Source organism: Mobula hypostoma, chromosome 29 (assembly GCF_963921235.1).
Source record: "Mobula hypostoma chromosome 29, sMobHyp1.1, whole genome shotgun sequence".
In the NCBI taxonomy this organism is placed as follows: domain Eukaryota; kingdom Metazoa; phylum Chordata; class Chondrichthyes; order Myliobatiformes; family Myliobatidae; genus Mobula; species Mobula hypostoma.
Window position 1 is genome coordinate 20,841,640 of NC_086125.1, and position 243,424 is coordinate 21,085,063.

The following is a 243,424-nucleotide window of genomic DNA, read 5'->3' on the forward strand; positions in this document are numbered from 1 at the left end:
GGGCATGCAGGTACAGCAGGCGGTGAAAAAGGCGAACGGTATGCTGGCATTTATAGCGAGAGGATTCGAGTACAGGAGCAGGGAACTACTACTGCAGTTGTACAAGGCCTTGGTGAGACCACACCTGGAGTATTGTGTGCAGTTTTGGTCCCCTAATCTGAGGAAAGACATCTTTGCCATAGAGGGAGTACAAAGAAGGTTCACCAGATTGATTCCTGGGATGGCAGGTCTTTCATATGAAGAAAGACTGGATGAACTGGGCTTGTACTCGTTGGAATTTAGAAGATTGAGGGGGGATCTGATTGAAACGTATAAGATCCTAAAGGGATTGGACAGGCTAGATGCGGGAAGATTGTTCCCGATGTTGGGGAGGTCTAGAACGAGGGGTCACAGTTTGAGGATAGAGGGGAAGCCTTTTAGGACCGAGGTTAGGAAAAACTTCTTCACACAGAGAGTGGTGAATCTGTGGAATTCTCTGCCACAGCAAACTGTTGAGGCCAGTTCATTAGCTATGTTTAAAAGGAAGTTAGATATGGCCCTTGTGGCTACAGGGGTCAGGGGGTATGGAGGGAAGGCTGGGTTCTGAGTTGGATGATCAGCCATGATCATAATAAATGGCGGTGCAGGCTCGAAGGGCCGAATGGCCTACTCCTGCACCTATTTTCTATGTTTCTATGTTTCTATGTTTATCAGGTGCACTTGCTCGGTAATGCAAACATTTAATCAGCCTACCAGGTAGCAGCAAGTCGCTGCACAAAAGCATGCAGACACAGTCAAGAGATTCAGGTGTTATTCAGACCAAATATCAGAATGGGGAAGAAATGTGACCTAAGTGACCTTGACCATGGAATGATTGCTGGTGCCAGACGGGGTGGTTTGAGTATCTCAGAAAATGCCGATCTTCTGGGAGTTTCACGCACAGCAGTCTCTAGACTTTACAGAGAATGGTGCAAAGATGGTTCTGTGGGCTTGTTAATGAGAGAGGTCAGAGAGGGTGGTGACAGTAACTTAAATAACCATGTGTTACAACAGTGGTGTGCAGAAGAGCATCTCTGAACGCATGACATGTTGAACCTTGAAGATGATGGGCTACAGAACCAAAAAAAACCACACTGGGTTCCATTCCTGTACCTAATAAAGTGGCCACCGAGTGCATTATCACTAAAATTTGTTGTTTTACGGCTGTAGAGAGCAGTATTTTAAAAAAATACGGCTGGTTACAATAATAAATATAAACAATAAAGAATGCAAAAGGGACAAAGTTGTGAGGTGATGTTAGAGTAGTCGGTCAGACTTTTGTTCTGAGTAGGGGAGTCGAACAATGGAAGGCCTGGGTTCATGGTCAGAGAGGAAAGACAAAGGGGCAATTTTCCACACAGAATGTGCTGGTAGAGCATGGAGGGTATATGGATCAAGCCACTACAGGAGGTGGTAGAAGTGGGTCAATTACAATGTTCAAAAGACATTTGAACATAGACATGAATAGGGATGATTTAGCAGGATATGGACCAATCACATTCAAATGGGATTAATTTAACTTGAGAAAGCCAGGGAGATCACCCATCAATGATGTCATTTACAAATCTTAACAACAAATGCCAAAATTATTTAACATTCTGGATTCTGCTGATGGGCACTAAACCTACATTATAAGTGGTGAATATTATGGGTGATGGATTGTAATCTAGAAAACGGGCCACATCAAGATTTTCTATACCATGAGGCCCCATCATCTGCGCATATGCCAAGAAATGTGAGTTTGAAAAATGTGTCTCTATCGTCAATTTTTCTTTTCCAGGGTGAATTTTTGCTGATAGGATTGAGAGTGAACTTTTAGATAGTGGTTTGAAAGGGTGAATTTCCATTACTCAAAAGTCCATAATGCAGGGGTCCCCTGTGCTTGGATTTCTCGATTGCCATGTAGCTTTCAAGACCAAGTCTAACTCAACATTACGTGAGAAGGAGCAGCAAAGGCAGGAATGAGGTCAGGAGAATGAGTGGCATGCCCACTTCTAACTTATAATTTTCCTGGAAATACTGTCAATCGAAAAAAGCTTCTGTTTTCAGTTTTGAACAAAGAAAACTCACCACTTCTCAAGAGTTTCTCAGAGCAGAACAAGGCCAGCTAATTAGATGAGGAAACAAATTGTTCCCAGCAAGAACGGCCCCAGGTGGGTTCCGAAACTCAAGAGTACAAGGTTATAGTCAACAATATACAGTGATACATCCCCACCAGAGACCGTTTGTACTGGGAACCATTCCACAATGAAGTCTGCAGGAAAACAAACTGTGAAGATAACGCTGCCTTCCTTGGTAGGGAACAGACAAAATGTAACACACAGACTTTCTCGAGAAGAGGGAAAAAAGTGGGATTTCCCTCACAGTTTTCAGATCCGCTTCAGGATCCCCAAAGTTTCCAGCTGATAAAACTAAATTGTGTAGCTGTTGTGATTCAGGAAGTGCTACAGTGGCTTACACAGAAACACCACATGTTACAGAGCCGGCCACAGGGTTCAATTCCCACCACTGCCTGTAAGCAAGTACCTTCCTCCTGTGACCATGCGGGTTTCCTCCAGGCGTTCTGGTTTCCTCCCACATTCTACAGACATATGGCTCAGAAGGTCACTTGGACACGTGGGTTAATTGGGCTGGAACTATCTGTTACCGTGCTGCATCTCTAAGTAAAAAGAAAATAACACTGAATAAGGCATAAATATTGGCCAGGAGATTAGGAATAAACCCATTCCTTTTCTTGGAAACAGTATCATGTGTTCTTTGTTATTTCCATCTAAATAAGTAGATAGGCCTTCAGTTTAACCTCTCAAGGTTGCATCTTCAACCATACAGTATTTCCTCAGTATACAGTGACCTAGACATTCATGTTTGTTACCGGAATTGCATTTAAAGGAAGAAAGTTGCCTATCAGGAGTGAAGTGGAGGAAATGTGGCACTCACTACTGAATCTGTCAGTTGTGGACCTAGCTGGCCAGATGAAGGGTTATTGCCCACCCTAGCTTCTCCTGAAGAACACAGAAAGAGAACCCCGTGGATGTCCACAGCCACATGGAGGCCAAACCAGGAACAGACAGCAAGTTCCTTTTCTTCAAGGACATTGGTGAAGTACTTTCGATGGCCAGTTTATTAGGTACACGTGCTCGTTAATACAAATATCTGATCAGCCAATCATGTGGCAGCAACTCAACGCATAAAAGCACGTAGGCATGGTCAAGAGGTTCCGTCGTTGTTCAGAGTGAGAAAAAATTTGTGATTGAGGTGACTTTAACCATGGAATAGCTGTTGATGCCAGATGGGGTGGGTTGAGTAACTCAGAAACTCCTGATCTCCTGAGATGTTCGTGCACAACAGTCTCTAAGTTTACAGAGAATGCTGTGAACATCTCTGAATGCCCAGCACATCGAACCTTGAAGTGGACGGGCTACAGCAGCAGAAGACCACAAACATACGCTCAGTGGCCACTTTATTAGTTACAGGAGGCACATAATAAGGTGTCCACTGAGTCCACAAAGTTCAAAGTAAATTTATTATCAATATACATATATGTCATCATCTGCTAACCTGAGATTCATTTTCTTGTGGGCATCCAGAGAACAACATGCTACGACAGAATCAATGAAAAACTGCACACAAAGACTGGCAAACAACCAAAGTGCAAAAGAAGGCAAACTGCAAATACAAAAAACGAATAAAAATAAACAAACAAATAATCCCAAGGACATGAGTCGTACAGTCCTTGGGCCTGAGTCTATAGGTTGTGGAGTCAGTTCAGTGCTTTGGTGAGTGAAGTTATCCGCTCCAGTTCAGCAGCCTGGTGGTTGAAGGGTAACAGCCATTGCCGAACTTGGTGGTGTGGGACTCAAGGCTCCTGTGCCTCCTTCCCAACGGCAGCAGCGAGAAGAGAACATGGCACAAATACTGATATTAAAATCCCTCTGCTGTATTGGTGAGAATTAAATTCACAGCACTACCTGTGGTTTAGGCCCCTGACTGTGAGTCCAGTAACAACTATAAGGCACCACAGCGATTATGAGAACAGCAAAGATGCATTTGGGGCGAGGGGGTGATGGAGAAATGAATGAGAGAAAAGGGACTAATATCAGAATAGAACCGTGATAATTTGGCTTTAAACATGTGAGCCCTATGTACAACCTTGAACTCCAAAAGGCAGTGGCGAGCACAGTAAGAGGTTGAGTTAACTGACTTAAGAATTGAATCCCAAACCTCGTCGGACAGAGAAATATTTTAATCATGCTCCCAGGCAGTTCTAATCTTATCAAAGGGGTCACGTCTCAAGGTTGCTAACTTATCACGAATAGTAGATATTAGACTTATACCCAATGGGTTTATACAAAGAAACAAACCCACAACATTTTTTCCAGGCATCTCAAGAAAATTAGGTATTAAAGGGTTAATAAAATGTCTAATTTGAAGATATCTAAAGAAATGAGAATTAGGTAGGTTAAACTTTGCAGACAGTTGTTCAAAAGTTGCAAAACAATTGTCTATGAAAAGATCTTCAAAAGACCTGATGCCCTTTCTGTACCAATCATGAAATGTTAAGTCCTGCATAGAAGGTCGGGAAAGATGATTATGAAAGATAGGACTAGAGAGGGAGAAACCATAAAGACCATAATGTTTTCTGAACTGAGTCCATATTCTCAGAATATGTCTGATGAGAGGATTAACAATTAGTTTAGGCAAATGACAAGGAAGTGTGGAAATGGAGAAATCCATGTATTGGGCTTGTCCCAGCTTAGAGAAATTTTGGAGAGATGTCTTTTTAATTTCATCCCATATCCTTAATTGCCATTTAGAACCTAACCCATTCGTTGCTGTTTTTGGCATTTTGGGTGAAGTCGACACGTGTTTGAGTCCGACTAAATGGCGAACATTGTCTTTTGCCTCTCTTTTGGCTAGACGTTTAGTTCTTCTTAGGTGGAGAGATGCTGCCCCACCCACTCATGCTCAATGGCTTAGAGACATTATGTCCTGCTTAGACCTTGAAAAGATTCATTATTCACTTCTTAATTCGGACATAAAGTTCCATAAGGCGTGGGGATCTTTTCTTGATTATTTTCATAACTCCTCTTTAGATTAAAGGTTTATCTTCCTTTTTCTTTCAGTGACTTAGTCCCTTACATCCAGCTTTCTTTGCTGGTTAATTTTTATGGGTTTTTTTATGATGTGAAATATATTATAGTTTAGGTAGTAGGAAATACACTTTTTTATATTCACAGCTCTGTGGCAACAAAAGCTCTGATTAACACACAGCCAACCTACAAACAACAATGATGAGACAAAACTCCCTTTTCCTCCTTCCCACCCATTGATAGGCTGCCTCCATGCCTCAGACCTGCAGTCCTTGGCCCAGGCCCCGGACCCAGACTACTGACTAGGGGCTTCCCCAGACTTATCAGCCCAGGCTGCGACCTCTGGACTCACTGACATCTGGGTTTTGACCCCAAGATGTGTAAATCATAGGCTTCCAACCTCAGGACCTGCTGATTTAATATGGGCCTCCAATCCCAGGACTTTCCACAGAAGAGATTCTGCAGACACTAGAGCTCTGAGCAACACACACAAAATGCTGGAAGAACTCAGCAAGTCAGGCAGCATCTAAGGAGTGGAGAAAGTGATCAGTAACATTGAAAAGGCTGGATTATACAGCCAACTGTATTAAAAAATTCTTGCTAGCAACAAACCAGATAGGGGAAAAATAATCTTTTCAAGCCAATGTTTTTAATTATTTTACAGAGCATCAAATTAAAAATCAAAATCTTTAATACTGAAATGTTTACCCAAGGGATTTTCAATCCAGATATACAAAAGGTCACTAATGATTGGTTAGTGAGCTATTAAAAACTCCACACGATAAAATATAAAATATTAACGGTATTTTACTCAAGAAAAGTTTGTAAAGCTCTTACTCTGACTTCCCCCTTCCTTTCCAGTCCTGATGAAGGGTCTCACCCCGAAACGTTGGCTGTTTACTCGTTTCTATAGGTGCTGCCTGGCCAACTGAGTTTCTCCAGTATTTTGTGTGAAAGTTTGTAAATACCAGTTTTCTAAAGATGGCACTGGAGAAAGCTGCAAATTATCATAACAAATGCAGGACTCGTTGATCATTAATTCCTGGAAATCTCTTTTTCACAGTTTAACAGTTAACACAGATAGTGACCTCTAGATTTCCACAAATCAGCAACACTTCGCAACTCTCTGCAAAGATCAGGCCAATATTTTGAACTTTAAATCCACACGTACATTGTACCGCACACACAAAGAAAGTACCACTGACTTCACCCTGAGAAGGCAAGCATTCTGCTGGAAGAGAATATGTGGGAAGTGGCAGAACTCCATTTACTGTCTGTGACAAACAACACTGTTGGCGTTGCTTGTGATAGGAGAAAAATGACCGCCAGCACAAACGTCCCCATTCACAAAGACTTGGCAAACCACCACAAAAGTGTTTAAAAACTCATGCGGGCCACTTCAGGAAAGAGCTGCCAATGTCAATGCCATAGGAAGAAACTGTCCACCCCGATGGAAGAAATGGGGACCCAACCAATTTATGAAATAAATCATTTGTCACTACATCTACAAGGAGAGGTTCCTAGCTTTAACCTCCAAAGATGGTGGTCAACACTCAACAGAATCCACATAGGCCACAAATGAAGCAGCTGCCCGGAAGTTGCTCGCCAACTCAAAGTTCAGCTACATGTCCCTAAAGGATCCCATTAATCTGGCCCCCAAAACAGGAGTAGGAAGCACCTCACTTTCCGACTGAAGTAACCGTGGACTGAATTCCAAGACAATGTCTAGGGGAAAACAGGAAAGACCAACAACATTCCAATTGTCAAAAACTGCACCGGTATTTGTTTTATTGTTAATGAAATCCTGGCTGCAATACCCTCCCTTGAGCCGAAAGGCTCTTTGAATAGCCGTTGGGGACTAACTCCCTTACGTCAGTCCCACTAAGCCAAGAAATGGAGCGAATGAGGTGCGTCGCACAGCCACTGATGGGTTTATGCAACAAGTTCCCTGGCCTCGTTTCTAGTACTGTGGGAATTCAGATAAAGTGTCCTTACACTCAGAAACACAAGAGGTTCTGCAGATGCTGGAAATCCAGAGCAATGAAATGCTAGAGGAACTCAGCATCTATGGAGAGAAATAAAAAGTTGTTGTCCTGGCCCTTTTAGAATCTAGTAACCTTTGTGCTCTCTGCATTTGACTTTCCTGTACTCCACTCTCACTTTTCTCTTATAGAAGACAGAGTTTTTTTTTGCTTTGTTCTCTGCATTGCTTCCCTCTGTCTTTCAAGATGGCACATGGACAGCCATCCCTGTGTGTTGTTTGTTTGCCTTTGCTGTTTGATGCACGTTGGCTGCGTGTTGTACGGCTATACATGCGGGCTGGCCCCAGCACATCCTCAGATTGTGTTGATTGTTAACATATTTCTCTGTATGGTTTGATGTACATGTGATTACGATCGGTATCTTTTGCTAGCTCCCCTAGATTATCTACTCCCTGACTTGTGATAGAGCTGTGTTCACAGGTTTGGCTATGTGTTTGAAATCTAATTGCTGCCAGATGCACAATGCCAGAGCACAGGAAATTACCCAGAGATACATAATGAGGTCACTATGTTACTGCACCATACACCAAGCCAGAACACCACCCTAAATCTATCAGGGATAAATGTTAAAATGAACATTAACACTGGAGCTGGGGAGATTATGTCACCACACAATCTCTGGAACTATATTTTGCTTCCAACACTTTCCTACCCCCCACCCATACACAGACAGGCCACCAGGCACCATCTTAAAATACAGAGGGAGACAACGCAGAGGCCAAAGCAAAAGTTAGAAAACAGAAAAGTCAAAGCCGAGTACAGAAGTGTCAAATGTAAAATCGAAGAGTTCAACATGTTCTTACTACTGGCTGATGAGGATGAAGCCAGAGAACCATCAGCCGGTTTTCTTTAGGGGGAACGGAGGTGGAGAAGGTAAGTAACTTTAAATTCCTTGGTGTTAACAGATTGGATGATCTGTCTTGGGACCAGTAAGTGTCCTCACAAAGAAGGTACAACAGTACAACAGTTTCCATAGATTTTGAACGTCACCAAAATCTTTGAGAGACTTCTGTAGGCACAGGAAGAAGAGTATCCAAACTGTTTGCATCACAGCCTGGTATGGACACATCCAGCCCACGCTCTCCTCTCACTACTATCACTGGGAAGGAGGTTCAGAAGCCTTAGGTCCCACACCACCAGGTTCAAAAGCAGTCATTACCCTACAACCTTCAGGCTCCTGAACGAGCGTGGATAACTTCAATCACCACTACTTTGTATGGATTCCACAACAACACTCAGTTTCAAAGACTCTTTACAACCTAAGTTCTCCTTTTTTTTAAAATTATTTGCAGTTTGTCAGTCTTTGTCTGTTTATGTCTAATTTTTCTTCCACATTCTGTTGTATTTCTTTATTTTCCTGTAAATGCCAGCGAGAAAATGAATCTCCAAGGTAGTATATAACATGTACTGCATGTACTTTGATAATAAAAGTATTTATTTCAGTTATTACCAATAATAAGGATAAGTGGCTGGCATAACGCGTTACAGTGCCAGTGACCCAGGTTCAATTCCCGCCGCTTTCTGTAAGGAGTTTGCACGTTCTCCCTGTGGCCACGTGGGTTTCCTCCGGGTGCTCCAGTTTCCTCCCACATCTTAAGGATGTACAGGCTAGGGTTAGTAAGTTGTTGGCATGCTATGTTCATGGCGCATGCCGGGTGACACTTGCAGACTGTGTTGGTCGTTGACGCAAATGACGATTTTCAGTGCATGCTTCAATGTAAATGTGACATATAAAGCTAGTCTTTAACTCACTTTGAACTTGATTCACCCACAAGTTGTGAACATCACTGTGAACACCAGTATTTGTTGCCCGTTTCCAAATGGAGCAGCTAATGTAGTGGGACAACTAAAGTCAAAACCTGAAAACAGGGAATATTGGAAACTCTCAGCAGGCCAGGCTGTGTCTGTGGAAGGAGAAATAGGGTTAACTTTCGGCGTTCAGCCTGAAACATTAAAGTGACTTCTCTCCCCACAGATGATGAATGTTTTCAGCTATATTCTATTCTTAACACAGGAACCCATTCAGAATCAATCACATTATTATCACTTAAGGTTCCAGACTGATAAACTAAATGGAGTTTTACTGCCTATCCATCTGATAGTTTCCTGGTTTCCATTACTGATACCGGCACTTTCGTTCTCTATATTTATTTAATTGACTAAATTGAATTACCCAGCTGTTGTGGTGGGATTTGAACTCACTTCTGCAGGCAAAGTCCACAGTGCTAGATTAAGTACAAAACTATAGCTATTCTGTTTGTGTACGGCATAAAATGAAGTTGAGAGTGGGGGTTCAATCATGGCTGATTCATGGCAGATGGAGGATTGCACTCTAGGCATTAATTAATATTGCAGTTCTACAAAACTCATGGGATATTATGTTCAGATCTGTAGAAGCATTAGAAATGGTGCCGAGGAGATTTACCAGGATGCTGTCTGGACTAGAGAGCATGTCTTATAAGGAAAGTTTGAGCAAGCTGGGGCTTTTCTCTTTGGAGTTAAGAAGAATGAAAGGTGACTTGATAAAGTTGTATAAGATGTTAAGAGACTATATAGAGAGAGTGGACACCCAGAGACTTTTTCCCAGGGCAGAAATGATTATATGTAGGGGCAAGGTGTTTGGAGGTGATGTCGAAGGTACTCTTTTTTCACAAAGAGTGCTGGGTGTGTGGAACGTGCTGCCAGAATTGGAGGTAGTAGAGGCAAGTACATTAGGGGCATTTAAGACTCTTATAGACACATGGATGATGGAAAAATGGAGAGCTATGTGGGAGGGAAGGGTTAGGTTGATCTTAAGAGTAGATTAAAAGGTCAGCACAACATCTTGGACTGAAGGGACTGAATTGTGCCATACTGATCTATGTTCAAGCTCATTCTCCTGCCTTCTTCCCGTGATCTTTAATTCTTTAACCAATCAGAGTTAACATTTTTTAAATGGAGACTGATAGGTGATGACGACATTTGATTCTAGCACAGTGAAGGCTCAAGGAGCCAAATGGTTTTCCCCAGCATTCTCGAATTGATGAGATCACCATTTATTGCAGATCGTTGACCAAACCTTTTCACATTTCCCTAAAGTATCTCAAACCATCAGCTTCAGTGGTCATGGTTAAATACCAGCTGAAGCCACAGGATGACACACTGAGAATTCATCTGTGATATGTGAAACATTATAAAGTTCACTGGCCAAATGTTCAAAGAAAATGTACATTCTAACTTGGCATGCTGGGTGGTGAGCACTTAAAAAACAGTAACCTATCTCCATCCACATGGCAGTATAACCAGTGACTTTAATTGACGAAAATAGGTGTGGTGTGTCAATTGAAAGCAGCAGTCTTAAAGTACAAGTCACAATCTTAGTCAACAGGTCGACCACAGACCCAGTCTCAGTACAGATTGGCATTATGCATTCATTGCCTCAGCACTTCTTATGTTTTATCCCCTGCAATATGACGCTTGATCTTCAAAAAGCTTCTTGCCAAAATAGAAAAGCCAAGTCTCAAAGCCAAAACTCTCAAAGTTCAAAGAGAACGTACAAACTTCTTGCAGACAGCGACGGGAATGGAACCCGATCCTGAAGCTGGCGCTGTGAAGATGTACGCCATTGTGAGACGAAGGTTGCTTAGCCTCTCAGGGCTGCTTCATCGTTTAGTGATGCCGTGGGCAATCTCCCATCTCAGAACCACTTTTTTGTACTAATCCAATAACCTCTGCTTTTCAATCTCCCTCTCTGTTGTAAAGTCTTTTTCAAGACATGTCTCACTGACCAGTGATTTTAGATGCATATCTGATCCAGACCCCCATGGTTCATTGTGGCTTCTGCTCAATTTTCCTTTCACATTTGATATGCCACTCAGCTACAGGCAGAGGCTGGTCTCCGCTGTTTGTGCACGGCTTGTTCAGGCTCCCGTGCTGCAGCTGAACCTACGCCCACTGCCCCACAGCAGAGGCAAGGACACAAGGGATTCCCTTTAGAGCAGAGATGAGGAGGAGTTCCTTTCGCCAGGAGGTGGCGAAGCTGTGGAAGGCCAAGACATTGGGTACATTTAAAGCGGAGCTTGACAGGTTCTTGATGAATAAAGCTTGTCAGGGGTTACGGGGAGAAAACAGGAGAATGGGGTTGAGAGGAAAAATTACTCAGTCATGATGGAATGGTGGAGCAGGTTCGAAAGGTCGAATGGCCTAATTCTGCTCCTACATTTTATGGTCTAATACTTGCAACAATGATTAAATAGTTGAGGCATTCATGAACCAAATTCCCCATCGGTTTCCTAAATGCAGCACAAAGGGAAATGCTTATTTATAAACTGGGCCACTCTGCAGGTTGGCCACAGTCATCACATTAAAGCAGAAGGGGAGGACAGCAGTATGTTTAAAAGGTGTACCAGACTGATCATAGCCCAAGTTAAACATCTGAGAGTGTCCAGCACTGTCTGTAATTGTAATTTTTTTTTTAAATCAAGCTTAGCTCTATTTGTCGCACATACACCAAAACGTACAGTGAAATGTGTCATTTGCACCAATGGCCAACGCAGTCCGAATGTGTGTTTGGGGCAACCTGCTTCAGGCACCAACACAGCATGCCCAGAGCACACTGAACCTTACTAGTCTACAAGTCTCTGGTATGCAGGAAGAAACCCGAGCAGCCAAATAAAACCCACATGGTCACGGGGAGAACGTACGAAGTCCTTACAGACAGTGGCAGGATTCGAACCCTGATCACTGGCACTGTAAACCGTTATGCTAACCACTACACTACACTATCATGCCACCTACAGTAGTTAGCAAATCACAGCTGGAGGGAGGAGGTGAAAGAAGCAATTAATGTTTGGAATTTGTGCTTTGAATGTTCAAAGGTGGGCAAGCTGTGTAAAGGTTAGTAATTTGTGTAAGAATAGAAAGTGAATATTTTCCATACTACAGGCAAATACTGGACAAATGATCTCCCACTTCAGAAAACCTGGAGCGGACAGTTTCCAATATTCTGCCCTGCGGCTGCTTGAGGATCAGGGGCTCAGCTTTGGAGAACAACAGGTTCTGGATAATTACCACAGGAAGCCTGTGTGTACACAAACTGACATATTGTACATGGAGTCCTCAGTTGGAACAGTATTTTATTACAGGATTAGATTCGTGCAGGAAAACAACCAGGTTACTGTCCTATTGTAATGTGAAGCGCTTTATAGGTCTACAACATCATAAATGCTCCATTACCATATATTTTCTGCCATGGTTTAACAAATGGGCTACATTCTGGACAGCTTACCAAATACCACAGAAGAACTGCTCAAGTTAGGACCCCACAGGTTAGCATCAGGGCTCAAATATCCGCCCTCAGTTCACTTCTGACTTATAACAACTCATTGATTCGTTTCTTTTAATAATATACACTTAAAAGACCAATAATTGGCAAACATTCAATTTTAGTGAAGTCGCGCTATACAAACGCACAAACAGATATAACCATCCATGCCCCGCCACAAGTTTCCACAGGCAGCCCAGTGCTTACTCCTGCTTTCCCCCAAAAATCCACAGCCTAAGCTAGCTGCTAGTGTCGATCATCAGCCCCACCATCTAAGGCATCGTTGGACTGCGCGCTGAGCACTGCTCCTCATTTCTAAATCGTTTATGAACCTCTTCTTACCCTCACCCCCACCATCTATCAACCTAAATCGATGCTGGCCCCAATTCGCTCGGAGTGAGACACAGCCAATTCACTCCTGCAGACTCCGCTGCGTCCAGTTGCTTTTCAGAACGGCCAGCCCACTCCTCACGTGCATGACCATGCCGCCGCCGTAAAGGAATGCGATGATTTAGAGAGCCAGCTCGATGCTGCTGGAGTAATCTAATCTGGGCGCCTCAGCCGTCACACTCCAGGTCATGTTCTGAGTGGCTTTAACCCCATGCACAGGACTTGACGATTGTACATAAAAGAAATGACAGTCTATGTAAAATATCTATATAAAAGAATGGCCTCAGTGATTTGCAATTAAAAGTCAGGAGCTCATCCCTAAATACAATTATTACTACACAATATGTACATTAGAACTGGATTTACTGTACCAGAATGGACTGCAGAAGGCAACAGTCTTCCTAAAGTGAACTGAATGGTCAGAAATGCTCTCCTAATTATGTGCCGAAGATATTACAATGCAACTAAGTGACTCTTAGGTGTTTTTTTTTTCAATGTGAGGACCGGTGATGGTCAAGTAACCCTTGTCCCTCTCCCACTTTTCCAAGGAGCTGCCTGTCCCATTGAATGCTCCATCACAACACCCACAATGGTCCAAAGGTGGAAGTTGAGCCACCCTGAACCAGAGGGCAAGTCCCAAAGCCGCTGACACCAGCTGGCTCACATTCTGCTGAGGGAGATCTTCACATATGACGTGGGGACGTAGCCTTCCTCGCCGTTGTTCCGCCTGACCCGAGTCCATCCGTCCCCCTTGTCCTCCTCGATCAGGTGCAATACCTCTCCTTCTGCCATTGCAATGGTCCCTTCACTGTTACCTGCAAGGATCAAAACAGCTCTTTACTCATTATGTCCTTCAATACCAAGCTCAAGCAGGCACCGACCCAGGGATGGCACGCGCTAAAGTTCTGCTGGCACTTACGTGCAGTGTCACCTCTCCATTCTGTAAACCCTACCCGTAATAAAAACATACACAATCATTATCTTCGCAGTCACGAGGAAATCTGCAAATGCTGGAAATTCAAGCAACACACACAAAAAATGCTGGTGGAACGCAGCAGGCCAGGCAGCATCTCTAGGAAGAGGTACAGTCGACGTTTCCGGCCGGGACCCTTCGTCAGGACTAACTGAAAGAAGAGCTAGTAAGAGATTTCGGATCTCCTCCTCCTCCTTTCAAATTTCTTACTATCCCTTCTTTCAGTTAGTCCTGACGAAGGGTCCCGACCTGAAACGTTGACCGTACCTCTTCCTAGAGATGCTGCCTGGCCTGCTGCGTTCACCAGCATTTTTTGTATGTGTTACAAATGATTATCTTTACTGCCAAATGAAGCAGAAAAAGATAATTTACAACCCGAGAGTGAAGACAGCATCTCACACCAGCTTGGTGTCAGCTCGGCAGCTGCAAGAACCCATGACGTTGGATAACACATTTTGAAATCCTCGCGAACTTGGTGTACACATCAATATTTAGAGAGTAGAAACAGACTCACTGATGCGAATAGTGCTGTGTGCATAGCTCTCAACATAACCACATACAAACTGGACATAAAATATATCTGCCATTGCTAGTGCATTGTGTGTAAAGTGTGTTTATTTCCCTTTCCCTGACCTTTTCTAAATATGCACCAAAGCTGTTCACATTTTTTATGTTATATATGAGCTACAATAACAATACTATTTAGAAATGATGTTATTTTTTCAATTGTCTTTTAAAAAGATTAATATTAATCATTTTTGAGCAGGTTTTCTAAAATGCTTCATTTATTTCGATCTCGGTTAGCAATGGTAGAGCAATGAATACATGATTCATCCTTTTTCCTTAAAAAATGTCCATAACTATTGTTACTAATTCATTTATCACTAACAATATCTGCTCAATATCACTATGGCACATGAAGGAGTTTTTAGAAAGTTATCGCCAATTAGGGCACACGCACTCAAATAGGAGTGCCACCCCTGCACTAAACCTTTCTGCTCTGGAGCTCATAATTATTGAAGGCAAGTCCTTGATGGGCCTGTGGTCTGGGGGAGCCCAGCAGATGCCAAGAAGCTATTTCCATTGTTGGGAGAATGCAGAGAAAGGGGAGATATCGAGCCTTCCCCCATTTCAGAGGTACCCAAGTCCATTCAGCAGAGTCAAGTTTACTGTCACGTGCACAAACACAGTGACGCACGGATATAATGAAGACGCTTGCTCACAGCAGAATCAGAGTCAAACACAGTGAACACAGATTACGCGTGATGGTGACCAGAGAGACTGTGCAAAATCGAGACACTGAAGTGAAGTGAGGGCCCCGACCGTGGATGTTGCGTCCCAGCTGTAAGCCAGCACGCAAGCCAGCGCGGTCGATACCGAGAGCGAGCTGTTGCCCATGGAGCAGGCTCCCCCTCTACACACAACTGATGAATCCAAAGGAACAGCGGAGACTGATATATTTTGGCACCAGAGGCGTCACAGGAGTTGCCAGAGATTGTTCTCCAGAAGCCTTCCCCATAAGCAGGTATAGCCGCAAGGAGGCTTGAGAGAATTTCCCGTCTCCTTGATGAACTACCAACCAAAGCTGACAAGCCCCATCTGCCCGAAGCCACCAGTTTCCCCCATCCCCTTCTCCTATCATTAAAACCAGTTCTGCTGTGCTTAGTGGCTAAACCACACCGGAGGGCCAGGAGCTGGACTTGATTGTCAGTGGCTATTTAAGATGCTCACTATGGGAGCAAGACATTAGTGGTTGAAAAAAAAAGCATATCACAGGGTGTGCATGAGATGGGCTGTGATGTGGTGGGATTAGGGCTGTGCAGGTCGGTTCACGAACCTGGTGGCTGCAGGCAAGTAGCTGTGTCTGAACAGATTCCGGTTCAGATTTATTTACCACATGTGCATCGAACCACAGAGTGAAATGGGTCACTTGCGTTCACAGCCAACGCACCCAAGGGTGTGCTGGGGGGGACAGCCCGTGGGTGCCACCACACGTCTTGGCACCAACATGGCACGCCCACAACGTTTAGCAGAATAAATCTGGTCATGCAGGACCTCTGTATCATAGAAACATAGAAAATAGGTGCAGGAGTAGGCCATTCGGCCCTTCGAGCCTGCACCGCCATTTATTATGATCATGGCTGATCATCCAACTCAGAACCCAGCCTTCCCTCCATACCCCCTGACCCCTGTAGCCACAAGGGCCATATCTAACTTCCTTTTAAACATAGCCAATGAACTGGCCTCAACAGTTTGCTGTGGCAGAGAATTCCACAGATTCACCACTCTCTGTGTGAAGAAGTTTTTCCTAACCTCGGTCCTAAAAGGCTTCCCCTCTATCCTCAAACTGTGACCCCTCGTTCTAGACCTCCCCAACATCGGGAACAATCTTCCCGCATCTAGCCTGTCCAATCCCTTTAGGATCTTATACGTTTCAATCAGATCCCCCCTCAATCTTCTAAATTCCAATGAGTACAAGCCCAGTTCATCCAGTCTTTCTTCATATGAAAGACCTGCCATCCCAGGAATCAATCTGGTGAACCTTCTTTGTACTCCCTCTATGGCAAATATCGTCTGACTGACTGCAGGAGCGAGCAGAGGGTATGACCTGGACAGAAATCCTTGACAACAGATGCTGCCTTCTTGAGGCAGTCCCTCGTGGAGATGATCTCAACGGTGGGAGGGCTGTGCCAGTGAGGGGCCAGGCTGTATCCACTATTCAGTGCATTTCTGAGTGTTGGAAATGCCACACCCAGGCCATGACACAACCCACAAAGAATATCATTGACGGTGCACCCGCAGAAGTCCGTGAGAAAATCCGAAAGCAGAGGTGTTGCCTCACCTTCTTCATGACTGCACCTATGTACCATGCCCAGGGCAGGCCATTTGAGGTGTTAACGTCCAGGAATTGGAAGCTGCTGACTCTCTTACCGATGAGAATGAGCATGCACATTCCCGACTTCCCCCGTGTGAAGTCAATGGTCGGTTCCTTCGTACGGTTGTTACTGCAACACCACTCAACCAGATGTCCTGTACGACGTTCAGATTTAGATTCTGACTTACTTATCACATTTTATTTCAAGGAGCATAGGAGATTTGAGAGAGGTATACAAAATTATGAGGGACATAGATACAGTAAATGCAAGCAGGCTTTTTCCACTGAGGTTGGGTGAGACTAGACTAAAGGCGATGGGCTACGGGTCAAAGGTGAAATGCTTAAGGGGAACTACTTCTCTCAAAAGGCGCTGAGAGTTGGGAACAAGCTGACAATGGAAAAGGTAAACGTGGCTTCGATTGCAGCAGTTATAAGAAGTTTGGATAGGTGCGTGGATGGGAGGGCACGGAGGGCTATGGCCCAGGTGCGGGTCGATGGGACGAGGCAGAATAATAGTTCGGCACGGACTAGACGGGTGAAAGGCCTGTTTCTGTGTTGCAGTGCTCTATGCCTATGGCACATGCATCAAGATACAGTGAAATGTGTCATTTGCATTAGCAACCAAGGATGTGCTAGGGGCAGCCCTAACATGCCCACAACGTCCAGCAAAACAACACACAACGAAAGCTAAACAAGCACCTTCCCACCCGCTCACCCATCCACACAGGCCTCCAACTCCAGGACCGAACTAAGCCGGCACACACACAATGGCCACTTTATTAAGTACACCTACGTACCTTCTCATTAATGCAAATATTTAATCAGCCAATCACGTGGCAGCAACTCAATGTATAAAAGCATGCCGACATGGTCAAGAGGTTCAGTTGTTGTTCAGACCAACCGTCAGAATGGGGAAGAAATGTGATCTAAGCAACTTTAACCGTAGTTGGCGTCAGATGGGGCAGTTTGAGTATCTCCTGGGATTCTCATGCACTACAGTCTCCAGAGTTTACAGAGAATGGTGCAAGAAACAAAGAGAAAACATCCAGCAACCAGCAGTTCTGTGGGCAAAAATGCCTTGTAAATGAGAGAGGTCGGAAGAGAATGGCCAGATTGGCCAAAGCTGACAGGAAAGCATCAGTAACTCAAACAGCCATGCATTACAACTGCAGTGCGCAGAAAACAATTTCTGAATGCACAACAGCTCGAACCTGAAAGTGGCCAGTCTACAGCAGCAGAACCACACTGTGTTCCACTCCTCGACCTTATAAAATGGCCACTGAGCGTCCACTGCCCAGCTGTAATCACCCTCAGAGTGGGTGCGAATCGCCCTCCGAAACACCCTCAGTCCTTCAGCTCGCGCTGCACTACTGAATTGCAGGATTTAGATACAGTGGTGCTGTTGGCGAAATTGTGAATGGCACTGGAGCAGTGCTTAACCACACAGTCACAGGTATGAAGACAGCAGAGCAAGGGGCTCCATTCACAGCCCTGAGGTACACCAACCACAGGCTTCTGGTGAGGTCTGAGGCTTCAGAGTTTTGAGGGAATCGGAGGGTGGCTCACTGCTTGAGAAGCAGAGGAGACTGAGACTTCTGCAACATTTGAGGGGGACTTTGAGTCTCCGATGCATTGTCGGGTATGGAGCAAGAACTTTCTCCTCACTAACACACTCAAAACACCGGAGGAACTCAGCAGGTCAGGCAGCATCTAGGCAGGGAAAGTTTTCCAGCATCTGCAGTCCCTCTTTGTTCCTCTGAGTTTCCACCTCATCACTGCTGGTAATTGGGATTAATCTAGTAACTGCCTTCCGGTCGGTACCGACACGATGGGCTAAAAAGCTCATTTCTGCACCACAGGACTCTACAATCAAAGGCCAGTATTTCTGAGTTTTAGGGGTTATGCTCTTGATGAGGATGAAACTGAGAGACATGAGAGAACTGCAAATGCTGACAAATATTCTGTCCGTGGATGCTGCCCAACTGTTGAGTTCCTCCAGTGTTTTGTGTGTGTGTGCTGACAAGGAGAAAATGCTCCTCTTGGAGAGCTACAAATCTCTGGAATTCTCTAGTCAGTAAGCTGGGAAGCCAAAAGGCTGATGCAATCGAGATTCAAACAGACACTGGGAGAGGAGAACAGGATTGCAGGAACGGGCAGGAAGGAAAGTTGCAGCCATGAGTTTAATAAATGGAACAGCAGACTCTGAAGGCCGAACGGCCTATTCCTCTTCCTGTTTCTTGTTATGAATGAACAATAAACCCATGAACACTACCTCACTATTTTTGCTCTCTTTCTTTTGCACTACTTAGAAGATTTTTTAATATACAGTAGATTCTGGTTAATTGGGCCATCGCTTCCTTGGGACAACTCTTAATGGAAAAAAAACTAACCAAGAAAACAGCCGGGATTCCTTTTGTTTACTTGGGACAGTATGTCACTTAACTGGGGCAGGAGACTGTTGCCAAACAGTTTCTAACTAGCGTCAGGTGCCGTTAAAAACACAACACCGTGCTTAGAGAGAAGAAATTAAAAACTTGTGTGCGCTTGTATTCAAAAAGCAGCGATTTTTGTCACTGATAGTTGCCGAGAAATAAGTAGTGAGACAACTCAGAACTGTTTTGCTTACTGCAGTTTCAAGCATTCAGGCTTGGAGATGCCATGAATTGGCAGAGGGTAAAAATGAAACAATTTCTCCACTTCAACAAGTTAGAAATTACGAAGAATTTGAAGGTATTGACAATCACCTTGAACGTTACAATGAAAATGAAGGTTTGGAGGATTCAATTGTCAAGTAAATTGTACGAAGGTAGTCCACTATCTGCACTAGATGTCTGCGCTGCTTTTGTTCATTTACAGTCAATCAAAAGAAGACAGCAGCATACACTCGATGAATTTCTCTGTCAATTATTCAGAACTAATACCCAGTTTCATAGTACCGTTTTTAAAAACGCAAACACGAGGAAATCTGCAGATTCTGGAAATTCAAGCAACACACATCAAAGTTGCTGGTGAACGCAGCAGGCCAGGCAGCATCTCTAGGAAGAGGTACAGTCAACGTTTCGGGCCGAGACCCTTCGTCAGGACTAACTGAAACGTCGACTGTACCTCTTCCTAGAGATGCTGCCTGGCCTGCTGCGTTCACCAGCAACTTTGATGTGTGTTGCTTCATAGTACTGTAGTAGTATTGGTAGTATTCCAATTTTTTTTTCTGTATTTTATTTAAATACATAATTTGTTACTCAGTTAAATCGTAGTTTGTCTTTTTTATACCTTTTAACTATTTCCATGAAACTTTAGCTAATTGGGGCCTCTGCTTAATTGGGCCACAATGTACTGGCCCCGATGTGCTCCAATTACCGGAATCCACTGAACATCTTATACTATTGCAATTTCTAGGCCATTTTATGCATTGCACTGTACTGCTGCCATTAAACATCACCCTTCATGACCTATGTCAGTATAATAAATATGAATCTGATTATATTCTATTGCCTCTGAGTTCTGCTGTTATTGAACTTAAGTATCGATGCCAGTAACAAAATTACTGGACTGGGAAAATGGCCCAGGGAGAAGAGTTTTATTACCATGTCTGCAACAGGACGATTTGATTGAGTAAATTCCAAAGTCGGGGTGCAGACACAAGAGACAGCAGTGCTAAAATCTGGAGCAACAAACCATCTGCTGGAGGAACTCAGAGGGCCAAGTGGCATATGTGGAAGGAAGGGAATTGTTGATATTTCTGGCCAAAATCCTGCACCAGGACCTGGTGCCTATACACATCAGGATGTTGCATACACACACACATACACACACACACACACACATACACACACACACATACACATACACACACACACACACACACACACAAACAGGAATAGTAACAGTGATGCAATCACACGAGTTGAGTAACATCTCCTCCGAAGGGGTTGTTCACTGGGGTCCTCAGCTGGCTGTAGCGGCCACTTGGGGATCCAAATATTATTCCTTTGAGGGAGAATGCCTGTGCGCGTCTTTGTTTAAAGTGGGGAGGCTGATACACGGGGGGGGGGGGCCACCACCGCACTGCCCTTGACAGATCAGGGTCAGGATCGAGTGGCACGGAACGCAAGGCGACTGGGGACCTTGCACCGCCATTGTGACATGCCAACATCATCCGCCAGCTCCACCACTTTGTCTGGGACCCTGCCCCTTGACCTTACCGCCACGGGTGACCCCAGCAAGAGCTAAGCGGCGGATTGCTAAACCCCAGACGACACAGCGCTCGGGAAGTCAGGAACACAAGGTGATGATCCTTGGAGAAGGCCACGTGCACACACACACACTTAGACTCGTTTAATTAGGATGCAGAGTCGTTACTTTTCTAGTCGTTTTCTTGTAGCTTAACTTTCCTATGCTAGCTTGTTTTTTTTAAATAACCCCGTGATCAGCGTGCTGGGGCAAGGACTGGAGGTCTGGGGGAGGCCTGCCTGGGTGTGTGAGTGGATGGGAAAGGGGCTCGTTTTGCTGCTGCTGCTGTCCAGTATTCTGGTGTTGCTCTATGAAACATTGTGGGCACGCTGTGTTGGCAACGGAAGCACGGCGGCACTTCATCACGTCGTTGGTGTGCTGGTTGTTAACGTATTTCACTGTATGCTTCAATGTACTGTACATGTGATAAACAAATCAGAATCGGAATCACCTGTAATTGCTCAGTGGTTCCACATTCTCACAAGCTACCAGCAGAAGTGATGGATTTTAACAGTTACGAGAAATCTGGATAGGTACGTGGTTGGGAGGGCTATGGTCCAGTTGCAGGTTGATGGAACTAGCCAGATTAATAGTTTGAGACGAATCAGATGGGTAAAGGGCCTGTTTCTGTGCTGCGGTGTTCTCTGACTCCATAACTCTACATCTTCCAGTAATTATAGTACAGCTGTTCCTGTATTTCTCTGAAAGCCTCTCAGTTTTTCTGCAGCAGGTGTCATGCCACTTTAATCTGCCTATTTTCTAGATTAATTTTTATCACTGGAATTTTATCTCCAGTCTGAGTAAGAGACGGCCATGACTTATTTTTCTTTGTATAACCATATAACAATTACAGCACGGAAACAGGCCATCTCGGCCCTTCAAGTCCGTGCCGAACTCTTACTCTCACCTAGTCCCACCGACTTGCACTCAGCCCATAACCCTCCATTCCTTTCCTGTCCGTATAGCTGTCCAACTTAACTTTAAATGACAACATCCAACCTGCCTCAGCCACTTCTGCTGGAAGCTCGTTCCACACAGCTACCACTCTCTGAGTAAAGAAGTTCCCCCTCATGTTACCCCTAAACTTTTGTCCTCTAACTCTCAACTCATGTCCTCTTGTTTGAATCTTCCCCACTCTCAATGGAAAAAGCCTAACCACGTCAACTCTATCTATCCCCCTCATAATTTTAAACACCTCTATCAAGCCCTCCTCAACCTTCTACGTTCCAAAGAATAAAGACCTTTGTGCTTGTAACATTTAATAAAACGACCGTAGCCACCACGTTCTAAGCCTCATTCTTGACTTCCAAAGAACCTCGGATTAATATCACTGGATCTAACAGACACTAAAGCACACATGAACATATACACACCCGATCCCGCCAATTCTTACCGTCGAATGGATACAGGGCAGTCGAGCTTCCTATTGGATGAATGATGTCGTCCACTTCAAAATCATCGAATTCTGAGAGCGTCGGAGGCTGCGGCAGAGGCTCCTGCCCACTATCATCAGAGTAGGTTGTATCCGGACTGGTTTCAGGAGAGAAAGAAAATTAATTTATAGACATCTGATCTTTTGAAAGCAAGGCCCTTTCTTGGCTGACAGCTGTGAATCAGCAGGTGGCACACACACATCTATCAGAAGATTCATAGAGTCAGAGTTAGCTTCATTGAGTTACACAGGACAGAAACAAGCCCTTCCGCCTAAATTGTCGATGTCGACCGCAAGGCCAATATAGGGTAATCCCACTTGCCTGTGTCTGGCCCATATCCCTCTTAAACCCCTGCTATCCATGAATTTGTCTAAATGTCTCCCCTTCTGCCAATGACCTCAGTCACTGCACCGCAAACACTTCAAAATACTTTTTCTAATGCACAAAACATACCAGTATTTATGCTCACTTTATTCCATATCTGCACTTCTAACTTTAATTTTTTGATATAATTCTTTATTCTGTATTATTGTCGAACATCGTTTTTTTGTTGCATGCAGTGTCACACCACAGCAATTTCCTAGTGCAGTGGATTCGGTTAATTGGAACACATTGGAACCAGTACATCTTGGCCCAGTTAGCTAAAGTTTCATGGAAATAGTTAAAAAGGTATAAAAAAGATAAACTACTATTTAACTAAATAACAAATTATGTATTTAAATGAAATACAAAACAAATTAGAACACTACTAGAGTTCCTAGTGGTTTTTGATGGGAAAATTCATCCAGTGTACAGTACATACACCACTGTGTTCTTTTGATTGACTGTAAATGGACAAAATTAATGCAGCACCTAGTGCAGATAATGGGCTGCCTTCATACAATGTATTCAACAATTTTATCTGCCTAATCTTCATTTTCATTGTAACATTCAAGATGACTGTTGATACCTTCAAATTCTTCATAGTTGCTAATTTGTTGAAATAGTGAAATAGTTTCATTTTCACTCCCAGCCATTTCTGGCATCTCCAAACCTGAATGCTTGAAACTGTGGTAAGCAAAACACTTACTGCTTATTTCTCATTTTCTATCCGTGACAAAAAACACACGCAATGAACACAAATTTACAAACTGCTCACTCTAAGCACGGTGTGGCATCTTGCAAGCACAAGAGACTGACAGTCTCCTGTCCCCGTTAAGCTGCACAGTGCGCCAAATAAAAGAATGGAATTCCGGCCACTTTCTCGATTAGCTTTTGTTCTTTAAGAGTTGTCCCAAATAAGTGGCTGTCCCAATTAACCAATAGCCTAATTAACCGGAATCATCTGTACATGTGAATAAAATTGATCCTGATCCTGAATTGAACATTTTATTTACCCCTACCACTTCCTGTGGCAGCTCATTCCGTATACCCACCACCACGTTTGTGAAAGCCCTGCACCTCAAGGACCCCATACATTTTTCCCCTCCCACCCTAAATTTAGGTCCCCTAAGTCTAGACTCCATTAAAGGTGGGGAGTCAATCACTTTAGCTTTGCACCCCATGTTTCTGTAACCCTCTGTGAGGTAATCCCTCCAACGAAAACAGCGTCAGTCCACCCAATCTCTCCTTGTAAGTGACGACCACCAGTCCAAGCAGCAACCTTGTGAACCTTATCTGTACCCGCTTCAGCTGAATTAGATCCTTCCTATATCATACAAGTCTCTAAGCTAACATTGCTGTGGAGGTTAAGTTACTTCTTCCAGTGGAGTGATCTGTGGAACTCACTCACCTTTCCTTTTCGTGTGACCCATTGTTGTTCAAGGAGGGTGACCGGTCACAGTGGGGGATGTACTGTACACAGCTGTCACTTCTTGAAACCACCTTCCCTTCAGCATCTGTCAGCCACGACTTGGAACAAAACGAACAACTTGCTGTAAGTCAACATTCCTCCTCTGCTGGGGAATTCATTTCTCCATCTCTCTTTAACACTGTCCCTCCCTCGCTCCCTCCATTTTCCACATCCAAGGAAGGATAAAAGGTTTCAGGAGCTCAGCCAATACTGCACAGAGAAGCCTGTTGTGGACATGATTGCTTCATCAGTGACCAAGTGTTTTGAAAGGCTGGTAATAAAACATATCAGCTCCTGCCTCAGGACAATTTGGATCCACTCAAATTTGCCTACCAGAGCAACAGGTCCACAGCAGATGCATCTCACTGGCTCTTCACTCAACCCTGGAACATCTAGACAGATCTAAAGAGCATCCATACATCAGGATGCTCTTTATCGATTACAGCTCTGCATTTAACACCGCCGTTCCCTCAGAACTAATCAATAAGCTCCAAGACCTTGATCTCAATACTTCCTTGTGCAATTGGGGATCCGGGATTTTCTCACTGTAGATTCCAGTCAGTTCAGATTGGGAACATCTCCTCCATCAGCACAGGTGCACCACAGGGCTGTGTGCTTAGCCCCCTGCTCTACTCACTTCACACTTGTGACTGTGAGGCTTAGCACAGCTACAATACCATATTCAAGTCTGCTAATGACACCACTGTTGCGGGCAGAATCGAAGGTGGTGATGAATCAGCGTACAGGAGGGAGATTAAAAATCTGGCTGAGTGGTGTCATAACAACAGCCTCTCACTCAATGTCAGCAAGACCAAGAGGCTGATTGTGGACTTCAGGAGAGGGAAACCAGAGGTTCACGAGCCAGTACTCATGAGAGGATCAGAGGTGGAGAGGGTCAGCATCTTTAAATTCCTGGGTGTTACTGTTCCAGAGGACCTGTCCTGGACCCAGCACATAAGCACAATTTCAAACAAAGCACGGTGGCACCTCTACTTCCTTAGGGTCTGTGGAGATTCAGCATGACATCTAAAACTTGGACAAACTTCTACAGATGTGCAGTGGAGAGTGTACTGACTGACTGCATCAAGGCCTGGTACGGGAACACCAATACCTCTGAATAGAAACTCCGACAAAAGGTAGTGGATTCGGCCCAGTACATCGTGGGTAAAGCCTTCCCAACCAGTGAGCACATCTACATGAAACACTGTTGTAGGAAAGCAGCATCCATCATCAGAGATCCTCAGCACCCAAACCATGCTCTTTTCTTGCTGCTGCCGTCAGGTAGAAGGTACAAGAGCCCCAGGACTTGCACCACCAGGTTCATGAACAGGTACGATAAGGCTCTTGAACAAAGGGGTTAACTACATTCACTCTCCCATCCATTGAGATGTTCTCACAACCAATAATCTCACTTTAAGGACTCTTTATCTCATTATTTCATATTCTCGTTATTTATTGCTATTTATTTATATTTTCATTTGCACAGTTGTTTCTTCTGCACTCTAATTGATCTTTCATTGATCCTGTCGTAGTTATTACTCTGCAGATTTGCTGATTGTGCCCACAGGAAAACTAATTTCAGAGTTGTATATGGTGACATATATGTAGCTCGATAATAAAATTTACTTTGAACCTTGAAGACCAGGAATCCTTTAGTCACAAACATACAAAATGCTGGAGGAACTCAGCAGGTTAGCCAGTATCTTTGGAGAGGAATAAGCAGTCAACATCAGGCCTAGATCCTTTATCAGTACGAGAAAGGAAGGGGTGGGGAGGGGTACACAAGCCAGAATAAAAAGGTGGGGGCGAGGGGAAGGAGTACAGAGTTCAAAGCACAATTTATTATCAGAGTACATCCACGTCACACATACAACCCTGAGATTCTTTCCCTGCAGGCATTCTTAGGTAATCTACAGACTGTAACTATAATCAGGATCTGTAAACTGTAAACTTAAAAAAAAAGCTTTGACCAGCGGCCAATTCAGCATCGGAAGTTTGGACGGGTGGGGACTTCAATCAGGTCCACTGCCCGAGGAAAACAGGCAGCAGCGTGTCACGGCAGCGAGGAAGAGCTTTGACCAGCAACCCACCAGCATTTGGGATTGATTAATAACAGCAAATTATAGGAAGGCAGGGGCAAGTGCAGCAGCTGTCGTCTGAGGGGACATAGTCAGATTGGTGATTTTGAGGCTTTGGCTCTTCGAGGCTTCAACGAAGAGAGGCTTCTCTCAGAGAAAGCAGAAGGAGGAAAAGCTCAAGTTTTTATTTCTTCTCTTCTTTATATCTGCTCAGCTGGGACAGCAGAGATGCCAGGCACAACAGTGAAACGCTCCTCTTGTGAGATGTGGGAAGACAGGGAGACCGCCAGTGTCCCTGACGACTACAAATGCGAGAAGTACATCCAGCTGCAGCTTCTAACAGTCTGCGTTAAGGAGTTGGAGTTGGAACCGGACGAACTCCACATCATTTGCGAGGCTGGGGGGGGCCGATTAGATAGGACATATGGAGAGGTAGCTACACCCAAGGTCCAGGACCCAGGATGACAGACAGTCAGGCTAAGGAGCCAGTGCAGAGTACCCCGTCACCATCCCCCTCAACACTTTGGAAACTGTCGGGGGGGGGAGGAATGGGGGCAATGACCTAACAGAGGAAAGTCACAGTGGTCGGGTCTCTGTCTCTGAGACTCAGGAGGGAAGTGGGGGGGGAGAAGAGGTGCACTGTGGTGATAGGGGACTTGTTAGATAGGGGAACGGACAGGAGCTTCTGTGGGCGAGAATGAGATTCCCAGATAGTATGTTGCCTCCCAGCTGCCAGGGTTTTGGATATCTCAGATTGAGTCCTCAGCATTCTTAAGTGGGAGGGTGAAAAGCCAGAAGTCGTAGTCCATGTCAGTACCAATGACATGGGTAGGACGAGTGACAAGGTTCTGTACAGGGAGTTCAGGGAGTTAGGTGCTAAATTAAAGGACAGGACTTCCAGGGTTGTGATCTCAGGATTGCTACCTGTGGCACATGCTGGTGAGGCCACAATTAGGAAGATTACACAGTTAAATATTAGATTAGATTCAACATCATTGTCATTGTGCCGAGTACAGATACAAAGCCAATGAAATGCATTTAGCATCTGACCAGAAATGCAAAGAATAGTGTTATTTACAAAATAACTGCGAATAAAAAAGTGCTACAGCACACAAATATGAAGTACTGAGACAGTACAATATGGGTGCAATACTGCTCAGCGCTGTGATGTGAGGTTCAGCAGGGTCACAGCCTCAGGGAAGAAGCTCTTCGTGTGCCTGCTGGTGCGGGAGCGGAGGCTCCTGTAGCGTCTACCGGATGGGAGGAGAGTAAAAAGTCCATGGTTAGGGTGAGATGCATCCCTGATAATGCTTTTCGCCCTGCCCAGGCAGCGTTTTTGTGGCTAAGGAGTTGGTGTAAGAGGGAGGGCATAGGATTTTTGGAACATTGGGCTCATTTCCAGGGAAGGCCCTGAGCTCCTTATATTTCAACGCAAGAAGTATTGTAGGAAAGGCAGATAAGAAACACTGAAGATGAGGTAGCTGGTTTACAAACAGAGGCAATGTGCAGTGAGGAGAGGCTGTCCATAGGGCAAAATTGCAGTCAACAGGATGAGTTTCAATGTAATAGGTAGACAAGATCCAAAAGGGTGAAAACAGGACTGAAGGTATTATATGTGAATGTGCGCAGTACGCAAAGCAAGGTAGATGAGCTTGTAGCACAATTACAGATTGGCACGTATGACGTTGTAGGCATCACTGAATCATGGCTGAAAGATTATAGCTGGCAGCTTAATGTCTAAGGATACACATTGTATTAAAAGGACAGGCAGGAATGCAAGAGGGGGTGGTGTTGCTCTGTTGGTAAAAAAAATGAAATCAAAGCACTAGAAAGAGGTGACATAGGGTCAGAAGGTGTTAAATCATTGTGGATAGAGCTAAGAAACTGCAAGGGTAAAAAGACCCCGATGAGAGTCGTATACAGACCCCTAAACAGTAGTAAGGATGTGGCCTACAAATTACAATGGAAGATAGAAAACGCATGCCAAAAGGGCAATGTTACAATAGTCATGAGGGACTTCAATATGTAGGTAGATTAGGAAAATCAGGTTGGTGCTGGAAACCAGGAGGGGGAATATTTAGATTGCCTAGGAGATGGCTTTTAGAGCAGCTCCTGGTTGAGCCCACTAGAGGATGCTGTGCAATGAACCAAAATTGATTAGAGAGCTTAAGGTACAAGAACCCTTAGGGGAAAGTGATCGTAATTTAATCGAATTCACCCTGAAATTTGAGAAGCTAAATTTAGATGCATCAGTATTACAGTGGAGAAAAGGGTATTACAGAGGCATGAGAGAGGATTCGGCCAGAATTGATTGGAAAAGAACACTGGTAGGGATGACAGCAGAGCAGCAGTGTCTGGAACTGCTGAAAGCAATTCGGAAGGCGCAGGATATTATACATCCCAAAGAGGAAGAAGTATTCTAAGGGAAAGATGACACAACCGTGGCTAACAAGAGGAGTCGAAGCCAACATAAAAAACAAAGAGAAGGCATGTAAAAGAGCAAAAATTAGTGGGAAGTTAGAGGATTGGGAAGCTTTTCAAAACCCACAGAAGACAACTAAATAAGTCATAAAGAAGGTAAAGATGGAATATGAAAGTAAGCTAGTCAATAATATTTGAAAGGATACCAAAAGTTTCTTCAGATAAATAAAGTATAAAAGAGAGGCAAGAGTAGATATCAGACCACTAAAAAACTATGCTGGAAAGATAGTAATGGGGGACAAAGAAACAGTGGACGAATTGAATAAGGATTTTGCTTCAGTTTCACTGTGGAAGTCACTAGCAGAATGGTAAAAGTTCCAGGTGTCAGGGGACATGAAGTGTGTGAGGTTGCCATAACTAGAGAGAAGGTTCTTGGGAATCTAAAAGGTCTGAGGTCACCTGGGCCAGATGAAGTACACCCCAGAGTACTGAAAGAGGTGGCTGCAGAGATCATGGAGGTTAACCTATGAGGAGCGATTGAGTTGCCTGCGACTATACTCTCTGGAGTTCGGAAGAATGAGAGGGGATCTTATAGAAACATACAAAATTTTGAAAGGGATAGATAAGATAGAAGTAGGAAAGTTGTTTCCATTGGTAGGTGAGAATAGAACTAGGGGACATTGCCTCAAGATTCAGGGGAGAAGATTTAGGACAGAGATGAGGAGAAACTGTTTTTCTCAGAGAGTGGTGAATCTGTGGAATTCTCTACCCAGGGAAGCAGTTGAGCCTTCTTCACTAGATATATTTAAGAAACAGTTAGATAGGTTTTTACGTAGTAAGGGAATTAAGGGTTATGGGGAAAAGGCAGGTAGATGGAGCTGATCAGCCATGAGCTTATTGAATGTTGGACAGGCTCGATGGGCCAGATGGCCTACTCCTGCTCCTATTTCTTATGTTGTTATGTATTTGTCATGATCTTTCAAGAAACACTAGATTCTGGAATGGTTCCGGAAGACTGGCAAATTGCAAATGTCACTCCACTCTTCAAGGGAGAGAGGCAGAAGGAAGGAAACTACAAGCCAGTTAGTCTGACCTCAGTGGTTGGGAAGATGTTGGAGTCGATTATTAAGGATCAGATGAGGTCTCAGGGCACTTGGAGATACATGATAAAATAGGCCGTAGTCGGCATGGTTTCCTCAAGGGAAAATCTTGCCTGACAAATCTGTTGGAATATTTTGAGGAAATAACAAGCAGGATAGACAAAGCAGAATCCATTGATGGTGTGTACTTAGATTTTCAGAAGGCCTTTGACAAGATGCCACACATGAGGCTCTTTAACAAACTATGAGCCCATGATATTACAGGACAGATTCTTGTAGGGACAGGCAGTGGCTGATTGGCAGGAGCCAACGAATGGGAATAAAGGGACCCCTTTCTTGCTGCCAGTGACTAGTGGTGTTCCACAAGTGTCCGTGTTGGGACTGATTCTTTTTATGTTATATGTCAATGATTTGGATGACAGAATTGATGGCTTTGTTGCAAAGTTTGCAGACAATATGAAGATAGGTGAAGGGGCAGGTAGTTCTGAGGAAGAGGAGAGGCTACAGACAGACTTAGACAGATTAGATAAGGAAAACGGACAAATAGTTGGCAAATGGAATACAGTGTCGAGAAGTGAATGGTCATGCACTTTGGTAGAAGGACTGAAAGGGTTGACTATTTTCTAAATTGAGATCAAATACAAAAACCCGAGGTGCAAAAGGACAGGAGAATTCCCTGAAGGTTAATTTGCAGGTTGAGTCTGTGGTGAAGAAGGCAAATGCAATGTTAACATTCATATCAAGAGGACTAGAATATAAAAGCAAGGATATAATGTTGAACTTTGTAAAGCACTGTAGAGGCCTCACGTGGATTATCGTGAGCAAGTTTGGTCATCCCTATCTTAGAAAGGATGTGATAAAACAGGAGAGTGTTCAGAGGTTCACGAAAATGATTCAGGACTGAATGGCTTGTCATACGAACAGCATTGATGGCTCTGGGCCAGTATTCACTAGAATTCAGAAGAATGAGGGGTGACCTCATTGAAACCTATTGAATGATGAAAGGCCTTGTTAGAATGGATGTGGAGAGGATGTTTCCTACACTGGGTGAGTCTAAGAACAGAGGACACAGCTTCAGAATAGAGGGGCGTACTTTTAGAATGGAGATGAAGAGGAGTTTCTTTAGCCAAAGAGTGGTGAATCTGTGGAATTCATTGCCAGAGGCAGCTGTAGAGGCCAAGTCTTTATGTATGTTTAAGGCAGAGGTTGATAGATTCTTGATTGGTCAGGGCATGAAGGGATATGGGTAGAAGGAAGGAAATTGAGGCTGAGAGGAAAATAGGATCAGCCATATTGAAATGGTGGAGCAGACCCAATGGGCCAAATGGTCTAATTCTGTTTCTGTATTTATGGTCTTATTGTAAACTGTGAAAACAGTTCTATTTCCATCTTTAATATCTTTATATTTCCCTTTCTGGGTTCTTTTGAAGACCCTGACCAGGAGTTACACGCAGACTTTGGTTCTTTGCGGGAATGGGACCCACTCTCGGGGTTTCAGGACCAGACGTTGTTCGGCGTGCCAAGGGTTCGGCCTGGGAGTCCGGCTCGGATTTGGAAGCCTAACGTCTCGGGGTTCTGGAGTCGGACAGATCAAGGGTCGGTGCCACAGCAGGAGACTCGTGTGCCATCGGAGAGGCCGGAAAATCTTGCGCTGTGGGCTCGAAGGCCCGCGATCTTTGCGATCTTCAGGCACAGAGCTCACAAAAAGAGACGAAATGGACCTTTCAACACTGTAAACCAGCGGGCTGTTATGTCTGCTGCTCGCTGTGAAAATGGGGGACACCTCCCTCTCCTTTATAGGGAGAGAGAGAGCCTATGCCGGATGAAATGCAATAGCCTTTGGGGTAACTGCAAGTCTGTGTCTTTGCTATTGCCTGGCTTACACTTGTGCTCGGTAGCGGGTGTACTTTTTTTGCTGGGGGTGGGGGGAATCATTGCCTTGCTACTGCTTATGCGTGGGGGGGAGTGGGGGGGACTCTGGGGTTCTAACATTTAACTGTCATTCATTCCTTGGGGCACTTCTCCGTTTTCGTGGATGTTTGTGAAGAAAAAGCATTTCAGGATGTATATTGTATACATTTCTCTGACATAAAATTGGACCTTTGGACTTTTGAAATGCAGAAGTAAATAAACAGCAATAAATAATGAGCATAAGATAACAATATAACAGAGTCCTAAAATGAGTGTAGCTATCCCCTTTTGTTCAAGAGCCTGATGACTGAGGGGTAGTAACTGTTCTTGTACCTGTCCGTGCAAGTCCTAAGGCATTTCTGCCTTCTACCTGATGACAGCAGCGAAAAAAGAGCATGGCCTAGGTGGCGAAGATCTTTGATGATGGACGCTGCTTTTCTACGGCAGCGTTTCATGTAGATGTGCTCAATAGTTGGGAGGGTTTTACCTGTGATGTACTGGGCCAAATCCTCTTACCTTTTATAGGATTTTCTGCTCAAAGGCATTGGTGTTCCCATACCAGGCCATAATGCAGCCAGTCAGCACACTTTCCACCACACACCTATAGAAATTTGGCAAGGTTTTCACTGACATGCTTAACTTCCGCAGACTCTTGAGGAAGTAGAGGCACTGTTGTGCTTTCTTCACAATAATATTCATATGATGGGTCCAGGACAGGTCCTCTGAGATTGTGACACCCAGGAATTTAAAATTACTTACCCTCACCACCTGTGATTCTCCGATCATTACTGGCTCATGGACCTCTGGTTTCCCTCTCGCTAAGTCTACAATCAGTTCCTTGGTCTTATTGAGATCGAGTGAGAGGTTGTTGTTATTCCACCACTCAGCCAAGTTTTCAATCTCCCTCCTGTATACTGATTCATCGCCCCCTTTGATACAGCCCACAACAGTGGAGTCATCAGCAAACTTGTATATGGTGTTGGAGCTGTGCTTAGCCACACAGTCAGAGGTGTAAAGCGAGTAGAGCAGGGGGCTCAGTACACATCCCTGCAGTGCTCCTGTGCTGATAGAGACTGTGGAACTGTTTTTGCCAATCCAACCTGACGGGTCTACAAGTGAGGAAATCCAGGATCCAATTTCACAAGGGGGTAATTGAGACCCAGGTCTTGAAGTTTACTGATTAGTTTTGAGGGGATGATGGTGTTAAATGCCGAGCTGTAATTGATAAAGAGCATCCTGATACATGCATCCTTGCTGTCCAGGTGTTCCAGGATTGTGTGAAGAGCCAGTGAGATAGCATCTGCTGTAGACCTGATGCTTCTGTAGGCAAATTGGAGCGGGTCCAAGTCACCACTCAGACAGGAGCTGACATGCTTCAACACCGGCCTCTCAAAACACTTCATCACTGTGGATGTAAGCGCCACTGGGCGATTGTCATTTAGACAGGTTACCAAGCTCTTCTTGGGCACTGGTACGATTCAAGTCTCCTTGATGCAGGCGGGTACCACACTTTGCCAGAGCGAGAGGTTGAAGATATCTGTGACTACACCAGCCAGCTGGCTGGCACAGGTCTTCAGTACTCAACCAGGGTCTTATAGAGCTCCAACAGAACCTTGTGGCTCTTGAGTTCACATCCCTGGGATCTGGGATTTGCATTGTCTGTCCATATTAGTCCCGAAGGAGACGAGGCCATTAACAGTTCAACATTTAGGTCTACTAGGATAGGGCAGTCAGACAGATGATAGAAAAATGGAGAGAAGTGTTAGATTAATCTGAGAGTGGGTTGAAAGATTGACATAACATGGGAGGCCAAAGAGCTGACCATTACATTAGTCCAAACCCACTCTTTAAACTCCCCTCCTTCTCCATCCCACCTTCCCTGCCCCAGTCACCACTATAACTACCAGAGCCTGAGGTGGGTAGGCCCTCTTTCAGAAGAGACACAGGCCGATGTGAACGGCTCCACGGTTTAGTTCTAAAGGAGAGCATAAGAATTCTCCCAATATTTACCCCCTCCACAACATTACTAAACCGAATGAATTGACATTATCTCATTGCTCTTGCAGGGTTAAATTAGCTGTGCGTTCGAGCAACTGACTTCGGAAATGCTGCACTGGTGGAGAGTTTTCTGGGGTGCTCTGTGGTTTCACCCTACCTCATACTTCTGAAGTTCGTGATGCAGTCTGTCAATGTGCTGATTAGTTTCGACTATTCTGGGCTCGAGGCTGTTTGGATCTCCCATCTGTGGGTTCCGCTGATAAACATCTTTCATTTTATCTAGTGCTTCTCTGTAAGAATGAGAAAGGATGCAACATTAGATCACGGAGTCCACTTCAACACTGCGCCCCAGAGAATTGGCCCCGTTTGCGGTTCAGGCCAGTGGTTATCTGTAAATACGCACACCTTCACAACCCTGTTCGAGTAACGAACATCAGGCTGCCCAAATTCACACGGCAGAAGTCTCCGCCAAGCCTGACCCTGTCAGTCACACCCGCGAGGTCACCTGGAGAGGAAATCATGGGTGGGTTCATCCCCTTCATAAGAGTGGGCACTTGTGCCAACCCAGTTGTGAACATGATGTCAACCAATCCATCTGTACCTTTGAATAGAAAAGGTCTATGTGACTGTGAATCTAGTGTGAGGGAAGTATGGGGGGGTGTGAATGTCAGGTAGGTATTTTACACAGTGGTGGGTACATGGAATGCACTGCCAGGGGTGGAGGTAAAGGCAGGCAGATAAATTAGAGACTCTTAGGTAGGCACAAGGACAACAGAAAAAATGAACGCTATGTGGAGGGAACGGTTAGATTGATCTTAGAGCATGTATATCTAAGGAAGGATGGGCTGACATTAGAGAGGGCCTAGAGAAGGTTCACAAGAATGACACTGGAATGAAAGGGTTAATGTATGAGGAGCACTTGACGGGTCTCTACCTCTACTCGCTGGAGGTGAGAAGTATGAGGGGGGATCTCACTGAAACCTATCGAATATTGAAAGGCCTAGATAGAGTGGACATGGAGAAGATGTGTTCTACGGCAGGGGATTCTAGGATCAAAGGGCACAGCCTCAGAGTAGAAGGACAACCCTTTAGAAGAGAAATCTAAAGTAACATCTTCCATCAGAGGACGGTGAATCTGTGGAACTCATTATCAAAGACAGCTGTCGAGGCCAAGTCAATGGGTATGTTTAAAGCAGCGGTTACTAGGTTCTTGACTCGTAAGGGCGTCAAAGAAAATGGGGAGAAGGAGGGTTCAGGATGGTCAATAAATTAGCCATGATGCAATGGTGGAGCAGATTCAATGGGCTGAATGATCTAATTCTGCAACTATGTCTTATGAGCTATGGTCTTAAAAGGTAGGCTGAAAGGCCTGTACTGCTCTACGTTTCATTCCAGTAAGTTAGAAAGAGGAACTGTCTGCCTGTTCCTGTTCCAGACAGAATGGGACCGTGTGCCTGTTGCACAACAGTCTCTCTCTGTCTGCTGCTTTTCCAGAGAGGTAACAGTGATATAGGCGGGCCAGGGAAGGAGACAGTACATGCCAAAGAGGGGAGGAGCTGGCAGTCTGCCCAGCTGGCAGTCACCCAGCTATCAGCTATTGAAGACAGGAGGTACAAGGTGGGAAAGTAGCACTCAGGCCAATAATTCCTCGTAAGGTCTCTGCAAAAAGTAAGCTTTTAAATACTGAAAAAGAACACAAGTGACATTTAATCTTGCTGATACCAAAACTCCATTACTCGTCAGTTTGAGGTGTTTCGCAGCATTGAATTAACTACATGGAATGGCTGACAAGAGAAGAGACCAAATATTTCAGTGTTATGGTGCAGTTATGCTCCTATCAAAGGAAGCTAAATTAAAGCTTTAATGTGAATCACGATGAAGTTTTGAAATATCGACCGTTTATTCCTCTCCACAGATGCTGCCTGACCTGCTGAGTTCCTTCAACATTTTGTGCGTGTTACTCTGGATTTCCAGCACCTGCAGAATCTCATGTTCAAAGTAAAAGTCAGATCTGTTCCCCATTGAACTTTTTACCTCAAGTTGTGTGCGCGCGCGCACACACGCGCACACACACACACCAACTACTGTTTCGATTTAGCATTTACCCAGCAGCGTTAATAGAGTAAAAGCACTCCCATGGAATACTCAACAAAATCAAAAATTAACAAGTCAATATACGATTGTGCAAATAGGAGCAAGCTGGCCAATTTTCGTAAGTCAGGTTTCCTCTGGCCTGCAGCATCACCAATTTTGTGTCAGCTGAGTCCAGGAGATATTCCCTCAGAAAACACAAGAACACGCTGAACTCGGTAAAATTAAAGTTTGAAATGGAGAGTATAATCAGCATCACTGGATGCACATCAACAGACCAGAATAAACTCCTTACAGATAATACAGGGCTTGGCAATAATTGGTTTGCTTTTTGCGAGAGTGATTTCAATGTATACGAAATCACTCTCGCACCTGAGCATTCCTCTCTTTTATAAAAATCCCAAGCAAGGATAATAGGGCAAGCCAGCTGTTGACAGATATTCAACTGGAGTAACACCCAGCTCCCTGCCCAATCTGAACATCTAGAGGTCCCTCCTTAACCATCAATCTCAGAGGTTTAAGTGCTTATTTATAATAACTTCCAGTGTCACAATGACCTGGAGCAGAGAGAACAAGACCCCACACTTCGCTGTAAACTGGTGCCATCGAGGATTGTTTTCCTTGCCAAGTCAATGATTGAAGTTGCACACTGAAACCAATTGAATATTGAAAAGCCTGGATAGAGTGGACGTGGACAGCTTGTTTCCAATTGTGGGGAGTCTAGGACTAGAGAGCACAGTCTCAAGTTAGAACGTTCCTTTAGAACAGAGATGAGGAGGAATTTCTTCAGCCAGAGGGTGGGGAATCTGTGGAATTCACTGCCATAGACAGCTGTGGAGGCCAGGCCATTAGACATATTTGCAGTGGAGGCTGATAGGTTCCTGATTAGTAAGGGGAGAAGGCAGGAAAATGGGGTTGAAAGGGGTAATACATCAGCCATGATAAAATGGTAGCAAAGACTCAGTGGGCCAATTGGCAAATTCTGCTCCAGTATCTTATTGCTTCTCAGAAGTACTATCAAACAAATGAGTAATTCTTCCCTGCATGGAACTGAAGGCCTGGTTCAGTGGCGGATCTATGCTGACTTCAGTGGGAGAGGGAATTAAGCTGAAATATTAACTCTGTTTCTCTTTCCACAAACACTACCCGTTTCCATCATTTACTGGGATGGGATTGTATCACAGTGGCCAGCGATCCCAGTTCAATGCTGGCCACTGTCTCTGAGGAGTTTGTACTCTCTCCCCATGAGTGTGTGGCTTTCCCCTGGGTGCTCCAGTTTCCCTCCACATTCCAAAGACATAAGGCTTGTGGCTAGTGACTGTGGGCTACACGGTACTGGCAGCATGGTGACATTTGCAGGCTGCCCCAGCACACCCTTGAACTGTTTTGATCTTTGATGCAAACAATGTATTTCACCCTACGTTTTGATATTTAAACATACATGCGACAGATAAAGCTAATCTTTAATTTATTATTTGAGTCGTGAGAATTCCTATTAGTATGTCTTAGGAAAGTGATACATTTATTGTTACCTGACTGGTACCTTCCAGGTCAAGTAACACACTCTGGCCATCCATCCTGCAAGGGCGAGTCATGAAATTGAGAAAGTAAATCCAAAAAGAGATTTTGTAGATGCTGGAAATCCAGAGCAACACACACACAAAAAGCTGGTAGTTAATGCAGCATTTGTGGAGAGAAATAGTCAATATTTCAGGCTGAGACCCATCATCAAGACTAGTGACAATGCCCTGATGAAGAATCTTGGCCCGAAACGTTGACTGCTAATTCATTTCCTTAAATGCTACCTGACCCGCTGAGTTCCTCCAGCACTTCGCGTGTGTTACTGTCTGATCTCTGTGTGGGACAGAATATGCACATCACAACACACACTGATGGTTGAACGCGCTCCTCCTGATCCTCTCCTACTTCACGTCTATCACCTGATTACTGAACAGTGCAACTAAATAGGATTGCGGAAACCTTGAGGTGCACAAAGTAGGCGAATCTGGATCGGGGCAGAAAAAAAATGCTAGTGGAACTCACAAGGTTGAGCAGCATCTGTGGGGAGAAAGGGACTGTTAACATTTCGGGTTGGCCCTGATGCAGGCATCTTGACCTGCAACATCAGCAGTTCCTTTCCTCCCAGATGCTGCTTGACCGGCTGAGTTCCTTCAGCAGATTGTTTGTGGGTCCAGATTCCAGCAGCTGCACCCCCTCCGAATTTGGGTCAGAGCACGTCTATTTCTGAATTAGGTTCAGGTTCACCGAAGTTACCTCTGGTCGACTTGCTTCTGAAGCTCCTTGTTCAGGTCATCAATCTTCTGCTGAAGCTTTTTTCTGCGCTGCTCGGGCGGCAGGTGACTGAAGTCTTCAGACACTGCCAGCTGTGGGGAGTTAGAAGCCTGATCAGTGGCCGGCAAAACTGGGAAGAGGATCAAAGGTTTTGGCAGCAAAAGAACAATGGATCAAATGGATAACTGAACACTGAGCAAATGAGAGAGAAGGGTGGGGATGCAAAGAGTGCAGAGCGCAGGGTTATCCTCATTTAACAAGTGAACCTCTCCCACTCATTGACATGAGAAATACATGTGCAGCTACTTTCAACTTTAGACAGAAATAGATCATTTAACTCTGTGAGCCTCACTCTCCTGGGCAAGTGAAGTGACATGAATGCGTTTTTAAAATTTAAGTAAAGTGGTATTGTTTTACTTGATAAACTTTTTTTTCTAATGCTGTACTGATAAGATTTTCAAAATCACAATCCAATTTAGCAACATCACCGCCCCCCCCCCCACCACCCTCGGTCCTTATCTTGGAACCTTGGAGAATTCGGGAGGCTTCAATAAATTTTGCCTCCAAAGTTATTTGCTCTGTGGATGTTGAATCATACAGCTCCTGAGTTCACTTAAAAAAGTTACGATGTGCCTCATCTTTGTGCAATGCACAGGAACCGATAAACATCAGGAAAACCCAGCCAATAACCAAGCTTATCAAACTACATCCATCTTCACATTCTTATCAGTAGCATCTTTCGTTCCAGCCCTACACTGGAATTAACACAACAAAGCACAGCAAACAAAATTTAATTTAATTATGTTTTTATAGACAAAAATCTAATGTGTGTTTTCAGAAAATATGAGCCACCATTACCCATTAAAATATGAACATCACTCCCCCACTCTCTTGTCAGAAGACAAAAGAAATGTTTGTGGACTTCAGGAAGGTGCAGAACGACCACTCCCCATTGCACATCAACGGCTCTGCTATGGAGAGTGAACAGCAGAAAGTTCCTTGATGTGCACATAAAGGACAATCTAACCTGCTCCTCACTAGTCAATATGGAACAGCAGCGTCTACACTTTATGAGAAGTTTATAAGGCACCCCGCCCCCATTCTAACAACCTTCTACAGCAGCGTCATCGAAAGTATGCTGCCCGGCTACATCAAGTGTGATGCGGAAGTTGCAAGACATCAGGCCTCGTGACCCTGCAGAGGATTGTAAAAACCACCAAGAGGATCACCAGGGTTTCCCCCCATTTGTGACATTTATCAGGAGTGCTGTAGATGTAGGGCCCAAAGCATTGTTGAGGATCCCTACCATCCATCTCACAATCTCTTTGACCCAGCACCATCAGGAAGGAGGAACAGGAGCATCAGGACTAGGACTGCCAGACTGGGGAACAGCTTCTTCCCTCAGAGACTAACAAATACCGAGGTTTTGTCACCAGGACAATGACCTGTTCACCGTACTGTTTACCTGTGGTGCACACTAATTTTGCATTATATTTTATAAACTCATGGTAACATTTGTTTTATGTGCTGTGTGTGATGTGTTTTGTGGGTACACCATGGTCCGGGGGGAATGTTGTTTTGTCTGGTTGTATATACGTACACTCAGATGAAAATAAACTTGAAATTGACTGTCCAGCAACAGTACTTCATTAGGATTGCACTGACCTACTCCAATTGCAGGTCACCTCAGGGGAGGGGAAAGGGGTGAGAACATCCAGAGCAGAGACCACCACACCAAGTAGCCTCGATCTACAGTGAAGGACATGCCAAGCAAGCAACGATGATTGGGGATTCTAAGTTAGGGTTGCAGGTGGTTTATGTGCCGACACTAGTGACTGTATTGCCTTCCCCGGAATAGAGTTAAGAACAGAAGTGAGAGGCTGCAGAGGGAACACGAAGAGGCAGAGGTTATTTTCTACATTGGTGCCACAACATAGATGCAGAAAGGGATGAGGAGAGTTTAAGGGATTGAGAAAGATTAACAATCAAGACCGCATAGCACTTACCTTATCCATGCCAACCATAATGCCTACCTACGCTAATCCCACTTGCCTGAATCCCTCTATGTCTTTCCTATCCAGGAACCTGGCCAAATGCCCTTTAAACACCACTTCCATCACTTTCTCTGGTAGCTCCTTCCAGACAATCATCACTCTGTATGTGCAAGAACTTACCTCTCAGATCTCCTTCAGTCTTTTTTCCCTTAGAATCTTAAATCTGTGCCCTCTAATTTTAGACTCCCCTGCTTTGGGGAGAAAAGGTTCTAATAATCTATCCTATGTACCTCACAATTTAATAAAACTCACCCCTCAGCTTCCTGAGGCCACATTCTTCCTGTAGTGTAGCAAACAAAACCAGACAGAACACACTGTTCCCAATGGCTGCATCCACAGACATGCCAATCATTTGCCCATCCTCATTCTCTAAGGTCAAGTCACTTTTTTCACGTACTTCAGAAAACCCACCCACATTCACTTTACATTCCTTCCCTATCTAAACTTATTGCCCCAAGGTCATTTTTGTCAGTACTGGGAAAGTTAAAATCCCCTACGATTACAACCCTACCTTCCTGCATTCTACTATTGGGGAGGGGTCTATATGTAACCCCAAAGTGACTATCCCTCTATATCAGCAAACCCCTCTTTTATCCCCTCGTGTATAGATGGGGCCTCCGATGCATGGCGAGAATTAGGGATACACAGCGTTGGAGACTTATACATACAAGGGATTTTTGCATCAGTCCTGGACAATTTGGATTGCAAAAGAGTCATTCTTCCAGTTATCTCCAGCTAAGACACTATATAAGATCACATCTTTCTGGTTTTGAAATGGCAGAACCTGATAAATTAGATCATCATTTAAGATCATGTTTAGGGACAGAACACATCATCGCCTATCTGTATGATGCCATACAAAACAAGTGTCATACAACAATGGATAATACTAAAAAAGAGTGGGAAAAGCAGTTGGGTACAGAGATAGAGGACGTTATATGGAATGAGGCTTTGGAGTATGTTAACTCCTGTTCCATCAATGCCAGGCATTGTTTAATACAATTAAAAATCCTACATAGATTACATTACTCAAAAGTAAGGATTCATAAAATATTCCCAGAGGTGTCCCCAATGTGTGAGAAATGCAAGTTCTCAGAGGCAAATTTGTTACATAGTTATGCTTTATGTCCCAGGATACAAGAGTATTGATAGCAAATATTTGAGGTCCTATCAAAGGTACTAAAGCTTTAGATAATAGCAGACCCAATTTTAATAATTTTTGGAACTTCTGCGAGGACAAATAAATTCCAGGCTACCCAGCAACAACTCCTGACCTATGGCATGCTTAACAGAAAGAAACTCATACTGATGTTCTGGAAAAAGGAGGAAACTCCATCACTCACAGAGAATGGTTGGCTGCATTAATGGATACTCTGCATCTAGAGAGGATAAGATACGTTGTCAAGGACAGACTCAAGGAATTTGAAAAAACCTGGCAACCATTACTGTTGTATTTAGAAGAGACTGACAGCTGAAGTAAGTGTGGGGGGCGGTAGGACCTAACCAGCACATACAGGAGGGGCGAGGGGAGGGGAGGGTAGGGCTGGGAAGGGGAAAGGAGACCAGGTGGTAGGGCTTCCTTTGCTTTTTGCTTGTTTACTATACATACACGCATTTGACTTTCATTATGTTGTTGTAAGAAAGAAAAGAAAAAAGCAGCATTGTAATTTAGGACATTGTCGGTTGCAGTTAAGCTGATGTTGCTTCACAATAAAAACATTTGAAAACAAAACAAAGTGACCACCCCTCTCATATTCCTAATTCCACCTCTATAAGCTTCACTGGCCAATTGTCCCGGGATATCTTTGAGTACTGCTGTGATACTTTACCTGATCACTAGTGCAACACCCAGCTCCCATTCTGCAACCCCCTTGCTCATGCCTTAAACTGTTATAGTCTGGAAATTGAGATGTCTGTCCTGCCCTTCCCCCAACCACGATTCCGACTGCAGAAAGCCTATAACAGAGTGTTGATAGCATAGGTAAATACTGGCCTCCGAGCATGAGGGGAGGCCTGGGCTGTGGATGTCATTTATCACTCCTCCGTGTCACAGAAATAGGCCCTTTTAGCCATACATTGTCCACGCCTACCATGATACTTAACTGCTATGCAGACATCCCACCCTGCAAAAACACATTTCAGGGAGGTAGCACCATCAATTTGCCGGAGACTTCCGGGAGAGGTGGGATGTCTGCAATAGAGTAGCTCCTTAGCAGCTGGCCAGCTAGTTTAAATAACGTTAGCTACGCTAATGAACGAATGACACCTGTTAAACTCACCTCAACATGTCTTTTACAGTCTTAACCCACCATGGGCAATAGAAAAGTCACTGTTGCAAACAGTGCAGTGAGCAACACTGTCATTATTTTGACCCCTATTAGGCAGGGGTACACTTTAGTGTAGTCTGGGGTGACGTACATTTTATATTTTCTTTTTTTGGAACACTCTGCCACTCTGACTTTTTTTGGAACTCTCTCGCTCTCTATCACGCGCGCGAACTCTCTCTCGCTCATAGTCGCTCTCTCTCGCGCATGCTTTCTTGCTCTTATTCTCTCTCTCGTGGTCGCTCTCACTCGCGCTCACTCACTCGCTCTCTCTCTCTCTCTCTCTCGCGTTCTCTCACGCTCGCTCTGAAAAAAATCAATTTCTGGGACATTGTATATAATTTGCGGGCATCAGGGAGCCACTATTAATTCGTGGGAAACTCCCAGAACTTCCAGGAGAGGTGGGATGTCTGCTAATCCGACTTGCTTGCATCAGGCCTGAAACTTTCTATCTCTTTTGAGAGCTGGTATAGGAGGAAAAACTTTAAATTCCAATGCACACATCTGCCTACATGCCTGTTCTTTCATTTCCTGTTTACTACTGGGTGGCATATATGAACCCCAAAGTGACCACCCCTCTCTTATTCCTAGTTCTAACTGGCCTCACTGGCTAATCGGAATCACATTTACTATCACTGGCATATGCCATGAAACTTCTTGTTTTGTGGGAGTGGTACAGTGCAATACCTAATGAAAATATATAAATTACAAAAAGAAAGTGCAAAAAGAATGCAAAAAAATACTGAGGTAAAATTAAAAAGGAAAGAGAAGGTTTAAAAAAAGATGAAGAGGTCCTATAGTAGGGAATTCTAGGACCAGAGGGCACAACCTCAGAGTAGAAGGATGTCCCATTAGAACAGCGATGAGGAGGAATTTCTTTAACCAAAGGGTGGTGAATCTGTGGAATTTATTGCCACGGGCAGCTGTGGAGGCCAAGCAATTGGGTACATTTAAAGTGGAAGTTGATAAGTTCTTGATTAGTAAGGGTGTCAAAGGTTATGGAGAGAAGCAGGAGAATGGGGTTGAGAGGGATAATGAATCTGCCATGCTGGAATGGCGGAGCATATTTGACGAGGTGATTGGCATAATTCTGCTTCTATGTCTTACGGCAGGAAAGTGGCATCCATCACCAGGGACCTCCACCACAGAGGTCATGCTCTCTTCTCACTGCTGCCATCGAGGTGGGGGTACAGGAGCCTCAGGACCCACACCAGCAGGTTCAGGAACAGTTACTACCCCTCAACCATCAGGCTCTTGAGCCCAAGGGGACATCTTCACGCAACTTCACTCGCCCCAGCACAACCCATGGACTCACTTTCAGTGGCTCTTCATCACTTATTCTTGTTCGGTATTGTTTGTTTGTTTATTTATTTATTTATTGTTTGTTGTCTTTTGCACACTGGTTATCCGCCTTATCGCTGCCGTCTTTCATTAATTCTACTATGGTTACTGGATTTATTCAGTATGCCCACAAGAAAATCAATCTCAGGGTTGCATATGATGACATAAATATACTTTGATAATAAATTTACTTTGAACTTTGGTGTTATGGTCTTATATACAAGCAGACCAGAAGAAACGAATATTTTAGACAGGACCAGACTAAGAAAGGGTACAAGATAATCTAAGCTGCACTGTAAATCTGACATATATTAAACAAAGTGGGTGAATATTTATTGTGATCAATCACAATGTTGGAACCATGAATCCGGCTAAAGGAAACGGAATGGGTGAATGTTCATTATTCCAGCTTAAACGGTGTTCAGGAAAAACAGGGAAGGGGAGAGAGGGCAGGGAATGGCAGCACTGAGGAGGGAGGATGTCCTGAAGGAATCACGGATAGAACTGTTTGGAAACAATGGAGGTGGGACTCTCCTGCCGGCTGCCAACAGGCGAGGAAAACAGGCACCAACTTCAACAAGACAAACAGGCAGGTAGAATGGGCAGATGAAACTTAATGCTGACGAAAGTCACGTTTTACGTCTGCACAAAGAATGAGAAGAGGAAATATAATCTAGAGGCACAATTCTCAAAGGGACACGAGATCTGGGGATATATGGGGATAGCTCATTGAGAATAGTAGGTTGAGAAAGTAATTGAAGTATTTAGTATCCTCTGCTTTATAAACAGAGGTGAACTGTACTTAACTGTATTGTCACAAGTATATAGAAAAATCAAAATATGCAGTGAAACATACACAAAATGCTGGAAGAACTCAGGCACTATCAACTGAGAGGAATAAATAGTGAACTTTTCAGGCTGAAACCCTCCTTCAGGAGATACACAGTGAAATGGATTGTTTGTGTCAATGACCAACACAGACTGAGAATGTGCTGGGGGCAGCTGCATGTGTTGCCATGCCCACAACTTACTAACCTCAAGCCACAGATCCTTGGAACGTGGGAGGAAACCAGAGCACCCGGAGGAAACCCACATGGTCACAGGGAGAAAGCACAAACTCCTCACAGACCCAGCGGCAAGTACCGGACCCGGTCAATGGCACTGTAATAGTGTCACGCTAACCGCTGCGGTAATGTGCCACCCAATATGGCGGCCTGACACACAGTAGAGTATAATATCAAGGAGGGTCCACGGTAACATAGCAGTCAGTGCAATACTATTGCAGCTCGGGGCATCGGAGTTTGAAATTCAGCTCCGATATCCTCTGTAAGCAGGTTTGCAAGTTCCTTCATCTGTGTGTGTGGGTTTCCACTGGGTACTCCAGTTTACTCCCGCAGGTAAACGATGTATCAGTTGGTAGGTTAACTGGTCATTGTAAATTGTCCTGTGATTAGGCTGGGGTTAAATTTGTGGGTTATTGGGTGGTGCAGCTTATAGGGCTGGAAGGGCCAATTCTGCGTTGTATCTCTAAATAAAACTAGACAACGGGGTGACCCGTTGGGGCACCCTTTGAGAGAAGGGTAATGCAGTCTGATGTGACCAGAATGAACATTAAATTTCCCTGAATGCTACCGCTATCTCTTTGATTTGGAAATTAAAGAAGAAAAACTCGGCTTATTAAAGAAGTAAGACGCATAGCAAGACAAATATGTGATCAGAATGAACATTAAATATCCATGAAGTAAATTTGAAGAAATCAGGCTTGCTGGGTTGGGTCTGGAATTAAATGTCCAATGTAATGATGGATTTGGCCTTGAATAATCACAGAAGGATTCCATCGATTCCCAGTTGGAATGACTTCTTTGGCACCAAAGGATGTCATTTGGAAGAGGCAATTGTATTGTCTGATGTTCTTCCTGAATACGTTTGCAATAGGTTCATCATTGCTGTACAAATTGAGGAGATCGTTAGGTAGAGGCTGCAAATTCCCTATCCTGACCTTTCCCTTCATACAGCAGAAATGTGCGGTTTCTCCAGCGAATAGGAAAGCATGACAGTGAGGGCATACTCTGGTCATCGAACCAACATCAGCAGAAATGTGACCGCATGCGAGTTGTGCATTTTGCCTTGTTCTTTCTGCCGAGGTACTGTCGTCGAAAGCAGCCATTGTCGTCTTCAGCAACTCTCTCAATAATTACTCTCTGCAGCATATTCTCGAGTTGATCTTTCCGTTTCTCCTCTGTCTCTTCCTCTCTCCTCCTTCTCTGCCTGTTTTTGTCATTCTGGAGATGCGCAGCCCTTTCATCCTTCATCTCTTCTACCATTTGTTCTTTCTCTCTGATCCTGGAGTCGTGCGGCCCTGGCCTGATCGGATTCTTGTTCTCTCCTCCATCTGTGCCTATTGTTGTCATTTTGGAGACGTGCATGCCTGTCCTCCTCTGTCTTGTCTTCTCTCATCTTTTTTGTCCTGACTCTTTGATCCTGGAGTCGTGCAGCCCTGACCTCATTCGATTGTTGTTCTCTCCCTCTCCTTGCCGCTTCATGACGACATTTGGCGTCATGTCTTCACCATAATGTCCCACTTCTCTTTCCACGTGACATAATTAGGCTATCCATATATTTTTACCCTAATGCTTGGTAGAAGATAGGAAGCAGTAACACCAAAGCCTCTAAGCTGCTGAGGCTGACCGTGCGCATGCGTCGGGCAGTGGCGTCGCGGTCTCCATGGAAGGTGGAAGCGGCTCTGTGAGCATCGTGAGATGCTGCTGAGGCTGGCCGTGCACGTGCGTCAGGCAGTGGCGTCGCGGTCTCCATGGAAGGTGGAGCCCGCTCTGTGAGCATCGTGAGGCGTTGCTGAGGCTGGCCGTGCGCGTGCGTCGGGCTGTGGCGTCGTGGTCTCCATTGAAGGTGGAAGTGGCTCTGTGAGCATCGTGAGGCGTTGCTGAGGCTGGACGTGCGCGTGCATCGGGCTGTGGCGTCGTGGTCTCCATGGAAGGTGGAAGTGGCTCTGTGAGCATCGTGAGGCGTTGCTGAGGCTGGCCGTGCGCGTGCGTCGGGCTGTGGCGTCGCGGTCTCCATGGAAGGTGCAGCCCGCTCTGTGAGCATCGTGAGGCGTTGCTGAGGCTGGCCGTGCGCGTGCGTCGGGCTGTGGCGTCGTGGTCTCCATTGAAGGTGGAAGTGGCTCTGTGAGCATCGTGAGGCGTTGCTGAGGCTGGACGTGCGCGTGCATCGGGCTGTGGCGTCGTGGTCTCCATGGAAGGTGGAAGTGGCTCTGTGAGCATCGTGAGGCGTTGCTGAGGCTGGCCGTGCGCGTGCGTCGGGCTGTGGCGTCGCGGTCTCCATGGAAGGTGCAGCCCGCTCTGTGAGCATCGTGAGGCGTTGCTGAGGCTGGCCGTGCGCGTGCGTCGGGCTGTGGCGTCGTGGTCTCCATGGAAGGTGGAAGCCGCTCTGTGAGCATCGTGAGGCGTTGCTGAGGCTGGCCGTGCACGTGCGTCGGGCTGTGGCGTCGTGGTCTCCATGGAAGGTGGAAGTGGCTCTGTGAGCATCGTGAGGCGTTGCTGAGGCTGGACGTGCTCATGCCTTGGGCTGTGGCGTCCCGATTTCCATGATGGCCGATCGGGTCTCGGGGGAAAGGCAGCCTGTTGATTTTTGGCGAATGAGCAATTTTATACGCATATATAACCCAGAACTTTGCCAGCATTCTGTAAGTTAGCGCATTTTAATTCGATTTAGCCAAAAAAAAAGGTGCCGCTGTAATGCACGGTTTGCGCTAACTGGAGGTCACAAACAGACAAACAGAGCATGAGAGTTTTAGCAGTATATCGATAAACAAGTCTTAAAGGCTCTGGTTCATTTCTGGGCACCACTCTTTAGGACAAATATGGAGAATATGGAGAGGCTACAGAAAAGATTTTCCAAAATTGTTGCTGGGAGGAGGAGAGGACGGGTTCTAGATATATGGACACGTCAGAAACTGGATCAACACCCCCAAAATGCTGGAGGAACTCAGCATGTCACGCAGCATCTATAGAGGAAAAACACCTCTCCACGTTTCAGGCCCTTCAGAAGAGAAGGTCCTTCAGTGTGTCAGAAGCTGGGAATGTTCTCCGTGAAATAGAAGAGATCGTGAGGGCATTTGAAGTATCACGAATTTGCCTTTTCCTCAGGGGTGACACACTGAAACCCTGGTCTTTGATTTAGAGGCATGCACCCCCGTGCCGACAGGGTCCCGCGTACGTGGTCTAAGGCAGCACCAGAGACCCCTGTGGCCTCGAGTGCTATTCGCACATTCTCGCCATAACTGCGTGGGTTTCTTCTAGCTACTCCGGTCCCCCCTCACCCCTCAAAGACGTGCGGGTCCAATGAGCGTATTTGCCGCAGTAAGTTACCTCTAACGTGCAGGTAAGCGGCCGTGCGGGAGACTGATGAGAAGATGGGCAGGATTTAAAAGGCTAGTGCAAAGGGATGGGTGACGAGCAGCGCAGATGCAGTGCGCCAAAAGGCCAGCTTTTGCACAATGTCACTTTGCAATTCTAGTTAAAATCATGAAGGGCTAAAATGGCAAAAGAAACAGTGTTTCATTGACAGAAGGGGTTGTATATGTAAGTGACTGCAAAAGCAAAATGAGGAAATATCCTGAAACGCAATGAGTATCCAGCGTTTGAAATGACTGCTAGGGTAACAGTAGAGTCAAAGCCAAAGTAAATTCATTATCAAAGTACGTATACATTCAGTGGCCACGTCATTAGGTGCACCTGCTCATTAACGCAAATATCTAAATCAGCCAATCATGTGGCAGCAACTCACTGCATAAAAGCATGCGGACATGGTCAAGAGGTTCAGTTGTTGTTCAGACCAAACATCAGAATGGGGAAGAAATGTTGACCTAAGTGACTTAGACCGTGGAATGATCGTTGGAGCCAGACGAGGTGGTTTGAGTATCTCAGAAACTGCTGATCTCCTGGGATTTTCATGCACAGCAGTCTCTTGGGTTTACAGAGAATGGGGCTAGAAAACAAAAAAGCCTCCGGTGAGCGGCAGTTCTGTGGGTGACAACGCCTTGCGAATGAGAGAGGTCAGAGGAGAATGGCCAGATGGATTCAAGCTGGCAGGAAGGTGACAGCAACTCAAATAGCCACGCATTACAACAGTGGTGTGCAGAAGAGCATCTCTGAACGCACAATACACATTGAACCTTGAAGTGGATGGGCTACAGCAGCAGAACACCACGAACATACACTCAGTTACCACTTTATTCATACAGGAGGAGCCTAACAAAAAGGTCTCTGAGTGTATGTTACCATGTACTATCTTGAGGTTCATTTACTTGCAGGCAAGAAAGAAAATAAAGGAAATAAAAAATACAATAGAATTTATGAAAACTATACCGTTCAGATTAACAAACAACCAATGTGCAAAAGAAGAAAAATTGAGCAAATTTTAAAAAATTAATAAATAACAAAAAGATTATAAGTTGTAGAGTCCTTGAAAGTCAGTCTGTAGGTTGTGGAATCAGTTCAGAGTTGAGGCGAGTGAAGTTACCCACACCGTTTCAGGAGCCTGATGGTAGCAAGGTAGTAACTGTTCCTGAACTTAGTGCTGTGGGACACAAGGCTCCTGTGTCTCCTGCCCAATAGCATGGCCTGGATGCTGGAGGTCCTTGATGAGAGATGCTGCTGTCTTGTGGCAATGCTTCATGTAAATGCGCTGCATGGTGGGGAGACCTTTGCCTAAGGTGGTCTGGCCTGGTTCCACCACTTTTTCATCCCTGGGCATTAGTGTTTCCACACCAGGCCATAATGCAACTAGTCAGGATCCTCTCCTCTGTGCAAAGTATTGAAAGGAAAGGAAAGGATCTACAAAGAATTGGGAAGTTGGCAAGGGAAGTGGGAATAACTAGCTTGCTTTTACTATGAGCCAATACTGACTTGATTCCCCAAATAGCAGCATCTATGCCCCAACCATTCGATGATGTGACTCATTTGCCTGCTCAGGTGAAATTAGGGCTGGCCAGCGAGGTTCACACACTGCAATAAACCAATTAAAACATTAAACATTTTCCCTACATATTCCACCTGCCTCCTGCTTACCCCAGTGGGCACTTGCAGACTTTATCTGTCGTGATGCAGGGTATCGACCAGAACATGGATAATTCCTCCCACCCACCCCACCACACTTCCTACAGCAGCTTGCTTCTTGTTCCATTCTGCATCTGCACTCGCTGGTGTCTCCAAGTTTTATTTTAATGACAATTTCCTGAGCTGGTTTTCATCAGCTGAAGAATTACTTTTCCCTCACACCCACCAAACCCCTCTCACACCTTCCCTTCCCCAGCCCCTCCTCCCTCCCCCTAAATCAAGCCCTCTCACACCTCACCTATCCTCTCCCCAGAGCCTTCTCCCTCAGTCCTCCCCTATCCCTTCTTCTCACGCCCCTCCTAAGTCAAACCCTCTCACATCTCACCTCCCCCCATGCAAGCCTCACTTAAAACCAAACTCCTTTCTCACCTCCCCCTCACCGACCCTCCTCCCTCACACCTTCCCCGTCCCCTCCCTTCACCCAAACCCTCCTCCCTCAACACCTACCCTATCCCCTCCTCTCACTTCCCCTAAATCAAACTGCTCTCACACCTCACCCACCCATTCCACCCTCACCCTTCTTACACACCCTCCTCTCTCACCTATCCGCCTTCCACCTCCCCTACCCCTCTCCCGCGCTCCTCCCCTTCTCCCACCCCCAACACCTAACCTACCACCTCCCCTCATGGCTGGTCCACCTCCTCCCCCTCACAGTGACCCAGTCAGTCCGTGCGAGAGAGGAGGTAAAACGGCTTGTAGAATGGCACGAACACAATAACCTGTGTCTCAACATGGAGAAGATCAAAGTGATAATTGTGGGCTTTAGGAGGGTGTAGGCTGACCACTCCTCACTGCATATAAACAGCTCCCCTGTGGAGCGAGTTGGGAGCACCATATTTCTGGGAGTGCACATAATGGACGATCTGACCTGGTCCTTCAACACCACCTCTTTTGTCAAGAAAGCACAGCAGCGTCTCCGCTTCCTGACAAGCATGAGGCGAGGAAGGATCTTCCCCATCCCACCCCCCATTCTCACCAATTTTTACGGGAGCATCATCGAGCATCCCTACCAGCTGCATCATCATCATCTGGTATGGGATTTGCAAGACATCTGACCAAAAGTTTCTACAAAGTATTGCGAGGACTGCTGAGATCATTGAGTCTCTCTTCCACCCATCAGCGATACTTATCAGGAGGGCTGCATACACACTGTCAATTATCCCTTCCACCTGTCCAACAATCTCTTTGATCCCTACCATCAGGCAGGAGGTACCATAGCATTAGGACAAGTACTGCTAAAATGGGAAACAGCTTTTTCACCCAAGTCGTAAGACTACTGAACTCCTTGCTACTAGCAAGGTCTTATCACTCATAAAGCGCCAGTAGCATTATACTGTTTACTTTTTAAACTTGTGTTGTAAAGGCGCCTTATTAATCGTTAATTTACTAGTGGTAACATTACTTTATATGTAATGTGTATGAGTTATATGTATTCTGGTTGGCACGTGGACAAGTGGTTAAGGCGTTCATCTAGTGATCTGAAGGTCGCTAGTTCGAGCCTTGGCTGAGGCAGCGTGTTGTGTTCTTGAGCAAGGCACTTAACCACACATTGCTCTGCGACGACACCGGTGCCAAGCTGTATGGGTCCTAATGCCCCTCCCTTGGACAACATCGGTGTCGTGGAGAGGGGAGACTTGCAGCATGGGCAACTACCGGACTTCCATACAACCTTGCCCAGGCCTGCACCCTGGAAACCTTCCGGGGCACAAATCCATGGTCCCACGAGACTAACGGATGCCTATATATATATGTATTGTGTCATGCACCTTCTTCCGGAGGAACGTTATTTCGTTCGGTGCTACATATGTGTATAGTTGAATGAAAATGAACTTCAACTTGAGCTCCCCCTCACACCTCACCTACCTCCACCCCAATCACCCCTCATCTCACACTTCTCCACATTTTCCTACCTAGCTTTGAATCATCATTGTTGAGGACACAGGAGGTCCACAGTGCTCGGTACTTTCAGATTGAAGCCCGGGCCAGCCCTGCAGGGCCCCGGAACTACAGCAACAAGCCATTGTACTTTCCTTCCCAGCCTGGGTGTGTCGGGACGATGGGGACACATGAAAGAAGATCAAGATAAGAAACTAGAATAAAAGGGTCTGGAGAATATGCGTGTCTGTGTCTCTGGCACTGATGCAATGCCTACTTTCACAAACTCACAATCACACAAAAGGCCCTAGTTACCAGACAGAATAATGGATATCAGGTGGTTAAAGAAATGAAAGAGTGTTAAAAGCAAAACCTTTTTAAGACTTGTTTTTACTCTGGACACGCCTTGCTGGAAGCAGTACTCTCTGTGTCAATTACACTCCCTTTATGTGCACATGAACTGAGCTAGTAAGCGTGAGGTGTCATTGATTCCCAAAGTAACAGAAGCAAAGCTGATCTTACAGATAAGATCACGAGGGGCATAGATAGGGTGAATGTACTCATTTGTTTTTTTGCCCAGGGTTGAGGAATCAAGAACCAGAGAAGAGATTTAATAGGAATCTGAGAGACAAGCTTTTCCTCTCAGACCAGTCAGTATATGGAACGAGCGGCCAGATGAACTGACTGAGGAAGGTATACTAACGATATTTAAAAGATGCATGGGTAGGCAAATTTTAAGAAGGCTATAGCCCAAACACGGGCAAATGCGACTGGTTTAGACAGGAATCTTAGTCGACGCAGACCAGGGGGACTGAAGGGCTTGTTTCCATGCTGATGACTATGACTGTAAGAGGAGTATTGATAGAATTGATCTCACAGCTAGCTCAGACTGGATGGGCTGAACAGTGTCCTGTGTTGTAAGGGTGTGTGGTACCCAGAACAGGATACAACAACACAGCAGGGGCCTAATGATGTTTATAAAAGGTTTTACATGACTTCCTTGCTTTTATTTTGTTCAGAGTCTATTAACAAAGCCAAGGATATGGGAGTTCCAACCCCGAGCAGCTATTTGAAACTGCCACCTGTATTGTCAATTGCTTCTTCATAATACATCATCACTGCTAACTTGTTTTGCTGCATAGTTGCACAGAAGCGATATCTATTCTTTTTTTCTCTTGGATTTTACTCATGAACCCAGACGCATGACATCTGGCAGGAAACTGTGAATGCAATCAGAATAGCATGAAGCTCTTCCATGTGGTCCTAGTGCCTGCCAGATATCACAACACAATTCACTGAAATTAGAAACACATCAGTAGCTTTTTCCCCGTCCTCTACCCTCCAATACGCTGACCCAAAAAATCATGAAAATATCCGATAGTTACATAAATGGTCATATTTTACAGCACACTCCTAGACCATCTCCAAGCATGCATAGAATTCCAATGGACCAAATCACTTCCTATCAACTGATGTATGAAAATCCTTCCCGACCCAATCAAAACACATAAGAGGATATCCCAGGACATAGCTGGAATGGTTCTTTTACTTAAAAAAAATAATAATTGTGTAAACATACACAAGTTTCTTATATTTTCCTATGAGTTTGGAAGAGGCCATTTGGTCCATCATGGCTGTGCCAGCTTTCACTTCAAAAATTTCCCTCCTGCTCATTCTCTCTTGCAGAACTCCGTCATCTTTTGGGACATGCCTTCTCTTTACTACCATCAGGAAGGAGGTACAAGGAACCTAAAGACCCACATACAACATTTTAATAACAGTTTCTTCCCCTCTGCCATCAGATTTCAGAATGGCCCATTAACACTACCTCCCTATTCTGCTTTCAGGCTATTTTTTTTTTGTAACTTACAGCAATCTTTTGTGTCTTGTACTGCTTACACAAAACAACAAATTTCCCGACCTATGTCAGTGACAACAAACCTGATTCTGAACTCTATGCTCTCTTTCCTCACAGTTTCTCAGGCACTGTCAGTGCCGAGTGTTACTGAACAGTTCATAAGGAGTTGGATGAACTGAAAAGGGTTGGACATAGACAGATGGTTAATGCTGTTTGAAACACGTGCACTGGTCTGTTGGGATTGTGTATTATTCTGCCAAGGAAAGAAAACAAACATCGAAGTTTGTGGATGATCCTGAACTGATGTAATTGAAGAAAAAGGAAGATGTATGGCCAGATGGAGTAGATTTGATGGGACAAATGGCCTAATTCTGCTCCTATGTCTGGGAGATGAGGAGTAATGAGTACAGTCGTGAGAATGTGTGGAAACAGCAAAGAGCAGGATTGTGTAATGATGCTAGAATCCATGAGATTGAACTTCGTACTGAATAGGGCTTTCTGGTGCTCAGCCGTGTATGTATTCCAGCGTACTCTGCAGTTAAAACTGCTGGAGGAGGAATAATTGCATGCCAGTTTCCTGATTTTAATCTATCCACTGACAACTGACTGTGGTAAAGTTTAGCAAAAATATTGCTGGTAACACTCAGCAGGACGGGCGCCTCTCAGGAGAGGGAAACACGGTTTGGCGTCGACGACTTTCCATCAGCAAGCTGAAGCGCTCATTCTGTAACACAAGAGATTCTGCCGATGCCGGACGCCCAGAGTAACACAAAGAAAATGCTGCAGGACTTCAGCAGGTCAAGCAGCATTTCTGGAAAGGGACAGACGGTTGACGTTTCAGGCCACGACCCGTCGTCAGCACTGGAAAGGGGAGGGGGTGAAGAAGCCAGAATAAGAAGATGGGGGGGGGGAGGGGAAGAAAGGGATAAGGTAAGAAGCTGCAAGGTGAGAGTTAGAAAAGGTAAAGGGCTGAGGGAGAAGAAGAAATGTGATAGGAGAGGGCAGTGAGGTAGACTAGTTGGGGGCAGAGTGGATGAAATGGAGCGAGAGGTTGCAACAATTCAACAAGAGTTTACCTGCTTTTCGCATTGAAGGCTCAGTGCTGACTAATGAAATAGTCATATTGATTACATCTGAATAAGCTATTGTATCATTGTTAAAATCCCCAAACATACTAATCACCTGGGAGTCTGTACTACAGGAAACCATCTGCAACAGTGGAAGATCAAAATAACTCTAGACTACAGGTTAAGAATTGGGAGTTCATTTCTTCTACCATTTTCAAGAAATAATAGAAGTCCTTTTTCCAGTTATCCCTAGTTTAAAAGGTATACCATGCTCTTCTGGAAAATGCCCGCCCTGGGGTTGAAGGGCAATGTGTGGGAGGGAGGGAGGAACGAGGCTTGTTTTGCTGCTGTTTGCTGTATCCTCTGTTGTCCTGCCAAGCATTGTGGACGTGCTATGTTGGCACTGGACTGTGGAGACGTTTGTGGGGCTGCCTCCAGCACATGCTCAGGTTGTGTGGCTTGTTAACACAAACAAGGCATTTCACTAACACAAAAAAAAAATCTGCAGATGCTGGAAATCCAAAACAACACACACAAAATGTTGGAGGAACTCAGCAAGCCAGGCAGCGCCTATGGAGGAGAACAGCAGTCGACATTTCGGGCCGAGACCCTTGATCAGGGCTGGAAAGGGAGACGTCAGTGCAGGAAGGTGGGGAGGGGAGGAGAGGAAGAAGTAGAAGGTGGCAGGTGATAGATAAAACTGGGAGAAAGAGGCGGGGTGAAGGAAGGAGCTGGGAAGTTGATTTGTAAAAGAGATAAAGGGCAGGAGAAGGGGAAATCTGATAGGAGAGGACAGAAGACCATGGAAAAAAGAGAAGGGGGAGGACCACCAAAGGGAGGTGATGGGCAGGTAAGGAGATATGGTGAGAGAGGGAAATGGGAATGGGGAATGGCAAAGGAGAGGAGGGGGGCAATTCACTAAAGGCAATTCACTGTATGTTTTGATGTACATGATAAATAAATTAATCTTAAACTGAATCTGCCTTTCTAATTCCCTTCTTTAAAATTGCGTTCTGTCTTTAGCAGAAGTCAGGTAGCACTGCTGCCTCACAGTTCCAGCGACCTGTGTTCAATCTAACCACCCGTGCCATCTGTGTGTGCAGTTTTCCTGCTCTCCCTGTGAATTATGAGAGCTTTATCTGGATGTTCTTGTTTCTCCACACATCCTGATAGATTAACTGCCCTTAACTTGTGAGGCATTCATGGGAACGTGGAAGGAATAAAGTTGGATTTGTGCATGATAGTCGGTGCAAACACGGCAGGCTGAAGTTAGATGAGGCTATTCGGAGCACTCAGTCTGCTCCGCCATTCAATCATGGCTGTTCTTCGTTCTCCTGCCTTCGTCCCGTAACCTTTGAAGCTCCTACTAATCAAGAATCTATCAACCATATGAATGCCAAGTTATAAATGCCCATAAGTGAGGGTGGCATTTAGATGGTCCTGTCTCAGGAATTCCTTCCTGGCCTCAGGATGTCATATCTGAGGGAGTATCCTGTTGGCATCCTGCTGCAGATCACCCACAGTGAAGATCCAAGATCACGCTGCCAGATCTTTACAACCAATGTACTTACAAAGCAACAATACCCGACCAGGTATCCTAGCGTACTTTCTACTTGAAGGTATGATTACCTTGTACTCCCTTCTCATATTTTGTATTTTCCTACCATACAACAGGTGGGGCTATATGGCCAAGCAACTATATATGGATCTCTTGAGCAATCCAATCTCCAAAACTTACTTCTACATAACCCCTACCTATACCCTTTCAAGCTGGTAAAAGACCACATGATATAGGAGCAGAATCAGGCCATTCAGCCCATCAAGTCTGCTCTACCATTGAATAATGGCTGAGTTATTTTCCCTCTCAACACCATTCTCCTGCCTTATCCCTGTAACCTTTGACACCTTTATTATTCAAGAACCTCTCAGCCTCCACTTTAAATATACCCACTGGCTTGGCATCCACAGCCTTCTGTGGCAATGAATTCCGCAACAGATTGGGTGACATTACAGGACACCTTCACTTAGTTTGCAGGATAATCCACAGTTTCTAATTATCTACTGGTTAATTTTCCATTTTTCCCCCACCTTCATCTCTCTTTCTACCCAAGGCCCCTGATATTGTTCCAACCGAGATCACTGCAAGCTCGAGGTCAGTATATGACAGTGTAGGAGGTAGAACATCAGCCATGATCTAGAAAAATAGCAGCAAAGAGCCTCAAGGGGGCCAAATAGCCTACTTGCTTCCATCCCTCCTGTTCAAATAAGTCAGATTGCTACACATCCTGAGACCACGCCTGACCAGGTAGCAAGGATAAGCCAAAATTAGCCAAACATCAACAGCAGTCCATTCAGCATTAAAACTAAAGACAGCAAAATTAGGAGGGCAATTTTACTTCTGTATAAACTTTGTGCATCTTTTAATGACAAAAGCTGTGACGATGAACTTGATGTGTACTTACGGTGAAGAGGAAAATAACAGTAACTTGTAAGCAAACTCAAAGAAATTTCACTTGACCTGCTACGCTTGCATGCCATTCCTCGGCTCTACACCGAAATGATCGCAAATCAGCTGTAAGTAATACTGATTCAAGAGGTTTCTGTTCCCAGTATCCATTTTGCCGTGTTGTTTATGGTTTGGGTGGGATAGTTAGAACCAGACAAACCTCTCCTCAGTCTTTTCCTTCTCTATGAATATGAGAAGATTGTGATGCAATGTACCAGCAGCTATAATATACTTCATCAGGAGTTTGAGGAGATTTGGTAAGTCAAAGACTCCAGCAAATTTTTACAGATGTACTGTGGAGAGCATTCTAACTGGTTGCATCACTGTCTGGTATGCACAGAACTGGCAAGAGCTGTAGAGGGTTGTAAACTCAGCCGGCTCTATAACGGGTACTAAGCCTCCTCAGTGTTGAGGACATTTTCAATAGGCGATGCCTCAAAAAGGCAGCACCCATCATTAAGGACCCTCGCCACCCAGGATGAACTCTCTTCTTCATCAGAGAGGAGGTACAGGAGCCTGAAGACAAACAATCAACATTTTAGTAACAGCTTCTTCCCCTCTACCATCAGACTTCTGTACAATGAACCAACCCATGTACACTATCTCACTACTTTTGCTCCTTTTGCACTTAATTTAATTTCCATATATACTTTTTGTAATTTTTACACTATTTTTATGTATTGCACTGTCTTGCTGCAGCAAATTTTGCAACATATGCCAGTGATATGAAACATGACTGACTTTATTTTTTCGATTTCTTTAGCGGAATTCTGTTAATTACTGTGAAGGAAACCTGGATAGTGCCTGTTCAAAGCTCACCAATCTGTAGCACTTGGTATCATTGTGAGATCTGTCCCTGCAAAATACATGGAAAGAAGCCCAACTGCACTATAATCCAATTACCAAACCTCGGTTCCGAAACAATGACTCAGGGAGAAGAGATAACCAAAGTGGTCAGACTTTTAAAGGTGAAATAAATTGCTGCTGGGAAAGAAGGATTTCACAGCCCGCCAGAACGCAGGACAGCACAGTGACACCGTTACCAGAGCTGCTGTCTCACAGCTCCAGCAACCCAGGTTTAGTCTTGACCTCCGGAGCTGTCAGTGTGGAGTCTGCATGCTCTCCCTGTGACCCTGAGAGTTTCTTCCTGGTGCTCCAGCTCCTTGAAGCCATACGACAAGGAAACAGGTCCTGCTGACCACCAAACACCCATTAATCCTACAATTATCCTATCCTTAACTGCCTCAGATTCTACCACTCACAGGGATCAATTTACAGTGCGGAACTAACCTACATTTGCGGTCAAAAGAAGATTATAGTTGGGAACTTAATATTCAAGGATACAGATTGTATCAAACAGACAGGGAGGTAGGCAGAGGGGTTGGCATGACTCTGTTGGTAAAAAAATTACATTAAATCCTTAGAAAGAGATCATTGTGGGCAGCATCATTGTAGACCCATCACACCCTGGACATCACCTGTTCCAACTCTTTCCTTCTGGTAGGCGCTTTAGATCACTGTATGCCAGGACAAATAGGTACAAGAACAGTTTCTTTCCGTATGCCATCAGTTTTATGAACACTTGAATTTTAGTCTATTATAAACCAAGTCCACCTGTACATACACAGGCATACCTCATTGTATATATTTCACAATTATTTGCACTATTGTTTTGTTTGCTTGTTGATTCTGTACAGCGAGAGCTCAGGGAAACCGGCATCAAATTCCCTGTATGTGTCCACATACTTGGTGATAATAAAGGATTCTGATCTGATCTGATCTTCTGATTGTGGGCAGAGTTAAGAAACTACAGGGTAAAAAGACCCTGATAGGAGTTATATACAGGCCAGGATATGGGCTACAAATTACAACTGCAGATAGACAACACTTGTCAAAAGGGCAACGTTACAACAGTCATGGGGGATTTCAATATGCAGGTGGACTGGGAAAATCAGGTTGGTGCTAATTTTGGATCCCAAGGGAGAAAATTTGTAGAATGCCTACAGGTTGCTTTTCAGAGCAGCTTGTAGTTGAGTTGACTAGGGGTTCAGCTATTCCAGATTGAGTGCTGCATAATGAATCGGATTTGATTAGGGAGTGTAAGGTAAGGGAACCCCAACTAGACGGTGACCATAATATGATAGAATTCACCCTGCAATTTGAGAGGGAGAAGCCAAAGTCAAACTCATCAGTTTTACACTGCAGTTAAAGGAATAACAGAGACAAGAGAGAGGAGCTGGTCAAAGTGATTGGGAAGGGACACTAGCAGGGATGACGGCAGGCAACAATGGCTGGAGTTAATGGGACCAACCTTGAAGGCACAGGATAACTACATCCCAAAAAGATGTATTATAAAAGACAGGATGATGTAACTGTGGCTGACAAGGGAAGTCAAAGCTAACATAAAAACAAAAGAGAGGAGCAAAAATTAGTGGGAAGATAAAGGATTGGGAACATTTTAAGCACCAACGGAAGGCAACTAGAAAAGCAATAAAAAGTGAAAAGATAAAATATTAAGGTAAGCTAGTTGATAATATCAAAGAGGATGCCAAAAGTTTTTTTTTTCAGTTATATAAGGAGAAAAAGAAAAGCAAGAGTAGATATCAGACCATAGGAAAATGACACTGGAGAGGTAGTAATGAGGGACAAGAAATGGTGGATGAACTGAATAAGTATTTTGCAGTCTAACCTGTAGAAGACACTAGCAGTAAGCTGGGAGATTGAGTGTCGAGGAGAGAAGTGAATGCAGTTGCTATTATTAGGGAGAAGGTGCTTGGGAAACTGAACGGTCTAAAGTAGAAAAGTCACCCAGATCAGACGGACTACACCCCAGGGTTCTGAAAGAGGTGGCTGAAGAGACTGTGGAGAATTAGTAATGATCTTCCAAGAATCACTAGATTCCAGCATGGTTCCAGAGGACTGGAAAATTGCAAATATCAGTCCACTCTTCAAGAATGGAGGGAGGCAGAAGCAATGAAGTCAGCTTGACCTCAGTGGTTGGGAAGATGTTGAAGGCGATTTATAAGGACGAGGTTTTAGGGTGTTTGGAGGTACATGACAAAATAAGCCAAAGTCAGCATGGTGTCCTTAAGGGAAAACCTTGCCTGACAAATCTGTTGGAATTCTTTGCAGAATTAACAAGCAGGATAGACAAACGAGAATCAGCAGATGCTGTGTACTGGGATTTTCAGAAAGCCTTTGACTAGGTGCCACACATGAGGCTGTTTAGCTAGATAAGAGCCTATGGTATTACAGGAAAGACACTAGCATGGATAGAACATAGGCGGATTGGCAGGAAGCAAAGAGTGGGGAAAAAGGGAGATTTTCTTATTGGCTGCCAGTGACTAGTGGTGTTCCACAGGGGTCCACGTTGGGACTGACTCTCTTTACATTGTACATCAGTGACTTGGATGATGGAACTGATGTGTTTCTGGCCAAGCTTGCAGACAATACAAAGATAGGTGGAGGGGCAGGTAGTGGTGAGGAAACAGAGAAGCTGCAGAAGGACTTAGCCAGATCAGGAGAATGCATAAAGAAGTGGCAGTTGGAACACGGTGTTGGGAAGTGCATGGTTTTGCACTTTGGTAGAAGGAAGAAAAGTGTGGGCTATTTTCTGAACGGGGAGAAAAGACAAAACTCAGAGATGCAAAAAGATGCAAACGAGGTGCAGGACTCCCTAAAGGTTAACTTGCAGATTGAGTCGGCGGTGAAGAAAGCAAATGCAATGTTAGCATTCATTTTGCCAGGTCTAGAATATAAAAATAAGGATGTAACATTGAGACTTTATAAGGCACTGCTGAGGCCTCACTTGGGAGTACTGTGAGCAGATTTGGGCCCCTTATCCAAGAAAGGAAGGGGGTTCACAAGAGGGTTCACGAAAATGATTCCAGGAATGACAGGCTTATCATATGAGCAACGTTGGATGGCACTGGGCCTGTACTTGCTTGAATTTAGAAGAACTGAAACCTATTGAATGTCGAAAGGCCTAGGCAGAGTGAATGTGGAGAGGATGTTTCCTACAATGGGTGAGTCTAGGACCAGAAGGCACAGCCTCAGAATAGAGGGACATGCATTTAGAACAGAGATGAGGAAGAATTTCTTTCGCCAGAGGGTGGTGAATCTGTGGGGTTTGTTACCACAGGCAGTTGTGGAGGACTGAGTGTATTTAAGGCAGAGGTTGATAGATTCTTGATTAGTCAGGGAGTGAAAGGTTATGGGGAGAAGGCAGGAGAATGAGATTGAGAAGTAAAGTGGATCAGCCATGAATAAATGGCACAGCAGATTCAATGGTCTTATGATCTTACTGGCCCACACGCCTTTGGAATATGGGAGGAAATCAGAGTACTCGGGGGAAATCCAGGTGGTCACACACAGAACGTGCAAACTCCACAATGAAAGTTTCCGGGAAGTTTCGTCCCACATCTCAAAGACGTGCAAGTTGGTAAGTCATCCCTAGAGGTGGGCGGTAGAATCGGTTGAAGTGGAACGGGATGTTAGCGGAGATGTGGGAGGAATAAAGTAGGATTAGTGTAAGGGGTCAGCGTAGACTAGATGGGTTTGTGACCTGTACAACACTGACCTACACCTTAGCTAATGATACCCTAGTTAGCGGTCAGGCCTTACCTTGTTCTTCTTGCCGAATGGCCAGCGTTTGTTCTTGCTTTTGCCGATGGTCCTTTGGTCAACCTTTGACTCTGATTTAAGGGAACCAATGCTATTTTCTGAAGAAGTTCGATTGATCAGTTGGCTGTAGTCTTCAAACTCTAACTCCCCTGGCCTCTCAAATCCTGATTTGTAGGCCTCAATCAGAACACGAGAATCCTGAATCCAAGAGAAAAAAAAATCAGCAGATTTGCTTCTAGTTTACTCTGCTAATCATGTACACGTTGTAATCATTATAACTCAGTGGTTAATTAAGTGAGTCTGCACCCAGAAGCTAGGACTACCAACAACATAGCCCATCACAGCCCCTGGGGAATTTCAATTAATTAAAAAATAACCCCATCTGCAACAAAAATCTCATCTCAGTAATGGGGCATGACAGCAATAAATTATTACTATTTTTATTTGTGTTAGTGCCGGAATGTGCGGTGACGCTTACGAGCCACCCCAGCACCCCCTCAGGTGCGTTGGTTGTTAAAGCAAACAGCACATTCCACTGCATGTTTTGATGTACAGGTGATAAATAAATCTGAATCTTGAATTCTTCAGGTATTGCGGACTGCCCCAGCCTGGGCCATATGTAATTCATCGAGTGCCCTGTGCAATGAGCCTGGCCAGCTACTCAGTGCAGGGCCCAGTTATGGATGGACAACACATTTTGGTTTATGCCAGTGACAAGCTTGTCCTTGAACTGGAGGTCCATGAGCTAGTCCTCCTCAAGGGATCAGAGGTGGAGAGGGTGAGCACCTTTAAAGTACTCAGTGTTATCATTTCAGAGGATCTGTTCTGGATCCAGCAAGTGTAATTACAAAGAAAACATGGCAGCAACTCTATTTTCTTAAAAGCTTGCAACAATTCAACACGTCTTCTAAGATTCTGACACACTGATGCAGCGGAGAGTATATTGACTAGTGGCATCACGGCCTGGTATGGAAACAGCAATACCCTTGAACGGAAATGCTTACAAAAAGTAGTGGACACAGCCCAATCTACCATAGGTAAAGCCCTCCCCACCGCTGAGCACATGTCCAAGAGGCACTGTTACAGGAAAGCAGCATCCAGCGTCAGTGACCCCCACCATCTAAAACGTGCTCGCTTCTCGCTACTACCATCAGCAAGGAGGCACAGGAGCCTCAGGAGCCACACCAACAGATTCAGGAACAGTTACTACCCCTCAACCATGAGGCTCTTGAACCAGTGGGGACAATTTCACTCACTCCAACACTGAACTGTTCCTACAACCTATGGATTCACTTTAATGGACTCCTCATCTTGTGTTCTCAATATTTATCGCTTTGCTTTTTGTTTTTATTCTTTTTTGTATTTGCATAGTTGGTCATCTTTTGCACATTAGTTGTTTGCCCATCCTGTGTGTGGTTATTCATTGATTCTGTTCTGTTTCTCTGTATTTACTGACAATGCCCACAAGAAAACGAATCTCAGGGTGACATACGTGTACTTTGACAATAAATTTGCTTTGAACTTTGAAATACATCTAAAAAACTGAAAGGTTGTTGAGCAAGGACAGAATTGCCACAACCACTCTGGGATTGAATGCCTTGAAGAACACGAGATGGTGTACAGAGAGGAGGGAGAGGGGCTGGGAGAATGATTCAAGCACAATAACCTGAGTCTCAATGTGGACAAGACTAAAGAGATGATGGCGGACTTTGGCAAGGTGCAGGCTGGCCGCTCCTCACTGCACGTTAACAGCTCCTCCTTGGAGAGAGTTTGGAGCACCAAGCTTCTGGGTATGCACATAAATGCAAGGTCTCACCTGGTCCCACAACACCACCTCCTTAGTTAAGGAGGCACAACAGCATCTCCAGTTCCTGAGGAGATTGAGGCCAGCGAGGCTCCCCCTCCACCACCCTCATTCTAACCAATTTTTACAGCAGCAACACTGAGAGTGCCCTGACCAGGCGCATCACCACCTGGTACAGGAACCGCGAGACAAGCGACTGCAAGATAGTACAAAGGCTTGAGAGGGCTGCCGTGAGGACCACTGGGGTCTCTGTTCTACCCATCTGAGGTACTCATCAGCAGCGCTGAGTATGCAGGACCCCGAGCATCATCAGTGCTCCCTCCCATGCGTCCAACAATCTCTTTGACCCCCCTATCACCAGGAAGGAGGTGCTGTTGTATTAGGACCAGGACGGTTCGGATGAGAAGTAGCTTCTTCCCCCAGTCTGTGAGACTACTGAACTCCCTACAAGCACCCGGCTCTCACCACACAGGAAACAGCAGTAGAGTTATACAGTATACTCTTTAACTCATCACATAAATGCACCTTATTATCTGTTCATTTATTTATAGTAATATTACTTTCTGTGTTATGTGTGAATTACTGTGTTGTACACCCTGGCCTAAAGGAAAGTTGTTTTGTTTGGCAGCATACATATATATAGTTGGAATCACATTAAATTTGAACTCAAACAACATGGTAAAACTTCATTTCTTGCAGAATCGAGTGAAGCAGCCCTATTCTTGGAGCAACTGGGTAATACTGCACAGATTGTTGTTCAAAGACGGAAAAAGAGCTAATAATTCTAAAGTACTTCCAGAACTCTGAAATGGTCTGCAGGTAAGGATATATTTCTGGCATTCTTTCACACTGAAAGGATGAAGGAAACAGGAAGCAAACTGCACAGAATAAGGTCCTCCAGTGATGCAATTAAAAAAAACAGAAAAACTTTTGTTCGGTCTGCAATAGGGAGGATTACCCGTGCTAACCATTTTAATTCCATTCTGCTTTCCCATATCCATGACCTCCCGTTGGCCAGAAGGAACAACAGTCCACAATGAGTGGATTCGACAAATCAAGGACAGGGGAAGCAGACAAACCATTTGTCTTTGTTTCCTCCCCCACCCCACCCCTCCCCAATTTGTGGACTGATTTTTGCTCTGGGATAATCTAATCAGAGCAACTGAATGTGGACACAAAGAGCTTCAGATAACGACCTGCTAAACCTGATACTATTCTCAGATGAGTAGCTATTTATTATGTAAAATGCCAGACCTACCAAAGAAGCAATGTGCAATCTCACTAGACTCTGGGTCACCTCATTTAACTGGTTTGGAATAGCCAGAGTGTAAAGGTGCAAATACTCAAGGCTGGGGTGGGCAGAACTATGAAACCATGCTGGTTGTAGTCCAGGACAGTAACCAGTATGAAGGTGACCCAGCTGGGGCAGGTGACCTTGAGCCAATGGGATTGAGATCACCCAGTTCAACTGATGAGGAACACGAGAAGAGTCAGGAGCTCCAAACAAGTACGGGTGATAACCCTCCAGCGACGAGAGGCCAACCATCACGAATAAGGAGGACCCCACGGACACGTGGAGATCAGGACCACGAGGAACGCCTGGCCCGCGAAGACTCCTTTCCCAGGTAATAACTTTTCTCTTCATTGACTGTTCATGGAGGGGTAGGGACTGTAGTGGGCTGCCCACAGGTGGTTAGCTTGTGAAACTACGTGCTTTTTAGATGAGACAATAGAAGTTAATTACTGGTAAGTACGGATTCTCAGTGCCTCACTGATCATTATTACAAGGAGTCAGTTGTGTAACACTCAGCTACAGTCGTGAGGAGGCCACTCTCAGGTTGGAAGAGTAACACTCCGTATTCCATTTGGGTAGCCTCCAACCTGACGTTCCTCCAGCATTCCTTGCGTGTTACTCTGGACTGGCAGCATGCGCATCTCGTATTTGCAAGTAATTTGTTTCAATCATGTTGTCTAAATCTTTGACAGGATAATCCCAAACTCTTCAGAATGGATCTACAGGATCTTTTACGTTCAATATGGAGGGCAGACAGAGTTACCCTCAGCAACACACACAAAATGCTCGAGGAACTCAGCAGGTCAGACAGCATCTATGGAGGGTCAGTCAACGCTTTGGTCTGAAACCCTTCATCGGGACTGGAAGGGAAGGGGACAGAAGACAAATAAGGTTGCGGGGGGAGGGGAAGGAGTACAAGCTGGTACGTAAGAGGTGAAACCAGGTGAGATAGAAGATGGGTGATTGGGAAATGGGGGATGAAGTACGAAGCTGGGAAATGATAGGTGGAAGAGGTGGAAGGACTGAAGGAGGAATCTGATAGGAGAGGAGACAGGACCATGGAAGAAAGGAAAGGAATTGAGGGTACCAAAGGGAGGTGATAGTAGAAGATAAAAGTAGCAGTAAAATAGGAGACAGAATGGGGAATGGAAAAAGAGAAAAGGAGGAGTTGATGAAATTAATGTTCATGCCATCAGGTTGGAGTCTACCCAGATGGAATATGAGGTGCTGCTCCTCTAACCTGAGAGAGGCCATGGACCAACACTCAGTTATCAAGTACTGAATTGGTATTATCATCACCAGAGCTATTCTGGTTTCCAGTGCTGTCTGCGTGTGGGTTTACCCCTGGTTAAAATGGAAAGAGTGCAGAGAAAATTTACGAGGATGTTGCCAGGATGTGAAGGCCTGAGTAACAAGGAGAGATTAGGAAGGCCAGGACTTTATTCCTTGGAACGCAAGAGACTGAGGGGTGACCTCATAAACGTGTATGCAATCATGAGGGGCGTGGTTAGGCTGAATTACACATTCCCTCCAGGGTTAGAATAGGTTTCTATTAAATCTCTCCCCTCTCACCTTAAATCAAGAGAGATATAATCTTTCTTTAAGATGGGAAGAGAGAGGTTTAATAAGAACCTGAGAGGCAACATTTTCACCCAGAGGGTGTTCAGTAAATAGCATGAATACAGATAGGGAAGGCTTAGAGGGATATGGACCAAATGGGACTAGTTTAGATGAAAATCCTAGTTGGCATGGTCCTGGCAACATCCTTTTTAATTTTCTCTGTACTGTTTCCATTCTACTGAGCTGGAAATCTATATGAAAACTCCACAGCGGAAATCAGAGTTGCTCTGGTGATTATAATGACAATTCCAAAATCAATCCACGTAAGAAATACTTCCTAATTCTGAAGAGAATTGAGGATTATTCTGCCCATTTTCCAAACTGCATGTAAAAGATCCCATAGTTCTATTCTGAGGAGTTTGAGATTATCCTATCAAATAGTTGCTATTAAGACAACGTGACTGAAACATGTTATCTTTCACATTGCGTTACTTGAGGACCTAACTTTGAGCATCTTGGTCCCTGTGGGCTGAAGGAGTTGTTTCCCTGTTTGGCTCTATGGATCTCCGGTTGCCTTCCACATCAGAAAGACGTGCAGGCTGGGAGGTTAATTTGCTGCTGTAAATTACATCAAATAGGTAGGACAGTGGTAGAATCTGAGCGGGAAGATGATGGAAAGGTGGGAAGAATAAAGCTGGACTAGCATAAATGGGCGCAGAATCATTGGGGTGAACGGCCTGTTTGTCTGTGATCAAGGATCAACTTTTTCTTGCCAAATACACTTACATGTATTAGGAATTTGCCGTGGTGTGTTAGCATGACGTGCAACAAAGAACAACATTCAACAGTTACAAAGAATAAATAAATATATAAAAATAAGCGAGGTTAAAGTACGGATCCGGAATAAAATGTGCATAAATACATAAATACCAGCATGTACTTACAATGCAAAAGACATTACGAAGTGTTTTAAAGTGTGCACAGTGCAGTGACTGAGGTCATCGATAGAGAGGGGTGGGGCCCAACTAGAATGGTTAATCAGATTAGCTGCCTATGGGAAGAAACTTGTAAGATGGCACGAAGTTTTTGCTTTAATAGCCCCATAATACTTTCCAGAAGAGAGCTTATGAAAAAGGAACACACATAAAAGTTGCTGGTGAACGCAGCAGGCCAGGCAGCATCTCTAGGAAGAGGTACAGTTGATGTTTCGGGCCGAGACCCTTCGTCAGAAACGTTGACTGTACCTCTTCCTAGAGATGCTGCCTGGCCTGCTGCGTTCACCAGCAACTTTGACGTGTGTTGCTTGAAATTCCAGCACCTGCAGAGTTCCTCGTGTTTGCGTTATGGGAAAAGACATTTGCAGGGTGAGCAACGTGTGCAACAGTTAATGATCTTACGTACACCACTCTCATTCACGGACTCTGCAGCTTTCGTCATCTCGTCCAGACACTTCCCAATGATGGGCATGACCTTCCGCTCCGTGTCCGCAAACATCTTATACGCTTCGCAGAGTTTCCGTGTCCGCCGCTCATCCATGTCTTGCAGCTTCTGCAGAAACACCACCAGATGGATGGTTGGTCAAGAACAGGTACACCAGAAGATGCCCAGGCCTCATCGTACACAGAAAAGTTAGGCCCCTCAAGGACTCAAACTCAGAAAATAAGAATATAGATGCTTGGCATGATGGTCAACATTACATAAGCTTTCCAGGTTCCCTTAGGATTGAAAATCAATCTCTGTACAAGCTGCAAGTTGAACTGGCAGAGAATAATCACAAAGTATTGATTATAAGAGTTGGTAGATAGAACATAGATCATCACAGCACAGAATAGGCCCTTCAGCCCACAATGTTGTGCTGACCTTGAAACCTACTCTAAGATCAGTCTAATCTGCCCCTGCTACCTCCTACTATCTCTTCTTTCAGTTAGTCCTGACAAAGGATCTCGGCCCAAAACGTCGACTGTACCTCTTCCTAGAGATGCTGCCTGGTCTGCTGTGTTCACCAGCAACTTTTGGTGTGTCTTGCTCCTACAGAGCCCTCCATTTTTCTATCATCCACACGCCTATGTTTCTTATATATCCTTAATATATGTGTCTCTACCACCAAACTGGCTGGGTATTTCATGCACCCAACACTCTGTCTAAGAAACTTACCTCTGACATCCCCCTCTATACTTTGTCCCAATCACCTTAAAATTATGCCTCCTCATATTACCCATTTCCACCCTGAGAAAAAACCTCTGGCTATCCACACAATCTATGCCTCTCGCCTCTTTTACACCTCTATCAAATCACCTCCCATCTCGTTGTTGGTTAGGAAGACACCTGGTCTTTGTGACTTTTATAAATCACCTGAATGAGGAAGTGGAAGAGTGAATAAGGAATCAGAATTAGATTCAGTATCACTGGCACATGGCGTGAAATTTGTTGTTTTGTAGCAGCAGTACATTGCAATACATAATAATAAAAATCTATAAATTACAATTAAAAAATATACTTTAAAAATAAAATTAAGTGAGTCATGCAAAAAGAGGGCAAAAAAAAAAGAAAATAAAATTTAGAGAGGATGCAGAGGAGATTTACCAGGATGCTGCCTGGATTGGGGAGCATGTCTAATGAGGACAGGTTGACTGAGCGAGGGCTCTTCTCTTTGGAGTGAAGAGGATGAGAAGTAACTAAGATACAGGTGTACAAGATGATAAGAGGCATAGATTGAGTGGATAACCAGAAACCTTTTACAGGTTATAATTGTTAATACTGGGGGCATGATTTGAGGGTGATTGGAGGAATGTATGGGGGGTGTCCGAAGTAATTTTTACTTTTTTGGGGGTTCTTTACACAGAGTGATGGGTGTGTGGAATGCCCTGCCAGGGGTGATGATAGAGATAGATACATTAGGGACTTTAAAAAAACTCTTAGACACATGGATGATATAAAAATAACCATAACCATATAACAATTACAGCATGGAAACAGGCCATCTCGGTCCTTCTAGTCTGTGCTGAACTCTTACTCTCACCTAGTCCCACCGACCTGCACTCAGCCCATAACCCTCCATTCCTTTCCTGGCCATATAGCTGTCCAATTTAACCTTAAATGACAACATCAAACCTGCCTCAACCACTTCTGATGGAGGGCTATGTAGGAGGGAGGGGTTAGATTGATTTTAGGGTAGGCTGGAAGGGCATCTACTGTGCTGTAATGTAGCCTAGAGAAGCTGCAGAAAAGAAACACGAGGATGCTATTGAATTGGAGGACTTGATCTGTCAGGAGAGTCTGGATGGGCACAGATAGGGTAGATAGCTAGAGACTGTTTCCCATGGTAGGCATGTCGAAAGTTAGAGGGTGTAGGCTTAAGGTGAGAGGGAAGAGGTTTAAGGAAGTGGGGGGGGGGTGTCTGAGGAGTACATTTTTTTTTACACAAAGAGTAGCTGGTACTTGGAATGAGCTGCCAGATGATATGAAGGAGATGGCAAGAACAGTAACAACATTTAAAAGGCATTTGGACAGGTACTTGAATGAACGGGGCATAGAGGGATATGGAATTAAAGCAGGCAAGTCAGATTAGCATAGATAGGCACGGCCACAAGCTTTCTTCACTCCCTTACTTGTCCACAAGACCCTCAAGTTTTGCCTCAGCTCTGTTTACTGAATGCTTTGCAGACCAATCCGATCTGAATTCTCAGCTGGAAACCAATTTTGCAGATTTCACAACAGACCAGGAAGATCTAACATAGGATTTAATGCATTCACTTCCCTATCTGGTCTACTTACAAATCCAGTGAATCCAGGATCACCATCCACTGCATTGTAACCTAGCACCCAACCACACTTCAAATACCAAAACCTACATTCCAAACATATCTCGTTCAAGTGTCCTTCCCTTACTAACGTCAATCTGACAGTTACCCATTGCTCAGTTTGCCCACCCCCCAACACCCAAAACTCGAATTTGTCAAACTTACATTGAAAACATTGGGCATTTCCACGAAGTAAAACTGGTTTTGGTCCTTGTTGTATTTCTGCAGCTGAGCAGCATACTCGTTTTTGCTCTCTTCTGCCATGTGGTTCCGCAGGTTCGCTTGCTGTTTTGCCTGAAGAGAGACCAAGGGACATTGTTTGTGCTTTGGTGATGAGGGAACCCCATTCCATCATTCTGTCAGAATTCCAGGTACCTCTTGCTACGTATGCACAGAGTACAGCGGCAGGATTAAACGCTATTGTTAGTCATGGTACCTGCTGGGCATCTTGCAGTGTGGGAGCTACAAGCTGGGCTACGAAACCTGCGCACTTGAAAGCCCATACGAAAAGAGAGAGCGCTCCACGCATAGGACGCCCAATCGATTCACCACGCAATCAATCACGTGCGCCCTTGCCACATTCTTGCAACTGATTAGATAACATTTCATCTCTCTTCACTGCTAAAGTTACAACCAACAACTTTCAGACTCGTAATTAAAGAGGCAGTACTGCTTCCTGTGGGTATCTAGTTGGCTACATGGTTTGTACTATTTTAGCCTATTACATGCCCTAGTGTGGCATTTCCAAGAGTTGATTACATTAGATTAGATTATGAGGACACGCAGACCTCTTTTATTATCATTTAGTAATGCATGCATTAAGAAATGATACAATATTCCTCCAGGTGTGATATCACAAAACACAGGACAGACCAAGACTGAAAAACTGACAAAAAACAGATAATTATAACATATAGTTACAACAGTGCAACAATACCATAACTTGATGAAGAACAGGCCATGGGCAAGGTAAAAAAAAAAGTTCAAAGTCTCTCGAAAGTCCCACATCTCACGCAGATGGGAGAAGGAAGAAAACTCTCCCTGCCACAGTCCGAAAACTTCGAGCCTCCGACCAGCCCTCCGACACCAAGCACCATCTCTGCCGAGCGCTTCGACCCCAGCCCCGGCCGCCAGCAGCAGGCAAAGCCGAGGATTTTGGGGCTTTCCCTCCGGAGATTCTCGATCGCACAGTTGATATGTGTAATGTTATAGGACAGGATGAAAATTGACTTGGTTCTTTTGACAGAGAGGGGCAGGAAGTTAAGTTAACGGGGGTGGGGGGGGTGGCACAGTGGTATAATGGTTAGTGTGTCAGCTGCAAGGTCAGGGACAGTCTGTACACGTCCTCCCTGTGACCGTGTAGGTTTCCTCCAGGTGCTCTGGTTTCCACCCACATTCCGAAGGCGTACGTGTTGTGGGCATGCTCTGTTAGCACCGGAAGCATCCTGACACATGCAGGCTGCCCCAAGCACATCCCCAACACAAGTGACACATTTCGCTGTATGTGAAATGTGACAAAATAGAGCTAACCCTTAGAAAGCTATTCTGAAACGATTAAAGAGGAGCTGATAAAAATCTCGGTAGTAATTGGGCCTGGATCTTGCCAGATGAAAGGACAGAGGAGACAAAAACATTCATCTCATTTAGAGCCATCTGCGCCGACAATGGTATTGGTTTATTATCGTCACAGGTACCGAAATAGAGTGAAAAGCTTATCTTACATAGTGTTCATACAGATAAAACCATAACACTACGTATTGACAACGACAGAGAAAGTGCAGTGCCGGTAAACAAAAATGAACAAGTTCATAATGAGTAGAGTGTGAGGTTAACTATTTAGGGAGCTACTTAGAATCAGAATCAGTTTTATTCTCACTGGACATCACTCTTGATTTTTTTTTTGTTTTGTGGAAGCAATACAGTGCAGGCACAACACATAAGTTACAATAAAATTAAAAAAAAGTCTTATGACAGTGGGATAGAAGCAGTCCTTCAGCCTGGTGGCATGTCCTTTCAGGTTGCTTGTACCTTCTGCACAATGGGAAGGGGGAGAAGAGGGAATATCTTGCTGGGGTCTTTGACTATGTTTGCTGCCTTACCAAGTCAGTGAGAAGTACAGTCAGAGTCCATAGTGGGGAGGCTGGTTCCGTCATTCATTGAGCTCTGTCAATATGAGTCATTGACAAAAATTGGGAAGAGTCAACACGGACATGCCAAATTTCTTTGGCATATCAGAGAGGAGATTTGGAAGTGGTACAGCTTTCAGCTCTGCCACCCAGCTGCCATGCTGTCTGTGAGGACACCCCAGAGTCAAGGTCATTGTGAATTGCCCCTAGTGTGTAGGTGACTGGTGGAATTGATAAGAATGAAGAGCAAATAATAAACTGAGATTAGTGTATGAACCGTGTTGGATCGATTACCAGCACGCGGCAAGAGTGCATTTGGCCGACTGATTGGACGCAGGGCTCTCCTTTTTGCACGGGCTTTTGGGTGTGCACGTTCTCATTTCGGTGGGCTTGGTCCGTCACTCCCAAATGTAACTTGTCCAGTGTGTACCGTGTCTAGCACGACTCAGTAAAAATATGTAAACCCTCCTGCTCCATTATCATTCTTGCCCTGCGCATGCGTAGCGGTATAAAGGGAGGATTGACGATTGTACAGAAGGGCCCATTTCAGTAAAACCCACAGGGGGAGAGATCACGAACAGTGAGAGTAACGTAAAGGGCTTTAGCATCCATCAGTCAGCCTGAAGCAACCTAATGGCTCACTCTGATTGGATTTAGCTTCTTCTTTACCTTTTCCACGTCAGCTTTAGTTGTGTTGATGTCATTGTCGACCTTCTCTGCATTCTGCTGTGCCTTCTCTGCCTCCTTGCAATCTCGCTCAAACCTCCTCTTGGCCTGTGGGGGAAAAAACAGAACATCAGACCACAGTTTACAATGACCTCTTTGAACAGCTCGGCTTTGCTAAACACAGAGCCAAGCAAGTTGTGCTTCGAGCTGACCACACGTCCTCTGCCTCCAATGGAACTGACACTACTTCAGCTCATTCCAGTCTTCACCCAGAAGAGCCGTGAGGATGGAGAGAGAGTGCACAGCACCCAATGCCAGGGCAGTAGCTCAGCCACTGGCTCTGACCAGACCCAATTCTAACCCTGAGCACCATCTGTGTGGAGTTTCCACGCTCTCCCTCTGACTATGTGGGTTTACTCCGGGTACTCTGGAATTTAGAAGGCTGAGAGGGGATCTTATTGAAACATATAAGATTATTAAGGGATTGGACACGCTGGAGGCAGGAAGCATGTTCCCGCTGATGGGGAAGTCCAGAACCAGAGGCCACAGTTTAAGAATAAGGGGTAGGCCATTTAGAATGGAGTTGAGGAAAAACTTTTTCACCCAGAGAGTGGTGGATATATGGAATACTCTGCCGCAGAAGGCTGTGGAGGCCAAATCTCTGGATGCTTTCAAGAAAGAGATGGATAGAGCTCTTAAAGATAGCGGAATCAAGGATTATCGGGATAAGGCAGGAACTGGATACTGATTGTGGATGATCAGCCATGATCACAGTAAATGGCGGTGCTGGCTCAAAGGGCCGAATGGCCTACTCCTGCATCTATTGTCTATTGTATGTGGGTGATGACAGGTTAATTGCCCTCTGTAAATTGACCCTAGTGCGTACTGGAGTGATAGTAGTCCTAAACAGGAATATTTGATGGAAACCAAATTGAAGGGAATACTTTTTCTTCAGAGCTGCATGCAAAGAGTTCCCACTTTCCTACGCCATCTTAGAAAGGATCTGGGTGAATGTCGGGAGTTATTGTGGGCAGGCGATGGTCAGCGTGGACTCATTAGGCTCAAAGGGTCCATTTCCTTCCTGTAACTGGAAGAACTCAACAGGTCAAGTATTTCTGAATGTAGGGGAAGGGAACCAAGCAGCCAAGGAACTGTACTGTAGGCAGGTAAATGTGCGCAAGGACTAGAACACAGATCGCTTCCTACACTATACAGGCCATTTCACTCCCCACTGCACAAAATGGAACACATCAGCTAACGTAAGTCTCCCAGTGCAGTTGTGCGCAAACGTTGCACTGTCGAAGGTGCTTTGATTGATGTGAAACGGAGGTCTCATCAGTGCACTAGGTTGTGTGTAAAAGGTCCTATACCATTTTACAAGCAGCAGGGAAGGTGAGGGTGGGGGGCAGGGTCTCCTCCAGTTCCACCTCCAGGGAGATCACAAACAAGAGAAAACCCGCAGATGCTGGAAATCCAGAGCAACACACACAAAATGCTGGAGGAACTCAGCAGGCCAGGCAGCATCAATGGAAAAGAGTACAGTCAACATATCAGGCTGAGGCCCTTCGGCAGGACTGGAGGAAAAAAAAATGAGGTAAGTCAATCTTGACTGGCGATGCTGGCTGTACCGCTGCCTAGACTGGAAGCACCAAAACCCAAGAATGGAGAAGTCTGCAAGAAACGATGAATACAGCCCTATCCATCACAGGAAAAACCCTCCCAACCATTGAGCACGTCCACAAGGAACACTGCCACAAGAAAGCAGCATCCATCATCAAGGACTCCCACCATCCAGGCCATGCTCTCTTCTTGCTGCTGCCATCAGGAAGAAGGTACAGAGGCCTTAGATCCCACACCACCAGGTTCAGAAGCAGTTATTACCTTTCATCCACTAGGTTCCAGAACCAGCGTGGATAATTTTACCGAACTGATTCCACAGCTTATGGACTCACTTTCAAGGACTCCAACCTCACACTCTCAATAATTTATTTATTATTATTATTATTATGTATTTTTGTGTATTTGCACAGTTTTTGTCTTCTTATTCACATTGGTTGTTTCTCATTCTTTGCGTCCAGTTTTTCATTAATTCTATCGTATTTCTTTGTTCTGCTGTGAATGCCTGCACGAAAATGAACCTCAGGGTAGTACACGATGACATAAATGTACTTTGAGAATAAATTTACTTTGAACTTTGAAATGCTGCCTGACCTGTGAGGCCATAAGACACAGGAGCAGGATTTGTCTATTCAGTCCATTGAGCCCGCTACGCCATTCGGTCGTGCCTGATATATCTTCCCTCTCAATCCCACTCACCTGCCTTCTCCCTGTAACCTCTGACACCTTTGCTAATCAAGAAACAAGCAACCTCTACTTTAAATATACCTGCCAGGTATTTCCAGCATTTTCTACTGTATTTCCATTTTCCTGCACCTGCACTGCCATTATCTTCAGTGCCCGGCCTACACTTACACACCGAATGATAAAAGAGTGACTACAACTTCACTGCCTGCAACAGGACGTGCCATTGGAGCAAGAGGTGCAGTGTGAATGCAGTTCCCTCCTTCCTGATCGGAACAGTGCACTGAGCCAGCAAGCTCTGTTCCAGTGCACCACCTCTTGTACTTCACCAGTCCAAGAAAAAGGCCCATATCCCTACCAAACTTTTCTCAGCCTCAGGACAGCCCAAAGCACAACAGCAAAAATGAAGCAAAGTGCAGTCACTGTGGTAACACAGGAACCATGGCACCCGACATGCCCAGCAAGCTACTCGATGATCTGCTTCTGTGCTGGTATGTGAGCAACAGGGAGAACTTCCTCCTCTGCACATCCTGCACACCTCCCTCGCTCTTACCTTGGATGTTATCTTGAGCTACTTACATCCACCCAAGGTCAGATGTGACCTCTTTCTATCTTCTGATGTGAAAGCTTGTATAATTTCCAAGCTGTGTATCACTTCAGCAGCACCACACAGGTAGTGCCAGTCTAAAACAGTTGCTCTTTTATCCACCAAAAATATATTAAGTCATTATATATACACTAAATACCAGCAGGCACAGTCATTCTCTCCATTCACTGCACTAAGCAATGCAAGGCACCCCTTACAATATCTCAACACCAGTAGTATTTTATCCTTAAGCAGTTAAATGTTTTAGACTGTTACACACTGAGCCCAGTCGTATAATGTCTATTACTGGCAGGACTCTAGGACGTTGTCTTTCCCCATAGCATCCTGGTGATGATTGGTATTAAACTGAGGCTTCATTAGTTCCATATGCTGGGCGTAACACATCACCCTACACCATTTACGAACAGCGGTCTCCTCCAGCTCCCCCTCCAGGGAAATCAACTCTGCTTCACTCTTGCTACACGTGTTGCCTGAACTATCAGACTACAAGACATAGGAGCAGAACCAAGCTATTCAGCCTGTCAGGTCTGGTCCACAGTTTGTTTATGCCCGAGTTATCTTCCCTTTCAATCCCATTCTCCTGTCTTCTCCCTGTAACCTTTGACACCCTTACTAATCAAGAACCCACGCTTTAAATAAACCCGCTGGATAATTCCAGCATTTCTTGTTGTATTTCCAATTTCCCTCATCTGCATACCAAGCTCCAGCACATCTCCCCCACCCCCCCTCTCCCCAACCCCCGTACATACTCACGCACTTTGCAACTTGCCAGCCGGCAGCACGGACATCTCCTTGAACAAGTTTTGGCCAGACCCAAGTGCAGCTTTAACCAAGCTGGCAATGATAATTCTGGAGTTGGGTTTGAGCCCTCAGCATTCTGGACAAGGCCAGGCATATACCTACGGCTAATAATTCTTTGAAGTGATCAGATAACCTGGATGAAGCCGCATTTCAAAGACATAGCCTCACAGTTAGGATCTGACCACACTCCTTGAACTAAAACAAGTCTGTAGTTACCACACATCTGCTGAGGGAGAAATACTTTGGAGACTTTTCTTAACAGTATAAACAAGGGACTTATCAAGAGTATTCCATAGTAAATGTGACCAGTTTTACTCTTGATTGCTTCGATGTACATGTGACAAATAAAGCTGATGTAAGAATGTAGTAAAGCTAATCTTAAAGCCTCATCCTACTGTGTGTTTCAGGACTTATCTATTTTTATTTCAGGTTTTCTGTACCAGCAGTTCTTTTGAAAAAAGGAAATGAGTTTCTTCGCGGTTACTCTGGTAAACTTACGTTATCCAGCTGTTTGAAGCTGACTTCCAGGTTCTGCTGGGCTTTTCTTCCTTCAAGAAGATGCTAGAACAGAGAGAAAACAACAAGCCTAAAGGTATGGCCAAGAATTCACAGCACGTTTGGTCTAAAACACCCTCTATACAAGAGGAAAACTTGATAAGCCCAGACCAGGAGGCGCACATTTAATGATTAAACCTCAGACTGTTCTATTAACATTATTTTAATTCCATTCCATTGTAAAAGGTTAAAGCAACTGGATGAATCAACATGGCTGTGCCGTTGTTCCCCAACTGTGAGAGAGCTGACAACGAGTTCTGTCCATTGAGTTCACTCCCTGCAAATCGCCTCCTTCCACGTTCAAAGTCACATATTACTGTCAGGTCAGCAGAAAAGGTCAATGGCTACAGTCTGCCAACACCGCAGGACTCGTACGCGTCCAGAACGAAAAAAAGAGGACGGGGGGGGGGGGGGGAATCACTACCCATCCTGCAAGCTGCTTTTGCCAAAAGCTCCCCCCGGAAAGTGCTAGAGGGCTATTAAAAGAACAACTTCATGCCATCTTAAAAGTTTCTTCCTGCTGACAGTCAATCTGATCAACCTTCTAGTTTCTGAACCACCACTATCATATTTTGAAAATCTCACACTTCTAAACCTAAAGGGGAGGAGTCAGATTTCTTTATTCTATACAGCGTTGTTGTCATATGATAAGGAGTCCACCATTGACAGGCTAGAGGCATGGAGACCGGATGTTCAAGAGGACATACAAGAAACTGAGTGGGAAATGGCATGTTTAAGAACCCAAAAACAATCAAATAATACAAGAATGAAGCTATTACAACACAAATGGTTAATGAGAACTTATATTACTCCGGTCAAACTGAACCGTTGGTCCCCTGACATCCCGGACACTTGTGTTAAATGTTCAGAAGAAAACGGTACTGTTTCACTGTGTATGGGACTGTCCAAAATTTTAAAAATACTGGAAAACAGTTGTTCAGACTATATCTGAGATTGTTGGAGTAAAGGTGCCTCACCAAGCAAAAGTGAGGTATATATCCAAAAAACTTTACTGTTAGTTCAAAACAGTCAACTTTAATTAACTTTGGACTCCTGCAGGCCAGGAGGATGATAGCTTTATCTTGGAGAAAAATGGATATACCTTCAATACATGTATGGGTGAAGGAGATGGCATCTTGTATTGTATTGGGGAGACTGACTTACATAATTAGAGGAAGGGCAGGAGAATTTGAAAATGTGTGGAAACCTTTACTGGAGTTTCTTGGACATCAAGGCGCACAGTCATTTTGAAATAGCTGTGTATTGTTGAGTGCTTTTACGGTTTTTTTTCTGATGTGTTTTTATTTTTTTTCTTTGTTAAGTATGTGAAATACGTGTAACCATTCTAGTTAGCCTTCCTACACCTCCCCTATATCTATTACACCCCCTTCTCCCCGTCACTGCACTGTAAACACTTTAAACTACCTTTTATAACGCTGTTTAATTGTAAATACATGCTGGGATTTATGTATTCATGCACAGTTTTTCCATATCCATACGTTAATCTCTAACTTTATTTTCTATATAATTCTTCGTAATTGTTGAACGTTGCTCTTTGTTGCATGTCTCACCCTGACCAATACACCACACCAAATTCCTAATACGTGTAGTATATGTAAGAGGCTTCTCCCATTATGATAACTGCTGAGACAGCGGTTCTCTATAGCAGCTTGTTTGGGTTATAATTACTGATAACGAGAATTGTATTCATTTGCTAACCAATTGGGAGGGATGTTGTTCTTTCTTGTGTGTCCGTAAGCTATTGTTTCCGCGGGCTTTGTGCAGGAGGCGTGATGGGGACAGAGAGAGGAGATGCGATGCTGTAACCTGGGAGAGGATCGGACCCAAGAGGGAGCCCGAGGCCCAGGGCTTTTCTGGAGGAGAACCGAAGAGGAAGGATGTGCTGGATGCTCTCTGGTCGACCACCGTGGTTGGTCCCAGACGGTGGGTCGAGGAGGTCGGAGGGGATCGAATGGTGGAAAAAAGACTCCATTAATTGAGCTCCAACGGTTGTGCACGAAGTGGTTGAACTTTGATAAGTTTGGCGCCTTTTACTTTCCTTTATATTGTATCTCTATTAATTACATAGTTCCAGTAAGATCTATAAAGTGTAATCATTTAATCGCATGTGGTGTATTGTCTGTTATTTGGTGGGGTGGGGTACATCACACAGCATCCACACAAACTTCGTTACCCAGTTTGGCGGGGCTGAAGGCTGCTCCCCCCTAGACGAAAGTAAGCTGAGTGAGCCCGAGGCTTACCAGCAGGCTACATATATATGGCTAATAAATTTCATTTTTAATCCTTGAAACTACTACAGGTTGAGTACCCCTTCTCCGAAATCTCAAAATCTGAAAACTTCCGAAATCTGACATTTTTTTTGAGTGTTAACATGACGTTACAAATGGAAAATGCCCCACTGTGTTGTGAAGTTCCCAGGTGATGCGCAGGTCCCTGCACACTACAAACAGTTCTGAGAAGTGACCTCACGTATATAACGAACAGAAGTTAATGAAAAATAGAAAAACAATAGATTGCGATTGTGTATTGTTGTTCCTTTTCGTGCCTCGTGTCAAATTGGGCGGCATTTTTTGCCATTTGCTGGGCATTTATCTGTTTTGTACGAGGCAGAGCTGTTAGCTCAACATTCAACCCAGCACGGATGGAAAAGCGTGTGGGGGCCAGTCAGATTTGAACCCAACACCATTCGCCTCGAAGTCCAGTGCCGATACACCACTGTCTGGCTTCGATCATGTATTGAAAGAGTGGATTCATTAGCGTCAGAATGAACAAATCTCGCTTATTGGTATGCTGATCACAGAGATCTATCCTGATGAATTGCAAAATGAAGGGAGCTGTGAATATTCAGCAGGACTGTTGCAGAAATTTAAGAAAAGGCATGGTATCAAATTTTTTAAGTTTTTTTTATTGACAAAGCATCTGCTGATCACAAAGCAGCAGAAAAATTCATTCCTGAGTTTGCCAAGATCATCGCTCATGAAAACCTAACACTGAACACTACGTCAATACGTTTGTGTAAGATAACAACTGCTTACCAGTAGCACAGAAATTCGAGAGTTGGAATGGTGATTCCAGTCTACCTCATTTTATATTTCAAGATCTGAAATACGAAACACCTCCAGCCCGAAGCATTTCGGATAAGGGGTACCCAACCTGTACTAAACACACAATGGATTGTCTCTGATCCTTAAGCCAATCTTTATCCCTGGTTCCATGGTTCACCATTACTACTCAGTTTGCAACAGAGTTCGCTCAAAGGCTTTCAGTTGCAGAGACCTTCAGGGGAATTCACTCCCTAAACCTCCGTTACACGCCTCCCCCTTCACAATACCCCTCCAAACCTGCCACTTTGATCAAGCTACTGGTCACATTCCCTTTCATCTCAAGAAATTAAAAACAGAAAAATGCTGAAACATTAGTCAGGCACCATGTAACATTAAGGGAAGCAGTGTTGCTGTTTCAGGCCAGAGACCTTTTGTCAGAACCATTCTGAGGAATGATCTTCCTCATAAATTGTTAACTGTTTCTCTCTCCAGAGACGCTGCCTGACCTGCTGAACGTTTCCAGCATTTTCTATTTTTATTTCAGGCTTCTAGTATCTGCAGTTACTTTTTATTTTCTTCTTTTTTAAATTTTTTATTTTTATTTGGATAAGGAATTCACAAGTATCATGAACTTTTTTTTACATGTATAACTTTTTCCATTTTTGTTATATATGTATAAAACTATAGTTATTTATACATTTCTAAGTACACAATAAGATGATATAAAAAGAAATTAGACACTTTAAATAGATAATTATGTGCAGTTGAAATTCTACTCTATTAGGCTAAGTAATGATATTAGTTGTTAAGAAAAATTGTAATAATAGTGGATTAATAATAATTTCCATATATCTCTTCTGGACCACTTCTTTCTGGTCCAAAATGTTGTATGTAAGCCTATGTAACTACCATTGTAGGTGTTTATATCTTAACTTGTTCCATGTTTGCTCCTACCCCCAAGCATAATTATCCAATCCCTATGTACTTATTTACTTAATTTTATCATTTTTTATCCCTTTCCCAAATCTTTTCCTTTACTTGTGTTAATTCTCCATTTTCCAAAAAAAAACAAAAACAGTAAACATTTAGACCAGGGGTGCTTACGTTAGCAATATTACTGTGTTGATGAGAAGAGCAGTATAAATCATTAGGAGAGTCATCTAAAGTCTGCTCGCTTTCGGGTTATATATTCAATCCATTTATTCCAAATTTGATAAAATTTTTCCTTTTGAATTCTCAGGGAGCAAGTCATCTTTTCACTTCTTATTTTCATCTACCATCTCTAATGTGGCTCATTGTCTTTCATATGTGGCTAATATGAGGACACATTATTTTAAGGTGATTGGAGGAAAGTATGGGATGGAGGGAATGTCAAGGACAAGTTTTTGAGAATGGTGGGTACATGGAACGCACTACCAGGATTGGTAGTAGAGGCAGATACATTAAGGACATTTAAGAGACTTTTAGATTAGACACATGGATGATAGAAAAATGTAGGAGGGAAGGGTTAAATTGATTTTGAATAGGTTAAAAGGACAGCACTTCGACCGCTGCCTGTAAGAAATTTGTACATTCTCTCTATAATTGCTTGAGTTTCCACCAGGTGCTCTGGTTTCCTCCCAAAAGTCCAAAGACTCACCATTTGGTAGGTTAATTGGTCATTGTAAATTGTCCCACGATTAGGCTAGGATTGAATTGGAGGATTGCTGGGTGGCGTAGCTCGAAGGGCTTATTCTATGCTAAATAAATAAATAAACAGTGTGGCCATAGGGCCTGTATTGTGTGGTGGTGTTACATGTTCCACATACACATGCTGACCCTGGTGGAGTTGGCCCTGTAAAATTCCAAATATGAAACCAGGATTACTATTATTCGGCAAAGGTCTATGGTGTACTAGGGATGTGTAACCCATTGGGAAGATGGCATGGATACTTGGAGGGAGGGTAGGAAAAGGGAGTGGATGAACAAGATCACACTGCACCGTACCGTCTTGCGTTCCTGCTTATTTTCGTGTAAGTACTTCATCAGTTCAGCAAAGATGTACTGCATCAAATTCTCTGCAATAACCTCCCGCTGCCCTGCGTAGTCGTTCAGCTCATTGAGAATGTTAATGAAGGTCTCATACTGGGAAAATCTGCAAGGAGATAAAAGGCATTACAACCAGTCAGATTAGACAACCTGAGCAGGAGGAGAAATTTCAGTCACCCATGCAGAATTTACTTATTCCAAGAATTCTACACAGAGATTTCAATTCTAACCCCTTCCTTTCCAGTCCTGATGAAGGGTCTTGGCACAAAACACCTGCTCTTTATTCCTCTCCATAGATACTGCCTGGTCCGCTGAGTTCCTCCAGCATTGTGTGTGTGTTACGCTGAATTTCCACCATCTGCAGAATCTCTTGCGTTTTCAATTCTACACCCTGGGTTTTAGTTATGAAGAAAGACTACAGGGGCTGCATCTGTTTTCCCCTGGAGCAAAGGAGGTAAGAGGACACATGACTGAAGCAGATAAAATTATCCGAGCTCATGGACAGGGTAAACCAGAAGGCCTTCCTCCATTTTTAAGGTAGATACAACTAGATTTCATGAAACATACCGAATATTGAAATGCCTAGAAAGAGTGTATGTGGACAGGATGTTCTCTATAGAGTGGGAGTCTAGGACCAGAGGACACAGCCTCAGAATACAAGAACGTTACTTTAGAACAGAGACAAGGAGGGGTTTCTTTAGCCAGAGGGTGTTGAATCTGTGGAATTCACTGCCACAGACAGCTGTGGAGGTCAAGTCATTGGTTATATTTAAAGCAGAAGTTGATAGTAAGGGTGTTAAAGGTTATGAGGAGAAGGCAGAAGAATGAGACTGAGGGGACAAATAAATCAGCCACGATTCAGTGGTAGAGCAGACTCGATAGACTGAGTTCTGCTCCTGTGTCTTATGGATGCCGTAGAATTATTGTAAAGGGCAACAATCACTCAATCAAGGGAGACGGGGGGGGGCAGATAATGGACCATCAATGGACTTAGAGGGGAAAAAAATCCGCCCAATTAAGTCCACAGAAGTACTTGGGGAAGGCACATGGTGGGAACACGTACACTTCAAATCACTAGACTGCTATTCATCAGATTTACTCAACCACTTCACAGTCCCGAAGGTCAGGGGAGATAAGTGGCTACATTGTCATCAACCAGGGTTTGTTCTGATTGCCACTGATGATCACTGCTTTGAGGGCTAGATGGCAAAGCACAACTACAGAATGAAAGACCTGGCTCCGGGCCCAGAAGTGACATCATGGAGATATTGTGATTATCAGGTACTTCCTGAAAAACCAGTTCGTGCATGAGCTAACCTAACACCCTCACTTTTGTACATACCTCTGCAGATATCTATGGACTTACACTTGCAGACATACACACAAACATCCATGCACATGTACACTGGGACACGCACCCTTGCATGCGTGCATACATACGAGAATCAACATACACATAAGCATAAATGCACATGCATTGAATGCAGTCCTGGTGAAGGCTCTCAGCTCGAAATGTCAACCCATGATTTCTTTCCGCAGATGCCGCCTGATCTGCTGACTTCCTTCAGCAGTGGGGTGTGTAGCTCTAGATTTTCAACGTCTGCATAATCTCTTCAGTTTATGCATTTAATGTTCATGTGCTCTACGCAGACAAAACCACGTACATACTTGTTTACACACATTCACAAATCGTGTATATACTTGTTAACACACATTCACAAATTATGTATATACTTGTTTACACATACATACACAAAATATGCAAACGCACAAAAAAAACTAAGTTTGCATACACAAGCAACAAAAGATTGGTGATGCTGGAGCGTGGAGCAACAGGCAAAGTGCTGGAGGTGATCAGCAGGTCAGACAGCATCTGCAGGGGAAAAGGGACAGACCTCTCTCCTCCCCATCGGCCTCTTTCTTTCCTGCCCCACCCCACCCTCTCCACACGCTGGTTCCCCTCCCCTCCCCATCCTTTATTCTGTGCTCCGCCTTGCTCTCCTATCAGGTTTTATCACCTTCAGCCTTTTGCCAATGAGACTGTGATGAACGCAGGTACCTGAGATCCTTGGTGGGTCCAAACTGGGAGGCCTGAAAACAGAGCTGGAAACCGTGTGGAACAGGCTGGCGAAGGAGACAAGTTCCCAAGAAAGATGCTCATCACCCATCCACCTAACACTGCCCAGTTCTTAAATCACTGCCACTTTCCTCAACTGGTTACCACACCCTCCCCCCACTCGAGTCTACTCATCACCTGCCAACTCTTGCTCCACTCCATTATACCGGCCATCTCCTCTTCTTTCCAGTCCCGATGAAGAGTCTCAACCAAAAATGTTGACTGTACTTCCCTGCATAGATGCTGCCTGATCCTCTGAGTTCCTCTAATGCTATATGCGCTGGTAATGTATATATTTACACATACACACGCATGTGCACACACTCACTCAAACCTCCTAATGGGAACTTTGGATGTGACTGGGAGGAAAACTTAAGGAAATGAAAGAGCTGTCAGCACAGGGGTGGCACGGTGACATAGCGGTCAGCACTGCCAGCTCAGAATTTGATTTCCGCCATTAAGAAATTTTCAAGTTCTTCCTGTGACCCAATGGTAGGAACCCTAACCTTCCCACATTCCAAAAATATATTGTTAGGGTTGGTGAGCTGTGGGTGTGTTACGTTGGCACCAGAACTGTGACGACACACGTGGGCTGCACAGCACAATCATCACTGATTTGATTTGACACATAACAATGTATTTCGCTGTATGTGATGATGTACAGTACATGTGAGACATCAAATACCCCACCTCCCATGGTGGGGGTCGGGGGGACTACTCGCCATCCAATGAGCCCAGCTCTGGAGATTTCACAAACTGACTCTAACTTACTTCAGCTCGGGTTCTTCTTTCATAGCTCGTTTGGGGCTGTACTTCTTCACCAAGGTCCTGAGAAAAGAAAGCAAAATAGTCAGCCGTCCCACCCCCAGAAGGTGAACCCATCTCCACCATGGGAAGAAACTCAAATCTGAGCCAGGTTTTTAAATCAATACTTTACCATTTGTGCCCTGACTCCTGATAGCTCACAATAGCAATTCAAAAGGTTATATTTCCATAGTCACTGAGCATAAAAACAGGAACTTTGGTCCATGTAGTCCAACCTGGCCTCCTACCTGGTCCTACCCATTGTCCCATCTAAATATTGAATCCGCATCTACCACTCCTGCTGGTAGCTCGTTCCATATTCGCACTACCCTCTAAGATAGTGGTCGCCAACCAGTCAATCTTTTGAGACTTTCCCAGTAGATCCCGAAAAAAAAATACACAAATACATTATGCCTGATAAACCTTTTGATGCAAAAGCAGATTTTACCCCTAGAGCACATATGTGAGTCATATGTAATAACTTCTACTTTGAAAAAGGACCACTCGACAACTTCATGTCCAAAGGAACAACTTCATCTGGAATGGCAAAGCCAATGCGGCGGAGGGGCTTATACACACATGCACAGAAAAGACCGGAAGTAAAACCCTGCAACCCCGGAAACAACCTCTGTTTACAAACAGCTTTCCGTAGCGGGAGTATTGCTATATTACCATTATTCTAATTGGTATTAACTTATCTTTATAATGCTCACATTACAACACCTTTAATTCTAAGTTTCATTATTTAATTTTATTTCAACATGAAAAATAAATGAATAAAAATTGACTGTTGTACTCAGTGTGATGACTGGGGCTGGATACTTTCCGCTAGTTCCCTGAAATTTGGCTCATAACTACAGACAGCCAGTCTGTGAGGTGTCTGACAGTAAGACAGCTCCTGTACTTGAGATTTAATAATTTTCATCTGTGAATGTGCAATTTCACACATAAGTTGACCCGAAGTAGGCAATGACTTCTAGTGCACATGTGGTGAGGTGAGGAAACTTCTCCCTGCTGACAAGCCCCCAAAAGTCACCGTCCCTTGATCTTGCTTTAAGCTCGATGTCATTTTGCAAATCAATTATTTCCATTTCAAAATCACTTGGCTCACCAAATACTTGCTGGAATTTGGCTGCTATCTGTTCTATATCGATCGGCAGAAATGGGTTTGAAATAAATGCAGCAATCTTTCTCTTGACGTTTAACTCCCCAAAATGCCGATCTAACCCTATTGGCAGTTTGTCTAGGTAAGTACAGTACTGCTCAGGGCGAAAAGCATTTTTTTTTTCCTTGATGGCCTACAACAGTTTCTCCAAGTTGGGAAAGTGTGTCAGCCTCCCGTTCTTTAAATTTGAAATCCAAACACCAAGCTTGGCCTTAAACGCATTTACCATCTATCATGTGGGGCAGGTGTCGATCTTTCCCCATGAGCTCATTGTTAAGTGCATTTAATTTAGCCATTACATCTGTCAGGAACCCTAAATCCAGTAGCCACGCATCATCTGACAGTTCCTCACGCTCCTCGTTTCTTTATCTCAGGCAGCAAGTCAACAAACCATTGCAGCACAGCGCCCTCGCAAACCTCCTGACAGACTGAATATTCGAATGAGCAGTTCCCTTTGTTCGACAGAATGTTGAATCTGCCACATTTTTCAGGTGTTTTGTATTGGTAAACTGTTACTGAGACACTAAGTTTCAGGGGTATGCAAGCTAATGACACCACTGTTTTTTGTTTCCCAGTTCTTTTACATTTGGGGAATGTTGGAATTTAAAGGGGGAGAAGTGTTGTAATGTGAGCATTATAGAGATAAGTTAATACCAATTAGGATAATAGTAATACAGCAATACTCCCGCTACAGAAAGCTGTTTGTAAATAGAGGTTGTTTCCGGGGTTGCGGGGTTTTACTTCCGGTCTTTTCTGCGCATGTGTGTATAAGCCCCTCCAGCGCATTGGTTTTGCCGTCCCAGATAAAGTTGTTCCTTTGGACATGAAGTTGTCAAGTGGTCCTTTTTCAAAGTCGAAGTTACTTAAAAAGGTATAAAGTATTGTAATATCCTTAAAGAAAGACTGCTATGGCCTGTTTGATATGCTAGTTACAGTGTTTTCTTGGTTAAATTAATTTGCAAGTTTGACAAAAGTATTTTATGTAATTCAAATACAATTAGCCCAAATAAAAGGCCTCAAGTTGGAAGTAAAATCTGAGCTGTTTTTTTCTCTAAATGATTTAGTAGGTTGATCTTGCCTTTCAATAAGGCCGAGGTAGGGGATATTGGGCTTAAAAAGGTTGGCGACCACTACTCTAAGAAGTTCCCCTTAAATATTTCACCTTTCACCCTGAACATATGACCTCTAGTTGAAGTCTCACTCAACCTAAGGGAAAAAGCCTACCTGCAGTCACCCTCTATGAGCCACTCATAATTTTGCATACCTTTGCAAGATCTCCCCTAATTCTCCTGCGCTCCAGGTGTCTGTGTGACTGGGAAGGACTGAGAAAGAGAGACATCACATACATCCTTGAGAAAAAGAGAGAGATGGAAAGAGACCAGAACAGTGAGGCAGCCGAGTGTTTGGAACTTGCCACATGGAGAGAGACTCCGTATGGTCAGGACCAGGGCAGAGTATTACACTACAGGGGTTGGGGGGTAGGGAGTGGGGAGTGGGGTTAGAGTACAGGAACAAGCAGGAGAGCAGGGTTTAGTCCAAAATTAGATCAGCCATGATGTAATTGAACCATTGCACTTTGAGGGGCTGAGTGGAGTACTGCCACCTCTCATTTTTCCATTGGTGCTATTTTGTGTATGTGTGGGCACGCGCTCTCTCTTTTTTCATTCCATCAACATTTTTCTGGGCCTTAAACCAAATCTATGACATTCATGGTTTGTCTGGGCATTGGCACATATCCAGGCGCTCAGTAATTTCTAAACTCACTGCTCAAGGTAACCAGGCCTGGTCTGGGATGGGATGAAGGAAGTTTGGCAAAAGTTGTGAATTTTCGATTTCTATCAACGTCGGTCTTCTTTACTGTCCATGGTTTTGAAAAGGGAACCATGACGCAGACGGGGAAGTCAGTTCCTTCAATTTCAGCCTGGTTCCCTATGTACTTCTGACAAACAGGATGCAGATGCTTCTGGCATGCTCAATGACTATGACCATCCTTAGATGTTCAATTAACTGAACGGTTGGATGGTTGGACCAGTCCAGGGGACTCTAATGGGAGCAGGAGGTACATGTGCACTAAGGAAAAGTTTCTTGGGGACACAAGGGACTACAGATGCTGGAATCTGGAACCACAAACAATCTGCTGGAGAAACTCAGCACACCAAGCAGCATTGTTGGTAGGAGACAGAGAGGGGAAAGAATTCAATGGCAAGTCTGTAAGAATATAGTTAAAGAGCTGGCGAGCAGCTCGCCGAACTGCAGAAGAGGAGAGGAGAACTCTTCCAAAGCCGGCATGCCTGAACGTAGGGATTCGACCCAAAACACTGGCAGTTCCTCCAACAGAAGCGCACAAAGTTCTGCAGATGATGGAAATCTGGCGATCAGCCCGGGACGGACGGAAGCAACTGGAGCTCAGGATGGGGAAGCTGGTGGCGTTGGAGAGGAATAAAGAGCCGGCGTTTCGGGCTGAGACCCTTCAGCAATTCCTAAAGCATGTTGTGTTACTGTATCCCATACTATTCCCCACCCCTGTTCAAGTTTGCAGTAAGAAATGGGAACTGGATCAGACAATTTGGCCCCTCAAGCCTGCTGTACCACTCAATAAGACCTGCTCATTTTCTTACTCCACCTTCAGACCCCTGATTCCTCGGGTAAGGAGAAATATATCCATCTTGCTGTGGACTACCTTCAATGACTGAGCCTCAATATCCCTCTGGGACTGAGAATTCCAAAGATTTACCACCTGTTGATTGCTGCACATGTCACACACAGGCAACCCCTGGGTCATGACGTGGACTTACAGGGACCTTCAACTGGATGACATCCAGAGTGGATCCAGGCTATGGTGGGGGTGGGGGGGGAGCCCAGTGATGGCTACTAACAACACATTGGGTTGGGGATCAAAACCAGTCACATTCTTGGGGCCAGAGTCCTACACCTCCCACCTGCCGTTTCCCCCCACCGCCCATCCTGAGCTCCAATTGCTCCCATCCAGCCTAGACAAACTTCTGATCCAAAACTATACAGAATTCCGATATTGACGAGCCCACTGCCTTCCTGGGAAAAGCTGACCATTTACTTTTCACTGACATCTCTGCACAACATCCAACCTCCTCAGTTTTAAGTCAAGCCCTTAACTTCCCTGCCCTTGAAGAGTTCCCGGAACTGCTTGAGCCCTCCTAAGTGTGCAAATTAACTCAGAATATCACCAAATCCACTTCCTCCTTCACGCTTCAGACACCGGCTGAGTCATCATGTCAATACGAAGCAGGATCTAAAAGCTTTCTGGAAATTCAGGGAATCCGGCAAAGTGGGGACAGCGCAGGGCACTGATGTGGGGACGATGGGGGGCACGAACGTAGGCGCGGCATGGGGCACAGGTGTTCGGGCAACACAGGAGAAAGGAGGAGACAGGTCAGCGTTATCTGCATGAACAATGAGGGGGAGGAGCAGGTCTGAATTGCCAGACGGCCTGAACTACCTGCTCAGAGTACCCACGCAATGTGTCATTAATCTCTATGCCGGCAGTGCAACCTCACCACTCACAACAGTCACTGATGCTAGAAACAATTTACAAATAGATATCCTCGTCCATTCGTCTTGCCAGTGAACACTTTCAGCCATCACTCTCGAGCTGGGTGTGCCAGCCTGGGGGGGTCCACGGACCCATTGCTTACTGGTGTTTGTCCATGGCATTAAAAAAGGTGGGGAACCCCTTCTCCGGAGAGACAAGCAAGCTGACAACTCACAAAGATCGCCTAAGAATAATCACAAAACTCAAGTTATTTGGGGATGATGAGAGGAGTTTTGGTTGTGCAAGACATTCATTTTGAACACCCTTGCTTATTTCTTAAAGAAACACTGTAGAAGAGAGAGAACAACTTGCATTTCCATCAGGTAATAAGGACGGAGGTGTTGAGAAACCAGTAGCGTGGGAGATCTTCAGCTGGGCCAGAAACCTGTGCCTCTCTGGTCTCTGAAGGTGGACTTCAAAGTCAAAGTTGAGTTTATTGTCACATGCACAGTATATGTAAGCACAGGTGCAAGTAAAAATCAACTTGCAGCTTCACACAGCGTCAGAAGCACAACACTCAATCAGGGGACTTCCAACTCACCTCAGCTGCTTGGCGTAACTCTGTTCGATTTCACTGCGATCCTTCACAAACTTCACATACTTCTCCACCAGTTCGATCCCCCACTGGGTCTGTCGTTCTATGATCTCAAACTGGTCCTGGACAAAAGAAAAGCAGATGGTCAGGATAGTGGAGACAGGTCAGAAAAATAAAGTGGAAAACGCGCAAAGCCAGCCATCATGACTTCTCAATGAGAAGTAGCAGCAAATGACCGATGCACATATCCAATGACAGATGACCTCAAGCCTCCATATCTGGATCTTGCACAGGCAATACTTTTCACTATACTCCAAGATTAGTCTCACCAATGCCTTATGAATCCTCAGCCCTGAGAGAATCAGTATCTCCCCAACCCCACCCCTACATCCAAACAGGGACACCGTAGAAGAGCTTGGAAAATCAGGATAATGGGCAAAGAAGTGGCATATGGAACACTTAAGTAGGGAAGTGTAGGGTCATGCACTTTAATAGAAAGAATAGAGGCATAGATTGTCTTCAAAACAAAAAGCTAATTCAGTAATCAGAAGTGCAAAGCCACTTGGGAGTACTCATGCAGGATCCCTAAAGGTTAGAACTTGCAGGTTGAGTCTGTAGTAAGGGAGGCAAATGCAATGTTAGCACTCATTTCAAGCGGACTAGAATATAAAAGCAAGGATGAAATGCTGAGGCTTTATAAGGTATCTGAGATACTATATTTGGAATATGAGCAATTTTGAGCCTCGTATCTAAGAAAGGATGTGCTGGTATTAGAGAGGATCCAGAAGAGGTCTACAAGAATGATCCTGAGAAAGAAAAGGTTATCATATGAGGAGTGTTTGATGGCTCTGGGCTCACTGGAGCCAAGAAGAATGAGGAGGGATCTTATTGAAACCTACCAAATATTGAAAAGCCTAGATAGAGTGGGAGCAGAGGATGGAGCCTAGGACCTGAGGGAAGGGCCTCTGAATAGAAAGATGTCCCTTTAGAATAGAGATGAAGAAGTATTTCTTTAGCCGGAGACTGGAGAATCTGTGGAATTCATTGCCACGGATGAGGCTAACCAACCTGTCAGTATCCACAGTGCCTTCCCTTCAGTCCATTAACCCTCTCCTTATAATGTGGTAGCACTGGAAGCGGATCCCCTCACACACATTCATCAACCACTCTGTGATTGTTTGCCAGTTACTTACTCAAACAGAGAGAAGCTTCTGGGAAGGTTCCTTGGTGAATGTTCGAAGGGTTGTAAAAAACCAGGGAACACCACATTCAGGCATCAACTAACCTGCCAACACATCTTTGGGATGTGGGAGTGAAAAACACGCTGCTGAAAGGGAAAATAAATCAGCCGTGATCGAATGGTGGAGGAGACACAATGGGCCAAATGGCCTAATTCTGGTTGCATGCCTCATGGGAGAGAATGCGTAAACTGCATTCAGACAGCACTCGAGGTCAGAATCAAACCACCAGCATGACCACAAGGACCAAAGAGTTAGGTCTGTAACCCATTCCCTAGAATTGTTCAGGGCAGTATTCCCGACACTGCACAATAGGATGGCTTGCAGATGCGGTGTTCCCTGGTCATTGACAAACGTTAAAGTAAGCAACATCCACCAAGAAATCTTCCCGAAAGCTTTTCCCTGTTGTCTACAATCTGGGAACAGCTTACTTCAGCTGCTTCAATAAAGTGTATTGTTTTTGTCTGGACCCTCAGTGTGTGCCAATAAACTTTTACAGCCAAGTTGATCCATTGTGAATACACTTAAAATACTTGGAACAGAGACACAGAGAGAGAGAGAGAGAGAGAGAGAGAGAGAGAGAGAGAGAGAGAGAGAGAGAGAGAGAGAGAGAGAGAGAGAGAGAGAGAGAGAGAGAGAGACAGAGAGAGAGAGACAGAGAGAGAGAGACAGAGAGAGAGACAGAGACAGAGACAGAGACAGAGACAGAGAGAGAGAGACAGAGAGAGAGAGACAGAGACAGAGAGAGACAGAGGCAGAGAGTGAGAGTGAGAGAGAGAGGGGGGGGCAAGAGAGAAAGGGAGAGAGACAGTCAGAGGGAGGAAGGAGGCAGGGGAGGGGGAGGGAGGGAGAAGGGTACGGGGTGCAGAGGAAGTGGGGAATGTGGAGGGGAAAGGGGAAGGGTGTGGGTGAGAGGATGAGGGTGAGAGGGAGTAAGGATGAGGGGAGAGTAGCATGGTGGGGGAGAGGAAGAGGAAGTCATACACCAGCTAAGAAAGGAGAGTGAAAGATGTGAATAGGGTGTGCACCAGACACACAAACACACACACACAGTGAGACATACTGCACCATGCAAAGACAGCTAGCAATATTATGGGCACAAAACAAGTGACCGGACATTGGACAGAGCAAGAAGACAAAAAGAAATGCTGGCACGAATAATCTGCTGTCAGGCGAAGGCTTGGGAACAACTCCAGTGTCTCTCTTTGACCCTGTGCCACCACAGAGCTGGAGTACGAAAAAAAAACAAGCAAAAGCAAAGACCAATACTGTTCTGAGGATGGTTTGCTGCCAGTTCACTCTGCCACTAAAGCTTATGGATAAGATTCAGTTGTTCTGCAATGAAATCACTGTTATGAAATTTAAATTAATTTATTCAAGTGCTGTTGTGTTTTCAGAAACCACAGTTAACTTGACCTTTAACTCAAAAAAATGTGATTTGCCTGCTTGGTTTCCACATTAACAAGTATGATGATAGAGATTTAAGAGGAGCTCCATCACTTGGCTCACCACAGGAGGGATTTGTAGTTAACCAAAGCATTAACTCTGTCTCTCTGCCTCTCTCCCGCACTAATTCGCAACATCCCTCTCTCTCTGCTTCCCTCACTGTTTTTTTTTGTTTCTGTACACCCATCCCTGTCTCTCCATTTTGCTACCTCCCTCCTTTACTTTGCTTTCCTCTCTCCCTCTGCTTCCCTCATTCTTTCTCATTCTCTCTCTCTCTCTACTTCCCTCCCTCCACCTCTTCTCTCTGCTTTTCTTCCCCCCTCCACCCCGTATTCGGAGCATTTTCTGCTTTATTATAGATTTCTATCAGCTTCAGTCAGTTGCTCTTGGGATCTACAGTAGACAACTGCAATCCACAAGAGTTACCTACGGTATGGTAATGTAATGGTTAAATTACTGGATTTGTGTCCAGAGACATAAATTCCAACCTTAATTTCACAATTTAAACTCAAGTAATTAAATAAATTTGAAAGTTAGAGCTAGTGACCATCTGACTACTAGATTGCTGTGTAAGATCATTTCTTTTCCTGTCATTTCCCATGCTAGCCTACATGTAAATGGCCATGCAGCAACGTGACGAACTCCTAATTGCCTATTCAGTTTGCAGAAAATTACGGACGCACAATAAACCTCAGCCTTGGTAGTAACGTCCCCATCAGCTGGAACAAAAAAGTACCTACATTACCTAACTTGTGCTGGGAAGAATCAAATGAGGACTTTCCTCCCCTCAGTTACATTGCTGGGGAATTCAAAGTCACCCACGAGCTCAATGCTGCTGCACACTGCCAAACAACTTGGTTGTTAATATGCAGAGGTTTCCAAAACCCACACAAAAGGAGAAAGGGAACTAAGTGTCTGAGATTCCCTGACCCTCTGCTGCAAGCCAAAGTACCACCGTTCTCTGAAATCTGCTGATGTACTAAAGGATCCCATCACTCGGTTCCTCTTTGCAACAACACTGTGACAACTTGCTCACTTCTGGAAAGCACGATAGGGCAATTAAAACAAATCCTTTCACGCCATCTAAAAAGCTTTCTTTCCCCCAGGAAGTTAATCTGATCAACCATTCTAGCATTTATGCGCATTTCATTCCAAATTCGTAAATTAAGCCAACTTTATTTTTTATATAAGCAACACACATAAAAGTTGCTGGTGAACGCAGCAGGCCAGGTAGCATCTCTAGGAAGAGGCGCAGTCGACGTTTCAGGCCGAGACCCTTCGTCAGGACTCTGGGCCTGAAACATCAACTGCACCTCTTCCTAGAGATGCTGCCTGGCCTGCTAGTCCTGACGAATCCAGTGAGGACAAATACCATGGGCAGTGTTGAGGGAGTGCAGAAGTGTTGGAGATATCATCCTCTCATGAGGCCTCTGATGGACATTAAAGTTCCCATCACATTGTTTCAAAGTAGAACAAGAACAAGAGTGCAATAAGATGGACTCCTGGCCTCACAATCTACCTCGTTATGATCTTGCACTTCATTTGCTTATCTGCATTGCAATTATTCGGTAGCCTTTACTCTTCATTCTGCGTTGTTTTTGTTTTATCTAGCTCAGTGCATTGTGTAATGCTATGCCTTTTTAAACAGAGATACAGAACTTCTGACCCAGTGAGCCTTGTCACCCAATTACACCCATGTGAGCAAGTAACCTGCTAACTTGCAGGTCTTTGGAATGTGGGATGAAACTGGAGCACCCAGAAGAAACCCACATGAAATGTATAAATTCCTTACAAAAGCAATGGAATTAAACCCATGTCACCGGTAAGATACCGGTGCCAGCTAAGGTACCGGTGACCCATGTTTCCATCCAGGGGGTCAGTGTGGACATGGTGGAGGATTACAAATACCTGGGGATACGAACTGACAATAAACTGGACTGGTCTAAGAACACTGAGGCTGTCTACAAGAAGGGTCAGAGCCGTCTCTATTTCCTGAGGAGACTGAGGTCCTTTAACATCTGCCAGACGATGCTGAGGATGTTCTACGAGTCTGTGGTGGCCAGTGCTATCATGTTTGCTGTTGTGTGCTGGGGCAGCAGGCTGAGGGTAGCAGACACCAACAGAATCAACAAACTCACTCGTAAGGCTAGTGGTGTTGTGGGGATGGAACTGGACTCTCTGACGGTGGTGTCTGAAAAGAGGATGCTGTCCAAGTTGCATGCCATCTTGGACAATGTCTCCCATCCACTACATAATGTACTGGGTGGGCACAGGAGTACATTCAGCCAGAGACTCATCCCACCGAGATGCAACACTGAGCGTCATAGGAAGTCATTCCTGCCTGTGGCCATCAAACTTTACAACTCCTCCCTTGGAGGGTCAGACACCCTGAGCCAATAGGCTGATCCTGAACTTATTTCATAATTTACTGGCATAATTTACATAGTACTATTTAACTATTTATGGTTCTATTACTATTTATTATTTATGGTGCAACTGTAACGAAAACCAATTTCCCCCGGGATCAATAAAGTACGACTATGACTATGACTATGACTATCACAGTTTCAAAAAGCTTATAGAAGTGTCTCGGGCAGTTCCCTTTTGCGAGCCACCTGAATTCTGTGTGCAACAGCAAGCATGCAAACTGTTCATTATTCTCAATACAAGGTTCTCAAAATAGTCGAGAATTGAGAGCATGGGACTTGTATCTATTTACAAAGGAGGTAACAGTATTTAATAATTTGTGCAGTCGATCAATTAGGGGTTTTGTTACAAGATATTGTCTGAAAATTTCACAGTGAATGATAATTATATCAGGTACAGCTTTCTTTCAAGAAAGTAATAGCCCCACAGTGTATACTGTCATTGATAGTGCCATGTCTGTTCACAAGCAAGAATGCTGGTGAGTAGAATGTCCTTCTCTTTGAAAAATTGCTCAACAAAGCAAAATCTTGATTTCTTCCTTTGCATATTTTTCTAGTCCCCTTGCATTACGAATTATGCTTTCATCTTATATGAAGCAAACATAAACAAGAAGCAAAGGTTTATTGACGGACAAAGTTGACATCCAACCACCGAGCAAATTCTGTTGTCCTAAGTATGTTACACACTGTGACTTACACATTCTGACATTTCATTTATTTGTCTTTGAGCAGAGTTGTCACTGAGGAATCACTTTAAACACTTAGTCTGGCGATTTATGCAAAACTACTCAGAACCTCCCTTACTGCTGGCAGAATCAGTTCTCCAATTTTATGAGACTTTCCAGATGTAGCAATGAGCAATGAAATGTTGTATGCAGCATGCAAACCATCTCTGTTTTGCTGTGAAGTGCTGGAAAACATGTTCTGAAGTGTTTTCCCCATCTGAAAGTTTTCACAAAGTGAATGAAAATAAGTCACGTTCTTGTTTGCTTTATCAGAGGGTATTCTCTTCAAATGTTCAAAGAGTCTGTATGGTTTCACTGCCTCATTTGGTAAAAAAAACACAAACTCACATAACAGATAGATCGGCTGCTGTTGTTTCCTTGGTGTTAGTATGAATCCACATTTCAGATACTCAACACAGTACTTCTTTTTCACCTGGTCTGCCGCAGCCATTTTCGTTATGGATTATCAATCACGGTCAATCGCTTATTATTTACGTCTAACTCAAGCACCACAATCAATAAAGGGGATAGTTATGACATCATAATAGGTCAGGCAAAACTTGACTTTCTGCCTGAAGGTACATAAAAGTGGGGTAGGGATATCTCAGTTGAGCCACGTGCTAGAGAAATGCAGTCAAGACCACACAAAAGGGGAAATTCTGAACTTTACCCCATTGAATACCATACCCTAATCCATAGGGATTGTGTCACTGTGTGATTTGAGTATAGGAATCACACTAGCCAAAATTGTACTACAGTAGTGAACACAATAATGCAAGGGCTGAGCCCAGAAATAACATGATTTCTTGAGTCCAGATTTCCATATGCCAAGTTCAGAAACGTCACATTGCTTTTCAACTATAACTAGTTTTGAGCAAAGTCAAAGAGAACGGTGGGTTAGAAGAGATGAGGTGGATCAAATGCCTATAATAAATCATTCATTTCTTAAATTAATCCTGCAACCCCCTCCTTGCTCTGTGCACCCCCCTCACCAGCCCACTTAGAAACTCCCACCACCCCCAGGGGGCGCTATCACCCACTTTGGGAACCACTGGTTTTAAACACTATGCGTTGTCCTGCATACTCTAAAAACTGTGTGCAAAAGAGGCTTTTCACTGCATCTTGGTACATGTGACAATAATACAAATAAGACTGCTCTTCATTTAAGATCAGTTAAAGTGCTTACTACTTCATTGCTGTTGGTGGGAGCTTGCTGACTTGTTGCAGTACCTCCTACACTGCAGCACTGAATTCACTGGAAAAGTACTGTAAAATGCTTTATCATGCCCTTGAATGGCTTTGAAGAAGACAACATGAATGCCAAGTCTGCCTTTCACTCCGAGTTAAGCAGTTTGAATAGTGCTGAGCTATCCCAAACCAAGCTTCGGACTCATAATAGGCAGAAGAAGAAAGAACCTCGATGTAGCATTCCTTCCCCATGCAGTCACCCACTTATTACCATGGCACCTTTGAATTCCCCATCTCAGGACACCCTAATACCAGCTCATCCCAATACTCATTAATCCTGCCTCATGTCAGCTCATGTTCTCACAGGTGCAAAAAAAGAAAGCCTCCTGTACAGTATTAGAGGCAGACGAGGGGAAGAGATTTATCAATGAAATTTGTAGAGCAGAGCTGGTGGGCTCCAATCCATATAGCACTGCATTCAGTGATTTAACACAGGCAATTCTGCAGATGCCGGAAACCCAGAGTAAGGCACACAACATGTTCCCCCACCCCTCACCTGGCTTCACCTATCACCTGCCACTTGTACTCCTTCCCCTCCCGCCACTGATGAAGTGACTCTGCCCAAAACACTGACTATCTATTCCTCTCTCTGTATCTGCTACCTGACCTGCTGAGTTCCTCCAGCATTTTGTGTGTGTTCCACTGCATTCAATGACCAACTTATCAGCAAACAAGATATTGTCACAAGGTTGCAGGATCGAGACCCACTCTCGAGACTTGAGCGCAAAGATCTAACAGACACCCAGCACAATGAATGCGCGACGAAAGATTAGCTCTATTTGTCACATGTACATCGAAACATTGGACATACAGTGAAATGCGTTGTTTGCGTCAAATCAAATCACTGAGGCATCCGTTAGTCTTGCGAGACCATGGATCTGCGCCTGGAAAGTCTTCACTCTCCAGGGCGCAGGCCTGGGCAAGATTGTATGGAAGACCAGCAGTTGCCCATGCTGCAAGTCTCCCCTCTCCACGACACCGATGTTGTCCAAGGGAAGGGCATTAGGACCCATACAGCTTGGCACCGGTGTCGTCGCAGAGCAATGTGCGGTTAAGTGCCTTGCTCAAGGACACAACACGTTGCCTCGGCTGGGGCTCGAACTCACGACCTTCAGGTCACTAGTCCAATGCCTTAACCACTTGGCCACATGCCCAATCAATGAGGATTGTTCTGAGATTGCAAGTGTCACTGCGTTTCCACAGCCAACGTAGCATGCTTGCAACTTATTAAACCTAACACGTACGCCTTTGAAATGTGGGAGGAAACCGGAGCACCCAGGGGAAATCCACACAGTCATGGGGAGAACATATAAACTCCTTACAGATTACAGTGGGAACTGAACCCGCTTTAAAGTAATTGCGCTAACCACTATGCTACTGTACCAGGATGCTGCAGTCTTGGAGGTACCTTCTTCTTGAGTGTGACATTAAAATGGAGTATGTAAAAACTCCCCTCGATCTTAAAGTTCAGAATCCGAGTCAGGTTTAATATCACCGGCATATGGCACGAAATTTGTTGTTTTGTCGCAGCAGTGCATTGCAATACATAAAAACTGTAAATTACAAAAAGTATACATAAGAAAAGAAAATTTAATAAGTACTGTACTGCAAAGAGAAAGGGGAAAAATACCGAGGTAATGTTTATGGGATCATTGTCCATTCAAAAATCTGATGGCAGAGGGGAAGAAGCTGATCCTGAAATGTTAAGTGTGTGTCTTCAGGCTCCTGTACCACCTCCTTGATGAGAAGAGGGCATGTCCTGGATGATGGGGGGTCCTTAATGATGGCATCACCTTTTGAAGGTGTCCTCGATGCCCGGGAGGTGAGTGCTCATGATGGAGCTGGCTGAGGTTTCTATTTTCTGCAGCGTTTTGCCACGTGCAGTCACCCCTCCATACCAGACTGTGATGCAACCAGTTAAAGTGCTCTCCACGGTACATCTATAGAACTCTACGAGTGTCTTTGGTGACATACTAGTCCTTTTCAGGGCGGTTAGTCCACCTTTGGTCCCCACCTGGCACTCAGCTCTCACCTGTGGCTCCCCGTAGCTGTTTGCATGTGACAGCGGCCACACCCCAGGCAACGGCTTCGACAAGCCGGCTAAACCAGGTGAGGGTAGCCGACGGGTCTCAAACCCTCGGTGAGATAGGGAGTTGTCTATCCCAGCATGTGAAGACAGACTCCGGCGGGTTGAGCGGACGAGACCAATGGAAGGTCCAACGGTCAAGAAGGCGGTCTCTGCAAGCGTCGTGGAACATGTAGAGCAGGACAAGACACAGAAGACGTCCTGGTCATCCACTGCGCCTAGTCCCATCTCCAGCCATCTAGACTCTGTCTTGCCACTGGATCCAGATGGGAATTGGGAAGAGAGAGTGAGGCTGACGCTGCGTAACTCTCCCTCACTTATATCCAAATTACGCGCTAGTCTCAACACCATCATAATGGTGTCAAGGTCCTCATCGACGTCAATGATGGACGAACAACATACTAGTTCTCCTCCAACTCCTAATAAAATATAGCCGCTGTCGTGTCTTTTCTGTAATTGAATCGATATACCGGGCCCAGGATACATCCCCAAAGATGTTAACACTGAGGAACTTGAAACTGTTCACCTTTTCCACTTCTGATCCCTCCATGAGGTTTGGCGTGTGTTCCCTTGACTTCCCTTTCCTGAAGTCGGCAATTGATTCCATCGTCTTACAGACGTCAGGTGCAAGGTTGCTGCAGTAACACCACTCAACAAGCTGATCTATCTCGCGCTTGTACGCATCCTGTTGCCATCTGAAATTCTGCCACCAATAGCTGCAACACTGGCAAATTTATTGACGTTTGAGCTGATCCTAGCCACACAGTCATGGGTGTAGAGAGAGTGGAGCAATGGACCAAGCACACATCGAGTTGAGGCAGGGTTTTTGACTGTCAATGAGGAGGAGATGTTGATCGCCGTCCCTCAATCAACTTTGTTGGGTTAGCCTTTAAACTCACACTAAGTTTTCTGCATGCAAATTTACTACTGCGGTTCTTAGACTAAAATAGTGACTTGAAGGCATTGACGTTTGTAATTGATGCAGAGTCTTTCTGTTATGCTTTCTGAACCGAGCATGCTACGTGTGGGGCGGGGGGGGCTCATATCGATATGAATTACAGAACCTGCCACAAAACCCACACAACAACCTGCATCTTCCACCATTTGAGGGCAGACACGTGACTTGGTGCTAATTTTAGAAGCGGTTGCTCCCTCCAGCTTTCTGGTACAGTTTACACATCTGCGCAAAGAAGCAGGCGGCTGGCAAAAACATCAAGCCAACCAGTGAATTGGGCGTCTGAAATAAAAGCAGAAAATGCTGGAAATAGCCGGCAGGTCAGGCCTTGACCTGCTGAGTGTGACCAGTATTCTCAGTTTTAATTTAAGCAGTGAAATTGTCACTGGAGTCACAGAATAGGAAGCACGAGGAACTCCATACAGTGAAACATCTCATAATCCAGGATTAAAGGGCTTCCAGTACAGTCCCAGTCCCAGGGAGAGAAGAGTGGGGTCATGAAACATAGAAAATAGGTGCAGGAGTAGGCCATTCTGCCCTTCGAGCCTGCACCACCATTCAGTATGATCATCGCTGATCATCCAACTCAGAACCCTGACCAGCCTTCCCTCCATACCCCCTGATCCCTTTAGCCACAAGGGCCATATCTAACTCCCTCTTAAATATAGCCAATGAACTGGCCTCAACTGTTTCCTGTGGCAGAGGATTCCACAGACGTTTTTCCTAATCTCGGTCCTAAAAGGCTTCCCCTTTATCCTCAAACTGTGACCCCTCGTTCTGGACTTCCCCAACATCGGGAACAATCATCCTGCATCTAGCCTGTCCAATCCCTTTAGGATTTTATACGTTTCAATAAGATCCCCCCTCAACCTTCTAAATTCCAACGAATAAAAGCCTAGTCGATCCAGTCTTTCATCATATGAAAGTCCTGCCAACCCAGGAATTAATCTGGTGAATGCGTTAAATCCTTACAGAACAGGAAGGAGGATGGAATTTTTGTTTTTCATTTATTCAGTTTTGGTTACAGAGACATTGCTACCAAGGCCATTATTTATTGCCTATTCCTAATTGTCATTGAGAAATTAGTGGTGAACTATTCCCTTCAACCACTGTAACTCACTTTCTACTTTAACAAAGTAGAAAGTGAAAGTAGAAAGAAAAATAAACTTTATTCATAGCAAAAAGTACTTACAAGAATAAACCACTCAATGAATGTTTTAAGTAGAACTTCATTGCATTCCTTAAAACCGGCAGGACTGCTGCACCCATTTTTACAAAGCATTTACGACAGAACTGCAAATCATTAACAGAAGAAATTCTGCAGATGCTGGAAGCAAGAGTACTACACACAAAATGCTGGAGGAACTCAGCAAGTCAGGCAACGTCTATGGAGAGGAATAAGCAGTCAGTATTTCAGGCTGAGATTCTTCATCAGGACTGGAAAGGAAATAGAAGCCCGTACATGTTACTATAGAACTGTGTGGCTTGCCAGGCAGTTTCAGAGGCTAGATAAGAGCCAACGTCATTGCTTCAGGTCTGAAGTCACAATCAGGCCACACACTGAGCAAAAACGGCAGATTTCCTTCCCTAAAGCGCGGCAGTGAACTGCATTTTTATTTAATAGTAATGATCAAGTGACAATTTTGTGGTTTCTGCTACTGAACTTTTTTTCTCCCAAAAGAACACTAACTGAAGTTAAATGCCACGGAGACATTTGAACACATGACTCTGGATTTGAGGGTCAGCTGTGACGTACTGGATAGCATTCTCGCCCTGTCACCAGATTGTGGGTTCAACTCCTATTTCGGAGGGCTACATACGAAGTACTATACCTCCAGTGCAGTACTGAGGCAGAAGTGCCTTTCTGGGGAGAAGGCGTGAGGGTACAGAATTCCAAAGAGTTACAACCCTTTGGCTGAATAAATTTCCTCTCCCCTCTGTCCTGATTGGTCAGACTTTTTCTAAAATGGCAAACCATGGCTCCAAGCACCCCGGGAAACATCAGCTCCGTATCTACAGTATCAAACGGCGCAAGTTTCAATGAGATCCCATCTCATTCCCAACAAGTGAAACTTTGGCTCTTCAGGATCAAAATCAGATTTACTATCACTGACATATGTCATGAAATTCGTTGTTTTGCAGCAGCAATACATAAATACACTATAAATTACAATAAGAAATACATATTAAAACATTAAGTAGTGAAAAAAGTGAGCAAAAATAGTGAGGTAGCGTTCATCAGTTCTTTGTCCACTCAGAAATCTGATGGCAGAGGGGAAGAAGCTGTTCCGAAAACATTGAGTGTGTGTCTTCAGGCTCCTGTACCTCCTCCCTGATGATAGTGTTGGATTTTGGTGTTTTAATCCAAGTTTTTTTTTCCAGAAGTTAGGAATGAGGAACAAAACCTGTTGCTTCACAATCGTTTTATTAAGAGTTGATAGAACAGAAGGAAACTGAATGGACACAGACAGGGAAAGTTAATACTAAAGATGATGCCCAGCACAAAACAGCTATTCTTTTAATACTGCAGAGATAAGAAAAGTTCCATTCAAACCCATAGATAAAAATGTTTATTCACTTAATCCAGAACAAGGCAGCTTCCTGAGCTTTTGGAAGCATGTTAAACTGTTATGCATATAAAGACTACTTAAAATACAAGCAGGTAATTAATTCTTAAACTACAAAGAAAATAATAATTAAACAATCTAATCCTAGAATTAAACAGTCAGATCCAACAGTAGTATTAAGAAGAGGCGGCAATGTCAATGTAAGGCAGGATCTCTGTACTTCTGCATTCAAGAAAAGTTTAACAGCATTAAATAATTAAGGGTTACATAGTGTATGGAAAAAGCTGTAACTGCTTCGCTGGAGGAAACTGCTTCTACTTTCAGTGTGTGTCTTCAGTCTCCTGTACCTCTTCTCTGATGACAGTAAGAAGAGCGTGTCCTGGGTGGTGAGGGCCCTTAATGATAGATGCTGCCTTCTTGCGGCATTGTTTTTTTAAAAGATGTTCTTGTGGTGGGGCTGGCTGAGTTTGGGACCCTCTGCAGCTTTTTCTGATCCTGTGCAGAGACCCCTCCATACCAGACAGTGATGCAACCAGTGAGAAGAGGGTCTTGTACTTAAACCTTCTTGTAATGTGCCTTTCTAATTGTTCAGAATATGTAATCTTTCAGAGATTTGCGTATGACATTCAGTCCCCTATAACACAAACACCCGTCCATCTTTTACCATTTAAAAACTTATGCTAATTATCAAAGTAGGCATAAAAATGAACCCACAGCCCATTTTAATGTACCATTAGCCATCAGGATGCTCATTACCACAATTCAGATTGTGATCAGAAGGAATTCTGGTAACATCGATCCTCATCCCCACACAGGAGCCAGATGTGAAGGGTTAACACCGGATTTGGGAGGTCTGTGTGTACGTGCATGGGTGGGAAGGAAGGAACAGGGCTTGTTTTGTAACTGGTTATGTCCTGTGTTGTTCTGCTGAGCATTGTGGGCGTGGGGAATTGAAACCCGGCTCCAGGGGCAGCCTGGATTGCACTGCTTGCTAATAAAAATGACGCACTTGTTTTGATGTACACATGATAAATAAATATGAGGCTTTCTTGACAACAGGTTCCATAGCAGAGTCTTTTACCAAACACTGTATCCCTAATGGGAAGCACAATGCCTGCCTGACAGATTGTGGACATTTGATTACAAGGGTACAACGTGTAGAATTAGCTATCTGGCCCTTGGAGCCTGCTCATCATGAAGATTCATGACTGACCTTCTACCTTATTGCCATATTTCTAAATTGTGCCCACATCCCTTGATTTCCTTGATGTCCAGCAATATATCGATCTGCATTTTCAATGAATTCAATGACAAAGTCGCCATAGCCCCACAGGAGAGAGAATTCCCAAACATCACATCTCCATCCTCTGAGTGAAAAGATATCCATTATTCTGTGCCCAGTGGTCTTAAAGGAAATACCTACCCTGCAGTAGGCACGACAAGCCTTCACTATCATTAGTACACTATAGAGTCATGGTGCAGGATAGTAAAAGCAATACCTGTTCACTATTAAACAAAACAATGAAGACAACCATCTCTCTCTGAAAGTGAAAAGATGGCCATGATACATACTGTGAGCTTTGTATAAACCTATATGAAGGCTTTGAAGGCATTACATCATAAGACACAGGAGCAGAATTAGGCCATTCAGCCCATCGAGTCTGCTCCACCATTTCATCATGGCTGATTTATTATCCCACACAACCCCAGTCTCCTGCTTTCTCCCTGTGATGTTTGATGCCCTTGCAAATCAAAACCCATCAAATCTGCTTTAAACATACCCTATGATTTGGCCTCCACAGCCCATCGATGGCAATGACAGATTCACCACCATCCAGCTAAAGCAATTCTTCCTCATCTCTGTTATAAAGGGACATTCTGTGGCTATGCCCTCTGGTCCTAGTACTCATCCACAATAGGAAACATCCGCTCCATGTCCACTATATCTAGGTCTCTCGAAGTACACTCAGTATCACTCACCCAACCATTCAACAGGAGCTGTAGGTCTCTGTTCAGGTTCATGTTGGACAATGTCTTAATGAGCACGTTCACTCCATGAATTCCTGAATAATTCCTGATCTGATCAGTGCTGAACTCTAGAGCTCCAGTCTAAGGAATCTATCGCGCAACAAACGTATAACCAACTGGGTGAATCGTCTTTGAACTGTAACTATAGTTAGTATTCCTACCTTAGTCAATGAGACCAAAAGTATACCAAATATCAGATGTGGTCTCACAAAGGTGCTGTACATTTCCAAAAATCCTCCTTACGTAAATCCACTTGTACCAAAGCCTAACACATTGTTAACCTTAATAATCGCTTGGTACACCTGCATGTTGGTTTTCGTAGATCAAGTTTACACAATCTCTCACAGTTTATCTAATACTCTACTGTTCAGAAAAAAAAAATCAGGATTATTATCACTGACATTTATCATGAAATTTGTTGTTTTATGGCAGCTGTAGAATGAAATACTGTACATAAAAATGACGATACATCAGAAAGCCAACAGCAGAGAGGAAGAAGCAGTTTGTAAAATGTTCAGTGTGGGGTTTCAGGCTCACTGACAGTGGTCATCAAGAGGACCTCTCGTGAATGGTGAGGGGGCATCCTTTAATGATGGATGCCACCTTCCTGAGGCATCACCTAGTGAAGATATCCTTAATGACATGGAGGCATGTGCCCACAATGAAGCTGGCCGAATTTACAAACCTCTGCAGCTTTTCCCAATCCTGTGCATTGGCACCTCTACACCAGACAGCGATTCAACCTGCTGGAAAGCTCTCCACCACGCATCCATAGGAATTTTGCTGGAGTCTTTGGTGACATACCAAGTATCCTCAAACCCCTAATGAAATAAAGCTGCTGGTGTGCCTTCTTCATAATCGTAACAATATATTTGGCCCAGGATAGATCTTCACTAACGTTGACATCCAGGAATTTAAAGCTGTTCACCCTTTCCACTGTGATCTCTCAATGAGAGCCAATGTATGTGCTTCTAATTTCCTCTTCCTTAAGTCCAAGATCAATTCTTTGGTCTTACTGATAAGACTGCAAGGTTGTGATGTCACTTAGCCAGCCAATCTACTTCACTCCCGTACGCCTCCATGTCACCATCTGAGGTTCTACCAACCACAACCTATTCTAGCTGCTACCATCTGGGAAGTGGTACCACAACATAAAAGCCAGAACCAACAGGCTCCAGGTCAGCTTCTTCCACCAGGCCATCAGACTGATCAACTCGCACTGATTTGAGTGTACTCTATGTTACACTGACTGTCCTATTTATTATAAATCATTATAAATTATTATTTATAATAAATAGTATAAATACATTGCACATTTAGATGGAGACATAACGTAAAGATTTTTACTCCTCGTGTATGTGAAGGATGTAAGAAGTCAATTCAATTCAATTCAAATATAATCATTGATGAATTTACAGATGGTGTTTGCGCTGTGCCTACCCCACACAGTCATGAGTGTAGGGAGAGCAGATTAGTGAGCTAAGCTCTCACTCTTGCCTGTGTTGACCGTCAGTGAGGAGGAGACATTAGTGCCAATCCGCACTGACTAAACAGTGGATGACCTCTCAGTTTTCCACATTATATTTTATGTCATATTTCATAAATTCTATTGTATTTCTTTATTTTCCTGTAAATACCTTCAGGAAAAGGAATCTTAGATTATGAAAACACGTAATCCCCTTTTATTGTCATTTAGTGATGCATGCATTAAGAAATGATACATTATTTCCTCCAGTGTGATCTCACAAAACACAGGACAGACCAAGACTGAAAAAACTGACAAAACCACATAATTATACATATAGTTACAAACAGTGTAACAATACCATAACTTGATGAAGAAAGTCCGTGAGCACAGTAAAGTTCAAAGTTTCTCAAATGCCCCACATCTCACGCAGACGGGAGAAGGAAGAAAAACTCTCCCTGCCATGCCGACCACAATCCGACTCTGAGTCATCCAAAAACTTCGAGCTCCGATCAGCTCTCCGACACCGAGTACTGAGCAGCATCTCTGCCGAACGATTCGACCTCCTTCTTGGTCGCCAAAAGCAGGCAAGGCCGGCGATTTTGAGGCCTACCCTCCGAAAGATTCCCAACAACACAGTAACGACAACAGCGGACGGGCGTTTCAGAAATTTCTCCAGATGTTCCTCTGTGCTTTCACGTCCATCCTCCATCAAATCAGAATTGTCCATGGCCCCTATTTAACGGATACGATATCATTTTTCACCGGACAGCTGCGCACGCACAACGCACTGCCATCTCCTCCTCCTACTGAATCTTATGGTAGTATATGGTGACTTATATGCTCTTATTGTCACTTTATTGGATACGCCTGCTCATTAATGCAAATATCTAATCAGCCAATCACGATGCAGCAACTGAATGCATAGAAACGCACCGACATGGTCAAGAGGTTCAATTGTTGTTCCGACCAAAACATCGGAATGGGGAAGAAATGTGATCAAAGTGACTTTGGTTCAAACTGACAGGAAGGCAGCTGGAACTCATGGTAGCCATGGTACAATCGTGGAGTGTAGCAGAGCATCTTTCGATGCACAACACATTGAACCTTGAAGTGGATGAGCTACTGCACCAGAAGATCACACCGGGTTCCACTCCTGTACCTAGTAAAGTAGCCACTGAGTGTATAAGTACTTTTTATAATAAATTAACTTTGTTTTCACCAACTAATTCAGCTTGTCCCCATCTCCTGGAAGCCAAAAATCACTGTTCAACAAATACCCTACTATCCTGACATTGATGATTCAAGTGCCTCAGGAGAAAATATTCAGACAGGTGATTAATCCTGGACATCAAGGTTAACGTTAGACCTTCCCAAAGAAATCAGGCACAGAACAAGCCACAACAACTTAGGCTTGAAACTTTTCACTATAAGCCTATTCTATCATCAGCATGGGAAGCCTGGGCTTGGTCCGTGCCTCAGATCAGTTCACCTCACCTCGTGCAACAACAAAACAGAATAAAATTTCAGCTAATTCAGAAGACAGAATTCATGGAAATCAAGGCTCTCAGGTGGCTGTGGATCTGAATGTTAAGAAGATACTAATGGCAGAGTTGCAATGGAAAATACCAAAATCACAGAATTGTGGTGTTACTTTTGAATGTTATCAGATTTTCTTCCTGATCTTTGCTTTCCAAAAAAATCTCCCCTAGCCCCACCACGTGCCCGGAGTTTGAGGTCCCATCGTTGGCTAGTCCAGGAAGATGAGTCTGAAGGTCAATCAGAAGTCCAGAAGTTAAAGGCTGAAGCCTGGAAACTGGAGTCCTATCCTAGAGAAGGATGGGTGTGTGGGGTGTGTTTTGTCTGTGTGTGGGTGTGGGTGTGGGTGTGGGTGTCTGTCTGTCAGGGAGGGGGGTGCTGGAGAAAAGGTTGAAAGGGAAGAAGGGGCTTGTTTTCCTGCTGTCGTTTTGTTGTTTGTTTTGATGTGCCCCGTGTTGTTCTGCTGAGCATAGTGGGTATGTTATGTGGCAAAACTTGCGGACTGCCCTCAGCACATCCCTAGATTGTGCTGGTTGTTAACATAAATGACACATTTTACTGTATGTGTCAATATACATGTGATAAATGAATCTGAATCTGAACCTCCAAAACATTCCTCCTTTAAAACTTCCAAAGGTATACCTATAAATCTCGGGGTGTAACTGCGTTAATATAAAGCCACACTCTTCGGAAAGCTGTAAAAACCAGTTGAAAGGGAACTCCTACGGTGAATTTGAGGTAGTGACATCATCTAGACCAGCAGAGCGGAAAAAATAGCTTTGGTGAAGCAGAACCAGATGGAAATGGAGATACAGTTGTTAATCAGGTTGTTTCGAACATTCATATTTAACAAGATGACTCATGGTATTGGGTGTAGCAACTCCATCTCCGTACATCTTACACATGCACCCACACTCTAACATCAGCTTCCTGAAGACAATCAAACACTGATTCTGGTTGGCGGTGAAACTTCTCCCTACCCACCCTCCTCTAAAACAACCCCATGTGGCTATCGCCCATCTCTTCTGAGGTGTATTTAATATTTCAGTCATATTTGAGTAATATTGTAAATATATTGCTAGATTAAGTATTCTTTTGTTTACATAATTCATTACAGGTTATATGCAGTAAGTACGTAAATGGCATGCGTCGTTATGCCACCGAGACATATTTGCATGCTTCACTAAAGGTAAGAAACGAAGCATACAAGTTCTCCCGGGCCCCCGTGTTTTTTCACTTCGCTTAATTTATGGGGTTACAGGACATAACATCTTCGACCTAGCTCAATCCTTGGGCAAAGTTAGGTAACAAATAACCAGTTCTTTGACGGGACGAGGCTGAATTGAGTCGGATACTGCTGGTCATTTAAGCATGAACTTTCTAATTCAACTGGAGAGCACCCGAGTACATCTATTTCCTCCATAAGTCATGAGGAAGCAGAGAAACGAATTCCAGAGACCCAGGAACTGAATTGAGGGCTTTCTTCACTGCCTTCGTTAGAAAAGTACTCAAATTATATGGAGGTGAATCAGAAAATTATCAGACCAAAAGGAGGCCATTTGGCTCAATATGGAATCATCACTGGGTCCATATTCAGAGCAAGTGTTGGGAAATTATGTTGAAATTGTATAATATGTTCGTGAGGTCTGCTCTGGAGTATGGTGTGCACTTCTGGTCCCCTAGCTACAGGAAAGCGACCAACAGAACTGAAAGAGTTCAGAGAAAATTTACAATGATGTAGCAGGACACAAGTTGTAGGGGGAAAGTTGCACAGGTTAGGACTTTATTCTCTAGAGTGTAAGAGAATAAAATGGAAATTTGATAAAGATATACAAAATTATGAGGGCTAAAGGTTGGGTAAATGCAAGCAGGCTTTTTCCACTGAGGTTGGCTGAGACAAGAAGAGGTCATTGGTTAAGGGTGAAAGATGAAATATTTAAGGTGAACGTGGGGGAGAAGATCTTCACTCTGATAGCGATGAGCATGTAGAATAAGCTGCCAGCAAAGTGGTGGATGCAGGTTCAACTGCAACATTTAAGAGACGTTTGGATAAATACATGGATGGAATGTGTATGGAGAATTATTACTTGGGTACAGATCAATGGGACAGTCAGAATAACAGTTCAGAATGGACCAATTGGGTCAAAAAGTGTGTTTCTCTGCTGTAGTGCTCCAGGACTCCATGTTCTACGTATAAATTAAAGCAGAGGTTAATAGGTTCCTGACTACTCGGGGTGTCAAAGATTACGAGGACAGGGAAGGAGAATGGGGTTGAGAGAGATAATTAATCAATCATGATGGAATGATAGAGCAAACCCAATGGGCTAAATGGCTCCAATGCCTTAAGGTTCCTGCTTCCAGAAAAATAATGTTCCAGCCCAAACATGCTTTCCAACTCTGAATGTAAGGCTAATTAAGGGCTCATCTGGATACTTTTGAAATGCACTGTAACGTCTACTATCCTTTGGACAAAAACATTTTTCCGCAGCTCCTCTGCAAACAATTTCCTGAAATTCCTTCCCTTCCAGTTGATGAACTTTCAGGCAGGAGTACAAGGCCTACCCATTCCCTATTCCAAGCCTCTTGTTTTAATTAAGTTTTGAATCGGCCTCCTCCAGGTCTAAAGAAAACATTTCTAGCTGAGCTAACTTTCCCTTCTAACCAAAAATTTTCCAGAATTGGCACAAGAGATCCTGTAGATGCTGGAATTCTAGAGTTACACACACAAAATGCTGGATGAACCCAGCAGATCAGGCAGCATCTATGCAGCAGAATAAACAATCAAAGTCTTGGGTTCTCTACCTTCTCAAGGGTCATCTCTTCCTTTCTATAAAGAGAGATGTTTCTTAAACACCCCTTGGACTGCTGAAAGAAAGGAGCGATAGAAGGGAAGGAGAACAAGACTGGAAGTACCTTCCATCTCAGATCCCATGTTCTCACCTTGGCCTCAATTTCCCCCAAGAGATTTCAATTCTTTGGAAGGTGATGAGATTGAGTTTATTCCACCTCTCGGGTTCATTTCTTTCGATTTCCCCCAATATTGATTGATTTATTCAAGTTGAGCACCCAGTAACCCCCGACTTAACCCTAGCCTAATCACTTGACCATTTATAATGACCAATTACCCTACCAACTGGTATGTCTTTGGACTGTGGGAGGAAACTGGAGCACCCGGAGGAAACCCACGTGGTCACGGGGAGAACACACAAATTCCTTAAGGACAGCGGCAGAAAGTGAACCAGGGTCACTGGCACTGTAAAGAATTGTGCTAACCGCTACGCGATCGTGCCACCCCTGATTTTTGCCTGCTGAGGCGCAAGATGTTAGAGAAATTTCCCAACGGGAGGAAACTCCCTACCCTCCCAGCTCCCTCTCAGCAGGTAAATGCACTGAGTAGTAGAAGTACAGGCTCAGCCTTCTCTGAGAATCATCAACTTTGATATGGTGGAGAGAGCTGTGAGTTCCTGAGATCCCAAGAGAAATGCCGCCTGGAGCTTAGCTCCTGGTGGGGGTCACCCACGGCAGTAAGCTCGGAGGGGAGGCCCCAGACAAGGAGTGATCCAACCAAAACCTCAACGGTGGAGCCGGCAGAAGATGGTGACGCATCACGACAGCAGTGAAGGTGCAGCAAGGCTGCAGCAGTGTAGAACCCCAGTCGTCTTGCACGCCACGCCACTGGACCCTGGCCCCGACTCCGATTTGTCAAGGACCGTCAGGCGGCTGTCCTGGCATCAGCTTTCCCACGCTAAACAAAATCACGCACAGGCATTCCCCATTGAGCGATTAACCCTTTGGGTGAACGTCACACTCAACACGAGTGATTGCACAAGAACAGGCTCATTACTGAGGTGGCAGATGTTAGTTAGGGTTAAGGTTACCATTCGGACCACAGTTCCTCTGCAATATTTCACTTGGGGAACATTAGCCACACACAACTCCTATTTTGAGTCAAAAATCAATCAGAGATCATTATTCTTAAATACTAAAAGAATACTCTGATTGTGCTTACCTGGGTTGCTGTTAATGATTGAATACTCGTCTCTGTAACCTTCCCCCGCTCCTAATTCCATAAAGACATTTCCAGTTCTCTGCTGTAAATCTGTGATCACACTGACAGAGTACTGCCAAGATCCCATCTCTGGAATTTGTGTACAGCACTTCCTAAAGACCTAGCTATCGCACAAATCCTCAGTCACCTTTCCAAATATCTACACACAAGAGATTTTGCGGACCTGAAAGTCCAGAACAACACACACACAATAGGCTGGAGGAATTCAGGTCGGGCAGCATCTGTGGAGGGTAATAATCGGTCGACGTTTTGGGCCGAGACCATTCATCAGGGCTGGAGCAGTTTGGAAGGCCATAATGGACAAATTGACAGGCAAATCCAAACCATGGAAATGAGTTTTCTTGCCTGAGTGCCCAGGTCCATTGCCTCAGGAACCGATCAACTAGAAGAGCTAGTAAAATGCAGCAGTGAGGGAGAAGAGGTAACAATGATACAAGAGATATTTCCCTACACAACCAAGCATCACAGACTGACTAGCGAATTTCATTTGTTCAGAAATACCAGGGATTTCTACATAGAACTGAAACCAGGAGCCATGGATAGCACCTATGGCTTCACTGCCCACAACCCCCGAGTTTTGAGCCCTTATTAACTTCAATACAACAGCTCACCATTACAGAGTTCCTACAAACATTAGCAGCAGAGAAATCTCTCAAAAGCAAAACTGCATGTAAACAGGAAGCTCTCAATGGAATTAAGTGCAATTAGGGGAGCAAATGAAACATCCTGCAAGACAAGGAAGCAAACTTTCATCTTCTATTTCTACTGAACAGCATTTCAAGCAATCACAGAATGCAGGAACCTGGCTCCAAACACACCATCAACATACCAGCATTGAGCCAGCTGGCTGAAGAACACCACAAAGTAAGTTTCCAAAGCACTGGGTAATGTTAACAGGAAATAGTTTGGAAAGTGGTATTGGTATGTGTGTTTCATCTGAAATGAAACCAAAGAGTGTGCAACCTCAATGTGGCTTTAGCACATAAGCAACAACGTGCAGAGGAAGTGTGGCAAAGGGCTGGAGGTGGGTAGAAGCCAAGCCAAGCCTGGAGCAAGACGGCCAGCTGGTGGGTATGACCCAAAGGCAAGCTGTGAAATGCGTCAGCTTGAACTCAGGGGCACAGTTCAGTCCTCGCCTGTTACTTTGGATTTCCAGTATCTGCAGAATCTCTTGTGTTTATGACCCTTCACTGCACCTACACCAAATGTTTTTTTTATATTTTAGTTTTATTTGGATAAGGTATTTGCAAGTATTACACAATTTTTTACATATAAAACCTTTTCCATTTTTTATGTATAAATCTATATATATTTATACATTCACAAGTACATGTTCATGTTTGCTCCCACCCACAGGCATATTTATCCGAACCCAGTGTACTTATTTACTTCATTTTATCATCTTTTCCCAAATCTTTTTCTTTACTTGTATTAATTCCACGTTTTCCAGAAAAAAAAGTGAACCAAGGGAGCTTACATTAACACTATTACTAGTAAAGCAGTATGAACCTTTAGGAGAGCCATCTAATGTCTGCTCACATTGGGGTTATAAATTCTCTCCCCAACAGCACAGTGGGAGCGCATCACCAGAAGGACTGTCGTGGTTCAAGGGAGAAATCACCGCCACCTTTTTAAGGGTAATTAACGCTGATCTTCCCACAGACATTTCCACGTTGAAAACGTCAAAAATAAACTTTGATGCCCAACACTAGAAGTGACGATAGGAATAGGGGAGTAACTGTTGTTAGACATAGCAAATTTTAGGACACCACGTACTTTCTAAAGATTTAGTACCTCCAACGATACGGATTAAGGTGCGACCTGTACAGTGCCTACGTAACAAATGGTAAAGGCTTGGTAAGTAGGTTTATTATTGTCACGTTTACCAAGGTACAGTGAAAAGCTTGTTTTGTATGCATACAGATCATTTCATTAGCACAGTGCATAGTACAAGGGGAAAACAACAACATAATGTAGAATAAAGCGTTATCGTTGCAGAGAAAGTGCAGTGAAGACTTACAATAAAGTTTACAAGGTAGACCGTAAGGTCAAGAGTTATTGAACTTAGGGACCGTTCAATATTCCGATAACAGTGGGATAGAGCCTGCTCTCCATCCTGGTGGTATGTGCTTTCAGTCTTCGCATCTTCTGTCAGTGAGAGAACATAGACCATAGAAATTTACAGCACATTACAGGCCCTTCAGCTACAAAGTTGTGCCGACCATGTAACCTACTCTAGAGACTGCCTAGAGCTTCCCTACCGCATAGCCCTCTACTTTTCTAGGTACCTATCTAAGAGGCTCTTAAAAAGACCCTGTCGTACCCACTTCCACCACCGTCACTGGCAGTGCATTCTATGCATCCACCACTCTCTGTGCGAAAAACTTACCCCTGACATCCCCTCGGTACCCATTTCCAAGCATCTTAAAACTATGCCCCCTCGTGCGAGCCCTTTCAGCCCTGGGGAAAAGCCTATGGCTATCCACATGAGCAATGCCCCTCATCATCTTATACACTTCTATCAAGACCCCTCTCATCCTCCGTTGCTCCAAGAAGAAAAGGCCAAATACACGCAACCTATTCTCATAAGGAACGCCCTCCAAACCAGGCAACATCCTTGTAAATCCCCCCTGCACTCACTCTACAGTTACCTCCTTCCTGTAGTGAGGTGACCAGACACTGAACGCAGTACTCCAAGTGATGTCTGACCAAGGTATATAGCTGTAGCGGCGGGGGGGGGGGGGGGAAGGAGAGAGTCCAGGGGGAGGCTGTCTTCATTAGTCAGGATGCTGAGTATAAGAGTGGGGAAGACATGTTGCAGCTACATAAAACTTCAGCATGTCTGCTGGAGTACTTGGTACAGTTCCGGCCACCCCATTACAACAGGGACACGAATGCCTTCAAAAGGAGTGCAGAGGTAGTCTATCAGGATGTTGTTTAGAGGATATCGGCTATGAGGATATGTTGGACAGACTTGGACCGTTTTCTCCAGAGTGTCAGGGCTCAGAGGGAGATCTGAAAAAGTTGATAAAAGGCATTGGTAAGGTAGGCAGTCAGAATGCTTCTCTACAGTGTGGAAAATGTCAAATACCAGAAGGCACAGGTGTAAGGTCTGAGAGGGGAAGCTTAAAAGAATGTGTGCTTAAAAACAAACACACACACACACACACACACAAAATCGTAGGGACCTGGAATAGGTTGCCAGGGTTAGTGGAAGCAGAGACAAAAGTGACATTTAGATGGGCACATGAATTTGCAAGGAATGCCGGGGGTGGGTGCGGGGAGATCTGGATCACGCGCAGGCTTAGATATTAATATAATCTGGCACAGACTAGGTGGGCTGAAGGGCCTGCTCCTGAGCTGTACCGTTCTGTGTAATACAAGACACTGCTGCAAAAGAAGCCATTTTGATCATTACATTAAAATAGCATTTATAAATTCAAACAAATTGGAATGCTTTTGACTTTTAGGGTCACAGTGTCACCACAGGTTTTCAGCCACTGCCTAAACTGCTGTACCAGCTCTTCAGCTGGGTATCTCCTCTAATCCCATTGTCCCGACCCACCGTTTTCCCCAACCTGCCTTGTACCTCTCGCTTGCCCTCACTGCTGTTAAGATTTCTCATGGCAATTGGATTCTGTACCACATCACCTTTACAGCACTTCAAGCCTCTTGCTGCTTCTTTTTGTGATTCTGGTAGGAACCGGGAGGAGTACAGGACGAGTGGTACACATGGGGATCTGGACAATCCATCAAACGTCATGAACACCAGGGAAGTTTTGGGAAAGAGAACTGTGGGGCACAGTTGAGGACCTGATGATTTACTTGTATCTAGTTTAGATTATAGAGCAGAGCACCACAGCACAGAAACGGGCCCTACAGCCCATCTAGTCCATGCCAAAATATTATTCTGTCTAGTCCCATCGACCTGCACCTGGACCATAGCTCCACACTTGTCCCATCCATGTACTTATCCAAACTTCTCTGAAATGTTGAAATCGAACCTGCATCCACCAATTCCACTGGCAGCTCACTCCACATCCTCACTATCCTCTGAGTGAAGATGTTTCCCCTCAGGTCCCTAAAAACATTTCACCTTTAACTCTAGCTCTAGTCTCATCCAACCTCAGTGGGAAAGACTGCTTGCATTTACCCTACCTATGTACCTCGTAATTTTGTCTACAATACCTCTGGGGTATAGCAGAATGAGGAGAGACTTGATAAAGTCCTAACCCATGCAATCTTTCACAATAACCAAGATCCTTAAAGTGATGATGGGTTATTAAGGGATGAGAGGTTAGTACAAGAACGTAGGTGCTAAGGTGGAAGAACAGCCTTGAATTGTAGACCAGACTCAAAGGACAAATAGCTTACTACTGCTTCCATCTTCCTATGTACTGAAAATGCCCAGCACCATATTGTGACAATTTAACAGCTTCACAAGACGTATTTAACTATTGACCTCAACATCTGTCCCTGGTTTTACTCAACATCCAAGGCTACAAACAGTTTTAAAACAGGACACACAACGTGGCCACTTATTGTGTTAATCAAACCCTGCTCCAGCCCTGCATGTGGTAAACTGGATCAAACAACAAACAACATCATCACAGCCAGCCTGTGATGCAAATTCGTAGGCAGCGTTCTCAGGGAAAGCCTTGCTCAGAAATCATTTTGCCTTGTGCATGAATGCCCAGTTATTTCCAGTGAGGCTTGCTGGTTTTTTCCCCTGAGGCTTCAACTACAAACACAAATGGGACAGTTTTGCTGGTAATGGAAGCACCCTGCAAATTGCCTTTTCCAAGAGCTCCTTTCTCGAAAGTGCTATAGGGCTATTAAAACAAAAAACTTCACACCATCTTAAAAGTTTCTTTCCCCAGGCAGTTATTGTGACCTACCATTCCAATTACTAGGCCCACTCCCTCTCCTCCATCCCTTACTCCTGCCACCGCACTGTAAACACTTTAAACCACCTTTTGTAATGTTCTTTACATTGTAAATACATGTTGGTATTTACGTACCTATGCAGATTTTATTCCATATCTATACTTTAACTATTTTTATTATAATTGTTCAACGTTATTTTTGTTGCATATCGCACTCTGACCAAGACGCCACAGCGAATTCCTAATACATATAAATGCATGTGGAGAATATAGCTGATTCTTGATCCTTCATGTTACCCGGGGTCAGAAAGTTGACAGCAGAGCACAAGCACAATTATTAATGTACTGAGAAGGAAATAAAGGGTCAGTGAAGAGAGAAGTAAAAAGCCTTGCAAGATTATTGACTAGTCAGGGTCAAAGGATACAGGGAGAAGGCAGGAGAAAGGAGTTGTAAGGGATAATAAATCAGCCATGATGGAACGGCAGAGCAAACCCAATGAACTGGATGACCTAATTCGGCTGCTATGTCTTATGGTCTAAAATTAACTATTATTCCTGCTAGATGCTACCTGACCAGTTAGGTGTTTCTAGAATTTATTGCTTTCATTTTAGGCTTCCAATATTTTGTTCTGAATTTCTGTTATAACCACTTTGGCAAATGTCTTTAAAACAAATAATTGCAGATTTGTGATTAGTTACCATGGGAACAAACGCAGGGAGTGAAGAGCGGCCCCTCCTGCCTGCAGCCCAGTTCAACATGAACATGGGCCAATTTGACCCATCTTCTCGGCCATGCCAGTGCGCCATTACAAATTTATCTACCCTCCCCCTTCAAATGCATCTAGTGATCAAACTTCTACGAACTTCCAATGTGTCATTTCCCAAGATTCACCATCCTCAGCAAGAAGGAATCCTCGAGTCTCAATTTCAAATGACTGCACCATTGCTTTCAAGTTCAAAGTAAATTTATTATCAAAGTATGAATATGTTACCATATACTACCTTGAGATTCATTTTCTTGAGGGCAATCACAGTAGAACAAAAAAATACAATAGAATCGATGAAAAACTGCATAAAAAGACTGACAACCAATGTGCAAAAGAAAAACTGGGCAAATTTTTTTTTAAACTAACAATAAATAATTTAAAAATACTGTGAACACAAGTTGCAGAATCCTTGCAAGTGCCTCATTAGGTTGTGGAATCAGTTCAGTGTTAAGGTGAGTTGTTATTGCAAGTTTCTCAACATACACCCTGAATTTCCCCTTCGAATCTTATACACTTCAACAAGATCTCCCCTTATTCTAAACTCACCAAAAAAGTAGCTTAATTTTCTTTAGTTGCTTTTGATAGGATAGCTCTCTCATTCCAGGATTTAGTCCAGTAATTTTCTTTTGAAGTGCCCCCAAAGTTAGCATATCCTTTCCTAAACAATGAGACCAAAACTGTGCATCACCCTCCAAGTGTTGCTTCACCAGTACTTGCTACAATTACAACAATACTTCTTCTCCTCTAAACTCCAACCCCACAATAAAAGGCCAATATCCTGTTCCACTTCCCGGTCATTTTTTGCACCTGCTCGTAACATTTTGCAATTGACGCAGCAGAACATCACATTCCGTCATCCGCAATATTTCTCCATTTAGAACAGTCCTGTAGCTTCCCCTACCAAAGTACATGACCTCACACTTTCCCACAATAACCTCGTCTGCCAAGTTTTCACCCACTCACGCAACCAAATTACAGCGGTTCAAAGACTCCAAATTGCAACAACCCCATTACAACATCCTCTCTTACCCATTTCAAATCATCAGCAAACCTGGATACCTTTCAACACCCTGCCAGCACCAGAAACAACAGTGATTGGACTGAAGTGTGTAACCAGAGTCCCATTGCAAAGGTGTTAATTATAGGCTAGGGCACCTGAGGTTTTAAACATAGACAGTACACAATGTTGGGCCTCCCCTTTCACCTACTCAAAGATTAATGCAATCCTTCCCTCCTACATAGCCCACCATTTTTTTTTCATCCATGTGTCTATGTAAGAGTCTCTTAAAAGTATATAACCTATTTGCCTCTATCATCATATCTACCACTCCCTGTTGTCAAAAAAATCTTCGTCTGACACCCTCACAACACCTTAACGTTCTGCCCTGGGAAAAAGCCTCTAGCTGTTCACTCTTACCTATGTCGGTTATCATCTTGTTTACATAACCACTTTTTGTGTAATAAAGGTGCCCCTCAAGTTCCTACTAAACCTTTCTCCTCTAACTTTTACCTACTGTATGCCATCTAGGTTTTGATTCTCCAACTATGGTAAATGATCCAAGCGCATTCATTCTATCTACACCCCTAATGATTTTATACACCTTTCTATGTTCACCTCTCTGAGATCACTTCTTAGCCTCCTCCATTCCAAGGAGAAAATTCCGAGCTTGTATAACCTCTTCCCATAAGTCAGTCCCTCAAGTACTTGCAAATCCTTCCTGTACCAGTTCTAACGTAATAACATCTTTCCTGTAACAAGGCAACCAAAAATGAACACAATACTCCAAGTGCCACATCACCAGCATCCTGTATTATCATATCATCACCTCCCATTTTTAATCTTCAATACTCCGACTTCTGAAGGTGATCATATCAAAAGCCGACAGTCAGGAAGTCCTCTGGTATAGAAACATGCTCCTCACATTCAGATTTATTACATATACAACTGCAAGAAAAGGTTTGTGAACTTTTTGCAATTGCCTGACTTTCTGCATTAATTACTCATAAAATGTGGTCTGATCTTCATCTAAATCACAATAATAGCAAACACCTAGACCTTGATTGTGATTGTTAAAAGTGGTGTACACAGTATTGACGAGAAGTACAATTGTTTGTGTGTTATCAGTTTAGGCAGATTGTGTTTGTCTATTACTGTGACTTTGATGAGGATCAGACCACATTTTACGAGCAATTAATGTAGAAAACCAGCTAATTCCCAAGGGTTCACAAACATTTTGTTGCAAACGTACATCAAACATACAGTGAAATGTGTCATTTCCATTAACAACCAACACACCCAAGAATGTGCTGAGGGCAGCCTGCAAGTGTCTCCACACAATCTGGCACCAACATAGCAGGTCCACAATGTTCAAAGCAACACAACACAACAAAACAAGTCCCATTCCCACCCTTCGAACCCCTCACACACACAGCCCACCAATCCCAGGACAGGAAAGCTGAGCGAACCATCGAACACCCATTTCCATCAATCGGATTTTATTCTCTCAACATTCACACACCCATCTTCACCATGAGGAGCAATTTACAATGGGTGACTAATCCACAAACCCACATCTCTGGGATGGTGGGAGGAGTCGAGAACACCCATGTGGCCACAGGGATTATGTGTAACCTCTGAAGGTCAAGGTTGAACAAAGGTCAATGGGTCTAAGAGGGAACCACTCTAGTAGCTCTGCCACTATTCATCAGAATTGGGATTAATTTCAGACAACAGCCTTTCCAGTTTGTCAGACCAAAGATCAAAAGTCTAATTAAATTTATTATCAAAGTATGCATTCTATATACACACTTGAGATTCAACTTCTTACAGGCACCCACAGAAAAACAAAGAAATACAACAGAATCCTTGAAAAAACATGTAATAAAGACTAACAAATATCCAAAGTGCAAAAGAGGACAAAGCTTGCAAATAATAAAGAAGTAAACAAATAATATAGAACACGAGCTGCGGATTCCCCAAACATGAGGCCACAGGTTGCAGGCCCAGTTCAGCACTGAGGTGAGTGGAGCCGGTCTAGGAGCCCGATGGAACAACTCGAAGTAAATTTATTATCAAAGTATATATACATCACAATATACAACCCTGAGATTCATTTTCTTACAGGCATTCACTACAAATATAAAGAAACACAACAGAATCAATGAAAAACCATACTCAAAAGACAGACAACCACTGTGCAAATATTAAAAAGAAAAAATAAACAAAATAATAAACAAACAGTAAATATCGAGAACATGAGTTGAAGAGTCCTTTAAAGTGAATCCACAGGTTGTGGAGTCAGTTCAGTGTTTAAGTGAGTGAAGTCAAGTGAAGTTATCCTCTCTGTTTTAAGAGTCTGATGGCTGAGGGGTAATAACTGTTCCTGAACATGGTAGTTCAGGAGCTAAGGCTCCTATACCTCCTTCCCGATGGCAGCAGTGAGAAGACAGCAGTGCCTGGATGGTGAAGATAACCAAAACCTGGTGCTGCGGGACCCAAGACTCCTGCACCTTCTGTCCAATGGTAGTAGCCAGAGTTGCTCACTATGATGCAAAGTAATTCACCAGTAACTCGTGACATTAACTCTGACCTGCTGCCAAGTTTCACCGTTCTCCGTCGCTTCACCTTTCCTGAACTGCTCAACACTTAACTGCACCAACACCAAAAAAAAAAATTCCCCCTCCTCTCCTCTTTTTCTCTTCCCCTCTCTGGCCTCCTACCTCTTCTCACCTGCCTATCACTTCCCCCTGGGTCTCCTCCTCCTTCCCTTTCTCCCATGGTCCACTCTCCTCTCCTATCAGATCCCTTCCTCTCCAGCCCTTTACCTTTCTCACTCACCTGGCTTCACCCATCACCTTCTAGCTATCCTCCTTCCTCTCCTGTCTTGACGAAGGGCCTCGCCCTGAAACACTGGCTCACTATTCATTTCCACAGATGCTGCCTGACCTGCTGAGTTCCTCCAGCATTTTGTGTGTGTTGCTTTGGATTTCCAGCTGCAGAACTTCTCATGTTTAAAATTGTTTTGGTCCCTTGTTCCTCTAAATGGCTACACCAGAGTAGTTGTTCCCTGGACAATCTTGGCCTCCACCTTACCTACAGCATTTTACCTGTTCTCTCCAACCTCCCCCCTCCCTGCATCTCACCGCTCCTCACTTTTCCAATTCTGAAGCATCGTTGAACTGAACATGGAGCATCCCTTTCCCTCCACCGGTGTATGCTAAACGCTTACGTAAAAGTCAATCTTCTGAAATATATTTTATTATTTGTTAATTTATTTGCAGTATTATTAACTAATGTGCTGTGAGTTATATGTACTGTGTTGTGGATGTTGGTCTGGAAAAATGTTATTTCATTTGGCGATAAACATGCGTTAAGGTTGAATGATAATAAACTCATATTTGAACTTGCGTAGCCTGACCTGCTGAGCTCCTCCAGCACGTAGTTTCTTGCTCCAGATTCCAGTAACTCCAGGAGTGTTTGGTGCTCTGGACCCGTATTCGCTGGAGTTTAGAAGAACGAGGAGAGCATCTCATTGAAACCTATCGAATATTGAAAGGCCTAGCTGGAGTGGACTTGGAAAAGGATGGTTTCATTCGTGGGAGAGTCTAGGACAAGAGGGCATCGGCTCAGAATACAAGAACGCTCCTTTAGAGTAGAGACAAGGAGATTTTCCAAACAAGAAATTCCAACCCCTTCCCCCCTTCAGAGGCAAGGTAGTGCAGGGATGGAAGGAGAAATTAATGATGGAAAGGCAATGGAAGCGGTGCATGCCACTGAAATATTCTCCTCCATCTCTGGGCTTGATTTGAAGACTTGAAGACACTACCCTCTCTCCCCTTCTGAGCAAACTTACGGGCCTAAAGATAGACATCCCCCGGTCCTGATGGAATGTATCCCAAGGTACTGAAAGAAATGGCAGAGGTTATAGTTGAGGCTTTAGAGATAATTTACCAAAATTCTCTGGACTCTGGGCAGGTCCCAGCGGATTGGGAGAGGGCAAATGTCACATCACTGTTCCAAAAAGGATGCAGGCAAAAGGCAGGTAACAATAGGCCAGTTAACACACACTAAAAATGCTGGTGAACGCAGCAGGCCAGGCAGCATCTATAGGAAGAGGTACAGTCGACGCTTCGGGCCGAGACCCTTCGTCAGGACAGTTAGTTTAACATCCGTAGTTGGGAAAATGCTTGAAGCTATCATTAAAGAAGAAATAGCGAGACATCAGGAAAGAGATGGATCCATCAGACAGATGCAGCATGGATTCAGAAAAGGCAGGTCCTGTTTGACAAACTTACTGGAGTTCTTTGAGGACATAGTAAGTGCAGTGAATAGAGAGGAACAGGTGGACATTATTTATTTGGATTTCCAGATGGCGTTCGATAAGAAGCCACATAAAAGATTTACCCAACAGATAAGGATGCAGAGAGTTGGGGGTGATGTGTTAGTAAGGCTAGAGAATTGGTTAAGCAACAGAAAGCAAGGAGTTGGGATACCTGGGTGTTACTCCAGTTGGCAATCAGTGGTGAACGTAGTGCTGCAGGGGTTGGTGCTGGGCCCACAACAACTCACAATATATATTAACGACCTAGAAAAAGGGGGACCAAGTGCAATGTATCTAAGTTTGCTGATGACACTAAATTGAACGGAAAAGCAAATAGTGCAGAGAATAGGGAGAGTCTGCAGAGCAATATAGATAGGTTAAGTGAGCGGGCAAGGGTCTGGCAGATGGAGTACAATGTTGGTAAATACGAGGTCATTCATTTTGGAAGGAAAAATGGAAGATCAGATTATTATTTAAATGGTAAAAAATTGGAGCATGCTGTTATGCAGAAGGACTTGGGAGTGTTTGTGCATGAATCACAAAAGATTGGTTTGCAGGTATAGCAGGCTATCAAGAAGGCAAATTGAATGTTGGCCTTCATTGCTAGAGGGATTGAATTTCAGAGCAGGGAGGTTATGCTGCAACTGTACAGGGTACTGGTGAGGTCACATCTGGAGAAGTATGTCCAGTTCTGGTCTCCTTACTTGAGGAAGGATATACTGGCTTTGGAGGCGCTACAGAGGAGGTTCACCAGGTTGATTCCAGAGATGAGGGGGTTAGACTATGAGGAGAGATTGAGTCACCTGGGACTGTACCCACTGGAATTCAGAAGAATGAGAGGAGACCTAATAGAAACATATAAAATTATGAAAGAGATAGATAAGATAGAGGTAGGAAAGTTGTTTCCACTGGTAGGTGAGACTAGAACTAGGGGACATAACCTCAAGATCTGGGGAGAGTAAATTTAGGACGGAGGTGAAGAGGAACTGCTTTTCCTAAAGAGTAGTGAATCTGTGGAATTCTCTGCCCAATGACGCAGTGGAGGCCACCTCAGTAAATATATTTAAGACAAAGTTGGATAGATTTTTGCATTAGTAGGGGTAATAAGGGTTTGGGGGAAAAGGCAGGTAAATGGAGATGAGTCCATGGCCAGATCAGCCAGAGCAGGCTTGACGGGCCAGATGGCCGACTCCTGCTCCTATTTCTAATGTTCTTATGCTCTCAGTTTGCATTTACAGGTCTGTGTACCACTACTCTCAGTCAACAGCTGGTTCATGTGCTCTGCAGGCAGCCAGTCATAGGGCAGCTTCAAGCATAGGTCATAATTCAGTCACTAGACAAGCACAAGACATGGCAAAACAAACACCAAAACATCAACTCCTGTGTAATTTCAGTATGCAAAATTGCAGATTAAAGAATTACAACTATCTCTTACTGGAATAAAACTGTACATTCCAGACTAAAATATGTGACAAGTCTGTGCAAGTGGCTATTCCTCAGGTTCAGTTCCTAACCCATTACATTCCTCGCAGTGAGCAATGTGAAAGGTGGAAAAGCCTCACGTTCGTGCTGCAAAAAATTCAAAGTAAATGCATTATCATAATATGTACATGTCCCCATACACTACCTTGAAATTCATTTTCTTGCAGACGTTAACAGTAGAACAGAGAAATACAATAAAAAACGGAAGGATGGATAGATAGATTGAAATGAGTTCAAGTTCATTGTCATTCAATCACACACACGTATACAACTAAACGAAACAACATTCCTCTGGGACTAAGATGCGAAACACAGTACATATATAACATACATCACATAAAATATTAACATATAATATTATCAGGTAATAAAAAATGCATTCAGATGTACAAGTCAACCTAAAGTGCACATCTACAACATGTAGCTAAATATACAACAGTATCATGTTACTGGCACTGTCGTAAATAATGCGTACAGGGTGGAAGTGAATCTATAGGCTATAGAATCAGTTCACAGTTGAGGCAAGTGAAATTATCCATACCAGCTCAGGAGCTTGATAGTTGAATTATTCCTGGAACTATTCCAAAGGACTGTAATATCTGAGTGCACAATGTGTCATGATTTTTTTTTTAAGTTTGGTTATGGAGAACAACACAGTCTGGTCATGGGTAGGAAAGCAGACAGATAAACAAGCTCATACAGTCTTTGAGGGAGGGGTTTTTCCCAACAGAGGTTCTTCAGACAATTCAATCACTCTTCAGATGCCCAAACAAGCAGGTTACGACAGGTCTTGAATTTAATATCTCAGCTCATGAATAGCATCTTGGAGCAAGCCTGGATTCCCAACTCAAACTCTTAAAGTAGAGGCCAACTCAAAAAAGGAAGCCTTGGCTTTCTATCATGTCAGTAACCTAACCCTCAGAACTTGGAGCTAATAAGCTGCATTTAAAGTGGAGAAGTTGCGACAATGCACAAAACAATTTGAAAGCAGAAATCTCCCACAAATAAGGCTGATAAAGACCAACACCAGGAAATCTGCAGATGCTGGAAGTTCAAGCAACACACATAAAAATTGCTGGTGAACGCAGCAGGCCAGGCAGCATCTATAGGAAGAGGTTTCGGGCCGAGACCCGTCGTCAGGACCAACTGAAAGAAGAGCTAGTAAGAGATTTGAAAGTGGGAGGGGGAGGGGGAGATCTGAAATGATAGGAGAAGACAGGAGGGGGAGGGATGGAGCCAAGAGCTGGACAGGTGATTGGCAAAAGGGATATGAGAGGATCATGGGACAGAAGGCCTAAGGAGAAAGAAAAGGGGGAGGGGGGAACAATCTATGTTCCAAACCTGTTCTGGTATCTGACCCCCACTTTTCCTTCACTACACTGATGACTGCATTGTGCTGCTTCCTGCACGCATGCTGAGCTCATTGACTTCATTAACTTTGCCTCCAACTTTCACCCTGCCCTCAAGTTTACCTAGTCCATTTCTGACACCTCCCTCCCCTTTCTAGATCTTTCTGTCTGTCTCTCTCTCTGGAGACAGCTTATCTACCGATGTCTACTATAAGCCGACTGACTCTCACAGCTATCTGGACTATTCCTCTTCTCACCCTGTCTCTTGCAAAAATGCCATCCCCTTCTTGCAATTCCTCCATCTCCGCCGCATCTGCTCTCAGGATGAGGCTTTTCATTCCAGGACGAGGGAGATGGGGCTTCCTTTCCTCCACCATCAACTCTGCTCTCAAACGCATCTCCCTCATTTCACGCACATCTGCTCTCACTCCATCCTCCCACCATACCACTAGGAATAGAGATCCCCTTGTCCTCACCTACCACCCCACCAGCCTCCGGGTCCCACATATAATTCTCCGTAACTTCCGCCACCTCCAACGGGATCCCACCACTAAGCACATCTTTCCCTCCCCGCAGGGATCGTTCCCTATGCAACTCCCTTGTCCATTCGTCCCCCACATCCCTCCCCACCGATCTCCCTCCTGGCACTTATCCTTGTAAGTGGAACAATTGCTACACATGCCCTTACACTTCCTCCCTTACCACCATTCAGGGCCCCAGACAGTCCTACCAGGTGAGGCGACACTTCACCTGTGAGTCGGCTGGAGTGATATACTGCGTCCAGTGCTCCCGATGCGGCCTTCTATATATTGGCGAGACCCGACGCAGACTGGGAGACCGTTTCGCTGAACACCTACGCTCTGTATGCCAGAGAAAGCAGGATCTCCCAGTGGCCACACATTTTAATTCCACATCCCATTCTCATTCTGACATGTCTATCCATGGCCTCCTCTACTGTAAAGATGAAGCCACACTCAGGTTGGAGGAACAACACCTTATATTCCGTCTGGGTAGCCTCCAACCTGATGGCATGAATATTCATTGACTTCTCAAACTTCCGCTAATGCCCCACCTCCCCCTCATACTCCATCCGTTATTTATTTACTTATTTATATACACATTCTTTTTCTCTCTCTCCCCCTCTGACTATACCCCTTGCCCATCCTCTGGGCCTTCCCCCCTCCCCCTTTTCTTTCTCCCTAGGCCTCCTGTCCCATGATCCTCTCATATCCCTTTTGCCAATGAACTGTCCAGCTCTTGGCTCCATCCCTCCCCCTCCTGTCTTCTGCTATCATTTCGGATCTCCCCCTCCCACTTTCAAATCTCTTACTTGCTCTTCTTTCAGTTAGTCCTGACGAGGGGTCTCGGCCCGAAACTTCAACTGTACCTCTTCCTAGAGATGCTGCCTGGCCTGCTGCGTTCGCCAGCAACTTTTACATGTGTTGCTTGATAAAGACCAAATTTTTTTTGCTTGTGATTTGCTTTTGGGACAAGCATCTCCACAGCCCCTCAGCACCACTGCTAGCTAGAAGAGATCCTCTTGCCAAGAATTACTTTGGCAGCATCTATGGAAAGGAACAAAGAGTTGGCGTTTCAGGCCGAGACTCTCCATTAGAAAGTTAATGACTCATTCAATAACTGTCACAGTTAATAACTGACACAGTGATAGAAGTAGCTTAATTCTAAGCAGTTTAGTCACATTTATGATTATAACTGGAGATGCCAGTTAGGGTACAGTTCAGGGGCAAAGTGGCACAGCTGGTAGAAAAGCCACCTTACAACTCCAGTGCAAATTCCAAAAATTCCCTCAAGAGGCATCTCAACACAAAAACATCAACTATCCATTTCCTTCCATGGACTCTGCTTGACCAGCTGCGTTCCCTCAGCTTTTTGTGTGTCGCTCACAATTCCACCCACCTGGATTCGTTCCTGATCTCTGGTGATCTTCATGCGGAGTTTGCACATTCTTAGTAACTGCTTGGGTTTCCCCTGTATAGTCCAGTTTTCACCTACATCCCAAACACATGCTGGCTCGTCACAGGCGACATAAGTTGGCCCTGGTGTCCGGCAGTTGATGGGAATGTGAAGTGACTGGGTTTGGGGTAAAATGTGAGGGAATGGGATAGCTTGGAGGTCAACATGGCCTCAATGGGCCACAGTAATCTCCTGTCATTAGGAAGTATGGAGAGAACATCTGCTCACTGGGAATAGTGAGTTGTGGGCATGCAATGTTGGTGCCAGAAGTGTGGCAACACTTGTGGGCTGCCCCCAGCACAATCCTCGCTGATTTGATTCGACGCAAGCGCCACTTTTCACTGTATGTTTGATGCTTCGATGTAGTGACAAATAAAGCTAATCTTCTCGTGACAGTAGAGTGAATCTTCAGAACTAATAGAAAATGATATGACCTGGAAATCATGGATTTTTACAACAATCCAATCGTTTTTCAGAACTAGAATCTGAATTAGGTTTAATAACACCAGTATATGTTGTGAAATTTGTTAACTTAGCAGCAGCAGTACAATGATAAATATAGAAAAAAATCTAAATTACTATATTATATATATTTTTTAAATAGTTAAGTTAAAAATAGCAGTGCAAAAATCAGATATAATAAAAAAGTGAGGTAGTGTTTAGGGGTTCGATATCCATTTAGGAATTGAATAAGCTGTTCCTGAATCGCTGAGTATGAGCAGTGAAAAGGGAAGTCAAGAGATCGGTGGATTGGGACCACATCATGTGGCACTGGCTAACTTTACAACTTTCTGTAGCTTCTTTTGATCCTGTGCAGTAGCCCTCCCCCATACCAGACAGTGATGCAGCCTGTTAGAATGTTCTCCACGGTACATCTGTAAAAGTTTGACTGTTTTAAGTGACAAACCAAATCTCCTCAAGCTCCTAATGAAATATAGCTGCTGTGTTGCCTCCTTTATAGATAGCTGCACTGATACACCGGGGCCAGGTTACATCCTCAGAGATCTTGACACCCAGGAACTTGAAATTGCTCACTCTCTCCACTTCTGATCCCTCTATGAGGATTGGTTTTGTGTTCCCTCATCTTCACTTTTCCAAACTCCACCATCAGCTCTTTGATCTTACTGTCACTGGGTGCAAGGTTGCCACTGCGACACCACTCAATTAGCTGTGGTTATTATTGTCAAGACAAACTCCTTATAGTTAATTCCACAGTTCCTACAATTGGATTTGAATTCTGTATCATTTGTCCTCTGGTTATGAAAGGAGAGCGTTACGGAGGTTAGATGATTTAAGATGGTTAGAGAGGCTATAGTTAATCATTGAAACATCAGGGAGTTGAGGGTGTGAAGAGCTGGCACAGGGGAGGCGTTGAGGCCTGGGAAAGATCAGCCATGATCGTACTGAAAGGTGGGACAAGCCTGAGGAGCCTGATATCCTACTCTTGCCCCTATTTTCTTGTGGTCTTCTCCCAGCACAGCCACAGCCAGCTGACCTCTCAGAGTCACAGAACACTACAGCACAGAAACAGACCCTTCTGTCCATCTAGTCTGTGTCAACCTATTACTCCACCTAGGAAGACAAACAGGTTTCTCCTCATTGGACAAACATGCCCACCACAGGAATCAATCTGGTAAACCAGACCAGAACATGACGGAAGGGTTAACATGAGACAAGGGAAGGAAACACTCCAGTCTTCTTCAGGACAGAGAACTCAGAAAGGCCACCCTGGTGAAGAAAGCAAGACTTGTAAAATGGCAGTCATATAAAAAGAAATGAGTAAGCATAGACAAGTCATAAGAGTGAGATGTTTTCAGCCAAACAACTGCTGACCTTTGATACAAAAGGCGAAGGCAAAGTTAACCTAAACCATCACTAGCAGGTTACACATGACCACATCGATTCGATACGTAATGTTCACATGAACAACATTCCCCAACATTCCCGGCCTGGTTGAAATTTTTGACGTGAGCGCTGAAAGGGGAAGCCAAGAGACCTGTGGATTGGGACCACATCGTGTGGTTTGGAGCACTAAAATTTCCCCAGAGCCGAGATTACAAACATTTGCTCTGTGAAACGTAACTCCCCCACCGCAGATGCAGTGTCTGGGGGAGAATGAAATAAGCCAATTCCAGATGGAGTGGTGCAAACCAGTAGTTCTACTGCCTCAGAGCTCCGGAGACGCGAGTTCAGCCTCAGCCTCCAGTGCTGTCTCTCGCACACTCAGAGTGACTACTGGGAAGAGAGACTACTTGGAGCGACTAGGAAGAATAAAATGGGATTAGCAGAGATGGCTGCCTCGGCATCAAGGACGTTGGGACAATGGGCCATTTTCCTCGCGATGAATGGAGATCCCGCAAGGGCCTTGGTAATGTACTGGCCCATTTTACATCAGTCTGTACACGACCAGGAACTCCTCAAAGCCTATCGCAACTCGGTGTTTAATCGCAGAATCCGTTTAGTCAAGCTGGAACACTGGCAAAAGAAAAATCAAACAGCTGATTATTGATTATGAGAAGAAGAAGCCGAAGATCCATGAGCCAGTCCTCACTAGGAGGCGGAAAGGGTCCATAACTTGAAATTCTTTGTCATTAATATATCAGAGGATCTGTCCTGGGACCAGCACAAAGGTGGCACAACAGCACCTCTACTTTCTTCGAACTTTGCATAGATTGAGCATGTCACCAAAAACTTTGATAAACTTCTACAGATGCACAGTGGAGAGTGGTTCAGATGGTTAAAGAGGCTCTAATCAATAACTTAAACATCAAGAAATTGAGGGTATGAGGAGCTGGCAGAGAGGAGGGGTTGCATCATGGCCTGGTATGGAAACACCAATGCCCAGGAAAGAAAAAGTGGTGGATACAGCCCAGTCAATCACAGGCAAAGGCCTCCCCACCACTGAGCACATTTACAGGGAGTGCGGCCACAGACAGCAGCATCCATCGTTAAGAACACCCACCATCCAGGCTAGGCTCTCTTCTCACTACCACTATCAGGCGGGTAGTCGGGCCCACATCACCAGCTTCAGGAATAGATATTACCCTTCAGCCGTCAAGCTCGTCAACCAGTGTGAATAACTTCACTCAACTGCAAGCTGATTCTACAACTGAAGACTCACTTTCAAGGACTCCTTACGATTCACGCTCTCGGTATTTTTTTATTTGAATAATTTGTCTTTTGCTTGTTTGCCAATCTTTAAGAATTGTTTGTAAATTCTACTGTTTTTTTAATTTTCCTGTAAATGCCTGCTAGAAGATGACTCACACAGAGGTATTGATAAAACTGATAATAAATTACATTGATACTACCATTACGTTATCATTTCTCATCAGTCACCTTATGTACAGATACTCCATGCCCATCGTCACCTTATGGACAATCAATCTATGTATACATCAAAGCTCAAAGTACAAAGTATATATACTTTATACAACCTTGAGATTCGTCTCCTTACAGGCAGCCTCAAAACGAAGAAACCCAACAGAACCCATTAAAACGAAGAACACCGTCAAATAGCCAATGAGCAGAAAAAAAACAAATGGTGCAAACAACAAAAGCAAGCAAATAACACTCCGAACCAAAGTTCACGAAAGTGAGTGCACAGCCGTGAATCCAGTCAGAACTGCAGCCGATCCAGGAGCCCTTCAGTGGCAGACCACAGCCTCCGTTCAGTGCAGAGAGACGAGCTGAACCAGCCCATGCCTCACCTCAGGCACCAACACCCTGACCTCTTCAATAGTCATAGTCATATTTTATTGATCCCGGAGGAAACTGGTTTTCAGTTACAGTTGCACCATAAATAATTAAATAGTAATAAAACCATAAATAGTTAAATAGTAATATGTAAATTATGCCAGGAAATTATGAAATAAGTCCAAGACCAGCCTATTGGCTCAGAGTGTCTGACCCTCCAAGGGAGGAGTTGTAAAGTTTGATGGCCACAGGCAGGAATGACTTCCTATGACGCTCTGTGTTGCATCTCGGTGGAATGAGTCTCTGGCTGAATGTACTCCTGTGCCCAACCAGTCCATTATGTAATGGATGGGAGACATTGACCATGATGGCATGCAACTTGGACAGCATCCTCTTTTCAGACACCACCGTCAGGGAGTCCAGTTCCATCCCCACAACATCACTGGCCTTACGAATGAGTTTGTTGATTCTGTTGGTGTCTGCTACCCTCAGCCTGCAGCCCCAGCACCCAACAGCAAACATGATAGTACTGGCCACCACAGACTCATAGAACATCCTCAGCATCGTCCGGCAGATGTTAAAGGACCTCAGTCTCCTCAGGAAATAGAGACAGCTCTGACCCTTCTTGTAGACAGCCTCAGTGTTCTTTGACCAGTCCAGTTTATTGTCAATTCGTATCCCCAGGTATTTGTAATCCTCCACCATGTCCACACTGACCCCCTGGATGGAAACAGGGGTCACCGGTACCTTAGCTCTCCTCAGGTCCACCACCAGCTCCTTAGTCTTTTTCACATTAAGCTGCAGATAATTCTGCTCACACCATGTGACAAAGTTTCCTACCGTAGCCCTGTACTCAGCCTCATCTCCCTTGCTGATGCATCCAACTATGGCAGAGTCATCAGAAAACTTCTGAAGGTGACAAGACTCTGTGCAGTAGTTGAAGTCCAAGGTGTAAATAGTGAAGAGAAAGGGAGACAAGACAGTCCCCTGAGGAGCCCCAGTGCTGCTGATCACTCTGTCGGACACACAGTGTTGCAAGCACACGTACTGTGGGCTGCCAGTCAGGTAATCAAGAATCTATTACACCAGGAAAGCATCTACCTGCATTGCTGTCAGCTTCTCCCCCAGCAGAGCAGGGCGGATGGTGTTGGAACGCACTGGAGAAATCAAAAAACATGACCCTCACAGTGCTCACTGGCTTGTCCAGGTGGGCGTAGACACGGTTCAGCAGGTAGACGATGGCATCCTCAACTCCTAGTCGGGGCTGGTAGACGAACTGGAGGGGATCTAAGTTTGGCCTGACCATAGGCCGGAGCAGCTCCAGAACAAGTCTCTCCAGGGTCTTCATGATGTGGGAGGTCAATGCCACCGGTCTGTAGTCAATCAGGCCCGACATTTAGTTTGACCGAACCTCGGGTCATTCCATACTCTCGGACCTGGGCCCCGCTGCTTCAATACGCTCTTGGGCTCCATCGCCTCGATTTTCCCCGTGCCTGACCATTCTTATTTGGCTCGGTGCTTAAATTGATCAAACCTCGGGTCTTTCCTTGCGCTCAGGCCCGAGTCCCACTGCCTCATCTCAGTTCTGCCGCAGAGAATCGCCTCCAAGTCCGGTCCGGCAATGTCCAAACATTGGCACATTCCCCACTCTCGAGCCCAGGACAAGCCGCAACCATCCCGCACCTTCCAGACTTCAGCTCACACCACAAAAATGCCAGGTCGTACAGGTGGTTCAGCAGCTCACCACCAAATGAGAAGTTACAGCCTATTGATTACAGTGATCATATCTGAGTAAAAGTGTCACTAATACAGCAATTTTCTTTTGCTGAACAAGTAGTGAGTCAGACTGCTGGGCTGCTGGACGAGTGCACCCCGACTGGTTGCATCGTGGTTCTGGTACGGCAACACAAGCAGCTGCAGAGGGTAGTGGTCTCCATGCAATAGAGCACTGGCACCTCCCAGCCCACCACTGGTAGTGCCAACACAAGATACACCCGTCAAACATCCCCACTACCCAGGTCATGCCACCTTCTTGCCCGAGGAGATACAGGAGCCTGAAGCCCCACATTCAACGGTTTAGGAACAGCTTCCTGTCCCCTCCCAAGCCCCGCCATCAGATTTCTGAATGGTCCATGTACACAACATTTCTGCACCATTTATTTTGCAACTTATAGTTTTTTACGTTTTTGTTCCGTATTGCTGCCTAAAAACATCAACTTTCATGGTCATACATGTCAGCGGTTATTAACCTGATCCTGAAATCCTGTACCACCAGGTTCAAGAACAGTTATTTTCCCTCAACCATTCCAATTGTGTTCTTCCTTGGATAATTTTGTCCAATTTATGTTTAAGTTTCTCTCGTGAGTGCTGTGTCTCTGTTATGTACTGGCACCTGGCAGTCCTGATGAAGGGTCTTGGTCAGAAACATCGACTGTTTACTTCTCTCCACAGACGCTGCCTGACCTTCCGGGTTCCTCCTGCTGGGCTGGGCACAAAACGACAACGCCACCGGATGCCAAACTCATCCCAGCATGAGAAACAAAACTTGGAAAAACGTGACTAATTATTAGAGGCTCTCCACAGCTTGTTGCAATTCTGTGGTAAACCATATATGTTGTAACTGGGTTACAACAAGCCCCTCTGCTGACTGCTCCCATGGCTCCTCCCACAGACCCCTCAATAAAGGCGATCGTGCCACTGCTCCTCCTCTCAGTCCAGGGGCAGACACTCAGCATGGTCGAGGATCCATTTTACTGTTAATAAAAGCCTTTCAGTATTTACTCTACTTCCAGTCTTTTGGAGTAATTGACAGTGCATCAAGTTCCTCTATTGCAAGCATAGAGAAGACATGCAAGAGAGGCTGTGGATGCTGGAATCTGGAGCAATGCACAAGATGCTGGAGGAACTCAGTAGATGAGGCAACATCTAACTAATGCTCCACATACGCTGCCTGACCAGCTGAGTTCCCCCAGCTTATTGAGCACTGTGGTGATGCTGTATTCCACTGACATGGCAATTCACATTTAGACTTTTTCCTCTCTTTCTGATGGTTTGGTTTGGAGCTGGAGTCAGTATCGTAGCTTATGGACTCATTATCCTCAGTATCTAATCGCAGCCTGGATACTATGTTTGTTCAGACTGGGAGTCAGTATCTTGAGCAATATATATTAAAAAAAATTCTGAGATTTCTGTTCGGTCAGATGAGGGGTGTTACAGGCAGTCTACCAAAGTTCGGCAAGCTTCAAGTATCAAACCTTCATCAGGACAATCTGGATTTACACAGGCCAATCAGAATGAAGGAAAGCATCCTCTCAGAAATAATGATTCAGCTCCCAGTCCCAGAGCCAAATTAGAATCACCACATCAGTGTAAACCAGTCACTTTCTACCCACGTTAAAACTGCACCCAATTGAAGACCAAAGTTCACAGGACTTTTGATAACTGGGTCAATAATAAAGATAGAAGACTCTTCTTCCAGGACGAACCAATCCTGGATCCCACTTGTTGAGGGGCTTAGGATATAAAGAAATGTTAATAATTTCTCTTCCCACAGATGCTGTCTGAGCATTTCCAACATTTTTGCTCTTTTTTTTAATCTTGGGCTCTTCCAGCCTGGCTCCATTTCGGGCACTCCCTAAAACCTAGTTAATTTTACTATGACTAAGGTGTCATATGACTCAGGTGTCAAATTCTTTTTGTTATTACTCTAGTTATGGTTTATTATATTGAAAGGGCTATATAAAAGGAAGCTGCTTTATTGTTCAATTAGTGAAGCTCTTCTGTTACCTAATTAAGCCTTATTTATCCTCCGAGTCACGGCATGTTAAAAGTCATAGAATCATTGATATTAACAGAACAGGAGGAGGAAATGTTTAACTGATCAAATCCATGCCAGGCGAAAAAACGGACTAGATCAACCTCTCCCACTGACTGTTCACGGTCCATGACCCTGTAGGATATGGTTCATCCAGGTAATTTTTAAGACCACAAGACATACTCAGTGGCCACTTTATTAAATACACCTACATGTTTAATTCAAATATCTAATCAGCCAATCAACTCAAAGCATGCAGATATGGTCCAGAGTTTCAGTTGTTATTCAGACCAAATATTAGAATAGGAAAGAAATGCGATCGAAGTGACTAACAATGTGGAATGATTATTGGTGCCAGATGAGGTGGTTTAAGTACCGTACCATGCACATATGTATAGCTAGGGTGCCTAAGACTGTATTTGTCAATGTGGAGCTCCACAGGAGGGATGTGGGACAGGCGGCAGGGAAGGAGTGCCGAGGCTGGGTGGCATGGGTGTACCCCGACCTGAGACACCGGGCAGTTACTTGATTCCAAACCACTAGTTTATTAATCACTACAGAATGTGTTTCTGGTGCTTCCATCTCCTTTCCCCTTTTTCCAACCATGATTTCCCTCTCCCTGCCACCTCCCCACTCTCAGTCTACAACAGAAGCCTATATCACTATCAGGTTCAGTATCACTCACATAGGTCATGAATTTTTTTTGCAGCAGCAGTGTAGTGCAATATATAAAATTACAAACAGTACTGTGCAAAAGGCACCCTAGCTATATATATGTGCCCAAGACTTTTGCACAGTACTGTATCTCAGAAACAACTGATCTCCTGGGATTTTCACACCCAACAGTCTCTACAGTTTACAGAGAATGGGACAAAAAAAAATCAAGTGAGCAGCAGTTCTGTGATCGAAAACGCTTCGTTAGTGGGAGAGGTTGGAGGAGAATGCCAAGACTGGTTCAAGCTGACAGGAAGGCGACAGTAACTCAAATAACCACACGTTACAACATCGGTGCTCTGAAGCGCATTTATGAACACACAACACGTCGAACCTTGAAATGGGTGGGCTACAGCAGCGGAAGACCAGACCGGGTTCCACTCCTGTCCCTGATAAAGTGGAGATGACATTCCACTCCCGTCCCCAATGAAGTGTATACAATGTTCCACTCCTGTCTGCAATAAAGTGTATACAATGTTCCACTCCTGTCTGCAATAAAGTGTATACGACGTTCCACTCTTGTCCCCAATAAAGTGTATATGACGTTCCACTCCTGTACCCAATAAAACAGGGGTCCCCAACCTTTTCTGCACCACAAACTGGTTTAATATTGACAATATTCTTGCGGACCGGCCGACCGGGGGTGGGGGGGGGTGGTGTTCAAGTAGGGTTAAACTCACCTCAACATGTCTTTTACAGTTGGGGTTGCCAACTTTCTCACTCCCAAATAAGGGACAAAATTAGCAGTCAAATCCCGGGACACTTTACCTCTGGAAAGACTACCATGACCATGAAGCCTTGCGCGGGCACCTGTGTGTGTGCATGCATGACATGTGCATGTGATGTGCACATGCGCGTACGTGCCGATTTTTTCCCCCACAAATCTTTTTGCCTTCATCTTCCCGACTATACTGTACATATATTATTTCTACTTTATATAGGCTGTGTATTTATCATATCATTCCTGCTTTTACTATATGTTAGTGTTATTTATTTTCGGTTTTGTGTGTTATTTGGTATGATTTGTTAGGTTATTTTTTGGGTCTGGGAACGCTCAAAAATTTTTCCCATATAAATTAATGGTAATTGCTTCTTCGCTTCACACCATTTCAGCACGAAAGGTTTCATAGGAACGCTCTACCTTAGCAGGGGAAATACGGGACAAACCAATTTAGCTCAGTATTCGGGATGTCCCGGCAAATACGGGACAGTTGGCAATCCTATGTTCAAGTTCAACAGTGCGTGACAGGGAATGAGGAAAGGTGCAGCTGACTCATATCGTTTCCTCACGGCCCGGTAGCACATGCTTTGTGGCCTGGTGGTTGGGGACTGCTGCAATAAAGTGTATACGACGTTCCACTCCTGTACCCAATAAAGTGTATACGGTGAAAGCTTCTGCATTCACCATCCTTTCCGGCAACAAGCTCAAGGTGATAACCACTCAAGTGAAATAATTTGTTGTCGATTTTCTCCCAATCAGCAATATTTTTCCTATCGACACTTATGCAAACCAGCACCACACTAAGTTGTGCAGCTGGTAGACATATTGCCTCTCTCAGCTCCAGCAACTGTGTTTAAATTGACTTCTGGTGTTATCTGCTTGGCGTTTTCACATTCTCGCTGTGACAGCCTAGGATTCCTCCAGATGAGAAATGAGGCACATTAGCAATCCTACCAGGTGAAGGGTCACAGGTAGGGACCCACAAAGACCTCTTCCTGCGTACTGAGAGGTGCCATTTTACAGCATTTGGAGAGTAGAATAGCAACAATGAAATGTGGGGAATGGGAAATGTGGATGGAGTCAGTCTGTGAAACACTTTTTCCACAGTGTTCAGCTCATCTTGACACATCTTTCAAGGACATGAGATTGTACCGTACCCATACCCGTTGCCACATCCTGCCGATAAACTCTTAACCGTGGCTCCGATGGGTTTACTAGTCCCTGGCACACAGGACATCTGCCATCTCCTGGTGTGCATCTATCTGATCGGGCCTTTCAAGTCCATTTGGATAGACAGCCTGCCACGGAGGTTCCAATGCACAGGATCACATGAGGCAGCAGAGAGTTACAGACTTATCAGCTCCATCACAGACACAACCCTCCACACCATCTAGGCCACCTTTGGGAGGCAAAGCCTCAAGTAAGTGACATCTGTCACTAAGGACTTTCCCCATCCAGAAAAAGGCCTCTTCTCCTTACTACCATCGGGGAGGAGGTACAGAAGCCACACTCAAGATTCAAGAACAAATGCTTCCCCACTGGTATCTAGATTTCTGAATGGTCCACGACTTAAGAACAATATATAGAGCTACTCCTTTTTTTTGGCACTATTTATTTTTGTAGCCTTATAGTAATTTTTTATGCCTTTGCACTGTACTGCTGCCATAAAACAACAAATTTCACATTATACAAGTCAGTGATAACAAACCCAATTCCAATTCTTGGGGCTCTCCATCACCCTTGCAGTCTCTACCTCCTACATTTCAGAACCAGAACCCAGTTTATTACCACTGAAGTGTGTTGCAAAATGTGTTGTTTTGTGGCAAGACACAAAAACATTTACAAGTTACAGAAATATATACTGCAAATGATGAGGTAGTGTTCAATGGATCATTCAGAAATCTAGTGGCAGAGCGGAAGAAGCTGGTCCTATAACGGTGAACATGTACATTCTCCCTGATTGTAGTAATGAGAAGAGGGTATGTCTCAAACACTTAAGCGTCTTTAATGACGTATACCAGGGGTCCCCAACCATTTTTGCACCGCGGACCGGTTTAATATTGACAATATTCTTGCAGACCGGCCAGCCGACCTGTGTGGGGGGGGGGGGGTGTTCAAGTAGGGTTAAACTCACCTCAACATGTCCTTTACAGTTAGGGTTGCCAACTTTCTCACTCCCAGATAAGGGACAAAAGTAGCAGTCAACTCCCGGAACACTTTACCCCAGGGAAGACTACCATGACCATGAAGCCTTGCACGGGCACCTGTGTGCGCATGTGTTGTGCGCACGTGCATACGTGCTGATTTTTTCCCCCACAAATCGTTTTGCCTTCATCTTCTCGACTATACTGTACATACATTATTTCTACTTTATATAGGCTGTGTATTTATCGTATCATTCCTGCTTTTACTATATGTTCGTGTTATTTATTTTCAGTTTTATGTGTTGTTTGGTATGATTTGTTAGCTTACTTTTTGGGTCTGGGTACGCTCAAAATTTTTTCCCCATATAATTTGATGGTAATTGCTTCTTCGCTTCACACCATTTCAGCACGAAAGGTTTCATAGGAACGCTCTACCTTAGCGGGGGAAATACGGGACAAACCAATTTTGCCCAATATACGGGATGTCCCGACAAATACGGGACAGTTGGCAACCCTACGTTCAAGTTCAACAGTGCGTGACAGGGAATGAGGAAAGGTGCAGCTGACTCATATCGTTTCCTCACGGCCCGGTAGCACATGCTCTGCGGCCCGGTGGTTGGGGACCGCCGATGTATACCATCACCTCTTGAAGATGTCGTCAAAGGTGGGGAGGCTCATGCCCATGGAGCTGATTGAAGCTGTGACCATCTGCAGCCTCTGCATTGGAGTATCCACACCAGGTGGTGTTGCAACCAGACAGACTGTTCTCCATCGTACATCTGTAGAATTGGTGACATACCAAATCTCCTCAAACTCCGAACCCTAACGAAGTAACCCCGCTGCAAGGGAGGATGCACGAAACAGCAGACACTCTGGGACTGCCACATTGCAGAGCTACAGACGTTGTGTACAACTGAAGGTGCCCTTGCATTTTTCAGCGTGTAATGCAGCTGTAGACCCCACCATGGCCTCAACAGAAACCTTGCAGATCATGGAGCCAAAACGAGAGGAAGGTTATCCTCCAAAAAAAATCCCAAGGATTCTGGAAATCTGAAAAAAAATAGAAAATAGGAAATGCTGAAAACACCCAGCAAGTCAGGTGGCATCTAAGAGAAGCAGAGTTGATGCTTCAAGTCAACTTCAAACTTCTCTTTCCACAGATGCTGTTTGACCGAAATGTTTCCAGCATTTAGCTTTAGCCAATTTTTTTTTGATGGGATCCTGAACTGATGTTTGTGCTATAGGAACAATATTTTAACCACATCAAAATAACGGTCCGTACCAATCGTGACATATCTTTCCAGTTTCTATCCTTTTATCTTAGAAATATTTTTGCTTTGGGACAAATGAGAAGCTAAGGCCTAGTTAGGCAGGCTAGGAAGGAAATTCCTCTCACAGCCCCATCCTTTGCAATCATAATCCAGTGAGATCGTCAGCCAAGCTGTGAGGTGCTTTCTAAAAACCCGCTCTCAGGGGAGTAGCTTTTCTCTGTCAAGACCAATTATGAAGCACTAATCCAGCATGGAAACAGTGACAGAAGTAGGGGAACCAGTCTTAAGGGGCGGACATTTTCCTTGCCTGGTGAGAAAACTGATCACTGATAGGCATTTGAAGAATTTGTCAGTGATGCAAACATGTAGATGTATTGAAATACACTCATGATAGAATATGGGCTGTCAACACCTGAGAAGAGTTTAATGGGCTAGAGGCAGGTGCAGGGAGAGAGGAACAGAGGTATAGAGATGGAAGGGGGGGCAAAAAGAAAGAGGTGTAGAGATCTCAACAGCACCAATGAGTGGCCTCTCTTTATGTGCAGCTCCAATGGGAATTATCAAATATTCCTGTTTAGGACTACTACAACTGAAATCCACAGTAACAGCCACGGGTACTTTATTGATTCTCAATATCAGTGGACCACGGACGGCCCTTTTAAAAAAAAGGAAGCAGGGAAGGCACACTGGTTTGCAGGCACGAATGAAATGCAAAAGCCATAGACCCGCACTACTGACCATCTTGCTGGCAAACCTAGTCACTGGAAAATAAAACTGAAGCCCTATGTGGATGAGTGTGTGCCTTCAAGAACAGACCCAAACCAAAAGCCATAGGTGAACAAGGAGATTCCTAGTCTAATGAGTGTTAGCTCCATGGCACTCAAGAGTGGTGATCTAGAACTGTACAAGAACTCCAGGTGCAACCTACGGAAGGCTATTTTAAAAGCAAAAGAACAATTCCGATTGAAGTTCGGGATGGATTTGGATGCACATCAGCTCTGGCAGGGTTTCAAGGGCATTACTTCCCACAAGGCAAAACCCAACATCATGAATGTCTGTGATGCACGCTTTGGAAGGGAAAGTGAAACTACACCTGTGCAACTCCCTCCAGCATCTGGAGACACGGTGAACTCTGTCTCAGAGGCCCACGTCAGAATAACTTTCAAGAGGGTGTATCTGGTAGGGCACTGAAAACATCCACAGCTAGATACTTCAGCTCCTCGTAGACAGACCGCAGTCAGTGTGGATCAGAAATAACATATCCTCCTCGCTGACAATCAATACTGGTGCACCTCAAGGATGCGTGCTTAGCCCACTGCTCTACACTCCCTACACCCGCGACTGTGTGGCTAGGCGCAGCTCAAACACCATCTATAAATTTGTCGATGACACGACTACTGCTGGCAGAATTTCAGATGGTGACGAGAAACTAAACAGGAGCGAGATAGATCAGCAGGGTAAGTGCAGGCACAACAACAACCTTGCACTCAGCATCAGTGGGACCAAGGAATTGATTGTGGACTTCAGGAAGGTGAAGTCAAAGGAACACACACGAGTTCTCACCAGTGGAAAGGGTGAGCAGTTTCAAGTTATTGGGTTTCTACATTTCTGAAGATCTATTCTGAGCCCAATAAGGTATCGGTGCCATCCGTTAGTCTCGCGAGACCATGAATCTGCGCCTGGAAAGCCTTGCTTGTCCACTCCAGGGCGCAGGCCTGGGCAAGGTTGTATGGAAGTCCAGCAGTTGCCCATACAGCAAGTCTCCCCTCTCCACGACACCGATGTTGTCCAAGGGAAGGGCAAGGGCCGATACAGCTTGGCACCAGTGTCGTCGCAGGAGTTGCCAGAACGAGGTTGATGGCAACGTCGGACTGCCTTAGGGACTCCAGCTCTGGATTTATCCTCAGGGTTTACTCCCGAAGCCTTTTCCATGAGTGGGTATGGCCGCAAGGTAGCAGAGGTTTGAAATCAGTTTTCCCTCTCTTAGGTGGACTGCCTTCCCAGGCTGACGAGCTCCATCTACCCTAAACCCAATAAAGCCCAATAAAGTAATGCAATTAAAAAGACACAACATGACAGGAGCATCACAGGAGCTCGAGGAATCAGAATTCGGAGTTCGATTCCACCGTCCTCTGTAAGCAGGTTTGTTCGTTCCCCCCGTGTGCACGCAACTTTCCTCTGAGAGCTCCGGTTTTCTTCCACAGTTCAACGATGTACCGGTTAGTAGGTTAATTGGTCATTGTAAATTGTCCTGGGGTCAGGCGAGAGTTAAATCAGTGGCTCAAAGGGCCAGTTCCACACTGCACCTCTAAAAAACATTTCCACAGCAGTTTGAGGAGACGTGGTACGTCACCAAACACTCTCGCAGATTCCTGCAGAAGTCCCACAGACAACATTCTAACTGGTTGCATCACCGTCTGGTGTGGAGGGGCCACTGCACAGGATCGGAAAAAGCTGTAAACTCAGCCAGCTCCACCATGGGCAACAGCCTCCCCAGCACCGAAGGCACCTTCAGCAGGAGATCCTCAAAACGGCAGCACCCATCACTAAGGACCCTGTCACCCAGGATATGCCCTCTACTCATTGCTACCTTCAAGGTGGTGGGACAGGACTCAATGTTTCAGGAACACCTTCATCCCCTCTGCCCTCAGATTTCTGAATGGATAATGAACCCGTTAACACTACCTCACATATTTCGTTTTTTTTGCACTACTATTTAATTTAATTTTTATATACAGTATATTTCCCATTGTAATTTATGTTTTTATTATGTATTTCAATATAATGTGTCACAAAACAACAAATTTCACAACATGTGCCAGTAACGTTAAACCTGATTCGGAGAGGGGGGAAGGGGGGGAGGGGAGGGGAGGGGACAGAGGTCTGGGGGTGGGCGGGGGGGGCAGGTGGTAGGGACTAGGGACAGAAAAGTGTGCAAGTGTAAAGGAAAGGAAGGAGACAGAGGTGCAAGGATGGCAGTGGCCAGGAAAGAGGTCAGAGAAACCAGGATGACAAGCATGGCGATCCAACTACAACAACAGGATTACTGGGCAAGACACACAAAATTCTGGAGGAACTCAGCAAGTCAGACAGCATCTATGAAGGGGAATAAACAGTTGACGTCGATTGCCTACACCAGTCCATTGACGTTGCCTGACTTGCTAATTTCCTCCAGCATTGTGTGTGTGTGGTTGCTCCAGATTCCCAGCATCCACAGAATAAAGGCATAAATCGAGTGGACAGCCAGAGACTCCCCCTGCCCCCCGGCACAAACAGCTAATGTAAGGGTGCATAATTTGAAGTTAATTGGAGGAAAGTGTAGGGGGATGTCAGAGGCAAGCTTTTACTACACAGAGTGGTGGGTGTGTGGTATGTGCTGCCGGAAACGGGGATAAAGGAAGATACATTAAGGACATTCAAGTGGCTCTTAGATGGGCCCATGGATGAAAGAAAAATGGAGGGTGATATGCGACAGACGGGTTAGGTTGGTGCTGGAGTAGTTAAAAATTTGGCACAACGTCGTGGGTCGAAAGATGGTTACGGCACAGTACAGGCCCAAGTTCTTGCGTTTATGAACAGGAATTATTTGACTTGGTCTTGGTTAAGCAACCTGTCAGCAAAGTGGGGGTAGGGGAGGGTCTCGGAGTACACCTTAATCAAAGCCAGGTTTGAGATCTTGGACATCTCAACAGAACGGAGGCTGGGCCAAACCCAGAAGCCATGCGTAAAGCAGCGGTACCTACAAGAGATACTGCCTCGGGGAGGCAACATCCAACATCAAAGATGCCCCCACCCCTGGGCCATGCCATCTTCTTACAGCTGGCATCTGGCAGGAGGTAACGAAGAAGCCGGCTGCCCAGTGCAGTTGTGAGAAGATGGTGTCCCCACACTCGCAGCTTCAAGAACAGCTTCTTTCCTTCAGCCACTCAGGTCTCGAACCAACCAGCAAAACCCTAATCAAAACAGCTTGACAATACCGTGACCATTTTGAATGCGCTAAATTGCACTGTGGTTTTCTTGTGAGTCCTGACAAAATGCCTCAGCCCAAAACATCGACTCTGTTCAATTCCATGGATGCCGCCTGACCTGCTGAGTTCCTTCAACATTTTGTGTCTGTTACTCTGAATTTCCAGCAGAATCTCGTGTTTGCGATTTTCTTTGTTCTCACTGTGTTCTTTCTTGTAAGAATTGCATACAATTTAAGTTCGTGATGTTATGTACCTGTGATGCAAGTTTTTCATTCTACCTGTAATAATAAAGTAAATTTATTATCAAAGCACGTACGTGTCACCACATAGAACCCTGGGGTGCTTTCCTTGTGGGCATTCACTGCAGACATAACAAAATCAATGAAGAACTGCACACAAGACAGGCAAATAACCAATTTGCAAAAGACAACAAACTCTGTACAAACAACAACAAAATACATAAATATATAAATAAATAATATTGAGGACATCAAGTGTAAAGTCCTTGAAAGTGAGTCCATAGGTTGTGGAATCGGGATTGTGGTGAGTGAAGGTAACCACGCTGGATCAGGAGCCTGATGGTTGAAGGGTAGTAACTGTTCCTGAACCTGGTGGTGTGGGACCCAAGGTCCTTCACAAAGGTGTGGATAGTGGGGGTCCTCGGGGATGGCTGCTACTTTCTTGAGGTAGTCCTCCTTATAGACGTGCTCAATGGTAGGGAGGGCTTTTTCTGTGGTAGACTGGGCTGTCTCCATCACCTTTGGCAGGCTTCTCCATTCCTGAGCATTGGTGTTTCCGTACCAGGCTGTGATGCACCCAGCCATCTACAGATGGTTTTGTCAAAGTTTCAGGTGATATGCTGAACCTGCACCAACCTCTAAGAAATTGGAGGCATTGTCTGGCCTTCTTTGTAATGGCACTTACGTGCTCGTCCCAGGACACATCCTCTGATACGATCACTCTAAGGAATTTAAGTGATAACGCAAGCCTCTCAAAATAGTACATCAACCAAATGCTTCTTCAGATTCCCTTAAATGAAAAAGGGAGTGGAAGAGGGGGAGACGCCTTGTCGCTCGCCACACCTTCACGCTCACAATGATGGAATGATTAAACTTTGTGGCTTCAAGTCCAATTTGATTCCAAACTACCCATTTAAATGGAATAAAAACATTCAAGAGTGGATGTTAAATGGAACTAAGCGAGGGTGGGGGGAGGGTCAAACGGAAACAACATATGAATAATACACAATTGCCTCTCATTAACACAATGATAAGCATAACCTTTGCGCATGATAGATTCTCATTTTTAATTAGTGCAATTTATGTTTCTCAGAAGTCAATTAAATTGCTGAGGCATCAACCACATTGCTGAAATGCTTCATAAACATAAGAGATTCTGCAGACGCTGGAAATCCAGAGTAACGCACACAAAACGCCGGAGGAACACAAGTCAGGCAGCTTCTGTAGAGAAGAATAACCTTCAGGACAAGACCCTTCATCAGGACTCCCAAAATATTGACTTGTTTATTCATCTCTATAGATGCTGCCTGACGTGCTGAAATGCTTCATTCATCCGGTTAAAGCCCAAGGGAAACATCATTCATCAACCATGTGCGAGGTGCTTGGGCTCTTGCTGTGTGTCTGTCAACAAATCTGTATGGGGCAAAGTGCAACTACTTCAGCAGTGTTCTTGTTTTGATCAGCTGTGTATTCTGACCACAAGTTACTGGTAAAGCTGGATCAGCCCAGCTTAGTTCTTCTTTGGAAAGATTGACAAAAACTTGGAAAATAACATCCCGGGCTTGGGTATGTGTATTCACACACAGAGTGCTTGCCTGTAATTGCAATTTTGAGATCATTGATTCTTGTATGCCAAGGTCAGATTGGGTGCTAAATTTTACTGAAACAGTGTAGTAACAAGCCCTTCCAGCCCAACGAGCCCCTGCTGCCCAAATGCATCCATGTGACCAATTATTCTGCTAAACTGAATGCCTTTGCAACGCAGGAGGAAAGCAGAGCACCTGAAAGAAACCCACAAGCTCACGGGGAGAACGTAAAATTCCTTACAGACAGCGGATTTTCATTTTCTCCCAGAACAGGCTAACAATACGAGCCACACGCAAGACGAAATGCTGGAGGGATTCAGGTCAGGTAGCATCTACGGAGGGGGATAAGCAGTCGACATTTTGGTCCGAGATCCTTTATTATGACTAGAAAAAAAAGCGGGCATTCAGGGGGAAGTAATTCCGAGTCTGGCGTGGGGGGAGACCAGAAAGTGATGGCTCCTCTTTGCAACCAGACTGGTAACCTGCTGAGCCTTCACAAGTAAACTACTGTGTCTCCACAGCGTTTATCAAGGGGGGGAAAATCGCTCCTACTGGGTGGGAGAATCAAGAAATGGGATCCCCACCTAATAATGAGGGAATACTAGAGGTAATGTTTCCTTTCAGTGGATCGCAGTACCTTGGAGCTCTCTTCCTCGAAGGGTATGATGATTATGAGGACACGCCGTCCCCTTTTATTGTCATTTAGTAATGCATGCATTATGATAAAAATGTTTTTCCAGAACGATATCACAAAAACCCATGACAAACTGACTGAAAAACTAACAAAAACCACATAATTATAACACATAGTTACAACAGTGCAAAGCAATACCGTATTTTGATAAGAACAGACCATGGCACAGTAAAAATCTCAAAGTCACTCGGAAGTCGGTAAACCTCCAGCGCCGATGCAGCATCCCGGAAGCATCCGACCACAGTCCAACTCCGAGTCCGTCTGAAAAACTCCGAGCCTCTGACCCACCTCTTCGACACCCAGCTCAGAATCTCTGCCGAGTGTTTCGACCCCGGCCTCGGCAACAGGCAATAGGCAAAGCCGAGGATTTGGGGCCTTCGTCTCCGGAGATTCTCGATCGCACAGTAGCAGTGGCAGCGAAGCGGGCATTTCAGAAGTTACTCCAAATGTTCCTCTGTGCTTCTCACAGTTGTCTCCATCAAATCCGGATTGTGCACGGCACCCCTAGTTACACATATCAATATTCATTCGGAACGGCCGCACGCACTCTCATCGCCATCTTCTCCTCCCTCCAGGAGGAGAAACAGTCTCTTGAACATTTATAAGGAAGAGTATTAATAATCAATGGGGGGGGGTGGGGGGTAGAGGTGACCAAAGGTAGCAGGGAATATAAAGTTGAGGTTACAGTCTGATCAGATACTGAATGGTAGAAGGTTCAGAGTCAGAATGAGGATTATCGTTAATTACACAGGTCATGAAATGGCTGAATGGCCTACTACTGCTGATCATGTGTACACTTCGGTACACAAATGACTAACAACTATCTATGGGCTGCACAGTAACATAGTGGTTAACGTAACACTACTGCAGTGCCAGCAGACTATAAGAAGTCTGTAAGTTCTCCCCAAGACTGCATAGGTTTTCTCCAGCTGCTCCATCTTTCCTCCCACGTTCCAAAAAGTGTACGAGTTCATACATTAACTGGTCACATGGGTATAAACGGGTGGCGTGGGGCCCAGTGGGCTGGAAGGGCCAATTACAGCGCTGTATCTCCAGATCAGCTGATCTACAAATGTCATTGCCCAAGCTGTGAAAGATCCTAAATCAACATCCAGTAACTCATAACACCCATTCAAATCATTAATCAGTATTCATTCCATATTTCCGCTCTTTCCAGCTAAAAGCGGTTAACACTGCTTGTTACCACAACACACACGAAATGCTGGAGGAACTCAGCAGGCCGGGCAGCATCCATGGAGGGAAATGAACCTTCGATGTTTCAGGCCAAGACGCTGATTGCTGCCATTCCTGACAAGATGGGTCACACTTGGGATCTGTTTAGTCCGCATAATAATTTAACGTGCTGTGATACTTTTGACATTAGTAACTACTGTCATGAACTTGCTTGCTGAAGTCATAAGAACGGTGAAGTCAACAGAAAGTGGTGGACACAGCCCAATCCATCACAGGCAAAGCTCTCCCCACCTTTGAGCACATCTACAAGGTACACTAGTACAAGAAAGCAGCATCCATCATCAAGGACCCCCACCATACAGACCATGGTCTCTTCTAGCTGCTGCCATAAGGAAGGAGATACAGCAGTCCGAAGTCCCACACCATCGGGCTCCTGAACCGATGTGGATCATCTCATTCACCTCAACACTGAACTGACGACCACAACCTATGGACACACTTTCAAGTAATCTATAACCTATCTTCACAATATTAATGCAAGTATCACGCATGTACTTAGTTGTCAATCTATTTAAGTGTAATGCCCTGGGGCACATCTTTACTGTTACGCTGTAGGTACTTCATTTAGCAGCTCCTGCTTTCAGCCTGTTTGGGTTATTGTCGAAGATAAGGGATGATGTGGAATGTGTGCCATCCAATTAGCAGGAGGTTTTCTTGGTGAGGGAGAATAAGGTTGGACTTGGGGGTTTTTTTTGTTGTTCGAGAGGAGATAAAGAGAGAAGACGCTGTGGAGAACCGGTCGTAGCATACGGTCTGGTGGGAGACCTGTTTGTTCGAGATGGATTGCGAGCGACGTTCGGAAGGTGGTGTGCACTTTCACGTTGACTGAGGGCCCATCACGCGAGTGACGGAGAAGTCCAAGATGAGCTCCAACTTGTGAACATTTGTCTGTTGAATTAGAACGGGCCCTTTTCTTTTTGTTATTCTTTACTAACCCTTCAGTTAAGATTCATAAATACAATTCCTCTAATCGTATGCAGTGTGCCGTCTGTTATTTCGTGGCATTAATTTGTAACAGGAGCAAATGACACGGCATCCACACAAAAATCCAGGTTTTGGGATGGGATCTAGTGCACCTCAATTTCTCGAACTTGGCGGGGCTGGAGGATGTCTTCCCTGGACTTATGCAGCTAAGGAAACCGGGGTGTTTCATATGTATTTATCTAACTATTTATTTATATGCTTATCTGCTTATTTATTTCTGCAGTTTTTCTTCTTTTACACATTGGTTGTCAGTCTTTGTGTGTAGTTTTACATTGATTCTATTGTATTTTATTACTGTAAATGCCTGCAAGAAAATAAACCTCAAGGCAGTGTATGGCGCCATACATGTACTTTGATAATAAACTTACTTTGAACTTTAAAGTAATGTGCAGAACATGGCGGTGGTGAATGAGCCACTCTCCATAAATGATCTTCACACAAAAAACACTCCGACTCTGGAGGTAAGAACAGGTACCACTGGAAGCCACTCACCCCAAGTTTGGCACCTTTACATAGTTTTTACTTCTCCTAATTACTTAGGACATTTTTTGCATCTCAGTGCAGTCCTTCCCTCAGCCAACCCCTGCATAAAACTGCAGGTGCTGGAAATCTAAAATAAAAACAGAAAATGCTGGCAATCTCAGGTGGGGAGACACAAAAGTACTTCAAGCTAATGATCAGTCATCATGGAAAAGTTAATACTTCAACTCCAGTCTCCTCTTCCACAATCTCTGTTGCACAAGGATTGGGCTGGTGGTTAAAAACGCGACTAATCTCAAGGGTAAAAGGTAATCTTTGGAGAGATCAGTAATCTTTCGACACAGTACATTTTAAATACAAAACCAAAAAATATGAAGTGCACTGTAATGTGTGGGAATTCCAAAGGTAAAGATTCACCTGCTACCAGCAGGAGTTTTTAACAGGTCAGCAGAATACACCATTGTTGGAAGCATTCGAGCTGGTCTTGGTGACCCCAAGCCGGTTAGGGTTCCCTTGGCCAGATCAACAGCCAACCCCCAACCTGGAAGAACAGCTTCTTACAAACTGAATGCATCAACTACTTCGGCAACAAAGTCAATGTTCAACAAACGTAAGGAGGATTTGCATTTCTATTGCAGTTTCATGACTCTAGTATATCTCAAAGCACTCTACAGTCTGTGAATGATTATCAAAGTTTAGTCAACACACACGAAATGCCGGAGGAACTCAGCAGGCAGCATCTATAGCAAAGAGTACTCCAGCACCTTGTGGGAGTTGATTTGACTTCCAGCATCTGCAGCTTCTCTCTTGTTTGTATCTAAGTTTAATAAGATGCTTGACCAAGTTTTCCATGGTAGGCCCATTCAGAAAGTCAAGAGGCATGGATGGGACCTAGGGAAACTTTGTTGCATGGATTCAGAATTGGCTCGCCCAGAGAAGGCAGAGAGTGGTAGTAGATGAAGCATTTTCTGCTTGGAAGCTAGTAACCAGTGGTGTTCTGCAGGGATCTGTTATGGGACCCCGACTCTTTGTGATTTCTGTAAATGACCTGGAGGAGGAAGTGGAAGACTGAGTTAATAAGTTCACAGATGACATGAAAGTTGGTGGTGTAGAGGACAGTGTAGAAGGTTGCAATAGGTTACAACAATATTGGTAGATTGCAGAGCTGGGCTGAGAAGTGGGAGATAGAGTTCAATATGAAAAAGTCTGAGATGATACACTTCGGAATGTCAAACTCGAAGGCAGAGAGGATTCTTATCAGTGCTGAGAAACAGAGGGAACTTGTGGTCCACATCCACAGACCCCTCAAAGTTGCATAGGATCCCTCATATTAATAGGGTGGTTAAAAAGGTTGGCCTTCATTAGTGGGGGAATTGAGTTCAAGAGCTGTGAGTTAATGCGCAGATCTATAAAACTTAGTTAGACCACTTAGAGTATTGCGTTCAGTTCTCGTCCCTTCATTATACGAAGGACGAGGAAGCTTTAGGGAGGATACAGTGGAGCTTTACCAGGATGCTGTCTAGATTAGACAACATGTCTTATGAGGAAAGGTTGAGCAAGCTGGGGCTTTTCTCTTTGAAGCAAGGGAAGATGAGAGGCAACTTGATTGAGGTGTACAAAATGATGAGGCTCTGATGGAGTGGACAAGCAGAGACTTTTTCCCCCAGGGTGGAAATGGCTGATATGAAATCTCAGGTAGGTATGTTTTGAGAGACAGAGACAGAGACAGAAAACCAGGGATGGTAGCAGAAACAGATACTGTCAGGGAATTTAAGACACTCCTACATAGGCACATGAATGAAAGAAAAATGAAGGGCTATGTGGGAGGGAAGGGTTAGAATAATCTTAGATTATGTTAAAGGAAAGGGATAAAAAAAAATGAAAAAATTAAGTAAATAAGTACATAGGGATTGGATAATTATGTCTGCGGGCAGGAACAAGCACGAACAAATTGGGATATAAACACCTACAATGGTTGGTATATAGGCTTGTATGCAACATTTTGGACCAGTGGAAATGGTCCAGAAGGGTTGTATGGAAACTATTATTACCATTTTTCTTAACAACTAATTTCATTACTTAGCCTAATAGGTTAGATTTACCACAGTACATAATTATCTATTTAAATGTTTATTTTCCTTTTATATCATCTCAATGTGTACTTAAGAATGTATAAATAATTGTAGTTTTATACATATAAAAAAATGGAAAAGGTTATATGTGTGAAAAAAGTACATAATTGTGAACTCCTTATCCAAATAAAAATAAAATTAAAAAAAAAAGATTATGTTAAAGGGTCAGCACAACATCACAAACCGAAGGGCCTGTACTGTACAGTACTGTATTGTCCTGAGTTCTATACTCTAAAATGCAGTAACTATAATAATGCAGGGTATGCGGGAGTTAATTTACACACCCCCAATACAGTTAATTTGTTTTCACGAAGTTGATCGAGGAGCAAATATAAGGTGGGAGTATCTGCTGCTCTTACATCCACTTTTGAAGGTAGACAGGCCATCTGTTTGGGACTTAACCCACTTCGGATAGTGCAGTTCCCCAATGAATCACCACTCCAGATCCTGGAGTCCATTCAAGATTCTGAGAGACTGAAGGAACAACTCACCGTACCTTTGAAAGGTCAAAGAGCAAAGGAATCTGAACAGGAGAGGGCCATTACTGTAGCCCCAGTTCACCCAACCCTCACTCACTCTTTCTCCACACAGATCAGATTGTGAACTCTTACTGACACCCCCCGCACAGTCTAGTTTCACTTCTTCCTTCTGCTACATTACAGCAGGATCCAAGGTCTGACGAATGCCTTTTCTCATGACCAAAAGGGCTGACACAGTCATTGTAACCGTGCCAGCTGGGGAAAGACCTCCGTCAAACCTCAAAAGGAGCAAAGGCAATTATCAAAGATCTACTTTATTCCCCTTATACATTTACATGTATTAGGAATGTGCTGCAGTGTCATAGTCAGGGTGCAAAAAAAAACATTCAAAAATTATACGGAATAAAGGATTATGTAAAAATATAGTTAGAGGTTAAAATACAGTATGGAATAAAAATGTGTATAAATACATAAATAGCATCTTTTATTTACAATATAAACAGCACTATAAAAAGTGGTTTAAAGCAGGGGTCTCCAACCTTTTTTGCACCGCGGACCGGTTTAATATTGACGATATTCTTGTGGACTGGTCAACGGGGGGAGGGGGTGGTGGTGTTCAAGTTCAATAGTGTGTGACTCATATCGTTTCATATGACTCATATCGTTTCATATTGCCAAATCATACCGTATCCTCACGGCCCGGTAGTACATGCTTTGTAGCCCGGTGGTTGGGGATCACTGGTTTAAAGTGTCTACGGTGCAGTGCAGTGATGGGGTAATAGATAAGCGGGTGGCAAGGGTGGTTATCCAAAATGGTTGATCAGATTAAATGCCTGGGGGGAAGAAATTTTTAAGGCAGCTTAGTTTTATAGTGTGTCCCAGAAGGAAGCTTTTTAGCAGAAGGTAGTGTGCAGAGTGGTTGGTGTCTACATCCAGGGGGTCAGTGTGGACATGCTGGAGGATTACAAATACCTGGGGATACGAATTGACAATAAACTGGACTGGTCAAAGAACACTGAGGCTGTCTACAAGATGGGTCAGAGTCGTCTCTATTTCCTGAGGAGACTGAGGTCCTTTAACATCCGCCGGACGATGCTGAGGATGTTCTACGAGTCTGTGGTGGCCAGTGCTATCATGTTTGCTGTTGTGTGCTGGGGCAGCAGGCTGAGGGTAGCAGACACCAACAGAATCAACAAACTCATTCGTAAGGCCAGTGATGTTGTGGGGATGGAACTGGACTCTCTGACGGTGGTGTCTGAAAAGAGGATGCTGTCCAAGTTGCATGCCATCTTGGACAATGTCTCCCATCCACTACATAATGTACTGGGTGGGCACAGGAGTACATTCAGCCAGAGACTCATTCCACTGAGATGCAACACTGAGCGTCATAAGAAGTCATTCCTGCCTGTGGCCATCGAACTTTACAACTCCTCCCTTGGAGGGTCAGACATCCTGAGCCAATAGGCTGGTCCTGGACTTATTTCATAATTTCCTGGCATAATTTACATATTTAACTATACTATTTAACTATTTATGGTTCTATTACTATTTATTATTTATGGAACAACTGTAACAAAAACCAATTTCCCCCGGGATCAATAAAGTATGACTATGACTATGACAATGATTTGTCCTATGCATTTCTTTGTCCTGCAGTGACAGTAGACTGCAGCCAATGACCTCTTCTGCTGGCCCGAGAGGCAGCTGTAATTTTTGTATATTGTGAGTGGACGCTGCATGAAACCAGACAATAATGGTTGATATGAGGATGCTCCTTTTCACACCACATCACCGTGTGAACTGTAGCCCAGACTCTCACCTCTTAAATCCGAGATTCAACTCCCAGTTCAGAGATTGGAGCTCGGAAGCCCAAGCTGGAACCCCAGCACAGTAGCAAAAGTGTGTCTAGCTTTCAGGATCTATTAAACCAAGGCTTCATCATGGAGTTTGCAATTTTTTTTTTGAGTTCTTCCCAGCAGTAAGATGAATATTAGTTAAAATATTGACCGAGGATTAGGGGATTATTCCTTGAGTATTGGGTGGCATTGGGGTTTAGCAGCTAATGCCAGCGATCACCGATTCAATTCCTGCCGCTGTTTATACGCCCTGTCCATGAACGTGTGGGTTTCATCCGGGTACTCTGGTTTCTTCCCACATTCCAAAGACATACAGGTTAGGCTAGTGAGTTATGGGCATGTAATATTGGTGCCAAAAGTGTGGCAACACTTGTGGGCGGCTCAGCACATTCCTCACCAATCTGATTTGACCCATGACGATGGATTTCACTGTGTGTTCAATGTACATGTGGCAAATAAAGCTAATCTTTATTAAACTTCTTACGAGAGCATACTCCATGAAATTAGTTGCTGCTTTTCCTGCAAAACAATGGCTGCACATCAAAATTTCACTGGCTGTAAAGGGCTTTGGGATATCCACCTTTCACATCCATTTAAGGGAAAGAAACACAAGTCCTTCTTTAGTGTCTTTTTTAAATATACAAATTGAAGTTGTGAATAAAGCCAAGGCAAATCTCTTTCCCAGACCAGATAACTTAAAAATCCATTAAACGAATGAATCATTTACACATTGTCATCACTGTTTTAGTAATTCTGACTAACAAAAGTCTCCCCTTTGGATACACACCCTCTTTCAAGAAGGTAATGGACTTCCAAACAACCCAATTGAAACCCTTTGAGCCATTAACAATCCTATCATTCCGAACCAGTAAAATGTTGTTTCTCGCAATCAGAGATAGACAACTAAGAAAAACACCATTGAAAACTGGATTTGTCTCTTCTGCTTGGGGAGAACAGTGGGGTGGGGGAATGCAGTTCCATGGCAACAGGATTCTTGGAGCTGTAGGACCTGCCCTGTGAGAAAAGGCACACAGTCAATGAGGTTCAGGGTAGGTGGAAGATTTTCCAGTGCTGTAGATAGGTAAAAAATTTCCAAGTCCTAGCCCAGTCTAAATTACAAAAGCAGTAAACTAAGTATTCATTCACTTTTCCAAAGGATTTCTAGTCTTTGTATTTTAGAGGTACAGCAGGGTCACAGGCCCTCCCAGCCCAACAAGCCAGCGCTGCCCAATTTCACCCATGTGACCAATTAACCTAATAACCCAAACAAAGAGGAATTCTGCAGGTGCTGGAAATTCAAGCAACACACATCAAAGTTGCTGGTGAACGCAGCAGGCCAGGCAGCATCTCTAGGAAGAGGTACAGTCGACGTTTCAGGCCGAGACCCTTCATCAGGACTAACTGAAGGGAAGAGTTAGTAAGGTGAACGCAGCAGGCCAGGCAGCATCTCCAGGAAGAGGTACAGTCGACAGTACAAGATTCTCTTACTAACTCTTCCTTCAGTTAGTCCTGACGAAGGGTCTCGGCTTGAAACGTCGACTGTACCTCTTCCTAGAGATGCTGCCTGGCCTGCTGCGTTCACCAGCAACTTTGATGTGTAACCTAATAACCCATAAGCCTTCGGAATATGGGAGGAAACCAGAGCACCTGGAGGAAACCCACACAGATACGGAGAAAACACACAAACTCCTTACAGGCAGCAGCGGGAAATGAACGCAGATTATTGAACCTGGGTTTGAATCAGCTACCCAATTGGCAGTGAAAATGGAGAACATGGAAAAACCAACAGCAAACAGTCTGGCCCGTATACGAGTTAAATGCTTTATCAGTTCACCAGGTAATGTACTCACTGTGCAGAATTTCAATGACTAATTCTTACGTTGTTGTGCAGGAATGAATGTAATAATCTAAGAAGAATGAATGTAATTCTAATAATCTGAGGGGAACTCCGCTTCCTGCCCACAGACAGCCATAAATATCTTCCCAATGAGTTCAAATCCCAGTTCTGGTCACCACACTTTCAAATGTGAAGACACTAGAGTAGAGGGGATACAGAACAAATTTAATAATATACAAACCCCTTGCCACCGTTGTCTGTAAGTTTGTACGTTTTCCCAACAACCATGTGGTTTCCTCCGGGTGCTCTGGTTTCTTCCCACATTGCAAGTTGTGGGCACGCTATTGCAAGTGGTGCCATAAGCGTGGCAACACTTGTGGGCTGCCCTGTACCAACCTCGCTGATTTGATTCAATATAATGACACATTTCATTGTATATTTTGATGTACATGTGACAAAGAAAACTAATCTTCATCTCTCTTTCTAAACAAGTTGAGAACAGGAGTAGGCCACTCAGGCCCTCAAGTCTGAATCAACATTCAATTATAACTATGGACTGTATACCCCAAGCCTTATCTGCTCTTCTTTGCCAGTTTCCTCTAGTCCTAAAATCCCTCACCTTTCAATATTTATCCCTTTCCCCTGTTAAACACCTCTGATTTAACCTACAGGTGTACAACATTCCAGAGATTCACTCCGTGAGAAAACGCTCCTAAGCACCTCCAGTTTTAAATGGGTAAATTGTTTATTATTGTCACATACATCCCTACAGATCAGTTCAATACAATGGGACATTGAGGTAGTACAAGGTAAATAATAACAGAATACATAATGAAGTGTTATAGTTACAGAGAAACAGCAGTAAAGCAGATACAAGGTCCCATTGTCGTAGATCATGAGGTCAAGTCCATCTGATCGTACTAGGGAAACATTCAACAGTCTTAAAAGTTTGGCATAGAAGCTATCCTGGAGGTTGGTGGTACATGCATTTAGACTTTTGTATCGGCTGCCTGATGGGAGATGAGAGAAAAGAGAATTCCTGGGGTGAGTGGGATCTTTAATAATGCTGGTTCTAATCTCACAACTGTGTGTTCTCGTTCAAAATTCTCCTTCCAGTGAAACATCTCAGAATCGATCATGCTATTCTACATGTTTCAATAACAAGTCCTCCACCTCCATCGATCTTCTGAACTCCTAAGCATATAGATGCAAGTTAATTAGCTGCTCACTATAGCAATGTAGCAGATTGCCTCTGTAGATGAGGGACTCAGCTACACAGCTAGACCTGACAGGTCAGGGCTGCTTGCCTTCAGATCTCAGAAAATGTGCAACACAAGACAACGCCATTGAATGAGAGGAATCAACAGGTGATGCTTCCAACTGAGACCCTTCATCAGGACTGGAAATGAAGTGGGGGGGCGGGGGAGAGAGAAGAAGCCCAAAGAAGGCGGGGGGAGGGAAAGGAGTACAAGCTCTCCCTTTCCAGTTCTGTTGAAGGGTTTCAACCTAAAACACCGACTGTTTATTCCTCTCCAAGTATGCTGCCTGACCTGCTGAGCTCCTCCAGCGTCCCGACATTTTGTGTGTGTTAATCTGAACCTGCTCTTACTTTGATCACATCGTACTGTCATGGTAAGTAAGCTCCCTTTCCCTGCCTCAAAGGGTGGGATGATTATGGAACAAATGAATACAGTAACTCCATTCCCATTGGCTTGTATCATCATAGAAAAGAAACAGCTGCTTCAGCCCATCTAGTCCATGCCAAACCTTTTTAATTGCCCACTCCCATAGACCTGCACTGGGACCATAGCCCACAATACCCTGACCATCAATGTACCTATTCAAACTTCTCTTAAATGTCAACGTTGAACATGCATGCACCACTTGCACTGGCAGCTCATTCCACACTCTCATGACCCCATGAGTAAAAGTAGTTTCCCCACATGTTCCCATTAAACTTTTCACATTTCACCCTTAACACCAATGATTGTAGTCTGACCCAACCTCAATAGAAATAGCCCACTTTCATTTACCCTATCTATACACCTCATAATTTTGTATACCTCAATCAAATCTCCACTCAGTCTTTAAATTTGAAGGAATACAGTCCTAACCTATTCAATCATTCCTTACAACTCAGGTCCTCCAGACCTGGCAACATCCTTATAAATTTTCTCTGCCGAAGGGCTTTGGCCCGAACTGTCGACTGTACTCTTTTCCTAGATGCTGCCTGGCCTGCTGAGTTAGACCACAAGACAATAAGATATAGGAGCAGAAGATGGCCATTCGGCCCGTCGAGTCTGCTCCGCCATTCAATCCTGGGCTGATCCAATTCTTCCAGTCATCCTCACTCCCCTGCAACATCCTTGTAATTTTTCTCTGCCTTCTTTCAACCTTGTTTACATCTTTCCTGCAGGTAGGTGACCAAAACTGCACATAATATTCCAAACTAGACCTCACCAATGTATTATACAACTTCAACATAACATCTATCTCCTGTACTCAATACTTCGATTTACGAAGGCTGATGTGGCAAAAGCTTCCTATATGCCCCATCTACCTGTGACACCACCTTCAATGAATTATGAACCTGTATTCCCAGTGCCCTTCGTCCTACCACACTCCTCAGTGCCCTACCGTTCACTGTGTAAACCCTATCCTGGTTGGTCCTGCCTAAATACAACAACTCGCACTTGGCTGCATTAAATTCCATCTGCCAATTTTCAGCCCATTTTTCTAGCTGATCCAGATCCCACTGCAAGCCATGAAATCCTTCCTCTACACCCCCAATCTTGGTGTCATCTACACATTTGCTGATCCAGTTAACCACATTATCATCCATAGGAGGCAGGGTTTGAGAGTTGGCACAACAATGTGGACCGAAGGGCCTGTACTGTGCTGTTTTATTCTATGTTCTATATCATTGATATAGATGACAAACAACAAATGACCCAGCACCGAACCCTGCTGCACTCTTCTAGTCACAGGCCTCCAACTCAGAGAGGTAACCATCCACTACCCCTCTCTGGCTTCTCCCACAAAGCCAATGCCTCATCCAATTTACTACCTCATCTTGAATATCGAGTGACTGAACCTTCTTGAACAACCTCCTATGCAGGATCTTGTCAAATGCCTTACTGAAGTCCACATAGACAACATCCACTGCCTTGCCTTCAACTTTCCTGGTAACTTCCTCAAAAAACTCTACAAGATTGGTTAGATATGACCTTCCTTGCACAAAGCCATGGTGTCTATTCTTAATCAGTGCATGCCTATCCAAATACTTATAAGTCCAGTCCTTTAGAATACCTTCCAATAACTTTCTCTACACTGATGTCGGGCTCACCAGCTTACAACTTGCTGATTTACTTTTAGAGCCTTTCTTAAACAGAACAACATTAGCCATCCTGCAATCCTCCGGTACCTCACCTGTTGCTAATGATAATTTAAATATCTCTGCTAGGGCCCCTGCAATTTCTGCACTTGCATCCCGCAAGGTCCGAGGGAACATCTTATCAGGCCCTGAGGATTTATCCAACCACAATTGCCTCAGGACAGCAAACATCTCCACCTTTAATCTGTATAGGGTCCATGAAGTTGATGCCTCTTTGCCTTACTGCTGGACTTACTCATGTCCAGCATTGTGATCACTAGATGCAAAGTGTTCCCCTACACAAACTTCTGACACCTGCCCTGGCTCGTTCCCTAATAGCAGATCAAGTACTGCACACGCTCTCGTAGGGACCTCTATGTACTGATTAAGGAAACCTTCCGGAACACATTTGCCAAACTCTATACCATTTAGTCCTTTTACAGTATGGGAAGCCTAGTCAATATGTAAAAAGTTAAAATCACTGACTATAGCAACCTCCTGTTTCGGGCAACAGTCTGCAATCTCTCTACAGCTTTGTTAGTCTAAAACCCTAAAAATGGGGTCTATAAAATAGCCCTATTAACGTGGTGATACCTTTCTTAATCCTCAGTTCCATCCATAAAACCTCACCAGATGAGCTCTCCCGTCTGTCCTGACTGAGCACTGCCATATCATTTTCACTGACTATAACACCACCCTTCCCCCTATCACAGCCAAAACAACAGAACCCCAGAATATTCAGCTACCAGTCCTGCCTGTCCTGCAACCAAGTCTCACTAATGGCTTCAATATCATAATTATCATGGTTGTACCATGCCCAGAGCTCACCTGCCTTTCCTACGATACCTTCTGCATTGAAATAGATGCAGCTCAAGACATTAGTCGCACCTTGCTCAACTTTTGATTCCTGACTTTGTCTGGAGGCTTCAACAAGATCTGTCTCCACAACTTCTCCACTATCTGTTCTGGTACTCTGGTTCCCATCCCCCTGCAACTCTAGTTTACACCCCCACCATGCACATCAACAAACCTTCCCGCTAGGACAGCGGTCCCCAACCACCGGGCCGCAAAGCATTTGCTACCGGGCCGCGAGGAAACGATATGATTTGGCGATATGAGTCAGCTGCACCTTTCCTCATTCCCTGTCACGCCCGCTATTGAGCTTGAACACACGCGAGGTCATTACCCGCGCGTCATCCATGTCAGCACGGGAAGGAGATCAACTCCTCGAGCTTGAAAATAACGGCGGGCTGAAAAGTATGTTTGACACAACATCTCTGCCGGCATTCTGGATCAAAGTCAAGGCTAAATATCCTGAGATAGCCACGAAAGCACTGAAAACGTTGTTTCCATTTCCAACATTTTTCTGCGAAGCAAGTTTTTTGCAATGAATGCAACGAAAACTGAAATGCGGAATAGACTGGACATAAGGAACCCCGTTCGAGTATCGCTGTCTCCCATCACCCCTCGATGGGACCGTCTTGTTGCAGGGAAACAAGCCCAGGGCTCCCACTGATTCAGCGATATTGGTGTGTTGCAATGATTTTATATGTTCATACGGGGAAAATATGTGCTGTGTGTTTAATATCCAAACATTACTTAAAATGTTATGATGCTATTGACTTACTTATATAACCATATAACAATTACAGCATTGAAACAGGCGATCTCGGCCCTTCTAGTCCGTGCCGAACGCTACTCTCTCCTAGTTCCACCGACTTGCACTCAGCCCATAACCCTCCATTCTTTTCCTGTCCATATATCTATCCAATTTTACCTTAAATGATAATATCGAACCTGCTTCTGCCACTTCTACTGGAAGTTCGTTCAAAACTTACTTCAAGCTCTCCTGATAAATGACTTATCACTATATTCACGTGAGGAAAACATGTGCTGTGTGTTTAATATTAAATTCGTTAGATAATTCCTTTTAGAAACGAAATTGAGTGTATTAGCCACTTATCGCCTATATTCCGGTCGTGATTAACACCCCCCCCCCGAACAGAATCGCCAAAAAGGATTTGCAGGGGGGAATAAATAGCCACAGGTCACGACGCAAGGTTTCATGGTCATTGTAGTCTTTATTGGGTAAACACAACGTATTTGACTGCCGGTCCGCAAAAATATTGTCAATATTAAACCAGTCCGCAGTGCAAAAAAGGTTGGGGACCTCTGCGCTAGGATATTAAACCCCTCCAGCTCAGGTGCAAACAGTCTCTTCTGTAATGGTCCCACCTTCCCCAGAAGAGATCCAAAAATCTGACGGCCTCCCTCCTACACCAGCTCCTTAGCCATGTGTTAAACTGTATACACAGAACACAGAAATTTACAGCACTCCGGCCCACAATGTTGTGCTGACCGCGTAACCTACTCGAATCTCCCTGTAGTATCATCTTTCTGACCCCACTGGCACGTGATATGGTAATAATCCTGAGATCACAACCCTGGAGGTCTTGCCCTCCAACTTAGCACCTGACTCCCCGAATTCACTTTGCAGAACCTCATCACGCTACCTACTATGTCACTTGTACCTACATGGACCACGACCTCTAGCTGCTCACCCTCCCACTTGAGAATGCAGAGGACTCAATCCGAAATCACACGGACCCTGGAACCCGGGAGGCAACATACCATCTGGGAATCTCATTCTCATCCACGAAACAACTTTTCCGTTCTCCTCATCACCACCAGTCGCATCTTCTCCCACACACCACCCCCCCTTCCAAGTCACAGAGCCAGATTCAGTGCCAGAGACCTTTCTGCTGTGACTTGCCTCTGATACCCCCAACAGTATCCAGAGTGGTATACCTGCTGTTCTGAAAATGCAATATGTGCAGATGTGTTGAACCCAGATTTACTGGTGAGATGGCCCTTTTCTCAACATTCAGCTGTATTTCCAGCCTCTACAGAATCATTTGGCATTTAAGAGTCATTTGAAATATCCAAATAAAAAGAAGTTCGCCAACGTTTCTGCGTGAAGACTAGTCATTTTCACAGGTGGACCATTCCACTTGTACTTAACCAGAAGTTACTCAACACCAACAGCTAAGGCAACACGAAGTCTTTGGTGTTGAAATACAAATTCCTGTCAAACAGCCAAGATATTTGGACAAGCCTTATGACCTGCCCTCTCCTAACAGACCCCAATTATTTCTATGGCATAATTCTGTTCGCAGCTGGTCAAGAGCTACCATTGAAAGAGTACAAAAGCAAGGAAATAATGCTAAACCTTTAGAATTCTCTGATGAGGCCTCAGCTAGAGCATTAATTCAGGGCGCCACATGTTCGGAAGTAGACACGGTGAAGGGATTTACTAGAATCGTACAAAGAATTAGGACAGCTCCATACAGGAAAAACTAGGATTGCTCTCGGAAGTACAGTTTCAGCTAAAGGGATACGAGAGTATAAGACCTTTAAGACACTGAGTGGAATTAGGCCATTCAGCCCATCGAGTCTGCTCCACCATTCCAAAATGGTTCATTTATTATTCCTCTCAACCCCTTCTGCCTTTTCCGGTAACTTTTGACACCCTTACTAATCCAGGACCTATTAACCTCTGCTTTAACTACACACAAGAACTTAGCCTCCACAGCCATTTGGGGCAATGAATTCAACAGGTTCACCACCCACTGACAAAAGAAAGTCCTTATCTCTGTTCGAGAGGGACACCCTTGTGTTCTGAAGCTGTGCCATCTAATCCTAGACTCCCCCACTCTGGGAAACATCCTCCCCAATCTACTCTACTGAGGCCTTTCAATGACATTCCCCTCCTCATTCTTCTGAACTACAGTGAATGCAGGCCCATCGCCATCAAACACCCCTCATGCATTAACCCTTTCATTCATATTTAACAGCTACAGGGATGAGGTGGGGAATGAGGCTGACCTTAGCTCTCAGAGAACTTCTGTTCGGATGAAAAGTGTGTCAAAGAATCCAGTGATAAATGGAGGGACGTGTTTTTTTTTAAAGTGCGGTGACATGAAAGCAGTGAGTGAAATGAGCGTTAAATGCAACAATCAATTTGAATTGCCAGTGAGAAAATGGGGAACAAGAAAAACCTGATTTTAGAACGAACAAACACACCCACACAACATGCTGGAGGAACAGCAAGTCAAGAAGCATCTCTGAAGGGGAATAAACAACTGATGTTTTGGGAAGGGCTGTCCTTTTCCTTTCGAGTCCAGATGCTTCTAAAGTCTCTTGTGTCTCCAATCATGCCTCTAAAAGTAGCATGCAGCAACAGTAGACAAAAACAACGAGTTACCCAAAATGTAAAAGCACTCAACATTCATCAGGAAGCATTCATCACTGAGGCTCCTCACCATCCAGGACTTGTCTTCTTCTCATTACTACCATTGGAGTGAACCTACAAAACCTGAAGACTACCACTCAACAATTCAGAAACTGCTTCTTCCCTTCCACCGTCAGATTTCTGAATGGTGTATGAACCCATGAACACTACCTTATTATTCCTTTATTGTAAAATACTTACTATAGTAGTTTTTATGACGCTGTACTTTATTTTATTATGTTTATTTACAGATACAGCATGGTAATAGTTCCTTCTTGGCAAACGAGACCGCACAATCCAATTAAACTCATGTGACCAATTAACTGACTAACCCACATGTTTTTGGAATATGGGAGGAAACTGGAGCACCTGGAGGAAACCCACGTGGTCGAGGAGAGAATATACCAACTCCTTACAGATGGCGGTGGAACTGAACTCAGGTCACTGCCAGGCTACCGTGACTCCCTCAGAAAACAGGAAAGCCACATGGTTACAAGGAGAACATACAGACTCCTTACAGACAGTGGCAGGACTGCTGCCCAAAATAACAGGTTTCACAACACACGTGAAGTGATAGCAAATTTGGTTCTGACCTGAAAATGAAATTCAGAAAGATGAAAATTAAAAGCAAAACTGCAGGCATTACAAATCTGAAATAAAAACTGAAAATACTCAGCAGGTCGGACAGCATCCATGGAAAGAGAAACAGAAACAATTATGACAAATGCTACCTGACATGCTGAGTGCTCGCATTTTTGATTTCGTCAACATTATACAGTCAAAGCATTACAGCACAGAAACAGACCCTTCGGCCCATCTAGTCTTTGCCAAACTATTATTCCGCCTAATCCCATTAACAAGCGCCTCTTCCACACCCCTCCCATCCATTGATTCTCCTTGCCACTCTTCCATAAATACCCTTTTTGTGCAAGGCCTCAGACATAGTTGAGCCATGAACTTCATTTTCAATTACAGGTGTCCCCCGCTTTTCGAACGTTTGGTTTACGAAAACTCAACTGTTACGAAAGACATACATTAGTTCCCCATTTTCGCTAACAGAAGGTGTTTTCACCGTTACGAAAAAAGGTAGCGCGCGAAAAAAATTGCGCGCCAAAAAAAAGCAGCGCTTGCCCCCGAGCAGCCGCTCTCCCCTGGATTCGGAACTGCATTCTAGCCGGATCTGCTTAAACACCTGCCTGTGAGCAGCTGTTAGCAAGATGAGTTCTAAGGTATCGGAAAAGCCTATAAGAACTCGTAAGGGTGTTACACTTAGCGTAAAACTAGGCAAAATTAAGCATTTCGATCGTGGTGAACGAAGCAAGGACGAAGTGAGTTTGGCTTGTGGAAGTTGACGAAGATGATGTTGAAGAGGTTTTGGCATCCCATGACCAAGAACTGATAGGATGAAGAGCTGATGCAATTGGAAGAGGAAAGGATAACAATCGAAACTGAATGCAGGAGCGAACGGACCGAAAGTGAAGTCGTCCAGGAACTGAACGTGATGCAAATGAGTGAGATTTTCGCTGCAATGTTAAACTACGACTTTAATTTTGAAAGGGTATGTTGGCTTAGGGCATATTTGCAGGATGGTTTGAGTGCTTACAAAGAACCGTATGATCTAAAAATGCGCGAGGCTAAGCAGTCAAGCAAGCCTTCCACATCAGCCACAGCAGGCGACGAACCTTGACCTTCGACATCGAGGCAGGCAGACATAGAAGAAGATGTCCTGATGGAAACAGATGATGAGATGACACCCCAGTGTCCCACCACCCCAACCCCCCGGGCCCCGGACAGGTACCAATTCGCAGAGAATGCAGTGTTAGCCGGGAGGCACCCGGCACATCTTTAAGAAAAAAGGCCAAAATAAACAAGCTAATTGATTAGGTGCCACCTGGCACCTAATTAATTAGCTTGTTTGTTTCGGCTTTTTTCTTAAAGATGTACTGGGTGCGTCCCGGCTACCGCTGGACCGCTGCATGCTTCGCGGATCAGTATCGGTCGCTGGCGGGAGGTTGGGGACCACTGCACCACCCCAACCTCCGACGACTCAGCCTAACATACCATCATCAGTGTGCTCAGCTCTGTCCCAATTCCAGTAAGTGATACTACACTGTACATACATTATTTCTACTTTATATAGGCTGTGTATTTTTACGTGTTATTTGGTATGATTTGGCAGCTTCATAGCTTAAAGGTTACTGGAGAGAGTGTTTCTGCCGAGAGTGCTTGCATGAGATTTTCACTACAGAGAACAGTGTGGCAATGATTGTGGCATTGCGGCAAGTATTTCTACTTTATATAGGCTGTGTATTCATCATATCATTCCCGCTTTTACTATATGTCACTGTTATTTTAGGTTTTGTGTGTTATTTGGCATGATTTGGTGGGTTATTTTTGGGTCTGCGAACACTCACAAGTTTTTCCCATATAAATTAATGGTCATTGCTTCTTCACTTTACAACATTCCGGCTTACGAACCGTTTCATAGGAACGCTCTACCTTCGGATGGCGGGGGAAACCTGTACTGCCAATGACTTCTGCAACTCAGAGTGACTGTTGCTGTCACAGCAGCCTCCTACAAGTACTATTCTTCGAGCAGCAGACCAATCTACAGTGTGGCTGTCACTTTTTCCACAATGGACTGTATTGAGCTCCTAGGTCTGTTCAGTTCCTTTGAGGTGGCCTTGTACCCTTCCCCAGGTTTGTACTTCTCTATTATAGTTTCTCTGACATGCCTTGAATGCTTTTTTGTCTGTTGAAAATTTACCATACAAAGAGAGGGAGTATTTATCCAGGTGATCCTCCAATTTTATACATCAACAAAATGGGTGAGTTGGTAACATAGTGTATAGTACTGCACCTGATGAAAGTTAACATAGTGATTCCAAAGGGGATGAATGCTTTTTCAGCCTCACAATTTTGGTTTTTAATTTTTAGTAAACTGACAAAAGGTTTTAGCATTCTTTTGATTTGACACGATGAAAAATGTTTTGTAGATTAGCTCAAAAAAATCCTACTTCATTATATCTACATTTAGAAGATGAGACAGTAACATGTGGGGGCTGAATACTTTTTCAAGGCACTGTACCTCTGTCATGGGGAAAAGTTTCTTACCATCTACCCTACCCATGCCGCTCATAATGATGCATACCTCTATCAAGTCCTCCTGAGTCTCACCTGCTGCAAGGAAAACAATCCCAGCCTAGCCAGTCTCTCCTCACATTCCATATCTTATGCAGTCCTTGTATGTGTCCATACATTTACCATTACACCAGGAGTTCTTGTGTCCAGGACAAAGAAGCGGGCAGGAAATTATCATCATGAACACTACCCACCCTGCAAACTGATTTTTCTAAAGGCTCCCTTCTGGGAAAGCACTACAGAGCTACTATAACAAAAACTTCATGCCATCTTTAAAGTTACTTGCCCAGGCAATTAATCTGATCAACCATTCCAGTTAGCAACCCCCGCGCCCCGTCATCTATTACACCCGTCACTGCACTGTAAACACTTCAAACTACTTTTTAAATAATGGACTTCAAACATTGTAAATACATGCTGGTATTTATGTAATCACGGCCATTTTTATTCCAGATCCATAATTTAACCTCTAACTTTATTTTTTCAATAATTCGTTATTCTGTGTAATTGCTGAATATTGTTTTTTTTGTTGCATATCATGCTCTGACCAACACAATACAGCAAATTCCTAATACATAAAAATTTAAGGTATATGGCAAATGAAAATTGATGCTTGAAAGTAATGATAATGTTAAAGTATTCCTGGTTGAGCAGCAACAGGACTATTGCCACTGAAAGATTTATCCCTTGCACCATCTCTCTGAAAGGGAGCACATCTCATTTTAAAATGAAGTGATCTGCTGAGAGACCTGACCATTCATAAACTGGTTTATGTGACTGATGCTCTGAACTGTACCCAGGGTGTTGTGCCTCTCCCTGAAATCACAATGGCTAGACATAAAAATGTGACTGAACCATCTCAACAGATACACAGAGATCTATTATTAGAATAGTTTGGCCTTGATTTGTGATATTGTTAGAAAGTACTGAGAAACAGGAAATCTTGCTACTGGATCCTTGGTTTTCAATCAAGGCTTATTCTGAACTGTCCTGCAATTGAGTGATTTGCTTGGCTATTCTGGAGGACAATTAAGATTTTAGTGACTGGAGGCACGTACTGGTCAGATGAAGACAGCAGATTTCCTTCACTAAAAGGCTTAAGTTTCTGGGTGTCAATGTCTCAGAAGATTTATTTGGGCCCAACATATTGATGCAATTACAAAGAAGGCCAAGACAAAAACTTTGGACGAGGGAACAATCAGCTTACAGATGGAGATTTTTTTGAGTTTCATTATGACTTTTAGGAGATTTGGTATTCAACAAATCTTTAGCAAATTTCTGTGGATGTACAGTCGAGAGCACTCAGACTGGCTGAATCATGGCCTGGTTTGGAGGGGCTAGTGCTCAGGATCAAAAAAAGGCCACAGAGAGTTGTAGACTCAGCCAGCCCTGTCATGGGCAGCATCCGTCATGAAGGACCCTCACCAAACGTGTCCTCTCTCACCTCACCACCAAAATGTGTCCTCTCTCACCTCACCAACAAAACGTGTCCTCTCTCACCTCAACACCAAAATGTGTCTCCTCTCAACTCACCAACAAAACGTGGCCTCTCTCACCTCACCAACAAAACGTGTCTCCTCTCATCTCACCACCAAAACCTGTCCTCTCTTGATAAAGTTTAAGGGGATGGGGGATTCTCAGATCCCTGTAAACAACGGATTATCTACTGACGATGTCTGTGACTACAGTGTGTTTGAATAATGTCTCACAGCTGCCTTCTTTGGAGCAAGATGATTAAAGTTCGCCCAGATCCACATCAGATGTCTCTGGGCTTTTCACAACTTTTGATTTTGACAAAAAGCAGTACCTGATGGAAATTAGAAAATTCCTTTCTTAATTAAAGCATAAATTTGGCGGATGTTCTTATCTTTGTCATTAAGTTGTGGCTCCAGCAAACCAGGTAGGACATTCTTTTCTTTAATTAAGGTAGCTGGAGTGTCTAACAAATTGATTGTACTTTTGTATCAATAGTCCATTGACTTGGCTGGAATGGTTATCAAACTGGTTGTTCTCTGTATCAACAGTCCATTAACTTGACCGGAATGGTTATCAGACTGATTGTTCTTTTGTATCGGTGGCCTTATAACTTCTGACAATTCTGACATCGGGCAGTGAACTTGTAGAACCGCCGGGGAGATGAGAAAGGTTCTCTCTCTGTTCTCTCCCTGATGTCGGGTCCAAGTTCACTCGCCGGCTGAGCTCCAAGAAATAAACGGGTGAAAAGATAAGTAACGATCTTTTTGTGCTGTCGTTATTTGATCCAGCAAAGTTACGTTTACACTCTCACCTCACCACCAAACTGTGTCCTCTCTCAACTCACCACCAAAACGTGTCCTCTCTCATTGCTACCAGCAGGGAGGTGGTACAAGAATCTGAAAATGCACACTCAGTGTTTTATGAACACTTCTTCCTCTCTGCCATCAAATATCTGAACAGCCCATAAACCCATCAACATTTGGCCCTGATGAAGGGTTTCAGCTTGAAACTTCAACTCGTTATTCCCTTCCATAGATACTGCCTGGCCTGCTGTATTCCTGCAGCATTTTGTGTGTGTTACTCACGATTTCCAGCATTTGTAGAATCTCATGTGTTTATACGCAAGTGATGATAAAATCCCGATTCTAATTCCGAAAAGGACACTGGTTAACCTGACGCATTTTTACAGCAATCCAATAGGTTCTGGATCCTTCATCACAGGTAGAGCATACGCCTTGAAAACAAAAAAGGACTAAAGATTCTGCTGTGGAGGTTGTGATGAAGCAATCAGCATACAGGAGAAACTTCTATGCTTCATGTCTGCCTGGTTCCATTTCATCACATCCTATAATTCGCAATATTAAAACATTAAATAATTTAATTACACTATTCAAATGCCTGCTAAGGTCCATAAACCCATCATAAAAGAAGCATGTTAGCAAGTTATCATGATCTAAACTATGGGGTCAATTTACATTTACACAACATATCTAACACTAAAATCTGTGACACAAGCACATCGACAGAGATGAGCGTGGTGAGGGGCGTGCTGAAGTTTAGCAGGAGAATTCCAGAGTTTGGGGAAGCAGCAGCAGCTAAGGAATCAGAACTGGGATCTCTTGTTTACGATACATATAAAGGACATGCTGTGTATAAATGATACGGACAAAAATGTAAGCAGACCGATTAGTAAGCTTGCAGATGTTGCAAAAATTGAGTTGTGGATAGCGAATATATAGATCAGTTAGAAACACCAGCAGAGAAATGGCTGATGGAGTGGAAAGCCTACAGAAAACAGGGCACAGCCCAGTTCATCACAGGCAAAGCTCTCCCCATCATTGAGTACATTTACAATGAAGTGAGTCAGATTTAATATAACTGGCATACGTTGTGAAATTCGTTACTTTGCAGCACCAGTACAATGCAATATATAATCATAAAATACTATGAATTACAATATATATAAATATTTAGAAATTAAATAAGTAATGGAAAAGACAGCAAAAGAAAAAAGTGAGGTAGTGTACATAAGTTCATTGTCCATTCAGAAATCTGATGACTGTGGGGAAGAAGCTGTTCCTAACTTTAGGCTCCTGTATCTTCTCCTGTTGGTAGTAATCATGTCCCTGAGTGATGGGGGTCCTTCATGATGCCACCTTTCAGAGGTATTGCCTTTTGAAGGTATCCTCCATGCTGGGCAGGCTAGTGCCCATGAACCAGTTGGATGAGTTGGCAACTTCCTGCAGTTTTTTTCCAAACCCGTGCAGTCGCCCCCCCCATACCAGACGGTGATTCAACCTGTTACAATGTTCTCCAAGGTACATCTGTAGAAATGTACGAGTCCCCCATATCAGGAAAAATGTAGAGATACAAATGGGACGGGATCTTTTGGAGAAGGTGCGACTCCAAGGAGGCAAATCATTTTCATATTTTCTGGGATTGCCCTAAATTAAGTCTATATTGGGAAAGTATTCATAGAACATTAGTTAAGGTACTTAGGTCCCAGATACCTCTGAACTTTGAGACACTCTATTTGGGGCATGTATTGTTTCTTGAACAGAAGGAAGATATAAAGTTGCTGCAGGCCCTCTTAGCGGCAAGTAAGAAATCAATCACTAGAAAGTGGCTAAATCCAATACCACTGACATTAGAAGATTGGCACGAAATTATCTTGGAAATATTTAAAATGGAAAAGTTGACTTACTCCCTGAGAATTCAAAAAGAAAAATTTTATCAAATCTGGAATAAATGGATTGAATATATAACCCCAATGCGAGCAGACTTTAGATGACTCTCCTGATGATTTATACTGCTCTTCTCATCAACACAGTAATATTGCTAACGTAAGCACCCCTAGTCTAAATGTTTACTGTTTTTGTTTTCTTTTGGAAAATAGAGAATTAATACAAGTAACGGAAAAGATTTGGGAAAGGAATAAAAAATGATAAAATTAAGTAAATAAGTACATAGGGATTAGATAATTATGTCTGGGGGCAGGAGCAAGCATGAACAAGTTAGGATATAAACACCTACAATGGTTGTTACATAGGCTTACATATAACATTTTGGACCAGAAGAAATGGTCCAGAAGAGATTTATGGAAACTATTGTTACTATGTTTCTTAACAACTAATACCATTACTTAGCCTAATAGATTAGAATTACCACTGTACATAATTATCTATTTAAGTGTCTAATTTCCTTTTATATCATCTCAATGTGTACAAGAATGTACAAATAATTATAGTTTTATACATATAAAAAAATGGAAAAGGTTATAAGTGTGAAAAAAAAGAAATGTACGAGTCTTTGGTGACTTAGAGTCTCCTCAAATTCCTAATGAAATATAGCCACCGTCATGCCTTCTTTGTAATTGTATCAATACAATGAATGCAAGGTTGGTGTTGCTACACCAACTTAACCAACTGACACAAGAAACCACCTGAGCCATGTCTTCTCACTACGACCATTGGGCTTGAGGTACACCATACTAGGTTCAGGAGCAATTATTACCTTACAACACTCAGGTTCCCGAAACAGCGAGAATAACTTCAATCACCACTGCTCTGAACTGATTCTACAACCCACAGTTTCAAGGACTCTTTGCAACTCATGTTCTCACTATGTTCTATTTGCATAGGTTGTCTTCTTTTCACATTGATTGTTTATTAGTCTTTGTTTGTTTATGTATAATTTTTCACTAATTCTATTGTATTTCTTTTTCTCCCGCAAATGCCTGCAAGAAAACGAATCTCAAAAGGTAGTATACGGTAGCATTTGTACTTTAATAATAAATTTGCTCTGAAGATTAAGATTGAGCTTAATCTAAACAAGCGAGAAGTGTTGCAATTTGACAGGTTAAACTAACAAGAAAGTATACAGAAAACAGCAGGACACTTATAGAGCATTGATGTACAGAAGAGTTTGTGATGCAATTCCATAGTTCCCTGAACGTGGACACACAAGTAGATAGGATGGAAAAGGTGGGGTACCGATAATTGCCTTCGAGTACAAAAACTGACAAACCATGCTGCAGTTCTGTAAAGCTTTGGTTAGACCACAATCGGAGCCTAGCGTGCAGTTCGGATCAATGCATTAAAGGAAGAATATGGAGGTTCTGGAGAGGGTGCAGATAAGCACCAGAACACTACATGGATTAGACTATTAGCTAACTATATGAGTCCCGATGAAGGGTCTTGGCCCAAAGCATCGACCATTTACTCCTTTTCATTAGACACCGCCTGACCTGCTGAGATTCACCAGCATTGTGTGTGTGCGTTGCTCTGGGTTTCCAGCAGAATCTCTTGTACTTAAGTCTATTGGCTGTGAGGAATAATTGAACAAACTCAAATTGTTTTCTCCAGAGTGTCAGAGGCTGGAGGGAGACCCAAGATTATGAGAGGCATAGAGAGGGTACAATTTTGTTCCCAGAGTAGAAATGTCAAAGACTGGAGAGCATTGCTTAGAGATGAGAGGGGAAAAGTTTAAAGGCATTGTGTGAGCAAGTTTTACTTTCTTTACAGAGTGCAGAAGGTACTCAGAATGCATTGCCAGGGGAGCTAGTGGAAGGTGGGACGATAGCAACATTAGGAAAATCATAATATTATCACTTATACTGAGACACAGATAATTTCTTCACTTTAAAATTCAGTTGAGACACTTAGACAGGTGCAATAATGGAGAGTTAATAAGGGATATAGATCACGTGCAGGCCGTTGGGACATGCTTAAATTGCCATTATGATTGACGGAGACTGTTCCTATGTTGTATTATTCTATGTTTTAACACAGGGATGCTGAAAACCAAGAGGTCACAGGAGGTCAAGCTGAGAAATTAAGTGCAGCTCTATTCAGTCACACGCTGTCACTCACTGACACACAATGCAGCCCGAGTCTGTCTGGATAGCCTCCAACCTGATAGCATGAACATCGATTTCTCTAACTTACTGCAATTTCTCACCCCCCCCCCCACTTTTCCTCTCACATGCCCATTACCTCCCTCGGTTCTCCTCTTCCTTCCCTTTCTCCCATGGTCCAATGAACTCTCCTATCAGATTCCTTCTTCTTCAGCCCTTTACCTCTTCCACCCATCATTTCATTTCATCCTCCTCCACCACCCACCCATCTTGCCCCTTACCTGGACTCGCCCATTACCTGCCAGCTTGCACTCCTTTCTTCCCCACCCACCTTACTCTGCCTTCTTGCCCCTTCCTTTCCAGTCCTGGTGAAGAGCCTTGGCACAAAACACTAACTGTTTATTCCCTTTCATAGCGGTGTCTGATCTGCTGAGCTACTGCAGCATTGTGTGCGTTATGCAGGCTGAGAGCAGCTTATATGATTACCAACACTGAATGGTGAACATTTTTTCCAGCAGATTAAAACAGCCAGCTCTAATGTCATTGAATGTTGTTCTGCGAGCTGACCTATAAAATTACCAAAAACAACAGCACCTTTTACCCTCAATGGGTGCTTCTCCCCATATCAAGGTGACCTCCAGAAGCAAGCAGGCATTCTCTACCAGTGTTTAGTCCTTTATTGCATATGGCCCAGCTGGAAGAAACTTCGCCAGCTGAGAGCTCAAACCACAGCCCAAATAATTCATTACATAATCAAGGCTGACACTCCCAGTTCAGAGTCAGATTTACTCTCACAGGCACATGTAGTGAAATTTGTTGTTTTACAGCAGGACAGTGCAAGGCACAAAACCAGCAAGTAACGCAAGACACATAATGAGGTAATGCTCATGACTGTCACCATCCTGAGATTCTGTCTTTCAGACGCCTTTTATAGCAAGGTTATTGTCTCTCCCCCTGAATAAGCTAGAACAGCAGAGATCATTCACCCCATTGTGTGTGTGCTGGTTGAGAGAGCAATACCAGGCATGATCCCATCTTCCTGCACTACAGATCATAACTACAGATCCTGCAGGTCATAATAAGATAAAGATAAGCTTTATTTGTCACATGTAGTGAAAAGCATCAAATCAAATCAGCAAGAATTATGCTTGGCAGCCCACAGAGATCGTCACACATCTGGCGCCAACATAGTATGCCCACAACTCACCAACCTTAACTGTACATCTTTGGAATATGGGAGGAAACCACAGCACCCAGAGGAAACCTATGTGGTAATGGTGAGAACATAGAAACTCCTTACAGACAGTGGTGGTATTTGAACCCTGATCTTACAGATAGTGCTGTAAAGCATTGCACTATGCTATCGTAACGCTGTGGGTCTTTTACATTCTGTTTTCTTACTACCTTGAGGTAAATATTATGACATGACCCATCTGGGTGATACGCAAAACAAAAGCTTTTCTCTGTACCTTATACATCAATACTTGAGCAGTATCGACCCCAACCCTTCAGGTAAAGAGTTCCAGGCTCTTCCTCCTCCACACTGGGAGACAAAAAGGTCCCTGATTTCCCCGCAAATCCTTTCACCAATGACTCTAAACCTACATCCCCTGGTTTTTCATCCCTCTAAGGAAAACAGGCCCTTCCTATTTATTTTACCCAGGCTCTATGTGGTTTCACATACAGCTGTCTGCCAACCACCCTCCTCCGCTTAAAGAAAGAACTACATTCTAGCTGATGATCCAGTCTTTAAAGATCAAATTTACTTGCCACATATGCATTAAAACGTACGGTGAAATAAGTTTTTGACATTAAATAAAATTAGTGAGGATTGTGCCGGGTATGCTTACAGCGCCAACACTAACCCTAACTTGTAGGTCCTTGGAATACGGGAGGAAACTTCGACACCCGGAGGGATCCCAGGCAGTCAATTGAGCCCTAATCTTATACTTGCACTGTACCACACTGTGCTAACTGCTATGCTGCCCTTGGAAACATCCTGGTAAATCTTCTCTGTACCCTAACCAGAGTTTTCACCTATTTCCTGGGAGGAATAAAATGCTTCAAAGTTGCTGGTGAACGCAGCAGGCCAGGCAGCATCTCTAGGAAGAGGTACAGTCGACGTTTCAGGCCGAGACCCTTCGTCAGGACTAACTGAAGGAAAAGTTACTGAGAGGTGAGAGGGAAACAAGAAGGGGTGAGAGGGGAACAAGAATGGAGATTGGAAGATGAGGGAGGGGGAAGAAATCATCAGAAGTTGGAGATATTGATGTTCATGCCATCAGGTTGGAGGCTACCCAAATAGAATTTGTGTTGCTCCTCCAACCTGAGCTTGTCCTCGTTGTGGCAATAGAGGAGGCAATGAACAGACATGTCAGATGGGAATGGGAAGTTGAATGGAAATGGGTGGACACTGGGAGATCCTGCTTTTGTGGTGGACACAGTGGATGTGCTCAACAACGAGGTGGCACCCCGCTCCCCCACCAAAATCTCAGGTCTCAGTGATGTTGAGGAGACTTCACTGGGAGAACCGGATTCAGCAGGTAACCCCTGTGATATTTTGTGTCTCCTATGTAGGAGATGCTGTCAGAAATGATTCTTTTAAGTTGACATCACAACACAGCCAATATTTGTGTACCCGGTCAGCTGCCACATATTCCAGTTACATCTTAAAATTCTGGGGTTAACACCTCGCACCTTGGAGATAATGCGTTGCTTTTTGCTGCATGCAATTCTGGTCACCAGCAGGCAATATCTATGGAAATCAATAGATAGCTGATGTTTCAGGCCTAGACCCTTCTTCAGGACTGAGAAGGAAGGGGGAAGGCCTCAGAATAAAAAGTGGAGGAGGGCAAAGAGGTGGAAGGTGACAGGTGAAGCCAGGGGGTGGGAAAGGTCAAAGTCTGGGGAAGGAATCTGATAGGAGAGGACAGAATGGATTATAGAAATAGGAGCAAGAGGAGGGGACCCAAGGGGAAGTAATAGGCAGGTGAGTCCCCTCTGACCTTTTACCTCTTCTTACCTATCCATTACTATGTCAGCACTGGGACTAGGAGGGAGGACGCTGTGGTCGACGCGGGCCAAGTGAGCCGAAGGGCTTGTTTCCATGCTGTATTATTCTATATTTTAAAAACACCCAGGCAGTTGTATTGATGACAAGAGCTTTAAGATGGCACGAAATTTCTGCTCAAGTTATTAAACAAATATGAGCCAAGTGCTGGGCAATGGAACCAGCCTCAACGTACCTCTACGTTGTCATGGGTATCTATGGGCCAGAGTTCCTTTTTTTGTGCTATACAAATCTATGTGTCTACACTTCTCAGTCTTTCAATGGCCTATCTATCATACTGAGAGACATATACAGACCCTACCCACCCCACACAATGTCTCTAACAGAAGTTCCCTATGGAAAGCGCTATATGGCGATTTAAACAAAAACTTCATGTACAAAATCTGAAATTTTAATTGTCCCAAACAGGCAGTTCAATCTGATCAACAATTCTATTTACTCTCTTCCCCACATCTACTACTAACCTCACTGCACTGAAAGCACTTTAAACCACTATTTATAATGCCGTTTACATTGCAAATACATACTGGTATTTAAGTATTTATGCACATTTTATTCCATATCTATACTTTAACCTTATAATCTTTTATTCTTTATAATTGTTGCATTTTTTTTGTTGCAAATCACGCCGACACACCACAGCAAATCCGTAATACATGTCGACATATACGGCAAACAAAGTTGATCCTTGATGAGCCCCAGTGGAGCTGTGGAGGGCAGAAAGACACATGTTCAAAAGACCTTATCCACTTTTAATCTACTTTCTGGCCCCGTTGGTTCCACCTGGATACTCGAGGGCAGGGAGCAGCCCTCTTATTGCATCGTGTGCCACAAGATCCCATAGGACCACAGGACCCTCACAAGTTGCCGCAATAGATTAGAAGTCATTATTTTCATGGAACAAACCTTAACAGATCTTGATCTTTAAACATGAGAGAAGCTTAGGGAAAATATAATTTTAAAAAAGGAAGTAGAGGGAGAGAGAGAGAAATAAAAGGGCAAAGAAAGACAGGCAGATAGAGAAAGCGCCAGACAAAGAGAGAGACAGAAGTGCTTACAGTAAACCAGTCTGCTAGAATCATATGAAGCAATTGCCATGGCAACAGAAAAAATTCTGAATAAATAAATATCACCGGAGTCACTTGACGGTTTCCAGGTCAAAAAAAAAAGCACTTCGATGAACATCATGAATTTATTTACCAAGTATTTAATCCCTGTAGTTTCCAACAAACTGGATTTCCTAAACCATTTCTCAAGGAATGTGAGGGGGGGGTGGAATATCACTGAGGAATATCTTCACTGCAACGTCAGTTAGTCATTCTCAGAATGCAGGGCAGGGAAGAAACTACAACAGGCTCCGAGTCTCAAGGGTTTTTGATGTAGGGTGGGGTGGAGAAAATGGTAAATAAAAAATAATCCAAGTTTGCTGTATCTGACCCAAACCCTCTTTACACTTTTTAAATCGATGGCCCAATTACCTTCCACTTGGAAACGATCTCAATATGCTCACCACCAACTCTGTCACAAGCTCTGCCCAGAGACACCAACAACCAATGATTCAAACCAGTCTGATTGAGCACTGGCAGGAAGCACAAGACCTAAATTTTAAAAAAGGTTTCTCTGATTGTCTACAGGTGTACAGGCCAGACTGAATGAGAAGCCGTAAAAAGGGAAACCTGTGCTTTCCAGTCTCAGCTTCCATTAACCACAACAATTTCCATGAGATACCAGTTTCAACAAATGAGAATCAGGTCGATTATCATTGACGCATGTCGTGAAATGTGCTGCTTTGTGGCAGCGGTACAGTGCAAGACAAAGATTACTAAAAGCCACAATCATAAATAAAAAGTACAAATAGGAATAGCAAGCTAATGTTCACAGACTAATCAACACTCTAATGGCAAAGCGCACAGCAGAATCTCAGGTTTAATTTTGCCGCTGTCCAGAACTTGTTTGTACAATCCCCCCCCCCCCCATGACAGTATGGCTTTGCTTAGGGTGCTCCAGTGTCTTCCCACATTCCAAAGACGTACGGGGAAGTAGGTTAATGAGTCACATGGGTGCAATTGGGTGGCGTTACCACCTCTAAACAAAATTAAACATTAAAAAGAGGGAAAAACCCCGTGTGTGGGTTCTCAGGTTCCTGCACACCCTCCCTGATGGTAGAATTGTGAAGAGGGCATGTTCCGGGCAGCGTGAGTCCTTCATGATGGCTGCCACCTTCTCAAAGCATCGCTTCAAGTTTCAGTTACATCTGCTTCTTAACACCATCTGCCATGTTAGTCTGAGAACATAAATATCACACAAGCATTGCAGGAGTCGCAGAAACCCCAAGCCAACCCAACATGATGGCATGATCACAAACCATTGTTGGCACTGGGCCAAGGGCAGCACGGTAGTGTAGCGATCAGAATGCCTTACAGCATCAGCTGTCTAAGGAGTCTGCATATTCTCCCCGTAATCACATGGGCTTCCTCCTGGTGCTCTGGTTTCCTCCACATTCCAAAGGTGTGGAGGTAGGGTTAGTAAGTTGCGGGCACGCTACGTTGGCAAACACCTGTGCGGCCTGTCCCCAGCACATCGTCGGACTGTGTTGGTCATTAACGCAAAAGATGCACTTCGCTATAACTTTCAATGTGACTACATGTGACCAATGAACCCAATCTTTCAAAGCTCAACACACTCCACCTGATCTCCAAGCATCCGTCAGCACAATGGCTGCAGGTTGCAGGTCGCCGGTCGACTCTCGAATGCTCCAGGAAACAGGCCTGGGCTGCCCCTTGTCCTACACGTCCCTGAAGTCAGATTGCGGCCTTAAGGACATTAAGAAACTCACCAGAACAGGAGTAGGAGTAAGGCATTTGGCCCCTCAAGCCCACTTCAACATTTAATAACATCGTGGATGATCTCATTTTGGCTACAGCTCCGATTCCCTGCCTTCTCCAGACAGCACTCAACTCACAGCATTTTTCCTTATACTTGACTAAATTCAATGACTCTGACTCCACAGATCTCCTGGGAAAAGAACTCCAGAAACACAGTGCTCAGAAGAAATTCCTCCTTCTCTCAAGTAGGTGACCGGTTAATCTGAAACTGTGAACCTGGTTCTAGGTTCCGCCGTGGGACAATACTCACGAGCTTGAATGTTCTGTGGAATTGGCGACATTTCAAGAGTGTTGCGAGACAAATCTCAACCAGAGCTCAAGGTGACCCAACCACAGGTGTCAGCTTAAGGTTCCATTTGGATAACAAATGGCTCTTTAAATAAACATAAGTGAGGATCAATATTTTTCTAGGGCCAAGATTGCATAGGATATGCAGCGCAGATACAAGCTATTTGGCACATCCAGTCTACACAGACATTTATCTTCGCCTTGAGCCTCTTCCCAGCATTCCTCTTCAAAATGTAATCATTTCTCTTCCCCTAGATCTGACACTATCAATATTATTTGCCTAGCTAGCGTATCACTTTATGATACGAGCTTTAAGATCAGGGCTCAATTCCTGTCATTCTCTTTAAGGAGTTTGTACATTCTCCCCATGTCTGCGTGGGTTGCCTCCAGGAGCTCCAGTTTCCTCCCACATTCCAAAGACCTACAGGTTAGGGTTAGTAAACTGTGGGCATATGTTGGCACTGAAAGCATGGCAACACTTGCAGAATGCACCCAGCACATGTTGACTACGTTGGTCATTGGTACAAAACGATGCATTTCACTGAATAATCAATGGACGTGCCAAATAAAACTAATTTTTAAAAATATTGATAGGAGTCGTTTCAACATTCTCACTGCTCTTTGGATAAAGCAGCTTCATCTGAATTCCCCATGGGAATTTCTGGTGACAATCTTGTGTGGATAATCTCAGTTTATTCTCTTCTCCACTGGTGGAAACATTTTCTCTGCTTGTACCAAGTCGAAAGACATGTAATTAGGTCAATTCTCGGCCTGTTTAAAGAGACTCCTTCCCCAAATAGAAAGGTTTTATTTCCAATTGTATAGAATTTTAAATTACACTCAATAGCCACTTTAATAAGTACCTCCTGTACCTATTAAAGTGGCCACTGAATTTATGCTCATGATCTTCTGCTGCTGTAGCATACCCACTCCAAGGTTTGACATATTGTGCATTCAGAAATACTCTTCAGCACACCACTGTTGTAACACATGGGTTATCTGCCTTCCTGTCAGCCTGAACCAGTCTGACTACTCTCCTCAGCCCTCTCTCGTTAATAAGGCATTTTCACCCACAGAACTATTGATCACGGTATTTTTTTTTGTTTTTCATACCATTCTCTGTAAACTTTAAAGACTTGTATGTGAAAATCACAGATCAGCAGTTTGAGATACTCAAACCACCCCATCTGGCACCAACAATCATTCCATAAAGTCACTGAGATCCCATTTCTTCCCCCTTCTGATGTTTGGTCTGAACAACAACTGAACCTCTTGACCACGCTTGCATGCTTGTATGCGTTGAGTTCCTGCCACGTGATTGGCTGATTAGATATTTCCATTGATGAGGTGAGGAGTACCTAATAAAGTGGCCACTGAGTGAAAGAATGTGACGACAAACCGTAATGAAACCTTACTTAGAGCAGCTTTACAGTCTTAGTTGGGTTAGGGATCTCTGTAGGGGTGGGGTAGAACTCAGCTGTATTCAGTCATAGATTAAACATTTTTACTCTAATGCTCACAGGCTTTGGACAAAGACAGCAAAGGTGGGAATTTGTCTGACACACACTGCATCTTTTCTTCCAAATAATGGATCTCGGTGGTAAAAAGCAGAAAGCATTTTAGCTTCCTCTGCTGGAGCACACCTACTTGGGAGTTCACCTTCCCAAAAGCCCCTCTCCCCACAGCAGGTACAAGTCATAGGTCATAGTCCTACTTTACTGATCCCGGGGGAAATTGGTTTTCGTTACAGTTGCACCATAAATAATTAAATAGTAATAAAACCATAAATAGTTAAATAGTAATATGTAAATTATGCCAGGAAAAAAGTCCAGGACCAGCCTATCGGCTCAGGGTGTCTGACCTTCCAAGGGAGGAGTTGTAAAGTTTGATGGCCACAGGCAGGAATGACTTCCTATGACGCTCTGTGTTGCATCTCGGTGGAATGAGTCTCTGGCTGAATGTACTCCTGTGCCCAACCAGTACATTATGTAGTGGATAGGAGACATTGACCAAGATGGCATGCAACTTGGACAGCATCCTCTTTTCAGACACCACAGTCAGAGAGTCCAGTTCCATCCCCACAACATCAATGGCCTTACGAATGAGTTTGTTGATTCTGTTGGTGTCTGCTACCCTCAGCCTGCTGCCCCAGCACACAACAGCAAACTTGATCGCACTGGCCAGCACAGATTCGTAAAACATCCTCAGCATCGTCCGGCAGATGTTAAAGGACCTCAATTTTTCCAGCTGGTTCAGATCATGATATCCTTCCTCGCTGGCCACTACACCCCGCTAGTCTTGGTGTCATCCACACATTTGCTGATCCGGTTAACCACATCATTATCCAGATGGCAAACAGATTTCTGCGGCACTCCACTAGTCAAAGCTGAACTGATATCAGGAAATGGATTTAATCCCTGTGAGACCCAACCTCCAAGCGCAGGTTGGGAGCCCTCTCCCAAGGCCGAGTGCCTGCTCCAAGCTGGCCAAAACAATTCTCTAAACTAGGCCTCACCAATGGTGATGCAACTTCAACATAACATCCCACCTCCTGCACAGATACTTTGATTTACGAAGGCCGATGTGCTAAAAGCTTTCTTTACGACCCTATCTACCAGTGACACCACTTTCGATGAATTATGAACCGATATTCCCAGACCCCTATGTTCTACTGCACTCTTCAATGCCCTACCATTCACTGTGTAATACCTACCCTGGCTGGTCCTATCGAAGTGCAACACCTCGTACTTGTCTGTATCAAATTCCAGCTGCCAAATTTTCCAGCTGGTCCAGATCATGATATCCTTCCTCGCTGGCCACTACACCCCCCCAGTCTTAGTGTCATCCACACATTTGCTGATCCAGTTAACCACATCATTATCCAGATGACAAACAGATTTCTGCGGCACTCCACGAGTCACAGGCCTCCAGTCAGAGAAGCAACCATTTACTACCACCTTCTTCCACAAAGCCAATGTCTAATAAAGTTTAAACAACAGGAATTCTGCAGATGCTGGAAATTCAAGCAACATACATCAAAGTTGCTGGTGAACGCAGCAGGCCAAGCAGCATCTATAGGAAGAGGCGCAGTCGACGTTTCAGGCCGAGACCCTTCGTCAGGACTAACTGAAGGAAGAGTGAGTAAGGGATTTGAAAGCTGGAGGGGGAGGGGGAGATCCAAAATGATAGGAGAAGACAGGAGGGGGAGGGATGGAGCCAAGAGCTGGACAGGTGATAGGCAAAAGGGGATACGAGAGGATCATGGGACAGGAGGTCCAGGAAGAAAGACAAGGGGGGGGTGACCCAGAGGATGGGCAAGAGGTATATTCAGAGGGACAGAGGGAGAAAAAGGAGAGTGAGAGAAAGAATGTGTGCATAAAAATAAATAACAGATGGGGTACGAGGGGGAGGTGGGGCATTAGCAGAAGTTAGAGAAGTCGATATTCATGCCATCAGGTTGGAGGCTACCCAGACGGAATATACGGTGTTGTTCCTCCAACCTGAGTGTGGCTTCATCTTCACAGTAGAGGAGGCCGTGGATAGACATGTCAGAATGGGAATGGGATGTGGAATTAAAATGTGTGGCCACTGGGAGATCCTGCTTTCTCTGGCGGACAGAGCGTAGATGTTCAGCAAAGCGGTCTCCCAGTCTGCGTCGGGTCTCACCAATATATAAAAGGCCACATCGGGAGCACCGGACGCAGTATATCACCCCAGTCGACTCACAGGTGAAGTGATGCCTCACCTGGAAGGACTGTTTGGGGCCCTGAATGGTGGTAAGGGAGGAAGTGTAAGGGCATGTGTAGCACTTGTTCCGCTTACACGGATAAGTGCCAGGAGGGAGATCAGTGGGGAGGAATGGGGGGGACGAATGGACAAGGGAGTTGTGTAGGGAGCGATCCCTGTGGAATGCAGGGGGGGGGGAAGGGAAAGATGTGCTTAGTGGTGGGATTCTGCATTCCGCAGGGATCGCTCCCTACACAACTCCCTTGTCCATTCGTCCCCCCCATCCCTCCCCACTGATCTCCCACCTGGCACTTATCCGTGTAAGCGGAACAAGTGCTACACATGCCCTTACACTTCCTCCCTTACCACCATTCAGGGCCCCAAACAGTCCTTCCAGGTGAGGCATCACTTCACCTGTGAGTCGACTGGGGTGATATACTGCGTCCGGTGCTCCCCATGTGGCCTTTTATATATTGGTGAGACCCGACGCAGACTGGGAGACCGCTTTGCTGAACATCTACGCTCTGTCCGCCAGAGAAAGCAGGATCTCCCAGTGGCCACACATTTTAATTCCACATCCCATTCCCATTCTGACATGTCTATCCACGGCCTCCTCTACTGTAAAGATGAAGCCACACTCAGGTTGGAGGAACAACACCTTATATTCCGTCTGGGTAGCCTCCAACCTGATGGCATGAACATCGACTTCTCTAACTTCCGCTAAGGCCCCGCCTCCCCCTCGTACCCCATCTGTTACTCATTTTTATGCACACATTCTTTCTCTCACTCTCCTTTTTCTCCCTCTGAATATACCTCTTGCCCATCCTCTGGGTCACCCCCCCCCTTGTCTTTCTTCCCAGACCTCCTGTCCCATGATCCTCTCATATCCCTTTTGCCAATCACCTGTCCAGCTCTCGGCTCTATCCCTCCCCCTCCTGTCTTCTCCTATCATTTTGCATCTCCCCCACCCCCTCCAGCTTTCAAATCCCTTACTCACTCTTCCTTCAGTTAGTCCTGACGAAGGGTCTCGGCCTGAAACGTCGACTGCGCCTCTTCCTATAGATGCTGCTTGGCCTGCTGCGTTCACCAGCAACTTTGATGTATGTTGTCTAATAAAGTTTACTACCTCACCTTGAATGCCAAGCCACTGAACCTTCCTGACCAACCTCCCACGCGGGACCTTGTCAAGAACCTTGCTAACGTCCATCTAGACAACATCCACTGCCCTATCTTCATCAACTTTCTTGGTAAAACTCAAGAAGGTTGGTTAGACATGACCTACCATGCATGTAGCCATGCTGGCTATCCCTAATCAATCTATGTCTATCCAAATACTTACTTATATAACCGGTCCCTCAGAACACCTTCCAATAATTTTCCAAAACTGATGTCAGGATCACCAGCCTACAACCTCCTGCTTTATTTTAGAGCCTTTCCTAATCAGAGGAACAACACTGGCTATCCTCCAATCCTCTGGTAGCTCACCTGCGCCAAGGATGATTTTAAATATCTCCGCTGCGGCGTCTGCAATTTCTGCACTTGACTCCCACAGGGTTCAAGGGAACACCTTGTCAGGCCTCGGGATCTGTATCTGTACAATTCCTTCGGATGCTCCTCCACCTTGGTCTGCTAGGGTAACCTCATGCCTTCTTTTAGCCCTCCTGATTTCTTTCTTAAGTGTTCTCTTGCATTTCTTATACTTTATAAGCACCTCATTTGTTCCTACCTGCCTATACCTGCTATGCACCTACTCTTATTCCTAACCAGGGCCTCAATATCTTTTGAAATCCAAGGTTCCTTACCCCTGTTATCTTTATCTTTTATTCTGACAGGCACATGCAAGCTTTTACTCTCAAAATTTCACTTTTGAAGGCCTTCCACTTACCAGGTACACCTTTGACAAAAAACAGTCTGCCCCAATCCACACTTGCCAGGTTCTTTCTGATACCATCAAAATCGGCCTTTCTCCAATTTAGAATCTCAATCCATGGACAAGACCCAGCTTTTTGCATATTTTTTGTGATCACTGGGTGCAAAGCGTTCCTCTATACAAACTTCTGTCACCTGTGCTGTCTCACCCCCTAATTGCAGATCAGGCATTACACACTCTCTTGTTAGGACGTCTATGTACTAATTAAAGAGACTTTCCTGAACATATCTGACAAACTAGTCCTTTTACAGTATGAGAGTCCCAGTTAATATGTGGAAAGTTAAAACCACCTACTACAAGAACATAAGAAATAGGGGCAAGAGTCGGCCATCTGGCCTGTCGAGCCTGCTCTGTCATTCAATAAGATCATAGTTGATCTGGCCATGGACTCATCTCCACCTACCTGCCTTTTCCCCATAACCCTTAATACCCTACTATGCAAAAAATCTATCCAACCTTGTCTTAAATATATTTACCAAGGTAGAGAAGGAATTCTGCTTCATTGGGCAGAGAATTCCACAGATTCACTACTCTTTGGAAAAAGCAGTTCCTCCTCATCTCAGTCCTAAATCTACTCCCCAAATTTTGAGGTTATGTCTCCTAGTTCTAGTCTCACCTACCAGCGGAAACAACTTTCCTGCCTCTATCTTATCTATCCCTTTCATAGTTTTATGTGAGTTTTTATAAGATCTCCTCTCATTTTTCTGAATTCCAGTAAGTACAGTCCCAGGTGACTCAATCTCTCCACATAGTCTAACCTCCCCATCTCTGGAATCAACCTGCTGAACCTCCTCTGCACTGCCTCCAAAGCCAGTATATCCTTCAAATAAGGAGACCAGAACTACACAGTACTCCAGATGTGGCCTCACCTGTACCCTGTACAGTTGCAGCATAGCCTCCCTACTCTTAAATTCAAACCCTCTTGCAATGAAGGCCAACATTCCATTTGCCTTCCTGATAAGCCTGCTGCAATTTTTTTACCATTTAAATAATAGTCTGCTCTCCCATTTTTCCTTTCAAAGTGAAAGATCTCGCATTTACCAACATTGTAGACCCTTGCCTACTTACCTAACCTATCTATATCTCTGCAGGCTCTCCATACCTTCTGCACAATTTGCTTTTCCACTCAATTTAGTATCATCAGCAAACTTAGATACACTACACACAGTCCCCTCTTCTAGATCATTAATGCATGTCGTGAACAGTGCAGGCCAGACACTGACCCCTGCAGCACACTGCTCACCACTGACTGCCAACTAGAGTAACACCCATGTATCCCACCTCTCAACTTTCCATCGATTCCTGTCTAATACATCACTCCAACTCTACGCATGCTTATCTTATGGATAAGTCTTTATGCGCCATTTTATCCAATGGAAATCCAAGTAAATAACATCGATAACATAATTCCCCTCTATCCACTGTGCTCATTATATCCTTAAAGAACACCAGTAAGTTTGCCAAACAGGACCTGCCTTTGCTGAATCCATGCAGCGTCTGCCTGACGTTTCTTTCCAGATGCCTGCTATTTCTTCAATGTCAGCTTCAAGCATTTTCCCAACTACAGATGTTAAACTAACTGGCCAATAACTACTGCCCTTTCGCCTACATCCTTTTTTGAATAATGGTGTGACAGTGTCGTGTATAACAACTTTGCAGCAGTCTGTGGCCTCTCCACAATTCCTCTAAATCCCTCAGACTGCTGGGTGGTCGGTAATATAGGCCCATTAACGTGGTCACACCTTCCTTATTTCTCAGTTCCACCCGTAACGACTCACTAGACAAGTTCTCCAACCTGTCCTATCCTGACTGAGCACTGCCAGGGAAGGTGTCATTGCTAGTAATGTCACCCCTCTTTCCTTTAATCCCTCCCGCTCTGTTGTGTCTAAAGCAGCAGCACCCCCCCCCACCAGGAATAATGAGCTGCCTGTCCTGCCCCTCCTGCAACCAAGTCTCACGAATGGCTATAATTCCACGTGTTGTACCCTGAGTTCACTTGCCTTTCCTACAATACTTTTTGCATTGAATTAAACGCAGCTCAGGACATTAGTCACCCCATGCTCAACCTTTCGATTCTTTGTCTGAGGTCTTTAACAACATCTGTCTCCACAACCTCTCCACTAAGTGTTCTGGCACTCTGGTTCCCGTCCCCCTGCAACTTTAGTTTAAATCCCACCATACAGTATGAGCAGTGTATGGTCACCTGGTGATATATTAGCTGCCCTCACAACTGGGAAGGTCACAATGTGGGCCTTATCTCCAGTATCTGATGCACACAACTGGTGGACACAGCATCAATGCAGCATTTAAGGAGTTAAGTCACAGATCCCCATGATCTTCCTAGACCAGCTTGAGGGGCCGAGTGGCTTCCTTCCACTTCCCAGTGGGACAGTGCTTTCAAAATCCAAACAACATGACGTATAATGTAGGATGTGTTTTTATTCTAGATGGAGAGATTACAAGATCTGAACTTAACCACAGACATTTTTACTGAAAGGATCATCAATTATGACACTAAAGATCATTAATACAGGTTGCATTAAGGGCAGAGCAAGGTGAACAATGTTACTGTAAGGCCGAGCGGGAGGAACAGAAAGTAACAAGGGATTATTGGTCAGCAGGTATTTAAAATGTCATCTTTACGTTGCACAAACAAGTTTTCTGACCAATAACCTAGAAATCTGTACTAGGAATCCAAATCTTCTTGGGTTCAATTCCCACAGCAACAGATTGGGAATTTAAATATGGTGAAATAAATAAGCTGAAACAAATGAGAGTCGGCGTAAGGAATGAAGCTAACGGACTGCAGTAAAATCTATCTGGGTCACTGCTGTCCTTCAGGGAAATCTGGAAATCTGCTGTCCTTGCTTGATCTAGCCTACATTCGAGTCCAGACACACACAGCAATGTGACCGACTCTTAAGGCAGTGCAACAAGCCAATGTAAAGGAAATCAGGGGTGGACAACCCTGCAGAGGAGTTAGAAATTACCCATCAGGAAAGGTGGCTGAATCACCAACAGGAGAAACATTTATGGTGGTTTTGAGCCCGGAGTACCATGGAAGCCATACTGTGTACAGTTCTGATCAACCTGTTTTAGGAAAGATTATTAGAGTGCAGAGAATATTGAAACGCTTAGATAGAGGGGCATGGAGAAGATATTGTCAATAGTGGGAGAGTCTAGGGTATAGCCTCAGAATAGAAGAATGACCCTTTAGAACAGAGATGAGAAGGAATTCTTTTAGCCAGAGGATGGTGAACCTGCGGAATTTGTTGCCACTGACGGCTGTGGAGTCCAGGTCATTGGGTATATTTAAAGTGGAGGTTGACAGGTACTAGATTAGTAAAGGTGATAAAAGTTACAGAGAGAAGGCAGGAAAACGGGGTTGAGGGGGAAAATAAATCAGCCATGATCCAATGGCATAGCAGACTTGATGGGCTGAATGGCTAATTCCGCTCGTTTTATGAATGTTGCCTGGACTTGGGGACCTGGGTTACAGGGGTAGGTTGCATAGACTTGAACTTTAATACAATAATACTTCAGTGCTGTGGTAAATGAGTTGTCACTGATGCACCACCGGAAGTTAAACTGAGTCTTATACTTGGGGAGTTAGACAAATTTTTCAGAGTTATTTCAGTGAATACGAGGAGCTATAGTTAAAACTTCACTTGCTCCAGTTAAGGCCTGTTCTTGCCTGAAAAGTTCAAACTTGAGCGCACAAAACCATGAATGCAGCAAGGCTGTACAGTGTACAGTTTTCAGATTTAGATTTATTTATCACATGTACATCAAAACATTCAGTAAAATGCTGTTTGTGTTACCAATCGACACAACCCGAGGATGTGCTGGGGACACATTTCGGTGACAACACAGCACACCCACAATGTTCAGCAGAACACAATAAGCAACAAAAGCATAACAAGTCCCTCTCCTCCATCCCACCCACCCACACGGACAGTCCTCCAACCCCCAGACAATTTTAGTAGCCCTGTTATAGGAAAGATGTGGTTAAACTGGAAAAAGTGTAGAAAAGATTTGCCAGGATGTTGCCTGGACTTAGAGGCCTGAGTTACAAGGACAGGCTGCGTAGAATTGGATTTTATTCCCTAGAATGTAGGGGTGACCTGATAGAGGTATACAAGACAATAGACAGGGTGAATGCACAGTCTGTTTCCCAAGGGAGAGGTTGCTAAAAATAAGAGGCCATTGGTTTAAGATCAGAGATGAGAGAGGAGAGATTTAAAAAGGGCTATCGGGGACAGTTTCTTCGCACAAATGGTGGGCATAATTTGGAATGAGCTGCCAGAAATACAATGAGTTGGTAAAATTAGCAACATTTAAAAGCTATCTAGATAAATATGTAGATAGGACAGGTTTAGAGGGTTAAGGGCCAGATGGGATTAGTTTACTGGGCAACACAGTCAGCATGGGTGACTTAGGCCGAAGGGCCCATTTTAAGCTTCATGACTCTACGACTGCCAGACTGGGTGAGATAAAACTCAGGGACAGACAAACAAAGTTCAAAGCAAATTTATTATCAGAGCACAGATATGCCACCATGTCCTACCTGGAGACTCATTTTCATGCAGGCATTCACAATGGAATCAATGAAAAACTACACACAGAGACTGATATGCAACCAATGTGTAAAACTGTGCCAGTAAACAAGAAACAAATCAATAATAAATAATGCTGAGAACACAAGTTGCAGAGTACTTGAAACATGGAATGCTCAAAGGGCAATTTCATGGTTTTTTTTAAGTGAGTGTACTTAAATTTAAGTGCTTGTTTCGTAAAGTCAATCACCTCATTGTGCAGAGGCTGTGATATAAATAATCACTTTATGTCTGGAGAAGTTGACTGAAACGGACAAGAAGTTGCATCACAACTTCTGTAAAATTTGACCTCAATAAGTCTGCGTGATGAGTTAACTAAATCTCACAGCACACAAGGAATACAAGGCTTTGTAATACAAAGCTTTCCTCCATTCTTATCAATTAGGTTCTGCTGGAGAGCATTCCCAATCCTATTTTTCAACCCTCATCACATTGTCTTTTGCCCTTTGCTTTTTCCACCTATCACCTCCCAGCTTCTCCCTTCAATCTCTGAATGCCCCCCCACTCCCTCAGCCACCTACCTTCCCGCTTACCTGGCTCCTCCTATCACCCGCCAGCTTGTACTCCTTCTCCTCCTCCCACCACCTTACTCTGGCTTCTTACCTCTTCCTTCCAGACCTGATGGAAGCGTCTCAGCCCAAAACGTTGACTGTTTATTTCCCTCCACAGATGCTGCCTGACCTGCCGAGTTCTCCAGCATTGTGCATGTGTTACTCTGGAGAATGTCCAAGTATGGACTTTAGGTAAGAACTGGCCTTAACTGGAGGCAAATCTGGGCCAGATAACTCGAACGCTCCATCTTCACTGAAATGGCCCAGATGAATTTGTATAACTCCCCAAAGTAGAAGACTCGATTTAACCTCCAGTGGTGCATCACTGACAATTCATTAACCACAGCACTAAAGTATTAAAGTTGAAACTTGGCTCGAACCCACAACCAGGGGAAAGGACAGATTGGCAACTGGTTTAAGACTGGCAGATTGCAACTATACTGCCCGACTTGCTGAGTTCCCCTTACATTTCGTGTGTATTACTCAAGATTTCCAGCATCTACAGAATCTCTTGAGTTGAATAGAATATGCTGCAATCACAAAGCACAGGGGTCCTCTCTGTGGGTTAAGGCTCTGAATTAATGCTCTAAATTAGGATGTGCCTCATCAGCGGGGGTATCTTTAGAGAGATCTGAAAGTATACAAGATCAGGATGGGTTTAAACAGGGCAGAGAGGAAAGATGTTGCCACTACCCAGTGGTGAAGGACAAGATCATTTCAAGTTTTGGGCAAAACATGCAGAGGACAAGGAGTAATGCATTTTTAAGTGACCTACCTGTGGTGCTAGAAACAGATGGAAACCGGAGCCTTTAAAAGGGTATGTGGTCACCCCGTTATCGAAAAGGTGTCACTGACGCGAAGACTTACAAGAATGTTGCCAAGACTCAAAGACCTGAGCTATGGGGAGAGGTTAGGCAGACAAGGAGTTTATTCTTTGGAGTGTAAGAGTCTAAACAGTTCGTGCAGTTCTATTACAGCTCAGGGCAGAGTTCAGAGTTCAAAGTTCAATTCGGATACCATCTGTAAGGGATTTGTACATCCTCCCCATGAACAAGTGTGGTTCTTCCAGGTGCTCTGGATTCCTACCACATTACAAAAGCACACTGGTTAGTGGGCTAATTGGTTATTGTAAATCATCCTGTGATTAAGCTTGAGTTAAGTAGGTGGATTGCTGGCCAGAGAGTGGCTCTTCAGGTCAGAAGGGCCTGTTCCGGGGTGGGGGGGGAGAGGGGGAGAGGGAGGAGGGGGGAGGGGGGGAGGAGGGGGAGGGGGAGGAGGGGGGAGGGGGAGGGGGAGGAGGGGGGGGGGGGAGGGGGGAGGAGGGGGGAGGAGGGGGGAGGAGGGGGAGGAGGGGGAGGAGGGGGGAGGAGGGGGAGGAGGGGGAGGAGGGGGAGGAGGGGGAGGAGGGGGGAGGAGGGGGAGGAGGGGGAGGAGGGGGGAGGAGGGGGAGGAGGGGGGGAGGGGGGAGGGGGGAGGGGGGAGGGGGGAGGGGGAGGAGGGGGGGAGGGGAGGGGGGGGGGGGGGAGGAGGGGGGGGGGGGGGGGGGAGGGGGGGGAGGGGGGAGGGGGGGGGGGAGGAGGGGGGGGGGGAGGGGGAGGAGGGGGGAGGGGGAGGAGGGGGGGAGGGGGAGGAGGGGGGAGGGGGGGGAGGGGGAGGAGGGGGAGGGGGGGGGGGGGGAGGGGGGAGGGGGGAGGGGGGGGAGGGGGAGGGGGGAGGGGGGAGGGGGGGGGGGAGGAGGGGGGAGGGGGGAGGGGGGAGGAGGGGGGGGGGGGGGGGGGGGGGGAGGAGGGGGGAGGGGGGGGGAGGGGGGAGGGGGGAGGGGGGGGAGGGGGAGGAGGGGGGAGGAGGGGGGAGGGGGAGGGGGGAGGAGGAGGGGGGAGGGGGGGAGGAGGGGGGGGAGGGGGGGAGGGGGAGGAGGGGGGGAGGGGGAGGGGGGGGGGGAGGGGGAGGAGGGGGAGGGGGAGGGGGAGGAGGGGGAGGAGGGGGGAGGGGGGAGGGGGGAGGGAGGGGGAGGGGAGGGGGGAGGAGGGGGAGGGGGGAGGAGGGGGGAGGGGGAGGAGGGGGGAGGGGGAGGAGGGGGAGGAGGGGGAGGGGGGAGGAGGGGGGAGGGGGGAGGAGGGGGGAGGAGGGGGGGGGGGGAGGGGGGAGGGGGGGAGGGGGAGGGGGGAGGAGGGGGAGGGGGGAGGAGGGGGAGGGGGGGAGGGGGGGAGGGGGGGAGGAGGGGGAAGGGGGAGGGGGAGGAGGGGAAGGGGGGAGGGGGAGGAGGGGGAAGGGGGGGGGGGGGAGGGGGGAGGAGGGGGAGGGGGAGGAGGGGGAGGGGGGAGGGGGGGAGGAGGGGGAGGAGGGGGAGGGGGGAGGGGGGAGGGGGGGAGGGGGGAGGAGGAGGAGGGGGGGAGGGGGAGGGGGGAGGAGGGGAGGAGGGGGAGGGGGGAGGGGGGAGGGGGAGGAGGGGGAGGGGGGAGGGGGAGGAGGGGGAGGGGGGGGGGGGGGGGAGGGGGAGGAGGGGGGGGGGGGAGGGGGGAGGGGGAGGGGGAGGGGAGGGAGGGGGAGGGGGAGGGGGGAGGGGGGGGGGGGGGGGGGGAGGGGGAGGGGGAGGGGGAGGGGGAGGGGGAGGGGGAGGGGGAGGGGGAGGGGGGAGGGGGGGAGGGGGGGAGGGGGAGGGGGAGGAGGGAGGAAGGGGGAGGGAGGAGGGGGAGGGAGGAGGGAGGAGGGGGAGGGGGGAGGGGGGAGGGGGAGGGAGGAGGGGGAGGGGGGAGGGGGAGGGGAGGGGGGAGGGGGAGGGGAGGGGGGAGGGGGAGGGGAGGGGGGAGGGGGAGGGGAGGGGGAGGGGAGGGGGGGAAGGGGGGAAGAAAAGAAAGATGAATGCGCAGTTTTTTTCTCAGGAAAAAGGAATCAAAATTAAAGGGCATAGGTTTAAAAGGAAGGGAAAGGCTTCAAAGGAACCCGAGGATGGTACACATACAGAATGAGCTGCCAGAGGAAGTGGTTGAGACAGGCATCACAACAACACTTAAAAGATATTTGAACAGTTAAATGGATAAGGAAGGTAATAGAGGGATGTGACCCAAATGCCAGAAATTAGACTACATTAAATGGGCATCTTGGTTGGCATAGACAAGTTGGGCCTACTTCCATGCTCTGGCTGTATCAAGAGAGACTCAGAAGAATTGCAAAGGTATAAGGAAGGCTAAAAAATGAGACTGTTCCATGGCAAGCTGGCAGAGACTCAACGGAAAAAATGGTCTCTTTTCTACGTTGTAACAAATCTTATATTCTTTCCAGAATGTCGAGAGAATCTGTGTGCAAATTACTCAGCCTTATGCCTGCCTGTTGAGGAGTTTAGTGATGATCTAAGCACCTAGTGACCACACAGCTGGCTTAGTGAGGAAGTGAATGCTCCTGGACACTGGCCAACCCCCACCGAAAGAACAGCATCGACATCAGCCTCAAACACGCTCTAGTGATCCCAGCACAGGAAGAACGCGAGAAAAAGGAAGAGATACTCGTGGTCAGGAAAAACGACTGTTGCTGGCTGCTGAAGAGATCTGGTGGGTTTGCGAATTCCTCAGAAGACACCCCCTCTCAATTAAATCAGAGATCAGAGGCTAGCCAAGAGCTTCAAATGCGGAAACACTGCTTGAGTTGGGTCAGATGGCCCAATTCCATACAGCCAACTATTTTATCGTCAAATATAAAAGCCTGATGCCCAAAGGTCAAAATCCTGTGGTGTTAAGCTGCTGTCTCCATTGAGGTCATGACTCAGACTTGATTGTCTTTTTTGTCCAAGAAGTTCCTAGGGGTGGTTTTGGGGACAGAGAGGGGAATTATTTCTTTAAGCTCTTGCTAGAGAAGTACAGGACTCCACACCATGTTCTTCAAAGCTACTCCACAGTTTGTTTTTGAGAGCATCCAAGGGGTAAAGTGGTGTCTTGGCTCAATTTAGATACAGCAGCATCGCCCCAGGGCTGTCATTGGAGTCAATCCAGATTCTGGTTGATCATTGCTCTGCAAAGCTTGGAGATTCCAGGTCCTGATGGACGGGTCTCACACATTCACATGTATCTGCCAGGAAACTCCACTGCCAGGCTATAGTAACACAAAGACAAGTAGGCCAAACAAGAGTCATAAGAACTATGATATAAATGGACAACATCCAACTCAGCTCCAAACCTTTTCCCTCCTTTCTTCCTTGGTGTTAACTGGTCAGCAAAATGTGATCCATGCTATTCAAAACATCTTCCCAAGTGGTCTCATGGCCTGAGTATCTGGGTTGAGTAGAAACACAGCAAAATATAAACTAATGTAAATGAACTGTAAGCACTTGTGTAGAAAGACCCAGGAGAGGGGCTATCATTCAACATAATGAAGACCCGCATTTTAATAACGTAGGAAGACGTCCAGAAACACTCATTAGCAAACCAAACACGATAACAAGCCACAACAAACTGCTCAGACTAACGGTCACAGAGATGACTCTAATGAAACATTTTAGAGAGGGTTTTCCACAACCACCAATGAGAGGCAACAAATTTTAAGGACAACAGAAAATAATGACATCAAAGCAATTGGTATGACCCTTATTTAATATCTCCACAAATAAAGGGTTACTATTTACAGTAAATCACTCATTCAATACTGTTCTGAAGAGACTATGTCACAAGATTATGCATTACAAGAACAGATCCTTGGCCTACCTCATCCATTCACGCTATTTATCAGCACTAGGTTCTTCGTCTACATGTGTGGCTGCCTCTTTTTCCACAGTGGACTGTACTGAGCTCCTAGGTCTGTTCAGTTCCTTTGAGGTGGCCTTGTACCCTTCCCAGGTTTGTACTTCTCCATTATAGTGTCCCTGATATGCCTTGAATGCTCTTTTGTCTGTTGAAAATCTACCATACAAAGAGAGGGGTATTTATCCAGGTGATCCTCCAATTTTATACATCAACAAAATGGGTGAGTTGGTAACGTAGTGTATAGTACTGCACCTGATGAAAGTTAACATAGTGATTCCAAACGGGATGAATGCTTTTTCAGCCTCACAATTTTGGTTTTTAATTTTTAGTAAATTGACAAAAGGTTTTAGCATTCTTTTGATTTGGCACGATGAAAAATGTTTTGTAGATTAGCTCAAAAAAATCCTACTTCAATACATCTACATTTTGGGTCACAGTTTGACGATAGAGGGGAAGCCTTTTAGGACCGAGATTAGGAAAAACTTCTTCACACAGAGAGTGGTGAATCTGTGGAATTCTCTGCCACAGGAAACTGTTGAGGCCAGTTCATTGGCTATGTTTAAGAGGGAGTTAGATATGGCCCTTGTGGCTACAGGGGTCAGGGGGTATGGAGGGAAGGCTGGGGTGGGGTTCTGAGTTAGATGATCAGCCATGATCATAATAAATGGCGGTGCAGGCTCGAAGGGCCGAATAGCCTACTCCTGCACATATTTTCTATGTTTCTATGTTTCTATGAGACAGTAAAATGTGAAAATAGTTGTGGGGGCTGAACCCTTTTTCAAGGCACTGTACCTCTGCCATGGGGAAAAGTTTCTTACCATCTACCCTACCTGTGCCGCTCATAATGTTGCATACCTCTATCAAGTCTCACCTGCTGCAAGGAAAACAACCTTCGTCTAGCCAGTATCTCCTTATAACTAAAACATTCCATATCTTAGTGAATCTTCTCAGCACTCTCTCCATAGCAATCTGCAACTACCTATTCAATTCCAATAATTTCAGTGTGTTTCGAACCAAAGGCAGAAGGAAGTTGCTTTAAAACCCTGACAGTCAATGTCAGAGGATTAGACTAGTTTTTATTTCTACTTTCTACTCCCATTCCAACATCTTAGTTCATGTCCTCCGCTACTGTCACATTGAAGCCGCCCTCAAGTTGGAGGAGTAGCACCTGATTTTCCGTCTGGGCAGCCTCCAACCTGTGGCATGAGTATGGATTTCTTTAACTTCCATCATTTCACCCCCCTCCCTTCACTTTTCTTTCATTTCTCACTCTGGCTTCCCTCTTAACTCTTTTCCCATCACCTCCTTCTGGTTCCCCTATGATGCACTCTTCTCTCCCATCAGATTCCTCCTTCTTCAGCTGTTCACCTTCACCACCCAACTTCTCACTTCATCCCCACCCACCCAGCCTTCCCCCCAAACCTATCACCTTCCAGCTTGTACTCCTTCCTTTCCCCACCTTATTCTGACTTCTTCCACCTTCCTTTTCATGAACAAAGGGCCTTGACCCAAAACAGCAACTGTTCAGTCCTTTGCATAGATGTGCTGAGCTCCTCCAAAATCTGCAGAACACCCTGTGGCTAGACTAGGTTCTGGCTGATTAACCATCAGATCCTTGTGGTCTCATACTGAAGTGAAGCAAGGCAATTGCTACAGGAACAGGTCCCAGGGACGGCCACTCACGACTGGTCAACTATCACAGTCTGACCACGTGACCTGACTGTGCTGTGCTTGGATGCTGAGAATAAAAGTTGAGTCAGGAAGAACAAGAAGTCACAGTGAAGAGAATAACTGGAAAAATTACCTCATCATTGTACCTTACACCAATCAGACAGCGCAGAAAGAGGCCATTCAGACACAACTAGTTTCTGCCAGCAAATGCAATATTATAACTACCCGGACAATACAAAAACTCTTTACACGCGAAGTGCTTCACACCCAATAAAATCCTTCAACATCCTCCCCAGAACGCTGAAAAGTCTTCCATAGATAGCTTATCACTTCATGTCCCCTCCCCAACCCGAGTACAATCAGTGTTGCTTCAGACTAGACTTACAGCAGTCAAAATGTGCACAGCAAGATGTCACAGCGTATATTTAGACCTTTCACCACTTAGCCAACTCTGACTGGGTTAGCTGAAGGAGCAATACACTCAGGCCACTTTATCAAGTACCTTCTTTATGTTCGTGGTCTTCTTCTGCTGCTGTAGCCTATTTACTTCAAGGTTTGGCATGTGCATTCAGGGATGCTCTTCTACACAACACTGTTATAACGTGTTTGTGTTACTGTCAGCTTGAACCAGTCTGGCCATTCTCCTCTGATCTCCCAGCTTCACAAGGCCTTTTCGCCCACAGAACTGCCACTCAATGGATTTTTTTTTTGCTTTAAGCACCATTCTTTGTAAACTCTAGAGACCGCTGTGCACGAAAATCCCAGAAGGTCAGCAGTTTCTGAGATTCTCAAACCACCCTATCTGGCACCAGCAACCATTCCATGGTCAATGTCACTTACATTACATTTCTTCCCCATACTGATGTTTGGTCTGAACAACAACTAAACCTCTTGATCAAGTCTGCATGCTTTTATGCATTCAGTTGCTGCCACATGATTGGCCAATTACATATCCGCATTAACGAGCAGGTGTACAGCTGTAACTAATAAAGTAGCCGCTGAGCGTACATGCAAGGTTACCTGGACAGGTTGCCTACTCTTCTCCAAATGAGTCAGCAAGATTCTTTTTCACCCTGATTAAACATCTAGCCTAAAAGACACAAAATGCAGCCCAGCACTCCACCATTCCACAGCAACTGCCCCAAAGCTCAAGTCTCTGGAACGGGATTTAACATACAAATACTTTATCAATTAGTCAGAGAATTTAGGAACTTGCTCAAAATTATGATGCAACCTATGTGACTAACTGCTTGCACGTACTCATGGAGAGAACAGGGAAGATTTCGTTCTAAATGGTAGGTCAATTGGCCACTATAGATTGTCCATGTCATCTTGAACAAAAGGGGATATCTTCGCTCAACTTCACTTGCCTCATCGCAGAGATTTTCCCGTGACCTATGGATTGATATTTATTATTTTCTCTTTCTTTTTGTACTTACACAGTTTGCTGTCTTTGGTACACTGGTTAAATGCCGTATAGTTGGTGTGGTCTTTCATTGATTCTGTTATGGTTATTATTCTTTAGAATTATTGAGTATGCTCGCAAGAAAAGGAATCTCAGGGTTGTTACGGTGACATACATGTACTTTGAATTTCACCCCGTAGCATAGATAAGAGACAAAATAATTAGCAACCACCTGAAAGAGAAAAATGTTGCAGAGGTACAGGGAAATTGAACTGCTGGGAACCTGTATACAACAAAAGACCAAAAATGCCTTTTTACACTAAATGTCAATAAATTGGATGATGGAATTGATAGTTTTGTTGCAAAGTTTGCAGGCGATACGCAGATAGGTGGAGGAGCAGAAATGGCAGACGGAACAGTGCGGAATACAGTGTCGGGAAGTCATGCACTTTGGTAGAAGTGAAAGGGCTGACTACTTTCTAAATAGAGAGAAAATACAAAAAACTGAGGTGCAAAGGGACTTGGGAGTCCTTTCAAGAGGAATAGAATATAAAAGCATGGATGTAATCTTGAGACTTTATAAATCACTGATGAGGCCTCACTTGGAGTATTGTGAGCAGGTTTGGGCCCCTTATCTTAGGAAGGATGTGCTAAAGCTGAAGAGGGTTCAAAGGAGGTTCACAAAAATGGTTCCGGGATTGAACAGCTTGTCATATGAAGACTGTTTGATGGCTCTGGGCCTGTATTGACTAGAATTCTGAAAAATGAGGGCTGACCTCATTGCAAACTGTTGAGCGGTGAAAGGCCTTGATACAGTGGATGTGGAGAGGATGTTTTCTATGGTGGGAGAGTCTAAGACCAGAGGACACTGGCTCAGAATAGAGGGGTGTCCTTTTAGGATGAAGATGAGGAGAAATTTCTTTAGCCAGAGAGGAGAACCTGAGGAATTCTTTGCCACAGACAGTTGTGGAAGCCAAGTCTTTACGTACATTTAAGGCAGAGGTAGAGAGATTCTTGATTGGTCAGGGCACAAAGGGATACGGGGAGAAGGCAGGAGACTGGGGCTGAGAGGAAAATTAGATCAGTCATGATGAAACGGCGGAGCCGATGCAATAGGACAAATGGCCTAATTCTGCTCCGATATCTTATGGTCTTATGAGTTCCTCCAGCATTTTGTGTGCTGCTCTAGAATACCAGCACCTGTAGATTTCTGGTGTTCTTGATATCCCATGTACCATAATTCCATTTTATTTGCCCTTCATTCCCAGAATCTCCCACCACCAGATTCTACCGTTCACCTACACATTACAGGACCAGTTGCTACCACCTTTGGGATGTGAGAAGAAACAGAATCAGGTTTAGTATCATTGGCACGTCACAAAATTTGTTGTTTTACAGTAGTAGTGCAATACATTAAAAAAACTAAATCAAAATTATAAATTAATATATTAACTATTGTATATTCAATTAACTAAGTGTGGGGTTCTCAGTAATATTAACTGTAATGTTAACTGTTAACTGGTCATAATAAAATGGCTTCTTTGTAATGTTAACCGATGAGGTAATGCTCTTTGTAGCTGAAATGTTTGGGTTATAATTATAGATAATAGGGAAATAACCAATGTAAAGTCAAGTTATCCTATCTGTATATGTGGGAACCTGAGTGAGTGCATGGCAACTTGGCGAGGAGAGGCGAAGAGGAAGGGCGTGCGTGAAGCGCTCTGGTAAACCACCGTGGTTGGTGTTAGTCTGAGGGTCGAGCAGTCCGGAGGAGATCGAATGGTGCAGAAAATACTCTGTTTCTTGAGCACCAACGATTGTGCGCAAATTGATTAACTCTGACAAGTGTGGCACCCTTTTCTTTTATATTTGTTTCCCTACCAACCACAGTCACAGTAAGATTTATAAAGTGTAATCATTTAATCGTACATTGTGTACTGTCTGATGTCTTACGTTGTGGGGTGCATTACACAGCATCTACGCAAACAGGAGACACAGTTTGGCGGGCAGACGATGGTTTCCCCCTAAACGAACGTGAGGTGACAGCGCTGAATGTTACATAAGCGCTGCAAAAAGGGGGCAAGAAAAAGTAGAATTCATGGGTTGGTTTATCATCCATTCAGAAATCTGACGGCGCAAGGGAAGATGCTGTTCCTAAAACTTCAGTGTGTCTTCAGGCTTCCGTACCTCCTCCCCAAGGAGCTGGGGGAAACCCAGGCAGCCACAAAGAGAACATGCAAACTCCACACAGGCAGCACCAGAGGTCAGGATGGAACCTGGTTCACTGGAGCTCTACCAGCAGTGCCACCTTCTCAGGAAGTGTGATGGGACTGGCGTACCATGCTCGATGAAGCAGGGCAGTGTGAGGGGGGTTTCAGTGGTGACGGGCGAAGAGATGCTTCAGATTCAATTTCCAGGAATTCCCTCTTCACAAGGACAAGTAACACGACGAGCCAAACCTTAAAACTTGTACTTCAATAAAAAATGCCCTCCCTCCACTTTGCAAATCACATAAGCAGTCCAGACAACTCATTTTAACTTCAAAATTTAAAGTTTATTATCAAAGAACATATATGTCACCATATACTACCCTGAGATTCAGTCTTTCAGGCATTCACAGTAGAACAAAGAAATACAATGGAATCAGTGAAAAACTACACAGAAACAAAGACTGACAAAAAACAAAAAATTTCAAAGCGCATTAAAATATGTATACAATATACAACCCTGAAATTCATCTTCCCGCAATCAGCCACAAAACAAACACCACAGAACCTGTTCAAAGGAAAAAAAAATCGTACAAAGACCAAACATCTAATGCACGATGACAAGAAATTGCGTGAACAAAAGCGGGCAAATAGTACGCAAACCATGAAACATCAAGCCACGTTGCCCCCGAAGGAGAGTCCGCATCCACAAGCCACCAAGGCGAGTGAAGCCCGTCCACAAGTCAATGGCCACAAGCCACCGTCACCAAGCCAGTTGGTTCAGCGCTGCGTCAATCTTGCAACAGCCAGTTCCACGCCGAAGCGTCTCAAACAAATCGCACAATTCGTGTAAAAAAAAACCCGAAAACACATGGAACATAAACTGCAGAGTCCCTGAAGTGAGCCAGAGCTTGCTCAGAGCTGAAGACATCATACATCAAACCGCAGTCCCCCAGAAGTGAATCCACAGAAGGAACCGCCAAGGAGTTGAATGTTGAGGATTAGGAATCGAACCTTGCAGCATGGGACTCCAGACTCCTGCACGCTCTACCTGCAGGAGACCAGTAAAACGCAGACAGATGGCACTGACAGCTGGTTGTTTTCCTTTCTCGTCCCCGTCGATTTTAATCCTGTTCAACGCTTTAATTAGTGCGTAATAATGGAGCCAACCACGGATCCACGTTCCGCCATTAGGAATTGATGGCTGCCCCTCTCATTCTCGCCAAATTCACTGGGAGATCACAAAAGCACCAGATCCTTCAGTCAGTTCAAAAATACATCCTTACAATGGAAATTACAAGCTGCAATCAATCGCAGTTCAGGAGAAGTATACTTAGAAGAAGAGTATCAAGCAGTCTCATGAGCTGTCTGCAGGACGTCGCCACTGGAAAACAAACTGTGCAAATACAAACAAAAACAAATAGTACTGAACACGTGAGTTGCTGAGTCCATACACTGAGGAATCAGTTCAGTGTTGAGATGAGCCAAGTCATCCATGCTGGTTCAGGAGCATGATGGCTGAGGGGCAATAGCTGTTCCTGAACCTGGTGGTGTGGGACCCGAGGCTCCTGTACCTTCTTTCCAATGGCAGCAGTGAGAACAGAGCCTGGTCTGGATGGGGAAGGTCCATCTGGTGTGTGTGTGTGTGTGTGTGTGTGTGTGTGTGTGTGTGTGTGTGTGTGGGTGGGGGGGGTCAGGGACAAAGGAAGTCAAGAGAGGAAAAGTTAAATATGTATCTTCAGTGTATTTTGTTCTTGTGTTTCCAAATTGAACTCCAGCCTACAGGTTATGACAAAGATTCCGCAAATCCCAATTAGCTGTGGGTCCGGGCTCCAATGCACGTTGCTAATCTCTGTACAATGGATTTGGCAGGAAGCAGAGGAATTCAATGCTCTGCCAGGGAAGGAGACCCGACAGCTTCATCAGACCTTGTTTAAGCAGGAGTGATAAGAAACCTCACAACTGAATCACTCTTTGGGAAAATGCTTGGAAGCTGCTGCAGTTTGGAGGAGGAGTTACACAGAAGAACGTAACAAGACGCTGGAGGAACACAGCTGGTCAGGCAGCACCTAGAGAGGGGAAGAGACAGTCTAAGTCTCAGACTGAAAGCCTCTACCAGGATTGGAAAGGAATGGGGAAGAAGCCAGAATAAGATGGTGGTGGGGGTAGGGTGGGAAGGTGTACAAGCTGGAAAGTGATAGGTGAAGTCAGCTGAGGGAGTTGTCAGAAGAAATGACGCCAGGAGAAGGGAAAAGTGGGTGGGTGGGTGACTGAGGGATGAAGTGAGCAGCTGGAAGGTGACAGGTGAAAAAGGTAAAGGACTGAAGAATAAGGAGTCTGGTTTAAAATGGCACTGGTGAAACACAGTGACGACTTACTGGCAGCAAACAAAACTACTATTTTATTAATCTTACTTTTCTGGAAGTTGATCACTCCAATCGATAGCCTGTAACTTTCCTTTCAGAGTTGAGCTTTCGAATCGCCAGTATGACCTGGCATTCTTGTGAGGTGAAGTGAAGTCCTGAAGGTGCAGAACAGATGTGGCGTGACAAGTACGGGCCGAATCGAGGCGACAGGGCCCGGGCCCCAGGCCCAAGAGCAAGGAACAAGCCGATGTTTGACCCATTCCAGCACCGGGCCAGATTTGAAAGATAGGTACGGGCCGAATCGAGGTGACAGGGCCTGGGCAAGGAACAAGCCGGTGTCTGACCCATTCCAGCATTAGGCCAAATTTGAAAGATAGGTACAGGCCGAATTGAGGTGACAGGGCCCAGGCCCCAGGCCCAAGAGCAAGGAACAAGCCGGTGTCTGACCCATTCCAGCATTAGGCCAAATTTGAAAGATAGGTACAGGCCGAATTGAGGTGACAGGGCCCAGGCCCCAGGCCCAAGAGCAAGGAACAAGCCGATGTTTGACCCATTCCAGCACCAGGCCAGATTTGAAAGATAGGTACGGGCCGAATCGAGGTAGTCGAGCTCAGGGCCCTGGTCCGAGAGTAAGGAAATGAGCTGAGTCTTGTCTGATTTAAGCCCCAGACCAGATTGAACAGGTCACAGTGCTCAGCTTGTCGCTCACCAAGGTTTACTCGTCTCCAAGGCTGTGGTCTGCGACTAACAGGCTCCTGGATTGGCTGTGACTGGCTTTGTGGCTGTGAACTCACTTTCATGAAGTTCTGAATGTAATTTGCACACTTTTTATTGTTTGCACGATTTGTTCTTTTCTCCCGCACCCCACATCGGGTGTTTGACAGTCTTCTTTCTTTAAAGGGTTCTATTGAGCTTCTTGGTTTTCTGGCTGCCTGTAGGAAAATGAATCTCCAGGTTGTATTTAATGTACATAATTTGACAACAAATGTACTTTGATCTTTGCACCTGATTGAAAATGAACATGGGAGCTGTGGTGGCAATTCTGGGTGAGCACATGGTTGAAGAGTCACAGAGCAGCAGAAATCACAGCGAGCGAGGGCCTCACTGAACGCCCAATGAAAAGAAGATTTACCTCAATTTACTAGGGTAGACATATCTCTTAAGAGACTTTGCAGTAGAGTAGCAAACCAAAAACGCAAAAGATTCTGTAGATGCTGGAAATCCAGAGTAACACACAGTCAACAGTATGGAAGAACTACAGTTTCCTCTTATATAAAGAGCACAGACCCACCATTTAGCAAATATGCCAAACCAAAGTGAAAGGAATTACGCTGGGTCTTATAAAAATCAGTGAGGACCCTGCCCTGCAAGCTTTAACATCCGATCTTCACTCCAAAATCTCATTTTTTTTAAATTATGAAATATTCCTGCTAGTTTAACCACATCAACACTGAGTTGTATGGACAAACAGAAATGTCAGAAGAACTTAGCTGCTCAAACCCACCATCGAGGATATCTTCAAAGGGCAGAGCTTCAAGAAGGCAGCATTCAACCTTAAGGAGCCTCACCATCTTCTCATTACTACCACCGAGGAGGGACAGGACCCTGAAGACCTGCTGAGTGTTCCAACACCTTCTGTTCTTATTTCATATTTCCAACATCTGTAGCTATTTTAATTTGTCCTCCAACGCTCTGGCCAAGTGACTTTGAAGGGAACTTGCTCCTAAGTGCAGACATTCATCACTCTATCAGTAAACCATTACAACAAATTTAGCCGTCATTAGCGCATTGTTTACCATTAAAACTTGCCTTCCTACATGACTAATCCACTTTATGTAACTACTTCTGTGGGTGCAAAATGCTCCAAATGTGGTCATGTATGATATAAACGGCGGAACGTACAATAAAAGCCACAATAGCAAAGTAAATCAAATGTTATGTGTGACAGTAAAATACCCAAGATTTTCAGACTGCCTATACTTCCCATTGCTTCCATAAAGCAGCTAGAGTAATCAAAGACCCCACCCACCCCAGATATCCTCCCTTCTCCCTCTTCCCTCAGGCAGAGGATGCGAAGTACAGAAAGCACATACCACCAGGCTCAAGGATACAATTGTAATACTACTGAATAATAGTCTGGTACAATAAGATGGACTGGACCCACTAGATTTTTCAGATGCTGGAAATCCAGAGCAACACACAAAATGCTGGAATGACTCAGCATCTATGGAAATGAATAAACAGTCGACATTTTGGGCTGGAGCCTTCCATCAGCATGATAAGATAGACTCTTGACCCACCTTGTTAGGGTCTTATTGTTTATCTGCACCACACTTTATTCTCCATTCTGTTCTTTTACCATGCGTTCCTTGTGTTCTAGGTAATGAATTGATGTAAATTCTGGATGAACAGTATGCATCTCGGCACATCTAACAATCATAAACCAATTCCAATTCTGCACCTGAAGTATTTTGCTTATGAGCAAGATAATACTTTGTTTGACTTCACTTTTCTTAAAGGCAACTCCAAACCCACTGGATACTTCCAACATTTTTTTTTAAATCTCAAGTTTTCATTATCTGCATTTCGTTTTTACACTTTTCAACTGTGTTTTACTTAAAATTCATTGGACTGAAACATTTAACTCTGCTTTTATCTACAGATGCTGCCTGACCTGTTTCCAGCTCTCATTTAACAGCCCTTTAACACCTAGAATTTCAAGTGAAACAAAAGTCACCCTAACTACTGTGCATGATAAAAAAAAAGTTAAATGTTCAACAAATAAAAGGTTTGATTTGCATTGTTATTTTAATTTGCACTGTGCAGTGAATTGCTCTGGATGCATAGTATGCCCTCAGATAGGAGGAAAAAGCAGAGGGAACTAATTGGATAGTACAACACTCACGTAATGGATCAAGAGGTCTCTTATGAAGTGATCCAAAGAAATCAAGACCAGATCAATACAATCAGAAACAAGAAAATCTGCAGATGCTGGAAACTGTGTGTGTTGCCAAATCAATACAAATACAATTCTTCGTGTTCACACAAATGAAACCTCTCGTGCTCTAACAGTGTGCAGGAGAAACTCAGTGGATTCCTAAGCATTGCTGAGAGGAAAGGAGTTGTTTACATTTTGGGTCAAAATCCTGCATCATCAACAGTTCCTCCACACTACCCCCCCCCCACAGATGCTACGGCCCCTTGAGTTCCTCCAGCAGATTGTTTATTGCTCCAGGTTCCAGCAGCTGCCATCTCGTGTCTTTCTTGTTTCATCCCATCAGAAGCAAAAACCTTCTCCTCCTCCCTCCAGAAACCACTGAGACACTAAGAGCAAGATCCTAGCGAATCCAACCCAGAAACCGGATCAACTACTCCCCCATTCATGGATTTCTCAGCAACAGGGTGGAGTTCTCTTCTCGAGGAGGTAACTCTCGTAGCAATCTGAAGAGTACTTCAAAAAGGGAAGAAAATCCAAGAACTGCAAACTAAAACATTTAAAAAGCTGCAGATGCTGGAAATCTGAATGCAGCACCTGTGTTGACGGAAAAAGAGTTTAACACTCTAATGTCAGCACACAGAAAATTCAAGGGGAACTCTGTGGCCAGGCAGCATCTATGGAGGAAAATGAAGAGTCAACGTTTTGGGTCACGATCCTTAATCAGTTGAAGGGCCTTAGCCCCCCAAAAAATTGCCTGTTCACTTTGCTCCATAGATGCTGCCTGACCTGCAGAGCTCCTCCTGCTTTTTGTGTGTGCTGGTCCAGATTTCCAGCATCTGCAGGTCTCTGGAGCCTAACATTCCATTTTGCCAAAAATGTCATCAACATGAAACATTAACAGCCTCTCTGGCCAGAGATACTGCCTTGACTCGAGTGTTTCCAGCACTTTTTTGTTGAGTCATCAAGAGAGTTTGATAGGGTTAAAGGGAGGGGGACCTCTCCACCTTTGGGGATCCGGTACCAGGTGCCATGAGGGAATTCCCGAGTAGTGGAATTAACTCCCAAAAGGATTGGGGGGGGGGGGGACGAGGCAAAACAGAGCGAACGCTGGATTAGTGGGAGTGCGAACGATACAAAAAGGGCGGGAGGAGGTGCGTACGGACCTGTTGGGGTCAAATGTCACGCCTCTACGCATTGGCCTTTATACCATTCCCTAAAACATTACAAGTCATTTATTTCAACAGCGTCTTTAGTCAGAAGGGCAAGTAACGCACGTTATACCTTAAAAGCTGGCGTCATTGGAACAAAGGACTAAATTAAGACACGGGTACCGTGCGCCCGACAAGGCGAGGCTACAAAGTTGAAAGAGAACCCTCACGCAGGTATGGGAAAAGGGCAAAAGGTGGGGGCAGGAACTTCTACCGAGGGGCAAAAAAAGATTCGAAGGGCCGAGTGCCCAGCTCGCAGCCACGATCCCAGGAGAACAATACCAAACGTATCCGGTTTGTCGCGTACATCCAACTAAATAAAAAATCTCACATCCTATTCCATAGCCAACAGGACCCCCCCCCCAAATAAATCGCTGGTTTGCTCTCGGGATCGACAAAGCGTGTCGTGTGCTGCGTACTATCTCGAATTACTGCTCCTCAAAGTTGCAGCTCATACCTTTGAAGATTAAAACAAAAAAAAACACCCAGACACACCAAACAGCTGGAGGATTCTCCAAGTAAAGCCAGACAGACCTTGCAACGAAGGGAAATTTTACAGGAATGAAAAGCAACATGGGGGGGGCGCCGATATTCCCAAAACCTTTCAGGGTTTTTTTTTTGCCTTCTGTAATACCGAAATCGGCGGTTTAACACAAAAGGTTGTTACATGTTAACATTTAATTCCAAGAAGAATGGTTCTGGCATTGATGGGTTTTATTTTAAATGTCTATGGAGAGTTTAAAATTAACACACATGGGGGGGGTGAAGGCTTGTGGAAAGTGGTACGGAGAAATCTTCCACAAGGTCTGCAGCGAAGTGTCAGAAACCTGGGAAGTCGACCCCTTCGCAGTTTTAAAAAGATGCGTTTCTTAAACCAAAACACACACAAAAAAAATCCCTGCAAATCGTTGTAATCTGGCCAGAGGGGGGCCGCTTCCTACAACAGATACATCCACACAAGAAAGGGAGGCAGGGAAAGAGGGAAAATAGTTTTGGTGTAAGTTGGGAGGTGAACTAATTTGGACCACATTGACTTCACACCAAAATAAAACTTTCTTGGGGTATCTGCGATGCTAGTTGCCGTACGTCCAATACAACAGGAAACTCGCCATCAACATTCCCAGGACATCTGATTTCTTGGCGTTTTTAAACAGCACTTACCCACAGCTCCGATCCCCACTCCATAATGTTCCAACTTTCTGTAATCCTGGTCTCGACCAGACTGAGAAGTAGGACCTCTTCAGTTTTAAGATTTTCTCTCTCTCTCTCTCTATTTCTACCTCTTTGCCGTTGTGGGTCTTTCTTTGGAAAGCAAACACCGATTGTGAGAACTCCTCTTATGAATGAAGTTGCTCAGCTTTCTCAAGCTGTAAACATTACCCCAGCCCTGGCTAATTTCACTTTGCCAATTTCCCTGCGCTGCGCAGCCCCGCGTCATCGACGCCAAATCCGCCTTAAAAGCTCAACTGCGCCTCCCGGCGATCGTGGCAGGAACTGGCTCTCGCCTCAAATCTGTCTGCAATGCAGTGTCGGGCTATTGTCTGGAAGCAGATGCTGGGAATTAAGTTATAAACGCAGGAAATGCTGGAAATACTCAGCGGGTCAGGCAGCTTCAGCTCCCGATGAGAGGTCATAACACTGCAATGTTAACTCTCTATTGTCTTTATCCACGGCTGTTACATGATCTGTTGAGCTTTGATCTATTGTGCAGGATATTTCCACGTGGATGCAGTAAAGATGAGTTGTGCTCAGTTGAAGGGGAAGGGGAGGGGGAGGGCAACACCAAATGAGCTTCTATGCATTGTATCCTGAATGCAGTCGTTGCCCAAGTTGACTACACCATCCTGCAGAGAGATAGAGGACCAGGTATGGGTTGTCAGTCAACCATTCACATTAATTTCAGTAATACAACATGGAAATAGACCCTTTAGTCTAACCAGGCCATGCTGGCCAAGATGCCCATCTAAGCTAGTCCTTCTTACGCGTGTTTGGGCCATATCAAATATAATCAATATTATCATCCCCTCAAACCTCATCAAGAAGCTTCAAGGCCCTGGCCTCAATACCTCCTTGTGCAAAAGGATTCTCAATTTCCTCACCTGCTGACACTGGTCAGTTTGGATTGGCAACCATGGATGCAGTGCTAATTTTTTAGGTACCAGGGCTGACAAAATGCTTGCCATTTCCTATATCCTCTATATATGTCACACCCAATTTGTGTACCTGCTCATTTCATGTACTGGGCAACTTCCATGCCCATTCATGTAATGAGCAGGTACACAAATTGGGTGTGAAATATATATATGAATAGGGCTTCTAATGTCAAGCACTAAACCAAGATGAAAGAAATATATAAATTCCATAGCTCCACAGAAATATAGTGATAGTTAAGACATTAACAAGATTATAGCCTTTCACTACATTTCAGTGTATAACTGATACAATAAAACATATAATACTTAATTTAATAATATGACAAAGTATTGCACGGTTGCAGTCACTAATTATCATAAAATATAATTATCAAGCAAGTAAAGAAAAAAATGGTAATCATGTATTTTACCAATTTAAAAGTAATTACCTACTTACCAAATGCCACCAATGAGAAGTTTCACAATAATTTCCACAAAGGGTCAGGCATAATATGTGTTCGGGGGGGGGGTCTGAAGCAACTCTTGTCCTGGTGTCATCTGCTGATCTGTGGTACCGCAGCCATGATGTGACATATGGCTCAGGATTCCACTGAACTAGAGGAGGTCCGTGTAGTTTAACAAACATAAGTGTTGATACATGAGTTATGAGAATTGTTGAGCGTGTTGTTGTTATTATCAAGTTCATGTGACTGAATCCTCTCTCACACTCAGCAGTACTAATCGGAATAACTTGTAATGGGCATAAATCTTGGGGGATGTGGCATCCACCATCCTCCACATAATCTCTGAAGGCATTTATTACAGAGGAAGAAAAAAGCTTAAACCTTTTACAGAGAGATGATATTGCAGCTTCTCCATAATCAGGTGGTATTTCAGCAAGCCAGTTATCTTTATCAAGGACACACTTTTCATTTAGCAGGGATTTATACATACTTTGAGGTTTAGAAGTTTGAGAACCTTTCAAGGATGTTGCCATGAACATACGGTGCTGCAAATTGTTTATAAGACTAGTAAGAAACTGCAGATAATTAATGGAGACAATTTTATTGCTACTTGTTAAGGTAATTTCTCCAAACTTCCCCTTTTCAACTGCCTCTTGAGCTTCTAGAGTTTTTGTACCAGGTTGCTCTTTCAGTCCATGCAGTGATCTTATGCTCCTTTGGATCAGTTTGTCTGCATGAATAATCGTAGTACTGTAGTGCGTTTCTATAAACACTCTGACAGTAAACCAAGTTCATGCAACATGTCCTACATTAGAGCTAAGTCCAATAGAAACTGTTCTGAAGAGAGTCTTTTCAGACCTTCACAGGTTTTTCTGTCACTCCCAGATCTTGTTTCATCCTTCATTGCTTTTTCAAAATGAAAACACAGTGCTTCATAATTTAGTCACACTGCTGAAACTGTTCGAAACGATCTAGCTACCCACCTGGTGCCCAGAACACAGCCTATTTTGCAAATTTGTTGTTCTAGTTGAGAGGCACATTCAAACATTTCCTTTTTATTTAGAGGTGATCTGTAAACAGAGTACAATTTGTCCATAAATGATTGAAAATGATTTATTCCATGAACTTCTCTCACCGAATCACCGACTGCAAGTTCTAATCTATGATTAAGACAGTGCCAAATTATCACATCAGGGTAATGTTCCTTGAGAATTGTAGCAACACCAGATTTGACACCAAGCACCATGCTCACCCCATCACTTGCAAATGCTACAAGGTTCTGTTTCAAGTAAGAGTCATCAAACCCATGGTTATTGAGACAGTTCAATAGATGCTTAGCAATAGTTGCAGCTTTCTGATCAGGCAGTTCAATGGGGATCACCTTCCTCATCACTTTCACATTTCAAATAAACTATTAGGGCGGTCTTAATGCTCAGGCTTGTCGATTCATCAATGAGAACAGAAAATTTGCCATTTATCTGCTTGATATGCTGCAAATTTTCTTTTTCATATTAATGACTATGTGATTAATTATCCCTGTAGCACTAGTGCGGGAATACAGTCCAATTCCAATGTCAATACCAATTTTTTTTAAGTTCCAATAAGCCAAAGTGATCAGAGTATGGTCTGTCATTCTGAGCTAAATAATATGCAGAACAAAAAATTGAACAAGTTGCCTTTAGATGTGAAGCATTCATGGTGTCACATAATTTTCCAAGAGCATCTTCACTAGCTATATTTTCAACACTTAGAGCAGCAGCGTGAGCTTTTGATAGTTTGTGATCAACTATCTTTTTTCTGAGAGACTACAAGCGCGTACTTCGATCGGCTCCATAATAGGATACTTGGTACAGCTGCCATGCCAATTCTCCCGTGATCTTTAAGTTCCTGAAGCGCTTTATGTAGCTGGCCAGCCATCTCTTACTAGCCTTAAATTCCTTCTCCCTCTCCTCCACCCCCTCACAGTAGTGCTCACAGAGGCTAAGTGCTTTTTCACGCATCATTTTGCCATCAACAGGGATATGCTTCTGTGACATGTCCTCCAGCCACACACTTAATGCTTTCTCAGTCTTTGCAAGCACTTTATCACAAACCAGAGAGACCACTTTTGCCGTTGTAGGTCCACGAATTTCAGCTTCTTCCTGCTTTATTGTGCGAATGCTCATTTCGTTCTTAGCGACCTTACGGCCCACTTCAGCAAGCAGCATGCCTCTTTTCAAAAGATCTAAGATTTTTATTGTCTCGGTGAACAATGCTCAAACAACGAGTGCTGGGGAGAGACTGAGGGTCTGTGAAATGGCGGGAGGCTACAGCAGAGAATGCTGGGACAACGGGTCGAGCGAGGAGGAATTTCACAAAACAGTCACAGCTCCAGGATTTCACCAAAAACGATCAAATATCCTAATGTTACTAGTGGTATTTTCCCCACCAGCCACCACCCCTTCTCCCCAACCCCCACTTCCATAAAATTCCCTCTATTTAATATGTGGCTGCTGTTAAATTCCCCACTTGTTTATTTGACTATTTTTTCAGAGGTGCCGGAGCGGGGCTCCGGTGAGCTCCAGCAGCACTGCACCCCAGTTGGCAACAACATCTCCTCCACAATCTCCATCAGCAAAGGTGCACAGCCCCTGCTCTACTCGTTTTACATTTTCGACTGTGGGGCCAAGCACAGCTCCAATTCCATATTGAAGTTTGGTCACTGGCTGAATCAAGGGTGGTGATGGATCAGCATATAGGAGGGAGATCGAAAATCAGGCTGTGCGGTGTCACAACAACAATCTCTCACTCGATGCCAGCAAGACCAAAGAGCTGACGTTGTCCCCACGCGAGGTGCGATCCGCTGTTGGGATTACTTAAACACCAGCCCAGATAGACTGGGGGCTGCTCTCTCTGCGACGCTGAGGCTGTGAGACTTACCCCGGCTGCTGTGCTTTGAGTCTGCGAACTGTGCAGTGATTTGCCCCACTGATATGAAGAACTGAATACTGTGGCTTTGCGCCTATTCAGGGCGGCTCAGGGGATTGGGATCTAAGGACTCAATTTGGTTCAGAATGCTGTTTTTTTTGCTTGCTTCTATTGTTCGCATGATTTGGTTTTTACTCTCTTTCTCTGTGTGTATTGGAGCTTAGTCTTTTTTGTTGTTAATTGGGTTCTTTCAGGTTCCTTGCTTTGTGACTGCCTGTAAGCAAACAAATCTCAAGATTGTATAATTTATATATTCTTTGATAATAAATGTGCTTTGATACTTTGAAAGGAAACCGGAAGTCCATGAGCCAGTCCCCAACATGGGATCAGAGGTGGAGAGGGTCATCAACTTTAAATTTCTCGTTGCTGACATTTCGAGGGGACCTGCCCTGGGTCCACCATGTAAATGCAATTACGAAGAAAGCACGGCAGCAACTCTACTTCTGTGGAAGTGCGAAGATAGGTATGATATCAAAAACATTGACAAACTTTTATAGATGTGTGCTGGCTGGCTGGATCTCAGCCTGGTATGGAAACACCAATGCCTTTGAATGGAAAATCCTACAAAAGGTAATGGATACAGCCCAGTCCATCACGGGTAAAGCACATCTACACAGACCATTGTCGAGGGAAAGCAGCATCCATCATCAGGAACCCCCACCACCTAGGTCATGCTCTCTTCTTGCTGCCGCCGTCAGCAGCCTCAGGTCTCACACCACCAGGTTCACAAACAATTATTACCCCTCAGCGGTCAGGCTCTTGAACAAAAGGGGATAAGTTCACTGAACTTATACTAAGATAGGTGGTGTTGTGGATGATGAGGTAGGTTTTCAAAACATACAGAGAGATTTAGGACATTTAGAAAAGTGGGCTGAAAGATGGCAGATGGAGTTTAATGCTGAAAAATGTGAGGCGCTACATTTTGGTAGAACTAATAAAAATAGGACATACATGGTAAATGGTAGGGCATTGAAGAATGCTTTAGAAGAGAGGGATCTAGGAATAATGGTGCATAGTTCCCTGAAGATGGAATCTCATGTGAATAGGGTGGTAAAGAAAGCTTTTGGTTTGCTGACCTTTATTAATCAGAGCATCGAGTATAGGAGTTGGGATGTAATGTTGAATTTGTACAAGGCATTGGTAAGGCCAAATCTGGAGTATTGTGTACAGTTCTGGTCACCGAATTATAGGAAAGATGCCAATAAAATTGAGAGAGTACAGAGGAGGTTTACTAAAATGTTGCCTGGGTTTCATCTCCTAAGTTACAGAGAAAGGTTGAACAAGTTGGGTCTTTATTCTTTGGAGCGCAGAAGGTTGAGGGGAGACTTGATAGAGGTGTTTAAACTTATGTGGGGGATTGAAAGAGTTGACATGGTTAGACTTTTTCCACTGAGAGTGGGGAAGATTCAGACAAGAGGGCATGGGTTGAGAATTAGAGGACAAAAGTTTAGGGGTAACATGAGGGGGAACTTCTTTACTCAGAGAGTGGTAGCTGTGTGGAACGAGCTTCCAGCAGAAGTGGTTGAGGCAGGTTCTATGTTGTCATTTAAAGTTAAATTGGATCGCTATATGGACAGGAAAGGAATAGAGGGTTAAGGGCTGAGTGCAGGTCGGTGGGAATAGGATAGGGTAAGTGTTCGGCATGGACTAGAAGGGCCGAGATGGCCTGTTTCCGTGCTGTAATTGTTATATGGTTATATGGTTAACTTCACTTGCCCCATCACTGAACGGGTCCCACAGCCTATGGACTCACTTTCAAGGACTCTTCATCTCATGTTCTTGATATTTATTAACTATTTATTTATTTATTACTATTTACTCTCCTTCTTTGTTTTTCTATTTGCATAGTTTGTTGTGTTTTGCACACTGACCGCCTGTCCTGTTGATGCAGCTTTTCATTGACTCTATTATGATTATTGGATTTATTGAGTATGCCCGCAAAAAAATGAATCTCAGGGTTGTATATGGTGACATATATGTACTTCGATAATAAATTTGCTTTGAACTTTGAATATCCCTCTAAACTTATCCTATCCATGTACCTGCCCCAATGTCTTTTATACACTGTGATTTACCTGCCTCCACCTCCCTTGGTAATTTGTTCCACATACTCACCACCCTCCATGTGAAAAACTTGCTAGTTGATATTTCAGGTCAAAACCCTTCACCTGAAGTGAATGGAGAAGATTTCAGGTTGAAACCAGAAACGTTGACTGTCCATTCCCCCGTATCGATGCAACTTGACCCACTGTGCTCCTCCATCTTGTTGCTTTCTCTATAAAACTGAAGTCTTCCAAGACTCTGCATTGCTTATCCTTGAATCAGTCAGGAATCAAAAGGTTGAGCATGGTGCAAGAGTAATGTCCTGAGCTGTGTATACTTCAATGCCGGAAGTATGGTGGGAAAGGCAGATGAGCTCAGGGCATGGATCAACACATGGAATTATGACATTGTAGTCATTAGTGAGACTTGGTTGTAGGAGGGGTAGGTCTGGCAGCTCAATATTTTGGGGTTCCGTTGTTTTAGACTCAACAGAGCAGAAGGGATTAATGGGGGAGCGGTGGCATTTCTAGTAAGGGAAAATGTCATGGCAGTGCTCAGTCAGGACGGACTGGAGGACTTGTCTTGTGAGTCGTTATGGGTGGAACTGAGGAATAAGAAAATTGTCGCCGTATTAATGTGCCTCTATTATAGACCACTGAACAGTCGCGGGATTTAGAGGAAGAAATCTGCTAAGAGATCACAGACTGTTGCAAGAAACATAAGATTGTTATAGTCAGCGATTTTAACTTCCCACATATTCACTGGGACACCCATACTGTAAAAGGACTAGATGTGACAGAGTTTATCAAATGTGTTCAGGAAAATTTCCTCAATCAGTATTCCCAATGAGAGAGTGTGCAGTTCTTGATCTCTTATTAGGGAATGAGAGAGAAGTTTCTCTAGGGAAGCACTTTGCATCTGGGTGATCATATGCCATTTGTTTCAAAGTAAATATTGGAAAAAGATAGATCTGTCCTGTGGATTGATATTCTAAAGGCTCATCTTGATGGAATCAGAAAGGATCTGACAAGCGTGGCTTGGGACAGGCTGTTTTCTGGCAAAGGTGTACTTGGTAAGTGGGGGGGCCTTCAAAAGTGAAAAGCTTGAAAGTCAGAACAAAAGGTAACAGTGGAATACCCTGATTAAGAATTCTACAGCCATTCTGTGAGGTATTTCACGTTGACGGTCTTCTGTAAAGGCAGTGGGTCCTGCTGACAGAATGATTTGGTTTCAGCTAAAGGTAAAGTTATGTTGTTCAACTTAGGAATGTCGTGTCAGCCAATCAGGATGGTGGGATCAGGAGAAGGTCCTAGAGAGAGCTGGGTGGAGAGAGATTTGTGACGGACAGTGGTCGGGTTCATAGTCTTATAGCAGGAGATGCGGAGAGGAGAGGATCCGGGAGGACTTTCGGAGATTCCAGTCCGAAGGAGGGACCTTAATACGAGGAGTGCTTTGAAAGACAAAGGAGTCCATGAAGGGAAGGGAAGTTCTACCTGTGATTAATGAATGGAATTCACTGCTGTGAGTAAAGCTGTACACCCGACCATTATAGAAATGACATGAGCCCCAATGTTGTGTGCACATTTAGCCTGGCCCTTTCAATTTTTTTCTTCTTTTTTTTTCCCTATTAACTGTTTGATAAAGCTGAAAGTGGTACATCTATTTTCTTTATCATTTTAGACAGTGTATGATCTGCTATTTCTCGCCAATCGATAACTGTGTATGGGCAGTATTTACAAAGCATTCACTCAAAGTGACATTCCTTTAATCGGGAATTCCCGATGTTCCTATTTGGTTGAACCTCAAATCATACCGACCTTAGACGAATATTGTTTATGAATGGTGGCCGTCTCATAGCTGAGTCACGTGGCTTTTAGCAGAGTTAGCTAACAAGCCAAGTTATACAACCCTCGGTGAGAAGGTTATATTTTGTGGGGGCTTTGTCCTGGTTTTCAAATACTGTGTGAATGATGCTTTAGGATTAACTGAGCGGTTTGTGTGTTAAACTAGTGTGTTAAACGGCCAGTGGTTAAACTAGTGTCAGGGAAAATGATTAAGGTACATTATTATGGATGCCACAGGGATTAATGTTTAGTACAAATCAAAGAGATTAACCACAAATAATGCTTGTATTCTGAGTGGAGTGGATATTCGAAGCCCTGATGAACTATTACGCAGAGTGCTGAGTTATGTAAAAGTATTGGGCAAAGTTATGCTGGTTGAATGGCGTTTTGATCAATTGGCTGGTCAGGATGTCAGGTTAGTCCAGACTAGAGTAACACAACTGAAGTAGCGCTGCCCGATACGTTAGGAGAATCTGGAGAGGTGGCATCGTGGGCAGTCCATATTTTCAGAGAAGTTGGGGAATGTAGCTGATGGTAAAGACTTTAAAAACAAGTTGCTTGTAGCTGAGGGTGAAGACTTCAAAGACAAGTTGATCTTATTTCTGCAAAGTGAGGGAAAGGAGCTGTCAGTTGTAAAAGGCCGAATAGACCCTTCAGTAGGTGATGGAAATTCTGAGCTGGTTTCGGCAATTACATCAGTGGTAGATAAATGCCAAAGTGTACCAGCAGAGAGCCAAAGTTATCGTCAGCTGAGAACGTTTTCTGGAGTCAAGCCCACCCCCAACGAGGAAAAAGAATATGAGGCTTGGGCAGAGCAGACATCTCAGTTACTGGATGAGTGGCAGTGCTCAGATAATATGAAAAGACAGTGACTGCTAGAGAGTCCAAAAGATTCAGCTGCTGAAATGGCAAGGTGTCGAAAGGCAGAAAACCCATTGGTCAAATCCGTAGACTATATATAAACATTAGAAAAACTTTTTGGCACAACAGACAGCCCAGCGGAGCTTATGATGAGGTCTAGGCACACATTCCAGGAGAGAGGGGAGAAATTGTTCAGGCTGGGGAAACTGCTGCATTGCTTGTGCTGTAAAGGGGCAATTCAACTGGCTGAGATAGATCGGTTAAGGAAGAGCGCGCCGTCACATGACATGATTGCTTTAATTCTTTGAGTGACTCATAAGATGTGTCCTCCTCCCTCATTTGTTGAGCTGATCAGAGAAGTGAGAGCGGGGGAAATACAACGGAGGAGCAAGAGGCCCCCACTAGTAGGGCAAAGTCCTCGGTAGTGGCCTCTGTTGCTGAAGCAATGCCTGATGCCACACAAGTGGGAGTTTTGCAGGACACAGTGAAAGACCTGCAAGCAGAGGTATCTTTGTTGGTGTCAGCTAGTGCTGCCACCAAGCGTGACAAGTTCGATAGGACACCACACCCACCGGTAGGACGTACCAGGCAGGGGGCTGCTGCTGCAGGGGTCTCTTGACGAGGGAAGCAACCGGTGTTTTCTGTCACAACTCTGTGATGAGGATGGAGATTGCAAGCATGGGTATGTCCTGACGAAGGGTCCCGGCCTGATGCGTCGACTGTACCTCTTCCTAGAGATGCTGCCTGACCTGCTGCGTTCACCAGCAACTTTGATGTGTGTTGCTTGAATTTCCAGCATCTGCAGAATTCCTCGTGTATGGGTATATCCATACGGATTGAGGGTATTTATGCTAGAGCCATACTCAACACAGGTTACTCTACACTACAAATCATTTTACAACTGGTATTTGACACATTTACCATTGACGCCTCTCAGTGCCCTAGAAGTTTGGGGCCTTAGTACCCACATGATGGTTTACTTGTCATTGAAGCTGGAGTTTTCGGAAGCAGATGTTGGAGCAGCTTGATACATTACTGTTGGTTTGTCTGGATCTGGTTGAAAAAGGTGAAGCTTCCATTATTTTGGGAACAATTGTGAGAAGGCTCATGGGAGATTGCAAGGAGAGAAATGGAGAAAATTTTCTGAAAACATTGCCCATTCACTGGATGTTCAGAGCTGCTTCTGAGAAGGTACAAGTTCCTCCTAAACAGGATGATGAGCACAAACGAGGAACTGTGTGGTACACCCAGCCCAAACCATCATGTTAATCCTGGGGAAGGAGTTAGAATTATGGGAAACCCCGAATGCCCTGGAATGCGCAATGCCAAGGGCCTCCTGGTGGATGATCCAAAGGATCACGAAGAAGAGTTATGCTTACCTGCTGGAGTGCTGATGAGACTTGAACTGCAGAAACTTTTAGTTATCCACGAAAACAGGGTGACAGTGATTGTCAGAGAGCAAGGTAACCCTCAGATGTTAGTTGCCAATGGCACATCTTTTCCCGGTGACTGTAAAGTCTAGTTTTCTGGTGAGAAAACTGTGAGAGAGACAGTTTCCTGGCTAGGGAAAGTTAACAGTGAAGTCATTCAACTTTGGTGACTCCCCAGCATCCAAGGAATGGAAAAGGGGACTAACAGAGAAGATGTTGAAGCTCGAAGATGTCTTTTCTCCTGACGAGTTCGATGTGGGTTGTTTCAAGAGTACTTGCCGCACTATCGGGTGACACTTTCAGAGAGAGGTCTTGACTGTTAGCACCAGCATAAAGGTGATGTTCCGCAACATCTACTGAAACTGAAGGAAGCTGGAATTATCACTGAGCCAAGGCGTCCCTATATGTCACTCATAGTGGTGGTGAGGAAGAAGAATGAAAAGGTATGAATGCATGTTAATTATGGGACACTGAACACACACACACAGTCTCCAATCAATATACTGTTCCACAGTTCAAGGATGCTCTGGCCTGTCTGAGTGAAGCAAGATAGTTCAGTATCTTGAATCTAAGGTGTGGATATTATCAGATATTCAGGAGTGAGGCTGATAAAGAGAAAACAGCATTTATATGTTCACTTGGATTCCTTCAGTTTGAAAGAATGCTCCAGGGCATATATTGAACACTAGCTACTCTTCAACATGTCATGGAGAAGACTGTTGGGGACATGAACTTGCTTAAGGTACTGGTGAACTTGGATGATCTCATAGCATTCTGGTCTGCACTGGAGGAGCCTGGGATGAGGCTACTAAAGGTGCTAGGTCACCTGAAAGCTGAAGGGTTAGAACTGTCACTGTGCCAGTTCTGTAAGATGTCAGTCAACTACATCGGACACATAGTCTCCTAATATGGAGTAGCTACAGATCCGTCCAAGATAAAGGTGGTGACCACATGGCCAAGCCCCAAGAATATGAGTGCCCTACGTTCATTCCTTGGCTTCTGTGGGTACTACCGGAGATTTGTGAAGGACTACTCCAGAGTAAGCCACCCTTTGAATCAGCTTCTGTGTGGTTAACCCCCAACCCCTGGGGAAGAGAGGGAGGAAAACAAAGGTTTACCTTAGTCCTTTGGAGCATTTTGAAGAACAATAGGATGCAAAATGTAAAGGGGCCTTGCAGCTGCTGAAAGAGTTGCTGGTCTTTGCAAACCCCCAGATGCCATATGTACTGCACACCGACACCCGCCATGAGGGCTTAGGTGGTGTTCTATATCAGGAGCAAGGTAAAGGATTGAGACCTGTTGCCTTTGTTGGCCAGAGTCTGTCACCCTCTGAACGAATCTATCCTATGCACAAATTGGAGTTTTAGCATTGAAATGGTGGATAAGGGCTAAATTGGAGGTAAGGACTGACAACAATCCACTGACTTATATTCTGACCTTGGCGAAGTTGGATGCCACCGGTCATACCGACCCTAGATGCATATTGTTTATGAAAGGAGGTCTTCTCACCGCTGTGGCTGTTAGCAAAGTTAGCTAACGAGCCGAGTTTGTATACGAGCCCTGGTGAGAGGGTTACAACAAGTTTAGGGAAACCTGTTTCAAGAGGTGTTGAGGCTCTGGTTAAGAATAAAAAGGAGGTGCATTGCAGGTATAGGCAAGTAAGGACAAATGAGGTACTTGAGAAGTATAAGAAGTGTAAAGAATACTCAAGAAAGAAATCAGGAGGGCTGAAAGAAGGCATGAGGTTGCCTTGGCAGACAAGAAGGAAAATCCTAAGTAAGAGCGAAATGATTGCAATGGACAAAATTGATCATCTGAAAGATCAAAACGGTAATCTATACATGGAGCCAAAAGAGATGGAGGAGATCCTAAATGGAATTTTTGCATCTGCATTTACTTGGGAGATGGACACAGCGTCTATAGAGGTGAGGCAAAGCAGAAGCGAGGTGATGAACCCTATTATACAGATTACAGGGGAGGAGGTGTTTACTGTCTTGAGGCAAAATTAGGATGGATAAATCCCCAGGGCCTGGCAAGATGTTACCTTGGGTCCTGTGGGAGTTGAGTGCAGAAATTGCAGGGGCCCGAGCTGAGATGTTTAAATCATCCTTAGCGAGAGGTGAGGTACTGGAGGATTTGAGGATCGCTAATGTCGCTCTGCTGTTTAAGAAAGGCTCAAAAAATAAACCGGGAAAATATAGGCCGGTTAGCCTGACATCTGTAGTTGGAAAGTTTTTGGAAAGTATTCTAAGGGACTAGATATATGAGTATTTGGATAGACATAGACTGACTAGGGATAGTCAACATGACTTTATGCATGGTAGGTTGTGCCTAACCAGTCTTATAGATTTTCTCAAGGAAGTTACCAAGAAAGTTAATGAAGGCAAAGCAGTGGACGTTGTCGACATGGACTTTCATAAGGCATTTGACAAGGTCCCGCATGGGAGGTTGGTCAGGAAGGTTCGGTCGCTTGGCTTTCAAGATAAGATAGTAAGTTGGATTAGACGCTGGTTTTGTGGGAGAAGCCAGAGAGTGGTAGTTGATGGTTGCCTCTCTGACTGGAGGCCTGTGACTGCTGGAGTGCCACAGAGAGCAGTGCTGAACCCATTTTTGTTTGTCATTTATATCAACGATGTGGATTATAATGTGGTTAACTAGATTAGCAAATTTGTGGATGACACCAAGATTGGGGGTGTAGTGGACAGCAAGGAAGATGATCAAAGCTTGCAGTGGGATCTGGACCAGCTGGAAAAATGAACTGAAAAATGGCAGATGGAATTTAATACAGACAAGTGGGTAAGGTGTTGCACTTTGGTAGGACCAACCAGGGTAGGTCTTAAATAGGGCACTGTGAACTGCGGTAGAACAAAGGGATCTGGCAATACAGGTCCATAATTCATTGAAAGTGGCATCACAGGTAAATAGGGTCTTAAAGAAAAATTTTGGCACATTGACCTTCATAAATCGAAGTACTGAGTACAGGAGATGGAATGTTATTTAGAAGTTGCTGAGGCCTATGTACAGGAAAGATGTAAATAAGGCTGAAAGAGTACAGGGAAAATTTACAAGGATGTTGCGGGGTCTGGAGGATCTGAATTACAAGCAAAGATTAAATAGGTTAGGACTTTATTCTTTGAAACATAGAAGATTGAGGGGAAATTTGATAGAAGTATACAAAATTTTGAGGGGGAGAGATAGGATAATTGCAAGCAGGCTTTTTTCCGCTGAGGTTGGGTGGGACTACAGCTAGAGGTCATGGGCTAAGGGTGAAAGGTGAAATGTTTAAGGGGAACATGAGGGAAAACTTCACTCGGAGGGTCATGAGATTGTGGAATGAACTGCTAGCGCAGGTGGTGCACGCAAGCTCAATTTCAACACTTGGGAAGTTTGGATAGGTATGTGGATGACAGATTTATGGAGGGCTATGGTCCGGGTGCAGGTCAATGGGCTGAAGGGCCTGTTTCTGTGCTGTGTTTTTCTATGACTCTATGATTCTAAATCTCTCACCCTCATTACCAACTCCATTAGTGGTCCTAGTCCTTCCCAGATGTAAAATATCCTCTATTCCTAATATCTGAGATCTCCAAGCTTCTCCAAGTCTAGCTTTGAACACCTCTCTCACCATTGACTGCCATTGCCCTCTTTAAACACTTCCACCATTCTTTCCTTTCTTAGAATGGTGCAAAGTTCCTCTCATTCTGAGAAGCCTTCTGTTGTCTGCCTGAATGTTCTCTGTTGGCTTGCCATTATCTTTTTCCTGTTAATGCACCTTGGGACAATTTGCTACAGGTCACAGCTTTTCATATACATATCCTTTCAGGCAGACAGTCTCACCACACCCTGGGTGAGAATGTTTCTCATCCTCCCTGTAATTGTTCTACCTCTGCCCTGGTTTTCACTGCTCTTCTGCTCTCATATCTTTGTAAACCTCAATTAAGGTTCCCCCAGCCAGCCTTCATTGCTCTAAAGAAAACAATCCTAACTATAGTGGAAAAGGCAATCAGTGTCAGGAAGAAAGTTAGTCGTTTCTGCCTTCTCAGTGTTGGACTTGCATTTGTAGCCATAGTTTTTACTAAACTGGTTCAGATGGGTCTCATAGCCTTTCCCTGCCGACAAGTCATGAGGTAAGATTCTCCCCTTACGGGTTGACATCACCCTAGACAAATAGCCCTATCGATAGGCATGCAGACCCAGCCTTGAATACTCAATCCTGCATTGCAAACGTATGGTTGGTGCAGTGCTGCCATCTGGTTTGGTTTAATTCTTCAAGACTTTTCTAATGGCTTGGATTTTCAGAAGGCCTTCGACAGAGGCTGTTTAACAAGAGCCCATCGTGTGACAGGAAAGATATTAGCATGGATAAAGCAGTTGCTGATTGGAAGGAGGAAAGGAGTGGGAATAAAGGGAGCCTTTTCTGGTTGATTGCTGGTGAGTAGTAATGTTGCACAGGGATCTGTGTTGGGACTGCTTCTTTTTACATTACATATCAATGACTTGGATGATGGAATTGAGGGCTTTGTTGCAAAGTTTGTGGATGATACAAAAATAGTCGGAGGGGCAGGTACTTTTGAGGAAGAAAGACTACTGATTAGGCAAAAGGGGCAAAGAAGTGGAAGCTAGAATATAGTGTCAGGCTGGGTCTGGTCATGTATTTTGCCGGAAGAAGTAAGTGGGGAGAAAATTTAAAGTTATGAGGGGTGAAGGAACTTGGGAGTCTTGTGCAGGATTCCCTAATGGTTAATTTGCAGGTTGAGTCTGTGGTGAGGAAGGCAAATTCATTTCAAGAGGACTAGAATTTCAAAGTAAGTATGTAATGTTGATGCTTTACAAAGCACTGGTAAGGGCTCACTTGGAGTATTGTGAGCAGTTTAGAGCCTTTTATCTGAGAGAAAGGACATGCTGATGTTGGAGAGGGTTCAAAGGAGGTTCACAAAAATGATTCTGGGGTGGAAAAGCTTGTCATATGAAGAGCGTCTGATGGCTCTAGGCCTATATTCACTGGAATTCAAAAGAATGAGGGGTGACCTCATTGAAACTTAATGAATGTTGAAAGGCCTCAAAGGGAGTCCTTTTAGAACGGAGATGAGGAGGAGTTTCTTTCACAGATAGTGGTAAATCTGTGGAATTCGTTGCAACAGGCTGCTGTGGAGGCCATGTCATTAAGACAGATGTTGACAGATTCTTGATCGGTCAGAGCAAGAAGGAATATGGGGAGGAGGCTGGAGATTGGGGCTGGGAGGGAAAATGGATCAGCTGTGATGAGATGGTAGGGCAGACTTGATGGGCCGAAATGGCCCCATTCTGCTCCTATATCTTATGGTCTTGTCTGATCTTGTCCCATACAAGTTTTAGTCCTGGCAACCTTTTTATAAACCTGCTCTGCACCCTCTCCGAAGCAAATATGCCTTTCCTGTAATGTGGTGACCAGAACTGTATATAGTCGTCAACCTGTGTTCTAATTGGTGTTCTTAATAGTTCTAGCAGCTTGCCAGCCTGCAGAAGGCATCTCGTAACACTGGAGCAATATCTCTGCAAATCCTCTAAATCCACTGGGAAGGGAAGTGAACTAGTGTCAATAACCTCTTCCAGGCTCAAATCCCTGGTCCAGGGGCTTAATAATATGTTTCACTTCTTGTTGCCTTAGGAAAGCAGCCAGCATAATCCAAGGCCCCACCTACCCCGGACATTCTCTCTTCTCCCCTCTCCCATCGGGCCAAAGATACAAAAATCTGAAGGCATGTACCACCAGGCTCAAGATCAATGTCCACCCGCTGTTGTAAGTCTATCGAATGGTTCCCCACTGTGATAACTATCGAATGGTTCCCCACTAATGATAACTATTGAATGGTTCCCCACTATGATAACTATCGAATAGTTCCCCACTATGATAACTATCGAATGGTTCCCCACTATGATAATTATCGAATGGTTCCCCACTGTGATAACTATCGAATGGTTCCCCACTAATGATAACTATCGAATGGTTCCCCACTATGATAACTATCGAATGGTTCCGCACCATGATAACTATTGAATGGTTCCCCACTATGATAACTATCGAATGGTTCCCCACTAATGATAACTATTGAATGGTTCCCCACTAATGATAACTATCGAATGGTTCCCCACTATGATAACTATCGAATGGTTCCCCACTAATGATAACTATCGAATGGTTCCCCACTATGATAACTATTGAATGGTTCCGCACCATGATAACTATCGAATGGTTCCCCACTATGATAACTATCGAATGGTTCCCCACTAATGATAACTATTGAATGGTTCCCCACTAATGATAACTATCAAATGGTTCCCCACTATGATAACTATTGAATGGTTCCCCACTAATGATAACTATTGAATGGTTCCCCACTATGATAACTATCGAATGGTTCCCCACTAATGATAACTATTGAATGGTTCCCCACTATGATAACTATCGAATGGTTCCCCACTAATGATAACTATCGAATGGTTCCCCACTATGATAACTATCGAATGGTTCCCCACTAATGATAACTATTGAATGGTTCCCCACTATGATAACTATCGAATGGTTCCCCACTAATGATAACTATTGAATGGTTCCCCACTAATGATAACTATCAAATGGTTCCCCACTATGATAACTATTGAATGGTTCCCCACTAATGATAACTATTGAATGGTTCCCCACTATGATAACTATCGAATAGTTCCCCACTATGATAATTATCGAATGGTTCCGCACCATGATAATTATCAAATGGTTCCGCACTATGATAAGATGGACTCTTGGACCCCCTCTATCTACCTCATAAAGATCTTGTTCCTTGTTGTCTACCTGCACTGCACTTTCTCTGTAGCTGTTAGACTTTATTCTACATTCTGCCATGTTCTACCCCAGTACACTGTGTAATGATTTGATAATATATGAACGGTATGTAAAGCCACCTTTTCATGGTACATTGGTCCCATGACAATAATAAACCAATTCCAATTCCAATTACACTCAAGCCATATTGTTGGGGTACTCAATACCATATCTCCAGTTCAGGCACTCGACTCCAAACTACATCATGCCAAAAGTTCAACAGGAAGGAAGATTCAAGATTGTTTATTGTCATTCTTCAGTACACTGGTGTAAAGCAGAATGAAATGGTTGTTACATAAAATAAAATTCAATAAAGAACACAATAAAAAACACACTAACATTAGCCTATCTACGTGGACTGAAAGTGACGCTAGCTACAGGAGTATCTGTACATAAGGTGACCCTGACAAGAAAGGATAAAGTAGTGCTAGTGGGGGTGTGGTGGGATGGGTTAATGGGTGGAGGTATTGATCAGCCTGATGGCTTAGGGGGAAGTAAGTGTTTTTGAGCTTGGTACCTTGTGTGGATGCTATGTAGCCTCTTCCCTGAAGAAATTGGGACAAACGGTCGATAACCAGGATGGGTGGGGTCCTTCATGATATTACTGGTCTTTTTCTGGCACCTTTCTGAATATAGTGGCCACCTGTACGCTTGCTCATTAATGAAAATATCTATTCGGCCAATCATGTCGCAACAACTCAATGCATAAAAGCATGCGGACATGGTCAAGAGGTTCAGCTGTTGTCAGGACCAAACATTAGAATGGGGAAAAATATGATCTAAGTTACTCGGAACATGGAATTATTGTTGGGCCCATACTGGCCAAGTACAAAAGACTGGTGCTGATCAGCTGGCTGGAGTGGTCACTGAGATCTTTAACCTCCCACTTTGGCAGTCTGAACGACCCACCTGCTTCAAGCAGGCTTCAGTTATACCGGTGCCCAAGAAACGTGTGGTGACCTGTCTCAGTGACTATCGCCCAGTGGCACTTACATCCACAGAGATGAAGTACCTTAAGAGGTTGGAGGTGAAACATATCAACTCGTGCCTGAGAAATGACTTAGATCTGCTCCAATGTGCCTACCAGAACCACATCACATGCCATCCCACTGGCTCTTCACTCAACCTGGGAACATCTGCACAGCAAAGATGCATAACATCAGGATGCTTTTTATCAATTAAAGCTTGGCATTCATCCCCTCAAAGCTAATCCAAGATCTTGGCCTCAATACCTCCTTGTGCAATTGGATCCTGAATTTCCTCATATGCTGACCCCAGTTAGTTCAGATTGGCAACAACATCTCCTCCACAATCTCCATCAGCACAGGTGCACCGCAGTCTGTGTGCTTAGCCCCCCGCTTTACTCACTTTACACTTATGACTGTCTGGCTAAGCCCAGATCCAGTGCTATATTCAAATTTGCGGACAACACCACTGTCATAGGCCAAGTCAAAGGTAGTGACAAATCAGTATATGGGAGGGAGATTGAAAATCTGGCTGAGTGACGCCATAACAACAATCTATCACTCAACATCAGCAAGACAAATGAGCTGATTATAGAATTCAGGAGAAGGAAAGCGGAGGTCCATGAGCCAATCCTCACTGGAGGATCAGATATGGAGAGGGGCAGCAACTTCAAACTCCTTGGCATTATTATTTTGAAGGATCTGTCCTGGTCCCAGGACATAAGTGCAATTATGAAGAAAGTGTGCGAATGGCTTTACTTCCTTAGGAGTTTGCGGAGATTTGGCATGACACCTAAAACTTCGATAAACCTCTACAGATGGTGCTGGAGAGTATATTGACTGTCTGCATCACAGACTGATATGGAAACACCAATGGCCTTGAATGGGTTATTATTTCTTTCGTTTTGTATTTGCACAGTTTGTTATCTTCTGCACTCTGGTTGAATGTCCACGTTGGTATGGACTTCCATTGATTTTGTTATGGTTATTATTCTATAGGTTTATTGAGTATGCCTGCAAGAAAATAAACCTCAGGGTTGTATTTGGTGACATATATGTAGTTTGATAATAAATTTACTTTGAACTTTGAAGCCAGACAGGGTGGTTTTAGTATCTCAGAAACTACTGAGATTTTCACGCACAACAGTCTCTGGAGTTTACAGAGAATGGTGCAAAAAATCAAAAGCAAAAAAAAAAATTCCAGTGAACGGCAGTTCTGCGAGCAAAAATGCCTTGTTAGTGAGAGAAGTCAAAGGAGAACGGCCGGACTGGTTCCGGCTGACAGGAAGACGACAGTAACTCAAATAGGCGCGGCTCTCCAGCGTCCTCAGTCTTGTGTATTGGCACCTCCACTCCAGATGGTGATGCAACCAGTCAGAATTCTCTCTACGGTACGTCTGTAGAAATTTTCTGGAGTCTTTAGTCACATACCAAATCTCCTCAAACTCCTGATGTACGTTTGTAATATAACCACTTCATAATTACATCGATGTGTTGGGCCCAGGACAGACCTTCAGAGACGTTGTCATCCAGGAACCTGAAGCTGCTCACTCTTTCCACCGCTAATCCCTCGATCAGAACTGGAGTGTGTCCCCTCGACTTTCCCTTCCTGAAGTCCACAATCAATTCCTGGGTCTTGCCGATGTTGACAGCAAGGTTGGTGTTGTGACACCACTCAAGAGGCCGACCTATCTCACTCCAGTGTGCCTGCACTGTGGTTTTCCAAATTAAAATTTATACTCTTCCTCAGCACTGATTTCACAATCTGCCCACAAACCAGGTTAATCTAACTGATATATAATTACTCAATTTGTCTTTTTTTTAAATAACTGTACCTGCAACCGTAAGACATATAAGTCAGGCTATTTGACCCATTGAGTCTGCTCCAAACTTACCATCGTTGATTTATTATCTCTTTCTACCCCATTCTCCTGCTTTCACTCCTTAACCTTTGACAATCTTACTAATCAAGAACCTATCAACCCCAGCTTTAAATATGCTCAATGTCTTGACCTCCGCAGCCAACAGTGCAAAAAATTCCACAAATTCATCACCCTCTGGTTAAAGAAATTCCTCTTCATCTCTGTTCTAAAGGGACATCTTTGTATTCTGTGCTCTCTGGTCCTAGACTCCCCCAATATAGAAAGCAGCTTCTTCATGTCCACTCTTCTAGGTCTTTTAATATTAGGTCGGTTTTGATGCGATGCCCCCCTTATTCTTCTACATCCCAACAAGCACAGGCCCAGAGCCATCAAATGCTCCTCATCAGTTAACCTTCTCATTCCAGGGATTATTCTTGTGAACCTTCTCTGGACCCTCTCCAATGCCAGCACATCCTTTCTCAGATAAAGGACCCAAAACTGCTCTCCATATTCCAAGCGCAGTCTGGCCAATGCTTTATAAAGCCTCAGCATTACATACTTTACAGAAGCAACAAGCAGCCTATTGGAGCAACTCAGCACACTGACCGTCATTTGTGGCTGGAAGGGTCCTGATGAAGGGTCATGGCCTGATACACTGTTTACTCCCCTCCACAGATGCTGCCTGACCTCCTGAGTTCCTCTAGCATTTTGTTTATGTTAGAAAAATTGTCAAGCTTTCATCCCAAGTGGATCGTGATGCAGGGTCTTGATCCAAAATGTCTCCACTTCCTTTCTTCCCACAGTTGCTGTTTGACCCACTGAGTTCTTCCAGCAGATTGTTTGTTCCTCCAGGTTCCAGCTCTTGTGTTTCTACAACTTCACAGAACTCTGCTGCAGCCAAAAAGGTTTGAAAAACTGTTATCAAAACCCTTGCAAATTCATCCCTTGCTTCTTTTAACAGCCTCGTATATTTTTAATCTGGGATTGGTGACATTTACTTTCAACAATACTAAAATCCTTAAGTAAGAAACAGAAGCAAGCATTGGCCTTTCTGTCTCTTGTACCTGCTCTGTCATCCATTACGATCATAGCTCACCTTCCCCAGCGTAACCTTATATCCCTCGACTTCCTTAATATCCAGAAGTGTTTCTGTCTCTGTATAAAATTTACCCATCAACTGAACTTCCATGGCTTTCTTGATTGGAGAATTCCCAAGAATCAGAATCATGTTTATTATTACATTAGATTAGATTATGAGAACACTCAGTCCTCTTTTATTGTCATTTAGAAATGCATGCATGCAGTAAGAAATGATACAATGTTCCTCCAGAGTGATATCACAGAAAACAGGACAAACCAAAGACTAACACTGACAGAACCACATAATTATAACATATAGTTACAGCAGTGCAAAGCAATACCATAATTTGATAAAGAACAGACCATGGGCACGGTAAAAAAAAGTCTCAAGTCCTGATCGACTCCAAAGTCCCCAATAGCAGGCGGCAAAAGGGCGAAACTCCCTGCCATAAACCTCCAGGCACCATCAACTTGCCGATGCCTTGGAAGCAGCCGACCACAGCCGACACCGAGTCCGTCCGTCCGAAAACTTCGAACCTCCGACCAGCCCCCCCGATACAGCCTCCCGAGTGCCATCCTCTGCCGAGCGCCTTCGACCTCGCCCCGGCCGCTGAAACACGCAAAGCCGAGGATTCGGGGCCTTCTGCTCTGGAGATTCCAGTTACCACCCAGTAGCAGCGGCAGCGAAGCGGGCATTTCAGAAGTTTTTCCAGATGTTCCTCCGCACTCTCACATCTGCCTCCATCAAATCAGAATTGTGCACGGTCCCCTACTTGACAGATTACAGATATCATTCACCGGAGAGGCCGCGCGCGCTGCCATCGCGCGGCCTTCTTCTTCTCCTCCTTTACTGGCATGTTGTGAAATTTGTTTGTTTTATGGTAGCAGTACAGTGCAAGACATTAAAAATCACTATAAGATTCACCACCATTTCTTCCTTACTCAGTCCCGAAAGGGCAATCTCTTATCAGGGTGACCTCTGCTCCGAGAGGACCCAGTCAGTGGAAACATTAACTCTGCATCTGCACTGTCCAGTCTCCTAAGAATTTTGTACATCGCAATGCCAGTACTGCTCCGTCTTATAAACTTAAGAGTGCAGGTCCAGTCTGTTTAATTTCTCTTCACAGGGAACCTTCTGCCCCCCCTCCCCACCCCTCATCCCAGGAATCAATCTAATGAACTTTCATTGCCCCCCTCTACTTCATACGTTCTTCCACATCTGTGTGCAATATCCCAGCCAGAGTCTCACTGGGGCACTATAAAATTGCAGTGGGATGTTTTCACTCTTGAAGTCAAACCCTCATAAAATAAAGGCCAACATACGTTTTCCTCTCTATTTATCTTCCACAGATTCATGTACAAGAATTCAGCATCAGCTTTATTCGCCATATACATTTACAAGTATCAGCAATTTGCTGTGATATGTTAGGGAACAAAATGCAAGAGAAAAGCAATATTCAAGAATTATTAAGAGTTATATAAAAAATTAATGAAGTTATATGTTGCATGACAGACATGGAATAAAATGTGCATAAATAAATAAATGCCAGCATTTATTTTCAATATAAACAGCATTACAAAAGGTAGTTTGAAGTGTCTAGGGTGTAGTGCAGTGAATTGGGTAGGGAGGTGGGGTGGGGTAACTAGATTGGTTGATCAGATTAACTGCCTGGGGGAAGAAACCTTTAAGATGGTGTGTAGCCAAGTTTCCATCAAACTCAATATATAAGTTTGCTGATAACACCACAATTGTAGGCCGTATCTCGGGTAATGATGAGTTTGAGTACAGAGAGGAAATTAAGAACCTGGTGGCATGGTGCGAAGACAATAACCTATCCCTCAACGTCAGCAAGACAAAGGAATTGGTCGTTGACTTCAGAAGGAGTAGCAGACTGCGCGACCCAATCTACATCAGTGGTGCGCAAGTGGAACAGGTGAAAAGCTTTAAGTTCCTCGGGGTCAATATCACAAATGACCTGACTTGGTCCAACCAAGCAGAGTTCACTGCCAAGAAGGCCCACCAGCGCCTTTACTTCCTGAGAAAACTAAAGAAGTTTGGCCTGTCCCCTAAAACCCTCACTAATTTTTATAGATGCACCGTAGAAAGCATTCTTCTAGGGTGCATCACAACCTGGTATGGAAGTTGTCCTGTCCAAGACCGTAAGAAGCTGCAGAAGATCGTGAACACGGAGCAGCACATCACACAAACCAATCTTCCGTCCGTGGACTCACATTACTCCACACGCAGTCGGAGCAGTGCTGCCAGGATAATCAAGGACACGACCCACCCAGCCAACAGACTTTTCGTCCCTCTTCCCTCCAGGAGAAGGTTCAGGAGCTTGAAGACTCGTACGGCCAGATTTGGGAACAGCTTCTTTCCATCTGTGATAAGACTGCTGAACGGATCCTGACCCGGATCTGGGCCGTACCCTCCAAATATCCGGACCTGCCTCTCGGTTGTTTTGCACTACCTTACTTCCCATTTTTCTGTTTTCTATATATGATTTATAATTTAAATGTTTAATATTTACTAATTTTAACTATTTTTAATATCTTTAATATTTAATATTTGTAATCCAGGGAGTGTGAAGCGCAGAATCAAATATCGCTGTGATGATTGTACGTCCTAGTACCAATTGTTTGGCGACAATAAAGTATAAAGTAAAGTAAGTTTTTGGATTTTAATTGCCCTATGGCACTTTCCAGAAGGGAGTTTATGGATTTTATGTTCTGAAAGGCCTGAGGTAGGGGGTCTGACGAGGACTGAAAGAAGAAGTACTCAGTGCATCCCACAAAGAGACAGGCACGGTTTTTCCCCAGCTGAGTTTCCATAACAACAACTCTGATTCAGAGGAAATGAATGGAGTTAGAGAAGTTCCTACTGAGATTGGGTCTGTGGTTGAGAATCTATTCATGGGGGTGGTGATGGAGGAGGATAAGCTGGGCTCTCTATTCGAGGAAAAAGATGGGTGCTGCTTTCCTGCGACGACACTTGGTGTAGAGGTACTCAATGGCTGGGAGGGCTTTACCTGTGATGGACTCGGCCATATGCACTACATCTTGTAGTTTTGCTGTATGAGGAAAGAACGTGGCTTGTATTCTCAAGAATTTAGAACGAGAGGAGGTCACATTGAAACTTACAAAATTCTTACAAAGCTCATATTGGGTAGATTACGAGGAGGATGAAGATTTTCAAAGCAAGGAATCAGGTTTATTATTACCGACATACGTTGCAAAGTTTGTTGTTTAGTAGCAGCAGTACAGTGCAATTCATAAAAATTGCTATAAATTACATTAGCTAGATCAGTGGATGGAGGGATGGGTGGGTGGAGAGATGGATGAATGGACAGATGGATGGTGTCACAACCAGGAGTTGTTTTTAAAAGAAAAATCAAATATTTTTTAAGTTACTATGTGGATTGTATTTTCTCGGTGTCACCTCATGGGTGTGCAGTGTTCTGTGGGTTGTTTACCTTTTATGTCTACACCCACATGTAATTGCTTGTCTTTGGACTCGTTCTAGTCTTTCACTTTGCTTTGCTGACGTCTCATTTGGTACCTGGGGGTTGTTAAGCTCTCTTTGTATTTATCACTTTTATTCAATTTGGGATCCTCCAATCAGCACAGGATTTTCAAAGTCTTGCACTGTAGTTATTGCCTTGGGGACTATTGCTTCGGCTGGGCACCTGGGTTGTCTGATTGGTCCTGAATTCTTCTGCGTAGTGAATCGTTTCATTTCTTTAAGAAAGTCAAAGATTATGGGGGTTCTGGCTGCACTTCAACCCCAGGCGGCTCCTGATCTCTGAGCACCCAGTGCAGAGGGGAGGGAGTTGTGGTCTGTCGGGGAATCTCCTGGGCCTGGTGGCCATTAGCAGGTCCATGTGGCAGGCAGTCGGGGGTCCAGCCCAAGCCAATTGACTGCCCCTCTGCCGTGGTTAAGTCCATGCCCACGTGTCCCCGGAGAAGAAGCATGCCGTATCCACAAGTACATTGAGGGGTTTCTGGGACTGGTGGGTGCCTCAGGGGCTCGAGAGTGTTTTGGACAGCAATGACCATGTTAGAATTTGAAACTGTAGATAATGTGAATCATAGAGTTCTGTAATATTGTAATAATGTGATTCTGTAATCTCCGGATAAATGACCTTCGGAAAAGGGAAAATGAAGGATATGGGAATAGTGCAGGAATATGTCAGTTAGGAAGATCAGCATGGCCCTGAACAGATTTGAAGGACTAGAGCCTACTCCTGCTCATAATTCTTTTGTTCTCGTCAGAACTCAAAGCCACTTTTAAAAGATAAAGATAGCTTTGTTCACCACACGTACATGGAAAGATACAGTGAAATGCATCATTTGATTCAAATCAGATCAGCGAGGACTGTACTGGGGGCAGCCCATTAGTGTTGCCATGCACACAGCTCACTAACCTTAACCTGTACACCTTTGGAACGTGGGGGGCGGAAACCAGGGCACCCGGAGGAAACCCACATGGTCACGGGGAGAACGTACAACCTCCTTACAGATAAGGGCACGGTTTGAAGCCCGATTGGTGGCCACTGGTGCTAACTGCTATGTTGCTGTGCCACCAATATTCATTATCATGCCACCCGTCTCCACCTCCGTGATACCTGCGAAAATTGTATTTAGTGCTTCAAGTGCGAGGAAGCTTAACTCAATCTTTTGACAACAACTGCGTGTGGTATTGTAGTTCTGCAAAAGTAATAAACAATAAAAACAGAAATTGCTGGAAACAAATTGCTGAAAATCAGGAGGGGCTGGAAAGGTCAATGCAAAAAGAAACGCAGTTTAGACTCTATAATTAGGAATTAGATTCTCTTTAGGAACAGCTTCTTCCCATCTCATCCATTGAGCACGTCTACATGAAACGCTGTTGCAGGAAAGCAACATCCATCATTAGGGACCCCCAGCACCTAGGAAATACTCTCTTCTCGCTGCTGCCATCAAGAAAATGGCACAGGAGCCTCGGGACTCGCACCAACAGGTTCAGGAACAGTTATTACCCATCAGCCATCAGGCTCTTGAACCAATGAGGAAAACTTCACTCAACTTCATCTCATATTCTCAATATTTATTGTTTATTTGTTTATATTATTGTTTCTTCTTTTTGTATTTTCAGAGTTTGTTGTCTTCTGCACTCTGGTTCAATGCCCTAGTTGAGTGATCTTCCACTGATTCTGTTATAGTTACGATTCTTTAGATTTGTTGAGTATGCCCACAAGAAAAAGAAATCTCAGATGACACATATGTACTTTGATTCAATAAAAATTACGAGAGAGAGAGAGAGAGAGCGAGAGAGAGAGAGAGAGAATGAATTGTTTTTTTTTTGTATTGCATTACATTGCTGCAGACCCAATTATGCTTCAACTGATCGGCACATCAGCTTTTGAACAACACTCAATAACATTTTATCCCTCCCTAATACAGGGGGTAGAAGTTAAAAGAGGAATCCATTCCACACTCTAGATTCAAAACTGACCCTAACCCTATCCCTAATCAGCTTAAACTTGTAAAATTAATCTCTGTAAACCAGATCACCTCTCCTCCAAATCACCTCACCGCCTAATTCCAAAGAAAGGACCTTAAACATTAATTCCAGTTCTTTATCCACCAATGCTGCCTGTTTTACTTACCCTCACCTCTACGAGGATCACTATAAAGTGCATCTGTGTGATGCCCCAGTAGTCAAATACTGTGTGTTTTACTGACCCTCACCTCTACGAGGAACATCACCAAGTAGTGGAGAGGCTTGTAAGTTCCTGAGATCCCGAGATCGACGCTGTGTCGTCTGGGGTTTAGCAATCTGCCACTTAGCTCCTGGGAGGGTCACCCGTGGCGGTAAGGTCAGGGGGGAGTTCCAGACGAAGAGCGATCCAACCAAGACCTTACCGATGGAGCTGGCGGGAGATGCTGACACATCACAATGGCGGTGAAGGCCATAACAGTAAAGGGTTCCCATTCGTCTTGCACTCCAAGCCATTGGATCCTGACCCCGATATATCTAGAACCGTGGGGTGGCTGCCCACGTACCTTTCTCCCCGTGCACGGGCATCCTGTGTAAAAGGAATCACCCTGCCACCCCAGATTAAGGCCCATGAAATACGTGGGTCCTCTACAGCCACCATCAGACAAGCCCTTTGGAGAACAAGGGATCATACTACCTTACTTGCCTTCAGCTCCATGTTTCCGAGTGTACATCCTTTCCCAGGTATAATAGAACATAGAACAATACAGCACAGGAACAGGCCCTTCATCCCACACAACGTCACCACCAAGCACAGGTGTGGAATTGAACTCCGCACACGATCTGTATCCCTCCATTCCCTGCATATTTGTGTGTCTATCTAAAACTCCACTTTTATATCTGCTTCCACGCTAATCTTGACAGCTCGTTCCAGTTGGGTTTTTTTCACCCACTCTCTATGTAAAAACTTTAACTCACACATCTTCTTTAAACATTACCCCTCTTAGCATGTTTTCTGGTATTTGACATTTCTACCCTGGGGAAAACATTGTGTTTACCCTATCAATGCAAAGATATATTTGGAATTTTCTGGAATTAATATGCAAGAATACTAAATATACTTTCACAATCTGCTTGGTACATTTTAATTGCCATGGCCAATACAAATTTAACTTCAAAAGTCTTGAAACACCAATCTTCACTCATATGGCAAGTACATATTATAACATAAGCACAAGAGATTCTGAAGATGCTGGAAATCCAGAGCAGGAGGCTCTGGAGGAACTCAGTAGGTCGGGCAGCATTTAGAGAGGAATAAACAGTCGATGTTTCAGGCCGAGACCCTGCATCAGGACATTCTGTGACATAATGTGGTATCTGCACCACCCAGTGGCCTGTAACAGTAGTGCAGGTGTTCGCAGCCAGAGCTAAGTAACATCAGATCACATAACACACGTGGAAATGTGCTTTATTACCATAAATCATAGATTTACAAATTGTCGATAATAGAAGCAAGAAGTTCAATAAATTGAAAAGTATCCATCACAGAAAGTCTTAACAGTCCACGAAGATGGGTAGTTACACTCTGCAGAAACCATTACCAAGTACCATTGTTTGGTACTTGGCTCAAAAGTTTCATTGTTTTACATGTAAAGTTCAAAAGCATGGTTGATGTAACAAGTCAGTAGTTATGAGCAGAATCTCTATAATTCTGTGTTCAAGAGCATTTTAATGGTGTTATATAATTAAGGGTTTACATAACATGCACAAAATGCCAGAGGAACTCATCAGGCCAGGCAGCGTCTATGGAGGGGGATAAACAGTCGAATTGGGGGGAGGGGGTGAAGGAGGAGTACAAGTGATAGGGGAGACCAGCTGAGGGGGAAGTTAGGTCATCCTCCCTCCCTTTCTTCCGTGGTCCAATGTCCTCTCCTTTCGACTCCTTCTTCAGCACCTTAGCTCTTCCACCTATCACCTCCCAGCTTCTTACTTCACTCCTCCCCCCCCCACCCACCCACCCTCGCCCTCAGCTGGTCTCACCTATCACCTGGCGGCTTGTACTCCCTCTCCTCCCCCCACCCCCAACCTTCTTCTTCTTTCCTTTCCAAGGCTGCTGAAGCCTCAGCCTGAAACATCAACAGCTTATTCCTCTCCATTGACGGTGCCCGGCTTGTTGAGCTCTCCCAGTATTTTGTGTGTATTACTGTGGATTTCGCTGCAGAACCCCTTCGTGCTTATGAAAAATTCCACCCCTAATGTTGCTATTAACACTGACTATATATATGCTCCATACATATATAATTAGCCAACGCTACTGCCCATCCATGTTGTCTGCAAGTTATGATGAAATATCTAAAAGAGATCAATTGTTACCCTTTAGTCTCTGTAAACATAGCTGGAAATGAATACTTTTACAAGGATTAATTATAATTTTGTGTGAGCATGCACAAGTTAATCCCAATGTTTACTTAAATGATTCAAAAGTCAAATTATAAGGGATAAAAGCAAACAGAATGTATTTATACAGTGTTGGTAAGAAGCTAAAAGTAGCCGCATTTCCATCAAGTATAAAAGTCGGCTCTAAAATAGAATTGAGTTCTGATGAAGAGTCTCAGCCCAAAATGTACAGTACACTTTATTTTTTTCTTTTCCATGGATGATGCCTGACCTGTTGAGTTCCTCCAGCATTTTGTATGTTACTCTAGATTTCCAGCATCTGCAGAATCTCCTGTGTTTAAAATTTTTAATCTCTGTAGATTAATTTGTGTATAAAAAACCTACCATGTCCATTGAACATCTTTAATGCGCACTTTACTTTTCTGTGCTATGTTTTTCTGGCTTGTGGCTACATATTCACATAAGAAGGCACTCTTGAGTCCACAACTGGTGAATCGTCCTTGGCAACAGATCAGAATCAGGTTTATTATCATTGGCATATGTTATGAAATTTGTTGTTTTGCATCAATGTCTAAGGGGGTTTCATCTTTTATGTTCCTGTGTAGGCAAATTAAAATGGCTTCTTTGTTATGTTATACTTGGGAATGCTTCTTTGTTATGTTAGATGCTGCGAAAGTTCTTGTGCTAGCAGCTTGTTTTGGGTTAGAGTGTGATAAGAATATGTTACGAACCAATTGGGATAGTTGTTATGTTTTTGGTGTATTTGAAGATATTGTATGTGCGGGGTTTTGGGAGAGAAGGCGGGAAACAGAGAGGCAGAGGATGGACCAGGTGCTGTGAGTTTGCTAATGGGGTCGGACCCTGAGCAGGGTGTTCAGCGAGGATAAGAGACGGAGACGGACTCGTGTGGAGCGTCTGGTCGACCACCGTTGTTGGTCCCAGGTGGCCGGTCGCGGTGGTCCGAGGGGTCGCAGGGTGAAGAAGAAGGGTCCTGAGCTCCAACTGTTTGTGCACGAAGAGATTGAATTTTGATAAGTGTGGCGCCTTTTATTTTCCTTTTATATTTTATTCTCTATTAATTATATAGTTCCAGTAATATCTATAAACTGTGAATCATTTAATCGTATCTGGTGTATTGTCTGTTATTTGGGCGGGGTGGGATACATCAAACAGCATCCACACAAACTAATTACCCAGTTTGGTGGGGCCGAGGGCTGTTTCCCTAGACGACAGCGAGCCGAGCAACCCTGAGGGTGGCCAGGGGGCTCACAAATGCAATGCATAAAATTTTACTGTAAGTTAGAACAAACGATATGAAAAAAGTAGTGCAAAACATGAGTAAAAAGTGAGGTAGTGTTCATGGGTTCATTCAGAAGTCTAATGGTCGAGGGGAAGAAGCTGTTCCTAAAAAACATTGACTGTGTATCTCCAGCTTCTTGTACCTCCTCCGATAGCAGTAATGAGAAGAGGCCAGATTGGTCAATGTAATGAGTTCAACCTCAATTTTATGGATATACACACACACTTACAACCAAACGAAACACCATTTCTCCAGACCACAGTGCACCCACAAAGCATATATCACACACAGCACATGAATCAAAACATTACCTGAAGTGTGAGTTTTGGGAACTAGGCAGAAGGCTGAAGAACAGGACCTCAAGGGTGGCGTTCTCAGGATTGCTGCCAGTGCTACGTGACGGTGATGGTAAGAATTGGAGGAGATGGCAGTTGAATGCGTGGCTGAGGAGTTGGTGCAGGGAGCAGGGTTTTAGATTTTTGGTCATTGGGATCTCTTCTGGGGAAGGTGGGACCTGTACAGATTGGATGGGTTGCACCTGAACTCGAGGGGGAGCTATATCCTTGCAGGTAGGTTTACTAGCATGGTTCAGGAAGATTTAAACTAATTTGCAAGGGGGATGGGACCCAGAGCGATAGAGCAGTGAAAGAAGTGCATGGAGTAAAGCCAGATCTAACATATAGAGAGGCTTTGAGGAAAGAGAAGCAGAATAAACGGTGCAAAGACAGTAAGGTAGAAGGGCTGAAATGTGTGTACCTCAATGCAAGAAGCATCAGAAACAAAGGTGATGAACTGAGAGCTTGGATACATACATGGAATTATGATGTAGTGGCCATTACAGAGACTTGGCTGGCACCAGGGCAGGAATGGATTCTAAATATTCCCAGATTTCAGTGCTTTAAAAGGGATAGAGAGTGGGGAAAAGGGGAGGAGGGGTGGCATTACTGGTCAGGGATACTATTACAGCTACAGAAAGGGTGGGTAATGTAGCAGGATCCTCTTTTGAGTCAGTATGGGTGGAAGTCAGGAACAGGAAGGGAGCAGTTACTCTATTGGGTGTATTCTATAGGCCCCCTGGTAGCAGCAGAGATACAGAGGAGCAGATTGGGAGACAGATTTTGGAAAGGTGCAAAAATAACAGGGTTGTTATCATGGGTGACTTTAACTTCCCTAATATTGATTGGCACCTGATTAGTTCCAAGGGTTTAGATGGGGCAGAGTTTGTTAAGTGTGTCCAGAATGGATTCCTGTCACAGTGTGTGGACAGGCCGACTAGGGGGAATGCCATACCAGATCTAGTGCTAGGTAATGAAACGGATCAGGTCACAGATCTCTCAGTGGGTGAGCATCTGGGGGACAGTGACCACCACTCCCTGGCCTTTAGCATTATCATGGAAAAGGACAGAATCAGAGAGGACAGGAAAATTTTTAATTGGGGAAGGGCAAATTATGAGGCTATAAGGCTAGAACTTGTGGGTGTGAATTGGGATGATGTTGTGCAGGGAAATGTACTATGAACATGTGGTCGATGTTTAGAGATCTCTTGCAGGATGTTAGGGATAAATTTGTTCCGATGAGGAAGATAAAGAATGGTAGGGTGAAGGAACCATGGGTGACTAGAAAATCTAGTCAGGTGGAAGAAGGCAGCATACATGAGGTTTAGGAAGCAAGGATCAGATGGGTCTATTGAGGAATATAGGGAAGCAAGAAAGGAGCTTAAGAAGGGGCTGAGAAGAGCAAGAAGGGGGCATGAGAAGGCCTTGGCGAGTAGGGTAAAGGAAAACCCCAAGGCATTCTTCAATTATGTGAAAAAAAAAGACGTCAGGAGTGAAGGTAGGACTGATTAGAGATAAAGGTGGGAAGATGTGCCTGGAGGCTGTGGAAGTGAGCAAGGTCCTCAATGAATACTTCTCTTCGGTATTCAGCAATGAGAGGGAACTTGATGATGGTGAGGACAATATGAGTGAGGTTGATGTTCTGGAGCATGTTGATATTAAGGGAGAGGAGGTGTTGGAGTTGTTAAAATACATTAGGACGGATAAGTCCCCGGGGCCTGACGGAATATTCCCCAGGCTGCTCCACGAGGCAAGGGAAGAGATTGCTGAGCCTCTGGCTAGGATCTTTATGTCCTCGTTGTCCACGGGAATGGTACCAGAGGATTGGAGGGAGGCGAATGTTGTCCCCTTGTTCAAAAAAGGTAGTAGGGATAGTCCGGGTAATTATAGACCAGTGAGCCTTACGTCTGTGGTGGGAAAGCTGTTGGAAAAGATTCTTAGAGATAGGATCTATGGGCAGTTAGAGAATCATGGTCTGATCAGGGACAGTCAGCATGGCTTTGTGAAGGGCAGATCATTTCTAACAAGCCTGATAGAGTTCTTTGAGGAGGTGACCAGGTATATAGATGAGGGTAGTGCAGTGGATGTGATCTACATGGATTTTAATAAGGCATTTGACAAGGTTCCACACGGTAGGCTTAATCAGAAAGTTAGAAGGCATGGGATCCAGGGAAGTTTGGCCAGGTGGATTCAGAATTGGCTTGCCCGCAGAAGGCAGAGGGTCGGGGTGGAGGGAGTACATTCAGATTGGAGGATTGTGACTAGTGGTGTCCCACAAGAATCTGTTCTGGGACCTCTACTTTTCGTGATTTTTATTAACGACCTGGATGTGGGGGGTAGAAGGGTGGGTTGGCAAGTTTGCAGACGACACAAAGGTTGGTGGTGTTGTAGATAGTGTAGAGGATTGTCAAAGATTGCAGAGAGACATTGATAGGATGCAGAAGTGGGCTGAGAAGTGGCAGATGGAGTTCAACCCGGAGAAGTGTGAGGTGGTACACTTTGGAAGGACAAACTCCAAGGCAGAGTACAAAGTAAATGGCAGGATACTTGGTAGTGTGGAGGAGCAGAGGGATCTCGGGGTACATGTCCACAGATTCCTGAAAGTTGCCTCACAGGTGGATAGGGTGGTTAAGAAAGCTTATGGGGTGTTAGCTTTCATAAGTCGAGGGATAGAGTTTATGAGTCGCGATGTAATGATGCAGCTCTATAAATCTCTGGTTAGGCCACACTTGGAGTACTGTGTCCAGTTCTGGTCGCCTCACTATAGGAAGGATGAGGAAGCATTGGAAAGGGTACAGAGGAGATTTATCAGGATGCTGCCTGGTTTAGAGAGTATGGATTATGATCAGAGATTAAGGGAGCTGGGGGTTTACTCTTTGGAGAGAAGGAGGATGAGAGGAGACATGATAGAGGTATACAAGATAATAAGAGGAATAGATAGAGTGGACAGCCAGTGCCTCTTCCCCAGGGCACCACTGCTCAATACAAGAGGACATGGCTTTAAGGGGTGGGAAGGTGAAGGGGGATATTAGAGGAAGGTTTTTTACTCAGAGAGTGGTTGGTGCATGGAATGCACTGCCTGAGTCAGTGGTGGAGGCAGATACACTAGTGAAGTTTAAGAGATTACTAGACAGGTATATGGAGGAATTTAAGGTGGGGGGTTATATGGGAGGCAGGGTTTGAGGGTCGGCACAACATTGTGGGCCGAAGGGCCTGTAATGTGCTGTACTATATGTTCTATAAATAAGTTAATAAAGTATAATTCATAATGTATGTGGTGCACAGCACAGGTAACAGTAAACCATAAACAGCTCGCTGTCCTAGTGACAAGACCTCAGAGGTGGCAGGGTATTCATTAGTCTCACAGCCTGAGGGAAGAAGCTGTTGCCCAGTCTGGTAGTCCTAATCCTGGTGTTTCTGTACCTCCTTCCTGGCAGCTGTAGTGAAAGAGATTGTGAGAAGGGTGGTAGGAATCCTCAACAATGCTTCAGGCTCTTCACCTGCAGCACTCCTGGTATATGTCACACTTGGGGGGAAGGGGACCCCAGTCATCCTCTGAGTGGCTTTTACTGTCCTCTGTGGGGTCTTGAGGTCCGATGCCTTGCAGCTTCCATATTACACAATGATAGAGCCAGGCAAGAAACTCTTGATGGTGCCCCTGAAGAAAGCTGTTAGAATGAGGGCAGTAGCTATGAGCAGGATCTCTCTACTTCTGTGTTCTAGAGAAGTTTAAAGGCTTATGTAGAGAATGGCTGCAATGGCTAGAGAATGGCTGATTAACATAAAAAACCTACAGCACAATACAGGCCCTTCGGCCCACGAAGTTGTACCGAACATGTCCCTACCTTAGAAATTACTAGGCTTACCTATAGCCCTCTATTTTCCTAAGCTCCTTGTGCCTATCTAAAAGTTTCTTAAAAGACCCTGTCGTATCTACCTCCATCACCATTGCCGGCAGCCCATTACGCGTACTCACCACTCTCTGAGTAAAAAAACTTACCCCTGACATCTCCTCTGTACCTACTCCCCAGCACCGTAAACCTGTGTCCTCTTGTGTTAGCCATTTCAGCCCTGGGAAAAAGTCTCTGACTATCCACATGATCAATGCCTCTCGTCATCTTATGCACCTCTACCAGGTCACCTCTCATCCTCCGTCGCTCCAAGGAGAAAAGGCCGAGTTCACTCAACCTATTCTCATAAGGCATGCTCCCCAATCCAGGCAACATCCTTGTAAATCTCCTCTGCACCCTTCCTATGGCTTCCACATCCTTCCTGTGGTGAGGCGACCAGAACTGTGCACAGTACTCCAAGTGGGGTCTGACCAGGGTCCAATATAGCTGCAACATTACCTCTCAGCTCCGAAATTCAATTCCACGATTGATGAAGGCTAATACACTGTACACCTTCTTAACCACAGGGTCAACCTGCGCAGCTGCTTTGAGTGTCCTATGGACTCGGACCCCAAGATCCCTCTGATCCTCCACACTGCCAAGAGTCTTACCATTAATAATGCCATATTTGACCTACCAAAATGAACCACTTCACACTTACCTGGGTTGAACTCCATCTGCCACTTCTCAGCCC

At 44.5% G+C, this 243,424-nt stretch overlaps 1 protein-coding gene across 1 annotated transcript; it reads right to left on the minus strand.

Moving 5' to 3' along the window:
- Positions 1-12,250: 12,250 nt before the first annotated feature.
- On the minus strand, positions 12,251-208,233 carry trip10a (thyroid hormone receptor interactor 10a). Its single transcript, XM_063036010.1, has 14 exons — positions 207,987-208,233; positions 90,662-90,777; positions 85,355-85,411; positions 82,426-82,573; positions 77,318-77,380; positions 73,114-73,218; positions 70,484-70,612; positions 67,920-68,066; positions 61,861-62,058; positions 38,058-38,167; positions 33,850-33,982; positions 24,125-24,243; positions 22,314-22,450; positions 12,251-13,657 (listed from the first exon to the last, which is right to left on the minus strand). Exons 1-14 carry the CDS (start codon positions 208,008-208,010, stop codon positions 13,503-13,505), a joined length of 1,641 nt encoding a protein of 546 aa, XP_062892080.1. The 5' UTR covers positions 208,011-208,233; the 3' UTR covers positions 12,251-13,502.
- Positions 208,234-243,424: the final 35,191 nt, after the last annotated feature.

What these genes read in the sequence shown, in the direction of transcription:
- trip10a (XM_063036010.1), bottom strand. Translation starts at nt 208,010, where the DNA reads ATGGAGTGGGGATCGGAGCTGTGG. An exon ending in AGTTACGCCAAGCAGCTGAG is followed by an intron (nt 85,412 to 90,661) that starts GTGAGTTGGAAG and finishes TTCTTTTCTCAG; the next exon opens with GACCTTGGTGAAGAAGTACA. An exon ending in ATAAGCAGGAACGCAAGACG is followed by an intron (nt 77,381 to 82,425) that starts GTACGGTGCAGT and finishes TCTCTGTTCTAG; the next exon opens with CATCTTCTTGAAGGAAGAAA.